The 228,967-nt window shown below is 41.8% G+C and overlaps 10 protein-coding genes and 1 non-coding gene across 30 annotated transcripts; 4 read left to right on the top strand and 7 right to left on the bottom strand.

Annotated features, from left to right (window-relative positions):
• Positions 1-2,475: 2,475 nt before the first annotated feature.
• On the bottom strand, positions 2,476-12,081 carry lonrf2 (LON peptidase N-terminal domain and ring finger 2). The gene is made up of 12 exons (XM_028394564.1): positions 11,346-12,081; positions 7,709-7,827; positions 7,215-7,337; positions 6,921-7,076; positions 6,123-6,348; positions 5,926-6,025; positions 5,648-5,762; positions 5,426-5,547; positions 5,123-5,309; positions 4,912-5,046; positions 4,531-4,680; positions 2,476-4,319 (listed from the first exon to the last, which is right to left on the bottom strand). The coding sequence occupies exons 1-12, from the start codon at positions 12,079-12,081 to the stop codon at positions 4,161-4,163; spliced, it is 2,328 nt and encodes a 775-aa protein (XP_028250365.1). The 3' UTR covers positions 2,476-4,160.
• Positions 12,082-19,286: 7,205 nt separating this feature from the next.
• Positions 19,287-19,396, bottom strand: trnal-caa (transfer RNA leucine (anticodon CAA)). The gene is made up of 2 exons: positions 19,359-19,396; positions 19,287-19,332 (listed from the first exon to the last, which is right to left on the bottom strand). It is a non-coding gene; the product is annotated as a tRNA-Leu (tRNA).
• Positions 19,397-29,644: 10,248 nt separating this feature from the next.
• On the top strand, positions 29,645-32,490 carry nms (neuromedin S). 2 transcript variants are annotated; one of them, XM_028394570.1, is made up of 8 exons: positions 29,645-29,830; positions 30,386-30,432; positions 30,710-30,766; positions 30,891-30,917; positions 31,022-31,075; positions 31,496-31,570; positions 31,905-31,986; positions 32,113-32,490. In XM_028394570.1, exons 1-8 carry the CDS (start codon positions 29,758-29,760, stop codon positions 32,130-32,132), a joined length of 435 nt encoding a protein of 144 aa, XP_028250371.1. In that variant the 5' UTR covers positions 29,645-29,757; the 3' UTR covers positions 32,133-32,490. The 2 variants fall into 2 exon arrangements, with proteins under 2 accessions (XP_028250371.1, XP_028250373.1); XM_028394572.1 differs by lacking the exon at positions 31,905-31,986.
• Positions 32,480-35,160, bottom strand: pdcl3 (phosducin-like 3). Its single transcript, XM_028394568.1, has 6 exons — positions 35,075-35,160; positions 34,048-34,165; positions 33,767-33,857; positions 33,488-33,631; positions 33,155-33,363; positions 32,480-32,986 (listed from the first exon to the last, which is right to left on the bottom strand). Exons 1-6 carry the CDS (start codon positions 35,078-35,080, stop codon positions 32,841-32,843), a joined length of 714 nt encoding a protein of 237 aa, XP_028250369.1. The 5' UTR covers positions 35,081-35,160; the 3' UTR covers positions 32,480-32,840.
• A 3,051-nt stretch (positions 35,161-38,211) lies between these two features.
• Positions 38,212-50,564, top strand: tbc1d8 (TBC1 domain family member 8). Of its 2 annotated transcripts, none has more exons than XM_028394562.1 (20): positions 38,212-38,566; positions 42,116-42,226; positions 42,318-42,436; positions 42,507-42,735; positions 42,859-43,099; positions 43,949-44,156; positions 45,108-45,305; positions 45,387-45,536; positions 45,629-45,779; positions 46,406-46,620; positions 46,700-46,817; positions 47,266-47,551; positions 47,656-47,797; positions 47,912-48,010; positions 48,661-48,729; positions 48,805-49,075; positions 49,170-49,235; positions 49,304-49,390; positions 49,479-49,588; positions 49,664-50,564. In XM_028394562.1, exons 1-20 carry the CDS (start codon positions 38,440-38,442, stop codon positions 50,024-50,026), a joined length of 3,360 nt encoding a protein of 1,119 aa, XP_028250363.1. In that variant the 5' UTR covers positions 38,212-38,439; the 3' UTR covers positions 50,027-50,564. The 2 variants fall into 2 exon arrangements, with proteins under 2 accessions (XP_028250363.1, XP_028250362.1); XM_028394561.1 differs by having other exon boundaries at positions 49,470-49,588.
• Positions 50,565-51,166: 602 nt separating this feature from the next.
• Positions 51,167-99,368, bottom strand: neb (nebulin). Of its 16 annotated transcripts, XM_028394541.1 has the most exons (139): positions 99,270-99,344; positions 98,444-98,544; positions 98,097-98,186; positions 95,683-95,739; positions 94,907-95,014; positions 94,708-94,815; positions 94,454-94,558; positions 94,255-94,359; positions 94,034-94,138; positions 93,365-93,469; positions 92,760-92,864; positions 92,577-92,684; positions 92,051-92,167; positions 91,849-91,950; positions 91,646-91,753; positions 91,449-91,553; positions 91,258-91,356; positions 90,577-90,681; positions 90,376-90,483; positions 90,178-90,291; positions 89,891-90,088; positions 89,700-89,807; positions 89,501-89,599; positions 89,296-89,400; positions 89,070-89,177; positions 88,648-88,959; positions 88,341-88,547; positions 88,155-88,259; positions 87,949-88,056; positions 87,565-87,876; positions 87,263-87,469; positions 87,048-87,152; positions 86,848-86,955; positions 86,445-86,756; positions 86,072-86,278; positions 85,876-85,980; positions 85,678-85,785; positions 85,277-85,588; positions 84,959-85,165; positions 84,763-84,867; positions 84,572-84,679; positions 84,167-84,478; positions 83,877-84,083; positions 83,682-83,786; positions 83,455-83,562; positions 83,035-83,346; positions 82,736-82,939; positions 82,468-82,572; positions 82,240-82,347; positions 81,767-82,078; positions 81,479-81,682; positions 81,252-81,356; positions 80,921-81,028; positions 80,520-80,831; positions 80,216-80,419; positions 79,989-80,093; positions 79,787-79,894; positions 79,262-79,573; positions 78,978-79,181; positions 78,777-78,881; positions 78,495-78,602; positions 78,089-78,400; positions 77,793-77,996; positions 77,593-77,697; positions 77,403-77,510; positions 77,009-77,320; positions 76,618-76,821; positions 76,388-76,492; positions 76,174-76,281; positions 75,757-76,068; positions 75,453-75,656; positions 75,258-75,362; positions 75,041-75,148; positions 74,646-74,957; positions 74,450-74,554; positions 74,234-74,332; positions 74,041-74,142; positions 73,844-73,951; positions 73,448-73,759; positions 73,258-73,362; positions 73,046-73,150; positions 72,853-72,957; positions 72,656-72,763; positions 72,453-72,563; positions 72,120-72,317; positions 71,888-71,992; positions 71,696-71,800; positions 71,511-71,615; positions 71,304-71,411; positions 71,074-71,187; positions 70,784-70,981; positions 70,589-70,693; positions 70,375-70,479; positions 70,171-70,278; positions 69,760-69,867; positions 69,557-69,664; positions 69,349-69,453; positions 69,141-69,245; positions 68,958-69,056; positions 68,762-68,866; positions 68,547-68,651; positions 68,354-68,458; positions 68,150-68,254; positions 67,960-68,064; positions 67,752-67,856; positions 67,549-67,653; positions 67,285-67,389; positions 66,287-66,391; positions 65,305-65,406; positions 65,110-65,217; positions 64,918-65,022; positions 64,722-64,826; positions 64,518-64,622; positions 64,294-64,398; positions 64,091-64,201; positions 63,888-63,998; positions 63,692-63,793; positions 63,441-63,545; positions 62,831-62,920; positions 61,471-61,584; positions 61,085-61,189; positions 60,201-60,305; positions 59,574-59,684; positions 58,826-58,936; positions 58,141-58,254; positions 57,944-58,048; positions 57,726-57,830; positions 57,347-57,451; positions 56,874-56,966; positions 55,793-55,885; positions 55,387-55,479; positions 54,966-55,058; positions 54,214-54,306; positions 53,643-53,750; positions 52,722-52,908; positions 52,513-52,605; positions 52,294-52,434; positions 52,110-52,213; positions 51,167-52,002 (listed from the first exon to the last, which is right to left on the bottom strand). In XM_028394541.1, the coding sequence occupies exons 3-139, from the start codon at positions 98,163-98,165 to the stop codon at positions 51,829-51,831; spliced, it is 18,903 nt and encodes a 6,300-aa protein (XP_028250342.1). In that variant the 5' UTR covers positions 98,166-98,186; positions 98,444-98,544; positions 99,270-99,344; the 3' UTR covers positions 51,167-51,828. The 16 variants fall into 16 exon arrangements, with proteins under 16 accessions (XP_028250342.1, XP_028250343.1, XP_028250357.1 ...); XM_028394542.1 differs by lacking the exons at positions 66,287-66,391; positions 98,444-98,544 and adding an exon at positions 66,870-66,971 and having other exon boundaries at positions 99,270-99,368; XM_028394556.1 differs by lacking the exons at positions 62,831-62,920; positions 66,287-66,391; positions 98,444-98,544 and adding exons at positions 60,465-60,569; positions 66,870-66,971 and having other exon boundaries at positions 99,270-99,368.
• Positions 99,369-102,779: 3,411 nt separating this feature from the next.
• arl5a (ADP-ribosylation factor-like 5A) lies at positions 102,780-108,377 on the bottom strand. Its single transcript, XM_028394569.1, has 6 exons — positions 108,020-108,377; positions 105,205-105,265; positions 104,944-105,091; positions 103,881-103,964; positions 103,578-103,729; positions 102,780-103,427 (listed from the first exon to the last, which is right to left on the bottom strand). The coding sequence occupies exons 1-6, from the start codon at positions 108,063-108,065 to the stop codon at positions 103,379-103,381; spliced, it is 540 nt and encodes a 179-aa protein (XP_028250370.1). The 5' UTR covers positions 108,066-108,377; the 3' UTR covers positions 102,780-103,378.
• A 250-nt stretch (positions 108,378-108,627) lies between these two features.
• Positions 108,628-133,980, bottom strand: cacnb4a (calcium channel, voltage-dependent, beta 4a subunit). 2 transcript variants are annotated; one of them, XM_028394565.1, is made up of 14 exons: positions 133,742-133,980; positions 132,532-132,615; positions 117,210-117,329; positions 116,655-116,777; positions 116,004-116,131; positions 115,360-115,439; positions 115,143-115,162; positions 114,383-114,463; positions 112,529-112,587; positions 112,334-112,443; positions 112,058-112,209; positions 111,583-111,678; positions 111,284-111,460; positions 108,628-110,535 (listed from the first exon to the last, which is right to left on the bottom strand). In XM_028394565.1, exons 1-14 carry the CDS (start codon positions 133,802-133,804, stop codon positions 110,269-110,271), a joined length of 1,560 nt encoding a protein of 519 aa, XP_028250366.1. In that variant the 5' UTR covers positions 133,805-133,980; the 3' UTR covers positions 108,628-110,268. The 2 variants fall into 2 exon arrangements, with proteins under 2 accessions (XP_028250366.1, XP_028250367.1); XM_028394566.1 differs by lacking the exons at positions 132,532-132,615; positions 133,742-133,980 and adding an exon at positions 126,787-126,845.
• Positions 133,981-135,153: 1,173 nt separating this feature from the next.
• Positions 135,154-145,962, bottom strand: stam2 (signal transducing adaptor molecule (SH3 domain and ITAM motif) 2). The gene is made up of 14 exons (XM_028392948.1): positions 145,796-145,962; positions 144,619-144,703; positions 144,437-144,512; positions 144,079-144,174; positions 143,788-143,934; positions 142,082-142,148; positions 141,106-141,304; positions 140,117-140,211; positions 139,927-140,009; positions 139,742-139,829; positions 139,575-139,629; positions 139,305-139,452; positions 137,934-138,100; positions 135,154-137,429 (listed from the first exon to the last, which is right to left on the bottom strand). Exons 1-14 carry the CDS (start codon positions 145,833-145,835, stop codon positions 137,243-137,245), a joined length of 1,533 nt encoding a protein of 510 aa, XP_028248749.1. The 5' UTR covers positions 145,836-145,962; the 3' UTR covers positions 135,154-137,242.
• A 678-nt stretch (positions 145,963-146,640) lies between these two features.
• Positions 146,641-154,103, top strand: hacd2 (3-hydroxyacyl-CoA dehydratase 2). Its single transcript, XM_028392949.1, has 7 exons — positions 146,641-146,843; positions 148,374-148,491; positions 149,732-149,750; positions 150,691-150,779; positions 151,293-151,414; positions 153,123-153,301; positions 153,501-154,103. Exons 1-7 carry the CDS (start codon positions 146,719-146,721, stop codon positions 153,581-153,583), a joined length of 735 nt encoding a protein of 244 aa, XP_028248750.1. The 5' UTR covers positions 146,641-146,718; the 3' UTR covers positions 153,584-154,103.
• A 5,231-nt stretch (positions 154,104-159,334) lies between these two features.
• On the top strand, positions 159,335-228,687 carry adcy5 (adenylate cyclase 5). Of its 2 annotated transcripts, none has more exons than XM_028393542.1 (21): positions 159,335-160,270; positions 195,665-195,814; positions 197,456-197,577; positions 208,240-208,351; positions 212,157-212,284; positions 213,183-213,341; positions 213,443-213,584; positions 215,455-215,592; positions 218,228-218,250; positions 219,236-219,380; positions 220,108-220,205; positions 220,875-220,962; positions 221,396-221,512; positions 221,578-221,739; positions 222,892-223,076; positions 223,174-223,194; positions 223,489-223,621; positions 223,879-224,142; positions 224,228-224,432; positions 225,243-225,367; positions 226,128-228,687. In XM_028393542.1, the coding sequence occupies exons 1-21, from the start codon at positions 159,335-159,337 to the stop codon at positions 226,254-226,256; spliced, it is 3,582 nt and encodes a 1,193-aa protein (XP_028249343.1). In that variant the 3' UTR covers positions 226,257-228,687. The 2 variants fall into 2 exon arrangements, with proteins under 2 accessions (XP_028249343.1, XP_028249342.1); XM_028393541.1 differs by having other exon boundaries at positions 219,221-219,380.
• The last annotated feature ends 280 nt before the right edge of the window (positions 228,688-228,967 follow it).

The following is a 228,967-nucleotide window of genomic DNA, read 5'->3' as shown; positions in this document are numbered from 1 at the left end:
ATGTCTGATTTTTAACCACCGTCCTCCAGACCAGTCGCACAGCAGACCACTGAGGAAATGGCCAAAGTTCTTGGGTCCACCACTTCCTATACCAGAGACCAATCCAGAGTGCTGATGTCATAAAGGGCTGATGACACTGATCTCTGAGACGGCTTTGGGATTAACTCCACACCATAGTGGTGCTGGCTGCCCCCATTCAACACCTGATATGTTAATGATCGACTCCCACATCTTCTTAAGAAGAAGCTGCTGGACTAAGTGTGAGGACTCAGGCCACAGACTCATCATCCACCTGTTATTAGGGTTAACAAACAGCTGTATCTCCTATTTAATATTGATTATTTCTCTCTCCATGTGAAATCACATTCGTTTTCTTCTCCTATACGTCCTCGGCGTCTCTTAAATAAGCTCTAACGCTGCTCTCTGCTGTGACCTCCGTACTTTTTTCTTCTTCCTTTCCACAGGAATATGTCCCCCCCCCCCCTTTCTCTTACAGTTTTACAGTTCTGTGTTAATGATGTTGGTTATCCAGATGTTAAGCTTCTTCCACTGCCTCTTTAATGTTGCAATCCACGAACACTCAAAAAGAAAAAAAAGGAACATCTGCTGGCACACATGGAACTGAAACCCCACGACTCGGGACTCATTAAACAGGGACACACATACGCTGATTATCTGCATCTCTTTTTCACCACTTTGACTGTAACAGCACTCTCTTTGAGAGCAAAAGATCACAGATCTGACAAATAAATCCTATAATGGAAAAGAAACAAGCATCAGAATATATCATACATGTTGGCTGCATCACGTCATGGTGAAGATGAAGAGAATTTGCCTAAATCTTTGAACTTTTACTTTGAAGGTGATGGAGGGAGGCAACCCGAAGACATCAAAGTGTCACCCACAGGGTGTGCCCTGCTTTCATGTGTTATCTATAGAAGGTATACGTCAGGCTGTATGGACATCCAAATCACTTCTCTCCTAAACCTGGAGAGGTGCACTCTTTGTTCACCTGCTCAGAGAGTCTCAGTGAGCTCCAATCGATCCTCTTTGAAGGATTTGTTTTTGCACAGAAGTTGTTGTCATTCATTCATGAGGACATAAATATACATACATATTTCCACAAGGAAATAAATAAGGTGACCTGGCTGAACCTGAAATCAGCAACAATGCTGTGTAATCCCTGTTACAAACACACCCACTGCTACAAACACACACCTTCGAGGTGGATGATGCAGCTCTGCAGGTCGATGGACGCTCATAGAAAACTGGCACGCTGCTATGCATCTGGTGTGAGTGCTCTCATTGACAGTGGCTGTCGCTACGCCTGGTGTTGAAAACTACAAGTGACTCCATCAAACAAGGTGCAGTAACTCAACTAATACAAGATAAAACAATGTAATATTAAATAAGGCACCTTCAAGGTAAAGGTAACACCGCAAAACTGTACCCATCCACCAAAAAGAGACTCATTATCTGGCACCTTGAACATCTTCAGTGTGTATTTCAGTGTATTTTTTGCCATCTGTTGAAACATTTGATGTTTACAGATGATGTGTGTGTGTGTAGTTTTGGTCTGGATGTTGGATGACTGGCATCTGGGTCCTGCTGAAAAACTTGCATCCACAGATGAAAGCAGAAAAAAAGAAGAATGTGAGTAAGAGATACTGCATGTCCGGATGTTAATAAAGCAGGATTAAGATGAACCTGTTCTTCCTCCACAGCCTCTGCCCTGTTCCCCCGCAGCAAGCCATGTCATTGTTTGTATTAGAGGACTGAAGGTGTGGTGCTCCGAAACTGCACAGTGCTTCGTCATCTTTCCCTGATCAAACAGACCTGTGGATCAAACACAAATGTCATCTTAATAAATCGAAAATATTGTTGAACAAGAGTAAAAAAAAAAAATCCCTGATATAATCCCTGTTGTTAACCCTTTCTGAAGTTGAGACGTTTACATAATGTGCTTTATATAACATCAAGAGACATCAAGACAGGCTGGATGTTGACGATGATGCATCTCTTGTCTTTTTCTCTCCTCGCAGTATGAATCCTGAATGAACTCAGTGCCCCCCCAATTCAGCTCACATACCATTTATCTAATAAACACTGCCCCTCTGTGGCACAAAGGTGCTACTGTACACCACGAGGATGTGCAGAGCACGAGGGGGTAAAAATAAAAAACATCCAAAATTCACTTTGCCTGGCAACAGTCACACTGTGCACACCATATAAAACACTCAGTGGCAATGCAAAGAAGACACTTCCTGTGTGGCTGCACAACTGCAGTGTGGAAGTCGCTCTGAGCAGATCCCAACACCACACTTCAAGCCTGAACAGCTCATGTAGTCTGTCTAGACTAGAGCCTCCTCAAATCCTGCCTGTACCTTCAAAGATAACATCAAATAAATTAGATACATCAAAGGACAAAAAATAAACTAATTTATATTCCATTGGAACAACAACTATAAAACAGGATGACAGGATTGAATGTTTTTCTTTATTTGCGATAAAAAATAGGTATAAGAACAGAGAAACAATGCATTTACATGGACATTAATAATGCATTTACAACCAACAGATGCCCATACAGCTGAGTAGAATGTGCTTCGCCAAAGCTGGCTTGCATTTTATGGTTTTGCAGAGATGTTTTCCAGATATTTGAAGGATTTATTTTCTTGTAAACATGTATGTCTCACCCAAATAAAGTGCATCCTTAATTAATATTTAGTAATCAATCATTGTAAAGATTTTTTTAAAGCTATGTGAAACACGTAAATTATTACTGATGGAGCTTAAAAATGTGTTGCACGTCCATGTGCTCCAGAATATAAATAAAAATGCGATACACCCCGACAAAAAAAAAGAAAAAAGGCCATGCTCTAGAGTGCTACTTCAAAACTTGTCCATGGCATCTTTACATCCACAGATGGTGTAAATGATTGGGTGTTATGTGTTTATTGGGCTTATTATTATGCACCTTTAATCACAAGAAATACATTACAGTGTGCATGTAAATGTGGAGAACATGGATAGAGAGAGGTTAAAAAGTTCATTAAATATAATATTAAAAAGGCCTCTGAGTTACATTGATATAAATCACCCAAATTAGGATTTTACTATACACATACATCTAAGGGTATCTAAGGGTAAAGCCGAGGGGGAGAGAGAGAGAGAAATAAACATAAAACACACACTCAACCCCTACACTTTTGAAGTCCCAGAGATATGCTACAACAGGACAGAAAAGTTCCAGATCACAAATCTGAAAGGATGCATCTTCATTTTTCTAAACGTAATCAGAACCAGTTTATATTTTATATTAATTCTTAAATCTCTCTCAAACTACATGAAACATGTTGTTGTGGAGTTGCACTTACTCTTGCGCGCACACACACACACACACTCTCCAGTCTGTGGTATGGGTGTAAAAACATTTCCAACACAATGACTTTTAGCAACAGCACCCTTCACTTTCTATGGGACTGTCTGAGGTATGTGCCCGCCGTCGGGTCCGACAGGCGAGCTTCACGTCTTTGAGCATGAATTTTGGCTCAGTCAGGAAGATTTAAAGAGAGGCAGCAGTTGTTGCTGGTACACAATCTGATCTTATGTGCACCTCATCAGCTGAATTTGTAAGGAGGAAAAAAAAAAAGAAAAACATCCACATACTACAACCAGGCCTGTACATTCATGAGTGTTGCCATCGTGCCAAGTGTTTTTGCTTCAGTATTTTGGTGGCTGAGTTTTTGTTGTGATGTGGCAGGTCAACCTGTTTCCCTTCTGTTAAATACTGCAAGGAGAAGGCTGGAGTTCCTCAATTCCTCTTAATTCTAATTAAGTTTCAGAACAGCGTGAGGTGAAAGTGACCTTAACGACAACGTCCCAAACACGATGTATGCTGCTTTCACCTCAAACTCGACTGAGAGGTCCCTCATTCATTTAATGATGGTGCTGTTAGTGGGTGGACCCACTCAATGCTCCCAACAGAACTGAAGCGTTCACAAGAAAAAAAAACAAAAAAAGGGCTGCATGACATAAGGAGGAGTTCATGAGAGTGAGCTGATGTAGGAAAAGATGAATGAGTCAAACACCGAACGAATAAATGAATGATTCAACAAATACGTGAACTGCATAGATGCCAGAATGGTTCTCCCAGGCCATCACCGGGGCCTCTTGCGGGTGACGAAGATGAGGACCCTTCGGATGGCGATGAGGCGGTCCTTGAGGGAGACCATGGCCAGGATGGTGAGCTGAGCCCGGTTCTCCAGGGGAAGGACAGCGAGCAGCCACCAACACCAGGCTGGACCACTGGGACTGGCCTGCAAGGTAACAAAAAAAAACATTTACCAAAACAAAAATTAATCAGGGTAGGAGTCTAAGCACTTCTCTAGCTCCAGCAAACATTGCTATGTTAGAATAGTCTGATTGATTTAGAAAAATGACAAGAGACTTTGTTGAATTAGTATCTGGTTTTTGTTGTGGTTTTGTTGGTCATATTTGTTGTTGAATCTGTGAGGATTGCTTTCAGACCTGTGGATCTGGGTCTTTGCTGGGAAGATGTCCAAAGTGGCTGAGTATCTGACTCTTCATGTTGTCTTTCAGGGAGGTGAACCAGCTGTTGGCCTGCTCGTACACAGAGTCATGCAGCTTCAGAAGCTCCGCCAGCTCCTCCCCACCCACCTGATCAGACAGAGACATTTTGTTTCTATTACAGAGGAATAGACAAAGGGCTTTCAAAAATGAATAATTAAAAATAAATACAGAAACTCAGGGTTGCTTTTTTCACTTTCCATTGTTGAACAGTCACTGTCAAAGTATTCTGAGTGACAACTGATCAACAACTGCATGACAGAAAGTGACTTGACATGCTCTGACAGACAGCACGCCCACACACTCTTCCTGTCAGCCCACCTTCTTGTCTTCCAGGTACTCTATCTTAGCGGTGTGGTAGCCATCTCTTTGGCCGTGGCTGAGGACTTTGAACCGCGACACCCCGATGGTGTCGACCACCGAGCGCCCGTCAGGGAAGAACTTCACATCTCGCACCTAAAACATAGTTTTGTCTGTAATATGATTGCATAAAGGAAAATAAAAGTATATATTACATCTTGTGCACACTCACCTGCAGCATGCAGCCATAGTCAGCAAATCCTTTCAGCTCATCTGCTATACACATCCCGAACTGCTTGGTACCAGTCTCCATTGAGCGGCGAATCATGAGGCGGTAGCGTGGCTCAAATACATGCAGTGGACAGGGGATGGTGGGGAAGGCCATGGTGCACACAAAGATGGGGACTTCCTGGTTCAAGCTGCAGGACACACAGAAAAGAAATTACAATCAATGATATTTTACATGTGTAACATTTGAGAACTCAACACCACTTTAAAGCATCACAGGAACATATTGTGTGCATGTCAAACTGACTTGGACAGCTCATTCATCTCCTCTTCATGGATTTTCTTCCTCTCTGCCAGCTCGTCTCCTAGGTAACGCTGCAGGAACTCCTCCATCAGTAGGGTCTTATTATAACCCCTGGTGGCCAGATACTGTAATAACAACACAGTGAACATATGAGCTCATATGTTGACAATTATATTTAAAGATATTCGGAACATTATGTTTTTGAATATGGAATATGGAGTGTACCTCAGACAGATTCTCCTTGCACAGTGGGCAGTTAGGGTTGTGGTCCAGGCAGCGCTCCAGACATTTGAGGCAGAAGGTGTGCCCACAGGGAGTAGCCACGGGTTCATAGAACAATCTGGAGGGCAAATGACCAAAAATACTTTGACCAACACTAACATGGTACACCTGCCAAAACTGACTCTTATTAGCCAATGATAACATATTATAGGGACGCAAAGAACATTTCACAGGAACAGAAATCAAAAATGTTTTTGTGTGTTTGGACCGTGTGTTGTCACCTCATGCAGAGTGAACACTCCATATCGCCACTGTCCAACAGATCCGCAGGAACTGTCCTCCCTCCACAAACTGCAGCTGTTTGAAAGGTGTTTGCCTTATCTGCATTAAAACACAAAACACCATATTAGAAGAAAAAAAATTAAGAAATAAATCAATGTGTATGGAATATTGCATCGGGATAATGTGAGATTATTACCAGGTTTGAGCAGTTTGGAGGGAGGGTTGAAGGTTGTTGAGGGTCCATCGGTGCTGTGTTTCCTCTTAAGGCCACCGGGGGGTGCTGGCAGTGCAGCTAAAACATCAGCCAGGCTCTTAGTGCTGCCCTCCCCTGCAGCAGGGTCTGATTTACCAGGGGGCGGGGAAGAGAGTCTGGACGTCGAATCGTCCACTGGGGCATTTTTCATCACACTGAAATCTGAGTCCTGGACAGAGACGGACAGAAAGACGGATTGATGAGCGATAAGGGATAATCAGTCTAACAGCACCTTTATCTACCATGTTGAAAGGCCCTCTGAAGAGCAGCCTGAATAAGGGCATTGCAACTGACTGTTTCTAAATCCTTATTGAAATAATTTGTTACAATGACCATTGCCTTTGATCTGCAAGAAATGTCAGGTTCATATGCAGCTGTATCTGTAGAGTGTGTCCACGTGTGATGATACAATCAATCTGATAAGAATTTAGTTGAAAGATGGCACCCACTTCATTACATGTTGCCTAAGGCCACTTAGGAAAAGTGTAATTTGCACCGTTTCTACAGCACCGGGAATAAAAGACCTAAAATAACCACAATTATACAACCAGGTTTTGTAAGCTGTGCTAACAGCAGAAATGAAAATACAGATAAGGAAAATGTGCACAAGTACCAGTTGTCCCAAAATATAATAAATTATGACAAATAAAAAGGTACACTCTACTCTACAAATGTTTATATGTCATTGCCATTTCCTATAGTCACAGTGGGTGGAGTTTTTTTATGTTTTTTTGCAGTTACCTGTGAGGTGGAGCCCGGTTTCTGTGTAAGTGGCCTCAGGGACCTAAGCAAAGCGGGGGGTTTGATGAGACGAGTGGCCATTCCACCCTGCAGAGGGTGCACCGGCGTTGGTAGGTCCTCATTTTCAAACACAGAAGAGAACAGCTCACTGAGGACCTGTAGGATTGGACAAAACAAAATCCATACAGACAGATATTAAGCAAATGGAATGAAACATTTAGAATACTACTTTTCTCTGGTTATTTTACATATAAACAAAGCGTGTTCTGATGCAAATAACAGGCTCTTCCTTACCTTTTGAGCCTCCAGCTTCACTTTGGTCCAGTCAGGCTTTAGTGCCACACACAGGAAGTACTCTTGCAAGGCCTCATCATTCCGACCTGCTTTACTCAGTGCTGTGGCTTTCAGGCAGTGAGCCTAAAATAAGAAAAATAAAGTGCAACTGTGTTATTAAAATTAAAATTAATTTATGAAAAATTAAGTGCCCAATAAATATGTAGGAAATTGAGAAACTGAGGTTATGAACTGTAATCCAAATTATCTAATGACTGGACTAGTGTATATCAATGACTACATTACAGCAATTTAAGAGGTGCAGTTTACAAGCAGACTCTGAGTTGACCTGTTCACTGCATAATGCAGTAGCCTGTTGTCCAGCAACAGAAATGAGATTAACTAGGATTAAAAAAGAGTAACCCTCATTTACACAGAAATACTGTTGTGTCTGATCTCAGATATTTGTTTAAATTATCCAAAATAAAAAGGTCATTTTAAAACCTGTTTCTTACCTTTGTCCAGAGTGGTTTTGTCTTACAGAGGCAGCTGACATCCTGTACTGCCTGGTTGAAGTTCCTCATCTCCATGTGCAATTCAGCCCGTTGATACAGCAGTCGGCCTGAAGAGGGCACTGTACACCATGGAGAAAAAACACACACACACACACACTCATCAGCTCAGTGGACGGTCTGAGGTTGGACTGAATTTTCTAGGTCTGGTATAAGTAGGGCATTGATGTAACATGTGGTATAACACCACTTTCACGTGTTAGAGCGCTGTGTAATTTATGTAGCAACCATAACAGATCATGCTAGCGGACAGTTAAAATCAGGCACGCCATATTATCTTACTGATTTGTGTGTTGCATTGGCAAATTATTCACTGGAGTTCTGACATACATTTCCTTCTTCTCCTTCTGATGTGTCTATAAATACCATCCAGTATTTAAACCACTTTAATTACAGTAAACTTCAAAATGTGCATGAACCAGTAACAAAGTTTCACACAAAAAAAAAAGAATACCTCCCAGTTACATTTAACCAGCTTTCCTGTTTTACCCACAAAAACAGTTTTTGGCTTTTGGCCCTTTGTTGGTGGAACGTTGGATTTGGAACCCCATTGGAAAGTTATTTAAGAAAATATTTTCCAAAGACTGAACCACTCAAACCGAACAGAAGGACAACAGGCTGTCTAGCATATGCTGAATCAGCCGAAGTCAGACATGAGCACAAACACTAACAGCAGGACCAACAGCAAATATTGCTGTCCCCCAGCACTGTTCCTTGCAGAAATGAACAATGCCAAAAACATTTTCTTCCATTGGTAAATGTAATTATCTCTACAAATATATAACAGCGGAAAAAATAATTAAAATACAGTGGTAGCTGAAAACATACAGGTCACACCAACACTGGTCATACTGGTCTGCTAAACCTGATAAACAACCAGTATACTGCCAAAATATTCATAGAACTCAGGCTCTAGAATTGCAGTTGTGGACGAAAGAGTAGCCAAAAATAGGCCCTGTACACTATCATGTTATCCTTACAAGAAATGTTTTACCCCAAAATACTTCCTGTAATAACTGACAAAGGCACATTCTGTTTTTTAGTATAAATAGGTACATTCATGAAGAGCAACAGCAGCAAACAAAACAAACTAGTGCTTCACTTAAACATGTAGCCTCAGAGATGTACGTAATTAAAGTCTGTGGCCTGTCAAGACTGTGTTGATGGGGGGAAAAACTGATTTATAATATAAGTAAGGCATTAGGCCTGTTTGGTTCAAACCATTCAAGCAGATCAGCTTGGCAAATATTTTTTTTTAGAGAAAACCACCAACAACTGTGTGCTCTGTAGATGGTTTGCCTAACATTTCTGGAGGTCCTCGTGTTATCAAAAATATTCTGTAGAGATATAAGACTGTTAGATAAGTACAACCTTGGATACTTCAAAATATAGTGCTACAGCTTCACCCTGGGTATTACTGGGAATAAAATGGTACTGTGGCATGATATTTTTCATATTTTCAAAAAGAATAAAGCCCTGCTGTCAGATGTAGGGGGTGGATTTAATAAGCAACAAGGTAAAAAAATTACAACACAATTGTTTGTGAAGAAAAAAAAAAAAAAATCAAAGGACGAGCAAAATCACAACAAGAGGCCGACCCCAGGAGTCTCAGGTGTACCACACAGGTACACTGGGAAGTTTGATATTTTAGATGGGGGACAGATGATTCACTGAAGCAAGAAAAAAAACTTGGCAGTAAATTATTGTTCACTATATTGCATTCATGAGTGTAAGGACACATTAGGTTAGCCGTGCTTCAAAGGGGAAAAATGCTGTTACAGATGGTTGTGCTTTAAAAGAATTTGACCTACACCACCCCCATACTTACACAAAAACACACACCAGACATCAGGTGAGAAGATGTAAAAAAAAATGTAAAAAATCCAGAAAGATGACTGGATATCGCATCACCTTCCTTTGTAGTTGTGGAACAAACAAAAAAAAAGGTTCCTCGACGCACTGCAATTCAGCCATGGACGATTCTGCATCGGTTATTAAACGTTAAAGCATTGATAATCTAAATGTGAAATGATAATACACGGAATGAAAAGGCGAAACTTTAATGTACAGCGCTATTGCTTTTTTCCAACCATTACTGTACACTGGACAAAACCTACACAGATATCATAGCCAATATTATAAGAGTGGCAAGTTTCCTTAAGGAAACTGGGCAGTGAGTGTGTGAGTACCTGGGAGGGAGTGAAGGTGCATAAATGTGCGTGAGAGTGTGTACGAGGCACTAGTTGCGAGTTGTTTGTTAGCGGCAACAATTAAATGTACAGTACGGAGTGAAACAATGAAGCTGCAGCCCTGTAAGGACATTTTTAACCAACAGATGATGCAATGAGGTCTAACTTTATTGTCTTTGCATGCGTGGATGTGGCAGACTTTTTCCCCTCAGAGGGGTGTAGTCAATGTTTTGGCTTTTATATTAGTTCTATACCAAAAACCATCTACTCAATTGAAGAGCATCTCTGCAGGTTTCCGTCAGACCACAGACATGTCTAAAAATGGCTGGATGAGAGATGCATTTCTGTTGACACTCTCAGTGCATTACACGCATCCTACATCACAGATACCAGAAGGCCTCCTGCTGTCTTTGTTGGGAAAACATTTCCTGGCTGTGGCAAAACTGTGAAACCACTCTGTCCTCCTGTCACCCAGAGTCCCTTCTCAAGACAGAAGGCATGAATCAGTATTGATCCGGAGTGAGAAATCTTACAAGGAGCCAGTGGAAAAAGCAGGAGTGTAATCTGTTTGACTGAGCTCCAGATAATCAATGTCTTAAAATGGACCTGAGGGATAACGTGTGGCGCAACAGAAAATGAATTTTAATGTGACTGGAATAAGTAGGCCAAATGTTGCAGGGAGATAGGAAGGGAATCAGTTCAATTTTCTCAGAGGATTCAAACTGTGCAACCTGAGACTTGCCCTGGCACACTAATGAAGCACACTGGCTCCCTTTATGTAACATGCCAACATAACAGAACATTCTGTATTTTGGCTTATGAGGGGTCAGTCAAACATCTGCTTAAAGTGACAACAATCCCCAAAATGAACCAAATGAAAGGTTGACTTTTGAAAAAGGGTTTTAAAGTAAGCCATTATTCTGCTAATGCATAATTTTATGACATTTAGTTTTCTCAAAAATATCATCCAACACAGCTTATGAAACACTTACAGCCAGGGGGAAAGAGTTTAGTCTAGTTTGTCCCAACTTAAGGAATAAATTCCTGCAGTTGGTATCAAAACTGGACAAATAAATACAATACTGTATGTTCAGAAAACTACTCATAGGCTACACTGCAAAGTAAAAATAGAAAACTGATCTAAAGGTAGAAGAAACTCAGAAGAGCAGATGTGTGCTACTTAGGTAATGAAGGATGGTGCGTCATATAACGCCTGACAGAGGGTGCACTCTAGAGACGTAGCAGTGGCGCCCCTTATCGGTGACACCAGGAACCCAGACTGAAAAAGTAGGTCACCTGTGCAACAAGCTAAAGTTTTAATTACAAACAGAGACATTTAAGAGAGAAATTCCAATGCATAAAATATGTTGATGGCTCACATGTAGGCTTACCTAGTTCCACAGCTGCATTGAACTTCTCCAAGGCATCCGACAGGTTTTGATCTTTCCACAGAGCATCACCTTCGATCCACAGTTTTCGTGCTTTGCTCTCAGTTGCAAAGAGTTTATCCAAGAGGCCGCTGAGAACAACGTTCAGTCTTCGGCCGTTCGGTAGTTGATCCTTTTTGCTCAGTTTCTGTTTGCAGTACATACAATCTTTGACAGAGTCATCCTCTATGCAGCGTTTGCAGAAAGTGTGGCCGCACTCCACGGTTGTGGGCTCATGGAGCAGACATTTGCAGAGGCGACAGGAAAATAAGTCCAGGGCTTCATCCTCCTCACACTCTGCATTGTTTTGAACGCCATCTTCCCCGTTGCTGCTCTTGCTGTGCCCGTTTAAAATTGCGGGGATGCCCAGCTCTTTTTCACGTAGAGTCCGAGCGATGGTTTCCACTAGAAGGGGGAGCTCCTCCGGGCGCAGTTTGCCGATGCTGGCGGCTGTGCAGTAAGAGTCCAGCGCCTCAGATATGCGCCCGGCACGGGCGAGGGAGTCTGCCTTCCTTAGACACAAACCCCTGTCTGGTTGCTGGAGGTCTGACAGTTGGGAGCTGTAAATCTCCACCGCCAAGTTAAAGTCCCCAGCTCGGTTAGCCTCCTCTGCCACCTCCAACATTTCGGGGCAGATCCCTGCTGCCCCCGGGTTGGAGAGCGGGTGGACGCACAGCTGTGCCCTTACATCCGTCTCCATCTTCTTTTCCCGACAGGAAAATCAGATACTCGGAAGACGAAAAGGTTCACTGGTAGTCTGGCGAAAGCCGACAAAACTCACCACGATAAGAAATCATATCCCTAAAGACCCTAATAGTCATTTAAAGTCTTGACTTTGACCCAGACCACCGGCTGCGCCCAACTTCTAACGATGGCCATTTGAAGTAGGTTAGGACTAATTCCGATCCATACGTCCTTAACCCAGACAGAATGGGACGTCTGTGTAACATTGCTGGTCTATGACAAGTCCTACAAGCTGTAAACTATGGTCTATCCGGTAGTAAAGGGTCCACGGGATGCGGTTTCCCCGCATACACCTAGCTTCTTGGAGGTCGAAGGTCGGCGTTATTTATCAATTAAGTCTTAAGGTTGTGGGCACCTAATCTTCACTATCAAAAACTTATTTTGAAACAACACGAAAGTGAATCTCCAGCATTTTGTTTAGCCGGTGGATAAAACCCTCCGCGCTTAGGAAGTAAGAAGCTTAATATCCATTAGATCTATCGAGCTAACTTGTAGTTAAAATAGTATATAAATTCAAATAATGCCAAGTTTGAGGCGTATAATGGCTTACCGTGTCATGGAAGTATAGTAATAAGTAAAATAAATCTTATCTTTAGAGTCCCAGGCTCGCTTTTCCTTCCGTAAACAGCGGCTCGTCTATTGTTTTTATATAAGAGACCCCGGGAGCAACGAAGCCGAGAGAGCTAGCTAACATCGGGTTAACTAGCTAACGCCGACCGTTCCGAAACTCCACAAACGAACTCTTTTGGACCCTATATCCCGAAACCCATTAAACGTTACGAATCCGTATATCATGTTTGCCTTTTAAAAAAACGAAACAAACCGGATAAAAATAAAGCAGCCAACACAGCGATCCATCTTGGTTGTTAGCCAGCTAGCTTCGGCAGCTAAAGGTTGCTCCTTCTTTGGATTTCATACACAATTTGCCGAAGCGAGCGCAGGACAGCACGTGACCCACGATGCACGTTTCTATTGGCTCTGTATGTGGCTCACTTATATAACGCAATGATATTGTATAACCTTTCATAGACGACAGTGAATGACTGCCTGTGTGTGCTGCACCAAAACATTATTCCCCCAACACACACACACACACACACACACACAGATTGTACTTTAAACAGGTTTTCACACGTGATGACACAAAATGAAGACTTCATGAGAAATAAGGCAGATCAGAGTGTTCAGTCTGATTCATACACCTTGGTGCCTGGTTATGGCTCTTGGTCCCTGTAGTGGGATAGATTCATTGTTTTATGTAATGCTTTATATAAGCAGTCTCAGAGTCTGCTGCTTTTTTGGAGTTAAATGCGGACAACGTTTTCACTTAAAGCTAAAGCACAGAAAAGAAGCCTGGCCCCAGGACCGGCTTCTTCTGGATCAATTATTAAAGTGTCAGTTCAACTTACATAAATACTCTGACCTAATTTAAGGACAAGGGATCCACAGGAACAGGGGGGAGGGAGGAATCGGAACCTGCCGGGCCAAATGTTGGAGGGGGTCCCACCTTAAAGGACTATGTGGCTCATAGATGTGTGTTTACAGCCACATTCTGGTCATGATCTGGCTTTAATATTATCTTAATTAAACTGCTCACTGTGATAGACATTTAGATTACAGTGGTATGTAAAAACACAAATAACTTTTGAGTGTCAGGTGTAATGAAAAATCAAGTCATACCTATTAGATAGAGGCTCAAAATTAGGAAGTAAACACATTCAAATGGGGGGAAACTAATATTTAGGAATTGTTTTCCTAAGGCTTCCTCTAACAAAATGTGGTGGTGGTGTGTTGTGTTTCTGTTTTAAATGTATGTGGGCACGAGATCTTTCCGTCAACAAAGCACTGATAAACAGATAAGTTATGGCCACCAATCTTCAGGACTTTGAGCTCTGACGCTCTGGCGTTGTGTTTAGTAAGACTTTTTTTTATGTGTTATGAAAATGTTGCGACAAACAGAAGAGTAAATTTTCACCACTAAATATTCATGACAATGTTACTATGCCGAAAATCAGACCCTGCTTATTGTTTCATGTAAATAAGCTTCTGTCAGAAATGTTTCTGGCTCCTTGGTCACCTTCAAAGGGTTTTTTTAAAAAAAAAACAAATTACAAAACCTAAGAAACGTAATTTGTGAGTTATGTCTCACAAAGGACCTAGTACATAACATTCTCTTATAAAAATGTTCCCGTTTGTGTAAGGATCACAAGAGCTTGTGTAACTCAGTTCCTGGGAGCATCATAAAACCCCAGTTGTGCTATATATTCAATACACCCTGCACGAAGGCGTGAGTGTGTGCATGTGACAGACTGGAGGGCAGGCTCCAGTCTGTCTTTATAATCTCTCTCTCTCAATATATATTTATACATTTTGGAGCCTGTGCAGGAACACAGATAAGACTCACCTGCATTAATATATAATTATGAATTTGTTTGATGTTGTTTGATGGAACGGCATGTGTGTTATATTTCATTAATTTATGAAACACATTTGAATGACCGACATTTTAAAAATATGTCTTTATTCCATTTCTCGACACGTCTCATATTTTTTAAATAGAAACCATCGACTGCTTCTCAGCCAAATCCTGTCATAATTGTGTCAGCGGCACAAGAGGTGTCAGCAGTGAATCATTTTCCTTCCAATCAGCAGCTATAAGCTGACATGGTGAAATTACACCAACACATTTTTGGCTTTAATTAGTAATTAGAAATAATACACATGGATGTGAGGGTACTACATTTATGTTTTTTTTTCATTATAGAAAATACTGGTTGCTGATTGGTTGGCAAGAAAAGACAATGCATACACTACCACTCAAAGGTTTGGGGTCACCAGGCCAGTTCTACAGCTTCTCTGATCAGCATAACAGTCCAGCTGTGCTAACATCATTTCACAGGAGTTTTCTAATCATCAATTAGCCTTTTTAACATGATTAGCTAACACAACGTACCATTAGAACACAGGAGTGATGGCTGCTGGGAAAGGGCCTCTGTATACCTTTGTGTATATTCCATTAAAAATCAGACTTTTCTAACTAGAATAGTCATTTACCACATTATGTCTGATTACTTTAATGTTATCTTCATTGAAAAATAAAGACATTTCCAAGTGACCCCAAACTTTTGAACGGTAGTCTGTATATGTACAATGTATTCACACCTTTTAATTTACCAAAGGGTGTTTAATAGTGTGATCCACTTCTGTAAAAGAAGACCTGGTGAGTTACATAAACTATATTGACCCCAGAGAGAGGTTTCATTTCAAATATTCACACTGTATATTTCCAAAAAAGTGATCAATTAAAAACATACATACATCATACATTCATCAGTGTTCCATATTGTGTTATATAAAGTTGACCCTGACATCTGCTGAAGCCTGCTGGGAGTGTGGCTGACTAAAATAAACCCATCACTGAGGGTTCTTTGACAACATTATAGCTCAGGATCGCACTGCGTCTGAGTAAACAGAAAGTAGGTTACATTTCATTTAAACAGTCGAGCAGCCTCATTACACTGGAATGCTTACACAACACAGAAACATGTAAGACCAAATGAAAAAGTGAACATGGCAAATTTACCGTCATTATATCCTTACGAATGCCACTATTGTTGTTTTTGTAGCCGTCAATAGTACAAATACTAACCTTAAAATGTGTATTATCTACTTTGGTGAAAACAGGTCAGTTAATGTTTAACTCTTGGTGGATTATAGCCACTAGGTGGCGACAGAGGGTCGGGTGTATATATAAGGTATGATATAAGCATTTAGGTTACTGGCAAAGTACCCACCCCCCAACTGCAAAACAATGATACCATAATCCTAGATTGTGGCATAACACAAAATCTTTTGTAATCTTTTGCTGTGTCACATGTCCTGTGGCCTAAATCTTTCAGTGTTAACAATAGTTTTGTTGAATAATGGAGGTATAATCAAATTCATCATTCAAAAAGAGAATTTGTTTACTTAAAATGCTGTCTTAAAATCCCATTTTTGTGTTCCCAAAAATGAAAATAAACAAATGACAAATTGAAGTTATGATTAAAAGGAACAAACGTGATAAAATGTCAGGATGAAAACCTTTTCTTTTTTGTCTAAATTCAGATCCTATTCGCAAGTCTTGATCGCACAGTGACACGGCAGGTGTCTGCATCAGAAGCTCACACACACACACACACACCTCACGTTTTCTAATCCCTGTGCTAATCCCAAAGCTCACCTGAGACTCCTCTACAGGGCTGTAATCTGTGGGATTCCTCCTTGCTGCAGTCGCTGCCAACAGAAATGTCAATAGTGGAAATCACTCATCACACAGTCTCAGTATCATCTCAACACACCTCCAGACTCATGAGGCCTCTGTGAATCAGGCTTTTATCAGGTCCTCACACTCAGCATCTGAGTCTAAAGCCGGAAACAGACTCCACATGTGAAACAGGCCCAAACTAACCAAGAGGTCAAATGACAGAGTTTCTTCACAGATTTGAAAATAGAACACATTTTATTGACTATGCAGCAGTTGTGTTATTTAGCATCAGAAACAGCCCCCACAAGAAGAAACACAAGAAGAATGTGACATTTCATACAAGATGAGCTGGAGCACAACTGCTGCGTGACAGGAAACGTGGAATTCTGATTATCTGCTGCTTTATTGATTATGTTGGTTGATTTAAAGAAGGAAAAAAAACTCATGACGTAGTCTAAGTGGTGTTTATGTGATTAGCTGCACAGTAACACGTGACAGCTTGGTCGGCTGTCCTGGCTGACGGTCAGATGGCCCGCAGTCTCTCACAAGAATGGGCCGAGTCTCAATAGTCCCTCAGATACAGTATCCCTGGCTCCCTTTGTGCTGTGTGTGGTTAAAAAAAAACCTATTGAAACACAATGCAGGCAGCCAGGGGACACAAAGACCCAGACAAGCCTTTTAATAAAAGCATTAACGTTAACAAAAGTTGTAATTACTGAAACGAACGAGAGGAAATGCAACCTTCTTTAGAAATTTTGTGATATTTGAAACATTATATGATTATAGAAACATCACAAAATAATACATAATAAAAAAATGATCATCAACAACAACAACAAAAGCAAAAATCAGGTCCTTTGACCTCCATGTTAAAACATGTTTAAAGCCTGATACAAAAATGGCTTTGGTCTCCATTGACACATTTCTGTATTCAATTCAGTTTAGGTGGATGCAGACACTGGCAACATGGTGACACGTGGACTCAAAATGACTGGTGATGGTTCAGCCACAGTTACATTATGCTGGCAGAGGGCAAGGGACGTAAATGGAGGCACATTCCTGTGAGACTTTCAGCCAGGAGGCATTTTGCTTTGTTGATTTAGGTTGTCATCACTTTTTTATGTGTATAAGAACACTTGGACAAAAAATAGCCGGTTAAGTTTAGAACGAACACCGTGGTTTGGGTCGTGGTTACCATGGTAACAGCAGCTGCACATGTATTTACCTGCCGCAAATGGACTTCCAGTCGGTCAGAGCGTTTATGTGTTGTATTGTTTTTTTTATGATATTCGTTTATTCTAATACATGACTGTCAAATTGATACATCATTACATCATTGATTGGTTGTCATAATCTGCTCTATTAGATAATCAGTAGTGGAGAAAAGAAGTACAAGATGTACAAGATTATATGTACTTGTTGATTACAGATTAGATTAAGTGCCTAATCTGGACTCATGCAAACATGTCTGAATGAAAGAAAGACATGATTTATTGTGCTTCCACGTACAGTTTGTGTGTGTCTAAAAGGCTAATCTTTATTTTCATCACATCACATTCTCATCCACACACAGTGCTTTATTGTAATTATCCAATATCAAACTGCGGTAACGGTTGTATAACTGAAACTCTGCTTCCTATCATCCATCTCTGCCAAGTGCACAGTGTCCCTCATCACCAGCACGTGGCTCCAATACCATTCAGGAAAAAAAAAACACACATGCACTCAGGCTGCTGACACACACACACACACACACAGATACACACACCTAAAGCACCACCTGTCTTCTAGCTCCAGTGTCTAGCTGAAGTCAATGTGTATGCAGTCAGTGTGAGTAAATAATGAGAGCAGTCAGCAGCAACACGTGAAGGCTCCTCCTGCTGGCCCTCACACATGCAGCAGGGAGGAGGAGGAAGTGGGGGGGGGGGGGGGCAGAGGAATGGATGTCATTGTTGCCATGGTGCTCGTGCCAGTCACTTACCCCTCCCCGATGCACACACATGCAGGCATGTTTGCTTCGCTTCAGAGGACATTCAATTTCCTCAAGTCATGAAGTAACCCTAATATTGACCTAGACCTAAGCTTCTCCTTCAGTATAAATGTCTAACCATTCATAATCATTACCATGAATAATTTACATTTGACATACAGCACACCTCAGCATACTTAATGATGTGTTTGGTGCTACATCTGGCAGTGCAGTTGTGGGTGAGCCAACAGAACAGCAGGGGGCTCAGGAAGCGACTTTGGGGTGTACCCATACTCACTGTGATGGTTCTACATGTTTGGCTGCACTACCGGCACGCCACTGTTGACCTTTAGCCCTGCATTTCCACACACCATCTTCCAGTACCCACCAGTCTATCAGACGCACCTCAATGGCAATTACAGAGGCTATCGAGGCCCTAGGGAACAAATACACGTGTGCTACTATATAAACAAAATAGGTCTCCTATTGCCAATACTGTATTTTGTTTCAACTTTGTCTGTTATTCTGTGGAATTAGTTCATCTCACTTCATGTGATCACACAACATCAGATGCGTCTTTTTTGCCATTGCTGTAACTTAAGTTAAATACAGGCACTGATGCTAAAATCGACAGATAGATGTGTTACCATTACCATGTTATCCATCCATCCATCCATCCATCCATCCATTTTCTTAACCTGCTTTGTCCTGTGCTGTAGGCACTGTGCTGTGCTCTATCACAGCCGTGATACATCATGTATGTTTCTATGTGTACCACAAGGTGGCAGTCTAAATTCTGGAGTTGGTGTGGAGCTGATTTAGACAAACCTGTTAAAGGCACAGGTGAAGTGTTTTGCCCAAGGACACACAACAATGACTTAGGGAGGAGTTGGGATCGAACCACCAACCTTCCGGTTATTGGACAACCCTGCTAACCCAAAAGTACTGTCAGAAGTGGGATTCGAACCCACGCCTCCATTCGGAGACCAGAAGTCCCGTTCACCGGAAGGTTTGTCACCTTGAGTCTGGCGCCTTAGACCGCTCGGCCATCCTGACAACTGACAACAAGAGTCTATTTCCCACTGTGTTGTGCCCAAGTGTTAATTGCTTACTTTGGTACTTAGCTTTGGTGATATACACACAAAATAACAAGGTGCAGACAGTATAAAAAGAATAGAATAAAATCAAATAAGATAAAGTAAGATAAACCCTACAGTGGACTAATAAAAATGGACAAACTTCTTCTCTGCTTCTCAGGCTTAGCCGACCACAAACATGCTGATAAATGTTTCAAATGTTCCGGCTGTACAGAGTCATCAGGCTGCCCGTAAAGGCTTGTACCCATAAAACACACTTGCATTTAATGTTGTCTGCTATCGATCAGCAGGGGCTGCTCACAGATTGATTCTCACCTTACACACACATGCAGACACAACCCCGCTGATTCTCGGAAAGTGTGTCACTTTATTAGAATGTAAAGACTGACTGTAGGTTTAGTTCCAGCTATGAGTCACTGCATGACTGTGAGCATCAGTAGAATTCACTCCTGACGACAATGTATATTTGATTCTATGTTGGTATTAATATTAATATTGGCAATACTTTGTGGTTTTTATTGACTGAGAGTCCACTGACAGCATGCAGCTTGAGTCAGACGTACTGACATTCATGTCTACTGTCAGCATTTAACCAAACAGAGAGTATCAGTCCTGTATCAGGTCCATGCTGGTGTTGAGCTCTCAGAGTCTGTGGATGAAGGTTTTTCAGGAAGAGTCCAGAGTGACACAGACGCCCTCAGAGAAGGACAAATCAGACTCTGGTCTGTGTGTGTGTGTGTGCAGTGTGGACAGCTTCTGGTTCTGGTTCTTCCTTCTGTGACCTCACAGTCTCTGGTGAGTAAGTTAAAGCTGCTGTCTGCTGAGAACCGTCTGATTTCTGTCCTTCTAACTGTAACATATAATATTCTGTACAGACAGACAGCATCAGGTTCAATTCAAACAGTCCACATGTTCATTTAAACATCAACAAGTCTCAACTCACATTTTTTGTCCTTTACAGCAGCTGCTGCTCAGACACACCCTGACAGACCAGCTCTGAGTCCAACAGCAGACACAGGAGGATGGACAAGACTCATCAGGGGGAGGGGTTCTTGTCACCTGTTTGGTTCCATTTTGTTTTCTTATAATCAAAAGAAAGAAAGCTCAGAAGAAACCATCAGCACTAATAAATGTAGTGACACCATCAGACATGAAGACGCTGTTAGAACCTGTCAATCACTGCAGCTAGCTTCAATATATTGTCCAGTTTTGCTATTTTCCTCTAAACACTTCAAAACTCTCGTGTGATCAGACTTAAGATAAATGTTATTTTTATACTATACTATAATAGTTTGTTATTAACGTTTCTGTGCTTTTTAAAATATAAACTTGTTCTACTGAAATGAAAATAAAACATTTCCCAACACTGTGGTGCACCACTAGTTGGGCCATGGTACTCGGGGGATGATGTCCAGCCCAGGCTGACCCATCTACAGAGCGGCGGCTGAGTGTGAACGACAAGCGAGTTTTTCTGATTGACCTTTGAATTGAGAAAGTGCAGGCTGCTGGTGACACATCACAGTTATCGCTTCCTCTGTGTGTCACCAATCAACACTGCCTCTCCTTCATTTCGGCCTAATGCCACAATGACAACACCTCTGTGCCTGGTGGTGATGTGAACTTTACAAAAGGCTGGAGGGTAAAAAAGAAAGAAGGAAAAACGTATTCATATACGACTGTGTGAGAAGATTAGATAATATCTCCACAGGATACATCTCTTAAGGTAACTGTGGACTTTTTTTTAGCCTGTAGTTAAAGGTACAGATGGAAATTTGTGTTCACAAAGGATGAACCTGGAAACATACAAGAGGTATAAAGAAAAAGAAAATGATTTATCTCCATCTGGAATCTAGTGTAGAGCTGTATTTTAGAAACAAGACGTTGAATTATATGATATTAATCTCCAGAGTTTGTTTGTTATGTTTTTTATTGGAGCTGTGTGTAAGGTTCATCAGCAGAGCCGTTGTTGTGTTTATGTGTTCACTTTTAGTGCTCATCCTAACAGGCTCCAAAGATTTGCTTATTGAAAGTGCAAATCATGCAGCTGGAGGGAGATTTCTTTTCAACAATATGCTTTCCTTGAAAGCTGCAGTGCATGATAAGATAATTTATTATAATGAAGAAAATTCAAGCCGCAAATACATCCTTTACACTTCTTATAGAATTTAAATGTTATCTTTGGCTTTTTATTTGAGCTATTTTCTCAAGAATCAGAACCGTCTGATGCACTTTACAGAAACCCAGAGCCTGCTCTTAAGAGCAACAGGAAAAACTCCCTTTACACAGGAAGAAACCTTGAGCAGGACCCGGCTCATAAGGGAGAACCTTCCTGCTGAAAGTCGGCCGGGTAGAAGGAGGAGAAGAAGAGGTAGACAGGACAGAGCAGATGAAGGAGAGAGAGAGAGAGAGAGAGAGAGAGAGAGAGAGAGAGGAACAAACATGAAGCAAACATACATTACAGACAATAAGCATTGGTATGGTCTGAGGCCGGACTGCAGCTCAGCATGGAGACAGGAAAGAGAGAAAAAAACCTGCTCAGTGGATCATGTTCGTGAACAGGTTTTTAAGCATCACTCAGAGAGGATGCTCCTGATCTTAGCGATATTACGGAGGTGAAAGAAGGCTTAGAGACATAAGGGATAAATGACATGTCCTGATCAAAGATAACGCAAAGGTCCCTTGCAGTCGTACTGGAGGCCAGCAACAACAACAACAACACTACTGGTTAAAGTTAAATCAGGGTAAGGGGTTAGGTAAAGATCATCTTAAAGGTAGGGTAGGAGATTTTGAAAACTCAGTGAGAGTCAGCCAGATTTCGAAAGTAAACACACGCCCCTTTCTCTTGGAGCTCACCCCGAAGCCACGCCTCCCAATCACATGGACGCGCATTACCTGAAGACGAGCTGCGGTCTGTGACTTCGGCCATCATGCATGTACCTCTCTGGTGCGCGCAGAGCAGGAAGACAACCAGCCAATACTCCGCGCAGGGTCCACCCGGAGGATTGGCTGATGTTTTTAGCATTTTATAGCTTCCACAGATTATTCATATTCTTCATTTTAATGTGAAACTGCCAAACTAATTGGCTGCTATCAGATTGTAAAGAGAAGTTACACTAATTTAACAAAAAGAGCATCAGAATGAAATCTCCTACCCTACCGTTAAAACACACAAATTCACAACATTAAACGGAAGAGCGCTCCTTGTTTTTGTTTTCAAGGACTAAACTATTGATTTATTTTCATGTATTCCTGGTGAGGAGGAGCTGGTGCTGTAGACTGGAGGCTGGACCCAAAAGATAAAATTCACAAACGTATTAAATTATGCATTTAAGCCAGGCCATTATCATAACTTCTTCAACAGTCCATGTTATCATTGTATTAAATTTGTACTACAGTGCATCATATACAGTGACATTCTGGGAAAGGATTACACAGAGAAAATGTCTCATTTTCTTTAGTGCTGTTTTGTTCTTTCATCCAGCTGCTGTGCTGCGCTGCCAAGTATGGCTGCCACTTCCCTCGTTTATGCCGCCCCCTCGCCAGCGGAGGGTGTTGCTGTCCTCTGACTCATGCTGACAGAGCGGCATTGGTCACTGTGTGAGTTAATAGAAGACATCAGTCTCCCACCGCATACCTAACTTGATGCTGAACAGCAGGCTCCTCTGCTGTTAAGAGAGGCATGATGATGAAACGTAATGCACCCAGAGACACACCAGCCAACAGTTTAAAGTCATGCAACTTCATCAATGGCACATTCATGTGTACAACTGCAGTCTCCTGGTAAAGAAGGCTGATTAGTTTGCCTTTTAATTAGTCACAATAAGAAACATCTGTTGCTCTGTAGCTTAGAAGCACGCATTTGTACAAAAAAAAAATCTTGCAGCTTCTCTCTATAATTAATCTTTTAAATGTGCAACAGCTTCTGTCTTCTTACTCCAAAAGCACATTACAAGAATCAGATAAAAAGCTAATACTACACATCTCCAAAAAGATAAATAAATAATCTGACAAATCACTGAAAAGTGTTGGGTAATGTCCTCTGAGGTGATTGTGGTTTCATGTTTCCCTGTGCGGCACTTTGAGCTACATCGACCTTGTGAGATGTGACACCGTGGGTCATTTTAAAGGTGAGGTTTGCTGGCACGACAAGCTGAGTTATGGAGTTAATAAAGGAAAGAACATTGATGTGGCTCAATGGCAAAATGATGTGGACTCGCTCATTAATTGCAGAGGTTGATAAATACCCCCCAACAAGAAACAATGAGACACCAGGAATCCTTTTGTTGTGGCTCTGGAGAATGTCTCGGTGCTTTTTGGCCATTATTATTATTATTTTCATGTGGAAATCATTGTATTTTACATGACAGCTGAAGCTTACAAAGCCTAACTTGACATTTTCCATACTGCTAAAACAGATTCAATAGGTGCAGCCAGCCTTGGGTGGCCACTGGAGGAACTGCAGTTTTTGGTGTTGTGCGTTGGCTTCATTCAGAGACACAAGCGGCTCCACTTGGTTTCACACCCACAAGCATGGACAGGTGTTTGGCACAACATCTCACCTTCAGTATGAATCAACAAAATGCCTGGAAGATTTGGTTATAGCATGTGTGTGTGGCCATATACAGTACCTAGTCCTTGGCACCTTGGTCCACATGATTGTTCTGGTTTGTAGCCACCAGTTGCACATTGTCCAGGCCATGTGGAGATCCTATGCAGTCTTCCAATCTGTGCCACTAATGTAGCTCTTAGCGTAATCAGGAAGACCCTGTTTCCCATCATTCACCATTTATCCCTATCCGCTTCCTAATCTCTCTTCTTCTATCCCTCACTCCTCTGCTCCCCCTCTCTTCCGCTCTCTTAGTCAGGTGCTTAATAGAAAGCACCTCCCTCACCAATCAGCTGTCGCTTTCCGTCCCTCTCCTGACCAATCACAGCTTAGCACGAAATTCGTCTTCGTCTCTTCTCCAGCTGTCTTCTGATCGAACCCAGCAACCCTCCTCCACCCCAAGCACCACCAGATCCATGCCAGTAAGGCCTCCTATCTCCTGCCCTCCAGCTCTTCACCACCACCAGTTCTAGACCCCGGGGGGATCTTCTGATCCAGCGGCCTCTCCGCTTGCGTTTTCCCCCTTTCCGGATGTGGTCTTCACGACGGGGTCTAGGACGCCAATGCACATTCAAACTTTGTACTTAATAAATCTTTCTCATTCAGTTCGCTGAGTCTCTCATGATTGAACTACCTCTAGTCTTTGTGTCTCTTTTGTGGCCATTGATTGCAGGACAACGGACACAGGACACAGGACAATGATGAATACACAATTCAATCAGAAGCAGATCAGAACAAAGCTTTGCTATAATGTCCTTCTCCAGCATCAAATACTGTATATCCTCTGCGTCACCTGAGCACTCCTTATGATCACAACGTCACAAACATAGTGTCCTTAGTCTGACCTCCCTCGAAGTCTGACAATAATCACTGATTGGAGGTGACCAAGATATATCCAGTTTTCCACCAAAGTGCTGTCAGATCAGACTGTTTATTGAATTCAATGTGGCGGCTTGTAAAGATCTGGATGTCCTGTATATCAACCGGTCATGTTTTGCTGTCTTCTATTATGGGGAAGTACACACACACACACACACACACACACACACGTGTTACTATTGGTCTTTGTCTGGATCTAAAAACCAGCCTCATCAAGATTCCTCCATGTTTCGTTTTCTCCTTTCTAGTCTATGGTAGAGTCTATGTTTATTTCCCCAATCATGATGCAATCAAACAACAACACTTCTACACTTTTGGAGGATGTGGCAACACATCAAACACACATACATGCAAACAAAGCAATCAGGGACGATCTAATATCCATAGAGATGAAGCAGCAGCTGCAACAAAACAATCAACTTAAAAGGCTGTAGTGGAAACCTCCACGCTGCAGGACACGTCTTCTGTACCATGCTGCTGGCGAGCACATCACCAGCAGCAGCAGCTGTGCAGGCAGAAGCACATATGTCAACATATGTATATGACCACAGGGAGTGTTTGGGAAGCTGGCAGGCAATCTGTGTTGAAGAGTGTGTCATGCTCCACGCTGCTCTGAGAAACAGATAGTACAGTCACACGTGTGTGTATGTGTGTCATTAGATGGATGGAAGTGGTTAAGGCAACAAACTGGAAGCCTCTTCTTATAGCATGAGTACTGAAAGTTCAGATGTGATGTTATTTTATAATGACAATGGGTAAAAATATACAGAGCTGCCTTTAATTCTCACTTGGACTTTATGAGTAAGAGGTGAAAAATCACATTCTGAGGTGTGACGGGGCAGATGCCCTCCTACAGGGACTGAACCGTTGCCAGTAAATTGCCTCACCTACTGAATATACTTCCTGTTGGTTCGATCAAGCTAATGACATAAAGTAACAACAGCAGAGTTTTCAAAGTTTGGCCTCTGATGGTATACGCACATTTGAGATGAGCCCGGCAGATCACTTTTTGTAAAGCTCGTCCTCACCAGAAAAATGAGTAATTAGAACATTTAGAAACCAGCCCATTCTCACCAGGAAAACATAAGCTGAGATCAGTATTTCAGTCTTGGAAAATGGAACCGGTGTCCATATTTCTCCAGCTGTATTCTTTCGGGTTTACGGGGCGAGGACTTTTAGCGACAGTAGCAGAAAATGGCGACTGTGCGGCAGCTAAAATGTGTTATGAACATGATCTATACTTTTCTAAAAAAGAATATTCAGGCTGGGTGTCAATGATCAACAACAGTAATAATGTATATTGAACTTGTCCTGAATGTTAATAAAAAGTTAATAAAAAACATGATCTTTACTTAACCCATTACACAATGTTTTATTTCATTCACATTTCACATAATTAAAGGTAGGGTAGGAGATTTCATTCTGATGCACTTTTTGTTAAATTAGTGTAACTTCTCTTTACAGTCCGATAGCAACCAATTAGTTCGGCAGTTTCACATTAAAACGAAGAATATGAATCATCTGTGGAAGATATAAAATGCTAAAAACATCAGCCAATCCTCCGGGTTGACCCTGCACAGAGTATTGGCTGGTTGTCACTCTCTTCCTGCTCTATGTGCACCAGAGAGGTACATGCATGATGGCTGAAGTCGCAGCTCGTCTTCAGGTAATATGAGTCCATGTGATTGGGAGGCGTGGCTTCGGGGTGAACTCAGAGAGAAAGGGGCGTGTGTTTACTTTCGAAATCTGGCTGACTCTCACTGAGTTTTCAAAATCTCCTACCCTACCTTAAAAGTGTGGCTTCTTTGAGTGACAGGTTGGTGCCAACTTCTACAACAGCTTCACCTCTTTGCCTGTATTTAGATTAACCAGGACTTCAGGCAAATTGCCCCTGGTGCACGGGTGAAGCAGTGAAACAACTTCCCTCCATACAGAAATGATGTGTATTTGAGACCTATACTTTTTTTGTACCTGTGCATTTGTCAATTTTTACTAAAACTCTATTCTTGAGACTGATCCTTTTAGAGCAAGCCTCATGTGGCCAATCAAAGAACTGCAGTTTTTGGCACTTCCATTCTGGAGTCCTTTTCTCAGTGTTATATGACCAAGCAGGAAATTGCAACTGTTTTGTGAGTAAAACTGCTGCAGATTGACAGGTGAAAAGCTGCAACTGGACTCTTTGTGTTTTTGTTGTGACTTAATGCTGCATTAACAACATGCTTCCTACACCACTGAATCACCACTGACATGCATTATTACTGCATCAATTTAAGATAGGTCTGGTGTTTCACTCACTGGAAAAACAACTCGGTCCATCAGAGCTGTGTAATTAGGCTGATTTAATTATTCAGTGTTGGCAAACAGGAAAGTCAACAAGTGCTGATCATAAAAAAAAACACAACACAAAATGAATCATCATATTTATGTCCTTCAGAGCATCAGGAGGACACATTTTAACATTTTACATCAATCTTAAAAACAGCTGGTATTTGAACTTTTTGCACACAATGTCTTAATATTCGTTTTGACACAGATAGCTGTAGCTAAAGCCCCAGGAAGAGGCCTGTGATATACCACCATACCACATTTTCTCCTGTTGTGTAAGTGCCATGGAATGGAGCATCTCAAAATAAGAAGGCTCTTCAGCTGCGTCTCTGTGGCTCAATCATTCCCATTTCCTTTGTTGTTGTACAGGCCAATCAGGGAAGATGGCCCGGTGATTACCACATCTTCAAATGTGCTGCGCGCTGCGAGGATTCAAGAGTCAACAATGTTTGACTTTATCGCTTTTTTTATGCATGGTATATGACAGGGAAGCTGCCTAAATCAGTCCGCTGAACAGCTCCTTTTGGTTTATGCAGGATTTAAATGTCACATTACTCAAAGTGAAATGAACTAGATGAGAGAAAGTCAAATAAAACCACTGAAACAAGACCTTTGTGAGGTCATGTGACCTTTTTATAGAGGTTATTGTTGTTATTGTGTGACTGTTGCCTTCAGTCATAGCCGGTGTATTCTCAGGGGAAATGTGAGCCGTTCATCAGAGCAGTTAATCCCTAAACAGAACATCATACAGTGTCAGAGCAGCACCTGACAAAAGGTCTGATACCTAAACCTTGTTAAATAAAACAACGGGCAGGCAGCCGTCACTACTCACTAAACAATGGGTATCAGTTTTTATATGTAAATATATTTAACAGGATCCATGCACATTCATTGATTTTTATTTAGATGTGCCAGATTTAGCCTGTTTTATCTGCAGGCTAAGGTCAGAAGTTACAACACGAGGCCAAACAACACATGGAGCACAAAAGCCAGGAAAGACCATGAGCTGCAGGAGCTGCTCAGAGGTGTAGCCAGAAGCTTCACGCTGCTTGTTGTCAGTGTGGAAGCATCAGAACATGCTTGTGAATAATAATAATAATAATGCATTTTATTTAAAGTTTAAAAAGTGGAGTTGTGAGATGGGATTTGAAGGTGGGGAGAAAGTCAAAGAAAAGGAGGTCCTGGGGGAGAGAGGTCAGGAGATGTTGAGCTGAAAAGCTTCAAACCCCGTGCAGGACAAATGGGCATGGAGGTGGAGCGGAGAGGAAGAGGAGGAGGGCTGAGGAAGATCAGCATAACAAACCCAGGAATGCTGAGGTCTGCAACCGTGTTTGGATGCCACTAAAACAGATGTTGAACTCGGTTGTACCCCCGCCCCCCGTGAGCACTCACCCACTGAGGGGGAGGCAGAGTTAACAGTGACTGGGCTTCCCTCATCTGTCTCTATAGACTCCAGGGTGTCAGAGGATGATGAGATTCAAACTGAGCCGTCCTAATAGTACACAGTGCAAAGGAACTAATGATGCAGCCTGTCATTCAGTCACAAAGGTGCAAATTACATCTGTCAAACTCATTTCACTGAATGAACCCACAGTCATACTAACACTAATTTAGTCTGTGCAGCAAAGGTCAAAGGTGGGGGCTCCTACTCAGGCCGCTGTTGGTGAGAGAGCGCAGCTCAGAACTTTTGGCTGTGAACAATAAAGGTGTTTCAAACCAAAAAGGAAAGTGGACGATGGGCACAGTTTCAAAGATGGACACAGCAGGATATTGTAGGTCTGCCTGATGTGCAGAGAAAAAGTCACCATCCGAAAGGGAAATTAAAAAAAAGGACCAGGGAGACGAAGAGGGGAAGAGAGAGAGAGAGAGAGAGAGAGAGTCGTGCGCAATTACGCACATGGCACAGCAGCGCGGCACTAAGAGGTATTACATGACTGCACAGGCCAGGTCATAGCTGTGATTTCTTCACATTCTGTTGATGATTTAAAGTCAGTTTAGAGTTTTTTATTATTATTATTTATTTATCTGTAAACTAATGATCATACACCATTTATTTAATCATGTCCTCAACATTTTTATTAGCTGCTCGTCATCTGGTTTGTCATCAAGTTTCCCTTCAAGCTGAAGAAGACTCCGGTCATATCAACAGACTGACGTGAGCACATTACATCAGAAACAGAAACACAGCCCAGAGTTCCCAGTGAGAGAGAGAGAGAGAGAGAGACAGCCCAGAGTTCCCAGTGAGAGAGAGAGAGAGAGAGAGAGACCGTCGGGTATGCTCAGGCGGGTTTGCTGATGACCGGATCGGTGCGTGATTGGTCACCTGCGAGGATCCTCGCCAGCCTGCAAAGTTGTGTGTGCTTTTAAACAGCTGCGCGCAGACGGCTTAGAAGAACACACAACTGTGAGAGATCAAGGAGCAGAGCCGAACCGAGCCGAGAGGAACATACATTAAAAAACAAAACAAAAAAAAGATACAGAAAACAGAGGAGAGGGGGACGTTTCCAAACATGACTCTGCCAACTGTGCGACAACTTTTTCTCTTATTTTTATTAGGGTTTTTTGGATGTTGGTGCACGACAGGTAGGTCCAACTACATCTCAATCTACATCTCATTTTTTGTGTAAATCCAGGGATTGATTTAGCAAAATTATTGATTATTACACTAAACTGTCCTCAGTTATGACAAAATAAAGTTAAATAAAAATAAAAATGGCATATTTGCTCTAATGAGAATGAGGGATAAATCCTTTAGTTTAGTTAAATTTGTTCACTGTTATTGTGAACAAACAAGTGATAATAAAATAATAGTTTAATTTAATAACATAATCTGATGCAGATTTGAGGTCGTTAATATGGATTAACCTTAAGAAACGACTGTTAATACACACAAAGCATTTAAGTTTCCTAGGGAGAGTTGTGCTGTTTAGACACTCATTTATTGTCCTTTATTAATGACTTGCCACCATGTCTGGTCTTTACAGGTCATTAACAAAAGGTCATCAGTTTACCACTGTAGTCTGCAGCAGTAAAGTGAAGTTTTATTTAAGTGTGACTAATCAGATCCTTTTTTTACTCTGGACACCTAAAGGCACACAGACACTATGCTGAAGCTGTTCTTACATGTCCTTTTTACAGATGGCAGTCCCTTTGATCAGTGGGAAGACGCCATAGCATTACGAAAGGTAGTTAATGATCCTTTATTGATTCATAATCGTTCCTAAATGGCACCTGGTACCTTTATCATGTCTTGACTGTATGAACAGGTTTCCATATGAGGTGTTAGAAAAGGATTTCAGATTAATTTTGTATAGAAAATGTATCTGTGTAATAAGCAGCATCAGTTTCATGTGGTCATAAAAAAACATGAGTGCATTTAGATCACACTGATCTGCATCTCTTGGTTAGACTGAAATATTTAGGTTGCATTCACTATTAGATCATAATTATGTTTGTTTGCAGGTACGAGGCATCCAAAGTGATGATTTAAGTGGCGTGTTATGGAGAGACCAGGACGAGGTAGGCACCAAAAACAGACAGTGGACAAATGATTACACACCCTCTACAACAGGAACACGAACAACATCTAATGAATGAGCTGAAATCAGTGGAACTTTACTGAAATTGTGTTTTTTACCCACAGGAGCAGGTCCAGAATGTGTTCAAGAGAGTAAGTCTTCCCAGCTCATGCTCATATTTTATTTCAGATATTTGCTCAGTGTCAGCTCACTGACAGGGAATGTAATTATGTTTATTTATTCATTTTTACCCTAGTTCCTGTTTCATTATTCCAAAGCACGCAACTCTGTTGGAGCAGTTCAACAACAGGTGAGCAAAAGCAACAAGCATACCACAAAAAAACATCCCACTGATTGATTCATTGTGTCTTCAGCTGTCATTGTCAGGAGCTACTGCTTTAGTACTAATGTTGGGGATTGTTGGAAGACCACAGGCAGACAATATATATTAAGTGATCAATACTACATAAGAGAAAATAATACAAGTTATGGTCAAATATGGTTCATTGTTGGTCTGATCTGAGCTACAGCTGCATGACAGAATGAAACCATACACCATAAACATCTCTACTTTTTTGTACAAATTTGATGAGCTTAACTGGATTTAGCTGAAAATCAATCCCCCTAAATGGCTTCTGGCACCTCTGATTATAACAACAAGAACCATGAAGTTCCCTGAATGTGGCACTGTAAGAGCAGATCATCAATAACTCCTCTACTCCTCCTGCAGTCCCACTCAGTTCATCCTTTGATGCGACTTTCTCCGAAGCTTTCCCAGAGAAGAAAGAAGAAGGTGGTACTTTTGGTGAGAAAGGCTTAAAATCCTTGGATTATTGAACGATTGTGTTAAGACTGTGAAGTAAGACGGAGTAAAATGCTAACAAAAATAATTAAAAAGAAGCAATGTAAGCCATATTTAAGCAGGTATAATTTGGTGCACAAGACGCTTCCCTTTAAAATTTCACATTGAGGCCTTTAAATGAAGCTGTGCCTGCTCATAGCTGTTTGAAAGTATCTGTGAGGTTTAAGTGGCTCAAGCAAGGCTGACTGTTAGAGATAAAGATAAGCTTCAGTATTGAAAATGATGGCTTCAATTCTGAGAAAGACCTACACCGACTTACTCCTTTATCACTCTGCAGCCCACATGTGGCCGAATAAGTCACCAAAAAAGAGACACTTTCCACTATCTACTATCTATCTACAAAGACGTAACCTTTCCAGGTAATGAAGGAGGAGTTAATCAGTGATTAGGAAGGAGCCTGCATTAACCACTTTAAATGATGTCAGTACTCTGATTCAATTCATTCCTGACTCCTGTTCTTTCTCCGTCTCTTGCTAATTAAACAGAAGATTCGAAGTCTGCCTGAGGGGACGCTGTAAAAAAAACTTCAGGAGAAAACAGATAAAAAGGAAATTACACTTACCAGAAGAAGAGCAGCTGGCAGCTCCGGACACACAAACCCACGGACAGATCGACACACACCGCATCTCTGACTCATCTGCCAGGATATAAACACATAAAGACTTTTCCTTCAAAGTTAATACATGATTATATATAGATGGAAAAACAGACCTGCACTGCCAGTGGAGTGCCGGGTGCGTTTTCCTGCATCCAAATATCAATTGGACATTGGAGACACGAGATTTCAATGATCAACAATGTGGCAGATTCCCAAAACATATGAGCACGTAAGAAAAAAAAGTGGCACTGATATCTGTGGCAAAGAGGTGAACTCACATTTAATTTAACAGAATTTAAATGAACATGTACATTTCGTGACATAATTATCATGAAACATAATAAAAAAGTGAAAATTTGCCTGTGATGAAAATGAATGTTTATTCAAAATATAAAAGTTTCCCTCTGAGGTTGGGTGGGTCAGCAGAGCTGCACTGTCCGTCCAGCTGAGTGGCCTGTCCCCTGAGCAGGACACATGAGCGCCACCTACATGGTTAAAATACAAAATGTACACGCTGATAAAGGAGATGATGTCCCTTCTCTGTCAGATGTTTCCCCATGTAGCGGCCACATGGTGATTCTGCTTTGGAGTGACTTTTTTTTGTTGTTATCATTTCTAGTCCTCGTCTTCAGAGTCACTGTCCTTTCGTGTAGGTAAAGAACATCTGATTGATGACATCAGCTTGTCTTCTATTTGTTTCTTAGGGTTTTCTTCCAGGTCTGTTTTCACTGCCCCGGTTTCTGATAACCTCCATTCCAGTTCTGAGTAAGACACAATTACAAATGACAGATTAAAATAAGCACAGAATGCAGATTTTACAGCGTCAGAATTGCACTAAACGACTTATATCTAAAACCCAGTAAAAATATTAGATCCTATTCACTACTATAACTGATCTAACGTCTAAAAAAAAGTATTTTTTAAAGCACCTTCAACTTTGAGGTTCATGCCCCCAAAGACCAGTGGACCGATGAACTGGGCCTTCATCTCGCCCTCGAAGTAGACAAAGATAGTGGGCAGGTTGCGGTCAGGGTAGTTGGGGATGCAGGTGGTGGAGATAGACTTGAGGAACTTGGTCTGAGGGAATTTCCTGGCCAGCATACTCATGTGCTGGTTGATAAGGGTACAAAGAGGGATGCTGGGAACAGAAAACAACACGTTTACATTTGAATTTTCTGAATTGAAAAGCATGAAGAGTAGCAATTCTAATAAGGAAACAGGAAAGAACAGAAAAGAGTGCTACAGTAGCGATTATGACTTACCCCTGTTTATAGAGGTGCAGCACCACCCAGATGCCCTCTCCAGCCTTGTTGACCTCCTTGATGTAGTCCTGTCCAGAGATTTCATCAACCTCACCAAATACATTCTTCATCTGAGATGCCTTCCACTCAGAAAGACGCTTCTGTCTGCAAAGATTTGGTTTAACTTTGAATTATTCAAAAACCTGTAGCATCTCTGTATTCTTAATATGCTATATGCACATATGAACTAAAGAGAAAGTGAATATATTTTTAAGCCAGACCTGTATAATCTCCACTTACCTGTACAACTCAATGGCAGCTTCATCTTCCTCACCAAACTCATCTTCATTCTCCTCCAGTTCGTCCAGTGTCATGCTCTCATATGTTTTAACTGTTCAGATAAACAAGAGCAGTTAAAAGCCGATTACATGTGCAGCAAACATCGTTTATCTCAAACATTATATTTGTATGACGTGATGTGATTGATAGACATCCTGAAAGAAACGCAGCTTCCTTCTTTGAAATATATCTTATGTTAAGACACATAGAAGTTGTGCTATTTATACCAGACACACTCTTACCGACAGACTGTTGTTGGATGGCCAGTTCCTCCTCTTCGTCATCTTTAGGGATCTCCTTGGGAGGAAGAATGCCTTTCTTCCTCAGGATATCATTCCACTCTGTGTCTTCATTTGGATCCTAGTGAGAAAACAACATATCTTTATTTAAATCCCATAAACATCTGTACCAAAAATATCAAAGTCAGAGTTTACTTTTGCAGTATTTAAACGAGGAAATAACACATCTCACAGAGAGGCGACGAGCAACATCACAGGTAAAACCCACAACAAAGCAGAGAGGCCGGACCTGGCGCAGGTAAACAGGAACATCCACTTCCAGCGGTTTCAGGAAAACCACAAACACAGGACCGACAGGCAGGGCCACAGTAAACAAAGGGGCTCAGCGTGGAAGTAATGTGAAATCACAGGGTTCACAGGAACACCTTCAGGCTTTGTGTGTTACTATGGCAACGGATGCCCAGAAGTTAACCCTCAAACCTGTTGTTTGGGACATTCCAGCCCCCAGATCAGATGTTTATCACATAAAGTGTGGATTTTCCTGCAGTACATGAGACATTCTGACAAAAAAATCTAAATACCATTTACTTACATTATAATGAAGAGAAGGCAGAAATCTACATGACTGGTAGATTGAATGGAATGAATATTAGGAGTGAACTGCACCTTTAAGCAAGTTTTCTGTCTCCAAACTCAACCAGAAAACATGGAATAAAGTCCCTATCTTCTAAAATACAGGTCTCATCACTAAAATTAGAGTTCCATCCATCTACTTATTATTTTGGGTTGTCTTTTTTTGTTATTTAAATATATTTTTTAAAGGAAATTCCTAGTCTCTTTGCCCAAGTGTGGAAAATTAAAAGTCTAGCTAACTTGCTAGCTACGGGTAGAGCTACACGCCCAGCTACACTGCTAGCTAAAAACTCCGCTCTCAAAAAAAGACGGACCCGGTACACTTACGTAAAACGAAACCTCTGATACATCAGTGTTAACTACATCTTTTTTAAAATGCCAAAATAATTTTACCAACCTGCATTTTAACAGCTGAAAGAGTCCTCTGAAATCACACCACAGCTCTCCTCCCAGACCCGGAAACAGAAGGAGCGAAGGTGGAATGACTCCGGCGGAAAACAAAAAAAATAGTGCCTGCTTCAAATAAGCAAACAATGTCCCCCGCACAAAAATAAAACTTCTTACATTAACAACATGTTAACCGAAACACCGCTTGTATGTTTGTACTTTTTGTTAGGTGTCATGGAGCGGTAAAACCCTGCTTTTAATATCATAGGAACAGAGGTTTTTAAGGGTAGGACAATAATAAATGTGACACCAAGTTCCTTTGGAGACTCTATATGACCATATAAGGAGTGAGACCGCAGCATTCCATTTGTGGCTGCTGTGAGCGAAACCAAACAGGTGCTGGACACACACACACACACACACACACACACTGAAAGAGCAACAGCTTATCCATAAATAAAAAATACATTAACACCGTTGAAAATAAGTGTGTATGCTATCAAAAAGTCTAGAAATATATATTTTTATTATCGTCCTACAAATAGAACCTCTGTTTCTACTATCTATTATTTTTTTCTTATGTTTTTATAGGCTCATATTTTGTAGACATAAAAATAAAATAAAACAGTTCATCCTAAACAAGAATGTGTGTTTTGAGGATTCATCCATAGAATCCGCAGCGGCCTTAAACAAGTCTTGGGGGATCTTCTCCCCCGCATGCATCCCACCAACACTGCTGGAAGTCTGCCCTCCTTGTCTTAAGCCAGCCTAGGGGTGGTGGAGCTGCTAATCTCGCACTATAGCTGAATTGAAAATCCGCATGTGTGTGTGCACTCCGGACTGGAGGAATGGACTGGGACAGGAGAGAAGTGGCTGCCCTTGCACCTTAGTGAGATGAAAAGCTCTCAAAGCCTGGAGTGGAGGAAAACACTAGCAGGGCAAAAGTCAAACTCCCAAGGCCATCAGAGACAGAGAGAGGGAGTAAAAACTACCAAACTTTTTCTTCTACCCTCCGGCACATTATGTATGTGGTCAAGCTGTGGACCTGGTGTGGAAACTATTGAGTTACCGTATATAAAATGTACATTCAAACTTCTGGGAAACTTGTGAAAGGCTGCCAGACTGCAGTGACCTGGTTTGTTTATAGTATTATAAGATAATATAATAGGATTTTATTCAGTCGCCTAAGGTGTTGCTTCATGTAGCACTTTCCTGTTTTAATATGGTCAAGCTTATTATGAAATGTGTTGTTGATGCACTTCATGGAGTATCATACTGTACCCAGATAAAACTTAATAGTAATTATTATTGACATGTCCTGAATGAGCTGAATCTTTTGATGTTTGAATGGTTTGAATCGGCCCATGCATTCTGAAGATATGCTGAGCCAAAAACGTACAGAAAAATAATAATAATAATAATAATAATAAAGAAAAGAAGAACAAGAGTTTGGTTGCTGGGCAACCAAACTAATAAAATGAAAAGCCACACTATTCTAAAAAACAAAAATAGGGCCATGTCTGAAATGGGTGACACACTGTGGTGAGATGTTTTTGCCTCATTGAAGCTCCCACCAGTTTTACTTACTTAACTTCCTCTTTTTCTACTTCCTCTTTTTTTTTTTAATTGTTGCACTACTGAGTGATACAAAAAAAACTGATCTGAGGTATACATCTAGCCTCAGTTTCACTTTATCTCTAGTCTGTTTATAGTGTAATAAATGGCATATTTGTGCAAAATCAACTTAAACCTGTTCTATAGGATCACCAGATCTAGGTCTAAGTTTTCTATTGTTTTATTTTAGCACATTATACCAGATGTAGGCACCTTCAGCAGGGTACTGGTCGGTAGCTTTTTGCCAAGATAAAGAAGTTGCAATCTAATCTGTGGTCAGTAGGAACTCTAATAAACAAAGTGTGAATAATATTAAGTTTTTCCCTCTAATCATCTAGAGCAAACATATTGTAATAAAGTGAATGAAAGGCTTCAGCATGATGTGTCAGTTTTGTGTCATCACAACAAAAACTTGCAGAATATTTACGCTGAGAGTGTTTGAATAGAAGGAGGTCTGCTGAAACATCACATGTCTTTGGGGCCAGTATGAAAAGTGGGAACAAGTTAAACTTGTTGATCTTTGTATCTCTAGTGTGGGTCAATGAAGCCGTTCTAATAGTATTCTGTAGTCATTAGTTTAACATATAGAAACATAAAAAGAGGTCGTTGTTAAGTCACGTGATCATTAGTCATGTGATACATGCTAAAATGATCAATGGAGTGGATTTATACAGTGATCCTTTGTGTGATCATGGTCATACTGAGCACCTGAACACTGGGTCAGCCGAACAGCCAATCACAGAAGAGCTAGTGGCTCCTTACCGGAAGGGAAAGTTAGCGAAATGCGGAAGAGAAAAAATAAATAAAACGAAGAGGTCTCACTCTGACTCAGTTTTTCAGCAACCACACGCACTTCACTTTTGTTACATCAGAATGAATCATTTTAAATGACTGAAATCCACCTGAAACTGAAATTCAAATAATATTCATTCTCGTTTATTTGTTGAACCTTTTTATTTGTATTTTGAATTTGCCAATAGTTTAAATATTAATTACAAGAAAATAACACATTTTAACATTAACATTTAAAACTTTTTTTAGGCCTACACTGTTTTTGAAATTCACGATTTGTTCGTTCATTCATTTATGATTAAGAAAACATTTTTTGTCCTGCAACAGCAAAGAGAAGCGAGATGCAGTAGCAGTGGAATATACAGTATGAAGAAAACTACCAATATAATATAATACAATATAGTCAGATGTAGTGAGTAAAAGTACCAAATGCACAAATTAACAGTTAGATATTGATCAGAGGAGCTGAAGTAGAAGTGGCTGTAAAGCTGCACATACGCATACAACAACAACACTTATTACAACAACAACACTTATTACAACAACAACAACAATAATAATAATACTTATTATTATTATTATTATTATTATTATTATTGTTGTTGTTGTTGTTGTTCTTGTTATTATTGTTGTTGTTGTTATTATTATTATTATTATATTTAGCTGAATTGTTCGTACTCCTGAACAATTCAGCTGAGTGAGACATCTTTTCACATAGACGATCTTTGTTTGGTGTGTACAGCTGCTGCAACTCGGGCGTGAGAGAGCAGACGTGAGGCGAGGAAGTCGGACCCTGCAGCTGTTGGGAGCGCAGGAGAATCATGGACAAACCCGAAAACCCGCCGCTGTAGGAGCGATCAGGCTGATCCGGAGCCGGAGGACGCGGCCAGAGAAAGTTTTAACCCCGCCGCGGCAGTACAGAGCGGGGCGGAGGGCTTCTCCTCCGGGTCCCTCCCTGCTGGAAAAGAAATGTGGCTGAACCCGGAGGAAGTTCTGGTGAAAAACGCTTTAAAGCTCTGGGTAACCGAAAGGAGCAACGACTTCTTCCTCCTGCAGAGGAGGAGAGGCCACGGAGAGGCGACGAGCAAGATCACAGGTAAAAACCCACAACAAGGCAGAGAGGCAGGTAAGAGACAGGTAAACAGGAACATCCACTTCCAGCGGTTTCAGGAAAACCACAAACACAGGACCCACAGGCAGGCCCACAGTAAACAAAGGGGCTCAGCGTGGAAGTAATGTGAAATCACGGGGTTCACAGGAACACCTTCAGGCTGTGTGTGTTACTATGGCAACGGATGCCCAGAAGTTAACCCTCAAACCTGTTGTTTGGGACATTCCAGCCCCCAGATCAGATGTTTATCACATAAAGTGTGGATTTTCCTGCAGTACATGAGACATTCTGACACAAAAAGCTAAATACTATTTACTTACATTATAATGAAGAGAAGGCAGAAATCTACATGACTGGTATTAAATGGAATGGAGTGAATATTAGGGGTGAACTGCACCTTTAAGCAAGTTTTCTGTCTTCAAACTCAACCAGAAAACATGGAATAAACTCATTTTCTTATAAAATACAGGTCTCATCACTAAAATTAGAGTTCCATCCATCTAATTATTATATTGGGTTTGTCTTTTGTTGTTATTTAAATATATTTTTTAAAGTAAATCTTTGCTTCTAGCTTCCCAAAAAGTGCCACATCGCTCTGTTTGTGAATGTCATTTATTCTGACCTGGTGTTCATACATAATAACAACATGTATAAGCTATAATATCTTATATTAATGAGTCTAATATCTGGCTTAGACACTCAGGAGGAGTCTTTTTCAGGCCCATTGTTCAGACACACAGAGGCCAGTCTCTTGTTTTGTATGAAGAAAAAAAAATCCCCTAAACAGAAGCCGGTCTGAATCTGTACTTTGTCTGGAAAAAGCGACCTCTCACTGTAATTTCCTGTCTGAGAATAACACGGCTGTGCCGCTGTGGGCTTGTCCTGCTGCTATCGCCGTGTCCCTGCTCAGAGCAGGCTCTGTGATCACTGCACACGCTTCGGTCTGACTGCTTCCTCCGTCTGGTTTCCTCTCTGTGTTTTGTGTCTGGACACACTGGAAGTGATCATTTTTTATGATAAATTACATGAAAACAGTTCATCTCTCTTCCTCCTCTGCATGTGGAGAAACTGGTCTCTGGACTTCCTGGCTGAGGTTGTGTGTGTGTCTGTGTGTTTGTTTCTGCTGTTCCCATAGCAGGCGGGTTAAAGGGTCAAGTCCTGTTGTCAAGTAGTTTAACTTTAACTAATTAAACAACCTTCACTTTGCCACACAGGCAGAGAGAAAGTGACACACAGCAGCTGCTTTATAGGTCAGATTGAACTTCATGCGTGGTTAAATTTACGCTCTTATCAGTGCACGGTGACACATTACTGCAGGATTTCTGAGCAGGGCTGGGCCACTAAACAGCTGCAGCCGATCAGTGCCCTCATACCAGTGTTTGTTTTTGTTTCTCTTCTCTCCATGCTCCATCTTTAAACTTTAAGTTAATAATAAAGCATAAAAAACTGATGCGTTCAAGAGCAGACGGACATCCCAGCGCCGCTGATGTGAATGCAGACCTGTGTATTCTCCCACAGTGGGAGGCGGGCGAGCGATTCTTTTTGTGGAGAGTTTGAGTAAAGCCTCGCCTGGGTTTGTGGCGACAGACGGATGGTTTGTGTTGCCAGGCTGCAGGCTTTTCGGCTTCAGGCAGGTCAGCTCGTGGTTTACATTTGGACGAGATCCAGAGCGGGTCTGTGTGTGTTAATGTAACTGCACGTGACGGAGGATACTCGGTGCTGAGCGTGATTAGTGTAAAATAAAACATTTCTATCACTGACTCAGACAGGGAACCCTTCAGCTCTGTTTGTTTCACAGCAGGTTTTATAGACTCACGTGTCCTCCACCTCCTCCATGTGAGATGCCTCTTCCTCTTCCTTCCATGTATAGATTTTATTTGTGTGTGTGTGTATAAACACCAGAGAAGGCCGACCGCCCTGATCTTGTCCAGTCATAACTTTGAAATGCAGCATTGTATTTATCTGAGGTAATGCGGACTGATCTGCCTGATAAGGACGTCTTAGAAATGTCCACATACTTCAGCAGATTAAAGTAAAGATCAACTCTTCACTTAACATTCCTAAAGCTATACCTTTCCTCTGGTCTGAGATGTGTTGAACTACAACAAAAAAATCCACTCCTCAACTTTAGAATTTGAACCTTTTAAAGCTGAATGTGACGTTGTTGTTGTTCTGCAGACACTGTGGCGGTTTTAAAGTCAGAACATTGTTGTGTTTGTGCATAGAGGGAGTATAGAATGAAAGCAGTAAGAGCTGTTATTGGAAAAGTGTGATGCAGATTAGCTTTGGAACATGAACCCATGATGACAGCAGCCTTTTTAAGGACCCCACGAGAGCCTCAGAAGTGTTCTTACTCTGTTTCAATGATCCAAGTCATTCAGCTTTATCTGTGCTTCGGGGACCATTTCAGCCTCCTCGGCAGCTGTGGAGCTGATTGCAGATGTGGTGTGTGGGACTCTGAACAGAAGTCCTGCTGGATTTCAAACTGATTTTCAGTTGTTGTGGCAGAGACCGGAGTTTATTACCTGCCTGACAACATGTGGAGGTCCCTCCACATGTGGAGGTCCCTCAGATGAGGCTCTTTGTGTGCTCTTGGACGTGCTGGCTGTGTCTGAAGTACCTCCTCTATCTTCTCCCTTTGGCTCCATGTTGTCTTTGTGTTTTTCAGCAGTCGATGCTCAAATCTAATGTGATGAGAGAAGAAAAATACATCTATTAACCTCTTAAAAATCAGCCCATCAAATATTAACGGCATAATGGAAATAATGTCAAGTTTGAGGTGTAAGGAAACACTGAAGAGATGGAAATAAAACCTAAAAATGATGCAATAAACACCAAAGAAATCAATAAAATCAAACACATAAGCAGAAGTGCTTTAGATCTGGTGTCTGTGATGACATTCCCACTCTGGAAAAGCAGTTGCCATAGAAACAGAGTAAGTTTTAGCAGTATGGTGGAGCTTCAGGAAGAACTGAAGTAAAGATTCTAATGGGTGTGTTTGTTTTGCGGCTAGCTGCAGAGGTGGAGAGTAAAAAGCTGAAAAACAACAGCGGATCTCATGATGCACCTGTGTGTTACAGCAACCAGCTAAATAAAGACATGAGGGTTCGAGTCATGCATAGTTTAAAGACCAGCAAAGAACAAAAATCGTCAGTTCCAGGAATCAATTTAAATGTGATAGCTACATTGGTAGCAACAGTGTTTGTGTAATAATTCTCATTGCCAGAAGGGGGAGATGAGTTCCACTCTGTAGCTTTAAGTGCATTTATCTTGCCACTGACCTCTGCCTTGCATGAACAAATATCAGAAATAAAACTGAATGGTGCTACACTGATGCTGTTTGTGGTTAAAACTGCATGTCCCACAGAATAAATAGTTAAATATTATTAGTGTGATATTAGCAGTGACATACTGCTGCATCTGTGATGAAGTAAAAATCACATGACACATAATTATGTTACAGATAATCTAATTAATGTTTTAAAGCCTCCTCAGTATATTTGTTGCCTAATTTTAACCGATTCACCTGTGCAGGTCTCCTGGTGGGGGCGCTAGACACAGTGCTGGACTCCAATGCCAGGGTCACACCCTTCCGTATCCTCCTCCAGGTTCCCGGCTCCCAGATCAGCTGGGTCGTCGCCAGCGGTGAGCCATGTCTTTCTTCACTGCGCCCTCAGCCGAGTCACTTTCATGGCTCTTTAACGTCCCTCCTTGTTTTTGTGTTGCCGTGCATCAGGAGCCGTCATAGAGGAGGTGAACAAGCACTGGGACTGGCTGGTCCACAACCTGCTCCACTCTCTGTCTGTGTTTGAGAACAAGGAGGATGTTGCCAGCTTTGTCAAGGGAAAAGTTAAGGTCAGAACTTGCCTGATGGAGTCGAGGTGAAGGATCCAACAGCAGCGCCTAATGTTTTCTTGATGTGCAGGGCCTCATTGCGGAGGAGGTCCGGGGTCGCCAGGCCGCTCAGGAGGAGGATCCCGGGAAGTTCAGGGAGGCGCTGCTGAAGTTCGAGCTGCACTTTGGTCTGCCGTCCTCAGAGAAACTGGTGACGTTCTACTCCTGCTGCTGCTGGAAGGGCCGGGTGCCTCGGCAGGGCTTCCTCTACCTCAGCATCAACCACATGGCCTTCTACTCCTTCCTGCTGGGGAAGGAAGGTCTGTACTCCAAAGTGAGGGTTCTGAGTATTGAGGGAGTCTTTGAACGTTTACTTTGATGCTTTAAATCTTCTTAGAAACAGCTAATCGCTCACATGTTTTCTCTTCTTTACTCTTCCTCAGTCAAATTTGTGATCCCCTGGGCGGAGGTGACACGGTTGGAGCGGGTCTCCACCGGCCTGATGACGGAGGCGATCCGGGTGAGCACGCGACACCGTCAAAGGGAGTTCTCCATGTTCCTGAGCCTGGACGAAGCCTTCGGGGTCATAGGTCAGCTGGCTGACATTGCTCTCAGACGGCTGCTGGACAGCGAAGGCCTGGAGCTGGACCGGGTGCTGCAGCAGCCCACACGCATCACAAAAAGGTCTGCGGCAGTCTCACCTGCTGAGGAGACAACAGAAACATATTTCCAAAGAGCTCATACAGTTATTAGCATTTTTACAGCCCCACTGTATTCTGCACTGTCAACTGTTGAAAGCTGCACATCAGCCAAAAACTTGCTGATTTTTTGCCAAGTGACAGCTTGCTCCACGTGAGTCAGTCATGGCTTCTTAGTTGTGCACTTGAGAGCAGAATATTTTGTTTTTTACAGAATCGTATTAACACAAATGCTTTATTTTTGCACAATTTTAATTTACCGGTTAACACAGAAGTGGTATTTTCTAGCACACACATCAGATTGCTGAGACGTTATTGATTCACTGATGTGCGCTGTCATGTACTGGGTTGCTTATTTCTGTCTCTTCTATACAAACCTCAAACCTCAGAACAGGAAGTCAAAGAGTAAACTGACCAAATTGCGGCACCCTACAGATGTGTGACATGGTAGCGTCCCGCAACCCAGAGCAGCAGCTGCTTCTGTATTTTTTTTAACTTGTATTTATAGAAGACGGGGCTCAGTTCTCAGTGCACATAAGGTGTAAGATCAAAACTGAAAGGGGGAAGAAGAAATTTTAAAAAAAGAACGTCAAAACCCCAGAAAGTCCAGAATGTAGAAAATAAACAGGAAATCCATATGTGACACACTGAAACCAGAAATCACAAATAAAGACTGTACAGCACAGAGAGGAAAGATATAAAAACACTTCCTTTAATAACTATCAATGAACTCCACTAATACACTTCAGAGCTCACCTCTTCCTCTATAAGTGGACGTATAAATCGTTCCTCTTCCTCACTGTGTGTAATCCCGTCCCATCGTCTCCTCCTGCAGGATCCTGGAGGAACAGGCGCTCAGGGAGTACGTCCTGGCTCTGTTTCGGCTCCCCCGGGGTGAGAAGCTCTACGAGGTGGCTCCCTGCTCAGTGTGGACGCCGCACGCCCGCTGCCACACAGCCGGGACTCTGTACACCACCGACAGCTACCTGTGTTTCTGCAGCCGGGAGGAGGGCAGCTGCATCCTCCTCATACCGCTGTCAGAGGTACCAGACACAAAGATGGAGTTAAAGCAGGAGGGCGGAAGGCTAGCTCACATCCTTATGATATCAAGAGGCATTATGGGATTATTACAGATTACCAGAAAAGTTAGTGGTGCATCTGGGATTAAGATTACATAAAACAATGCACAGAAATCTGGGTGACAATGCACTTAATCAGTTACATCTTAAGGTTATGCAAAAATCCATAAATCATGAGGTCATGTGGGACGTGTGTGAACATGGAGGGGGATTGGGGATTCTGTGGTCCGTCACGGTCTTGATAACAGCAGTGATTCTGCCTGCTGCAGGTTAAAATGTAACATGTGGAGTGTGTGCTGTGTGTTAAGAGTAAATCTGCCAGCAGTGGAACTGTGTTTGTTTTTGTTAAAGGACAAATCCGTGCTTTTTAAAAGCATACTTCCTGCATTCATATGTAATCTCAGGATTATTATACTATCTTCCAGACACATCCTGTAAGCTAATATTTGCTCACAGTAATACCCATTTTTTTTGTTTTATTCCAGCATTGCTGGTGGCCCCTGTGTGTTGGGTTTAAGCAGCAGATTATGGGCCAGCTGTGAGGAGTCATGCATACAGTCTTCCTTTCACTGTGGCCTAATCTTCTGTTTCCTGTGTTCTCTATTGAGGCATTGTCTTTAGAAATGTCTAATCACTTCCACCCACTCTGCTGCTCATGATTCTCTTTAACCTCCATTGTCTCTCTTATCCCTGCGCACTCCCAGCAGAACTGGAAGCACACTGGCTTTAACATGTTAAATATATATGTTATATACATTATATGACCACTCTGTGAGGCTCTATGATGCATTGAGTAGCCAAATGAATTGATTTATATTGATTTGAGCAGGTATCATGGACTGGTTTGTACACATACTAATAACCAGAGTGCTGTATTCTCCCAATAACCCCAGTCTTCTGTTCTTATGTCATCAGATCTTGTCCATAGAGAAAGCAGAGAGCACCAGCCCGCTACCCAACCCGGTCATCGTGAGCATCCGGACCAAAAAGGCCTTCCAGCTTATCGAGCTGCAGGACAGAGACGAGCTGGTGGAGAGCCTGAACTCCAGACTGCGATCTCTGCAGTGGAAACAGTCCATGTTCCGCGGCAGGAAGGACAGCAAGAGGAGTCTGGTGAGCCAGGTTTTACCATTCAGATGCCAGGAAATGTGATCATGTTAAAACATCTTCGTCGTCTCACCCCTTTTTCCTCAGAGCTCGCCAACGCCATACTACACCTTCTACTACGACACTGGATACTCTGATGAAGAGGAGCTGGAGGAGCAGGTTCTGCGTAACACAGTCAACAGCGAGGCTCTCATGACGGCCTTCCACCAGAACCAACCAGGAACAAACAGCAACAAGGTAGAGTCAAGCTTCTCAGTGATCGATTATCTGATTGATTGAAGAAAAAAAGAAGACAAAAAGTCATTATCCTTTAAACTTTATCACGTCAGAGCATGGAGGAGGTGAAGGAGCGGCTGTGGGAGAATCATTTCTCCGAGTTCGGCCGCGGCGTCCACATGTTTCGCACAGAGAAGATCCAAAGGCTGGTTGCCATGGGGATACCGGAGTCGCTGCGAGGGGAGCTGTGGATGAATCTGTCAGGTAAGAGCAAAGTACAACAGGTCAAAGCTAAAAAGGCTTTCACGGTCAGAAAGGAATGCTTCATCCTTTTGTAATCATGAGATTGTGGTGTGAAATAAACAGGGATTAGATTCTGTGATTATAACTGATGCACCAGTGAGGAGCTGAGGCTGTGAGGGTCCTCAGACAGACAGACAGACAGCAGGACTGAGTGTGTGTGGCTTCACATCCTCATTGCTCCATCTACTCCGCCTCCTCCACCGCAGCCTTTTCAGGCAGAGCGGCCGCCTCTGTCGGGTCTTGCTTTGTGCTCGGTTCCTCCACTCAGTCTCACTTCCTGGTGTCGCCATCTGCCACCGAGAGGAACAGGTTGTAGAGACAAAAACTGAAAGTGATCACCGGTACCTGCCCAGACAGCTGAACCTGAGTTTGTTAGAAAGAATGACATGCCTGAGCTCTGTGCTAAAGAAATGATTATTACCATTTGATCCATTGTCCTCACACAGTCAGTCTCCACATGGTGTTTACTCTCTGCTCTGCTTCCTCATGGCGTCCATATTTGTTGACCAAACGCACGTTTTCAGAGTGCGAGCTGTTTTCTGGTAACAGCAGCTGCTCATCTGCGTCTCTCCCTCTGATTTCTGCAGACGCGTCCTCCGAGCTGGAGTCCCATCCGGGCTACTACACCGGGCTGGTGCAGAAGTCGATGGGTCACAGCAATCTGGCCACAGAGGAGATTGAGCGGGACCTACACCGCTCCCTGCCGGACCACCCCGCTTTCCAGAACCCCACCGGCATCGCTGCGCTGCGCCGCGTCCTCACCGCCTACGCTCACCGCAACCCAAAGATCGGATACTGCCAGGTAAAAATGGAGACATGAGTGCAGCACTAATCACGCTGCGGTGACCTCTGACCTTTGTGTGACTCTTCTTCTTGTGCAGTCCATGAACATCCTGGCATCAGTGCTGCTGCTCTATGCTAAAGAAGAAGAAGCCTTCTGGCTGCTGGTGGCTGTTTGTGAGAGGATGCTGCCCGACTACTTCAACCGCAGGGTCATAGGTAGGAGACCTGTTTATTCACACACACACACAAACACACACACAAACCCCATAAGCTTATTTTTGGCCTCCAAAACTAGAGCTTATTTCCTGTATTTGTCAAGCTGTGTATTCCTGACTTGCAAGGTGCTTGAAACAATTTCCTCCTGTGTGTAATGTGCAGATGTTTGTAGGCGTCTTTCATGCATGAAGCAACAATTATTGTGCTGTGATGTTATGATTGTGTATTTGCAGCTTAGATTTGACACTTAAGGATAAATAGATTTTCTATTTATTTTTCAAATAGCATCAACAATTTCCCTAACTCTTACCAACAAACAATGAGTTTATCCGGACATCCAACACTGCTGCCATCTAGTGGTCAAAAGTTTGAAAACCAGTCAAAGCAAATTAGAGCTACATTTTGCAAACTGTTGAACCTAAGTGTTCTTGTATTTCTTGCCTTGCAGGAGCTCAGGTGGACCAGTCAGTGTTCGAGCAGCTGATCAGGGAGCGCTTGCCGGAGCTGGCTGAACGAGTCCCGGACCTCTCCACCCTCTCCTCCGTGTCCCTCTCCTGGTTCCTCACCCTCTTCCTCAGCGTGCTGCCCTTCCACAGTGCCGTCTGTGTGGTCGACTGCTTCTTCTTTCACGGAATCAAAGCCATCTTCCAGCTCGGCCTGGCTGTGCTGGAGGCCAACGCTGCTCAGCTGTCAGCCAGCACGGATGATGGACAGGCGCTCATGATTCTCACCAGGTAGAAAATCATCCTTTCTCTGACTGTAGCACATCTTATCGGAGAGAAGACACTTCTATATGCATGAATGTCAGAATGTGAACCTTCTGTTCTGCTCTCTGCAGTTTTCTGGACCAGGTTGGAAGCCAGGGGTCGCCTGGGGTTCCGTCCTCCCCGCCTGCTGCAGAGGAAACCAGCAGCAGCGACGCTGATATTCCTGCTGTAGGACACACAAACATCACTGACCTCATCAATGAGTCCTATCAGGTAACAGAGCCACACCCACGGTGCTATTTGAAGCCCTCAGGTCACATTTTAAAAGCAACATTGCACGATTTGTTTTGTCTGATTTGGGTGTTATCCATGTTTTCTTGTTGTCAGAATTTTGGAGATCTGACAGTGCGGCAGATTGAGAAGCTTCGCTGTCGACACAGAATCCAAGTACTGCAGGCGCATGAAGACACCATCAAAGAAAACACTGTGAGATTTTTTTAACATTCAACCCTTGTGCAACGTTCGCAAACACAACCCTTTCATGTTGCTAGGGACAAAAACGTCCTCTAACTTTAACGGTTTTTAAAAATATATCAGATAAATATTTTTTTGCATAGACCTTTTAATTAACTTTAGTTCTGATCAAAAATAATTTCCCCCCAGGATTTTAACCCTTTAATCACCAATTTTATAAGGGGTGGCACCAATAAATGGGTGGGGGGTGGGGGGGTTGGCTCATTTTTAATAGAAAAGGTGAATGTGGACTGGATTTTTTTTAACCTTTATCACAGTCTTGGTCATGTCAAACATTAGTAACACATTTTCATTTTTTCTCCCTTACCTTAAGTGTTGTGTCCCATAGACTTCCATTATAACCACATTTTTTGACTGCACAGCCATGGCACTACATAATCATGCATTCTGGATTGTTGGTGGTTTACCCTGTTGGTAGGAGGTAAAACATGTGATTTTTACAGTTAACAACTCAATGACCCCTAGTTATAGGAAGTATTTTAGCACATAACTGTGTGTCTACACACTGTGTGTATATGTTAGAGAGAAATAGAGCCACAGAGTCTTTAAAAACGAATATATAACTCCTGTCAGTCATCTTTGCTCTGTGTGGGTCTGTGCAGCTGAGGCTGGTGGCTCCAGACGTCTCCATCTCTCCTGAGAACCTGTCTGAAGCATTCGATCTCTTTAAGGTATATCTTTCTTCCTCCTTTAAATGATCCTCAGTGTGTGGAAGGACATAGTCATCATCACGTCTCCCCTCTCAGACAGAGCACTTCATCAGTCTGTACTGGGGCGACAGCAGCTCCGCAGCAGCAGCAGAGGCCGCCGCGTGGCGATGCGGCGACTCCGGCCACGCCTTCGTGGAGCGGCAGTATCGGCTGGACCGTCCCCAGTTCAAAAGCCTGTACGGGCTGCTGTCCCCGTGGCCCGGCGGCACCATACATTACACAGACACACTGGCAAACCGCACCTTCACCCTGCTGGACCAGGACCACGATAGCCTGGTCACCTTCCGGGAGTTTGCCAGCTGGCTGGGTAAGAGGAGGAAGAGGAACAAGAGGAAGAGGAGGAGGAGTGTTTAAATGCAGAGAAGAGCTGAAGGTCAACAGTGTGTCCTCATGTTTTTCAGACACTTTGTACAGTGAAGAACTGAATGAGAAGATACGGCTGCTGTACCGCCTGCACATCCCTCCAGGTTGTTCATTTATTCAAACTGCTGTTAAGAGGCTGAAACTGTTCCATTAACTTTGTGTTTGTCTGCAGCTCTGACAGAGAGCGAGGATGACCCCGCTCTGATGAAGAGCCCGCTGGTGTCCACAAACAGACCTCTCTATGTTAACCTGCCGTCAAGTCAGTTCAGATTTACACACAGATTCAATTTGAGAGGTTTTTTTGTGTGTGTCTGCTTGATGAAAGTCTGACTCTGAAGGTGTTCCAGGTGAGGAAGGTGAAGTGAAAGATTACCAGGAGCAGCTGAAGCAGATGCTTCAGGATCTGGTCAAAGAGAAAGAGAAGGATGTGGAGAAGCCTCTGCCGCTCATGAACCAGGTACCAAAAACTAGCAGTCTGTTAGATCACTGATGAAGGACAAACAATGAACCCTGTCCACCCCTCCTTCCACAGCGGGAGTTCATCCAGTTCTGTAAAAGCCTCTACAGCATGTTCCACAGTGACCCGGAGGAGAACGACCTCTTCCAGGCCATCGCCACGGTGACCAGCCTTGTGCTGCAGATCGGCGAGGCCAGTCACCGTGGACAGAGCTCCGGCCAGGAGGTGACCACCGAAGGCACCGCGGGGAGCTCGTCGACAGCAGAGAGCGAGTGGACGGTCAGCTACGCTCAGATCCTGGCGTCGCTGCTGACCGAACAGGCGCTGGTGAACTTCTTCGAGAAGCCGGCGGATCTGTCGGCCAAGCTCGCGGAGGCCAAGGATCATCAGTATCATCAGCGGTCCGGCTTGCTCACACTGCAGCAGGGGGCCAGCTGACTCAAATGTGAACGGTGGACTCGACACAACACACACAAGCCACATTTCTCCAAAGTGAATGAAGAAAACTGCAGTATCAGTATCATGTCAAGCTAAAGAGCCTTAAATCTGTCTGTGATGTTTTACAAACAGCAGAGAAGCTTTCTCAAAAAATATATGAGCCAAATCTCAGCAGCAGTCCATCACTGGTATCAGATAGGAAGACTCAGATCAGCTGTGAGGAAATCACTATGGTGATGCCTGCAGAGGAACTGATGGACAAATAATGAAGTAATATGAAGTGTTGACAGGCTGCGGCTGATCACATCATTAATAAATCTTTTTTATTGATTCTTGATCTCTTTCCCAGAAGGCTGCCTTATGAGAATATTTTACCAGTAAACCTTACACACACAGCGGCATGCAAGGAGTGTTCTTTCAATTTTTTTATCATTAATTTTATTACTTCTGTCTGTTTTCACGTGCACTTTGATTAAAGATGTTTTTTTTTTATTGTTTTGGAGATGATCAATGTGATCTAGAACAGTTGCACAAAAAAGCCGAGTAATTGTCCTTTAAATAAAAAGACAGAAAAATACCTTGTTTTCTCTCAGTTTTCCTTCCATCATTCAGTTTGTTTTAAGCTGTTTTATCAGATTTTTTTTTAAGTTGTCTTTTCTGTTACACACGCTTTATTAATAATGTGTTTTATCTGTTGATTTGGTAAAGATACCCCATCTTTACCAAATGTTTTTATTTACTTAAGGCCTCTGTAAACAGGTTGTGGGAGACTTTCCCCCACCATATTTCTGGCTTTAATCTGATGCTTTTAATTCTTGAAAGTCAGTTTTAGTAAGTTTGAATTTTTAAGGCAACTGTTTAAAATTTAAGGGTAAAAAAGATAAGTATTCTGTTTTTAACATCAATACCAGAACTCTGACAAATAGTCTAAATTTAAAATTGTAAAAAAAAAAAAAAATCTGAAAAGTCAGATTAAACTCCAAATCCTGTGAATAATAGTCAGATTAAATTTTAGAGAAAGAAAGTTTCAACAAAAGTCTGAGAAACATCAGACGTAAGAAATCACAACAGACGATGTGAAACCCATTCCGCAGAGGGAAACAACAGGAAACCCAGAATGAGGAGGAGGAGGCGGAGTGCTGCAGGAGGTCGGTGTGCTTTATTGGCTACTGATTAAAGGTAGAGGATGCACCTTTGCCAGGACCTAAATAATCCGAAGAAACAAAACACACATTCTACTAGTGGCCAGCCTTCATTATATAAAGGAGGGAAGACTGAGGCTTGTCTCAGAACTCAAGAGTGGTTCAGTCATGGAGGAGGTAGATGGTAACTGACTCCATTTAACTTAATCATTATCATGTTTTTAATCTCCATTACAGACAACAGGAGCTACTTGATCTTGTTGTTTTTAGGAGAACATATGTTCAAAAATGTTATATTAAATAATGAATATTAAATTTTGAAATGTACAAAATAATGGACCAGGTTGGAGATGGTGCCTTAGAACAGTTTAAATAATCTATAATAATCTCATCTATAACATTGTATAATCGGAGATGCTGATTGTGTCACATGTCATGAAGCTTATGTCACATCCACAGGAAACGGGGGCAGCAGCAGCAGCAGCGTATGAATCTGAACAGACTTACCAAGAAGAACAACACAATCAAATACCCTTACAGAGCTACAAGGAACTACAAGCTACACATTGCACTCAGCCACGGCTGTAATCACAGGAAGACCAAATCAGCCCTGTGGATGTGTCGCGCCCACTCTGGAGGGATGATGGGCGGGCTTTGTCTTTAAATTGCTTCCACGTAGTTGGCTGGCAGCATGCCGGTCTTGCCGGTGCGCTGCACTGTGCCGTACATCCAGCCCTCGTCGATGGACTGCACGTTGACGATGACGTCTCCGTCCTTGAAGGAGACCTCGTCGCTGTCGGCGGCAGTGTAGTCATACATGGCACGCACAGTTTTCTGTTAAAGATAAAGGAGTCAGAGAGGTGATAACGGATGTGAATGAACATGAAGAGGACTCTACTTTGGTTGATTGATTTTTGGCCATTAATTAATCTGTTACTTACACCGGTGGTAGAAGGTTGTGAGGGGATGGAGGAGACGGTGGTCTGCTGGGTGGCCACTGAGGATGACCTCTGCTGCACTTCCACGGTCTTAGCTTGGTGGTAGCCTGCAGACGATGTAAACGTGTAGTTTAATCACTGATAACGCGACTCAATCTACTGTACCTGTTAGTGTCGGGATGATTACCTATTGAGGAGGCCATAAAGCCATTGCTGTAGAGGGACGTGTGATGGTCGGCCTCCTGGGACACTTCAGACTTCTCGTCAACCACATTGCTCAGGGCGCTGGTGGAGCGGGATTGCTCCTTGCTGCGACGCTGAGCTTGCACTGTCAGGTAAGAGAGTTCATATTTATCCAAAACACGACTAAAACATGTGTGACGTGATCCTTTAAGTTGAGTCTCACCTGACATCATGTGCAGACTCCTGGATTGGATGTTATCCTCAGCAGGGTCGTAGTCAAACACAGAGCCGGGGTTTGTGCGCCACACGCGCAGATCTGAAGGTGGTAAAAAAAAAAAAGTTCAGTCAGTTAATAATTAACAGTAAAATCTATTTTACTTGCAACAACAATTTAGGACACAGATCATCTGTGTGGATGCTCGGGAGCCGTACCAGTGATGGTCTCCTGATCATGCTCCAAGGCGCGTCTCCTCTCCATCTCCACCACGCGCCTCTGGATGCCGCGGTAGCTGATATCGCTGAAGTCCTGCATGTTCTTCTTCACGCGGTCAGTCACCGGGTCAGAGGTGGTGGGAGTGAAGCTGCCCTTGCTCTTCTCAAAGTCCTCGTGGTATCTTACCTAGAGAATGACCGACAGTGTTACTACAACTGAAAGCTGAAAAAACATTATTTGTTTTCTTAAAAGGTATAAAATATACATATATGTACATGTATATACATGTACAGATTATAATCCAACCTGCCCATCTGTACCTGTTATTAAGCTGCATTTTCCACCTGCCAAAAAGTGATTAAGGCCTCTACAGAGTGCCTGAGTGGTTATTTCCGTCTCAAAATTACTTGAGTCTTGATTTTTGACTCTGACTATCATCCCTGTGACACATTGCTGTTCCTGCCTTAGGCTTTCCATGTATAGAAAGGCAATGAGGTCTTTTTTTAAGTATAAACATGGAAGGGCAAAAAGATGTCCTCTCATCCACATGGAAGGGTGTGCTCTCCCTGCTTTAGGTTTTATACACAAGCACATGGAAATGTTGTAAGGCCTTAAAACAGAGCCATGCTTCCAGTGGTAATGCTCCCTGCCTTAGGCTTTCTAAACATGGGAGCATGGTTAGATGTGCTCTGCCTTAGGCTTTCTAAACATAGGAACATGGTTAGATGTGCTCTGCCTTAGGCTTTCTAAACATAAGAGCATGGTTAGATGTGCTCTGCCTTAGGCTTTCTAAACATAAGAGCATGGTTAGATGTGCTCTGCCTTAGGCTTGCTAAACATAGGAGCATGGTTAGATCTGCTCTGCCTTAACTACCCTGTCCCTACAACTACTAGATAGCAGTGAACCAACAGAATCTTACTCCAGAAATGATGCGCTGGGTCTCCCTGACGCGCCTCATCTCAGGTGTGTCCAGAACGAAGGCGGCCTTGCCCTGGACCTGCTTACGGAAGCTGTCGGAGTACAGCACCTGGATGGTAGAGGGACACATGGTGAGCCTCTGAAATCATATTTCATTCATTTGAAGCCAGTATTAAGTAGCCGTTAGCATCCATAGCACAAAGGGTGTGGCAGAAAGACTTAATGCTACAAGGACACACAGCTGGAGCATTACTGGGATTTCAGACAGATGAATTAGCAGGAAGGCCTAAGAATTAAATAAAGGTCCAACCTTGAGTGGGAGAACAGCAGGGCAACAAGATGGAGTGGAGTAGTTTGAACAAAGGGAGGAGAGGTTAGCAGTGATGGTGTACAAACCACAGCTAGTGGCATTAAACACATATAGAGAAAATAAAAATAAAAAAGAGAGCGCATTTGGTAGAATTAATACGATTAACCAGAGCCAGGGGACAAGTCGGTTAGAAAAGGGTTAACAATGGGTAGAAAGAACATTTCTTGAGTAGAAGATGTTCTTGTAGCGGTTCTGAAGGTACCGAGCTAATGTTCTCTTGGTTCCTTTTGACTCGCTCCATCTCTGGAGTGAACACCACAGGAGTTCCCTTGGCTGAACTGTCTTTATACAACACCTACAGGACAGAAGCACAGTGACCCAAAGGAGCCAGTCAGACACTCTGAAGACTCTCACACACACACCTCACACACCTATAGGACTGCTTTCATAGACTTGAACAAAGAACAACATCTTGTCTGAGATGAATGGATATCAGAATTGTGTTTAGTTTGTGATTAGTTTTTTTCTTTTAAAATATATTAAAGCAGAGTCTGAGAAACCGGTCCTATAGAGTGATTTATCCCGGTAGCTTGAACATCCAGGATATCTGTGATAGGAACAAAAAAAAAAAAACATGTGGACACAAACTGAGCGGGAGATTTAGTTGTAGTTTGCTGTAAAGAAGGAATTAACTGCGTCATTATGTGGAGGAAGCTGTGCTGCAGGTTAGGAAATACTGTCTCCACAGGCCAGAGAGGAGGGTGCCACTCAGCTGGATGGTGGATGATTAAAGAAAGAAAAAAAGCATGGGTGGAAATTAAAGCTGCATTAGGGTGTGTCGAAGTGGAGCTCAGAAAACAAGTCTGCGCCTTGGATGGAGATGGTTGAGATGATGATAATGTGGAATGAGAGCAGGAGGGAGGGGAGGAAGCAGAGGGACGGGCGTGTGATTACTGATGGGCACTACTGTTCACGCTCAACAGTTAGCTGCACACGTTGGGTTCGGTTTTGTACCGAGCTGATGTGCTTCTGGGTTTCTTTGACCCGCTTCACCTCAGGGAGATCCGGTATGGCCGTGCCTCGACCCAGAGAGTCCTTGTATTTTATCTACCCGACAAAAAGTTTGGGTTTCATGCAGAGAAATAACAGCAGATCAATAACGGACAGTTACACACGGACAGAGACAGACAGCACAGCACCAAAAATCCACAGCAGACGTGAAATATGGAGTCGGACACACACTTTTTTTTTTTGCCCTGAGAAATGAAGAAGCAGGTTATGTTTACCCCACAGGGTTTACTGGTGTTATATCTGCGTGGTTTGATGTGATAAGATCTGAAGATATGATGAAGGATTCAGGAGAATTATGATGACAGAATAATGAAGAGTGAATGTACAGCACAGGAGGACGGAGGGTCACTGCAGTGGAATGTACCGTGCTAACATTACGCTGATTGCGTTTAACTCTCTCCATCTCTGGGGTCTCTGATACTGACGTGCCTTGTCCCACTCCTTCTTTGTATTGATGCTTTGAATGAGACAGCACAAAAAAAAAGTCAAATATTTACACGCAAACGCAGATTAGTTTCCATTCAGGAGGGAAGGAAATGGCAAAAATGGAAAAAGAAATAAAACAATTCAGGGAAATTAGAAAAAAAAGGGGAAGTAAAATGTGGAAAATAACTTCAGGACCAAATCTGGGAATGATTCATGGAACGGATTAGGATGGAGGAGGAGGTAGAACCAGCACCAAAAACAGGAATGATTGTTTAGTTAAGTGGGACATCAGGTCAGATTTTTGGGGAATGATTATAAGGGTCACTGCAGTCCTTCTCCTCTACCAGGCTGATATTCTTCTGGGTTTCTCGGACCCGCTTCACCTCAGGGAGATCTGGTATGGCTGTGCCTTGACCCACAGACTCCTTGTACTGTATCTGCCCATTGCATAAGGTGCACAGGTACAGAGTAAGACAAACAAAAGCACAGTATGTACTGCAGACATAGACACACTCATCTATTGATAACAACAGAGTAACAACAGTTATGACTCTTAGAGGTAGGCGGGCATGTGGGCTGTAAGTATGTTGTAAAGTAATGTTGGGTCATTTAGTTCAGATGCAATTAATTATCATGGGAGCCATCAAGGATATGATTCAAGGTATTTTAAGGTGGATTCATGATCAATGAACTCTAAATGGCCAAAAAAGTATGCTGATACTAAAACAATTCAAATGTGCTGCCTCATCTCTGCTTCCAGGGATTTGCTCCTGCTGGGCGGTGAAGCCTGGCTCACAGTCACTGTTCTGGGTCATTCAAAACATACTGGGTGAGGTCTGAGGTCATGGTTCTGTAAACATTGACAGACATAGGACATAGACCCAGTGCTGTGCCTGCAAATTTTATTGATTGTTGTGGCATGATCAATACCAGTCAATCATGTTCTGCCTACTTAAATTTGTATTGTAGTCTTTATGTTTTTTAGATTTTTAAAATAAAGTTGTCCGTGCCTTTTTGGATGCCATCCTGACATTTGTGTGAAATTGTGTCATGATTAGCATGTAAATGTTGGATATATTGGATGAAGTGTGAATCTTTATGCCAGATTTGAGCTGTTTCTGAGATATACTACAGAACGCTGGATATGTCCACATACTTTTGGCCATATGTATTTAAAGCTTTGGTTTCCATCACCAATAAAATAAAAAATGGGGGCTTTTAGTGGCTTAATACAAATGAAAATGGGTTTTAAAGTTGAATTAAAAATGAATTTTAAGATTTAACATTGAATTGAAAATGGTCATTGGGAGAGGTTATGTGTGATGTCAGCTCTGGTTTTATTCTGAGAAAACTAAGAAAGAGGGAATATGGAGGGAGGAGGACTGAGGAGGAGATGAGGAGGGGCAGGGTCACTCTGTGGAGTACCATGCTAATGTTCCGCTGGTTACGTTTAACTCTCTCCATCTCAGGCGTCTCAGGCAAAGATGTTCCTCCTCCCAAATCCTCTTTGTACTGAATCTTTACACGGACCAGGAATAAAAGCATCAACCATTTGTTTTAGGGTAAAGTCATGACTATGATACTATTTAGGAACACACACAAAAACATATAAAATAAGACAAACAAGTAAAAAAAAGCGTCGGATAAAGCATCTAACAACACACAAGCTCTGCACTAACGGGTAGAAATGTTACACTACTGAACCTATTTTCAGGTTAGTTGCGTGAATTAAAAGTTTGCATTAAAGAAATACTTTTTACTCCTAAGAAATGAGGGCTGCATGTCAGTGTGAGTTAAAATGAGGAAAGACACACCAAAAATTTAAACCAAAGGAAAATGTAAAAAAAAAAAAAAGTGTGTTATTAGGAAGATTAAAATATATATTTAGGCGTAGATACCAAGCTGAAATTCTTTGTGTTCTCTTTAACACGGAGCATTTCAGGAGTATCCTTTACAGTAGACACTTTGCCTTTTATGTTTTTAAGGTCAACCTGGTATTGAAGCTACAAGGAGACAAACAAGAAGTGCAGTTAAGATAAAAAAAACATCAAAAGCCAAAAGAAAACCTGCAAAAAAAAACATTGTTTAAAGCTCAGGATTAGCATCAAACATCCTGTCCTGATTCGAACACCGAAACTGACACTAAAACCTCAAAAAAAGTGTGATAGATCACAGCAATGAAAGAGTCATACATAGACGCTGGAGGAACCTCTGACTTCACATTGTGGGATCAATAACAAGCAACCAATTCAGCATCATTCATCCTCTGGTACTTACCGTGCTGAAGTTCTTCTGGTTCTCACGGACTCTCTGCATCTCCGGAGTGTCCAGGACTGGTACATAATGAGACATGGTCTTCTCAGCCTCTTCCTTGTACTTTTTCTGTTTGGATGAGACAGATATAATGAGAAGGAATCTCAAATAAATGTAGTTAAAAATGTGTTAATGGGTATGCAAAGTTCCAGAGAGTGTTTATTATAAATGCATTAGTTTACCTGGCTGACAATATTTCTCATCTGCTGAGCATGGATGATGTCTGGGGTGTCGATGACAGTGGTGTAGCTGGCCCGGTCCATCTCAGCGATCTGCTTGTACTTAGTCTGAAAAGGAAAAAACATGACGTGCACATAGATGGTGATAAAGTGCAGCTAAGGACACGGAGCCACTCATAACAACATTATAAGATTCAGACCTGGCTGAGGATGTCGGTGGCGTTCCTGGCTCTCATGAAGTCTGGGGTGTCTGTAGCCAAAGCCAGCATTCCCTTGCCCTTGATCTCTTGCTCCAGTGCCTTCTTGTACTCTCTCTATAAACATTAAGAATTGTTACATACAACCTGTAATGTGGGAATAACAGGATTTCTACTCATTCATACAGAGGAGGGCTGCAAAAACCAGAGAAGAAATTAGAGGAAATTAGGGAGTGTGGTGGTGGTGGTTGAAAAGCAGATTGCGTGTGAAGTTCCACTCAAAACTGGAAAATATAATCTGAAGTTAGGGGCAGCAAATTACAAAATAGTTATTCTTTGCAGTGATACATTTTAAAATCCACCTCCTTAGCACCCAGATTACATCTTAGTAAACTCAAATAGAGTTTTATTAAAAAATAAGATATATTCTGAGTATATTAGAGGTTTAATTTTTATGAAGGGATTGTCAGGAAAACATTGGAAAATTAAATCACAACATTTGATAAACATCAGGAAAAGGAGAGTGCTGGAAAATTAGTAATGTCAAGAAGCAGGGACAACGCAAAGAGTCACACCCAGCAGGCAACCTTTTAGTGCTGTGATGAAGCTTAGTTAAGAGGGGAAAGGATTCATTGTGGGAAGTCACTCGGGCGGAGCGTGATGCCCTCAGTCAGTCAGTCAGTCGTACCTCACACAGGATTTGAGTGGCATTCCTTGCTCTCAAAAGCTCCGGAGTTTCCTCCAGTACAGTTAGCCCTTTACCCTTCACACCCTCCTCTAGATCCTTCCTGTACTCTCTCTACAGGACGGAAGAAGAAAATAGAGACTGCAGAGAAGGGCACACAGGCAGGCCAGGCCAAGGCATACATACATACAGACAGACAGGTTCTGCTTAGCTTCAGCTCAAAGTCATCAAGCCTCCCAAGGAAAAATAAGAATGTTATGTCTATTTTTATTTCATTAAAGGTTCAATTTATAACTTTGTCACAGAAAAAAAAAGTGGAGGCATTGGTGATTTTGGCCAGAATCCTAAATATATACACAACATTTTATCAAATAGAGCTTGAAAACAACATGATAAGAAGAAAGTCATTCAAATGATCACATGCGACACATGCAGTCTATGTAAGGGTGTCTGTTACTAGGTGAAAGGTGGATGTGAAATGAGGAGTTCACAGTGTCACAAGAACTACTTTACTGCAGAACACACACTGGATGGAGGGTACATGAATGTTACATCAGTTTAGCCTTGTGTGGTGAAACATGCAAAGAAAAAAAAATCTAAACTTCATAGTTGGGTCGATGAAAAGGCAAAGAGAAAAGGAAACACAAAAAGGAAGAGGGACTCTACATGTGATGTCGTCTTAGTATGATTATAAAGGCATGGGTGAGGTAAATACGAGGAGATTGTCGGGGATAAATGGTCCTTTAGTTACCTCACTGGCTATTTTGGTGGCGTGCCTGACATGAATCATGGCAGGGGTGACCTCCAAGCCTGAGAGGTTTTTCCCCTTCATGTTCTCCTCAAAGTCCTTCTTATAGTCTTTCTATTGGCCACAGAAATAAGACAGAGCTCAGACAAACACATGCAAGCAATGCAGCAGATTCACAATGCAACTACCATCCACACAAAGACACTGAATACAGTCTTTAAAATGTGAGAATATGAATGCATGTGTGGAGTATAGGAGGTCTGTGTATAATGTATAAAACACATTAACTGATATTTAACCACAGAGAGGAAGATGTCACAGTATTAGAAAACAATGTGCAAGTTGCTGGGTGAGTTCATTTGAACACATTTTACACTGCCTTCTACTCATTTGCAGCACCGTTTTAGAATTATTAGACTTCCAAATTAACAAGATATTGTAAAAAAAAACACATCAAGAGGCACTGTAAAATGTTTTTTTTCTAAATTTCCATCCAACAAGCTTATCAATATACAAGAGGCAATACAATGCAGGTTAATACTCAAAATAAGGATCCCCTTGATAGTCTTTAGATTTACAGAGCAGCCTGCAATGGAACATGTATTATACACAGAGGACAGAGGTGTTTACCTGGCTCTGCATGTGCTGGGCCTCCTTAGCTGTCACATATGTGGGTGTCTCAAAGTCCAGCATGGGTTTGCCCTTCTCCCTCTCGTACTTCTCCTTGTATTTCACCTGGAACGGCGGCACACGATCATCATCATGTCAGCTGTCTACTCTTATCATGCTCTGGTTTTCATTCATTTGAGCAGAGATGTTGCACACACACAGTATCTGAGTGGTTGTAAATCAGCACAGCAGTGTGTGCATGCCCCCACAGTCTACACCACTTACGTTGCTCTGAAGTTCAGAGGCCTCCTTGAGATGGAGCTGTTCTGGTGTGTCAGGAATCATGTGGTAGTGACCCTTACTCTCCTCAAATTTCTTCTTGTAGCAGTACTATGGGGAATTCCCAGTAAAGTAAGGCAGCTCAGTACAGCAAAGTGAGAAAACTATGGGTCTGGAGTTTACTCTCAGTACATAAAAATATTGCGTTTGAGTGAATATTAAAAGGTGGGAGTTAAAAATCATATGAAACATGATCTACATGTGTGTAAAAATGGGGCAGTTTTGGGTTAGGCGATTTTATTAAGAGATTATTAAGGGACTAGGTTTGAAGAACAAAAAGTTAAGGAGAGGTTAGAGGAGGTGATAGTGTAGGAAGGTCAGGGGTGAGAAGGGTAAGGGTCACTACCAGATGAGGTGTCAAAGAATTGATAATGAAGCTTAGTGCTGTATAAATCCATGAGATGGTCAATGGTTGACTACACTAGATAGAATAGGTTTAGTGAGAGTGATGGAAACGCTGAGTTCAGGCACCTTTCAGTGAACCACGGGGGGGGCGCACTGAAGCTGAACTCACAGCAGCTTCCTGGGTGGGAGTGTGAGAGGGTTAAAGGCTGATGATATCTTACGCTGCTGGACAGTTTGCTGGTGCTCAGGTTGTGCTGCATGGACAGAGACTCGGCCATGTCGGTCACAGGTTTGTGCATCTTCTTCAGGTCACCCTTGTACTTCACCTGTGTGCCAGAAAACAGTGCAAATGCAGTTTTATACAACTAACATATATGTGATCTTAGGAAAGACTTTCCAAGGGGTCCTTGAATGCATCATATGTTGCATCATACATGCATAATATGATTTCACAAAGGTGCAAAAGACTTCCCTGCAGAAGAAAAGCAGTGGCAAAGTCACACATACTCTTTAACAAGCACCAGTAAATGACAAAATTAAATAATTCAGTAGTATGCAGGGAATTTTTGTTGTGGGACAATGTGTGGACTGATGTGTGAGCACTTACCTCACTGGCCAATGTATTGGCGTCCTTGAAAGTCTTGTACATCTTACTCTCCTTCAGGTCAAATTGGGGTCTCTTTCCTTTCACCTCCTTATCAAACTTCTCCTTGTACTTCACCTAGTGAGGCAGGATACAGGTAGAAGTTAGTCTGAGCAGTGGCTTATGAGACACCATCACAGTGGAAACAAGAACAACACAATGTTTTTGATAGTGTGTACACAGCGATTAGTAGTTCAGATTCCTCGTTTTGAACATGCTGCATGTATTAAAACACAACCTAAGATTATATCCCTTTTATCTAAGACCAACAGTTTTCTATCTCTTGAACAGGATTTTTCATGCATCAGTATATTTCTCATTTTCATTCAGCAGTCATAATGCTCATTAGTTCAAGAGATCTCAGAAGGGTGTGTTAACATCTGCAGTTTGGTCATTTTAAATGCATTCAAGACTTTACTTAACACTGATAAAGTTCAGTTATTCTAATAAAAATCTTGTTATTTGGTTTTTCCCAGTCAAACCAAACTGGCCAGCTGAGGACACACCCTTTGGCCCTGTTCATACTGGTTGTACCTGAGTTATTTGAGGTGGTCTGCACATCATATTTGGATCTCCACCTTGGAATGCATCTCATTGATTGAATATCTGCTAGTCTGTGACTTTATCTGTTAAAAACCTGTGACTATTTTGCTCCTGGCTCACAGAATACACTCAGAAGTACTTCCAAAATGTTGTTTAAATTCATCTAGGTATGCTCATTATGTGTTTTTCAATCAAACAAGATGCATCTTTGTGTGAATAAAGCCAGATACAGCATTCTATGATCCAAACTGAGTGCAGTGATGGGCTTCATACAGTACAGTACTTCGTACAGTTTGATAGTGGTAATTGTAGTGGGGATGAATTCTTTTAATGAGAATCAGGAGATAAAACAGAAGAAACATGTGTAAATCTAGTAGTGATAATATTTCCATTTTCATTTGTAAGGTTAAAAATGAAGTGGCCCTGCACTGCCCTCTGGTGTTCAGATTGAAATAATGCATAGTTGACCACTGGATATACACATGTTTAGTGCAACAGCTTGTTCATTTTGATGTCATTCCCTTATATTTAACATTCAGAAACAGACACGCTGACTGAGAGACGTAGAGTAAAATGATCAAAATACAAATACAGTAGAGGCACCGGTGCAACTAATGCAGAAATGCAGTTATCTATGCTCAGCAGGGAAGGAGAAAAAGCAGAGGGTGCACATGATTTCATTATGACTGGAGTTTAAAGCTTAGTATAACCAACAGAACAGAAAGACAGACAGAGCACACAGACATGTAGCCCTTCAGTTTCAGGGCTTAGACCTCCTTACATCACTAGTTATGGCACTCATTTTCTTAATGTGGCGCATCTGGGGGGTATCAAAGGAAGATGCTCCATGGAGGGAGGGCTTTCCCTCCACCTACAAAGCGCAGTGAGATGGATGGATGAGTCAAGGCAGACAAAGACATTATGGATGTAGAGAGGAGAGGAAAGAGATCAGGAAAGGAAGTAAAGCACAGGAGGATGGAGGAAGAGGAGAAGTATAGGATGGAGTGAGGCATTTACAATGATAGGAGCAGTTAAACATGGCTTTCATTGGGTTACAATGGCAGATTAAGTAATGGATTTTAATGCAGGGTGGCAGAGAAAGCACTATGAAAGAGCTGCTAGTTCTACCATTAGGCCGACAGGACTGCTGCTAAGCATCTAACACAGCAATACTACTCTGCAAAAATACATTTGTGGAAGCTGCTTTGACAATGAACCCCAGGCAGCCCCGGGCAGCTGGTCTTTTTCACTGGCTGCAACTCACAGATAGAGTAAATAAACAGGTAAACAGGAGAAAAGCTGCTTAGAAAACAAAAATTTAAGGGAACCAGCTGAAACCTGACTAGCTCAGGGTGTCCGCAGACAGATGGTTCACTCTTTTTTTGGCGTACCTGGCTGGTCAGCTTGGAGACCTCAGTTGCCAAGGCGATGTCTGGGCGGTAGACCAGAGAACCTCCACGGCTGGCTGCTTCACGGGCCTTTTCACGGTAACCAACCTGACAAAAAGAAGACAAACAACAATCAAGGGACTGTGTACACTATGAAAAAACTCATTTATCTTCTGTGGTATTTAAATTAAAACTTGAACTTAAGCACTGAGTCCTTCGTATGTTTGTTGAAAAGAAAGAAAATGCTTTGTTACCTCACTGATGAGTTTAGCAGCCTGTGTAGCCTTCCTGATGTCGGGACGGTCGACTACAGTAGTGTAGTGCAGGTTGGCTTTGGCATCCTTCTTGTACTTAACCTGTGGATTTGAGGCAGAAAAGCTGATACATACACTGTACATGCAGCCGGTACAGTAATGCTGCGGAGGTGCAGACTTTGTAAAAGTGACTCACGTTGCTCTGATTCTTGGCCACATCCATGGCATGCTGAACATCAGGTGGCACAATCATGTGGTTGTACACTGACTTGCCCTTTTCCTTCTCAAACTTGGCTTTATACAGTTTCTATGAGGAGACAACAGGATGTGACGGTCAGCTGCACACAAAAAAATCACAGATTAGAGGATGATTTTCTACAACACATGAGAGAACTGTACCCCGCTGACAAGCTTGTTGATCTCCTTGCTGTGGGCAGTGTCACGAGTCTCGGACAGGGTGGTGAAGGAGCCAGACTGCATGTCCTTCTTACTGGCCTCCTTGTATTTGCTCTAAGGAAGAAAATAATTTAAAAACTGTTTATTCTGAAAGGTTTCTTCTGGTGCGTACAACAGTTGACTGATTTCTTTGGTGCAGTTCTTACCTCTGATACCAGAGTACGCACGGACTTGGCATGGAGGATCTGTGGAGTGTCCATAACAGGCACATAGTGGCCCTTCTCCTTTTCGTACTTCTGTTTGTATTTCACCTGAAGGAAATTAAAGGAATAACAAATTAGTAAAAAAATGTGTGTAAAACATCACAAATTGTGAAGTATCATTGTCACATCTTTTATTTGAATTGTTAAGAAGGAAAGGGGGAACTCACATCACTGGCCATTTCAGCGTTTTTCATGCACAGGACGGTGAGCTTGTCATCAACTACAGGAATCACACAGCCTTTCATCATCTCTTTGTCGTACTTGTACTCAATCTGTGGGTCAAAGAATGGGAGACAAATATACAAATTTACATAAATGAATTCTAGTTTAAAAATAAACCTAAAATATTTAAAGAAGAAGCACAAACTCACATCACTCTGCTGCAATGAGTTTTTGGCAGCATTGACAAAGTCAGGTCTGTCTGCTGTCCAGATCCACTTGTTCTTGGTTGCTTCATACTTCTTCTTGTAGTCAAGCTAAAAAAAAATCAAATTATGGTCAGTATTTTGAATTTGACTATCAAATCTATATTAATATAACGTGACATTTGCTGATACTTCCACTTACATTGCTGATGTTCTTGTAGGCCTCCTTGGCAGCACGGATGTCATGAGCTTCAGGGTCCATGTTGATCTGGGCCTTGCTCTTCTCATACACCTCTTTGTACTTCAGCTGAGAATAAAAGAGAACACACCATGATTTATACATTGGTTTTTGTGCCTTTGTGAAAAAAACAAAATGGTTGTGTGTGTGACTTACATTGCTTGTGATCTCCTTGACCTTCTTCATGTGCTGCTGGTAAGGAGTGTCATAAGGCAAGGTGTATCCCTTAGCCTTGGTCTTGTTGTACTCCATCCTGTAGATGATCTGAGGGGAAAAAAGATCATCTCATAGTCAGGAGAAATTCAAAACTAACAGTAGTCTAACAGTAAAACTATAAGACAAATCACTTACATCACTGATCTTCTTGCTGCGCTTGTGGGCCTCATACTCAGGGGTCTCCAGGACAGGTGTGAACTTGTCCTTGGCGCGTTCATACTGCTCCCTGTACCTCCACTGAAGCAGGAGCGCAAACACAAGGAAGTTAGTGGCACACATAAGGACATACATACTATTGTATTTAATACTTCTAATCTATGCAGCTAAAGACAAAATCTATCCAAGAAAAGAGATTTTTTTTAAATACATTTTTTTTTAAACTGACAATTATTGGGACTAAACAGAGAGAAAAAGTCACCATTCGATGTATTATAACATAATAAATCTAAAGTATCAAATGTGTATTTGTGGTTTTTTTTCAGTTTTTCTTGGACAGTTACACTCATACATAGGGTGCTTAAATATAAAATGCATATTGAGTGAAGTGGTGCCATGCAGATTATGTTTATAAAAACATGCCTTATGGAACACACACAAACATACACAGAGTTAGGGTGAAGATGAAAATGAAGACAGGGACATGTGTTACCACCATTTGATCATGAAAGTCTGCAGGGCCCATGTGATTCATGGTGAGCAGTCCATCTAACGGTATTGATTCAATAAATAAGAGGACAGTGAAAAAATGCTATAAAAGTCAGATTTAGCCCATAGGTAGCCATAAAAACATGTCTTTTAAAAGCCAAAAATTGCAGCTTGTTGCATTTCTGACAGTACGTAGATATGTGTGTCTGCAGCCAGACACTATAAGCCGAGTTATCAATGATGAAAGATATCATGAAGATAGGTGAAGAATAAGTGATGGAGAGATTAGAGAATGAAAAATGGTGGGATGTGTGGATAGAAAAGATAGATAGGAAACAACTTTTAATGGACTGATGGGTTTTTAAGGTGATGAGACTTTATCCAGATACAGCAGGGAAGACCAAAGTAACCTGGGTGACCTTCTCCTATGAAAGCACAGAGATCAGAGGCTTGCTGCTCTTTGGCTGTTTACCTTACTGCCCTGAATGGACTGGTAAAGGGCTGTGAGGATGTCTGGGCGGAATAGCTCATTGCAGCCACCTTTTAGTAGTTCCTTTGCTCTGGATTTATACATGGCCTGTCCACATAGACAACATAGAAACACACACAGCATGCCATAGTTGAGGTCAGAGAAGAAACACAGCAGTAACACTGGGAGGACTGGAGGTGGACTCCGGAGATCCAAGTGTGACAATGGAGCTGATGGTCTCTTTATCTGTTCCCTCAGTGTGACAGACATCAGTAATGCAAAGTTTCCTTTTATCAATAAAACTGTCTTTCTGAGAGAACAGGTAACAGAGACACATGCTCACTCAACATAGCATTCAAGCTGCTATTTGAGTGCCACCATTTACTGTAACCTGTGTGAGACAAAAAGTAGGAAAGATAACAAGCAGAGTGAGAGAGAGAAGTTTTTCAAGTTGTAAGAACTATTCAATGCCATGCGACGACCACCCCCAGCAGGTCTGTTGACAACTTCATGCACCAGAGTCCGAGGTCTGAAGGAGCGGACCGGTGAAAGCAGGCTGGTCGTGCCACAGAACCAGGGCGTTTACCTGGCTCATCTTGTTGTTCTCCCTGGCCAGCTGGTATCTAGGATCATCTGTAGTTATAGTGAACTTATCCTTGGTCTTCTCATAATTAGCTCTGTAGACCCTCTGCTCAGAATGTCAGAAGGGGGTTAAAAACAAAGGTCCAGAAAACAATGCTGTTCTGATGTAATGAGACTTAGAGGGAACAAAGGAAGATCAGAACAATGTGAAGACATTTTAAACTTTTGGGTTTGTGGGTACACATTAAAGAACACATATGCACTAATGAAATGATACCAGTCATTTACAGTCTTTTACCTCTGAGGTGAGAGTCCAATAGAAATGCACAAAGACATAAATTGTGGTTAAAAATTCGAGTGTCTATGAATTCAATCAAAATATGAAATACAGCATTGGGTTAAAGAATGAAAGGACTCACATCGTTGATGAGAATGGAGGCCTGCTTGGCAGCCTGGAAGAACGGAGTGTCGCAAGTATACTTGAAGTTGCCTCTGTTCTTCTCAAAGGAAGATTTGTAGAGTCTCTGTTACCAAAAACATAAAAGTATTATCATTAGGAACATTCAACACAGATCCTTGCAGATTACAAAAAGATAGATCTAGATCAATAATGTGAATCATATGCAGGATAGTGAGTGAAATAAATATGCTAAACATTATAATAAATGGAATTGCTCCCTCACCTCACTGTACAGTGACTTGTTCCTCTCAGCCTGGACCAGCTCAGGTGTGTCCCACACATAGCAGCCAATACCCTTCAGCCAATCCAGGTCCTCTTTGTACTTGACCTAAAAAAAAGAGTTAAATAAAAATGATTTCATTGAACAGTGTGACCATTTTAATATAGGATTTTGTGATTTTATGAGTAGAAGTTAAGGATACTCACATTGCTGACATTATCACTGACAATTCTGCTGAAGAAGAACTCAGGACGGTCGGGGATAGACTTCCATGTTCCCAGAGAGTTAATGTACTTCTCTCTGTATTTAACCTGAGGTGGAGAGATGGAGAAAAAGATCCTTATTAAAAAAATGCACATTGACTAAATAATAATGTTCATAACAATTATAAACCAACTAAGTTGAACTGCTGACCTCACTGATGTCATCAGTGACTCTGCGGTGGATGATGATGTCCAGAGCATCCTTGACTGTGCGGTAGTGGCCCTTGGCGAGCTCAAAGGATTCTTTGTAACGCAGCTGAAGACAAATAAAACAAAACACTGTGTCAGGTGTTTTTTAATGTCAAGTACATATTCATAGGTTTTTCAATAAGCGTACTCACATCACTGGACTGGAGGTAGGCCTTCTTGGCACGGATCAGGAGGGGTGTGTCAGCAATGGCAGTGTACCTGTGCTTCATCTTCTCATACTGCTCTTTGTATTTGTTCTAAGGGAAGAATTACATTTTGCAGTGTATCAGGAATTTGTTTTAGAGCAGAGTTAGATGTATTGTTTTAGTAGCAGTAATGAAGATAAAATGATTTACCTCACTGTAGACCATCTTCATTTTTCTGGCATGGCCCATATGTGGAGTTTCCGACTCTGGAGTGAAGTGAGCTCTCTCCCTTGCAGCCAGATCTGTGTACAGGAACTATACAGCACAACAAACAAAGAGATCAGATAACCAGAAAAGTCACCTACTTCCCAGATAATACTGCCTGTGCTGTGTTAGGACTTACCTTGTTGGTCAGCTGCTGGGCCCACCTGACTCTCATAATGTCCAAAGAGTCCCCAGTGGAGGAAACCTTGGACATTTCCTCCTTGCTCTGGGCTTTGTAGATCAGCTAAAAAGCAAAAAACATAAAAAGACAGATGCTCAATGAAACTTTTTTCTAATAAGCTTTAGAAGACACTATAAGAAGCTACATAGAAAGAGTTCAAGAAAACAACTTACGTTGCTCATGTGTGTCTTCAGCTCAGTCACACGCTTATACTCGGGTGTGTCCAGGACCACAGAGTAGTTAGCCAGGTTCTTCTTGGCCTCCACTGGATAGTTGACCTATAAACATGAAAAAAACACAGGTTATACAAGTGATGGTGATGCCACTGGAGAAAGCTGAATATGCACTAAAAAGACAGATACTGCCTACCTTGAACTTGGTGATGTTTCGGACGTGGACCATCTCAGGAGTGTCGTACAAGAAGCAGCCAAGACCCCTCAGCCACATCAGATCCTCTTTGTATTTCAGCTAAGAACACAAAATCATTTAGTTCAGTTAATTTTGCGACGACTGGTGTCAAGATGTGTGTTCCTTTTTTTTTTTTTACTATACCTCACTGGTGATCTGATTGACATGGTAACAGTGCATGAGCTCAGGTGTAATAGGCATGGAGATCAGCTGGCCTCTGCTGTTGTAGAATTTCTCTTTGTAGCACAACTAGGGTGAAGGAGAACAGGAAAGGCGCCATGAACATCAAGCAATAAAAGATTCAAAGTGGAAACTTGAATAGTTACTAGTCAACGTGTAAATAGTTCCATACGTCACTGAGGTGCTCCTGGTTCATCTTGACTTGTTTGATATCAGGAGTGTTGTAGGTTGTGTGGATCTTGTCCTTCTGTTTGTGGTACAGCTCACGATATAGACGCTGTAGAAGACAAAGATGTCCATTAGGGGGCGACTGTCTTAACGAGCAAAAATATCCCAAATGATTTTTACAAATCTCCATTAACACGAGTGTGTCTGCTTACTTCATTGGAGATCTTGTTAGCCTTCCTTGCGTTTACAAAGTTGACACCCTCTGGATGAAGAGTGTAGGCCTTGGCCTTCATCATCTCATAGGCCTCCTTATACTTCACCTGAGCAGATAAGAGCAAACATGTGTGATTCAGGAACAACAAAAAGTCAGAATGAGTAAACTGCATTAAACAATTAAAGACTAGGTGAGACTTACATTGCTGGTGACAAAGCTGTTCCTCTTAACCTGCTTGATGAGTGGGGTGTCATGGGTCAGGGAGTAACCAGTGGGCATGAAGTGTTTGTTGGCCTCCTTGTACCAGTTCTGAAAGAAGCCAACACATAGGGTGAGGTGCCTTTCAATGTGAAAAACATATATATATACAACAGATGTGATTGTAGTGTAACATTCGCTTTTTATTTTTTGATAAATATTAATACATTTAGATGATTATATTGATTAAAAAATGAAAAATACTGCTGTAAAAATCAGTTAACTTCATAGGCCTGAAGTAGATGTATCAAAATATGGTCCACTAAAGCATAAAAATAGGTGTATTTGTGCAGGGTGCACCATCCTTCTAGAACTTGAAAAGAAACAGATGAATTTTAGGGAATGTGATCTTACGTCACTCTGGATGTAGTTGGCTAGGCGTGCTCTTTCTGTGTCAATGGTAACAGCTGGAGCGGTGTTGGTGCCCTTGACGTTGGCGTTGTAATCATAGCGGTAGTGCAGCTGAAAAACGGAAAACAAAAGAAGAGATGTATGAGCTTTTTTTTATTTTTAGGAAAATAGATGATAAAAAAGCAAAAATTTAGCAAAATTACTTACATCGCTCAGGTTCTGAGCATTCTGCTTGGCCGTCTCATACACTGGAGTATCCGTCACCACAGAGTACTCCTTGAAAGACTCAATACCCTTGGCTCTGTACTTAATCTGGAATAAAAGTGTGGCCATCAGTTAAAAAGTCCAGTAAAGTATTATTAGAACTACTGTTCTATAGAAGATAAACATGAAAAGATAAAGATAAAGAAAGTTGGCTAACCTCACTCTGAAGATTACCAGAATTCTTGACACGGATTATCTCCGGTGTGTCCCAGGCATAGCAGCCGATACCCTTCAGCCAGTTCAGATCATCCTTGTAGAAGATCTGTGGAGGGGTTACACAAGTTGCGTGTGTTTAAAACGTACAAACTATGAGCAAGAATGTGTATGTGGGTGTGCAGTTACAGTTACTTACATCACTGAGCTGTTCATTGACTTTCCGCGCTTGAACGTACACCTGCATGTCAGGCAGGCAGACCCACTGATGCAGATACTTGCGGTAGTTGATGCCACTGACGGTGGACTGGGTGTTGCGAGCAGAAAGGATCTCCAGCATGTCTGGAGGGATGTGGTTCTTAGCCTTGGTCTTTTCATATTTCTCCTTGTACAGACGCTGTGAAGACACACAACAATGTCATGTACTATATGTACAATAAATCTGCACAGGTGCATGCATATGTCCTCTTCAAAATAAATCTAACTTACATCAAGGACCAACTTTCCAGCCTTGACGCAACGAGCTGTGGCAGGATCTTCCTCCAGAGAATTGGGCAGAGTGTAGAGGGTTTTGAACTTCTCATAATCCTCCTTGTACTTCACCTAATGGGGAAGAAGATTCATATTGTCTCCAAAAGTTAAACTCGGGAGAAGCAAATCTTAAAATAATAATAATAATAATATGGAATGACATCAACAGAACTCAAAATGACACTTACATTGCTAAGAATAACTTTTTGTAGTTTGGCATGTTTCAAAGCATGTGAGTCATGTGGAATCTGGTAGCCCTTTGCTTTGATTTTGTCCCAAGCAGCAGTGTAGTTTTTCTGTTGACAAACAAGCCAAAAAATAATTACAATTAAAAATGACACTCAAATAGATAGAAGATATCTTAAATTTCATAAATTAGACGTCTATTTACTCACATTGCTGAAGAAATATTTGAAGTTGTGGCATCTGGCATAATCGTAGGTATCCAGAACGGTGGTGTACAAGTGCTTCTCCTTGTGATACGCCTCCCTGTAGTTGAGCTGTCAAAGAGGAATATATTTTTTTTTATCTACTCTTAACATGGTTTACATTATTTTGTATTCATTTGTAGCTCACTCACCTCACTGGCCCAGGTGTGACCCAAAATAGCAGTCACATAAACAGGAGTGTCTGTCACAATGGAGTAGTTGTTGAATTCTTTCTTGGCTTCATTTCTGTATTTAAGCTGTGTGAGAACATTTTACAAAATGTTAATTAAACAAAATCAAACCTTATTACAGCAAACATTATGAACCTCTCTGTTGTTACTCACATCACTTTGCAGCTCATAAGCCTTCTTCGCACGAACAATCTCTGGTGTGTCCCACACATAGCAACCAATGCCCTTCATCCAGTTCAGGTCATCCTTGTAGAACACCTATAAAATAACATCACATTAGAATAATGTCCCGTGATGGAAAGAGCACCCTGATTGTTTTGAAGACCCCAAATAACAGAGCTATCTTCTACCACAGACCACAGATGTGCACAGAAGGAGGACTTACATCACTGAGAATCTCATTGGTCTTGCGGGCACGGATGGCGTCCTCCTGTTCAGGATGACATGTCCACTGGTGCAGGTAGGTGCGGTACAGGACATCGCTCAGCATGTCCTGGTTGCGCTTAGCAACCCGGTTAAGGATGATGTCAGGTGGAATGTGGGTCTTGGTCTTGGTGTGATGGTAGTCCTTCTGGTAGAGCCTCTGTAGAAGACATCAAGTTATAAAGTTAACAATAAATATTAACCAAAGGTAGTATCAGTGTGTAATGTTTTCTTTTAACGTGCCTTGCAAAATAATCAACATGTATCAGGAAAACAGGAAAAAAAACAGTCTTACCAGTCCCTTGTTTTTCTCCTGGTCGCCGCAGCGCATCACATCAGGGAAGTCCACCAGAGTTCCAGCCATGTAGTGACCCTTGGCCTTCTCGTGCAAATCCTTGTACTTGGCCTAACAGCATTTAATACAAGTGTATCAGTTTTGTTTGCATACAGTAAGAAGAAAAGGTTATTTTGTTAACACTGACTACCGCAGACACTCACATCACTGGCATTGTCCCTGCCTCTCCTGCAGGTGAGCAGTGGGATGTATTCCTGGTTCAGCTGGTAGCCTGTAGCCTTAGTGTTGTCCCAGTCTGATTTGTAGAGTTTCTGAAATCAAAAGAAGGAAGATGATTAAGGAAAGCCTGACATAATATTGACATACAAACATTTTAAATTAACGCATTATTATACATTACCTCACTGATGATCTTGGCCACTTCCCTGCTATGGGCCAGCTGAGGAGTATCTTCTGAGCCAATGTAGCGACCCTTCTCTGCATTGAATGTCTCTTTGTACTTCAGCTATATTAGAAAGAAGAAAATAACCGTAACTTAGATTTACTTGTGAATATTCTGTTTAATATGAAGCCGACGTGGCATAATTACATACATCACTGAGGTTAGCAGCGTTTGTCTTTGCCAGGACGATCTCAGGGCGGTCCACAATGAGGGAGAATTTTCCGAAGCATTCTTTGGCATGCTTCGTGTAAAGTCTCTGCAAATAACAAAACATAAAGATTAGGTACAAAGAGGTGACACCAAACATGATGAAAAAAAAAAGTGATGAAACAGGAACTTTAGTATGTAATATAATTAACATACCTCATTGAGAATCTCCTGGGCCTTCTTGACCTTGACATGGTCAACGGAGTCAGCTGCTACCCATCCACAACCACGAATCCATTCCATATCAGCCTTGTACACATTCTGTAGACGGAAGATAAGATCTGTGTCAGGAGATTAAGACAGAAATGTCTGTTATTTTATCCCGTGAATGTGCCTGTTGACTCACATCGCTTTGCAGGTCATAGGCTTTGCGGGCCTGGCGAACATCATTGGAGTCTGGCAGGCAAGTCCATTGGTGCAGGTGAGTTCTGTAGTTGTCGTCGTTGACTTGCTTTTGGCATTTCTTGGCTAGTTCAAACTGGAGCATGTCCACTGGCAGGTTGAACTTGGTCTTGGACTTGTTGAAGTCCTTCTTGTACAGAGCATCACTGGCGATCTTGGCTGAATTCAGAGCCAGCATGAGCAGAGGGTCGTCCTGGATGCTGCGGGCACCGATGTGGTGGCCGACCTGCTTGCGGTATGACTCAAGGTACTTATGCTGCAGGGCAAAAAGTAAGGATAAGTGATGTCAGTTTAATTAAAATTTAAAAACAAAAAGTTGCAACTTTGACCCACTACTCACATGACTCTGCACTTTAGATGTATGGATGCACTGCTTGATTGGCACAGCATCTCCAGGCATGAAGTAGCCTGTGGCTTTGACACTGTCCCATGCTTTGGTGTACAGTTTCTACAAGAGATGAAAATCAGTAAAAAATACTGCTGAGGGAAAAGTATTAAGAAGTGAACTATGCAGCTCCCATAAGGGGCCAGTCTTACCGGGTGAACGTTCTTAGCTACTTCTCTGGCTGTGGCAAGACCTGGAGTTTCCACCAATGAATATTTGATCTTGTCCTGGTGCCAGGCCTGACGGTATTTAGCCTGAGCAGTAAAAAAAGGCAAAACTTGGTTATCAAAAACACATAAAATACATATTAAAACAGTATATTTTAATTAGTAGAGTCATCCTAACCTCATTGAGGACATCAGCAGCATTCTTGGCACAGATCATGTCAATTCTGTCAGTTGGGACTGTGAATTTCTGCTCATCCAACTTGACCCTGTAACCTCTCTGTACAAAAAAGAAAGACAAATAAGAGTTCATGAAAAGACATACATTTTTTTAGATCAATATATGATATTTCTAAGGATGTGTATCACTTTAAGGTTGGTCAGGTGCCATACTTACCTCAGCCAGGACCTTCTGTGCATGCTTCACCTTCATCACCTCCACACTTTCATGGGGTATCCATCCACATCCACGTATCCACTCCATATCAGCTTTGTACACAGCCTGAGGAAACAAACCATGTTTTTTTCCCCATACATGTAATTTCTACAGACAATAATCATAAAAATATCCACATGCATCACTGTGAACTTACATCACTCTGGAGATCATAAGCCTTTCTAGCCTGCACAACATCATTGGAGTCTGGCAGGCAGGTCCAGTTGTGCAGATGAGTTCTGTAGTTGAAGTCGTTGACTTGGATCTGGCATTTCTTGGCCAGCTCAAGATTCAGCATGTCCACTGGCAGGTTGAACTTGGTCTTGGACTTGTTGAAGTCCTTCTTGTACAGAGCATCACTGGCGATCTTGGCTGAGTTCAGAGCCAGCACGATCAGAGGATCGTCCTGGCAGCTGCGAGCACCGATGTGGTGGCCGACCTGCTTACGGTATCCCTCATGGTATTTATACTAAATAAAAAAAGAGAGAACAAGTCAGAAAATTCTACAAGTAGATCATTCATTAATCCATTTTAGGGAGTTCTTTTCCATACATCACTGATGATATCTCTGGAGGCTCTAGCCTTCAGCACAGAGATGGCATCTTGCTTGATATGGTAGCCTTTGGCCTTCTGGTCATCCCATGACTTTGTGTACAGTTTCTGCAAAAAACAAGAAATGTGATAAGAATACATGTATATATATATATATATATATATGTATATTTCATCAAATTAGGGTGGTACAGTGCAAATAATAATACACACTTACATTACTGATATTGACAGCATTGGCCTTGGAGAGTTCAAAGCTGGGTGCGTTATGAGGCACGTGAATAGTGAGCTTTTCTTTCTCCCAGACCTCCTTGTATTTCCTCTGTTGGATAAAAAAAAACATTAACCTAACATGTTTGAGACACTCACTTACACAGATATTAGATTCCACTAATAAAAAGCATTTACTTACCTCACTGAGGTTTTCAGCATTTTGCTTGGACAAGACAATAGCTGGGAGGTCAACAACGCTGGTGAACTTGACAGTGCTTGGGGGCTGGCGGTAGAGCCTCTCATTGAGAATAACCTGGGCATGTCTAGCTTTGAGGACATCCACAGAGTCCTGAGGTGACCAGCCACATCCTCTCAGCCACTCCATATCAGCTTTGTACACAGCCTAGAAAACAAATATCAGTATTAGCATTGGGAAATACAGTTTTTTATGTAGGTTTCGCATTTTATGTACTGCAGGGTGTCTCAAAAAGGACTGTGCTTACATCACTCTGCAGGTCGTAGACCTTTCTAGCCTGAACCACATCGTTGGAGTCTGGCAGGCAAGTCCACTGATGCAGGTGAGTTCTGTAGTTAAAGTCGTTGACTTGGATCTGACATTTCTTGGCCAGTTCAATTGTCAGCATGTCAACTGGGAGGTTGAACTTAGTCTTGGTCTTGTTGAAGTCCTTCTTATAGATATTGTCGCTAGAGATCTTGGCTGCATGAGCGGCCAACATAATCAGTGGGTCATCTTTAACACTGAGGGCACCGATATGATGGCCACACTGCTTGCGGAAACCAGCTTTGTATTTGTACTGAAAATTTAAAATAGAAATATGTCAGTCTTAAAATACATTCACAACACTGCATATCTGCAATGATATAATGCTGACCTCTTCAAAAGAGGTTTACAAACTTACATCACTGACGATGTCCCGGGAGGCCCTTGCTGCCAAAACAGAAATTGCATCTTTGGGAAGGAAGTAGCCCTTGTTGATGGCGTCCACAAAGCCTTCACGGTAATATTTCTGAAAAAAAGAGTGTTGTTGGTGTGACATTTACACAGTGTGTTTTCCAACACAATATAAAGTGTGATTTCTCGGTTTAGAACTATGTGACAAGAAACTGCCTTACCAGACTGGTGTTGAGTTTATTCTGCTTAGCCAGGAGGATCTCTGGAGTGTCAGCTAAGACATGGAGCTTGGTCTTATCCTTATCCCAAGCAGCAGTGTATGCTTTCTGTAAACAGAGGGGTCATTGAACATTATTGAACAATCAGGTCTTTGTTAGTTATTCTCTTTGATGTTAAACATTCAAAGCTGCTGCAGCCACTCATAATAATAAATGAGATGAGCTATCCATACCTTGTCCATGATCTGGGCATTAGCTTGAGCAAGAGCATATGGCATGTCACTCGTCTTTGCAGTGAACTTGAAGTTGCTGGGAGGCTGACGGTACTTCCTTTCACTCAGGATCTCTGCTGCTTTCTTGGCTTTCTCCACATCAATTGAACCAATGGGAACCCATCCTGTACCCTTTACCCATTCCATGTCAGCCTTGTAAACAGCCTATAATTAGGGGAAAAAGAGAGGGCACACTTGTTCAGTGAAAAACAAAATGTGAATGCAGATAATATCCATCCATTTATCCATCTTCTAAACCCCGCTTTCTCCTGTAGGACAGACTGGAGCCTATCCTAGCTATCTATTGGCGAGAATGCAGATGACATATTTAAAAAAGATTCTCATTACTCACATCACTCTGCAGGTTATAAGCATGCCTGGCCTGGCGAACATCATTGGAGTCTGGCAGGCAAGTCCAGTTGTGCAGATGAGTTCTGTAGTTGAAGTCGTTGACTTGGATCTGGCATTTCTTGGCCAACTCAAGATTCAGCATGTCCACTGGCAGGTTGAACTTAGTCTTGGACTTGTTAAAGTCCTTCTTGTACAGAGCATCACTGGCAATCTTGCCTGAGTTCAAAGCCAGCATGATCAGAGGGTCGTCCTGGCAGCTGCGAGCACCGATGTGGTGGCCGACCTGCTTACGGTATCCTGTCTTGTATTTATACTGTGGAGAGAAAAAGACAGATAGTTAACAATATAAATATCATCGCATTACAAGAGCAACTGAAAGATATTATGTTACATACATCACTGATGATTTCTCTTCCATGTTTAGCAGCAACAACAGAGATAGCATCAGGTTTGAGGTTGTAGCCCTTTTTGAACATCTTCTCTACAGCCTCTTTGTATAGTTTCTGTAAAAGAAATAAAAACAGATGTCTTATAAAAGGAACCATCAAAGTAAAATAACTAGATAACATCAAAAAAGAAACCTACGTTGCTGATGTTGTAAGCATTAGCTTTGGAAAGCAGCAGCTCAGGCAAGTCCGGGGTCACATGATTCTTAGTTTTATCTGCCTCCCAAGCTGCAATGTAGTTTTTCTGTGGTGAGAAAGAAAAATACAAATTGTTATCACAAGGAATAGATGAAACAATTAGTCAAGAGCTAAAACAGGAATTGACTCTTTTGTTTTTACCTTGTTGAGGACATCAGCATTAGCTTTGGCTAAGACCATAGGCATGGAGGTCATGTCAGTCTTATAACTCAGTGTGTCTGGCTTCTGTCTGTAGAGACGTTCACTGAGAATCTTTGCAGCTTGCTTGGCCTTCAGGACATCCAGTGAACCTATTGGGACCCATCCTACGCCAACAACGTCAACCAGGTCAGCTTTGTAGACAGCCTGTTGGAGAAAACACATACATGTACAGTGAAACATAAACATAAACACAGTAACATGGTGTGAAACACTGGATGCATCACAGAGGGGCTCACATCGCTCTGTAGGTCATATGCATGCCTGGCCTGGCGAACATCATTGGAGTCTGGCAGGCAAGTCCATTGGTGCAGGTGAGTTCTGTAGTTGAAGTCATTGACTTGGATCTGGCATTTCTTGGCCAGCTCAAGATTCAGCATGTCCACAGGCAGGTTAAACTTGGTCTTGGACTTGTTGAAGTCCTTCTTGTACAGAGCATCACTGGCAATCTTGGCTGAGTTCAGAGCCAGCATGATCAGAGGGTCGTCCTGGCAGCTGCGAGCACCGATGTGGTGGCCGACCTGCTTACGGTATCCAGTCTTGTACTTGTACTGATGAAGTTAGCATAAAAATGGTTTGTGTTACACTTTGAACATCACTTACATCATTATAAAACAGATAAGTGGTGCAAGATGGATTACTCACGTCGCTGACGATGTCCCTGGATTGTTTAGCGGACTTGACAGAGATTGCATCTCCAGGAAGGATATAGCCTTTGTTGATGGTTTCCTCGAAGCCTTGTCTGTAGAGTTTCTGCAAAATTGGACATATAATGATACTTTAATAAATGGTATCCTTGTCATAAGTTGTAAATTCAGATTATTGGTCTTTTGCAGAAGAGCTTTCCTCAAGAAATGTGTTCATAGCATCCCTGAATGTGAAACAGTTGTTAATCTTTGAGTTTTCCACAAAAGGAATTACACTGACCCTGCTCATGTTGATAGCATTTTGTTGAGAGAGGACGATCTCAGGAGTGTCAGGATTAATGTGCAGCTTGGTCTTTTCTTTCTCCCATGCTTCAGTGTAGAGGTGCTGAAACAAACCATAGCAAAGTCATAGCATTAATTGATGCTAAGGATAAAACCTGAATGAAATTATGTTAAAAGTTACGATAATGAAAAACTCTACCTTGTTCATTGTCAAAGCATTGTTCTTTGCCAGCACTATGTTCATGGCATCTGTGGGACTAGTGAATGCAACAGTGCTGGGGTGCTGGCGGTACTTCCTCTCACTCAAAACCTCTGCAGCTTTCTTTGCTTTCTCCACATCAAGTGAGCCTATGGGGACCCAGCCCATGCCCTGGAGCCACTTCATGTCAGCTTTGTAGACAGCCTGTGAAGAAACAGAGCAATGCGATTTCTGTGTATGACTAGAAAACCAACAGCTGACATAAACATGTAAGGAACACTCACATCACTCTGTAGGTCATATGCATGCCTGGCCTGGCGAACATCATTGGAGTCTGGCAGACAGGTCCACTGGTGCAGGCGGGTGATGTAGTTGAAGTGGTTGACCTGAATCTGGTTCTTCTTGGCCAGTTCAAAGGCCATCATGTCCACTGGCAGGTTGAACTTGGTCTTGGACTTGTTGAAGTCCTTCTTGTACAGAGCATCGCTGGCAATCTTAGCTGAGTTCAGAGCCAGCATGAGCAGAGGGTCGTCCTGGACGCTGAGAGCACCAATATGGTGGCCGACCTGCTTGCGGTATCCAGTCTTGTACTTGTACTGGATAAAAAAATAAAATATTTTTTTTAGTACTTACACAAACATATTATGTTTTAGTAAACTATATAACTCAGCCTACAGTTCATATGATATAGGTTTAAAAAAAATGAGAAAATGGTGACCCTACAGCTTCTTTGTAGCACAAAACAGGAGAAGACATCAAAACTTTTATGCGTCACTTTTAAGTTAAATGACTAAAAGTAAAACTCTTACATCACTGGCAATGTCTCGGGAAGCTCTGGCTGCAATGATGGAAATGGCATCATTGCGCAAATCGTAGCCCTTCTTCTTGGCATCTTCATTTGCTTGGGTGTATTTTTTCTGTAAACAAACAATCACACAATCATCAAACAATATGAAACACACATTTGTAATGCAGATATTTGTACATTAAAAGAATGTTTTCTTTGCATACCATACTATAGTTGACATTGTTTGCTTTGGCCAGAAGCACGTCCATAGCGTCAGGCATAATGTGGATCTTGGTCTTCTCCTTATCCCAGGTTTGAGTATATGCTTGCTGGAGTCAGAGAAACCAACAACACATTACAAGAGATGCAGACAAGCATTTCACAATATAATCCTTCTTATATGTTATGTATTTGCAGACATTAGATTATCTGGAGGCAATAAGTTTTATACCTTGTTCATAACCTGGGCGTTTGCCTTGGCCAACACCAGAGGCATGTCCTCGGTAGTGCTTTTGAACTTGAAGTTGCTTGGGTGCTGGCGATACTTTCTTTCACTCAGAACCTCACCAGCTTTCTTCACCTTCTCAACGTCCAGTGAACCTATAGGCACCCATCCAACACCCTGCAACATCTTCAGCTCCTCCTTGTACACAGCCTGGATTCACAAACAATGTTTTATTGTTAAAAAAAACATGAAAAACATTTTTTCAAATAAAAAAAACCTTTCAAATCTTAAAGCAAGTGCTTTTACTCACATCACTCTGAAGGTCATATGCATGTCTGGCCTGGCGAACATCATTGGAGTCAGGCAGGCAAGTCCAGTTGTGCAGGCGGGTGATGTAGTTGGCATGGTTGACCTGTATCTGGTTCTTCTTGGCTAGTTCAAAGGCCAACATGTCCACTGGAAGGTGGAACTTGGTCTTGGACTTGTTGAAGTCCTTCTTGTACAGAGCATCGCTGGCAATCTTGGCTGAGTTCAGGGCCAGCATGAGCAGAGGGTCGTCCTGGATGCTGCGAGCACCAATGTGGTGGCCGACCTGCTTACGGTATCCAGTCTTGTACTTGTACTGGATAAATTTGAAAAAGATCATATATAAAACATGTATAGTGATTCATTTCAGTACATGTTTCCCAGCAGTAAAATCCAGTAGCTTACATCACTGGCAATGTCCCTGGAAGCCTTGGCTGCGAGGATGGGAATGGCATCATGGCGCATATCGTAACCCTTCTTCTTGGCATCTTCATGAGCCTGCCTGTACTTTTTCTAAAAAATGACAACAAACATCAAACAGATGTTATTTTTTTTATCTAAATGCATGTTTAATGTAGTTCAACACATGCCATTTAACTGTTATTATGGAAGTTGTTAACCTAGAAATGACACAATATTAATGTGACACCATGTCACCCAGGCCTAATCAAAAGCTGTAAAGCTGTCTATCCATACATTTTGTATGACCACCAAAAACATAAAGACATTGACTTACCAAACTGTAGTTGACATTGTTTGCTTTGGCAAGAAGCACATCCATAGCATCAGGCATGATGTGGATCTTGGTCTTCTCCTTATCCCAGGCATCACTGTATGCTTTCTGCAGACATTTAAAGATGTGAGAGATCAAGTAATCAGCTCTGCAGATGTGTATCTGTCTGACACACATGTAAAGGAGTTGTTTTGTATTAAATACACCTTTGAGGATCAAAGAAATCATACCTTGTTCATAACCTGGGCGTTTGCCTTAGCCAACACCAGGGGCATGTCCTCTGTAGTACTTTTGAACTTGAAGTTGCTTGGGTGCTGGCGATACCTATTTTCACTCAGGATCTCACCAGCTTTCTTCACCTTCTCAACATCCAGTGAGCCTATAGGCACCCATCCAATGCCCCTCAGTACCTTCAGCTCCTCCTTATACACGGCCTGAATTTACAAGATTATTTATTGTGTTAAAATTAAAATTTGCTATAAACATGGAAACAGATTAATGGTAGGATTCACACTCACATCACTCTGTAGGTCATATGCATGCCTGGCCTGGACAACATCATTGGAGTCTGGCAGACAGGTCCATTGGTGCAGGCGGGTGATGTAGTTGAAGTGGTTGACCTGTTTTTGGTTCTTCTTGGCCAGTTCAAAGGCCATCATGTCCACAGGCAGGTGGAACTTGGTCTTGGACTTGTTGAAGTCCTTCTTGTACAGAGCATCGCTGGCGATCTTGGCTGAGTTCAGAGCCAGCATGAGCAGAGGATCGTCCTGGATGCTGCGAGCACCAATATGGTGGCCGACCTGCTTACGGTATCCAGTCTTGTACTTGTACTGGTAAAGAAGAACAAAACAGCCCATAAAAGTCATGTCACTCTAAATCACCTGTAGCAATGTTGTTTTTTGATGATCTAAAATTGAAAATGAATCAAAGAAAGAATACAATTTTTGTACATTTATGCTTGTTGCAAAGAGTAGAAATTTGATTATCTTACATCACTGGCAATGTCTCTGGAAGCTCTTGCAGCAATGATAGAAATGGCATCATTGCGCAAATCATATCCCTTCTTCTTGGCCTCTTCATTTGCCTGCTTGTACATATTCTGGGATAACGGGAAGAATAAAAGCTTTAATCATCTTTGATAAAGAATATGAAACAACACGATGAATTATAGGCAATGACAATAATATCACTTCTCTGAGGATCCTTGAGAAAGACTCACCACACTGTAGTTGACTTTGTTTGCTTTGGCCAGCAGAATATCCATGGCATCAGGCATGACATGGACGGTCGTCTTATCTTTATCCCAAGCTTCAGTGTAAGCTTGCTGTAAAATGTAGGTTTATATTATGAATAAAGATCTTTGACACAAATCTGCTTTGAAATAAAGAATTGAACAAATGTCATAAGAAAATACATGTTGTGAAAATCAAACAATAACTATGAAATACACTAAAAATGGACGGATGACAAAACGGACAATTCCATACCTTGTTATTAACCAGGGCATTTGCCTTGGCCAACACCATAGGCATGTCCTCTGTAGTACTTTTGAACTTGAAGTTGCTTGGGTGCTGGCGATACCTATTTTCACTCAGGATCTCACCAGCTTTCTTCACTTTCTCAACATCCAGTGAGCCTATAGGCACCCATCCAATGCCCCTCAGTACCTTCAGCTCCTCCTTATACACGGCCTGGATTTAAAAGATTATTTATTGTGTTAAAAAAACTAAAACTTTACAATTTGCTATAAACATGGAAACAGATTAATGGCAGGATTCATACTCACATCACTCTGTAGGTCATATGCATGCCTGGCCTGGACAACATCGGTGGAGTCTGGCAGACAGGTCCATTGGTGCAGGCGGGTGATGTAGTTGAAGTGGTTGACCTGTTTTTGGTTCTTCTTGGCCAGTTCAAAGGCCATCATGTCCACAGGCAGGTGGAACTTGGTCTTGGACTTGTTGAAGTCCTTCTTGTACAGAGCATCGCTGGCAATCTTGGCTGAGTTCAGAGCCAGCATGAGCAGAGGGTCGTCCTGGATGCTGCGAGCACCAATGTGGTGGCCGACCTGCTTACGGTATCCAGTCTTGTACTTGTACTAAAGAAAACAAAAGTAAAAGTTATTACATAAGTCTGACGATGTGATCAAATATAAAAAAATCTATATGCACAGACAGTAATACTGAAAAACTATTTAAACACTTACATCACTAGCAATAGCAGTAGAAGCTTTGGCAGCCTGGACTGGAATGGCATCACCACGAAGATTATGGCCCTTCTTCTTGGATAGCTCATTATCCAGTTTGTACAGTTTCTGAAGAGAAATAAATAACATTTATTTTAATGATGGATGTTGGGCAGCATCATTACTAATAGACTATATCGTGAATTATAGCAAAATGGGTATAATCATATCAAAATATTAGGCCTCACCTCACTGACGTGTTTCTTATTTTCTCTGGCCAGAACAATGTCCATCGCATCAGGCATGATGTGGATAGTTGTCTTGTCTTTTTCCCAAGCTTTTATGTAGGATGTCTAAAAAACAAAAGGTAGCTGTTGGTTTGATTTTACAGACATAAACATACTTATATTTCTCTCAAGTGAATTAATAGTCCATTCCAGTACCTTATTCATAATCTGGTTGTTGGCAGTGGCCAGCACCAGGTCCATGGAATGCATGTCCTTGGTGAATTTTAAGTTGCTGGGGTGCTGACGATATTGTTTCTCACTGAAGGCCAGTCCAGCTGTTCTTGCTTTCTCAACATCCAGCGAGCCAATAGGAACCCATCCTATTCCTCTAATGTAGTTTGTATATTCACTCTTGTACTGGTTCTGAAAAATGTAACAACATGTGACTTTAACAATCAAATTGTTGTTTTCAATCTTAATAAACATTTCCACAACTTTGTACATACATCACTGGCAATCAACTGCATGTTACGGGCCAGTTCCAGGTTCATGGCATCAGGGAGGAGAACATTGCTGTGGGGGATCTTCCTGTATCCAGCATATGTCTGAGCAGCAGAGGCCTGTTTGGCATGGACCAAACTCAGCATGTCCACTGGAGAGTGATACTTCAGCTTAGCCTTGTGGTAGTCCTTCGTGTAGTTCTTGTTGCTCTGCAGTTTGGCTATCTCCATGTAGTGAACCAGCAGAGGATCATCCTGGAGGCTGCGGAAGCCAACATGGTGGCCCTTTGCCTTCTCATAAGCCAGCTTGTACTTGTACTGTGACAGCAAACACACGCTTTGTAAATCACAGTCAATACTAGATGATTCTTAGAAATGAAATGTACTTATTAAGTTTTTTTTATAACTTACATTGCTGGCAATTGTGGTACCACTCTTGGCAGCCAAAATAGGGATGGCATCTGCTTTGAGGTTGTAACCCTTATTGGCCATCTCGACAATACCGGCTTTGTAAAGTTTCTGTAAATTAAATAAAAGTGTGAAATAAAACTGGTAGTAGAAACCCAGTAGTCTATAATCACATCTTTATAGATTGCCCTTACATTGCTCATATTTAAGGCATTTGCCTTAGCCAGGACAATCTCTGGAGAATCTGGCATGACGTGGACGGTCAGTTTGTCCTTCTCCCAAGCTGCAGTGTATGCTTTCTGTAAATAAAGACATCCGAAAAACAAATGAATGATGATGGTTTTCAATAACAATGTCATTTATAATGGTTTACAATTTTAAGGAACGCACCTTGTTCATGATCTGGTTGTTGGCAGTAGCCAGAACCACATCCATGGAATCCATCAGTTTGCTGAACTTGAAGTTTGATGGATGAGTGCGGTACTTACTGTCACTCAGAATATCACCGCCAACTTTAGCAGTTTCAACTCCAAGTGAACCAATAGGAACCCATCCAGTGCCTCTGATGTAGTTGTTCCATTCAGACTTGTAGTTACACTGAAAAGAAATGTAATAGCTTATCAGTAAAATGACCACACCATAATTATTCATTGCTATCTGCCTTTAAGAAGCACAACGATATTGTTAAAATTAACATTTACTGCTTACATCACTAGACTGGATGTTCATGGTGCGAGCCAGCTGTAGGTTCATGGCATCAGGGAGGAGAACATTGCTGTGGGGGATCTTCCTGTATCCAGCATATGTCTGAGCAGCAGAGGCCTGTTTGGCATGGACCAAACTCAGCATGTCCACTGGAGAGTGATACTTCAGCTTAGCCTTGTGGTAGTCCTTCGTGTAGTTCTTGTTGCTCTGCAGTTTGGCCACCTCCATGTAGTGAACCAGCAGAGGATCATCCTGGAGGCTGCGGAAGCCAACATGGTGGCCTCTAGCTTTCTCATAAGCCAGCTTGTACTTGTACTGTAATAATAAATAAGAACTTGTTTACAATGCACAGTAGTAGGAAACTAGGAAACACTTTTTGATGCAGGAATTTATTTCCAACTTACATTGCTGGCAATTGTGGTACCACTCTTGGCAGCCAAAATAGGGATGGCATCCGCTTTGAGGTTGTAACCCTTATTGGCCATCTCGACAATACCGGCTTTGTAAAGTTTCTGTGAAAAAGACATTAAATAAAAGTGTGAAATGAAACTGGTAGTAGAAACCCAGTAATCTATAATCACATCTTTATAGATTGCCCTTACATTGCTCATATTTAAGGCATTTGCCTTAGCCAGGACAATCTCTGGAGAATCTGGCATGACGTGGACGGTCAGTTTGTCCTTCTCCCAAGCTGCAGTGTATGCTTTCTGTAAATAAAGACATCCGAAAAACAAATGAATGATGATGGTTTTCAATAACAATGTCATTTATAATGGTTTACAATTTTAAGGAACGCACCTTGTTCATGATCTGGTTGTTGGCAGTAGCCAGAACCACATCCATGGAGTCCATCAGTTTGCTAAACTTGAAGTTTGATGGATGAGTGCGGTACTTCCTCTCACTCATAATATCACCACCAACTTTAGCGGTTTCAACTCCAATTGAACCAATAGGAACCCATCCAGTGCCTCTGACAAAGTTGTTCCAGTCAGACTTGTAGTCACACTAAAACAAAAAAAGGTAAAATGAATAGTTAAGATTAAGATCAATAAGAGTGAATGAATTCATTGAATGTTTTGAACATGCATGCTGTTTGGATTCAATGTGTTAATGTGTGTGGTTTTGATCCACAAAGAAGACCACAATGCTTATCAATGTCATTGCTACTCACATCACTGGACTGGGTGTTCATTGTTCTGCATAGCTGCAGACGCATGTTGTCAGGAAGGAGCACGTAGTTGTGAGGGATCTTTCTGTAACCAGCATATGTCTGGACAGCAGAGGCCTGCTTGGCATGGACGAAACTCATCATGTCCACTGGAGTGTGATACTTCAGCTTAGCCTTGTGGTAGTCCTTCTTGTAGTTCTTGTCGCTCTGCAGTTTGGCCACCTCCATGTAGTGAACCAGCAGAGGATCATCCTGGAGGCTGCGGAAGCCAACATGATGGCCCTTTGCCTTCTCATAGTCTTTCTTATATTGGACCTAATAGTAAAAAAAGGAAAATAAAATAGTAATTAGTCATAAGTAACATACAAAATCAATGGCATATTCATAATATAGATATAATACATACATTGCTGGCGATATGTCTGCCTTGCTTTGCGTGTAAGATAGAAATGGCATCAGGCTTCATGTCGTATCCCTTGGCGATATCTTGCAGCCACTTGTGCTTGTAGTGACTCTGCAAATAAACAGCAAACCAATGATGCTCATTTACATATGTAACATTCCTTATATGTGACCGACAATCAATATTATTGTCTCTACTCTAACCTCACTCATGGTCTGGGCATTGAATTTAGCCTGGAGGAACTCAGGACTGTCAGCTGGCAGATTATAGGTGTGCTTGAATTTCTCACCAGATGCTTTGTATGCAGCCTAGTGGGAAGGGAACAAAGAAGAAAAGTTTGTCATTACATTTATTTACACTGAACACACCTGAAGAGAGATAAACAAAAGTATCACATCTTCTAAAGGGGAGTTCTTACAAGATCCATCTGCTTTGAGTTGGTCAAAGCCAGAGCAATGTTCATGGAGTCGGTCTTGCTTGTAAATTTGAAGTTACTGGGGTGCTGGCGGTAGCCTATGTCATCCAGCGCAGCTTTAGCTGCTCTGGCTTTCTCAACATCCACAGAACCAATAGGGACCCAGCCTAAACCTTTACAGAAGTTGTTGTAATCTGACTTGTAGACATTCTGTAGACACATGAAGAAAAGCAAAATGGTTAAAAAGGCACATATTGTGTCAACTGCTGTCCTCACACCATGGCCATATAAAAGTGCAAACGTACATCACTCTGAATGTCCATCATGCCACGACACAGCTGCAGCTGCATGTTATCAGGAAGAAGTATGAAGCTGTGGGGGATCTTCCTGTATCCAGCCATGGTCTGAGCAGCAGAGGCCTGCTTGGCATGGACGAAACTCAGCATGTCCACTGGAGTGTGATACTTCAGCTTAGCCTTGTGGTAGTCCTTCTTGTAGTTCTTGTCGCTCTGCAGTTTGGCCACCTCCATGTAGTGAACCAGCAGAGGATCATCCTGGAGGCTGCGGAAGCCAACATGGTGGCCCTTTGCCTTCTCATAAGCCAGCTTGTACTTGTACTGTATAAAAGAAAATGTATTTTGAATGCATTCACATTTGAATGAAATTATGAATAGTAATAACAAACTTACATTACTGGCAATGTCTCTTGAACTTTTTGCTGCAAGAATAGGAATGGCATCCTCCTTCATATGATGTCCTTTGAGCAGATCTTGACGATGAGAGTAGGTATAATAATTCTGAATAAAAAAAGATGAGTATGTTACAAACACAAACATTTCACCTATGTCAAGAATTATGTCCACAACTACAAATATTACAAAAAGGTGTGACAAACCTGGCTGATGTTAACAGCATTGTATCTGGCTTGCATCAGTTCAGGAGCATCAGCAGGAAGATGGTAAGTATGCATGAACTTCTCTCCACTGGCTTTATATTCTTTCTACATAAATAGATAAACAGATTTAAATCTGATGAGAATGTTAAACAAAGCAAGAAGTTGATTTGTTTCCCTTTTTCTCACCGCATTCAGGATCTTGGCATTGCTCTTGGCCAGCTCCATGCTCATAGAGTCAGTCAGACTGGTGAACTTGATGGTGTCAGGACGCTGTCTGTACTTTGTCTCATCCAGAGCTGCTGCTGCCATCTTTGCTTTCTCCACCTCCAGAGAACCAATTGGGACCCAGCCAACACCCTTGACCGATGTCTCATAATCCATTTTATAGTTGTACTAGAAAGTAAGCAATACCCAAAACTATCATCAGACCAAATATCAGCAAAGTAGTTGGATCAAAAATTGGATCAAAACCACCCCCACTGTTTAAACTTACATCACTGGCATTGTAGTTCATGGTACGAGCCAGGTCTAGACTCATGGCCTCAGGCAGAAGACAGTAAGAATGGTGGTGCTGTTTGTACCCAGCCATGGTCTGGACAGCAGAGGCATGTTTAGCATGGACCATACTGATCATGTCCACTGGGGTGTGATACTTCAGCTTAGCCTTGTGGTAGTCCTTCTTGTAGTTCTTGTCGCTCTGCAGTTTGGCCACCTCCATGTAGTGAACCAACAGAGGATCGTCCTTGAGGCTGCGGAAGCCAACATGGTGGCCCTTTGCCTTCTCATAAGCCTTTTTGTACTGGACCTAGGAGTTAATATGCATATATAATCTCTAATTGTAGTGTTTCCAGTATTGTGTGATGCATAGAGAAGCATGATATTGGTATTTTGAACATTCCTTTGGAAAAAACTTACATCACTGGCAGCATGTCTGGCTGCCTTGGCAGCGATAACAGAGATGGCATCAGGCTTCAAGTCATAACCTTTAGCGATCGTCTCCTCCCAGGCATGCTTGTAGTAGTTCTGAAATAACAGATTGCAACAAAACATGCACACTGATTAACATGGACACAGATCCATTATACATTCACAGATATCTCAACACATGCATCCACTGAGTGTCTGCATATTTATAGATCACCTTGCTAATGTTGTAGGCATTGCACTTGGCCTGAAGGAACTCTGGGACATCAGGAGGCAAAGAGTACTTCTGATGGATCTCCTCAAGACCTCTCTTGTAGAACAGCTGTAAGGACAGACGGCCATTAGGGCAGAAATCACATGCAGAAAAACTGCAGAGGGATTTTTCTCTCCAGAATAAACCGTAAATATGACAGTGGACTCACATCACTCCTCTGAAGCTGGTTGACTTTAGCCTGCATCATGATAGGGTGGTCATCAATAGAAGTGAAGGGAATCGTGTCTGGGTGTTGTCTGTATTTTTTCTGAAGGAAGCAAGTAAGGAAGGAAGGTATTATGTCAAATGTTTCACCAGCTATGAAATATGTCAGTAAGTTTTCAAAGATGTGGAAGGGCATCCCATACCTCATTCAGGATCTCACCGGCTTTCTTAGCCTTTTCCACCTCCATGGAGCCAAAGGTGACCCATGGGGATCCCTTGGTGTAGTTGTTGTAGTCGGACTTGTACTCATTCTTTGAAGAATGAAAACAAACAAAATGGTCAAAATGGTGCAATCAGTTGGCAATGAAATCTAGTAAAGTCTGTCTGTACTTACATTACTCTGGATGATGTTAGCTTTCTTGGCCAGGTCCAGCAGCACACTGTCAAAGGGAAGGTAGAAATTGGTGCTGATGCTTCTGTATCCAGCCATGCTGGCAATCGCCTGGGATTTCTTGGCCAGTGTGACTGAAATCATATCCAGTGGTGTATGGTACTTGGTCTTTATCTTTTCATAGTCCTTTTTATATTCACGCTGTGGAGACATGGGTGAGAGATTGTTCAAGTCTGCCTTCCCTTTTCTCTGAAAAATGCAACCAAATGTAACAACAGCTAATGACTCACATCACTCTGGATTTTGGCCACATGAACTGAGTGTAAGATCTTGGGATCGTCATTGATGCTAAGGGCTCCAACCATCTGTCCTTTGTTCTTCTCATACTCCTTTTTATATTTGACCTACAGAGAAAGTTATTGTGGACAAGATTAATAAAAAACAACTTAGCACAAAATCCATAAGGGTGTATACTGTAGTGTACGTACATCACTGGCAATGTTTGTGTGAGCACGGGCAGCGAGGATTGAGATGGCATCACCCTTGACCTCAAACTTTTTAGCTTTAGTTTTCTCCCAATCGTATTTATAACAGTTCTGCGAAAAGAAAAATATTTCCATTAAGGAAATTGATCATGCGTAGCTGATAGCTGATGATTGTATTTTAAAGATGAAACAGCAGTTACTTACATCACTGAGGTTAAAAGCGTTAACTCTGGACTGGATGAAGAAGGGATAGTCTGGAGGTAGGCTACTCTTGAACTTAGTTTCCTCATACTTCGCCTTGTAGTTTAACTGCAAACAGAGCACAATAATGATAATGATACAATAAGATTCACATTTAAAATACAGTATCTTTTACTGAGTTGTCTATTTATTGGTACAGGGAAAAATCACTTCATGACAGATTGTTTGATTTTTTTGTCACTGGAGGGCAGCAGTGCCTTAGCTGGACTCTATCTCAGAGATGTGAACTGTGGGTTTCTCTGCTTCCCCAGCCCCTCTCTGATCACAGGGTTTATTCTGGGCCAGCTGAATGCTTGTTTCTATTTATACTACAGAGAAATGGCTCTCCAGTTTCCATGGTGCCCATAGAAAGACAGCTGGGCTCCATGGATGATTGGGCACATTTAAAGGTGATCTGCATGTCTAGGAGAATTTGATCTACAGCATTAGCTGATGATTGTTGCCATTCCACTCAATAAATGAAGAATATAAAAACAAGCATGTATGTATGAACTATTTCCAAATTACTGACACGTATGTGTCATTAAATTACATTATAATACTGATCCAGACAGAATATGAGTTTAATTCTTCCTCATTTTTTGATTTAGCATCAACATGAAGTGGTCCTAAAACGATACGTACGTCACTTAGCTGCTTGGCGTTGATGGCGGCTTGAACGAGAACTGGGGAATCCGTCACTTGTGTGAATTTCACTGTGTCTGGATGATGCCGGTAAACCTTCTGCAAATCACAAAGCAGACAGAGTTTGTGTCACACATACTTACATTAATGTGTCTATTTTTACTGCGAAGAAGTATTAATTAACAACTCACATCTTTACACTGCTGGAGCTTCTTCCCAACTTCATATTCAGGCGTAATTGTTTGAGGGTAGAAGCATCTAGTTTTGATGTCTTCATAATCAGCTTTATATAATTGCTGGAGAATGAAACATGAGAATTGTAAATATAGGTATAATGAGGATTACAGTCAATTTAAATATATTAAAAACTTAAAAGATGAATTATTACCTCATTCTTCATTTCTTCCACTTTCTGGCAGTGAAGCATATAGACGTCTTCATAGCTGCCAATGTAGTGACCCTTCACCTCATTTTCATACTTATTTTTGTAATGTATCTGAAAAGGATTCATAAAAACAAATGCGTCAAATAAGGAAAAACAGTTCATTGTACAATATATAGAACGTCTTGGGCAGCTTCGAGAATTCTTACGTCAGTGAACTGTTTAAGTACGGAGTCCATCTGAAACTTGGGCGTGTCACAGTAGTTGATGCTGGAACCTCTGGCCTTCTCATAGCTAGCTTTATATACTTTCTGCAAATTAAAGAAAAAGAGGACGGTTTCATATCATAACTTCCACAGAAACAGCTGTGATGAAAACAAACTTTGTCCAAAGAGCTCTTCAGACACCTACATCACTGAGGATGGTACCAGCATATCTGAGCTGTCGCAAGAGAGGATTCTCTGTTGCGGGGAGCGTGTTGTAGTCACACTGTGCTTTTGTCTTCTCGTAGTTCTTCTTGTATTGGACCTACAGACAGAGACAGATCAGTGTGAGAGAGAAACATTTGTCAGTGTGGTGGAAAGAAACAAGAGAGCATGTTTATCGTTTTCTGAAATGATTTGCGTTTGCATTATGTGTGGATGTGTGGGTGGCTATGAGGTTTACAGGAACTGAAAAGCCTCTTCGCACAGTCTCATGCATTGTTACTGTGTTGTTGTGACACTAAATCCGAGCTGTGACAATGAACCGAATGTAGATCTCTCAGTCATGCAATGTGGGAATAATACAGTGTGTCCCTGCGTCAGATTGGACTCAGTTGGTTGACTCACACACTGCTCTGAGACATGGGTCAACTCCCTGTCGTGTCTTCCACATGAGGTCGGACCTTTAAAAATACTCTGATACCTTTTGTGTTTGTGCGTGTTTGTGCACTTACCTCACTAGAAGCAAGGCGAGCGTTCTTGTTTGTCTTGTAAACAGGCGTGTCGGTTTGCATGAAGTAAATTTGGTCTTTTTCGTCCTCAAATTGTTGCGTGTATTTTCTCTGAAATGAAAATAAACATACATTAGATATAGAAAATGACAAACAAAATAATTCTGAAACTTAGTGATCTCTTACATTGCTGAGATTATCCATTGCCATCCTGGCAATGGCCACGTCGAAGTATGGTGTCTCACACCACTGACCCTTTACATTTTTGTTGTAATCTTCCTTGTACTTGAGCTGTGGGGAGCAAATAAGAACACATAAGACTGAGTGGAAGACAGATGGATAACTACACTATTATCTTCATATATGTATTAAAACACATTAGGAATGACTGGAATCTCTGCAATATAAACCTATTGTTAGCCTCTACCTCCCAGCTTAGTACAGCCACTAATATATGAGCGAGCAGGTGGCCTGTTATCCCCAGCAGAGGCTCAGGGCTGGATAGTATCTTAGGGCTCAGTTTCTGAAGAAGCACTGTAAAAAGCACAATCCTGACCCTCTAAAATACCATTTTTCTAAGAAACTGTAAAGGTTTTCTCCTGATGACACACCCCAAGGTGAAGAATATTATCTCAGGGAATAATTTCAAAGGAGGTAATGTGAATGGTGATACCTGATACCTGATCCAAACACCACACAGATAAAGTGCAGTATTGATTTGTGTTTACATTACTCATACACTGTATGAGCATCTAACATCATTTGCAGTACAGTAACATTGTTGTACTTACATCACTGCGCTGATTGGCCACTCTCTTGGCCAGCTCCACCTCAGGAGGATCAGCCAAGGAGGTGTACTTGGCCTTGCGCTCATCATGACCCTTCTTGTAGTTAATCTGTAGGAGCACAGGAGCAGCAGGAGTTGAAGTTTATTGAGGTGGTTAATTTTTAACATCAATACTTGACCTCAGAGCATGCTTGTGACTTCCCTACATCTGAACATTAGAAGAAAGAGGAGGAGGTGCACATGACTATTTTAATTGGCTTCAGAGTCAGTGGAAATTGCTATGTATGAACTAATGGACCTAGAGGGGAGAGAAAAATAAATAAATGACTGAAGAATCTGCTCGCCTGAGTGATTGGTGATGACTTGCACTCCAGAGACAAATAATGGCTCATGTGATTTAAAATAAAAATAATAATAATAGACAGTGTAAATAAATGTCTTTATTACAATCTATCCAGATTGTTATAAAGCATATTTACGCATAAACTGCTCAGACATGATAATTATGCATGTATTTGGCAGTAGTCAAGAGTTAATATAGCAGATTTACTTAATACATTCCATGAACTATACAATGAAGTATGCCTCAATATAAAGTGTAAAAATTCTGGAATAGTTGGAAAAAAATCTTAAAATCCTAAAACTGAATTCATCTATAATACAATCAGCTTACATCACTGAGGACTTCCTGGGCCTTGGCCACCCTGCGCAGTTCAGGACTGTCACTGTAAGGGTAATACATGGTCTTCTCTTCGTTCCAGTCCTCAGTGTAGAGTTTCTAAAGAAACATAAAACAGTCCAAATAAATTTAGTAAATGTGAAATTCTATTCAATCGTATAAAGAAAATCTTGTTCGACATAAAATTCAGTGCCTGAATGTTACATTAGACCCACTTTGCTCATGGTTGCTGCATTCTTCACAGCCAGCACCAGCTCAGGAGCATCAGGAGGAAGCAGGTACCTGTCCTTAGTCTCATCCCACTTCTGCCTATACAGAACCTACAAGACACAAAAAAAGAGTATTGATTAAAAAAAAACTTCAAAAATTTGATATTATTTATTTTTATACATTTATAGTATTAAAGGAACTTGCCTTGCTGATCAGATCAGACACATGCTTGACGTGGGCGATCTCTCTGGCCTCACCATCATACAAGCTGGTTGTCCGAACCTTGTTTCCCTCCATGCGATACTTAACCTGAAGACAACACATGTAGTTTCTTTTAATTTACTCCCAGACTCCAGGCACTTCATTTATCCACCACCACCCACGTTTATCCGCTCAATCTATTCACAAAACGATTCTTGCTAAGAATTATCCACCGTCAGCACAGTCCTCAGCAGTACCTCACTAAGCTGCTCCTGGGCCTTCCTGATCCGAATCATTTCAGGGGTCTCAGTGGTGAGGGCAGGAGGTGTCCCTTTAGACTTGTCATAAGCCGCTCGGTACCTATTCTGTTAGGGCGAGAAAAATCAAAACAAAATATGAATGGTGCATAACGAAGAACATAGTAGTGACTTGAGACAGGTACAGATTTGTTCTTACATGGCTGAACTGCTCCAGCATCTTCTGGCTGTGGGCCAGGTATGGAGTCATGAACTTGGAAGTATCCACCTTGACCTTCTTCCTGACTCTTCTGGCGGGCAAGCCAGACTGTAAGAAGGGCAGAGCAGAATAAGATTAATAACTAGCCATCTAATGATTGATTCTATGCCTATTGATTACAACTACATCAGGACTACGATAAGGACGTTGACCGAAAACATGTTTTGACATTGTAAAGGTAAAGAGGCTCCCACTGAATTGACATCATTTGTATGAGTCTGCAGCACTCCCATTATTCTAATTACTCACCTTTAATAACGGAAGTGATTCATGTCAAGATTTATTCAGCACTAATTTATTCTGCATGGAGGTCAGTGAGTCAAAATAATGGAATTATTATGTGCTAGGCTCATGCTGGATGGAGGATGGCTGAAGGACAGACAAGCCCAAGGTAAGTGAAAGATAAACGTGATGTTGCTGCATGCAATGCGACACTTATACAATACATATACGTGAGGGTTATAGGACAATATCTTATCCATTGGCTGGTAACAAACACAGCGAACTGCTCACAAGTTATGGATTTTTGTCTTTTATGCCAGATGTAATGGGATGACATATAAACCTGCCATGACCACAGACAATATGCACAATGAAATACGACATTTGCCATATAAAAATGCAAGCAAGGAAAAGCAATAAGACAAAGCGGGGTAAGGGAGACAAGGGTATCCTGCCCTGCTTGAACTGATGTGCCTCGGGAGGAGGTGCTTTACCTGAAGGACCTGAGATGATTGGTGACTGACAGTCGACGTTGTTATCTGCTCAACATACTACAAATATAGGACAAACTCTGGGTTTCCAGGTACAAGTTATGGGAGAAACAGCACAGTATTTTTTTTGGATTGAGGGTGATTTTTCCACAGCTCTGGTGTTCGTCTTTAACTCTGACTGACTGATGGCTCCACACTGCATCACATTAGTAACTATTCTGTCAGTGAGTGTTGTATCACTTAAATTGATTACCTCTCCTCTCAAATGAAGGGTTAAATCTCCAAAGGTGAATGTAGTATGATGTAACTGAATGCTGCCTAATGAAGCCTGAAGGATAAAAAGGTATTAATATCTTCAACACTATGCAAGCCTGGCCGCTCTGAAGCTTTGATCCTCTATAAACACCAGGCACTCACATGACAACAATTCTATTCTTATTAGTCATTTCATAGTTGTTCCAGTTATCAGTTGCTACAGCACACAGCAGTACACAGACTGTTTGGACAGCTTTGTAATCTCCAAGTCTGTTCACACGCTGCGCTCATAGGTTTAAAGGATTGGTTCACACAAATTATGAAAACTTGTTTTTCCACCAACCAACAACAGAATCTATCCAGGCAGCTTTAATTTGGGCGACTGAGCCGGTTTCTTTTGTTGAATGAACAATGGTCTGAAAACGGAAGTTGTGCCAATATGTTTGTTTATGTTTTATAAATATCTGTTGATTTGGGCCTAAGAACAGAATTCTTTTCTACAGCTCAGACTACAGGAGCTAATAACTATCCCTTGACTGAAGTACACTTCCCAGACTTTAGCAGCTAAGTACAAATCTTTCAGATCTACCTGAAATCTGCCAGAGCTGAGAGAAAGAACATCTCAATCAATTTAAACAACATTTGTAAGAGGCTTCAATATCTGAATCTATCAGACAGGAGAGAACCATAAGTGGAGATGAAATGTTTAACCACATCAATCCATTCTGTGTAATGCATAAAAAATAAAATGTGTGCACTTCCACTGACTAACATTCTAGCACTGTGACGTTACCAGAGGGTGATTAACTGCACAGTGGCTCGTCTCACTTTCTCTCCCCCCCCCCTCTCTCTCTCTCTCTTTACTTCTTCCTGGCCTCCATCTCTTTGCCAACGTGCTGTAGAAGTCCAATTCTAAATTTGTCTGGATGCCAGACAGAGAACTCTATACTCCACCCCTTAATGACCTGAGAGGTTAAGTCATTTTTAAGTTAAGAAGAACCTATTTAAAATCATCTCATTATCAAATAAAACAGAAATGACTACTCATTTTTCAAATTAATAGATGAGAACTTTCTAAATGTGTGTGTGTGCTTTATGGTTGACCTGAAGAGCACTATGTTTCTCCCCATTCTGTAGATAAATATGAAGCCGTCTTACCTCTCAGTGAAAAAAATGCAAATTTTCTCCACAGTATAGATGAAAGCGCTCGTGAAATCAGAGTGTATTGATTTTCTATCCATCTGTCCCACCTCCCAAAGGATTTATATCTTTGCACTAAAGATGGTAAATCTATTAGAAACAGTTGATATGTTATATTGGAGGTGAATGATATCAGGTTCTACTGTGAGAGCTTTAGAAAAGTTATTCACACTCCCCTATAAGATATCAGCAATATTAAAATATAAACATTAAATATGAACAAATACGAGGCTAACTTTAATCCTATTTCGCCAGGAAATGTGGATTAAGTTTTAGCCTTCTGCTTTCACTCTTCCATCAGACACTGGCACGGAGACCATGAACAAGACAGTATTTCATACACAAAACAGTCTTAAATTCAGAATAAAATATTAAATACAGTAAAAAAATGGACAATTGAAATGAAGGAAGAATTTCTACAATGTGGCACACCCCCAGATTGTATGTAATTCAATTTTAGCACCATCTATACCACACAGGAAGGATGGTGATTCGGGGAACTGTTACATCAAAGCAAAATGCTTTAATTTCTAGATTAGATATGTTAAAAAATAAGGATAACCCATTAGAAAACAGCAGGAATTGGGTCTGTGGAAACACATTGTTATTTCACCTGTGTGATGATTACATCACCAGACTGCATTTTCTATGATGTGTAAATATCTGGCATAAGGCACAGCTCAGGTAAAGGTATCTGCATTTTCACAAGGACACCAGTAAAATGGTTGATTTATAGCTGTTAGGAGCAATGTGGGATTTAAAACCGGATCAGAAGCTGTCCATCTGAAACAGGATATACCAGCAGTTCATGGACGGCCCATTCCATGAAATGCTGACTGGAAAGGGGGGTATTCATAGGGCAGTTAACCACTACTTTTTAAATTTGTCAAATGTAGTGTGAGGAATAACATAGAATTTAAAAAATTATATGTATACAGCCAAGTAAGAAGCTGTCTCCTTACCTCCTCAATGATTTCCTCCTCCTCCTCCTCCTCTTCTTCATATTCAATTTCCTCTACAATTTCCGCCATTTTCGGACGGTTCTAGAGGCTCTACACAAAACAAAGATTACATTTTCAGGCACTCTGGAACTATACAACACTCAGTACTGTCAAATTAACAACTTCAAACAGCAAGGAGCTTAGACAGGAGATAAAAGGACAACTGCTGCAGGGATATTTTAGGATGCTCCCAGCCATGCCTTGGTGAACCCAATAACCTTAATTTAACAACTAATAATACACAGCAAAGACATGCTATGAATAAATAACACCAGTGTATTAATGGTCAACCATTGAACATGTCATACCAGCAAAAGATTCCTGCAGTATTTTCTGACAGTAAGGAAGCCTCACTTGCTTTCCACTACGGTGTCAAACTGAAAGTCCAACTTTGTGATTTGCACCAGTCCTAAACAAAACAATAAAATCTGTGAAAGGCCTCACAAAAATGTTAATTATTAATTAACACAGACAAGGGAGAATTAAGAAGGTGAGACACTGAGTGTATTATTATAGGCCTCTGCCTTTGAATGTGTGACTCCCCTCCTCCCTTACATGCCACAACACAGCTCAGAGAACTGTGCCTCCTGGCTGAAGGTTGGCGACAGCTGCCCAACAGTGCTTCAGCTATTTGACGTGTAAGCCAATGCCATAGCCTGATTGGTTGACTCTGTTTAGCAAATGGACATGCAATGCCTTCTGAGGCTGCAGGTTAAATATAGGATGGCATACTAACTACCTTTTTTAGCACTTCGGTGCCCAAACTTTAAATTAAAAATATTATTTTCTCTATAAAACAACAAGAGGAACGAGGTGCAACCGAGGTAGACGGACAAGCAGGTGCTCAGATTGTGGAAAAAAGATTAGATGGCCAAAATGATGCTGAAATTGCAGATACATCCAAAGGTCTGGGCCTGGACTGATCTTGCTTCAGTCTTGCAGTTCTGGATGGTTGGGTTATTCCTTCAAGGTACAACAGAGGGTTCACACTCCTTATTCCTCAATCAGCTCCTCCTGGATCCAGATAGCCGCAGAGGATGGAAGCAATGGATGTCCAAGCAGATGGAAAGCCATGCAGGGTGTAGAGAACATGGATATTTTGTGATTTTTTTTTTCATCCCTTCCTTTGCTTACCAGTTAAATTAAAAGTTTAATGGTCTCCCAAGCCGCCAAAGCCTCCCCAGCTTCCCTCCAGAGAAACGCTGGGCAACAGCACACAGCTGAGGTTTCTACCCAGGTTATCATGTGGCTGACACAGCCAATCACAGGCCAGTGCTCTCAGGTTTCAAAATCTAAATATACCTAAGTGATCCTTACAGAAAAGAGCACCTGTTGGGGCTAATGCATCAGCAGTACAGTTATGAGGAAGGCAATGGGACAAGAGCGAAGGGGTCTCAAGAGCACAACCCAGACTACAACAATAGCCCCCCGAGTGCAAAATGGCTGTTCCGTGATGTTTACAGATGCGACCACTTTTTGTGGAGGATTTAGAAATACATCAAGAGAAGATTTAGGCCCTGCATGGCTGTGAGTGTCAGATCTGTTGAGGTCATCTGTCAGATGACCCTGAGCTGGCAACGTCCTGTCAAGAATCGGGTCATCATCAAACTGAGGGTCTGCAAGAAAACGACAAGGGAAAGGGCAGGCCCCTATAAATATGAATCAAAGTGAACATATAATCTGTCTGAAAGGAACACGTCTTTGGGTTTATATAAAGTTCCTTAATGTGTTTTATATAATTGTTTTAGATGCCTTAGCATCTATGACGTTGACAGTTATGGCCTACTGTTCCTTAAAAAAAACATGGCTGCCAGCATCAGGTCAGCTCTACAACAGATGCTGTTTGATATTTTTCCACTTGCCTGTATTCTATTATCTCTTTACTCTATAAACCAGACCAGACTGACACAAATTATCACGTCACAGGTTAAGTGACTGACAATTTTTCAAAGCGGTGGACCGCACAGCGACTCAAGGTACACATGATCCAAGTGAGAAGACCTATTTCTTAAAATAACAGTCTAGGTTAGGCGATTAAACTAAACACCTGTGAATAAAAAAAAAAATGTTTTTCATCTTTCGATGTTCCTCTATCTCTCTGGTATCTTATATATTTACTCTCGCTCTTTGCACCAGGAGCCGGCTGCTACCAGGGCCCAGGATGGACAGCAACAGCTGAATGTCTCTCTCTCTCTCTCTTGAAATTGGTAATGGCCCTTCTTTCTCTGATGCATAACTGCTGGGTCCTCATTAGCAACATCACTGCAGTTGTGATCTCATCTAATCTGCAGAACCAAGAAAAAGAGGTTATGCAGTAAAGGCTGGATCAATCTAAATCACATTTTTTTTATTAACCCTAGGTGGTATTTACCTCTTTTATGGCATCATGTTGACATGTTTACAAATGTAAGTCAGCCTTTAAAGTGATCAAAAAATAAGGTTGGGGATACAAATATTGCAGTTGGTGTTTTTGCTAATACAGCTTAGGTGCAAAGGCTGTGGAAACTCTGCGTACATTATTTCAGGTTCAGACGTCATGGGGTATCACAGATTTTTAATGATTCTAGCAGTGAAAAGAATGACTTCCTAGTGCCAGAGACACTCGGGGGAGGGGGGCTACATGCTTAGTCACTGGAAAAAATGACTGATGACCAATGACACTAGAACACAACAGCTGCAGCAGGGACAACCACAACACAAACACTGCCAGCTGTAAATCCCAGCTTACCACCACCTTTGAAAACCATAAACCCTAGTGAAGTAAGCCGCCTAAAATTGAAACCAATTGGTCATTAATAGGAGGACTTTACAAGAGTGGTTGTTCAATCTGACAGGTTTTCAGAGGGACACACACATATGGCCTAACCTGTCTGTCTCTATAAACAGTAAGTGATGCTTTGGGTTGGTCAGTGATGGAAAGCACATTTCTAAATTTTACTTTTTCTGATCATAAGGTAAGCAAGGTCGTGGATAGGGAAAGACAGTCAACACAGATTCAGAAAATTATAAAGCCAGTGAATTAGCTGGGCAGGCAGCACTTCATTTAATGGAATGCTTACCTACAATCCAATCCAGTTGTTGTTGGATGAACGTCTTTCAAACTCATTTAGAACAGTTGAAATGTATTTTTATCTTTAGTTCTTTTTAATTTAGGAAAGGTGATTTCTCTTTAAACCTAGCTTCGTGGGGAGGCCAAAAAATCTCTTCTGTGCAGGAAAAACCTAAACTTCTCAATTATATTACGTTGTGTTTAGGTTCGTTATTATTTGAGCTTCAGAAATTATAATATCCTCCACAAAGAAACCTTACTTTGCTTAAAAATTAAAACCACAAGTTAACAGAGGCTACACGGCTAGGGGCTCCAGATTTGGGTCTTCAACAACCTGTGGGCTTTAAGGTAAGATTTAACTAACACAGAGAATGATTGCATGTTAAAGGCATTACACACATGGCTGTTTAAGGTGTAAACAGGTCTGAAAAACAGGAGAGAACAAAGGCATAAATGGATAACGACAAGACAATGTGTTATTGTGGTCGTTTTATAAAAACCACCACACTTTACCGTGACAAAGATCTGATGAGTCAGGGATGGAAGGCGGAGGGCGTGGCGCCTCTTCCAGAGTGGGCTGCTGAGATGGCATGGGTTGCAACACTCACATAAATGTCATATAAACGACTGGGTAGACTGGATCTATATGAAGCAAAGTGGGACAAATACTTTGTCCCACTATTTTTTTTAAAGGGCTACTTAAAGGGGTCACATAGTGGAGAGATGGAATTTTTTTTTTCTTGGTTTAACCAATTATCTCTTTAATGTAGTGTGTGCTTTATTTATTTGATGTATTGACCTTGTTTGGAGTTTTTTTTTTATTACTTTTGCTATAGTTATTTTATGTTTCGTCTACATTAATGTAACTATTGTAGCTGTAATAGCTGTATATGAAGGAGCACAGCAGGAGATGCTGACAACCAGAAGGGGATCAGCATGGATGATAGTGGTTCAGGAGGGGTTTGTTATTATTGCATTGTTGAAATTAGTAAGTAAGGCATAAAGTAAAGTGCTCAATTTTTGTGTTTTTCCAGTGATAGTTTATGGTTTGTTAACTAATTTTTAAACAGGCTGACCTGTAATGCTGCAGTCAGCAGCCAACGGAGCAAAACATCACCACTGTGGCTTTATTTTATGAATTCTACTGTGCAGGCATTAGTTCCAGGCGTCTTCTTCCAACATGGGAGCCCACCTGTAATCGAGACATTTTTGCCTTCTAATGTACAATGGGCAGAGGCAGAACCCCGTCATCAATGTGTTAGACAAGTCATTGCAATAACCTTGCAACAATGTCCTCACTGTTCTGCTGTGTGATGTTCTTTCAATCACTCACTGTGTGCTGCTAATATCTCCAACCTGGTATCTTCTTCTCTTCCTGAAGCTTCCTGAGCTTTCTTATTCTACGGCTCCCTCCACTCCTGTAGCTGCTCATCATGCTCCCTAAAAAGCCTTCGGGACCTTGAGCTCATGTGACATATTCTACCCCCTAAAGGACTAAAAAAAGAACAAGTTATGTTACATATAGAAAACTCAATACACAGTAGTTCAACAAGAGCAATTGAGGACGAGAAGAAAAACACTCATTCACAACACAATGCAATTCACCTGAAACAGATAAAAACACTTTATTTCAGTGATTATTCATAGGACTGAAAAGGAGAGGGCATATTGTGATTCTACCCTCGCTTCTTCATGTTTCAGTCACCATCAACCATCATCACTTGAACATTCTGCTGCAGGCACAAAGTTAAAAGAGAATACTGGACTGTACACACAGAGGGGCAATAAAAACCACCACAGCCAGTCCGGCAATACTGCAAGGCCACCGTGGGCTAGACTCACACACATCTGAAGAAGTCATCCGAGTATAGTTCCACGTCAAGACACATCGCTGACCTCTTGTGTTTTGCTCAAAGGAAAACCGTGCAGAAATTTCACTTTAAATAATTTGAGTCTCTTTGTTGTCCAACATCCTTCTGAAAAGGTCAAGTTTTCAGATGTCTTTTGTAAAATAAATTATTACAGAAGTATATAATGTCCTGGACACACAGTCTGTCCATATCAGCTTCACAGGAAAGAGGAGAGGGTCATCCATCAACTGACCTCACCACCCCCTCAACCCATCCTTATCCTCATGTCTGGAGGCAGAAAAAGCAGAGAAAGGGCGCACTCCTAATCAAAGCCATCAAGGTCATCATCTCACACGCAGCCGTGACATCATCCACTCAAGACCCTGACACAACCTGGAGGTAAATAAGACATTGGAAATGACGCAGAGGGATGGGGGCGTGGAAGACAGAGGGACAGTAAGACACTTTTCTTTTGTAAAGTATGTATATTTCTCCACATATATAATAAGTGTGGATATGTAGGTATGTAAGTGTAGTTCTCACCCCTCTCCAGTGAGGGCGCAACAGGCTTGGATGTGCCACTGGTGGTCTTTAACAGAGGTAAGCTGGAGGCTCTGGGAAATTTCTGCCACAGACATGCAACCCTTCACATCTTGCTTGTTGGCAAAGATCAATACTCCTGCCTTTCTTAAGTCCTAGAGAGCAGAGAGGAGAATCACATTGAGCTTTTCATCAGTGTTATAACACATTATGTGACATTTATCTAAACAAATACAACGAAGAATGAAATAAATACATGTAATATAATTACTGATTTTTAAATGTATCCCTTTTGATGATACTCACTTCGTGTGCTAGCATTCTGTAGAGTTCTTCTTTGGTCACAGAGATCCTTTCTCGGTCTGTGCTATCAACCACCACAATTACAAACTAGTCAGAGGAGATAAAAGGGAAATAACACAAAATTATTAAAAGTTCACTTCATCTCAACATTGGCAGTCGATAGATGCACCACACTACAATCATACACTAATGAAGTTCAACCAAACCTGCCATTAGAATAGAATAGAATAGAATAGAATAGAATAGAATAGACTTTATTAATCCCTTTAAGAAGGTCCCTCAGGGAAATTCGGGTACCAGCAGCAATACAACACTGACAGTAAGAGCAAGAATTAAATAGAATAAAATAGGATATAGTACAATAAAAATAAAATATAAGAGGAATTATGTGCAAACATTGCAAACCAGCATTGATGGAACAGATGGATTATTGCACGTGTGTTGTATCAGGCGGCACTGGTATGGCTAGGCCTGTCACGATAACAGATTTTGCTGGGCGATTAATTGCCAAGAGAAATTATTGCGATAAGCGTTGTCGTTTGCGATAACATTGTCGTTTTGAGACCATGTTCAACTAATATAATGATAACGACATATAATGCAAGTACACCCTTTCAAAGATCAATAAACTTTCATTTCTAAAGAACATTTAACAGTGGAAAGGCCCCCGATCATCAAAATTATTATTATTATTATTAATGTTGATATTAATATTATTATTATGAGTAGTGGTAGGCCTATTACCATAGCTTATTTTAGCATAGTCAGTGGAGTTAAGTCAAACCAACTAGCATGTCAACAGCACGCACTCTCTACCTGCTGGTGGGAGTGGGCTCACCTGTATGTGCGCACATGTGTCTGCATGTGTGTTTGTGTGCGCACGTTTGCGTGCTCAGAACATCACGTAACACAATGCCACGGGCCATATAAAATCAGACGGCAGGACTTTGCACACCTTATACGCTACGACGCACTGGAGTGATGCCTTTTGTCATCCAGTATCCAGTATCAAGACAGGCCTAGGTATGGTAGCCGTCTCCTACAGTGCCGGAAGTAGATACATTACCTCTGTGTTAGTGTAGTATGTGTTCCAAGATGACCTAAGGGACTCCTGGCCCCCAATGTCCCACATTAGAAAATGGGTGTTGTTCACGACAATCTCTTCCACATTGCTCCCAATGGTAGGAGAGGTGTGTACCACCTCATTCATTGAACTGTAAAAAGAAAAACAAGACAAAACATCTCTTTAGGCTTTCATTGATAAAAGCAAAGACCAAATGATTATTTCACACATTAAAAAAAACCTGTGCTACATGTGGATACTTACAACTGGTAAAGAATAGTGGTTTTGCCAGCATTGTCCAGGCCCACAATAATAACTTTGTGCTCTGAAAGACAATGAAAACAAAGAATATTCTCAGATCAACTGCAACATCAATCTGTGGGTTAAGTGCTGGTGGCTTCCTGATGTATCACTCGGCCAAGTAATTTATTTAAAAGATGTCTTTTGATGTGAAACTGCACCGAGCAGCTGAAACAACGGCCTTTTTTTGTATCAGTACTAGCATTTGGTACCCAACGGTAGCTTCACACATCCTGCATCACTGGGACATTGTGGTGCTGTGAACAATGTACTGTCACAGCTACAGAGGAGTTTGTAGCTCGTCTTCAGCCAGCTTGTACAATCAGGCTGAAAGCATCAACAGCTGTGGTGATCAACAAACACACAAAGAGGCTACACCTGTGAAAAACACAAACAGGATGTGACAAGGATCGATTGCCATCTTGCTGTCTATACTCTGAAGTGACAAGACAATAGTAAGATGTCCTATGGTAAGCACAAAGATAAAAGAAGATAAAAGTAAAAGCTGACATGGCAGCAGGGATCAAAGTGCTGGACTTTGTTTTAGAGGTGACAAGAGAGAGGAGGACTGATGAAAAACAAAGAATAGATGGTTACAGCCAAATTGTTAATTAGGAAAAACCAGATCATGACCAAAAAGTGATCAGACGCATACTAACTCTACCTATGTAGTTCTGAACTTTAGTGTTTTAAGTTTTTTTATGTTTGATCTATAGAAAGGTCTACTGTTGCATAACAAACACACAAAGATACAATATGTGCTCCACAGAATGTATGTGGTCTCCTGCTGATATAGCAATGGCTCTATCTTGTGTTGTGCAAAAATTGTAGGCTCACAAACTGTTGTTTTGAAGAAAGCAAAGCATTTTTTCAAGGTAACTTTGGTATTGAACTTTCCACGTCTGTGAGGTTTAAGAACACGCTGCTTTGTAACACAGAGCCATTTGAATCCATTTCTCAAGAGAACAAGTCACTCCAACCTTTAAAGTATGAGACGCCATGATGTTTCTTAAAACAACTGCAAAATTAGCAAACATTTAGATGTAGAATAATTTATAATTGAGCATTCTATTTACATAATTTTACAAGATGACACTAAAAAAATGAAATTATAAAATGTCCATACTAGTATGAAAGCTGTAAAGATGTGTTCTCTGTCTCTATGCAGTGTATTTTGTACTTCACTGTATATGATATAGCAAGAAAAACCAAGACTAAACAAAGGAAGTGAATGCAGCTGCAGACAGATCTGCACAAGGGCAAAGTGTGGCCTTTATCAACACCTGTGAAGATGTTACTGTTTTTTTTCAGTAAAAACATCAAGCTCATGCAAGCACACACTGTGATACTTTGCCTACCACACTGGAACTGAAAACAAAAGCTTGAGAAGAATAAAAAAATGTCATGCAAATGAAATGCTGCATTACACAGTAACTCTCAAATCAAGATTTTCCAGCTTCCTTCTTCTTTCTTATTTCCTTCTTTCTAATTTTAGTTGTCTGAGTAAAAAAACACAAAAGCATTTAAGATGTTGTCAGGTCAGGACTAGTTTAATTGAGGTTGAATATTAAATTTATTGTTTGTGTCTACGGTGTATTCCCTGCCCCCCTGTTGTCCAGTGTATGAGGTTTTTGGACATAAGATTGTGGAAGGCATCCGCAAATCAATACTGCAGCCATAAGAGCGAATACGCTTTATTTGCCCTGAAGCATTCTAACACACTGTCAAGGTAACCAAGTGTGTAATGTCGAATCTCACATGTCCTCATCTCTGTTAAAGAACTTCTGCTGTCCTCCTGGTTGAAGCACACAACTCAGGACAGATGTGTTAAGACGTTTTGAGAGTTTGAATTGCATCTGGATTTAGATCAAGGCATTACAATAAAAACTCTATAAATTCAGGCACATTATGGGTGGAACGTAGAGAAGACTGAAGCAAGTCCAGACGCCTTGCTTCAATCTTCTCTACGTATGAGAAGACCTGGATGACTAAGAATCTTCATCTACATTATGGGTGGAAGCACAGTGGAGCTGAGAGTAAAGATGAGTAAAGACAAGCTGTTTAATAGCTTATATTATATATAAAAAATCAGAATACATAATGGCAGTAGTTTACAGGATTTTTGTTCCCACAACAATCCTGTCCTGTGTGATGAACTAAAGCCCAGACCGGTATGAATGGATGCCTGGTTACCTGTATTCCTGACTTTACACCGATAAGATTATGTGATTATTACGCAGTGAGTACAAAGTCAGAGTGATTCACTCCGAAGTCATTCATTGATCCACTAGCCCCGAGCATTCTGCTGATGTAGCTGCCTTCTGTGTGCTTGGATTGTGTAGCTATCTTCAGTCACAATACCGGTCACCCGGGCTCATCAAGACTGGTTCATACGTTGGGATTCAGGTTACAGAGGTTTCGCAACCTGTTTACTGATTCAAGATCACTAACTCCATTTGGTTCAGCTGCCTGCACCCCAAAGAGTGCATAAATAATCGAACACAAAGTTAATCCAGGAACGGTACTCTGACTTTGTAGACAATTACCTATCAGTAAAAGGGTAAATTGCATTGAATACCGAGTGGCACAATGCACAATCAGTTATAGTAACTACCATTATGATAAAGAAATATTAGATTTAAACCGTCATCGGCTGAGAGCTGGCTCCCAGGCTAGTTAAGAGGGGAGCAGACCAGAGGGCCTTCTCTGACCACCGAGCCCACTTAGCTTCCATGTTACCGTCACAGTTTCACAGTTTATACCAAACCACCACTCTTACCTTGGTGATTAAACAGCCTCCATAGCTTTGTAAATAGTATTCCCATGGCTGACGACGAAGTGTGTTGATGCCAGCTTGTAAGAATCCGCTGTACGTGAGCTAGCTAGCGTTGATAATATCCAGTGCTATCAACTTTACCTAGCTAGCAAGCTTGCTAACTACACCGACGACAAGCTTTCCAAGCATTTGAGAACGAGCGCCATAATGGTGTGAATTTATCTCAACTCCGCCTGTTTTACAAGGTGGAAATTTAACTATGACGGTTAAGTTATTGGCGAAAAAAAACAGACCAAAACGTAACAACTGTGACTAGCTTCAGTGTCAGCTGGCTGTTGTGGAGTGCGCTGCGCTGTCAATGTTGCGCATGCGTACAGGAACGCAGCCTCCTGTCAGTGTATATTGTGCTGTGAGGACCAAAACTATAGAAAATATATAATATAATGTAATATCATATAATGTTTCCTTTTGGACAGTTAATGGAAAAACCTTTAATTTTTAAACAATGAGATTTTTAAAGCATACAACAAAACCAAGCTATAAAGACAAACAGGTGTGTATATGCTTTGGAACAAAACAATGCTATCCATACAACAGCATAAGGGCAGTTTATTTCATTACAGTTGTAAAATGACAGTGCACACAAACTTCTAATCAATGCATCATTCTCTCACAGGCAGTATTCAAATCTTTTAAATTGTTGCTTATGCTCCACATCTTTGAAACAACAACAATAAAAGCTACTGTATATGGCAGATAATAAAAACAGAATTCTCCATGTCGCTCTTCCTTTCCCCAGATTACTAAACAATACGATATCAGGCCCGTGAACTAAAAAAAAAAAGTGAGACTTCAAATATCTAATTATGAAATTACAAGACTCAAGGATATGTTATTAAACCTAAATTAATGATATATTAATCCTGTATTAGCTGGCAGCATACATAGAAATTCTGCTCTACATTTCCATGACAGTAGCATGTTAGAGACACAGTCTTTCCCCATGTGCTTGGAGACAGTTTCTCACTCTCCAGGAGCCTTTAATGAATAAACACATTGAGAATATAATGAGAAAGCTGAATATGTGGAAGATGGATGTGCTCAGTTGCTACGTGATGGAAAAACCTTTATTAGTATAAGAAAGTTATTATTTACCAGACAGTGGAAGGTGTATGCAAGGCTCTGAAAGGAATGGAATGTTATTTAATGTAATTACATAAACTAAATTTTACTGTATTTACATGTGGAAGCCCTCATATAAAAGTCACTCACTAATAGATCAATTCTATCAATTCCAAATAAATCCTACTAAATACATGACAAACAGCTGATAAAGGCATGGCATGTAAAAAAAGAAAAAAGAAAAGAAAAGAAAAGGCATGTGACTCCTGTGCTTCCTGGTTTTAAAAGCTTTAAATCAGAATCAAATTCCCATCAGATGGGTGAGAACATAAGCGCTACACTTCTAGGTCTGGGTGACCTCTCGTTCCTGAGGTTTGGAGCTTTGAAATATATATTTATATCTGCATGATTTGTGTGTGTGTGTTTCTGCAATATGATTCATAACAAAAAAAAAATGGCATTTAGAGAGAACAAAAAGGGGCAACAGCAAAGCTACCGCACCCTGAACAGAACAGCACAACACCACCCATGTCACTTCAAAAAACTAATGAGTAAAACTCTGGATTTGGGAACAAGCTTTCACAGGATTTTGTTACACTCACATTGAGGACACGTGGCACACAAACTTGAGGAGCGTTACAGATCTACCAGCTCCTGGACGCGTGCAAACAAGTTCTGTGCTGATCATCACCGCTGAATGCTGTCTGGCACTGGCTCGAGTCAGGCAGTGACCTGTAATTACAGTCCTACCTGCATGCTACAGTAACAGCTAAGTTAGCAGGAAGTGTCCAGAAGGAGCCGACATCCCATACTTTTAACCTCACAAGCCATACATGGGACAGATTTAAGTCAGGTCCAGCTTTTTGCCTTCCCTATTTAAACATGACACTACTGCTCCTGTGCTACTTTCATATCCAGTCCCTTGTTCACATCAAAGCAAGAGCAGGATCTGTTGTTTGTTTTTTTAGCTTCAAATGCCTATTTGGCAGAAGCCAAGGCCAAAGGGGATTATGAGGTACTACACAGACATAAGAGGTTGTTACTGTCCACATGAGTGTAGTTTCATTTTACAGCGAAGCTGCTTCAGCTCATGTGTTCATGGTGGTTGTTTTTAGAGAGGGATATCTCTCCTAAAGCCGGTGCCTAGAGTCCTGGCTATAGCTTCCCGGGGATGCTCGGTTACGGTGAGGCTTGTAAGAGTCCTCGTACGGGTCCTGGTAGTCTTCCTCCACCAGAGGAGAGTGGTCCCGGCTGTGCTGTGAGCCCGAGGACAGGCGGTTGCGATTCTTTCTCGCCCGTTCATTGTGGTAGTTTTCGTCAGCGGGCATCAGGCTGCGACGCTCGACAGGTGAATGGTCTGTTGTTGTGTGGTTGCTGTTCCGGTTTCTCTGGGCCTGCTTGAGAGATTCGACACAAAGCATGTCAGTATGAACTTTATGAATCACTTAAACTGGCAGGAATCTGGCAGATGTTTACAGAGGTGTTGTTTCTTGCACAGAGAGTACCAGAAACACAGTAGCTGAGTACAGCAGACGAAAAGCACAACAAGCTGACTTTGCTTCAAAACCGGCTAACGTCCAGCAGCACCATAAGCTCTTAACTGGCAGTGGGACCCTGGCAAACCCATCTACAGCCTGGTCAGAACTGTTTTTTGTTTTTTTTACTTAAAGCCAGCAAGCCGGGAAAAAAGCTGATGTAAAAACAAAGCCAAGTGACTCATCTATGTGTGAAAACACAAGAACAAGGGGGGCAGGAAAACAGCACCAGGTGCTCTGGACTCCTGAGTCAAAACTTGGCTCTTAACAGAAAGCAGTTTGTTTCCTGGAGAGTGAGAGATGACTGCAAGGAAGGACTCTCTGCAGGCAACTGGGACTCTTTGGATAAAGCAGACAAGATGCTACACCAACTGCACACAATCCCAGCCACAGCCCCTGATGTAGACCAGCAGATGCGCAAGTTCTAAACGGGTGCTTTGGTGGAAAAGGTCTATGTGATACTTGAAGCCTTCTACATATCTGCTAAAAACCTTGAGAATGATTTCTGCCTTGGAGGAGGTTTGATAAATGTGAAGCTACAGTATAGGCAGATTAATACTCTGCCTGATTGAATGCAAGACAACTTTTTTCTTCAACTCGACAGGTTCACCTGAATGGCAGCAGGATACGGGGAGAGAGCTGTGGAGCCCAGATTACGTCCCAGCAGGGGGTTGAGTGGCGTGCTAAGTGAAGTGTGTGTAGCACGCCAGTACGCCTCCAGGTACTCTGCCAGGTGTTCACACGCATCTTCCAGCTGGTTCTCATCCAAAATAATATCAAACATCTCCTGAGGTGAGAAAGGAAAAAGAGAGGAGAGTGTAGCTTCCGCTGCTGCTGCTGCTCATGGATCTCCTTTCAAAGTTTCACTATTGATGGCAGCAGAATAAAAATCAAATCAAATGTACTCACAGAAGGACACTGTGCTAGTTTCTCTGCTGCGACAAGCTGCACATTCAAGTGTTTGCTTTGAGATTTCCCTCTTGATTTGATCAGACGCTGGAGGACCTGTGGAAGAAGACACATGCAGGGTGGAAACTCATGAGGAAACGTCCCCAAATATGGAAGAAACACCAACTACAAACTACTCTGCAGACAGCACAGCCTATTAGCTTGACAGGCCTCCTTATCACCATCTGCAGTTGTTGAAATACAAGTTAGATACATTTCCAGAGAGTCAAACACACTCAGGCAATAACTCCAAACTCTAGATAAACACACTTTCCCTTAGAGCCTGAATGGATTTCCTCATATCCCACTTTATAATTCAAACAGTAGAGTGCAAACTAATCATGACATGTTCCTTCACATATTAATGGTTTTATAAACAGGATAAGCCCCACAGTGTTACTGAAAGTTGGTCTGTTAGTCCAGCCTTCCATCTTACCTTAGGTGAGGACACCTTAACATGGACAATAATGGGTGCTAATGAGGTCTTGATGAGCTGTGCTGGATGGTTAATGGTATCTGCATCCAAGACCACCAGCTGTAGTGACCTGGCCAGCTCAAAGATTCTCTCGATTTCACTCTGGACCTCCGCTACACGAAAAACAAAAACAACCATAATCAAGAAAGAAGCTACAACAAAAAAAGAAAAGGAAAACATCCTACAACACCTACAAGACATGCACATCATTGAGTGAGACAGTTCCTGTAGTTTTACCAAGGCTGGAGCGGGTGTTGGATCTCTCAATGATGGCCCTCTTACTGGGGTTGTTTAGTACTGACCTCTTGGCCAACGATATGTCAGCTGTTACCCTTGTGATGGATATCCTGAAACAACACAAATCATCCACGTCACACACATGACTTATAGCAGATGATGATGATGATGCTCTCTATGACAGGCGCTGCTCACCTGCCATCAAACCTGTGCTTTAGGAAGTCAAACAGAGCTTTCTGCATCATATCCGTCACCTGCAGCCATCAGTCATGGAGAAGGAGGAGAAGGGGGTTAAAGATAATGCCCGTAGAGAGGGTTATGACACAAATATCTTTACACATCCACTGAATACACTCATTTAGTCATTCTGAAGCTGCCCATTCAGCCTGCTGCTGAGCCAGGTCTGTGCATCACACACACTTGACTGAGTGATTACTATGTGCACTGTGTGAGTGTGTGTGTGTGTTTCCCCCCACATTAAATAAAGTGATAAAGAGCTACGATGAGAAATGTCGGAAAGACCAATGAGCAGGTGATGAATTGGGCCAATCACACAGAGGATGAATATGAGGCCTTGAACTGAAACAGAGAGATGAAGAAAGTACCTCTGGTGAGAAAGACATGCTGTTGGAATAGAGTCACTTGCAATATATTAAATCTCTATATTATTGATTTACAGGATTCATTTTTATGGGTGATGATTTGTCAGTTTTTACCTGCTGTTTGTCTCGATCTACATTGCTGCACAGGGCAGTGAAGCTAATAAAAAATTACTAAAATTACTAAAAGTATTATACAAACCATACTTAACAAGCTAAATACTATGCTAACAATGCTAACAATTCAGTTTTTAAATATTGCCTGCAATGCATGCATTCTCTGTGGCATGTGTGTGTAGCAATTGCGCTAATGCTAACAGGCTAATCTGCAGCAAGCATGCAACGAGGCTAGTAGATAATAGGGTGAATAATGATAATGTAACTGTATGAATACAAGCTGTTCCTAATACATAACTTTTGTAAAGGACTCATCCAAAAACAGTTTATGAATTGAGTGCATGGATACATAACACAAAGCCGACAAAGCTCTGTGTTTGGCTGCTCCAGCTGTCACTCTGAATAAAAATTCTTTGAATAGGTTTGATGGTGACAGAGGGTTGACAGGGGCTTCATGTCCTTTGAGAAGAAACATGGAGCAGCTGTCAGATCGCTATTAACAAGCACCACTAGATCTCTATTTGCAATTTTTAAAGCACTTGTTTATCTTTATTTCTGATGGGTATATATATATATATATATATATATATATATATATATATATATATATATATATATAAAAGAACCTGGATGCTTCTTCCAGCACTGTGTTTTGCATGTGACTCTTACTCCTCACCGTATTATTAAAAAAGTGACTGGCAGAAAGAATACCACTGCTGAAACAAAATCTTTGTAGACTACTGCATGAGCGCTATTAATAGAACTGATTCGTCTCAAAATTGTGACAGGGGTAATATCTCAAAGATCTTTGAAAAGGCCATTCTCTCATCTCATTCCAAAACCTTTACTGCAGTACACATTATTCTGTGTTTCTAATTTCAAACCATGCTCCACTTTTCTTTTTTCTTTTTTCTTTTTTATTCCAGACTAATGCAGTTTACCCAGAAGGTTGTTACCACGGCAACACCAGAATGGGAGGCGAGGACTGTGATTCCATGACAACTGACTTCAGTGCTGCCGCCTCCTCCCACCACCTCCTTGTGGCCTTCCTTATTGTTTGCACTGTGGTTTCCAACTGATAAATCAATGAGCAGCTTGTTGACTTTAATATCTCTGAGAACTTTCACTTCAATAAAAAAATTTAGATTCACGGAGCTACGAACCGAGGACACTATACTACACAATATAAGGCTGGCTAAGATGTATTTCATTGAATTTTTGTGTCCTCTAAATGTGAAATATAAACTAAACAAAGGTTATATGAGAGGATCTCAGCTGTGGCTGTAAGGAAAAGACTGAGTCACATGTCCTGAGGAGCAGAAGTGCGTCCTACCTCATAACCTTTCAGGGACGGTCCCACCAGGACAACCGGCCGCATGGAGGGAACCACGTCATACGGCGGGACGTGCTCAGCCTGGAGGTGTGGGAACACACAGCTACAGTCAAGCTTTGATAATATTAGCAAGTGGCTGCTACAGTGTCATAATCAATAATGTGAGCGATGTTTATACCACTATGTGTCCATTTAAATAATCTTAATATTCCACCTAAAACTGTGAATTAGAGCATTTTCAATAGACTGAATAGATATATTACAAAAAGTTGATACATAAATCTGCTGTACCTTTAAAAGAACCTGTCATCCATAATCTGAGAAAAAGTTCACAGCTGAATAGAATTTGAGTCTAATTAATTCAATTTAACTAAGTGAGCGAAGATGTGCTGGATTAGTTTAAGAGCAGTATGAACATGGACAGATACAATTAGAGCAGACAGTTCTGAGTTATATAAAACTCCTGCATGTCTGCACAGATTCTGAGATTTACAGAGAATATGAACGATTAACAGTGTATAATACAAAAAAATATAGTTTATGCTCTGAAGTCTAGGAGACAGTGGAAGCTGCTAAGAATACATAGGCTGCTGATTAAATTCAATTTAAAATATAAGACTTGACACTGTTTTCCCACATTAGCAGGTTTACCTGCTAGTCAAGTCAGTCATTTGGCCTCATTTATTGCCTGCAGTGCTCCATACATGTACTTTATTGTCATCATATTATGGTGTTTAACATGATAATTAGCCATACTTACCACTTTCTGCTTCTGCTTTCCTGAAAAGGTAAGAAAGGTTTAGGTGAGTGAGTGAGTTAATGTGCTGAAATGGGACTGTACACTACATATAAAGGCACAAACACAAAGAGAGTGCACACACACACACACACACACACACACAGAGGCAGCTTCCCGTGTGATTCCTCCAACAATGTTTCCTCTCAGACACAAACAGAGGTGTGACTCTGGGACCAACCTGCAGAGTTTGGGTTTGGCTTGAACGTGCCTGAAACCATTTCTCCCAGACTGGAGGAGGAATTCCCACTGGATTTAGTGCTGCATTGATGAGAACAGAGAGGAGGAAGAGAGAAGTGTTAATGTGAAATCCAACAAGATATCATCTGTCACAAACTCCAGTGCCCCCCTGAGAAACAAACCGTCCATACAGTCTGAGACAGAATACAAACAGTGTGATGATGAATCACGTTACAGTTATATAAATCTTTGGAAAACATTAATATTTCACTGTTTTATTAAGGCTGAGGCCAGAGACCTTTTTCATAATGGCAACCAAATACAATCAGCCATTAAAAACCCATCGCCCCATCTGATGGAAAATTCTGCAGTGGCCGTGATCCAGACACACCTCTGAGAGGTTGGACCACACAAGCACAACCTGGCTCTCATCCACCTGACTTCCTGCTTATCTGCAGGCTCAACTGCCAGCCGGTACTCATCCGTGGAGAGGCTCTCTCCTCAACACACTCCCAAACGCTCCAACTGTCTTTATCCCTCTTGATCCACATGTCTTTTCTGCAATATCTGCTGCTGATTCCTGCACCGCCTGCACTCTGCGCTCAGCCTTCCTCCTCCTCCTCCTCCTCTTCCTCCTCTGCTCACCCATGGAAGCGGCCTCTCTTCTGTTCCTGCTGGAGTCGGATGTTTTCCAGCTTCAGAGGGCTCGGGATGAAGCCGATGTCGCAGCCTTCTTTCACCAGGCGGCCGATCCACCAGTCGTTGTTGTACTTCTGTAAAAGGCAGACGTGAAGGTTTCAATAAACAACAATCACATCCACCTAACAACACAGATTTTGACACACACAAACCAAAGTTCAAGGATGTCTGCTTGATAAAATCAAGACTGTCTGCTGCTGGATTCCAATTAGGGCTAATACAGAGAGACAAATATGAGTATGATTTAAAGCATGAAGCTATTTCTGGATTCATTTTTGTGCTACTTCACTACAGTTTACATGCCCTGAAATGTGGCATTTGCACCATGTACACATGATATTTAATATTTACAGACACATGTTGGTGCATGCTTTATCAGACATGTTAGCTCACATGCTATCAATGCTAATACGCCATCTGCTGTTACCAAATACAGTCAAGGGGAGTTACGATTAAGCTAAGCAGGGAGCAGTTAGACTAACTTCAAACTTATAAATTTGGATAAAAGATGTAATAAATTAAGTTTAAGGAACACTGAATTTCTGATTGCCTATTTAAAGCGTAACTAAAAATGATTCTGTGTTCACAGGTTCATACCTCTTTGATGTGGAGGAAGTCCTTGGCATCAAAGGAGACCGCAGTGCCAGCCACAGGAACATCCTCATCCAACGCACCACAGTAACTGACGTTGGTCCTCACAGCAAATGCCACCGCTTTAGTCTAAAGGCAGAGAAAAAGGGTGTAAATAGTAACAAGGTCTTACATCACAGTGGCCATGAACATGGGGCTGAACAACTGAAAAGGGTCAGATATACAGTAGCCACCATCACACACGCAGCAGGCCCGGCCTGCAGTGATGGACCGGGTGGTGGGGGTGCTGAAGATGTCAGACCTCCTGGCATCTGTGATGATCACACCACATTCACAGCATAAAGGGGAGGGTAGCAGATGTCACCCCGGGCCTTTAATATACAAAGATGGATCCTCATTCTGTAGCTTTTGATCTTTCTTTATTATGTATTAGGTGAAACTGTGCTGGTCCCTGGTGTTGAAGGCTATATTACTGCTTGCTGTCTATTTTCTGTTACTGAGTCATTGTTGGTGAGCCCAGACGTGAGCTGTAATGAAGTGAGGAGTTTGTGGAAAGCTGACCTTTGCTCTCTCGAGCTGAACAGTGGCCTGCTGCTCCCTCTCCTGCCGACCGCCCTCCTTCTCCTCCTCCAGGGACACATCCGAGTCAGACGGTCGGCTTGTGTAGGAATCAGCTGAGCCCTGGAGAACAAGGGGGGGAGACACAGAAGATGGAAACGATCTGTTACCAGGAGGGATACGACCATCAACCCGACTGACCATAAACAACCACCAGGGTGACACAGATTAAACCTGACATCCAGGAGACACAGTAATAAACAGATGTATTGTGCTGATGTCCTAATAATTAAAACTGAACACATTCACATGTAAAAGAGTGCAAATAGATGCAGGAGCTGACAAGAGGCTGATTCTTAAAACCGATAAATGAACGTGTGGGAGTTTACGCAAATCCCAAATGTGTGTGTGTGTTAGCTGTATCCATACAGGATCAAAGGCTGACAGATTAAAGAATGATGGAGAGTGTTCAGGAGGACGGTGCTTTAATTTTTATGGGTAAAATCAGAAAGATATTTGTCTGTATCTGACAGCAGTGAAAGATTAGATGAATGCTAACAGCTAATGATGTAAACAAAGCAGCCATGTGATCGTTGTGTGCACACTGACCCCGTTAATCTCTATACGTGCATGAGCAGCTTGGTTATCCATGTGCAAGTGGAAGCGATCGAGTCATCTTTGTGTGTCCACACAACAGGGACAACGTTGATTTGATTTTATTTCATGGTGTCCAAGGCAAAATGTGAGCTAACGAGTGAGAGCTGTGCATCAATATTCTCTGCAAACATCATCATTTTTATTACTTATACACCTCATACCTTTATATATATATATATATATATATATATATATATATATATATATATATATATATATATATATATATATATATATATATATATATATATATATATATATATATATACACACAACTGTGACCATGATGCGTCTTCATAGTGTGTTTTGCACCAGTCTCCACAACAGTAACAGTGCTCCTCAGCAGATATCCCCCAAGCACAGACAAGCGGCTTTGTTTCAAATATATTCCCTTGTTTGGTGATTTCATGAGGAGGGTGCTGTTTATCAGGTCATTTCAAAACCTCATGTGTCACCGAAACCTAAATATGCCAAATCCCCATCAGAACCTGCATTTATTATATGTATGTACAGTATTTTTTACATTTGTTTGTTAGTGTGTGTGTGTGTATGTGTGTGTGTGTGGGAGTGTGAGAGGAAGACTTCTTCTGGGATATGGAAGGTGGTGTGATTCCCTCCCTGTGTTCCTCTGGCTGTGTATCAGCCTCATACCATCACTATCAATGGAGTCATCACCTTCCTAACTCACCCGCTCCCCCGATCCTCATCCTTATTAGCTACAAGTCAGAGGCTGCTTAGAGGCAGTAAAAACGCCCACCCACTCACTCAAGGCATGGAGAGAGAGAGAGAGAGAGAGAGAGAGAGAGAGAGGCCTTAGACACTACAAGGCTTAGTCCAACTGAGGAAGATGTGCAAACATAAACAGAAACAACAGTGGATGCACTGCTGGGGACTGTATTTCCCCACAGCAGACAGTCATTACTGCACCAATGTGCTCATCAAGCTCCAGCATCACATGCAGCGAGCTGCTGTCCATCCCGCAGCGAGGGGAGGGCAGAGCTCCTGACGAAGACATCAGCAGCGATGATCACAGCACATACAAAGCAGGCACAAGAGAAGCTACAGCCGAGACCACAATGCTTTAAAGATTCCCATGTACTGACCACAGACTGTGTGAGTTTCTATTCCCTTTATCCAGCACTTCTTATGTCTTTGAATTGGAGGGCTATAAAACCAACACTGCACCAATAATGTTATGCTATTGAACTCATTTTCCAAAACAAAATAAAAGGATTATTTAATTCAATGTACAAATGGAAATAAACTAATGTATTAATATGCAACAGGCTGGTCATTGTAAAAAAATTAAATTTGGGTGACAATGCTGAACTCTATTGCAGAGCTAGCGCTAACACAAACTATCACTTAAAATAGACTTAAGCAGTGATCCAGAACCACAGCCACACCCTTATCTATGTTCATATGACAATAAAAACACAGAAACGTTCAACAATTTGGATAATTCTTAAATATTCTGCCAAAAAAAATCAATGGATGATCAATTTTCTTGCTTTTAATTGCTGATAGAACTTCTTGTAGAACTATCACTTATAGAGTGTCAACACTGGGTACCAAAGGGAAACCTCTTTCATTGAAGACATTGCAGGTTACGTGTGGAATACCTCCATACAGCTGACACCAAACACCCCATCTAACTATTTAGTAATTTATTATTTGGGCTGATATTTAATAATATTGTTATTCAGTGTATCTGTATTTTAAACTATAGGCTACTGCTATGAAAAACAACAATGTACAATATCATACCAAAACCATTACTTATTACTACTTTATGCAATCAAAATAGTTAGAATGGTGACTGACATGTGAATTATGAGGTATTTGGTCAGAACAGCTGTGCCCATTCTACCAACCAGCCTCAGTGTCTGTTACCTGTTTCCTGTTTCCTGTATGTCTGAAGATAATCCACCTCAAACTGCCCGTGTCTGTCTGTCTGTTCTCCTTTCTACTTTTCTGGCACCATCCTCCATCAACTGCGTACGTTCTCCAAGCACAGCAGCTGGCTGAATACATTAGCTTAATCATATTGGCTCCTGAGCGTGAAACACACTTTACACACCTGAGTGTGGCCCCGGCTAATGGACGTGTTCTACAAACCCATCAATCATCACTGATCTTCAGTCATATAACATCACTACTTTTCAAACAGTGCTGACTTACAGTTTGTGCTACACACTGAGAGGCTTGGCACAGAGGACTTCACCTTTGGCTAACCGGTGCTGTAGCTGTCTGTAGCTGCCATGTGGGAGAGCTGGCACCATTAAGACTCACCGTGCTTTATCACCATAAAATAATGGTGCAGTATGGTGAACAAAATGCTAACATAACAAATCCTGCATGTACCAAGAGAGACCCACAAAATGGAAGAACAGACCATCTGCTCTTTTCTATTGTTTCTTTATATAAACAAGTCCTTTTGGTTTGCTGCTCCTGTTTTTGCCAGTATCAGTGACACATGTGTGTCAGTAGCATTTAAAGCTACAGACACAAAAAATGGCTAAAACTACAGGGTGTATAAGCATGACATCATGAGCAACCTGTGTGGCATAAGAGGGACTTTGATACTAAGAAATATTTAGGCCTTTAAAGGTAGGGTAGGAGATTTCATTCTGATGCACTTTTTGTTAAATTAGTGTAACTTCTCTTTACGACCCGATAGCAACCAATTAGTTCGGCAGTTTCGCATTAAAACGAAGAATATGAATCATCTGTGGAAGCTATAAAACGCTAAAAACATCAGCCAATGCCCTGGGTGGACCCTGCACTGAGTATTGGCTGGTTGTCACTCTCTTCCTGCTCTGCACGCACCAGAGAGGTACGTGCATGATGGCCGAAGTCACAGATGTGTATCAGGTGGTGATCGACACCCTGCATCCAATCATAATGGAGAACTCCTCTGCTTTATTCAACTCTACCCTGTGTCTATAAAACTTTGTGTGATTGGCTAAATGTTCCGTTCAGACACAAGCTAACCTGGCTAGACATGCTGCACACGTGCATATAAACAACAATGCAGCACACAGTGTTTGAACGTGTATGGACTGACTGACAGGAAGTCACATCACCGCAGCCTTTCCCACTCCTCCACTCTCTTGTTGCAGGCCAGTTAGCTGCTATTCTCCATCTCTGTGATGGATTGAGATGTTGCCGCCATGTAACACAAAATCTGTACTTCACAGCTGAATAATCACTGCATGGCGCTGGACGGCAGGAAGCAACTAGCCACACTGCACGGAGTCTCTGGGGCCCACAAGCTAATTACTACTCATCACTGTTTTGTAGTACGGGTAGAGAGAGAGAGAGAGAGAGAGAGAGAGAGAGAGAGAGAGAGGATGTATGGATGCGGGCTCCTACAAGCTGCAGCTCTGGAGCCCATCTATTCACACTGTCATCAGGGTTAAATAAGAGGAAGGGCTGAATGATGAGCACAAGTGTAGCCGCTGCTGCTACAGCAACAGCCACTGATAACCTTTATGATTCATGTCAGCATGGTGTCCAAACACTTTCTGTCACTTCTGAGACGAACACTGTAAAAACACAACAGTTTATTGCAACAATTGGTGCATAAACATTGTGTAACACATAAAAATGACCACGCTATTGAACCATGTGCCATGATTTAGCCACAGCGACGACATGCTGATGAGTGCCTTTCTAAATTTTAATAACTTCTTTTTTCAAGCAGTCCAGTGCTCATTGGATGACACACATAACAACAAGGTTCAGAATAAAAACAAATAAATATATCAGCAATAATCTATTGGTTATTGAGTAAATATCTTATTACTTAAGCTAATAGCCAGGCATACAATCAGAATCAACCATATTCATCTCTAAAAAGGATGCATTATGTTGAAACATAATAAACTAAAAAAAATAATAATAAAGCCATGTTGACAGTGGAGCAGGTGATGCAGCGTCTTCTCTCAGTTATAGTACCAAGCAGCTCAGAAGTCTGCATATATCATATTACCATGTGTGGTAGAAATAGCCCACATGTCTATGTAAACATTCTCACACAATAAGCTAGGGTTCCAATTCTTTATATTTATTAGAAACCTTTATATATATATATTCTGTTTGACACCATGAAATATAATCAGCAGCTGTGGTAAGACAGTTAAAACACGTCTTTATGACTAAATGAAGAATAAATACAAATAGCGTAAACACATGTATCCACACATTATTGTGTGATCATTACAAATGGAGCAGGCACGGTCAATTGGCCACAACATATTTCTACAGCTGCCCAGATCTTAGGAAAAAAGACTGGGATTAGGACTAAAACAGAATTGTCAAAGTCTCAGCCTGAAGGGCACAGATACAATACATCTTCCTCATAGAATGAGGAAGAGGATGAGGAGAGCAAGATATGCTGAAGTGACAGAATTCACAGCTGAAAGTAGCAGCAGTCGCTCTGTAAACCTACACACTGGTATTTAAAAGAGGGAGATTGTAGACTCTATAAAGTATGGACATGGCCTGTGATGTCACCCATAGGTTTCTGAAGAGCTCCAGGTGTAGAGTGCATGCTCCTCTTTCTCTCTGTCCATTCGGCTGATGCCACAGCATGTCACTACTCGGCTGGAGAAGCGTGAAAATCGTGGAAGCGTTCCGTCTCTGACTACACACAAATCAAAGCGACAATCGGGTCACATTTATGAAGCTCGTACCAATCAGGCAAACAGCAGTAGCTGTGGAGTTGATGCTCATGATAAAAAAAAAGAGAACTTGAGGCATCTATTTGTGGTGTTGGCCGATTACTGTGAAACATCTCATCATCATGTCAGGTGGATTATGCCTTTTATTTTGCTGGACAGCCAGCTGATGGATGCTCAGAGTCCTGCAGCCTCAGCCACATGGGAGGAAAAAACTGGTCTTCAGCACAAATACTGCTACTGCTACTTTACTTAGCAGATGACAGCACGGTCTGACACCCCCTCATGGATCATCCATCCAGAGAGGACAGGAGGACGGACAGATACGGAGCCTAATTCATCTACAAAACGAGGGTTAGGGTCAAAAGATTATATTCATTTTTTTACACTACATGGACAAATGTGTGTTTACACACCATTGCATTTTTTAAGAGTGTCATCTTAAGTATGATGAAGCTGCAGTGCACGTTGACACACACATGCACACAGTGTGTTAAAGCTCCTGGGAGCTGGAAACATGCTTGCAAAGGCGTGTTTGACACCAGAAAGCAGGCATGATGTATTTGCTTTAGAATTCTGCCCCGTTCATCAGTTTCTTCTTCTACCTCAGGCCTTCCTTCTCATCCAATTACCATCCTTGGCCACTTTCAGGTGTTTTGCATGTTTGCACTCTCCAGCCACCAGCCTCCAGCTTACTGCTACACCTAGAGAAGACATGTTCTATTGAAGCATTGCTTGTAGCATTGCTACACTGCATCAGTGAAACATCAGTGCTGTTGTATCAATAATTTAATAAAAATAAATGCCAAAGTGTGTAACCGAGGATTTGTTCTGCAGTAAGTCTTGGAAATCAACCTGCCGGGGCCAGACACTGAGGATTAATGCTGCTGTCCTGGGCTTCCAGGCGTCTCTGCTAATGATCCATTCAGAGCCAGGGGGACTCCTCTCCTTGATACAAATAACTGTTATTTACTGCCTCATTACAAATGAAATCTATAACTGGAGGACTGGAGAAAATAAAAGCACCGACACCACTGGCCACTATACAGCACCTGCTTTCTATTTACCAATCCACAGCAGAGAATCACCTCACTGGAAACAGACGATGGCACATCAGATGTTTGTTGATTTATTTGTGGCATGATATTTTAAAATAAGATTATTTTAGTTATTTTTTTAGTGTCAGACACCTCAGAGAGTGTCACCCTGTTATAGAGACATAAATCATAAAAAAGGTAACTTTATTTGGCAAAAGAAATAAGTATTAGAATTAGGGCTGTGTATCGGCAAGAATCTGGCGATACGATACATATCACGATACAATACGATATGCGATATATCCCGATACTGTAACAAAGACGATATATATTGCGATTTTATATATATATATATATATAATATATATATATATATATATTATATATAATATATATATATATATATTATATATAATATATATATATATATTATATATATATACACCTTGAATGTGAGATACAGTTGCATTGTGCAATGTTCTTAATTAATTTCAACATCTTACTCAGCATAAAAACAACTTGAATGTGAGATACAGTTGCATTGTGCAATGTTCTTAAAACTCTTAAAACTCTAAGAACTCTTTATATATATATAGAACACTATATATATATATATATATAGTGTTCTATATATATATAAAGAGTTCTTAAAACTCTTTATATATATATAGAACACTATATATATATATAGAGCCCGCACTAATTTATGCAAAATTGTTTGCTTTTTACAGAGTCCTGTGACAGGTAGAATAAGGCATAGATTGATGGAGCCATGATGTATTCACAGACCATTTAGAATGACACAAAGTCCTATTATTTTGGCCATGATAAACATTGTAAATCTGGTATTTACCTGAGCACCAGTTAAAACACAAAAGTATGCAGCTTAACAATGGGATAAACAACATTTTTAACAACAAAGTTTAGCAGAAATGATCTCAGCGGAAACCTCAAAAACTGGAGGAAAAAACCATGAAGAGGTGTCCAAATTTGGCTGATCTGTGCTTTTGCCACTTTAAGCCACCGAAAGTATGATTGCATGAATGACAAAGATGATGTCATTCAGAGTACAGGGCACTCGAAAGCATTCCCAAAATTACTATCATGTGCACAGACACAAGCAGCGCCTGTGCCAACCAGCCTCGCCTGTCTCCTGATCCAGCAACACACGCGCTCTGACAACAAGCTGTTTGTGGGTCATTATCTAAGAGTGTCAAGTGGCCGGTCTTGAGTCCATCGTGCTACACTCAAGCCTTATCTGTTCAGACGCCAGAGCCCGGGTCTGTTCTCCCATCTCCATCCTTCTTCCTCGCCTGACCTCCGTGCCTATCAGACCCAGGTCGGAAGACTAAAAGCATTCTCTGTTCACTGCAGCCAGCAGCCTGAAGGTCAGATGTTATTATTTTTTAAAACTCAGTGTTTTTAAGCTTTAACAGACTTCTGAAACACACTAGGTGTTCAACAAGCTCAAAGAGCTCTCCCTCCTTCTACTATCAGCCAGTGCAGCAGGTTTACTATGCTTTGTATTTTACATAATGAGTCATACATTAAACACTGTATGAGGAACTGTAGTAGGTGGTTTGCATCAATCCTGCCAGCAATGCAAATCCAGCAATTCCCAATACCCAATAACTATCAGAGCGAGCGAAAAGTTTTCTTGGACAATTGTCTAAAAACAAAGCAGGAAAAGTGCTGGAATACAATTGATTTGACATATGCAGGCCTTAAACTCACAGAGCGCACCGAACAATGTTTCCACTTTATTATTGAAACACATTCTCAGGAAGTCATCTGTAAACAGCACAGACACACAAAAAGGCCTGCAGGTCATTTTACTCTGCGTCCGTCCGTGTCCCCTGCCTGTTGCATCAGAAGTCTCCCTTCTAAATAAATAAAAATAACAAAACACAAGACACCCACAAGCTAATGACAAGCACTGAGAGCAAGCCGCCAGGACAGTAAGAGCCTCAGAGATGTCTTCTGTAGTGCTGCCAGTAGAGCTCTAAACGAGGAACAATGTGCGACATGGAGGCAGCTAGGGTGTACGCACAAGCGAGCGCTCATTTGGTGTCATGAAAGCAGAACAAAAACAGAGACGCATGCTGGCTGCGTGGACAGAATGGAGCCGAATGAATCCAGTCATAACACACGCTGTATGGGGATATTATAGAGAATCCACAGGTAAACAGTCTCCAGCCGTATCAGTTATTTAGACCCTTGTAATAATGGAACAACAGCAGCTGAAACAACAGGAAACAGATGGGGACATATAGAGAAAGAGATTTGAGGGAGATATTTTGGGCATCCAGAGTTCTGGGAGAGAAACTCTCCAGGCTTAGAAATCACTTAGCTACAAGTAGGAAACTTTATAGATGCCTCAGAAATGACTGAGGACAGATCTTAATGCATCAACTTTAGATTTCATACACAAGGCTAGACTCTATAAACAAATGTCTTTCCCAGTTTAATCTAGAGTGGACCTGAGCGGACCGCACCGAGCTTCACGTCCAGCACCGGGCCTCATCATCATCATCATCATCAGTGTTCACTTCTACACCTGTCTGTGATGCTGCTCAGACAGAACATTAGGGACAGGCTGTGCGAATAATATATTCCCATATAATCTCCAGTGTGTCTGGTGGAGTTACAGAAAGGTCTCGACAGATTCTGCCTCAGTGGGATTCCCTCCTCCCCTCCACCATCAGCAGGGCAGCAGCTCCTACATGTATTGCCTTTGTAAGCATTTTTTTCTGCCTTACAAAGACACATTTTTACCCTGTAGACGCCAGCTCTGCTGTCAATAATGATGTCTGCCTCACTGCATCATATGTGTGTGTGTGTGTGTGTGTGTGTAGCAGCACAGATGGAAATTCTTGACTTTTCAACACACCTTGATGATGTTGAGCAGGGAGTAGGAAGAGTAAGATGCCACATAAAATGCTCATAAACAACAGCATGCTGAAGATATACCACAGCTCAGATAGCAAGAGAAGCTGTCATCTGGCTGAGAAAACTCAACATACACTCAAATACTCACACAGACACACACACCCTTCCCCCAGCCTCTACCAACTCCCCCGAGAGGAGTGCACGCTCAGCCCCAATCCGCATTCTGTGAGGTGTTTATGAAGGGATCAACCAGCCACGACACAAAACACAGCGGTTTACAAGTGTCAGACGCTCCCTTCTCCACTCTCCACTCACCGCCTCCGAGTCTTCAAATCCATGCAGGTACAAGTTATCGTACATGGAGGAGTGAGGATTCAAAAAGCAGCTCCTCGGTGCAAAACTGGAAAATGATCAACCTGTTCCAGAGAGGATGGATGAGGAGGACAGGGGAGTGACTGAGCCCACCAGCAGTCTCTTTCTCCACATGAAGGTAGACCACAAAGAGCAACAGATACAAAAGAAAAAAAAAAAAAAAGGTGGAGCCGTGTGTTTTTCTGGTGCTGAACTGGGTGTTATTGCCCCTGAGTCGAGCGAGTGTTGGTTCCCATTATAAGGCAGCCTGGCTATCCCCAGAGGCAGAGCAGACCTGGCATTTCATCTGCCTTCCAAGCTCTCAGATCATACAAGCCAATCCCTTCCTCCAGCAATGGGTGATGACAGAGGTGGGACGCAGCCTGCTGATTGGCTGGTGGAGGTTCCAGTCAGCATGGCTGGCTGTGAATAAGGAAGAGAGAGAGAGAGAGAGAGAGAGAGAGAGAGGGGAGGCGGGGGCGTCTGCAGCCCTGAGAGCATCATTAACCAGCACGCTGTGTGTGTGTGTGTGTGGTAATCTCTTACACTAAACACCCATTTGCAAAGTCTGACATTTAATTTACACACAGCAAAGGTGAACAGCTGAGTGATGATACTATAAACAAGGGGCAGGCCTGATGCCATTGTTACAACAATGTCTCCACAGCTTCATGAACACAGAGGGGCCATAAAATCAATCCATGAAAATCGATCAGGAAGAGCAATAGAGTTTAAAATCTAAAATCTTATGGACAGCACCTGAACAACTGACATCCCCATCCACGTACCAGATAAGAGGGATTTTAATGACAATCAGTCAAGGAGATACTAGAAATGTAGATTAAACACAATGAATCAAGCTAAAGCTGGACTATTAGCTGGAGATGATAATTACTGGTCAAATATTGTTCCAATTAAACATGCACACAACTCTACAGTTACATTAACCTCTAATGTGCTGCTTGTAGGATCCAGTCTTGGTAAAATAGGGGGTCTCAGTTGTTGCTTTTAAAGGACAAAGTGGAGCAACAGCGCCCTCTCCTGGCAGCAGAGCATAACCCACCTACTGTACATCAAACACACCTCTGATTCCCCCCCCCTCAACAACATATTCTCTGGCTTCATGATCATATATCATATATATATTTGTTTTATATATATGTATTGATGCTTCTTTTCTTATTATATACATCAATATAGACATCGATCAATACTGCTATTGGAGCACTTTGATTAACTTCATAAGTCCAGCTGGTTTCAGGGTTAGGATTGATTGGAGAGAGTGCTGTTTTCTAGACCAGGCACATGTCTATTCACATAGGTCGAGTCAGAAGAGGTCAAATGTCAGGTCTAATGAGTGTGCTGTAGAAGATTATTGATTAGTATGTAAATTAATCAACAGAAAAGTCTTGATAATAAATAATTAATTTGATTTTTTAAGCAGAAAATTATTACATTTACCAGGCAGTCTTTAGGGTTTTTGGGAAAACCATGAGGTAAATCTTCAAATATAGACTGCAGTACACCACAAAGCATATTTACTTTTTGCCATTTTCTGCAGCTACAGAAACCCAGACATTTGTTTGTAATCTGTCAGGTGGTCTCCAGGGGCTACAGGATTAAGTCCGGAGGTGCTGACAGACCCGTAGTAGTGTGTGGTGCCAGCAGTGAGCTGTGACGACAGAGGCCGGAACCTCTTCAAGCAATTCACGAATTAAAGGCTTCTGAGTTGAGCCATGTGACCTACATAAGGGGGATTAGCAGCGTGAAGTCCCCTCCTTATCACTTCTCAGGCTGCCAGCTGAAAAATGAGGTTAAAGTGTCGTCTGTGTTTGCTGTATTGTGAGTCTGAAATTAAAATTAAATTTCAGGGATGCCAGAATGAGAAAGTATTCAATCTGCCAGCCTTGTGTTCATTTGAGATGTACACTTCAGACAGTATAGGGAATTAAACTTGGTGACCCAGGATGTGAATATGGACTCAGAGGCAGTGATGAGGTCTTTGGGTCGCCGCTGCATTTCATGTGGGACTGAAAGCCTCAGCTGACAGGCTGCACACATTCAGTGAATCAAATTCACTCATAATAAACGGGCAGCTCTAACAACACTCACTGCAGATTAATTAAATAATGAACTGCTGGATTTTTACTTTGATTGATTACATCCATGCTTGTAGTGTAGCTTCCTTTCAATATACGGCAGCTGAGAACAAATATTCTGATCCTGAACATATTTCTTTGTAAATTAAGTAAATATTTGTGTGTTCTTCACCTGTGAAGTTGATAAATTTAAATAAAAGTTTGATCTGTTTTTTTTTATTAAAATTTAGTTAAAATAAGTCACTGTGTAAGTTCCATTATCATTATATATGCAATGTTTTCATGTCTACTAAAGGTCACCATCCTCTGCGGTCAGTTTTTATGATCATTTATCAGTTTTTATTATCATTTATCAGTTTTTTACTGGTCAAAAGCACCATGAGGGGTTTTATGAGGGTTGTAGCATGTTATAAGATTTTTATCTCAGGATGATCATGCCCTAAAGAATTCAGAGTGTTAATAAATGTGATGCATCTTAAAGAAAAACCACTAATTCTTCTGTTTATCACTCAACAACACAACTAAAGCTAAACATTTATGTTAGTATTTGGTGTTTAAATATCACAGTTATTGTCAGAATGAGTATATTGTGTTGTAGTTGTTATGACTCTGGCTGTGTGCAGACAGCAGAATTGACCTATTCTCTCAGATAATTTACCAAAACACACAGAGAAGTAAATATTAGCTGTACGTCAACAGACACTGGCCACAGGAGCCAAGGCTCTCTGATCCATTTCAGTGGATTATTTCCGAGCAAACATCTGCCTGATCTTTTCACGGCCTCTTATCACGGGAGCTCAGAGGTTGTCCCGGAAACCGATGAGGCATCAAGTGCTCCGACCACGCAGAGAAACATCTGTCCCGTCTAAAAGCGGGCGCACGTAGACGTTCTCCGCACCATCTGGGAGAATCAGCTTTCCTAACAGCGCCGGTGATCCTTTCAGCCTCTCCGGCAGTGACTCACACTCTCTTCTGGAAGATATTGTCCTTTCATTGCCAAATCAGAGGAACGCAGAACACACTGACATTTTCAGACAATCAATTTCCTCTTTGAAACTTTCTTTCTGTTTTACTCAATTTTCCTTTCAGTGGGGAGACCAGTCAATAAACTTTAACCCCATCAGAACACCACCCACATCCTCTTTTAACCTTAATACTTACAAATCAATATATAGCAAATTAAAATCAATATATAGCAAATCCTCCCTAAAGCTCAATTTAAAGGCTGCAACCAATTATTATTTTTTGTCTTTTCTGTTGTTTTGAAGCAAGAATATTCAAAGCTTTTGTAAACACTTGGCTTCAACAATCTATTTTTACCATTTAAATAAACAAATTAATGTTAAAACTAAAAAAAAATTAAGCTCAAAGTCATAAAACGATCCTTTTTTATGTAAGTACAAAGAAAATGCGTCTTTTTCAAGCAAAAACATCAATAACTGAAGGAGGAGGTTCAGCTCTCTGCTAATCAACCTTCTGGGTTTGACCCCTGTTGTTGAAGGGCCGCTGTTACTATGGATACACGAGGGAATCAAAGAGAGAGAGAACTGCGCTGCTCCTCTTCTCACCTGATGACAGCCACACCGGTGATGACACAAACGGCAGCGGGGGTGTTACAGAAATCTGTAAGTGTGTAATAAGGAAAAGGAGTGGGCCAGAGCTTTGATTCCTCCGTGCTTCTGTCGAGTTTCCTTTTGCTTCTGCTGTGTGTGTGTGTGTGTGTGTTTGGTTGTTCTCTCTGAGCCACATGATCACTCCTTGCTGATTTCATGCAGCGAGGATTCAATAATTAATGGACAATGTCAACAGTTTGAACATAAAGCACAGTCCCTGGTGTGCTATTAATTCAGATACCAACTCTAAAGGACGGCGTCATGTATGAGAATCTGTCCCCGTCTGCTGCTGTAAGAATTACTTAAACATGTATGTACAAAATATTGATTTTAAGTGTGTCTAGACAGGCGAACTGACCTACATGCGATGAGCGATAAACCCGTCACAATCACACCTGGCTATGAGGTTTGACAGGCGTGTTTGGAGAGGCGCGTGGCACGTGTCAGCACATGTCGGAGGTCAGATGTGGAGACATAGACGAGGTCTGGGACAAAGGTAGTCGATGACAAACTGTCCTTGTGTTACTGGAATGGCCTCCGCAGCCTCAGTTCCCTTGGTAACTTGTTAGCGGGATGTCAAAGTCCATGGTAAGTCCCTTTCTGTATTATGAAATGCAGGAGGGACTTAATAAAGGAAACCAATTTGAATTTGTTTTACAGTGGCATGTTTGAAAGAGGCGGCGGCGGCGGCGGTGTCTGCGTTCAAACGGCCCTGCTTTAACGTGGCCCTCATGAATTATACATGCGTCATAGACGCCTGATCGTCAGCAGAGCAGGACAAATTCCCAGGCTGATAGAAAATCAAGGCCATCGATTCCCTGAACCACAGCGGAGGCCAGAAGCTCCCATCTCAGTAACACATCTTCTGATGTCACACTGCTTTTGTTCACTTTTCACTTGATGTTAGAGCTGAAAGTTCTGATGGATTAAGCTCAGACACCGGCACTGTCTCCACAAAACGAATGTGTGCAAGCATCTCTTCAAACTACAAGCTCCATTAGTCTGATGTATACAAACGTTTACAGAACAAATAACCTAATTCAGATTATTTATAGTGAATTAACTCATATATTCTGCTGTTTTCTGCAGCCAGGAAAGAAACAGTTCAGTACAGTGTACAGCTCTTCAGACTATAGATGTCTCTGCACTGAACTAACACATAAAGACTAAGGAAAGAGGTAACATGCAGATTTCAACATGGCAGCGCCCATAAGCGAGATATTTTGGCCTCATTTTAGGGCAGAGGCAGAACCACACCACCCATCTGTATATACTGTCACTATTGGCACAAGCATGGAAATTTCAGTCATGTACGTCGCGCTAGTTAGCCTTGGGCTAAGTGCTACAAGCCAGTAGAACTTCTTCTGGTAAAATGTGTTTAATCTGTGTGTTTAAAGTAGCTAGATGTGTCAGGGCCACTCAAACCTCGGACTTATGGGTGATAGTCCACCATGTTGCATAGACCTCCTCCATCCCTGAACCAACCTCCCAATTGCTCTGACTTGTGCAGCTGTATCGGTCTCATGATTGGGTGCCATTGGGCAGTACCTCCCTATGCTATGCAGCTATATCTCTGGAGCATGGTTTATTGGTTTATTATAGATCCCCATTTGTCACTGCCTCAGCAGCGACTATTCTTCCTGGGGACTACATGGTGAAAAAGACACCCCACAAAGCACCACAAGTCACTTTTGCCTCATCTGCCATTTTGATTAACACATTGCCACCACTTTACATCAGTCGTAATCGGAACTGACTTTTAGGATCACGTACATGAACACTAGTGTTTTATGGGTCTTTTTTTTTTATTTAAATCTGATATATATTCAAAACTGCAGATAAACCTCAAGCTTAAACAGAGGACTATCTTGTGAGCCCGTGAACTGCAGCCAGAGAAACGATGGCTCTCCTAGAATAAACTGTCTCTCTCTGGCTGAACTGTCTGTGGACACACTGACAGACAGAAGGAACCATGTCCTGTAAATGAAGCCTCCTACCTGTCTGAGGATGAAGCTGGTGGAGGTGGTGCTGCCGTCAGACCTCTTCAGTCGGCTGCGCCTGGAGTACGTCCCCCTGTTAGCCTGCACAATCCAAAACAAACATGCAGTCATCTGTTTTGCTTGATGTTTTTCGTGGTATGTTGGTTTCTCCTACACAAACTCAAGGGCACCTTGCTTTCAGGAGGCCCTATTAAAACCAGCGTCTCCTCGGCCCTTGGGGCCGGTGGGGCTCCGGCTCCATCCAGCTGTCTCTTGTCCTCGGCTGTGACCTGATTGGTCAATCTATTACTGCTCTTTCTTTTCTGACCTATTTTCATGCACAGCCAATATGTTGAAGTATAACACTTCACCTGAGATGCAGGAGGGAGCGCTGAAGGATGATAAATAGCTTCACCTATCAGCTCCTCTAACACTGTGTGCGTGGCGTCCTGCCCCGCTGTGGCACTGGAAAGAACATCTGGGGCCGAGAGGATGCTTCCAAAACTTCAATAATAATAATACTAATCTGCCCTCCAAGCATGTTCTGAGGTCTCACACAAGCTCTTCAGTTCCAGGAAACGTCTGAATCAAACTGCAACACAAATTACCCTCACAATAATTATAATAATGAGCTTTGTGACGGGCTGTAATTAGGTCAGCTTTCTCAGGTGAGCATTTTCCATTCTGATGAGTTCAGATTGCTCATTAAGTCTGATCAACAATCCATGATTGTAAAACAGTCTCAGTTAAAGGTTTAAATACATGGACGCTGATCTTATTGTGATTCAAATGACATGAAATATATATATTATATAATATATGTATATAAATACATATTTTATTTACTTTTTGGGTTAATATGTGGGTTAAATCTGCAGCCGTCAGGGACTGAAATGGAACATTTTGTTGGTGCAACTCATACATCATGACTGCAGCTCCATCAGAGGATGTTTAATAATTGAGCACCTAATTTTATCTCTTTTTGAATAAATCAGATTCTCAGCCCCACTGCAGGACCTGCCTCTGTTTGACTAATGACACCCCTGGGACTTGTTAGGAAGGATGAAAAATGCAGTTCACACAGAGCTGGGAGTGCAGGGATCCGAATTCACTTTTTAAATGAATTAAATATGTGTAGAGTTATATTTGGAACGGCCCTAAAATAACTGTAAAATAGAAGAGTTCAAAGAAAGAAAAAGTGAGTGCGTTGCTTTCGGGTTTTTCTTACCTGGAACACCGGCTTCTGCAGCCCTTCTCCAAGCCCGTGTCTGGTGTAGATGTGCCGGGACATCTCAGCCAGTTCGTCGGTCCAGGGCGGAGGCTGCCGCTCTGTGCCGCTCCACTGGAACTGCTGCTGCTGCCGCTGCTCCGGTGGCGGACAGTGAACTATCGCCGCCGGCTCCAGCTTTGCTCCGGTTCACACACACGAGAAAAAGAGAGGGGGTAAAAATCTGTCTCTGCACGGGTGCGTCCTGCTCTGCTGCTGCTGCTGCTGCTGCTGCCCGTGGATCAGATGCTGCTCACCCTCTCCCATCACACGGGATTCAGCAGGAGTGCTGCGTTCAAGGACTACACAGAACTCCGGAATCCTGGGTATTCAAACTGAGATGATGCACAAAGTGGAAAAACAAAACGTTTATACAGAAAAAAAACCCTAACAACTGTGAGGGTCAGCACAAACAGAGAGAAAATAAGCTGCAGATTAATCAAATAAAGCATGATTAAAAATGAATAAACAACATTTGTGATACTAGAATTTACAGGGAGCACCGAAGGCAGCATACACTCACATTTGCCTGCTGAGTTCAGGACTGTTAATTCCCTTCATGGTATATAAAACCTCTTACACACTGTCCCAACACTCTGTGTTGTGTTAGAGAGATGAAGCATGAATATTCATGATCTTGTCAACTGTGTGGCCCATAGAACATACAGTATGGAGCCCTACACAGTTTTACAGTGTGTGATTTAATAATACATTTTTAAAAAAAAATAAAAACATAAACTGCCAGGCAGTGTTTGTTGGTTTGTTTTTCATCAATATCTCACAAACAGCAGCCAGAACAAGCCTGATGGCGCAGAAACACAGCTGTGTGCGTCTCATTGGGGACACAGAGACTCTCTTGTGTCTCCTTGGAGATACTGAGACACAGGAGAGTCATTTCCGTCATCTCTGGCTGTGAGTCTGATGGTGTGAGACACTGAAGAAAGATGCAGCAGTCAACAAACTCCCTCCAAGCAGTTCAAGTCTTCAAGGTTTCTTCCTGTTGAAAGGGAGTTATTCCTTGCCACTGTCACCTGAAGTGCTTGTTCGGGGGACAGGCAAAAAAAAAGGGTTTCACAAACCAGAGATGATCCCAGTCAGTCACCTAAGAATCGGGTCTGATCTGTGTTTTTGTCCTGAAGTGACTGACCTGTAACAATTACTGTTTATAACCCACCAAACACCTCTGAACAGGAGTGTCCAGTAAGAAAAGTAAGGATCAGAAACACATGGACTATATCATCGGGCTGTGCAGGTGGTGATGTGTTCAGGGAATACAAGAAGCTAATTACTGTACTATTCTAATAACGCTCCTCTTAATTTTAAAAATGTAACTACCGTACTTAAACGACTCTTGGGGAAAAAAAAACACCAACTTCAATACAGGTCATTTTTTTATTTCAAAGGATATTTATAAGTTTGCTCCGTTACAAAAGCAGATTTTAAAATCCTGGAATATTTTAAATATACAGAATTATACATACCCAGAGGATTCTGGGACAGGAGTTACTCGCCTAAGAGGTTAGGTGTGTAAGTGTAAATGTGTGTGTGTGTGTGTGTGTGTATGTGTGATTCTTTGATTTCTACAGAAAAAAACAAGGCATTCAGTGGTAGATAAATGTTTACAAAGCTAAGGTGCAATGCCAACGTCACCAACAAATCCAGGTATTTTACATCTAATATACAACAGTAGGACCGCAGAATCTACAGAAGCTACGAAGAAACACCACAGCAGGTTTTGAACATTACGTCTCTTTCTTCTTTCTTGATTCTAACAAAGGATTTTTAAACATTTGAAAGATATTATTCCCTATTACTTTGTCAAGAATAGTAAAGTAAAAAGCAGAAAAGAAGAATTACACATTCCTCGAGCATGTAAATTACAAGTCTCCACATATATATATATATTTATATAAATCAAGATACAGGCGATATCATGTAGAAATTTAACTATATTGAAACATATTGTCCATTTGCATAAAACGTGAAATCTGGACAGACTCCACAGAAAAATGGAAGAGACCCCCAGATATGAAGAGAGGCAGAAAGGTGCTGATGTTATTCATCATGAGGAGATGCAGCATTTCATCAGATTAATAAACACACCGACACATCCGACTGTTTCACCCTAAATGTGACGCTTTTTAAAAAAAAAAAAACTCACAGCCGATGACTCATGTCTAAGTCACACAGACATGTAAAAAAAAAACACAAAAAAAAAACAAGTACACACAACAACACACACACACACAATTAAATATCTCAAATGCAACCACAGAATGCACTAAAAGGCAGTGAGTGGATGGAAACAGACTCTGAACCATTCACATGACTATAACTGCTAACATACATGTCCACATGTGGAAAATAGAGTTTTCTGATCGGTGATAGTGATAAATGCTGGTGAGGAAGAACAAAAAAAAAACAAAAAAAAAACACATAAAAACCATAGAGCACCTGCACTGCGTCCCACCGATTTAATAAGTGCTGGATGAGAAAGATGAGCTCTCACATCAGAGCAGAGTGTTTCAATCACTCAGACAAAGAGATGGTCAGAATACACTGGACCGGATTCAACTCAAAACAAAAATAAGTAATAACTAAAGACAAAAGAAAATATTCAGGAAATTAAACTTTCATTTTAGGTTTCAAATTATAGCTGATGCACTGTGCATGTTTTGCAAAAGCAATTATTGGAACAGTTTTTCTCGCCAACATGCGAGGGAGTAACTCAGGCTGTCTATACCAGACACAATGCAATGTGTTTTTTTTACTGATCAGATGCATCTGTGAGAGAAGATAAGCCTCACTTGTGATAACCACACTTTAAAAACTGAGTTTCTAGTCTACTTTCATCCAACAAAATGCATACCGATTGAGCCAAATGGCTCCCCGTGCACAGCAATGTTGTGGCTGCCCGCATCACATACAGAGACTTACAGTGACTGTCTCTACACAGCCAACGTAGGTAAGGTTGTGTGAACAGAAAGCCAAAACTAACAGATGAATAAGCCTCTATTTTTTTTTTTAATTCAGTATGGTCCAACCCTCTTTAACCACCGCACCTGTGTGAGATCAGTGGGGTTTGTAAATGTAAATGCTAATTAGCATAAATTAGATTGTACTGGTGGGACACCCCGATGTGTTGACCTGTGACACTGCTTTCAGTCAGCAGAGAGAAAGAGGACCAGGGGAAAAAAAGCCCCTGCTGCCATGTTTAGCGTCGGTACCAGAGTCCTGATTCAGGCACACAGCAGACCTGTGCTGCACACACACCTCAGATGTTTCAATGTTCCTAGAGGTGCATTCAGCTGGACAGGCACAAAAACAGGAATTATTATCCTCAAGCCGAAACCTCACACACACACACACACACACACACACACTATGCTAAATGAACACACAGCTAGCAGCTGAAACATGTGAAGTACGTTTTCATCTCAGGTCTGCTGTCTGTCGAAGTTTTTACAGCAGAGGCTGCTGGTAATACACTGCCTGCTGCTGAGGAGCCTGGTGAGGGGGAGCAGCCATGGGATAGGATACAGGAGGCATGCTGGTGTTGTGATAGGTCGACATATCCATGGCCACACCCGCCTGGGGAGGGTAAGGAGCTCCGGCAGCTTGGTTCATGTACTGAGCGTTTATACCACTGCTGTGAAGGAAACGGAGACGTGACATTTAGGAATGAATGCTAAATATCATTCACTGAGCCTTTGTGACGACACGATACGAATTAATGAGACTGGGTACTGAACAGTGTTCACTGTGATTTCTAGCACTTTACCAGAGATCTGAAGCATGAAGCTCACCTTAGTGGTTACAAAATATGATCACTGTAATGCTCGGTCTTTGCTAAATACTCAGAATTCCTACTAGAATGGACCTGTGTGGTTTATACTGCTCATCTGTGAGAACTCCGAAGCATCCAGGTCATGAAATAAGTACACAGAGGCAAAAGGAGGAGAAATTCTAACAGCATGTCGAGTCACTGACACACACAGAGGTTGGCAGGTAGACTTGACAGATAGGTGTGGTGTCTATTATTAGTGCTGCATCCGGAATAAAGTGTCAAAGGAAAAGCAGACACTTTGCAGGCTGTATTGGCACAATATGGAGTATGAATCAGACTTTACAGGTGATGGGTCTGTTTTCTTACCTCATGTAGGGAGCTTGAGCAGCCTGGGTGCTGGGCGGGGCAGAGACGTTGGGGTGCAGTGAGTGTAGCGGTCCAGGCTGGTCACTGGGCAGCGAGTAGGGCTGTGCAGCAGGAACCTGGGCCATGGCTGGAGGAAGGTAAGAGCCGGCAGCTGGTCCAAGGTAGGCCTGAGAAATCCAGGAGAGGAACAAGCGTTAATAAGCGTGAGGAGCATGTCTGTCATCAGCCCAATGAATTAGCACTGAATTTAATAACAGTCAAAGGAATAGTCCGGGAGATGTCCAACCAAGACCTGTAGTTCAGCATTAAGCACTGTATAAATACGCTGTATGGTGCTCCTGCTGTTTGGTTTGTACATATGAAATAAATCATATATAATGTTATGAGCGGTACTGACAGCTGTATTCAACCCTCTAAAGAGTAGGGCTGCAACAAACGAGTATTTTGGTACTCGTATAATCAACGATAATTTTTGCGATTTTTCAAGTACTCGGATGACACGTAAATGTCATAGTTTCCCATAGATACGGCTGCAGGGTCATTGCTTCAATCCGCAACCGGTGCAAATGGCTCGCCTGTGTTTCGAACCCAGGGCCTCTTGTGCCCAAAACACTGATCATCCCGCTGCGCCACAAGAGAATCATTCTCAATGATGTCACTAACGAGTCATCGAATACTAAATTAGTTGTCAATGCATTTTGTCCTCGAATATTACTCGAGTAATTGTCTGACACTAGTGACATTTTATCAAAGGAAGAAAAAAGCATCAGAAGTTTATATACACATATAAAAAAACCCTTGTTACTGCAGGTGCAACAACAATCTGGTTGTGCAGTCCTCTGCAAAAAAAATGTAGGACAAAATAATAAGTTGAGCAGCACTCTGGGTCTGCCCGGTGAAGTGGACAGCTTTCTAAATCTCTGGGGAGAGACAGTAACATCAATCATTACTGAGAAAACAGCCACTGCCAAGAAAACTCGCCTCCGACTCTCCGGGGGAGGAAGAACAAGTAGTCCAAGAGAGAAAAAAAACAGTTTTACTGGCTGCATGTAACACAGAGGAAGCAAAATATGAGAATAAAGTCAAGAAATTGGAATTTAACAGGACAATCAAACACAGACAATCTTCAGTCTTTAGTGTTGTGCATGTTAACCAACCTGAGACTTAACCTGTTAAATTATGTATAAGCTAGCTCTGCTTTCTATTGATTGAGCACATGTGGGGGCTGCAGCAAACCAACAACAGCAGTTTTGGATTCAAAGTTATTCAAGCCCATTAAAATCTAATATCACACTCAGCTTTCAGGCGTTCCAGTGATCACATTACCTATAGAAGAAGCTTTTTTGGAAAATTTAAGTGCATTTTTCTGACCTGCATGGCCACAGCCGAGCCAGCTGCTGCGTACTGTGACTGCATCTTGGAGTAGGAGGAGTAGTACGGTGCCTCGTTCATGAGCTTGTTGTAAAGTTCCAGGGCCTCCAAAACCTTCACATTTAACTCCGACAACTCCGAGTGATTCCTGCAACACAGAGACATTTATCAGATGAAGAAGGAGTTTAATTTGTATAAAAATACAGATTTTGTAGCTAAATGAGTTTCACTGTTTAATATAAATATCATAAAGAGGCCACGTCACATTACCTGTCAATCTCCTGCAGCTTCTCATCAATCAGGGGGTTCATCTGTTCACATGCAGCTGTTTAATTAGAAATGGGCAGAGAAAGAACACAGACAGAATTAGAAAACAAACACTTGCCTCAGATCAACCAACAGTGTGACTAGATTTACACAAGCATTAAAGTTTATACCTTCCAGCTGGATAAGTTCTGGAGAGTCGGGAGAGGGATCTGCAGGATCTGCATTCTGCAGCACTGCCAGCGTTCTGTCCATCTTCCCCTGCAGACAGAAAGAGGAGAGCAGACTTTGGGTTGGGTAATTTGATTAAGAGGTGATTGGGGTTCGTAAGTGAATGCACAATGAGGAGATACCATACCTCGTCAATGAAGACAGGCTCTGGCTCAACTTTGGTTTCCAGGCTTGTCTCCTCAGGAGTGGCTGTCTTCTCGACATAAGTCACTGAGGAGGAGAACGTTTAATCAGCAGCATAGCTGTGCAGAATAGAGGCTGGTATTCCATCTACTGTATGTGGAGCTAAAACACTATGACAGAATCAAAAGACAAACCTATCTCCGGCTCGGCATTCAAATTGGTTGTGACAAAGTTGGAGGGGAAAAGCCCCACTCCCCGATGGTTCTCTCCTTTCCACCAGTTTGGATCGCTGTGAACAAAAGCATGAAATAGGAATAAATGTCAGTATGTGAGCCTCTGTAAATAATCAACTGTCTGACCAGCTGAAGCCACCACAATAGGGAAATGATGAAAGAAATTTTAGAAAACAGGATCGCCCTGCAAAGGTCAGTTAATAAATGAGTATTTTTGGGATATCAAAAAAAACGTGTAGTATACCTAGCTTTAGGTTTATTAAGGGTAGGATTTATTGCACAAGATATTGAAGAATTTTAATGATGATGTCTGAATATCACATTAAACATGACAATTCCCCTCCAGCTGAGGAGTAGAAAACAAATTACTAAGGCAGTATAAAATATAGCAGGAAACTACTGTTCAGCAATGGATTTGTATGCAACATACTATTTTGATAGACATCTGTCAGCTCACTTGTGATACATATTCCAACAGTAAAAAGCAGCAAACAGCCCAAGTTAGTAGCCCAAATGGTGAACATAAGTCAGCATTAGTTAACAGTAACATGCAGTGTGTCTGCTGCACAAGCCCAATAATACTCATAACCCTAAATATTTGTAGTGATTGAGCAGCTATGAGCACACAGCACCTTGAAGAAAACAAGCTCTGACTGGATTACTGGAGCTAATGGCTAATTATGCACTCCAATATAACAGGCAGCCACTCTGCTTGTGCTGATGATGAACATTTCCCAGAAGACTTTTTGGGATCTGAGCAGTTTCAACCGCAAACACAAACAAATGTTCATATGAATCTCTTCCTCAACACTAAACTGGGTCACTCTCTACCCCCCCGCCACCTGCAGGCACAGCTTGCTGCGTACAGCATCACTTGGAAACCTGTTTATTGCTCATTTGGAAGGGAGAAGCGGTGCAGAGTCATACCTGGATGTGTTATGAAACCTCACCTGTCATCCAAAACTAGAATAAGTTCTCCGGTTTTGAAGGTTAACTCGTTGTCTTCTGCCGCTTCAAAGTCGTACAGCGCACGCACCTTCCGGGCCTCCTGCCCCCCGCCGCCGTTGGTACAGTTTGGGGGGTCAGAAGTCACGGTGAGGGGTCGTGTCTCTGCCTGCTGCTTCTGCTCCTGCAGGGACAGCTCAATGGCTGTGAGAGGTAAAGGAGAGAGGAGAGAACAGATGAGCAGGCTTGTAAAATGTCCAACACATATGGGCTTGGCACAGGCACAGAATTCATCTTTGTTATTTTTATTTCCAGCATACTAACAGCTCTTAGTAGACTATAAAGCAAAAGTACCTTTTTAAATAATTTAAAAGGGCTATTTGAACATTATGTGTACAATGTAAGTTAGAGAAAATAAGAACAAAAAATAAAGAGCAGTGAACAGCCCCGTGCACCCCTTGCTGTCAGCAGGGAGTCATGCGGTTGAGGGATTCTCATCATTACAGGGCTGGACTCCTGTCATATTACATTTGGTCACAAAAGTCTCAACACTTTGGCAATCCAGTTTGGTCACATGACGTGGAAAATACTGGGAGAAAAGGGTTTTCCATCAGAAGTATATTCAGAAATGAACACAAATCTTCCATGGAAAGAATAATAATAAAAAGGAAGCCCTCAAATCCAATTCAAAGACGTGTCTCTTATTTGTCCCTTTATGATGATAATTCATTCATGGTCATGTCTCGGAAGCTTACAAAAATCAATTTTTTAATTAAAATATTAATATACATTGGAAGAAACCTTAATGTTCAATTAAAAAAGGTGTGTGTTATTTGTCTCTTGTCATAATACAAAAAAATGCAATAATTCCTTGTGTTTCAATAGGGCTTTTTTAATGCTTAAAGCCTGACAAAGTGCACCAATATTCATAGGGTGTGTGTGTGTGTGTGTGTGTGTGTGTGTGTGTGTGTGGAGGTTTACCTTTGGCCAGGTCATCATCATCTGCGACTTTGCTTACAGCAGGTGTGCTGATCTTTGTGCTGGACCCCTGTAGTCAATATAGAAAGAGAAGGTCATATGTGTGTGTGTGTGTGTGTATACTGTACATAAAGGAGGGGGTGAGAGCGTTGCACACAGCCATGTATAAAAAACACATTTCCAATGACTGCAATGCCACCTGCTGTTTATGCTGGGTCCTACATGTTATTTAGATATTTAGCTTTAGACAGAAAGCCTCGACACAAGTTAACAACTCACACAACAGAGAGGTCAAAGTGAAAACACCCACACATATGAACAGCAAAGAAATCAGGCCTATATAGTACACAAAACATCCAGGATCAGATTTACAGGGTCTAATCTTTTAATAGCTTACTACAGGTGCAGGTGGATCCAAATGGAATAAATACCTGTGTGCCGTCACAAAACATTAAAGTTCAGAGTGAATTATAGGTAAAGGTAAATACTGCCACAGCTTGAGCCACACTACCTGCTGCTGTTTGCTCACTGGCTGATTAAATGTCATACCTGCTGCCTCATGTGCCACCTGCTTTCCATTGAGGCAGGCTGCCCAGCCTTTGACACAATATAATATGCAGCACTGTTGCACCCCAAGGGAGCACACCCAGAGGCAACAAAGCAGTTATGAGAAAGGTAGAGAAGGTTGAAGCAAGGCGTCTGGACTTGTAGAGTTTTCTAGAAGACGTTTCGCTGCTCCAGACGCCTTGCTTCAACCTTCTCTACGTATGATGACCTGGATGACTGAGAATCTTCATCAACAGTTATGAGAAAGCAAAGAAAGGCTGAAGGGATGTTTAAATCTACTTAAACTACAATGCTATGCTGAGCTGTTGGTTGTGCATATATTAAACAAGTGGAAATGGCACAAATACTATGATTTAGATTACAGTAAGGGCTACTTCAGTAGATATTTATGTCAAACCTATGACAGATTGGCAATAAATTATACACAGACCATAATAATAATAGATGATAAAGATGTAGGTCAACTGCTTTACGGCAACCCAAAACCAAAGTCCACTTTAACCTGTGGCACATATAAGGTATACATACAGAACAAATAACACAGGCATGAGACTAGAAAGCCGTTCTGTCCACTACAAAGACAGATTCTGAGACAAATACACACACACACACACATGCCGGCATATCCACAGAATTATGGGAAACATGTGGAGAGGAAATTCCACTGTCTGCTCCTTCCATATAAACTCTGGCAGATGAGCTCCACCCAACCCGAACTTTTACACCAGCAACACACTAGACTGCAGTGAAACCTCAGCTGTGAAGACCTCGGCCCTCGGGCTGGATGAAATGCATCCGCACACATAATTGGTTATTGTTGTCTATGGACTAACTCTAATTAGGGAAAAAAACGGTGTGAAAAATAACTGAGAGGCAAGTGATGGCTGCTATTATAAAAGGTGTATTAAGGTGCATCACGGATGAATAAACGCTGCCAAATGTGCTCTTTTGCAAACCAACTGCTGTTATTTGTAAATAAAAGCTGCTGGCAAATCGCACACACATCGAGTTTTCTTCCATCTTCCTCTGGTAAAGAAATATTTGCTTGCAGTGTGCATCACATGATAAAAAAAACTCACAACGGCGAGATAGTGTTTGCACCTTGCTTTGTGTACAATCTGTAAATGATCACGTCAACACACCTGTGAGGATGCAGAGGGGAAACTGATGCCGTCCTCCTTCAGAGACTTGATGGTTGCACCGACCAGGCTGAGCTGTGGATCTTTCTGGAAGTCTTCTGCCCACTCCACCATGAGAGCTTTTAGCTTTTCGCACACTTTCGGGTGGGCCTAGACAGGGCATGAAAGCAAGCAGCAATGTTGACTACACGGTGGCCAGCATAAAAACGTAGCTATGTTTTTATCTATAACATCGGAGTGCACAAAAAGATGACAGACTAATATGGCTGTAAATAAACAAACATGGCTACTTACTTTGGTTAACACAGCCCGTACTTCACTGGCAAATTCCCTTGAGCAGATTTCCAAGTGGAATATTTTGCCACAATTTGATACACAAGCCCCCAACAACTGTAGAAGAAGAAGAAGTTCAGCAAAAACAAAAGTCTCTTCTAGTGCTTTCAATGTTTTTTTTTTATACATTTACATTAACAATCTATTTAAAACACACAGGTAAAAGCTTAGTTTAATTGTTGGAGGGACTGAAGAACATCTAAAAATAGAGCAGGCCTTGTGACTGTGCTTAGTCATGATGACTGGGTCCAATGCTGTGGAAATTGCATCATAAATTTCACAATAAACTTTAAATTCACAAGAAGAGTAGCAAACTCACATTAAGGGCTTGCATGGCAACATGAGGCACTTTGTGGTTGACTCTCTTCATAATGGATCTCAAGCTGTCCTTTGGTCTGTAACAGAGAAAAACACAATAGAATTCATTGCAGAGTAATTATTAAGCAAAACCCACAGATAACTGCTCAATTACAAGGAAAGGTTCGTTTTTTTTCAGCTTACCCATTGGGAGTCGTTCCAATCTTATCACAGATGTCCATAATAAGCCCCCAGTCATCTGTTGTGTTGGTTTCATTGGTTGCTTTCTCTGGAAATAAGTCAATCATGGACAGTCAATACAGCTTTAGTGAAAAAATGTCTTCACTATCATTATGGCCGTTGGTGATTAAACATAATGTATGGAAACAAATATCTTTCACAGTGGACATGCACAGCATCACACTGCCCTACATTAGAAGTGATATATGTTGTACTAAAACCTGTCATAGAAGCACACGTCTTAAGGAGGTTAGTATTTATCTATATCACGGGGTGTCTAAATTACATGTCAGCCTGAAAGAGGTTCCACGAAACATTTGTAATTCATGACACCATCATGACACTCATGACTTTTCTGTCTGTTAGGTGTAACAGTGCACTATTGTTTAGTCATACAAAAACTGCAGTGTCGCAGGAACAGATAAAGTCACCGACCTAGGAGGTTTGCATTAAATTTACATATTTGAGGAGAATAAAACATATATTACAGAGTAATATAATATATATAATATGTTATATATTAGAGTCTTCAGAACAACTGACTTGACTGATCGATCAACTAGCAAATGGTTGAAAAAAATGATTACAAACTAACCGTTACATTATTTACATAACATAAACATTCTGCGTGAGAAGCGTTTTGTCATTACTATTACTTATCTGTTTATGGATCAACTTCTGATTCACATGACTTTTGTGTTATTGCTGAGTTAAGATCTTCCAGTGTTGTACTGTACAGCGTCAGCGAAATTTATATTTTATTGTATTTTACAAAGACATCTAAACAAACGATCTGTATGAGCTGATGTTTGATGTTTGATCGTGTTTTAGACGCAATCCAGTTTGTTTGTTTGACTCAGCATCAACTCCAAGTTACCAAACAGTCGCCTAAATAGTACACAAAGTTGTTCATGGAAGTCGTTGACAACCAGTTAGCTTGACAACTGCTTATCGAGAAAGTGTATGAGGTGTGGGTCTGTGTGTTGTTACAAAAGCTTGAAACGGTAAAATAACTTTAAGCTACATCAAGCTAAAGAACTAAAGCTAAGCTAGCGTTAGCTTCAAGTGTTGTTGGCCCTAACGTTAGCTGCTTACGACACACTTAAAAAAACACAGGCCCAAGAAAAAGCACTTCACTCACCGACATCTTGATCGAACGGATTTTGGGCAAATAAAGGCATTCTATCGATTAAAAGGGAGACAGAATATTCCACGAAACAAAAAAAAGGTACGTGTCTTCTCCAGACTAAACCTAAACAAATATCTCTTCCTTGTCCATTAAACTCTCACCAGTTGCTCTTCCGGAAACTTGGCTGCCTTCAATAATGCCTGAACAATATGTTTGTTTTAATCCAGGCGTGTGTGGCGGGCAAAATGATTTTACAACACAGTTTGCGGGGTTAAAATTATAATAATTATATATATAATTATTTCCGTTAATCAGTAAAACTCCAGTCAGTAATTATTTAAAAAAACATTCCACACAATATTTGCTACTTGAGCGCATGCTCACATGTCTGTGTGAAACGCTGCCATCTAGTGGGGAAAAGGAGGAAGTCATAAAAATGAAATGTGTTGATCTATTACAGCTCATTAAGTGTTTGTTGGAACAAAATTAAAATATACATTTAGTATGTCATTTTTTTTGGTAAAACAATATGTAAGAGAATCAAGGGCTTTAGGGATCGCTGGAGGTTTGGGGGGCAAAGTGCTCAGTAGGGGGCGCCATGTCATGAACTGACAAAGAGTACTTAGCTCAAGATTAAACCGCTCCTATTTAAGTCTGCGGAACGCTGTTTAACAGCGAAGAAGAAGAGTATATTTTGGACAAATATACACTATACAGACAAATAACAGGATCGAATATAAATTCGCATATTTAACAGACGCTGCAACCGTATTTAACGTAATTTTAGCTTGTCCCTAAACGAAGCCGGAAGTGGGGAGGAGGGAACCCTCTCCTGTCAGGACCACACTTCCGGGTGTGGGCCCCTTTTCGTTTCCTGACTCGGTGAACCTGACAGCCGCCGTCGTTCAGGACCAGAGACCTGAGGGGTTGCAGTCATGTCGGCAGCTGCTCCGGGGACCAGCAAGGGGGCCCACAGCGATGCGGCCGCGAAGAAGAAGAAGGGACCCGGCGCCCTGGCCACGGCTTACCTGGTCATTTACAACGTTGTTATGACAGCAGGGTATGTAGCGTGTTTCCTCGTGCTAATGCTGCTGTTGCTGAGCAGTGTGTGTGTGTGTGTGTGTGTGTGACATGTTGAGCTGAATAATGGGAGCCAGATCAGATCTCTCTGCTGTAATGCTGCAGCATTAATGGTCAAACTAATTTTAATTATTGGAAACGCGGCTCTGGTGTTGTGTAGTGAAGCAACTTTGCTTCTCGACATCCAGCGGCTTACACAGATTAACATGAGGGGAGCAACAGAGGAGCAACAGACAACCACCTGGCGTGCACATGAATTATGTGACGCGTCGCTACCGCTATACAATACACAGAAATATGAAGGCAGACGCTTCATTGTCTGCAGGCAGCGTGTCTTCATGCAGTTTGATTTGAGAAGGCAATGGCTGAGATTTATGTGCACATGGAAAAAATTAAGGATACAAATCTGTATTTACGAGGTCATTATGAACATAATATATCATAGGATACATGCATATTTAATAATAATAATAATAATAATAATAATAATAATAATAATTAAACTAACCAGCAAAAAAATGTGGACAGTTTATTTTCAATTAAGTTAAAAAATAATAGGCTTTGCCTCAAGTTGTTTACAAGTTCCTCTGATAATAATAATCATAAATAACGTTTTATTTAATTTATTTATTTATTTACTTTTGAAACATATACTTAATTAAAAATAATTACAGAATAATGTACAGGCAGTTATCTTGGAGCATGAAGTGTGTATGTGAATTTTTTATTTATTTTTTTATTGCTCTGACTGTTGCACAATTGAATGGTGGGCGTTGTTTGTTCACTGTTCCAACCAGTTAGGTCACATTTACCCCGCTCAGTATTGATGGGCTATACAGGGTTTCCTTTGTGCTGAGCACAACTTGGGCCCTTTTTTTTCCACAGATACTGCTAAGCAGGGCGCGCTCGGTTTCTGCCCGACAGGCCCCCGATGTTCATGCTCACGGCTTCCTCTTGAGGCCTAATAAATAAAAGATACAATTCTTTTTCTTAAAAAAAAAGGAGTGTTTGAAATGAAACACCCCGGTCTGGTTTGGCAGCTTTTACCTGTTTCCAGGAATATATCCTGCATGGCAGCTGACCTTTGACCTCTTTATTGAGGGGAGATATTGCATAATAATAAATGATTTATTGCTCTTATCAGACAACAGCTTATGAATAGAAATGCCCTTCATGATTTGACATGAATGAAATGTTTATAAAATGAATGGCGTGCTATAATGCCTCATATAACTGAGGAGTATTGTCACATTTCTGTATGCTTAGGATTTATTTATTTGTTTGCATTATCAGTCTTGGTGATTAAAATAAAATCATGTGGAAGAAGAACCGTCTGCTATAGCAGGATCCATTTTTTATGAAGTGTACTCATCAGTTATTCAGAGTCAAAGTTCTCTCTGGTTATCTGCCTGTCAGACTAAACTTCCTCCCACATTCATGATCCAACATCACGGCTGAGCTTGTTTTCAGTCTACTATAATATTGTTGTTTTATTTCCTCTGTCCTCCAGGTGGCTGGTGATCGCTGTGGGTTTGGTCCGAGCTTACCTAGCCAGAGGAAGCTACCATGGGCTGTACTACTCCATAGAGAAGCCTCTGAAGTTCTTTCAGACTGGAGCTATTCTGGAGGTGAGATAAGCACTGCAGGCAGGCGGTTATTGACAAACCTGAACGTGCAGTGTAAGCAGAATAATGTGGCATTATTACTGTATTGCTGTGTCGGCACAGAGAGTCTGATTTACACTATATAAGCTCAACTTAAGTATGTGCTGCTCGTTTTTTATTGTATTAACCCGCTAATGCCGCAGTGATAGGGGCGTGCGTGGTGTTATCTGTGCAGTGTTTGGTATGCTGTAATGTATCAGCTGAACATGCCTCACTGTAGTGTGTTAAGACCTCCAAATCCTATACAAACATGTTGTAGCATTGTACTGTACAGATATTCATGTGCTAAATGAGCACACACATGCACTGACACATGTACATATAGGAAGAAGAGGCGCTCCGGTGATCCTGACCAGACACACTGTACTTTAGAGATTGGAGAGCAGCAACCTCCAAGGCTCAGAAATGAAGCCCACAGCAAAGAGATTCATACGTTCATACTGGGGAAATCAATCTGGCTAGAGCGGGATTCGGGCCGTATCTGGATATACATTTTACCGTATATCCGGATAGATCTCTGGCCGTATTGGCTGAAATCTGGCTCAGGTTTGAACGCAAATCCGGCCTGCTACGCACGGTTTATGGGAACAGTGTCTGGGTCCCATACAAAAGCCGCATGTAAACAACCATCAAACTACAACAGTTTTGCCCTGAGTTTATTTTCGACAGAGCTATAAAGGAATAAACTGCTTTTTGAACCCAAAAAAACGAAAGAACGAGCGACATGGGACAAAAAAAACACATGACGCATGCGCACACGCGGTGCTACTGCGGTCTGAACAGACTCTGTATATTACAAGGCGCCACCTAGCAGTTTGGAGGACAACAAACAAGCCGGATTAAGCCGGATTGAGCGCGGACACGACTGTGTGATAGCCAGATTTGAAAATAGGTCTGAATGTATCCAGCTTAAAATCTGGATTCAAAATCTACTCTAGCTGGATTGACTTTCTCCAGTGTGAACGGGGCCTAAACAACTATGGACGAAGCTTCTGTGACATCACATGTCAGTCCCCCTCTCCCCATCAGTCCATAAATATACAGAATTTCAGGTCCTTGTGTGATCAAAATGAGCATGAAGTTGTTCTAAATGCTACTTTACTTCCTGGTTCTGCATGTAAACAGTGGAATGTCTTAGCGTTGTCTGTGTGCACCACTTGTACAAACACACTGTGTAATTTGCTCTTATCTTTTCATTCCATAGATACTGCACTGTGCTGTAGGTGAGTGTGTCTCCAACCTCCACCCTCACTCCCTTCACAGTTTGCTGCAGAGATAACATTTGATTTAGATGTTCATTTCATACGCATCCATTTTAAATTCTAATACTTATATAGTAATTAACAACAACACGGGGGAAACATCTTAATTATCAGCACTGACAGTCGACAGTGGAAGACATTGTCTCCTCCTTTTGGCAGTGAGTGAGTGTACTAGTTACACAAACATGCCTACAAGGTCTTCCACTTTATGTCCAATTTCATATCATAAAATTGTGATTATGACAGTTAACGCTGTAATTATGTCATGTAAGCTGGCATAATCAGATGCCGAATATTCCCACACACACACGCACACTGTGCATCTTTGTGTAAAACATTGGAGTGTTTGCCAAAGAGAGGGCTGAGAAGCTGTTGGCTCTCATGGTGTTAATGTGATGAGGAGAGAGCGGCCCTCGCCTGGCTGCCTCACTACGGCGCTCAGTCCATTCTCTTCATTATGTGGGATTTGAAGCTAAAGCGCGCTGACCTTTCCCCACTGTAAACAGGCTCCCTGCAGCTGCTGTCCACTGTTAGACCACGAACACACAGACACAGACATAAACACACACACAGAGCTCTCAGTCCCTCTCTGCTGGCCAGAGGAAGACACTGCATCCTCTGTGCTTGTGTTGGTCTGTCTGGGACCTGTGTCCCTGAGCCCAAACTGACATCTTCTAATGGATCTTGTGAAGATTTGTTTAGGCTCCATCCTCTCAAATACTCATATTTGAGAAGCTGAAGCTTGGAAAACGATGTAAGATTTTGTTTCATACACAAATTTGACTGTGTGTGTAACAACTAATGTGTTTATTGAGCCGTTTTAGCAGCCGGACATCTCATGAGGCTCAAAGAATGACATCTATAGTCTAATGCTGATAGTATCTTTCATCTCACATCACAGGAATCGTTCCGTCCTCTGTGGTCTTGACTGGATTCCAGGTCATGTCCAGGGTCTTCCTCACCTGGGCCGTCACACACAGCGTCAGAGAGGTACCGTGACTTCCATTCTCCGCACACTTGAACACATGCATCAGTCTCAGTTAGAACCTACATGGCAGTGTAAACCGTCCTATGCACATGTGCTCAAAAGTGACCAGCTGATGTGCTGTTTGCCCTGTTTATAGATGGGAGAGGAGTAAAGTGTAAGTAGTAGTAGATGGTCTTGCTGTAGGGTTGCAGGAATGATTCTTATTCCAAATAATCTGTATTTCTGCTATTTCCTGTGTGTCTGTTGTATGAGTCTGTACTCACAGGTTTCTTTCTGCCATGCTCTCTTTTCTGTTTAAGTGAATGTGTGTCAAAACTCTTTTAACATGACATGTGCATCATTTTGAACCTAATACCGGAGGAGAGTGACCTGCAGTGTGGCTTGATCTCTGAGCAAACAGCATGGCTCTGTGATGAACAGTCAAGATTCAACGACAGCAGAGCATGACGCAAGTCTGTCTGTTGCTGTATCCTGCTTCCTTCCATCATCCTCTGTGTGTGTGTGTGTGTCTGCAGGTGCAGAGTGAGGACAGCGTGCTGCTGTTTGTCACAGCCTGGACTGTCACTGAGATCATTCGCTACTCGTTCTACACCTTCAGCCTGCTCAATCACCTGCCATACCTCATCAAATGGGCAAGGTAGGAACAGCAGCCTGAGACGTGTGTCTGTGAGTGTGTCCATCAGGCAGAAGGTAATCAATAAAACTGCAAAAAAAGGTGGCAATTTTAGGAGACATCTTAAAGAAGCAGTTATTTTTCTATGTTTTTATGCTCTGTGAGTCGAGCCTAACAAACACAAATTCCAGGCAATCAATAAAATCAACAATTCGTCTATTTAAATTAGGGCTACAACAAACAAGTATTTTGATACTTGAGTACTCGGATCACACGTAAATGTCATAGTTTTTCCATAGATACACCTGCAGTGTCACTGCTTCAGCCCATGACTGCCTCCATGCCCGGTGCCAAAACTGTGTGTGTCTGCGTGTGTCTGCGTTTGTATAAACGACTCACCCACGTCGCGAACCCGGGGCCTCTTGCGCCCAAAACGCTGATCATCCCGCTACGCCACAAGAGAATCATCCCCGATGAAGTCACTAAACGAGTCATCGAGTACTAAATTAGTTGTCAATGCATTTTGCCCTTAAATATTACTTGAGTACTCATTGCAGCCCTAGTTTACATTATTTGGACTGTTTCTCAAACAAAATGTCAAATTAAAAAATATATATATATTTTGCCCTGAAACTAATAAGTTAAATTCCCCCAAAAATGAGAAAATGGTAAAAAAATAATCATCGTATTTACAATAAAACCATGAAAATATTTAAAAGCAGTCATTTATTTTATTAATTACACTTGAATATTTCTGTCATATTTTGACATGCTTTTATGCTTGTGAAACTGGATTTTACAGAAATTCATCCATTTACTTCGAACATTCATTTCCACGAATTCATCAGACCGCAAAAAAAAAACCCTGCACTGCTTCCACAATAAAAACCTCCATCTCTCCATCTGCCTAATGGGATTTTTTCTGCATCTACAACCAAGGCAACAGTTGTTAAGTGCCTCCCTCCCCGCGGTCTTTGTTGCTATAGTAGCAAATGAGACCACGGCTATATTGGTATTTGACTTCCAGTTTGAGTCGCACTCTGAGAGCTAGAAAAAAAGAAAAATGGGTCGTGCATCTGTGGAAATTTCAGTGAAGGATGAAGAGGTTTGGAGGTGTAGTTAGAGAAGTTTTCACTCTCTCCCTTTGATGTTCATTCTCTCTAAGGAAGAAGAGGAGCTCGGTCGGTGTATCGCTCATATTTCAACCCAAGCTTTCACCTCTTTTTTCCTCAGACAGTTGAATCACTCCAAGATTCGATGATAAAACATTTAGAGGCAGCGTTTCGTCGTTTTTATTTTTATTCTCCTCGAGTAAGCACACGGTTTCCGTTCATGTCTGCTTCGCATTATATGCAAATATTATAATGCGCATGGTTGCGTGTGGATGCCCGAGCACATCCTCGGACGTTTTCTTCTACTCCTCAGCTATTTCTTTGAAGAAATAATAAGAGCTTTTCTCATATTGCTGCCCCTGGCAACGCATTTCTGTTCTCCTCAGCCACATGTGCATTCTTTTAGGAGCAAACCACGTATACACTGTGGATGCAGAGTCTGTTTTAGACCTCTTCCTTCATTGTTTCCATTACCTCTGCCGCACTGTGAAGCCATATTTTCAAGTACTGTATCATGCACATTTCCCTCTTGTTTATTATAGCGGTGCCGCCCACCCATCCTCCTCTCTCCCCCTGTTGCACATAATCATAAAGTGACTTGTTATTTGTCTGTGCTGCAGGTACACCTTTTTCATCGTGCTGTATCCCATGGGAGTGACTGGGGAACTGCTGACGATCTATGCAGCGCTGCCGTACGTGCAGAAGACAGGCCTCTACTCCGTCACCCTCCCCAACAAGTACAACTTCTCCTTCGACTACTACTCCTTCCTCATCCTCGTCATGATCTCCTACATCCCCCGTAAGTCAACAAGCACATCCCTGTGGTATAGTGACAATAAACACTCAACAGCCTGCTTCCACAAATAGCATCAGGTTAGCCTGCGATTTGTCCCCATTAGCAACCAAGCTAATTAAAAACTGCTAATACATGGTCCTACCTACTGCACGTTTGAATGTTGTTGACATCATGACACTGATCCTCCCCTCCTCCACTTCAGTCTTTCCCCAGCTTTACTTCCACATGATACGGCAGAGGAAGAAGGTGCTGGGCCACATAGAGGACTACAGCAAAGTGGAGTGAGCCCAGCCGCCCTCAGAAAGATTCAAAAAGGGAAAAAAAAAATCCAACAAATGAGGAACAAAAAAAAATCACGTCTGCTTATTGAAAACAACAAAAGCCCGACCAGTTTTCAAACTGCCAGAACGGACCTGGCAGGCGACCCAATTATAAAAGCGACTTTATTTTTTACAGCTGATGTGTAAAAAGAAAAAAAAAAAAGTCAGAACAAACAGAAGAAATCACGAATGAACTGGTGTCATTTTTTTTTAATTATTATTATTTTTATTTATGAAGTTTAGTCAGAGCTTGGATACAGATGAGCTGAGAACAATAATGACACTAGAGGTAAGAATATTTTTCTCACCTGCCCATGATTTGTTTTTTTGTTTTACTGCAATGTTAAAAAAAAAAAAAAGAATAATGTGAAAGTAGGTGTCTGTAGGTGTGTTTGTTGGTAAAAGCTGTGGTCCAGTTTGTTTTTCATTCATATTTTTGATCACATTACTAATTTAGATCAATAAACCTTTTTTCATTCCATGCAGCATGCTTGGTTTTCTCTTGCTTGGCTGTAGTCGTGCATTCTTTGTTGCTTTCTCAGTAGTTTAACATCATTTTTAAGCCGCCTAACATTTTCAGTGCCGACCGCGAGTTGTGTTTCTTTTCATTTTTTCCTCATTGTTTGATGTTTAGGTGGTTTTTACGAGTCTCATCCGTCTTTCTTTGACCTATCGTAGCTCCATCCAGCATGCACACGGGCATTTTATTTAAGGTCCAGTTTGCAACACATCATCCTTAATGAACAAAGTGTATCTTTTTAAATGGGATGTTTTTTTTTTATCTTATCACAAAAGGAGCAGCTATGAGGTCATGGCATTTATGGGACACTTTAGCAAAAAAAAAAAAAAAAGTACAGATAGCACAACATGTAGTAGCAACCGTGTTTTCAGGTGAAATAAGCTTTAAGATGTAACACAAACAAAACTGCGTTTTAGCCCAGATATGTGTTGGATTCTTACTTTACACAGTGAAGTCGACTGTACTTTGATGCATAAACCTGGTGGTCATGGTTTATTTATATAGAAGTATGTGAGCTGCAGTTCATTGTTGGAAAGCTTGTTTTTTTTCTGTGGATAATCCTGGAGTGCTTATTGTAATATTATTTTTTTTTTAGTTGTAGCTGCTCTGTTGAAAAGGATTTAAACAACAAGCGTTTAGTGTCTGCAGCAAAAATAAAGACTCAACCTAAAGCCAAATTACAAACATTATTCAGTTAAATCTGTTTGCACAGAAGAGGATTAGGACCACTGCTTACAAACATACTCGAAATTATGAGGAAAAATAATATTAATATCCATAAATATCAACCTCCAAGGCTGAGAAATTAAGACAAAATCACTCAAAAGGGTCAAATTACCCAGATCTAATCCTCCTCTGTTTCTGTCTTTGGTTTGGTTTGTTCTTTTTTAGATATCCAACCACATCTTTGAGATTTTTGTCTCCATTCTCAGTGCAGTTCTGCATCTCTTATTAAAAATAATTCAATAGAGTATGGATAAAAACCCAGCAGTGTTGAGCTAATTATGTTTTTCTTTCTTTATGTCAGTATTTCTGATTGTTCCAGTCACTATAAACAACATTGTCTTTCTGAGGTGGAGGCAGAAATCTCAACCATCTCGACATTAACATGAAGACTGTTATACTCACAAAGTTTTTCAATTGGACCCAATCCCTCAGAGGTTACAGCTGCTGCGAAGCTAACATCCATTATTGTGCGTCACAAAACAAATTAAGTTGCCCAGCTCCTGCTTGCCGTCACCATCTTACTCCCCAGCCAGCCAGCTGAGCACCCGGATGGGTGGATGTCATATGTTTGCATTTGTGCTCCTTTGTTTTTTTTCCACCATTACTGGTTGAGCATGATATGGGACGAATGTCTTGCAGGAGCACAAGTGCAGCTTGTTGTAAAACTGCATGAAAGAGGAGATATGTGGATGCCTGGAATGATGATCTGTGTTATAACCCACATTTAAAAGAAGAAGCATGGCATATGTTACTGCAGACCTGGTTCTACTGAATAAAGTTTTGATACACATGTTTTGCATGGGGCCAGCAGACTTTGTACAGGTATGAATAATAAGTATATATTTACAATAAACCTATAACATGGAAAGCTTTTTCTTCGAATATACCTCATGCAGTGACACACTGACGCCCTGCTGATCATTCTGGGGAGAAAATGGATGGTTTAATGTAAGCTGACTCACTCACTCATGCATGTAGGTGGGAGACATTGTCTCTTGTACAGTTTAACAGCACACACACACCAAAATATAACATCCGTACCTATCAGCTCTGCATTAATGCAAATGTGTTTGATGCATTTGATGCATGCAGAGGATGTGCACGATCATCTTGTGGATGAACAGGATAGATACTTTATCCTGAGGGGAGTCTAGAGTCCAAATTTAAACATTTTTAAGGGAATAGGAGCATAATTGGTGCCACAATTAACCCTGAAATTACCTTGTTATGATAGGAAAAGGGTGCAAAAAATACATATAGCCTCTCTGACTACATCTATAATACTTGGAGATTTATTTAAAGAAACATTTTGTGTACTCAAGCTCAAAAATGCTGGAATCTAGAGTACTATCCCCATAGTAACACTTCACAGTGCATACTTTATTGAACTTCCAGAGTCAATGTCCATAAACTCACTTGCAGTCTCTTTTTAAAAGGCCGTTTCTGGTTAAGTGTTTATGTGTAATTCTATTTTATTAAACTACAGCCAGCCACTTGACCAACACTCTAAGCCAGGATAGTTAAAAACAGACACATCATTTGTATTTATTAAACATGCACACATTTCCTATGAAGATCTTTTTGTCTTTTAACAAAAACATACTTTAAGAATGACAAATATTGAAATATTGAAAACATTTAATTCATTATTCTTTATGATATATAAGGATGCAACGATGAATTAACTATAAATCAACTAAATTCAAACATCAGTTAATGAGGATCAGAACAGATAAAAGTACATATTGAGATTTTGTTGTCCTTAATTTGGGTGAACGAGCCCTTTACAGGGTTTGTGCCTTTGTTTCCGCATGCTAATGAGATCAGATCATGTGTCTGTGCATGAAAATAAAACTGCAGTTCACATTCAGATGATGGCAGCAGTGCTCTGGCACAGACTTGCTTTTCTTTAATTAGTGTGAAACGCTGTTTTAACTGTGTGTTTTCATCACATGAAGTTAGTGTTGAGATAAGAGCAGCAAACACAGACCTGCATTTAAAAAGGCAGCACTGTGATCTCTGCCACAGAGCGCTCTGCTGCCGGCTGAACGTGTGAAGAGGGTCATCAGTGTTTCCAGCCTTTAACTGAATGGTGATATATTCTGTGATGAAGCCTGTTTAACACTAACAGGGCAGCATTTAGATTGTTTTTTTCTCAAGTAGCACTGACTGTTAATGTTACTGTGAGAGCAAGAGAGCCTGTTTTACTTTGAGCTTTATCAGCCAGATTATGCAGAATGACTCCAGCGACTGTGACATTTTATTATACAGCTGGATAATTACTGCAGGCAGCACGGTGATGTAGGTGGTCATGATAAATTTAGCCACATCACATCTGTGTAGACCGTTTGTTGGAATGCATGGAGATACACAGGAAGCGGTGCATTCATGGGATGCATGCTTATGTAAAGCATTAAGGTGCAAACAGGACCCCTCCTCCACCTTTAGGTTGTGCTTTCACCTTTTTTGTGTTCTAATGTGCTCTGGTTGTCTCCTGTTATCTGTTCTGAACATCAATGAGTTGTCATGGGTGTGTGTGTGTGTGTGTGTGTGTAGGAGAGCAAGCAAACAAGTGGTCATAAGACAAGCAGGAAAAAAAATAAGTTACACAACTTGGATCAAGATCAGTTTGTATCTGATTTATGTCTGAGTTCCTGTTTTATTTGATGAGGACGGCGCTGAATGGAATCCCCTGTTCTCTCCGCTAACACTGTTTCACCCTTGATGAATTCCAAAAAGGGCAAAGGGAATTCAGCTGGAGGTGAGTGAGCCCGGTCACAGCAAAACACATGAGGCTCCCCATCACATGCTTCCAGTTTACATTCATTAGCACACAATGTGTGAGACGAATGTTCTCCCCCACCCACCCTTCCACCCACCCCCAACCCCCCCATATGTAAATCACTGCCCAGCGCCAACCAGAGACAGTCTTTAAAACAAAGATATAAAATAAATACACAGCTATGGATACATGGCACCCTACACGTTTGGATCTTTGGACCCCTGACTGTCTGGAGATATGAATCAGAACTCATAAAATATTGTGTTATTGTTTTTGACAGAGGTGAAAGCTCTGAAGCTCTGAGACCAAGTTTTGGAAAGAAAGGGGGTCCACTGGAAGATTGCATGTGTGTGTGCGTGTGTGTGTGTGTGTGTGTGTGTGTGTGTGTGGGCTATCCAGCTGTGAGCACAGACCCGCCCATTCATCGAAAGCGCCGGGGGGGGGTGGTGTTCGCGCAGCCTTCGATTTGGATTGAGCAGCCCGCCATCCAATGAAAGCGCGTCAGAGCGTGACTCACCCCTCTCCCTTTCCCCAATGGAAGCGCGGCGGAGAGGCGGACCACAGGAAGCACACTTGGTTGAATGACCATTAAAGCAGCAATCAGCGGTAAATATGTTATGATGCCACGCTCCGAACAGACACCGAGCGGATCGTCCGAGGCTGCGGGAGCGCACTCTCACACCGGGTAGACGCACCGGGGGGGAAAAAATGCTGCCGCTGCACCGCCGCGGATTCACTGTGCGCAGAGTGCGGCTGCAAAATCAAACCAGGAGTGTCTCTCTCTCTCTCTCTCTGGGGGGATGTGAGCAGTGATGGACAGCTGTTGTTGGACATTGATTCTGGCGTTCAGGTTGAAGGTGAACACAGTCTAACCATGGACCAAGCAGCTGTCTTGTGTGACTGCCAGAGGAGGAGGAGGACGAGGAGGAGGAGCGGCTGAGTTCTTCTTCTCCGCTCCGATCACTGCAAAGTGTGAGAGGATCGTGATGATGATGATGATGATGATGATGATGATGATGATGCTTTTTGGCCAAAACGCGAGGCTCCCATTGCCGCCCAGGATGAAAGGTTTGGTCAACCCAGGTGCATAAAGACTTGATGGGACTGAATAAAAGCTGCTGCAAGCATGGGAATCACCTTTTTATTTCCTTCCACTTCCGTCTTTTTTCTGTCTACAATCGGTTGACAGGAGAGCAGGAAACATGTCCGCAGACATAACGGATTCACGGCGTAATTGATGGTGCTGCGCTATGATCTCTGGGGACTCTCTGAGTTGTGTAATGGTTTTATTTCATCTTCAGCCCGCGCTGCCGTGCAACCTCTTCATGGATGGTAGTTAATTGGGCCCAATGATGTAGAGACAAATCCACCTGGATCTCATGTTCCCTCCTTATGTGGCGAAAACTGGCTCCCCTGTGACTTTTGCGCATGTTCAATTGTTTTTATTCCCAGAGCTTTTCACGCCTCCTGATTGTTGCTTCAGGTGATTAATTTTTTTTGAAGAAGAAGTTTTGCCTCTAAAAGTGGAGATTAAAGCGGCGACAGTACAGACAACGATGGGAAATCCAGCTTATCAAAGACTTTTATTGCGCCTCTCTACTGGGACTGAATAGTTCCCTGACATTATTAAATTCTTCTTGTAGTGTTTATTTCTGTAGCCACAGCGTTGTCATTGCCTCTCCTCCACCATGTCCAGATCAAACAGTGTCAGCCCACCCGGAGTCGGTGCGCCCGGGTTGAGGGGAGGGACCGAGCACAGATCAGCTTGGGGAGAGTCAGAGTCTGTGGCCAACGGGTACCCATACTCGGCCAGATCCCCGCGCAAGAAGCTCACACGGACTAACAGCCGGTGGAGGGAGGAGGATGATCTGGACCACCGGCCGCCCGGGCGAGCATCCACGACCGTCAGCAGGGTCGGCTTCAGGTCCAGGTCGGCTTGGCAGGACCATGGCGAGGAGAGCCGAGACAACAACCGCGCGTCTACTAAACGTCCAGACGGCGAGGTGAGACCCAAATCTGTAGAGCTGGGTCTGGTAGACAGGAGGGTCAAGTCGAGGACCGACGAGGAGGAGGTCATGCCCGAAGTGAACTTTTCTTTAGTGGCGTGCTGCACCAGCGTCATGCACATTTTCAAATCCAAGAAATTCCAGTCGGAGAAGTTGGAGCGGCTCTACCAGCGCTACTTTTTCCGTCTCAATCAGAGCAGCTTGACTATGCTCATGGCAGTGCTCGTGCTGGTCTTCACGGTCATGCTGGGCTTTCACTGCTCCGGTGGGACAGCAGGTCCGAGCGTAACGTACGTGGTGGTGTTTTCCCTGGCCATCTTCCTCACGCTCGTACTCATGGTAGTCTGCAACAGGAACGGGTTTCACCAGGACCACATGTGGGTTGTGTGCTATGTGGTCATCCTGCTGGTGCTGGTGATCCAAGTGATCGGAGTACTGCTTGTACAGCCTAGAAGTGCCTCGGAGGGGATCTGGTGGACCGTGTTCTTCATCCATGTCATCTACACTCTGCTGCCCGTCAGGATGCGCGCCGCGGTCATCACTGGAGTTATTCTTTCCGCCATCCACGTGGCCATCTCTTGGATGTTAAACGGAATGGACATCTTCCTGTGGAAACAGGTATGTTGAAGTTTATAAACAGCTTACACAAATCTGGCATTTTTACGCATTCGTTGTGCGCAAAAACGCACAGGAAACACATGCACCTACCTCACAGCTTAACTCCTACTGGGCAACTTGTTTTTGTTAACTTTGTTTCTCAGGCTTAATCAGGATAACAAGCAGTTGTAATAAGTAGTAATTAATAAATAGGCTGTGGTGTGTGTGTCTGGGGCAGTGTTGTGGCTGAAAAAAAGGTTCCAGCAACAGTGGCATGCGCAGTCCAAAGAGGAACCCCACTGCCTCCTCACTCAGGGTGAAGTTATGCAATTTTCTTAAGTCAGTTTGTGTGCTCTCCAAAAGTGTGTGTGTGTGTGTGTCAACATCATGTCCAACAAATAAAACACACAGTCCTTGGGAAGTGATGACAGAGGCCGTGGATACAGCCATTAAATGTGTCTGCCTCCAGACCAGGTCTGACTGAGATTACTGAAACCATCACAGGACAGTGCACCTTGGTGGAGTCACATACTGGCTAAGTAAGAGCAGCAGGTTTTAGTGTAGTAGTGATGCTGTGTAAACCTCCACCAGGTCTTAGTTTGTCCTGGAAGAGTAGCCTAAATTAAACAAAAGCAAAACTAACTTTTTATTCATATTTTCAGTGCTGTAAGCTGTTTATTGTGGCTGCATGTGCTCCAAATTTCAACAAACTTTATTGACTTGTTGCTCTTTAACTACTCATCTAATGCAAGTTGATGTGTATTTACTAAACAGGAATGTACACACTCATACATCTTCTGTTACATGACAGTCTTTGTTCCATCATGCTGTGCGGCCAGCCACATGTTAACCTCATTAGAGATAGTTAGTTGTTGCTACATTATGGCTGCTATTATTTGTGGCTGTTTATTGTTGTTTATGGTATTTATTTAACTAATTCCCTTATGCATTTATCGTCTGGAGGATGTTTATCTGACGTTTATTTTGATTGTACTTATTATGGTTTTAAGTATCAGCTCAGATATACAGATGATATAAATTCATAACCTGCCCTAAAGGACACTTCTGAGGGGGGGGGGGGGTGATTTTACTTAAGCGCCGGCTAAAATAGGATTTCGAAGTTGTTTTATTGAAGGAAAAAACATGTTTGCTCTCAGCTTAGGAAAGACGAATTTCTGCTTGTTTGCTTTACTTGTGGACTTGTAATAAGCTTACAGTTGCTGGTTTCAGGGGAAATAGTTTTAATGTGCTGCTGAGCCTGCACGTTCCTCATAACATCCAAATGCCTCTGGTAGTATTTTTACAACATCAATATTACATTCAGAACATCTCTCCAGGGCCCGTGGACTTTATCTGTAATAAATTTGCTCGCACAAATGGGTTTCATTTTCCACCATTATTTAAAGGTACGCATTTAATTGCACAGTCTGCCGAGTGAGATCTGCAACTTGGTGTTATTAACCCCTCGCTGTACTCTCTCTTGTGTTTATGTGTGACTTCAAACTTCGTAGTTTCTCGCAGCTACCCGAGTGTTTCAGCGTGTGACCCACTTTACTGTTGCTCATAAACAATTTCTTTACCAGCATTCACCGAGTGCTTCTATAAAGACCTCAGTGAAAATGGAGACAGCTGTCCCTTAATGTTATTGGTGCTTAAGGACCTCCTTAAAAAAATGGAAGTATGTGGAAGGTTTGTCATCTTATAATACCACTTTTTCTTTCCCTGAAGCTGTTTCACAGCCGATTAATGAAAGCTTAATGCCACGGTGACATTTTGGACAATGGTGCACTTGCGAATCACTGAAGGCCCTTTCCTGTTTTAGTACACCTAACGGAAGTTCTATAAAGAACTTGTTTTCAGTATTTGCTGAACATTTATCCACCATATTATGGAGGCAGGTCTTACAGGAGCCCTGAAATTATCAGGACATCACCAGGAGTAAATTGCAAATTAGAATTATTACGATTAAACAGACTTTACTTACTTTACTTTCCCTACAACAGATATCTGTAGTGTGTGTCTGCTGCATGAAATCGAGTCTTACCAGTAGTGACTACATTTACGCAAAATTATAACAATATTACAGCTGTATATGTGTGAAATGACTGCAGCTCTAAAGTTGTGTTGTAGGCGACACAGTGGCTGATGTGCAACCCCGTCAGCAGGACACTGCTTCTGTATTACACTGCACACACAATCACTCATCTGCAAATAAATGCATGACATATAAGTGGTTAACAGTCAGGAGTCCTGGGAACCCCTTGTAAACCCTTGATAGGTTTTGATTTATAGTCGGCTATGTTGCTTTTTTGTGTTTGGAATTATCTGTCACAGTGACAGCTTACGGCCATTTCTGCACTCACCACTGCTTCTTATATATTTATGTGAGTCTGTATTGCCTAAATTGTGATAAATCAGCATATTTGTGTAGAGGTAGGCTGGTTAAAAAAGCAGAACTATGTACACATGTCAGAGACTGTGGTACTACTCTCTCTAATGAGATGCTTCTTATGGCTGAACAGTCTGAACAGTAGTGGCTACTAAAGCAGCAGAATCATGGGTGGGAATTGTCTGCTGTCCACATACTTTTGGCCACATCCTGCTGCTTAACCGTGCGTGTCCTTCAGTGTATCTGGGCCATCTGTAGTGTGTCCAACTTTAGAAAGAGAACACATAGTTTGGACACCACTTTGAAAAATAACTCAATGACAGTACACGGACAGCTTGTACAGTTTAGCTTCTTCAGTCACATCAGCAGAGACAAAGAATGTGTCAAACACCGGAGAGGATGTAGGACTCTTACTTTCTTCATCCCTTTGTTTCCTTTTTGGATCTGATGTTTGGTTATTGAAGCAAAAAGCCGGCTGATGGTTTAGTGTTTTTGTGTGAATGGCATGTGACCCCGCATCTGTTTGTATTTTCTGCACAAGCCACATTGTCATTTGATGTGCTGATGTGAGTGTGTGGGAACGAGCTGCTGTATTTGTTGTTCTTTCCTCGCCATGCTGTTGTTTTTAGCATATCTGCTCTCCCCTGTTTACATACGACACGGCTTGTTGCTGAGCTAGACAACTGATGTTTTCGTAAGCCTCTGGGATAATGGCGTTTTCTTAGGCGGGTTCTCCCAGGAATATGTTCAGTTCCTTTTTTTTGAAGATGTATTTTTGGAGCTTTTATTTGATAGGGACAGTGCTGAGAGACAGAAAGCAAGGAGAGAGAGAGAGAGAGAGAGAGAGAGAGAGTGGGGCATGACATGAAGCACATGGTTGGGCTGGCAGAAAATTGCTTCTTATCTTGAATTCCTTTAAAATGATTAAAAATACACAATGAGTCAACCTTGCAACATTTTCTAACACTCTATTGCGTATCAGAACGCTGTGTGCACTGCTACCACGGGACATTTAGTGTAAAAACAATTTTTTTTAACAAAGGTGACACCAAGTGACATCATTGTTTTGGTGTAAATTCAACTGTGGGTTAATAGATTTCAATACTCTTTTTCTCCCTGTGTAAATGATGCATCTCTAATCACAGCATGGAAGTGTCGTACTCCTGTGGCTCATTGTAGCTTCAGGAAGTTTTCCAGAATCATTTGATTGACACTGGAGAGGTCCTGATCAAATTTGTTTTTCCTTGATTTAGTTAATTCAGATTGATTTTAATTTTGAGCATGTTCTAATCCAATATATTACATTTTAATTTCCTTGTGCACAGTGCACACAACTGTTTAAATGACCAAAATCAATTTAGTGAATGTGCTACATCAATGAGATTGATTAAATAATGGGATTAATAAAGTAAATCTTAATCTTAATGAATCTTTACATGAAGTCTGACAATTCAGTGCCTTTGTTTCTGTACCCTATGACCTAGAAGTTGTTAAAAATAACACAAAATAACCTCAAATTTCTCGGATGTAGCAAAGACTGTAATTAAACGATCCTGGCACTGCCTGATCCATGCCTGAGTCTTGGCACGGTGAAGAGAGTTTAGTGGAGCTGCTGGAGATGGCTAGTGACCTGTGACCTCACTCATCTGTCAATCAAACATTTTTTAGCTTTACAGGTGAGTTAAATTAATAAATAAATGAACTCTGTCATGAAGGAGGATGGTCTCTATTGTACCAGGCTGTATGCCTCCACACCTGTGGAGATTAAATCACCTTTGGAAGAACCCTGAAGTAGTCACTTGCAGTTTTGGCACTTCCTGCTTGGCCCAATTTTTCTTTCTGCGGCTCACTCGAACACTCAGCTTGACTCCTGTTAGAAAGGGTAAAAGAAATGTTTGGGTTTAAGTCATCAGTTATGAAGTCCATCCCACACTTCAACTGGCAAATTGGCACTGTGGAATGCATTTGACTGCAGACCTATAGCCATCTTCCCTATTGGTCCAGCTCGGCATTTAACTGCAGCCATTTATGTGCAGCACACATGCATTGGTTGCTGCTATCTGTGTGTCAGATTGCGTCGCAGTCGGCGCAGCAGAGCCTGAGATGATCGTCTTTCTTGATGCCTACGTTACCCACAACACAGTTGAACACTCACACAGTTAGTTCAGAGTTTGGCCTGTGTTATTTTGTTATGCTTGTAGCAGCTAATGTAGCCCTGAGCCGTTAGCCTCCCACAGAGAAGCGAAGCTTCGGTGAGCTCATTTCTCTCTAATTGTTGCACACTTCCTTTTTTGCCCCAGCTGACGCCACTTTAGGCAATTTATCAGACGTCACACAGCTCTCCCTGGACCCACAAAAGGTATAAAGCCAGCCTTCCTCTCCCTTCTTACATCACTTCTGCAAATCTGTCACTGTGTGGTGGAGGAACAAAAAGTCTGATCCGGCTCTGGTTGAATTTAAACAAGTCTTCTCCTGAGTTTCTTCCTCGGTTTGCCTCCTGAGCTTGTTTCTGGGACTGTCGGCGGTTGAAAAGCTGAGTTTCCATTCTTCTCTGACTTTTCCCTAAATTCCCAGAGGAGGGCATGTAAGCGGACCAGTCCTAGTTGGCAGGATTCCAGTTGTAACAGGGTTTTGTGCCTGTGTAATTGAATTGCTCGTTGCTTGTAATGTGTGGAAATCCAAACCAGATGTCTGCATCACCTCTCCTTTCCTTTACCTGCCTTGTTTTGCAGCATCCCTCCTCTTCCTGGACTTGCTTTTAATTTTACTTCACAAAGCTCTCCTCCTTTTGAATAAACTAAAAGTTGAAGCGACTCTCTGGAAAACTTTAAATCAGCATCTAAACAATGACATATAGTTTAAGCTGTTTCTGTGCTTTGTATTTTTGGATGCGAGCACTTAGTGGATGCAGCTGTTTCGGAGGTGCTGTGCACCTTTTCCAGAGACGGCTGCTGCTGCTGCTGACGCACCCGCCTCTTAGTCCAGAAAACTCAGCACTCCTGTAACTTAGCAACAGATTTTATTTCACAAAGGCCAACCAAGTTCTCTCGGCGGAGCACTTGTGTGTTTTTTTGCTTCCAGCCACAGACTGCCACTTGATGTACAGTGTCAAGCTGAGCTTCTGTACAATTCTATAAATCTGGAGATGAAGCCACAGATGCTCCAAACATACTGCATTTTTACTTAATTTCCCTACGGGGATTAATAAAGTAAATCTTAATCTTAAAACATATTTAAATGTGCAGAGCTTACAGGTGCTCTTGATGCATGTCCTGATGCTGCCCAACCTTCTTTGTTCCAATGACACTCGCCACACTACACTCTTTGTGTTTGAACTGTAGCAATATTTTGACCTTGTGTGTGTAGTTTCACACACTATAGAGTGCAGTAGTTCACAGAAAAGGTTGTGTTTAAGAGTTTGTTGTCCACAGAGAAGCTGTTGAACAGAAAAGAAATAAAAAATATATCCTCATGGCATTTTAAAGGATTCTTCTGTGACGTTTCGTGGGGTGTTGGTAGATTAGAGGATTTTTTCTTCTCAGAAATCTCAGTATAATACTGTGAAATTTCAAACAATGGTTTTTGGAAGCCATTTCCACTGGAAGAAACACAAAAGCACTATTGATTATTTATTATTAGTCTCATACTGGTCATTTGGATTGCTGTCCAGATGATGGTGTCTCATCTTTCAAGAGGAAAAATATCCGTCTGCAGCTACTGAATCTTTATTCAAGTTTTTACCTACAGGTCAGACGTTTTAAATGTGGACAGGGTGATATGACATGATGTAAAAAATATTAGTGGTGATTTTTCTAATTTAATGAAATGCTTTATTCTTTTGTTTTGTTGTTGTTATCTCTCCTGCTAAAAAGGCTACAAAGCAATATTTAGGTCATCCCCAAACCAAACGTTGGGGAAGAATAGTTTCCTGCCTTCTGACCAATGTAATAAAACAAAATATACAGTTTAAAGTGCCAACAAAACATGTTCTGATTACTAAAAAGATGCACAGAGCTTGCTGGTAGCAGCTGCATATGGCAACTATTTTTGCACCAACTGTACCTTACAGACTTGCATTCTGATAAAGAGCAGGGAGACGCATTATGTCTAAGCAAAAACAAATATATGGATACTTCATAGATTCTTTTGCAATTCATTCCAAGAGATTCTAATAAAGAAAAACATGTCTGCTCCGTCTGATGTCGGCCTCTTGCTGTAATTACACAGACACCAGCTGACAGTCGAATGTAAAACTACTGGATAGTTTCCACTTGCACATTGTTGTGTGTCTCCACTGCGGTGAGCTGAGCAACACTGGAGCTCTCGCTGAGGCTTCCCTCTGCTCATCTGACTCTCATTAGCTGTAATTAGTTTGTTTGCAGTGTAGAAATTTCGACTCGTGGTGATATTATTTTCAGGGGAAATTATGAATAATTATGATACACTATCTCCAATATGCAATTATTTGTCTGGTGTGAAAATTCTTCTAAGAGTGTCTTATGATAAAATAGTAGGTTACTGCTTATTGCTGACCAGACCAGTTTTTTTGTTGTTGTGTGAGTAAATAGTCCGATTAATCTTGGTGGGTCATTTTCTAGCATTTACTAGCCAGTATAAAAGTCAGTACGGCCGACCCTTTGGAACTGATCTTGTGACTAGAATTGTAATTTCAGAGTGCTGTGTGTGTTTTTAGGTGCTGTTTGGTCAGAAGGAGGATGACTTTTGATCGGGATCAACTGTCGGCAGTTAGCGATGAACCAGTTTTGGTTAATTAATAACAGAACATTAATTTTGTGATCATCAGACTGTTAAAAGAAACCAATGGGATTGTAGCTTTAGATCATTAGAGGTTATTCTTTAAGGCTGACTGAGAGATCTCTGGAATAAAAACTAAAACTTCACTGTTCTGTGTCAAAGATATAAAGGTCCATACTCACAAAGATTCTAAGAATCCCCTCATCTTAGCCTTAGTAAGGACTCTTAGCTTAAAAGTGACTTAAGAACTTTCTCAGAGCGACTCTGAAGGAGCAGACTGAAAGTTTGATCTAAGTAAGGAGGCGTGGTTGACCCCCTTCCTAAGCATTTTTGGGGAGAAGTGATTGGTTGACAGGAAAAACATGAGAGTATGTTCCTAATAATATAAAAAGCATAGAATGAACAGCGACGCGAAGTCTTCTTGTCTCAAATGATGATGTGATCATCAACACAAATGACTTGGATGTAATTCAGCCTATATGATATTAACATGGGACTACTTGCTCAGCTGTTATCACCTTTCTGTGATTGCTGTCTGTTACATAGAGGCCCTGGTTGGAGCAGATTTACCTGCAAACTAAATAGAAACAGGTGAAAGACCGCAGAGACCAGACTGGACAGAGCAGCAAAGCTCACTCTGAGCACAGTTAGCTGACGAGAGAAAAACCGTTCTTTGAGCAAAATTCAGCCCAGTTATTACGGTACAGTTATTACGGTACAATCTAAGAGACAGACATGAGAGGACAGAGCACAGCACTTCCATCCTCATGGTTATGTGCACAAGTCAGGAGTGTGAAAAGCGATGGTATGTCTTGCCGTTTAAGATGAGGTCAAGCACAAACATTATGTCCGCTCCATCTAATCTGTAGCGTTTTAACAGCTCACTGTCAGTTTGGAGGATGTTTCTCCTCTCTGCCTCTCTGTTTAAGGAACTCTTAAGCCTCTTCAAAGTCCTCCTCTCCACTCTTAACACTTTTTCACCTTAAGACCCCTCTTAAGGGCTAAGATGTTTTGTGAATCACTTTTATCTTTAGAAGGATTCAGTCTTAATTATGAGGGGAAATTCTTAGAAAACGTCATAATTCTGAGAATTTTCATAGAATTTCACCGCTAAAGGAAACCATTAGTGCTAAGAATCTTTGTAAAATGCACACATTAAGAGTTTGATGCGTTAACATTCAGAGTTTCATAGAATGTAAAAGATTATGGTGGTCACTGGAGAATGTAAATAATATAAAAATCCTCTCCACTCCATGCGTTTAAAAAAAAAATCTGTTTTCATGTGCTATTTTAGTGTATTTGCTTTGGTTTCTGTCAGACATGGGAATGTTTTTTTAAGTCTCAGTCTTGTTGAGTCTGTGGTTATTTGCATGGCTAACATTACTGTGAAATGAAGCTGTGGTTCTATTGTACCTCTGCAGCCCAGTTTATATCCGTATAAAATTCAAAGGACACACATCACATGTGATGTTAATGGACGGTGGCGCTGCCTTTGTCCCCTTTTAAATGTATTGTGTATAGAATTGTCACTCTTCCCCTTTTCTTCGCACACCTGCTATTCTTCCTAATAAGCTCATTAATTGCTGTCGGAGCAGGTTTCCATGGCAACGGAGCATGTGAAAATGTTTAATGCAGTTTTCATCCCTGAGTTGCATTTATGCCTATATCGAGTGTTGACATTACACACAGGTGGTGGAAAATGAATCGCTGTACAAATATAACTGTGTTGTTATCCAGTCATTACCCACTAATGGGTAATTCCGCACTCGGAGCTGCATAGACAGAATTATTCTGTCTTCACAGTCACATTGTTCTTTCTTCTTTCTGCACATAGACAGTGGAGAAGCTAAAATGCCTTGAAGTCTAAAGACATTGTCTCAATTCAGAGGTTGCATCCTTTAAAGGTTGCGATTAAGAAAGACGTGGCCTGAAGGTCGAACTGAGCGCTGTTAAATGAGACGTCTGGCCTATAGAGGACTTTTCCTTGTACCTCACTAGCTGTCGCGAAGCTCCTGTCGCCTAGCAACCTTGACTGATGCTTAGAGGTACTTACATTTGTCAAAACTTTTACTTTGAAAAAAAAGTAAAAGTAAAACCGCCGTCAGCATGCAATGAAACTTTGGATTTCTTGGGTTGCAAACAATCCAACAGATCCTCCCTGACTGCATTTCTGTGCTTAAAGCTGAATTCAAAATGTGATGTCCTTGTGTAACAAGTTTTCATATTGTGTTTCTGTCCGGCTCGGTCTGTACTCTGTTTGGTTTTGTTGGCCTTTATGCACTTTTAAAAATAGCCAGTCATGTGTGTTTTGCCTTTTAGTTTCCCCTGCAGGACTCTTAACACGGGACTGTTGACACTGAAGGTCCATTGTGTGATGTTAACAAAGCTCCACCAGTTGTTTGATGTGCTCTCTCTGAAAAGGGGGAAAACCATTAACCTTAATGAGGTGTAAGCAAGTAAATCATCTCATGAAATGTACCTGTGTAGATATTTTGGGCATATAATCATCACAAAGGAAACTCTCATTTTACTCTGTACTCTCATTTTCATTTTTTTTTTGGAGTGACAACTCACCCTGAGAGTGTCTGCTGCTGTTTTGTTTTCCGATCTCTGTGGCTGCTGTCTAAAAGACGATATTTGTCTGAGGAAAATGTGACTATTAGGCCTCATAAGCTCATGAAAATGTTTCCAAAACCAGTGGATAACGTAACAACAACAAGATGAATCACATTGCCATCAAGATAAAATCAGGAAAGTGTAGTGAAAAGTTAACACTTCTTGTCAGATTTAATGTTTCATCCAAGAACAACGATATGCTTGAAACAGTGTGTGTGTGTGTGTGTGTGTGTGTGTGTGTGTGTGTGTGTGTGAAGGCCAAGAACTACAAGTCAGTGTAATACACAGTGTCGGTTAAAGCAATAAAAGTGCTGCAACTGGTTTAGTAAACATGCCTCACATTAAATTTCCATCACATCAGACATGCACATCTTCCCAGTAATCTGACAGATTTCGAAGGCTCTGCATACTGCACAGCCTCTCTGCAGGACATGTCATTATGTAGTAAGAAAGACAAGTCACTTTTCCAGACTTATTCATTAAGTTTGCATGGGTTTGTTTGAAGCACCGTCTCTGTGTGAAAGCAGCTTAAGTTGGTCCGGTTTGATTTATTGAAGCCTACAGATGTCTTCATGTAGGCTATAAAACAGGCTTTATAACAGATAGTGAATAGTTTCTAGGGCTGCGAGCGATAAATAAAATGCACCGTTGGATAATTATTGATGATGTTGCTGTTGGTTCAGTGTAGCCGCTTGCACTCATATTTGATCACTGCAGCCCCGGGGAACTTAAGACACCATTGTTAATAGAAAATGAGTTGTACAGACTGAATAGAGTGTTGTCTGAGTGTTCTAATGTTCCCTATAAACACGACCTCTGTGTTTAATATGTAAAAGTCAGAATTTTAGCCATGTACGTGTTATTGATTTACTAATGATGAAAGCACCTTTAGGCTAGGTGCACTAGCACACTCTCATGACCTCGGTATCGACTGCGTTTATTTACTATATTGAGTGACTGTCAGGAAGCTAATGGTCATTTCTCATGATCTCTGTGGCAGCTGTATTGCCTGCTGTTGACAGTCTTTAATTTGAGGAAAGCCACTAGATGTTTCCTCCACACGATTGTTTTCCTTTCATGAATGAACCGTTGATTCACCAAGGCAAAAACGTCCTCTAAAACGTCCTCATATGAATGTGCTGGCATCTGAAATATATATCTGTAACCCGGCCATTAATGGGCAGCAAGATTATTTCCTCGTGATGATGTACTTAAGAGTTTGGACGGTGAATTTCTTATGAAACAGGCTGAAAGTGAATTGCTCTGAGAAATACAGTCCCTTTCTAAGAAAAGCAACCGCAGACAAAACAATCAGGTATTGTGTTCACACTTCCTGTGGATGTTCTGTGATTGATTTTGTTGTTTGTAATCATCTTTTCCTGTCTCTAATCACACTGTCCTTTAAAAAAAGACACATCCTGGTGCTGCTGCTGTCTTGTGATTTCAGTCGGGACACATGTTTGGATTTCTTCCTTAACCGTCCCATGCCTACCTTTGACACTTAGATGTAATATTGGATAATTTCCCTAGATAAATCATTTGTTTGATTGGCTTCTCTTTTCCCTCTGTCACCACCTAAAAACTGAAAATAAGCTGATTTTTTGGGTCATATTTATGCAGAAATATAGACAATTTTAAAGGATTCACGACTGTTGTCTAGCAGTACTGTAGCAGGAGACAGTGAAGCAGGGATAACATAGTGTATGCTGGAGTCATCATTCACCGCAGGCCTGCTCCTATTCAGCTAGTAATTATGATAATCTATGGTCCCCCTGACTTTTGATATTATAATTTTGTGTGTTTGGTCTGTTTTTCTCTCTCTTGTTAGATAGGATCGCTCTCCTGTTGTTTTTGATGTTTCCTTTAAGCAGAGAAAGGTCTGAGGATTGCGATGTAATTAAAGCAGTGTTGACTTAATTAGGCAGTGTTAATTGCATGCTTGAGCTGACAGAATGTTGCCATATTTAACAACTTATTTATGTGGCTCGGCATTACAAGCAGAATGGTCGAACCCATTTGACAGCATCATAACATTCAGTTGACTATCAGCTAATACACGGTAAAGAATGTCGTCATCCACAACGTTGCGAGGTAGTTTTGTTTTTTTAAAGAATATAAGATTCTGAAGCCAGAAACCAGAAACTTCATATCTATAATTCAAATACAAAGCAATGGGGTATAAATAGTTACAGTGACATTGTAAGTGTTAAAAAAATATAAAAGTGGCTCTGTGTTTGTGCAGGTGGATGCTGAGTTTAGTCATGAGTGCAGATTGCAGTGTTTTCACTTTGTCTTTTTTTAGACAGGCTTGTTCTGTTGCTCTTAAGAGAAAACATAATCACTGAGTTCCCAGTTTTGCATCCCAGATTTTTGTTCTGCATGATGACAACTCTGACTAGGCAATTAACTCACAGTGAGTCACACACATTGACAGTAAAAACTATGGACAGAGCTTCCGTGACGTCACCCGTTTGTTTCTGAAGAGCCGTTTTGAGGCTCGGTGGGAGGTTCCGGGACGTGATGACCGCCGCCATGTTGACAGAGTCACGTCCGCCAAAACTCTCAAATATGGACAAAGAGGGGGAGCACGAGCGGGGTTTAGGGGGGCGGGCGATCGTGGGAGCAGGAAACTCACGTTGTGATACGTCAACTGTCTGTCACTCAAGCGGCAACGCCCATAATTATGCGTAATTTTAAGTCAGAATACAATTGAAACGAGTGGGTTGTAAAAAAATTCACCCCCCCTACAATTGACACTAGAAGAGAACCTGTCATCTGAGACCAGAGTGGTTTTTTGTACCAGGCCGTAAACTTGTTTCTGCTGTGAAGTCGGCCATTTTAACATGGGAGTCTATGGGAAATTACTCGCTTTTGGAGCCAACCCCCAGCTGTTGCAGCGTGAATTACAAGTTTTGACACTTCCGCATGGGCTTCCACTTTGAGCCCCGAAGGTTGCCGCTTGGTCACACAGCAGAGGAAACAAGCAGGTTGGTGTCAGTATTACAACTTCTATCAAACCTTCGCTGACGCACAACTTCAGCGCAACAAAAAATACACTGAATACCTATTAAGTCTGTCATTTTTTGTGGTTGTTGCTGTCTTTATATCAATAATTGTAATAACTATTTGAGCAGGACTTGGGTGATTGTTTTGTATAATTGTGCCCTTTTCAAGAGTCCTTGTGTGCACTCAGCCTCTGCTGCACCAGTGTTTGTATTGTGGTAGAAAATGAAGTGTACAGACCTGCCAGCCTGAGGAACTGTGCTGTTTTATTTTTGGCCACTTTAGTCCACTGTTGCAGTGACCTCGCAGACCCAGACTTCAGTCCAGACTTGACCTGCAATTTTTAAGAGAACAGACAGAGTGGTTTAAAATAACATGTGTTTTAATGTAACTTAGCAGAAAATAAGGTTGTTTTTCTGCGTGACCCTGTGCGCCACATCCATTTTTATTAGCTGAGCTCCCCTCTCATATCAGGAGGGGATGTGGGAGATGTTTTCTTTTCTCCTGTTCTGCAGGGTTGCCTCATAATCAATGAATCAGAGGCCTGTGCGTCACTCATGGCTGCAGCTGGAATCGGATCTCAGGGTACACCTCATGAATACAACGTGTGTACCGATGTGTGTCTCTGTCCTCATGTTTGAAACCATCAGAGTGCATGACATCCAGAGTGCATTAGCCTGAATTCCTGGCTAGATTTACATTGTTGATCATCTCCCACCTGGCCATGTGCTTCTCAATGTAACAGGAGACTCTGATTGGACACAGAAGATCCTGAGCAAAGATTGCACTTTTATCTTTGGAGAGATTGAGTTGTATTGAGACCATACGGCGCACCGCATTATAAGACGCAGTCTCTATTACAGGGTCTATTTCTGTATTTGACACATACACAAGCCGCACTGTATTATAGGGCGCATGCTACGCTAAAACATACCAGTACGTAAATAAAAAGGTAACGGGAGCAAAACAGTGAGTTAAGTCGAACTTTATTGTTATGAAGGAACGACTTTGTTTATAGTTTGATTACTCGCTGCATATAGCGCTGTAGCTTGCAATAATTACATAATACAGATGCAGCTGATTGGTTTGTTAGATGTTATTCTGCATAACAATTAGAAATGTGTATGTACAATTTTCTGTTTTGCTGCCCTGCCTGTGTGGTGTTTTTCTTGTTGTGCTCTGAGCTGCAGTGATGTGCGATCGGACCCTCGCATCTGAGCTTTAAGGCAGAGAGTTGTGTTGCGCTGCAGAAGTGAAAACCCAGGAAACCGCTCCGCATCCTGCGCAAGCCGCTCACATATCCATCAGCAGTGATTCAGTAAAAACCGGCTGGATATCAGTGAGGAGAGCCGGTGCAGCCCCTCTCTCGACGGTGGCAGCGACAGAGAAACGGCGTGTGTGTTTCTATGGGCAGAATAGTGGCTGCTGCTGAATGCCTGTTGTGAAGTTTATGTTTACACTTTATTAATAAATAAAGACCATCTTCGGATATAGGTTGTCCCGCATTTTAAACAGATGCACCACAGTGATTCCTAATTCATCCTTACCAGTGGCTGACTGTACAGAATATTTATTACAACAATGTACAATAAACAGGAAACAACTGTGCGAGTTCAAACCTGCCGGCTTCCCGCTCATCACTGTCAGAGTCACAGTCACACACGTTGCCGGCTGGCTGTTCGGAAATTATTATTATTGTTCAGAAATTATGCCGGCTTTCACAAAAGCTCGGACGAGTCCACGCATCCACAATCCATTCACATATGCTGGCGTAACTCGCCCGCCGCTGCCTCCCAGTAAAGCTGTGCTCGCTGTCTGCCACCCATCGCTCCCACGCCGCTCGCAACTTTACTTCGAACACCCTGTTTACGCCGATGTCCAGCGGTTGGAGTTCTTTGTTAACCCTCCCGGGATTTCGGCAAGCTCCAAAGTTGATGCGCCTGTACCGTAGCGTTCAGCTGATTGGTGAATTGCTGCCAGCGTACGTAGTATCCATCTGATTGGTTCATCGCTGCCAGCGTACCTAGTGTACGTATGACGTAGTGTACGTATGACGTAGTGTTCAGCTGATTGGTGAATTGCTGCCAGCGTACGTAGTTTACGTATCACGTCCCTGTGTCTGGTACTCAACCCATACACAAGACGCACCGAATTATTAGGCGCATGGCCAACTTTTGAGAAAATTTTAGACTTTTATGTGCGCCTTATGGTCGTGAAAATACGGCACCCTTACAATACATTCTATAAAGGGGCCATATTGTTACTATGATGCTGTTAAAGGGGTCCATACATTCTGCTGCCGGGATCTATGGAACTTAGGGATAGCTCATGGGATAGCGAGTCTGTGTCCTATTGTCAGCTGTGCTAATAGATAGTTAATGGGAAAAATGGTTGAAGCTCCGAAGATCAGTTTGTGTTTTTTTCCTTTTTTTCTTCAACTTAAATTATCATACATATCATGAATGATTAATTTTTATACTCTAGCAGTGTCGTGCAGTGATGGTCAACACAAACACGTCGGAGTCCATATGTTACAAACATTAAAGAAAGTTGGGATGAGAAATAAGAAATGAGCATCAGGCAGAAACAACAGTGACCTTTCTAGAGATAGATAATATACCTGAAATGCATATTCTTAAGGATATTAACTGTTGGTTTTTGTTGACTCATAGTGACGTGAACAAGCCTGTTAAAAATCTATGTAGAAAAATGAGATGGAACAGACGTTCACAGCAGTTATGAAGCACTTAAGAAAACATAAAGCACTAGTGTCACTGGAAGGGCACCACACCCGGGACTCCTGGGTAACCAATAATAAACATCAATACAGTTTAAAAGTAAAATTCAAAGTTATCAAACCCTCACCACTGACATGCTTATGTATTAAATTTAGCACAATGACTGAATGCTGCCAGCTTTAACTTGATTTAGAATATCCATGGTAACATTTCAAAGCAATGCTCCATTTGTGTGTTCTCATCTTGAACATCTTGACACACATATAACTGAGGTGTATATACACACAGAAAATGAATTTACTATTAGTGTAAGTATTCCTCTGCCTAACCATTCAGTGTTTGCCCTGATCTGATGTATGCAGCGCACAGAGTGTGCTCGGATGCACAGTTAGCCTCACAGGCTGTCATTGTCAAGGTGGCACGAAGAGTCCATTGAGCCCATTATGTGCCATTATGCTAATTGTGGAAAGTAATTTCATTATCAGCAGTAATGAATGCAAATCCATTGTCCTGCCTTCAGGTCGCTGATGGATCAAGATAGAAAAAAAAATATAAAATACGGTGTGTTTTTTTGTTACTCAAACAAGAGTTGCACATTTACAGATGACTCACCAATAAAATGTGAGCGGGACAAAATGGTGATGATTATAGAACAGATCGTGCAGCCTATTTACAGCCTGGAGCTGTGAAATGTTTTTATGTATAGACAAAGATCCTTTGATTTAAATTCATCCGCATTGTTTCCTGCAGCTACAGAAAAACACACCAACAACATCCAGTCTGCTTGGCATCAAACCTCGATCTAGCTCCCACAGACCCCTTCATAGTTTTATAGAGGCACCATTGTGAGGAACACATAAAGGCAGCCTGCTCTGGAGAGAGAGTGCATGACAGAGACTGGATATGGGGCAGCATGCCCATCACCAATTACCCCTCTCGCACGGGGAGCAGAACCATTTGGGGCACATATGTCCCATATGGAGAGCAGGCATGTAACACTATTACTAACACATCGTCTTTTCTCCAGGCAAATATCATAAATAAACCAACAGAAAACAAACATTGAATTTCTTTGTTCTCATCAACATCTGTAAGCTAATTATTGAGCTGCCATGTTATATATGGGAGTCTAAAATATCACGCTTATGGGTGCTGCCATGTTGGAAGAAGATTGCATGGAGTTTCTTATTGCTTTACAAAAATGTAAATAGACAGCAATCAGTATTCATAATAGGTTGAACCCACAGCTGTTACCAATCTTGAGGAAGAAAACGAGCTCCAGAGGTCACATCACATATGTTAATATTTGCATTTTTACAACCGCTACAAACTAGTTTGCACATTTTTCATTGAGACATGCACAATAAAGTGTAATGATTCTGCCTGTCGACATATTCTGAAGAATGCATTCCACACCACCCAGTGTGTAATTGAATTGCAGATTGTGTAAATCTAAATATAGATGCTCTTTTGCCATGACTCAGACTGTAGCATTCTTACAAAGGGAACGTTTCCCTCTGTGAAACAAACTGTTGTCTGAATGTGTTTATTCTCACCAGAGAGATAGAAGCGTGTCTGCTCATTGGTTTGTTTTTTGTATATTTAGAAAGGGCTGGTTACATGGAGCTAAAACTGGCTCTGAAATTACAGATGGTCCAAATTGGTGGAGAAGAGCCGTCTTTGGGGCTCTGAGGTTATCATTATTCTGTGGCTGGTTGTCAAAATAAAAGCCTCAGCCTTCAGATCCCACTCCAGCGATGCTTCCCACATGTGTTATGACTGCTAGGCAGCACGTAAAAGTAACACAGGGTGTGCGATAAGGCTCTGAGTCTCCCCACCTGGCCTTATATGGATGGTGTTTGAACCTCGGCTGCTTTGTAAGCTGAGCTGGATACAACTGCTCATGAGCTACAGGTCAGGGATTAGCCCAAGCTGTCATCCTCTGTAAAACTTACCTGATCCAAGCTTTTGCTTGTAAATTAAATCATTTTGAGTGATTAATGTAACCACGTACTGAACCGATCTGTGAGTCTCAGCGGTGATGCACGCACAGAGCTCTAGGAGCCGTGTTGAAACATGAACAGTGGGACTGTTTTTGCATTTTTGATCTTGATATTGGCAGTTGTGGTTCAGGCAGTCATATTTCTAGAAAGTAAACACTTAAAGGAATTTATTTTGTTACTTATCTTTGCCTTTTGTTGCTTTTATCAAACCTACATTTGTCTATGTTATTAGAATATGAATGCTTTAAAACAGTGGTCCCCAACCACTGGGCCGGGGACCGGTACCGGTCCGTGGGTCATTTGGTACCGGGCCGCACAGAAAGACTGAGCAAAACATATATTATTCATTATCTGAGTCTGAAAGCTGTTTCATTTATAAATCGATCAGATTCATCCGCCTGTGCCTTTAAGCACCTGCCCAGACGCTTGTCTCGGTCACGGGATACGGCGCCCCAAAATTAAGCCCACAAGCAGCAAAAATGAATAAAAAACAAACGTCTTTGGAGAGCTTCTTCGGAAAGGGGAAAAGGCCTAACGAGGAGACAGAAGAAGAGGAGCCTACCCCTTCAAAGAAAAAGAAACCCGCATTTAAAAGACTATATCAGGAGTCCTATTTAAAATACGGATTTATTGCAACAGGTGATTCTCACACACCAAGTCCGCGCTGAGTGATATGTGGCGACAGACTCGCAAATGAGGCAACGAAGCCTTCAAAACTGCGAGACCGAGCACCCTGCATTAAAAGACAAGCCATGGAAGAAAACATGAACAAGAACGACTGAAGCAATTAATGACGGCCAAAACAAAATTACGGAGTGGACTGGACATAAGAAACACACTTCGGGTGTCATGTCTCCCATTATCCCCAGATGGGACCGCCTCATTGCTGAGAAAGCTCAAAGGCCCCCACTAATTAAGCATAAGAGTAAGTTGTCTTTGTATGCACTTTTTTTTCTGTGCCGGTCCGTGAAAGTATTGTTTTACATGATACCGGTCCGTGGTGCAAAAAAGGTTGGGGACCGCTGCTTTAAAACATAAATTATTAGTATTATTATCTCAATTATCTTATCTTATACAGATAAATTAGTTCTTGTAAATTACATCTTCTTCGTGTTACTGCTCTGGTACTTTTGTTTTCTTTTAGATCAAAATCTGAAATTTCCTAACAAATGGTCATTCAATAACAACGGCCCAATGATAAAGGACAGGCGTACAAGGATAAAAAAAAGCTTTTACAGGTGCTGGATCAAAGGCTGCAGCAGAGGGAGAAAACAGACACGGAGTCCAGGCATGAATTATCCGCTCCCAACGCTCAGACTCACGCTCCAGCTTTATTTGCATTAGACTAGTTTTATGCTGATGCACGTTGAATGTGAGTTTGTTCATCTGTCTGTGCCTTATTTCTGAATTGAACATGTGTTTTAGATGTTATTGTTCATGATTGTATGGCAGATAAATTATGTTTCTTTTGCACAACAAAACACTGTCCAATGTGGGACCAATACAGGCGTATAAGTCTGAGATAGTAAATATGTTAAGGATGGTGGGGAAGATGCATATTCTGTTTTTAGGGACTGAAATATTGACCTCATGTTACGTTTTCCTGGTGAGGACGGGCTGAATCCAAAAATAAGCTGTAGGGTTGTTTATAGAATTTATAAATTTAGCTACAGAAATCACAGATTTTGCTGAGATTAATCACTTTTTGACCCTTAAGACTGAAGCTTGTAAACTAAAAGTCTAATGTAGAATCAACGAAGAAAGAATATTAAATACAATACAAGGGTGGCAAGAACAAAAAAACAGTTTGTTTCGGCACGGAGTATTCACACTCCCCGAGAAGCGGGTGTGCAGAACTCCTCATACGGTCCTCCCATTGCAGCGCACGTGACACACACAAAAGGCTGACAATGCAATTGTATTGCAAATTGTGCGCACAGTCGTGGTCACCTGGCCTAACGAGCTGATAATGCTCAGGAAAGAGGGCGTATAGCATGACAATAGATAGAAGATTAGTGTAGCTGACTGTAGCAGACCTCTGGTCTGTGTGATTCTGTGAACGTGTGGATGACTGTCTGGAATAATACATCCCGTCTCCCGGTGTTTAACATGCGCGTCGAGCCGCTGTAACGCCGTGATCAATACTGGGATTAATTTTTTATCGCCACCTTTTGGACAGACACTCTCCTCTGTGCGCCGTGTTTCTCCTTCCAGGAGTTGTTTGCCAGCTGCTCATCTAAACTGCCCATCGTTGTTGTACTTCCTCCTTCCAAGTCTGTGTGTTCTGCACCTGAAGAAGCTCTTGCGCTTCACCACATTCATCACGCCACTAAATTCCGACCGATCACACAATTGCTCTCGCACACCACTGAGAGAAAAAGTTCTGTGCCTGCGAGAGCTGCAGAACAGGCGCTCCGAGAACAAAATGACGTCATTTTGTAATCGGTGCGCCGGCAGCGAGAAGAGCGTTCTTTGTTCTCGTGGAGTATGGATCCAGCTTAACTCCCCTGATGTAAACTGGCAGATTTTTCTCTCTGGTTTTTTTTAGCTTGCTAATTAGCAACAACATGAGTTACAGGCTTCAGCATCGTCTGTGGTTACCTTTCTTTTGTGTAATTACATTCAGCTGTTGAGTATACTGTTGTTTTCTCCATGAATCCATCAGGCGACTTTATAAGATGACACCTTTCTCCTAAAACTATCAGAGTAGGACGTAAACAAAATGCAGCTGCTGCTATTTTACAAGAAGAAAAAATCCCCACAACCTTTTTAATGTTAAGCATACAGCATCAAAAGGTCATTTAGAAGTTCCTCCTTTGTGCCACACACACTCCACACTCTGCAGATATGCTGGTGCTGATATGTTGTTAGCGATTGCTGACACTACCAAACAACAGTCTGAAGGCTTTTGGCAGGCTCAGCAGTGCAGTTGGCATATTTTGAAAGGTGCTATAGTGTAAACTGTCACTGAACAGGCCAGTTGTAACTGAGACTTGGTCCAACAGCCTTCGAGGGGCTCCAGTCTGTTTTGGCTTTGTGCTGTGGAAATCACAGCGTGGGTGTGTTTGATCACTCAGACAGAACTGTCCGCTGGCCCCCAGACGGCTATCGCACACCCCCGAACATGACAGACGGGCAGGAGCATAACATCACAAGGGCTGTGTTGATAAAACTGTGAGGTGAATGGACACAGTTCAGACGAGACCGGGACATATGAGATGAGAAGCGCTGCTGGACACTCTGAGAAATCAAATATTTTAAATGAGTACTTTGCTCAAGTTGTCCTTGTTGGTTTCTTCCTCTGACTAGAGGAACTGAGTGTTTTTTCTTTTTCTATTATGTCCCACTTTTGTAGGCTGGTTCTCCATCCCACCAAACTTTAGCAACCATGCAGCATGCATGGACCATGCAGCTTAGTCTCTACTCATTACAGTGAGGTCTAAATTTCTTACTTAAAGACTGCTATATATAAAGAAAAGAAAGGTGCCATTTTGGAGTCTGCGCAGTAGAGGTCAAGTATTATTATTATAGTAGCTTGACTGCTCCACTGGTGCTGACCATTACATCACTACCTATTTTAACAAAATTCATTTAATATGAATGTATCAACAACATAAAAATCTGAAACACGATATTATTTGATATCTGGCCCTGCTTTTAAAAAGTAGTTTAAAAAGTAGTTAAAGAAATATACACGAGAGTTTGTACACACACTGAGTCCGAGCATTAGTATTTATCCACGGTTGGGTCAGAGATGGCATGCCTGGTATGTTCGCTTGGTTCTTTCTCCAACTAAGCCAGCTCTCTCTCTCTCTCTCTCTCTCTCTCTCTCTCACACTCCACTGCTTGTTTTCTTTAAACAGGAATTATTGGTTTCATTCAGCTGCTGCCACTCCTGAGACGGCCATGATACTCTCACACTGTTTGCGTTGCAGCAACCCTAAGCTCTTGAGCATCCCTTTGTGTTTGACACACAGCAGATCTATAACAAGCATTGGGATTTTCTGCTGTTATCAATGTAATTTCAGAGAATTGACTAATTCTGTTGAATTGTAACTTGCAGCTGGCTCTTATTTTGAAGGAGATCAGCCTGGGAGCTATTTGATGCCATGAAAAATTAATTTTCTGATTTATAGGACCTGCTTGCTCTGTGCTGTTTAACGAGAACAACAGTGGGTTCAATGGGTTGGACTGGATCAATCTGAATATACTGAGCATAAGTAATGTAGAGAGAGGAGAGGTTTAACATTTATGTGCCGGCAGTTAAATAATTTCATCCTAGTGTAGGATTGGTATAGGGGGTAACATGGATGTCTGGGGTTATAGGACCCTCTACTCTCTCCTTACAAGCAATAGAAAACAGAAAGCCAAAAATTGAGGCATCTAAAACCTATATGCAGATACATGGAGCATTGATCGTGAAATGAACGGAGCTATAACAAGTGTGCACAACATCAGTGTTGGTGGTATTGGTCTCAGATCAGTCGATGCTGATTAACTGTGCATTGACACCAAGAGCGACTATAGTTGTAAAATCACTGGAAGTCATTCACTTTCTACGGGCATGTTTCAGCTGTAAAAGACTGACAACCATTCAGAATGTAGACGTTGTTTGCTTGTATGGATCTCCTATCAAAATTATAGTTTTTTTTATAGTTTTCCCAGTGCCTTTATGCAAATTCACCTCAAACATAGTGTAGCCTTGATTACAGCAGAACACATGACCTTCTACGGACATGTGAATATATAACAGTGATGTACGAGCAACTCCAATCTTCCTCTGTCCATACACTGATTTATCCTCTACACACATAATTAAGATTTTTCACATGCCTCCTGCCATTGTGTATTGACTGACGTTAGTTGTGAAACTGAATGCCACATGTCTTCTAATCTGACATAATAAGGGCCACTCATAACAACATGAGTCCTTAGAGTAAGCACAAATAAGTGAGCACAGCCCTGAGTGTTCAGAGACAACACACACTCCTTCAGCGCTGTAAGTGCTCATTTGACACCATGTTGTGAATATATTTTGAATAATAGGCTCGCTTGCTGTGGTTATCTTTATTGCAAAGGGAAATAGACTTCTCTCTGGCATCTATCATGCAGTTTGCATCTCGAATGGCAGTGTGCCTCTTGTATTTACAGCGTAACTGAATAAAAGCTGTTTGATATGAGAAGCAGACTCATTACTGGGCCAGAAGTTACATAAATACTGATCAATACAACAGTTGCTGATAAAATAAATAAAATTGTCACTGTTCTGCAACATTAGATTTAGATTATTAGCCAAGCTGTTTCCTCTCAGCTGTTTGAGGGGAAACTAGAATTAATATTACCCTTCTAAAGCGTCATGCCTTACAGTTCATAGACACGTAATCAATATACTATAAGTCTTAACAATTGCTCCCAGTGCTGTGCTCTGCCATTAGATATTGCTTCCTTTCTTGTATATACCTAGTCTCTACAGAATAGACGCCAACTAACTATGGACATACTGACTGCACCCTCACACATAGGTTTCTAAAAAGCCTTTAACCTAACTCCTGGTTAATTCAAATACAGGCAAAGGATAGCATGTACTTTTGAACATTAGTGTCAGTACATACTTATACCTGGTCTAATCTGCTGATTAGGTTTCCCAGTGAGTTGAGACGTGTGGCAAGACTTACACTCCGTTGACACAAAACCACCTGAGATAAATCACCTGACTTTTCCGGCCAGCCTAATTAAGTGGACACCCTTCCAGTGTCCTCTGTCTTTACACAAGTAACACATTTTAGATCAGGGGTGCCCACTACGTCGATTACGATCAGGGTAAGGTTGCCTGCTGTCAGCTAGTTTTATCATTTAAAACACAGTAAAAATAGGGATTATTATTATTTTTTTATTACCTAGCAGCCTCTCTCTTCACGTATTGCCCACAGCCTGCCCCATGACACACAGAGTTGACTGGGTACCTAATATGTTTGTACTGAAAAATGTAATTTAACTACACATTGTTAGGTAGATCATTTTGACTTGGTCATTGCAAAAAGTGAGCCGAAAAAGTGTAGGCACCCCTGTTTTAGATGGATCAAACTTGCCATTTATTCCAGGAACTTGTCTCACTACTGGATTTACAGGATCAGGAACAAAACCTGGAGATTTATTAGAACAGAACCTGAAATTACCTTTTGTGGGCCCTCTCTAGCCACATGACCAACTGCGGCACTACCACTAGCATGCGTTAAGTCACATTCACCAGCCATAACTGCTGCCTCAGCTTTCTTCTCATTTATGTAGACAGCAAGATGTGCTGGCAAAGAACTCCTGAACTGTTCCAGTACAATCAGGTTGTATAAAAAAATCCTCAACGTATTCAACCTCAGAGGCAGAGCACCAGCGTGTAAGATGAGACAATATATCTTGAGCAAAGTCAACATAACTTCTGTCTGTATGCCTCAGGAATTAGTTCATATGCTTTCAATACTGCAGCTTTAACCTTAGCATATTGTTTACGTTCAGCAGCACTGAGGGCAGAGAAAGCTCTCCGAGCCTTGCCTGTGAAAACACACTGCAACATCAATGTTTTATGGCTATCAGGCCATCCCCTACTTTTCACCACCCGTTCAAAAAATGTATCAAGATCTTTTTCATCAGATTGAGGCAAAAGACACAAACTTTCAGCCACATCTAAATCAAAGTAAACACCTGCAGCCCCCCTTTTACCCGTGGACATTAGAGACTCTGCTTTTTCCTCCTTTATCAAATTCAGCTGCTCAACTTTGATTCTCTCCCTCCCTCAACTCTAATTCTCTCATTCTCTCATGCTTCAACTCAAATTTCAAGCTCTCCTGTTCAAAAAAATAAAGGTCCACCAAAAAATCTGAACCAGCTGGAGTCTCAACAGCTTCCAATACTCACAGGGAGGAAGAGAGCACATATAAGAAAATATAATAAAGTATTTGCTGCATGTGTGCAAGTCAGCAGCTGAGATCTCAGTAACATAATGTTGTTGATCGTCTTAAACAGTGACACTGACAAACCTGGTGATCAGGACTTTGAGCTGCAGACAGGTGAAGTCTTCAGGACATCCAAACACCGGTGTGCACAGGTGGAAACGTCCTCTGAAAAACACAAAGGGCTGATTCAGCATGTTTCAGACTTTATTTAGAGTGTGTCACCTCAACAGGAGCAGCTACTGTACACACAGCATGCAGCTGGAGACCTCAGCATCACAGAGACAGACCACATATTAATACAGGTTATGATCAGACACTCATAATACAGCACATGTAACGCCACAATGAGCAAAGCAAAGAGCACTACTACACATAGTACACATAGTAATTAGGATGAATGAATGACGGACAGATGCCTGTGAACTGAGCCTGTTATATGTACTGTAGTACTTGTTGCTTCACATCACGTTTAAACACAAACTTACATTAATGCAGCACAGTAACACTGACTCAGTACACTTCGTTTTAACTAACCAAACGCCGTCTTCCCACCGTTAGTTGAACGGGACCTTTTAAATCAGGCTTTTAGCTGAGCAGCTAACACACTGAGTAATGTTAGCTAGCTAGCTAGCGGGGCTAGCAAGAAGTCCGTAAAATTAACGTTACGTATCAGAGTCCTGAACGTCTTATAAAAACGCCGACACCGATTAAACCTTAATGCTTAAATGACAAATGGTGCTTTAAAATTATAAAGCGTTATTAAAATAAACTTTTAACTTGCCGAATTTGAATCCGCCAGGTGACTGAAGAACACGACATAATCTTGATGAACCGCAAACTCAGAAAAACAAGCAAAGTAACGGACAAACCGCGTGTAGACAAAGACTTCAACACTTAAAAATAAAAAATAGCATTAATATCTTAGCACTGGAAACAGGGAGCCAGCTGCCTGAGCCTTCACAGCCGGTCAGATACCTGTCAATCACGCCGGCCACGCCCCCTCATTTATTAATTTGATCGCTTAATATCTTTTTATTCAACGAATTATTTTTAAATAAACCAGGAGATCACGTATAAGGACAAGACACAACACAGGGAATGTAAAGTGTAAACAAGATAAATAATATAATGCTAATTAGAACAAGGCATAGACCTGTTCTATGGGAAAGGTAACCTTTATTCATTTCTGTTGTGATCTGGCACTGTATAGAAAACTAAATTGCATTAAATCTGACCTTGAAGGAAAGAAAACACTGTCTTACATTGTTGTGATGTTGCATCCTAGCAGTAACCTTTGGGGCTGATCAATTTTCTTTTATAATTCACTCATTGTTGGGCATATTAGGACAGAAATCTATCATTAATTATGGCCCCGACTGCTTCAAATGACAGGTGAGTGCTCCATCTCCTTGCCCGTATTTAGGAGTTGAGGCAAACTGCGACGCTGCCAACATGGCGACAGTCTGACCCTCTCACAGAGACTCAAAAGAAATCTACAGGTGATTAAATTAAATTAAGAAACCTTTATTAGTCCAACAATGGGGAAATTGCTTAAGGCTGCCCAGCAAAGAGCGCCATACACCAGTGAGTACACTGGAGGCTATGTGGGTAAAGTGCCTTGCCCAAGGACATGTTGATTTAAATTATTATGTATATTTAAATTATAGTGATGTCACAGGCACTCCATCCATAGCTAGTATATAATCACAAAAAGAAGAATGCACTGAGCGTACTTAAATCCTTGTGTGTGTAGATCTGTGCACAGATTAAACAAAGCTTTAGAGGCCCTACCTGAGGTTGACAGGGCTATTTTAACCATTTCCCCAAGCTGTCTGTAAGAATATGTTTGCTGAACTGATTTCACTTGTATCATTTTGTCACTCCTGTGACAAAACCTGAACCAAAACAGAAGGTATTTTTTTATGCTTATGGTCTTTACTTGTGCTTTGGGCTCTGGGTTCTTGGTGACCCAGCTCAGTGCTGCATCTGAGCACCTTCTGTGCAGATGGACCGGATGACCGGAGCTGCTGCTCCTGCTCCTCTGATATCTCTGGTATGCAGACACAGTGCTCAGATGACATTAGATAACATATACTTGTATTAGTGAAAACAAATGTTCTATAAAATGTGTGCCATGTCGGCTTAAACACTTAAAAACACGGGACGAGCCATTCCAGGAAACGCATTTTGTCATTCAGGCAGACTAAGTGACGCCTTCTCCAGTCTGCTTCTTTTCTCAGTACAACCGCCGGGCTTCTCCAGTGAACACAGTGTGTACGTTACGGGATATTTCTATTATTGTTTTAGACCATTTCTCCAGGCCTGTGTTGTTTCTGAGGTCTTCGAGGTACAATGGACCTCCCAGCTTTGAATAAACCTGCGCAGCCAGAGAGAATACCTTACAAGCTGTCATTTCTTCCATCTGTCAAGGTGGATCATGGTTGCCTTGCTATTAAAAATGGATTTGTTTCCTGTGAGGGGTTTTCAAAGCATTGGAGGGAAACAGATTTGAGTGCAAGGTGTTGACATCAAAGAGTGCCACGCAGCCTTGTATCCCATATGACCTGTGTTGAAATGCAGACTCTATATTTGGAAGAATGTGCAGTTAGTCAGCGTGTCCCCTCTCTGTCTCTTCTCTTTTGAAGCACGAGATGAAAAATTAAACATGCTTTTTCTTCTGTTTATTGGTGGGCTTGTCTTTCTTCTTCAAAGGCATGACTCACAGAATGACCTTTTAGTAACCAGGAGTTCAGCATCTCCTGTGAGGCATCAGGGCTGCTTGAAAGCAATTTGGTGACACTGTGTGAAAGTAGGATTGTGTTAAGGTTCGCAGGCAAAGACAAACTCCGCTAAATGGCTTCTTCTTCTCATTTAGCTTGTGGGAAAATGTGCATCGATTGGTCTTTATGCTGTTGGAGGACATGGGGGACTAGGTTTTCATACAGAGTCTGGAATCACATGTTTGAGTCAAGAGTGCCACTTCAGCTGATTTTTGGGTGACGCTAATTTTTTTACTAAATTAAACTAAACACTGTGTTTCCAGTGATAGAACTAGTCCAAGGGTCGGCAACCTGCGGCTCCGTATGAGGCTCTTTTTATCCCTCTGTTGTGACTCCCAGGCGGCGAGCTCATTTTTGGAAAATAATAATAATTATGTGAATAAATAATGTTTAATTTCAATGTATTTTATTTTATTCATTTCGTTTGTTCATAGTAATAGTTATTTCTTTGGAGATTGAGATGCTCTTGTGATATTAAAATAAAACTTTTAATATTATGTCAAAATACGCGTCATGGTCGCGTCCTGTACGCAGCACCTGTCACACCGGACAAACTCGTGTTCGGTAGCCTACATGGAATGACAATCCCGACACTTATATGAACATGGAAAGCCTATGCATTTGGAGTCCTGTCGATCTTTGAATCCTCATACTTGTGCGAGCTGGTGTTTTCCATCATGAACTACATTAAAAATAAACATCGCTCCAGCCTCACAGATGAGAGCTCAATCCTTCGTGAAAATCAAAGTGACGTCTCACAGCCCAGAAATGGATACGATACACTGTGCAGTGAAGTTAAAGAGCAGAAATCACATTAACCAGGTGAAAGAAATAATTAAACAAGCTGTTATTTTGAAAATACATATTTTTATATTGGACCCTGAACTAACGTGTTTCATATTCAGGTTGACTACTGTGGCCTACGGCATGGAGGAAATGAATGACGGCACACTGAAATCAAAATAACATATACACTGGCATTTTTTGTTCAGATAAATATTATCTATATCTATCTATCTATATTATATATAGATTAATATTACCTTCAATTTAGTGGTCAAATAGGTGTAGATTAGTAGTCAGGGGTTTGGGACTCCAAGTGCGCTCTATTCAGTGGGAAACCGGCCCAAATGGCTCTTTTAATGCTGAAGGTTGCCGACCCCTGAACTAGTCAAAGACATAACCATCTTGCTTCCCTGTCATCTCTGACAGTTTCAGAATTGTAATAGCAACCAGGAAATGACCACAAACATTTAAAAATGGCAGCGTGATGATGAAAAAACCTTGTCCGATGCCCCAGACAAGAGAAACGAAACGATTTTGAGCAGCATCATTTAGATGAGACCATGCCTGGCACATGATACATGAATCCTCAAGCTATAAAAGCTGATAGATAAATAAGAGCCGTTGATTAATCAGGCACATTGTTATGTGATTAGATGATTGATTGATAGATTAAATGACTATTAAAGCTGTTTTATCTGCAGGTCTACAGCCTACCTGTTACTTTAAAGTGACGCCCCCCTAATTATTGCCAGGAAACTTATGTTATGATGTCAAGAAATATATAAAGAAATTGTCAACAGACACCAAAAACATCTTAACGTGGAAGCCTGTGTGCAGTGATCTGTATTTAAAGGCACTTTAGGAACTGCAGTTTTTGGCACCATAACATTATTTCTTAGCCCTGGTCTTTGCTGTTTGTTAATCCATATTTAAAGTATTAAAGGATTATAATAATGTTAAACCCGAGTGTATATATTTAATGTTTTGGTTCATCTGGGGAAATCCCACCCAACAAAGTCAGTGTAGAATATTGAAGCTTTATTATAGGGCAGGATTTCTCTCCCCTGGGCTACAATGATAGATTATCATCATTTTCTGACGTAGGAATGAAGACAACGCTGCTCCTGTTTGAATGCTAATGGATGAATAAATGAGTCCAGAACCTAAGTAGAACTAAGAACTGATGACTAATTTGGTCTTTGGTTTCTGGTTACACAGGCATTAATGCACCAGCTGACAGCTTTCGAGGTAAAATCCGGCTACAAATAACTGCATGCTCTCACGTGACAGACTTTCACCCTCTTGTACATTGCCCTGCAGAATGAATGCGGCTGGCAGCGGGCTGCTCACAGTAATCAGCATGCAGCACATGACCTGCATTTATCCTTAAAGCACACAATGTGCCTCAGTGTGCTGACTAAAGGGGCTGTACTCTGATAATCGATTTAATGATCAGAAGTCAAAGTAAAAACTTGGACTCAGACAGTTTCTGTCTCTTATGGAGCCCTATCTGCAAATTAAAATATGTATTCCAATAAGTCAGTTCCATAACCTCCTTCACCAATGAACAAAAAAACATCAAAGTTTGTAATTCACACCCATCTTAAAAGAATATGATTAAATGTGGCACTAAAGGTTCACTTTACACTCTAGGGACGATCTTTGTGGAATTCTGTGCCAAGAACTGCAGTTCTTTAAATGGCCACCTGAGGGCTGGCTCGATAAATGAGCCAGTCCTCTTAATCTACTTTAAATTTACAACCTAACAACTTAACAACCAATATAAAAAATGTTAAATTATGTCGTACGTCTGCTCATTGTATGTCCCTGAATAGGCAGATATGTTAAAGGGACATCCTCCTCAAAATGTTGTTGTTAAATATTTCAGAAATGTCTTATTAGCCCGAGAGAATAAACCTAGGACAGTGAAATTTGCATTGGCTGGATGTTTAGGTGTACAGAATATAAAGATCGTGTTGGAAGTGAGCCATCAGGAGCAGAGGAGAAGGAAAAAGGTGTTGAACAGTAAAAACGGGGTAATGACTGGGTAAATATTGACACCCAGGATGTCTTGCTCTGCAGTCTTTTATGGCCTTTGCTGCCAATTATTAATCACCAGCTATAATGTGATACACATGTACACAGCGTGGTTTTGTTGTTGGTTGTGGCTGTGCTCTAGTTTACACGTTCTCCCCGTGTTTACGTGGGTTTTCTCCGGGTGCTCCGGCTCCCCCCAACACTCCAAAGATGAGCATGTTAGATTAACAAGGGATTCTAAAGTAGCCGTAGATGGATGGACGGCCATGGTTATTATCATTGGACGAAGTTATCCTCCATCCATGGACAGTTTGTGGCTATATCATTTCATGATCATGTGATGTGGAATTTTATATATCTCCTAGCGTCCCATTATGTCCTCACAGGACAGCACGTTACTCAGCAGAGTCCCATAATGTGGTGGGTTCATGCTGTGGAGCACTGTCCACACACGCAGATGCTTATTTACTGGTGCTGATTGCTGCAGCGGCCTCCATTAATCATTCGATAACACAAACACGGACATACCTGTGGGACTGCCATTAGGCAAACAGTGTTACATCACATGTTATCTCCTCAGCTGGGAATTCATCTGTTTGTGTGATAATGCTGCATCTGCAGCAGCTCGCCTGAAGCCTCACTGTCACAGGTACTCGAATTAGGCTTGTTATTATTCTTGTTTTAAGCATTTTCCAGGAAAATTAGTGCTCTTGACCTTTTTGGCTCAGCAGGTTTTTAACAGTATGCAAAATGAGTCAGCATGAATCACGACTTAATTTGATCTTTCCTGGTCATGTGTGGTGGAAGAGTTCGTTTAAACACCTCCAGACCTCGAGCATCAGTTTACCTCTGCAGTCATACAAGGATAGATTTCTGTGTTCCTACACCGGGGATGATGTGTTTATTAAAGATGGGAGTTGTGTTTTTCTGCACTCATGTTCTGTCTGTGGTGAAGAAAAGTCCATAGGTTTCCAAATAAGGCCTCGGCGAGCAACAGCAGTATTAATAGAATAAGACTGCTGCAGGGGAATATTTGTATTGACCTGTTGAAAGACTTTATCTGATGCATGCCGTTTCTATGACAGTGTGTGTGGGGGCAGGATGCTCCGAGGGCTCTTTGGAGCTCCGTGTACAGCCTTAGCTCACTGGTTCATTCCACCGTGGGTATGCGGGAGCACACCTTCTAAATGTCACATTTGGACAGCTTCAGCCTGCTTCCAAACTGAAGTCTGTGTGTGTGTGTGTGTGGAGAAACCCGGGCTCCTCCAAGTGTGGAGAAAGTACATCCTTCCACACAATTTGTTATTCTGATCACATTCTCAAAGTCAGAAACTCTTTAATTGCTCAGTTTAAGCTGTCAAGAGTCATTTAACTCCAAATACAGTCATGTTCAGTGAGAGTGGTCTGCAGTCTTTATCAGCACAAAATTACAGGGGCAGTTTGTAAAGTTGCCAGTTAGAAAAGTTCAAACTGAAGAACAGCTGTGATATTACGACTACTTCCTATAGTTTTGCCACTTTGTGACATGCCTGCACACAGTGAATTGCAGTTATGTCATGACAAGAGTAACAGAGATGTTAGTGAATGTAGCATGCTAATGAGCTAGCACCAGCCTATACTACTTCACAGTACTGATTTGTACCACAAGATGGCGTAGAAAGTGTCCAAAACTATAAACAGGACAATAACTGAACCGCTTCGAGAAATAAAGCTGGTCTAAAAGTGTCTAATTGCAGTTCCCCTCACAGCCTCTGGGGGGCTGACTATAAGAGTGCGTCAACCTGCATAGACCTTCAGGATAAAATGTCCAACTTTACTGCAGAAATAAACATATTTACAGTCTGGCTCTAGAACAGTTTTGGATTCTATTGATCCAACAACTGTATAAGAGTGAATTTTAATGATATTAAGACTTACATTTTTTAATAATTATGGGCCTTAAACACAAACTTTCTGACTTCCTGACCTCCCACGTAGGCTTAAAATGGCTTCTTAGGGACCTATGGGTGACGTTTGATGCCTCCAGCATGTGCTGTATAAATAAGTAAAGTAACGTAATGCCAGTTGATCATCAGGACTTCAATCTTGCTTTAGCATCAGTGGCCCATTGAAAAAACAAACACATTCCTACAGGTGTGCAGCTGGCTGACCTCTTTCCTCCTAATGCATTAAAGTATTTGGTGTTGTTGAATTTGGCGAGATTTATTAAGGATTGATATTCAAACAGAGTTCATGTGTTCATTATGAGAAATTTGTTTTTTGGATTCTTCGAGAGCTGCCTTCAACACACGTCCTGCTTCCAATAATCTGTTACTACAGCACTTTTTCTGTTGATAAAGTTCCTGCATACGGACCGCACTGTCAAAGTAAACACTCAAGCAGCCAAAATAAAGAATATCATGTGGAATAAACCTCTGTGGGCAAGACAGCTTGACTTTATCTAAAAAGCCATTCTTCTTCTGTGGGACCTGTTCAGCTCCACAATAACTCAGATAGATAAGAGGAGTAACCTTCTCTGAATTCACCACCTTCTCTCTGTCTCGCACCTCATTTCTTTATTTTTCTTGGTTGTGCCTCTCTTCCAGGTCAGTCAGTCCTCCAGCCACTGCCGCTCCCCCTGAGTGTGCTTGGTTTTTTTTTTGCATGGAGACCTGCTGAGGGGTTTTTGACTTGATAAAGACGTGCTGTGTTTGTTCAGTTTGTTCCGGCAACAGAGAGGCCCGTGGTGTTAATGTGATTCAGCTGGCTGATTCAGCCCATTAAATGGCTCTATGAAAGGAATGGGCCGCTGGCTTTGCCTTGCTGCTGGCTGCCAGTCCCAGGACTCGCTGTATGCCTGGCACTGAAAGGAAACAATGTCTTTTAGCACTGGTGCCTTGGGCACATGGCAGCTCGCAAGCTGTTTGATAGGTGGAAACTTGGACCGGGTCTATGAAACCTGGAGGTTCACCTATTTGCAGGAAATTTAAAAGAAAAAAAAAAGGTCTAATTTTAGGGAGGCTAACGCTAACACTGGGTTTGCCATAGATGTCCAGCTGCCTTATGTAACTGCACACAAGAAACCAGAAAATTGAACACTGTGATACTCTAAACTTGCATGCACAAATATACAGGATCAGTTTCCCGATGCCAACATTTGGAGCCACACTGGGTCAAAACCCTTAAGAAGTGTTTCAACAGCCAGACATTGCAGTGAGCGCAGCTGTTCTTCACAATTTTTGCATCCATCCATCCATCATCTGAACCCGCTTTGTTCTGCAGTGCAGGGTCACGGGGGCTGGAGTCTATCCCAGCTAGCTACGGGTGAAAGGCGGGGTAACACCCTGGACAGGTCACCAGTCCATCACAGGGAAAACATCCCTGTGATGGACTGGTGACCTGTCCTGTCCATCCTCACTATGAAAACGTAAGATGAGTTTGATCTTCAGTCCCTGAAAATGGAATCTCCTTTGGGACGAGCACTCGTCACGATGGTAGCCGAAAACGGCAACCGTGCAACAGCAGTTAATGTTACGAATGTGTGTGAATTTATAAATAACAACCCATTGCGAATGTGCAATGGGTTGTTATTTATACTGATTCCAGCCACGATCAAAAATAAAACTTCAGAAATCCAGCAGCATCACCAAGAAATCATGAATTGTTAATTAACTGGGTCACAGCCAGCAGTTCAGTACATGACCCATATTTGTTTGTTGATGCTTTGCAAAATGACCATTATCTGAAACATTAGGGGTTCCTCATGGCTCAGTGCTTGGCCTAGTTTTTTTTTTCACAGTTCATCATTTTTATTTTTGTCAACAGTTCTACTAACGATACATATTTCTACAGTGTGTACAGTTTGATATAATCTGCACATTGCGGCCTAAATGCTGATAAACCTTTGCTTATCTACGCTGCAACAGTTAATGCTGTCAGCGCAAAATTTTCAGCTCTACATTCTTGGACACAGACTTTGGACAAACATGTATTTCTTGCACTTCCTTATAACTGTGGCTGTTATATAAATACATGATGTAATGGAATACAACAAGTCATGGAGAAAATCTCTGATAAGTCAAAATACTTGAAGTTTGTTCTGCATCAGAGCAGTTTCACTGATAAGACACTCTCTGTCTCATCACATGCAGACAAACACTCAGGCTGGTGAGTCTGCTGTGTCCTCTAATGAGACAGACAGTGTCTTATGAGTTGCACAGATATAAAAATACACTTATGGATGATGTCAAAATTAAGGAGAGAGGGTTGAGACGCTCTGTTCCCGCTGCAGAGAGGGAGGCAAGGTGCACAAGTGGAAACAAAGAGTGCTTTGCTCCAAGTTTGAGGAAAAACAGCTGCAAGGCCTGAAGAGATCCGTACACACTGTGTCTCTGCAACCACCTTTATCAGCCCATTCACATCCTAAATATACAGTACTTCCTATTTTCATTCAGAACTCAGTCTGTGGCCTGATCTAAATGTTATGTAATCAATATTTTCTAGTGATTTTCAAGTGATTGTTATTGATATTGTGTGTGTGTGATATTTTAAATTATTCAAATAATTGGAATTAATTACACTATGTTGCAATAGTCGTCCACACACGATACGTAATGTCTCAATTTCTTTAGCCAGTGGTCTGTACTTGATCCAAAAGATGCTATTTATGAGTCATTTTCTACAAGGTTAAAGACTAAAATTAAGACTAAAGACATGTAAAGTTTGCAATTTCTGATTGAATTTGTTTTTTTATTTAAATTTTAAATGTGTATCTGACAAAAAATCGAAGTAAAGCTGCAAATTTGCACATAAAATCAGAGACAATCCTGTTAATGCCGGTTAATCAGTTACACAATAACAAATATTGAAAGTAATTCATCTGTAGTTTGATTGATTTGAGATAAATTCATAGATGTAACACAGTGATGTGTCATAAAATCACCTTAACATCTTGTCAAAAAGGTTCCTTTTTTAAATATTACTGCCTCTATTTTCCTTTACTTGTACCATTGTTTACTGAGATCACTTGGAAGTTCTGAAAAGCAGCATTTCTCTTTGTTCTTTGGTTTTTTCCAACTGTTCTTTTTTCTTTTCAAAACTCTGTCAGATAGAAGAAAAAAGCAGAAGTAGATTTTAGAAAACCTTCCCATCCTCTAGAAAGTAGATCAAAGCAGCAGTGACATCATCGTCACCGTGTTAACGGCGACCGCAGAGCTCCTTCATCATTTATTTCACTATGCTGTTGGAAAAAAGATGTATTTTCATAGAATATCAAAATTGATTGATCAAAAAGGTCATTTTTGTTGGTCAAGAGAAGCCAGATGTCCCATGCATGATTTAAACAGTGTGGGTCTAACATCCAACTCCCATCTTCTCCCACAGATAGTGTCCAACGTGCTGATCTTCTCCTGCACCAACATCGTGGGCGTGTGCACCCATTACCCCGCTGAGGGCTCCCAGAGGCAGGCCTTCCAGGAGACCAGGGAATGCATCCAGGCTCGCCTCCACTCGCAGAGGGAAAACCAGCAGCAGGTGAGACAAAAGGCACAAATGTTAGATGACAGCAGAGGCTGTATATAGCTGTGGTGAAGGAGCGATGTTGGACTAGTTTCCCATGATGATGTTGTTACATGAAAGAAATATCAGCTGCAGGGGAACATCAGAGTGCGCTGCACATCTGACATCTGTTTGTGTCATGTTAAAAATGATGTGTGTGCCATCTAAAGCTGTTTATTTTTTTATTTTTTTATCAAACCTGCAGTGGCAGCCATGTTCTACATGTACTGTAAGCTAACCCAGCAGCAAAGCAGTGATCACAGGCTTACAAACTGTTACACTTCTCTCACATGCAGCCGAGCGAGATGCAAAAAAAACAGGTGTTACTTTCACAAAATACAGATTACATTTCCACAGCTGAGACATTACAGAGGCACTCTGGATGTTAATTTGTTCTTAGAACATCCCACATGGGATTACAAGTGAGTTCAGAATCAGAAAATAAAAGCACCAAAACTCCTGTTTCTGAGAATCCCTATAAATAACACTATACCCATGATGATATAGACGGCAAGTGACCACTATGGGAAATTGTTTATTGTCTCAGTGGTCATCTGCTCAATTCAAATAGGATCTATAAATTACTTGCGTCTTGCCTATGACTACCATATATAGAGATACACCCAAGTACTGCCTGGTCCATAGTGGGGTCCATTGGGGTCTTGTGAGGTTTCCTTTCAGTGCTGTAAACAGTACTATGCTATCATGCATTAGCGGCATTTGCAGATAATTGTGAGTTCCAATTTGTTGCAATAGCAAACATGAAATACCTCCATGCTGCTTTGGCTCACTCGGTGTTTTGCTCCTTTTATGTGTTTGTTGTGCAAAAAGAATTGAGGTGAATAGATTAGCTTTGTGGATTACCCGCTACCCAATCTAGTTATTTTTAGTCAATACCGGGGAGCAGTATCCGTTATGTTAATATTGAATTAGTGCATCCCTAGAGGAGACAGGCTTAAATTGTGATGGCACTAAAGACTGTGTGTGTGTGTGTGTGTGTGTGTGTGGAAAACCAGATGCAATAGATTAGCCTCTTAAGATGATATCCTGCTATTGAGTGAATGGGCATATTAGGTTTAAGAGGCTAAATCCCAGTGGCTCAAAACTGGCTGGAAGCCACATCCCAGGCTAGCTGTCTTCTTTTATCTTTTCTATTTTAATTCTTCTCACTTTTTTTGACCTCATGACCTTTTCTATAGACAAAAAGGGGAGTAGTGGTTAAGAAAAGAACATCTGAGGAGAAAAAACTGTCCTTCTCCTTATGTGTTCTCACACTTTGAGCCTCTGCATCTTCCATACACTCACTTCAAAATGGCATTAGGTGAAGTTAGGCTATTATTGACATTGTGTGTCAGCTCTGAGATAGATTTTCTTATTTAATACTACATGCTAAGACAAGACATTAGCACTCTGTAATATTTTTCCTGCAGCTTTTAAGCAGAGCTTTTGTCTTGTACTGTGTGGTTACTGTAAACATAGGGCTGTGTGAATGAACCTCTCTGTTCTTTACCACTGCTCAGGTGTGTTAGTCACTCTGCCTCCAGCCACCTCAGACTCCACCACTTAACTCACTCATAATTGTACACCTCCCACCTCCTCTCCTCTCCTCTCCTGCAGGAACGTCTCCTGCTCTCGGTGCTTCCTCGCCATGTTGCCATGGAGATGAAAGCTGACATAAACGCCAAGCAGGAAGACATGATGTTTCACAAGATCTACATCCAGAAGCACGACAACGTCAGGTAACACCCCCCCCCCCCCCCCCCAACACCACCACCACCACCACAACCACCACACACACACACTGACACACACAGACAGGAAGGAGGAAGTGTGTTGATGAGGGGAAGCAGATTGAGGATGGTATAAATAGCATATTTTCTTGACACCTCCACACTTTACAAATCCTGTCAAGCTAAGCAAGTACACACACACATTAGTTTTGCATGTTTTACTTGATGAGGCACAATTAAGACTCCTTAAATAAATCTTAACAAAAACCAACATATGTTGTTCAAAACATACTTATTCATTTGAAGATTATAAAAATACTGGGCTCTTAACAACAATATTTATACCCACAAAATCATCATAAAGAGGAGGTAATGGGAGCAGCTAATACACATCATTGACATGGTGTAAAAATATGTGTTTGAAGTCTGGTTCAGCAAAAGAATTGTTAAATAAATGAACATTTAATCCAGGTTAATCCTGACTGGTGCAGCCCACCCACAGACAGTGGCAGAAGAGGAGGGAGAAGTGCAGGCGTTGCCGTGGCAACGTGCGGCATGGTATTTTCCCAGAATGTATTTCACCTGTCTCTGCGTACAGTATCCGAGCGGAGTGTAATAGAACTGATAATAATGATCAGAAGGAGGTGCTGTTTGTGTTCATAGTTTCAGAGGTTGGTGTAGTCAAGCCCCTGTTATATCCTAACTCTTTTCTAGGTACCTGTACTGTTAGCATCATCACTGTTTGGATTGTTATTAGATCTCTGGTTGGAAGTGCCGGACTCATCTGTGGTTACAAAGTCTTATCAGGATCCACCTCAAACTAGCAGAGCATTTCCGTCTCCTGATCGGCCTTCCAGGACGTTAGACCATCTTTCAGGCTCTCTCTGCCCTGTTTGTATTTAACTGTCTATAGCTAAACATGGCAGTGCTGTAGGAAGCAGCTCCCTGTGCTAGTATTGACAGCACGTCCTTGGCTGTGTCTGAAATCACCCACTCGCTCCTTAGTAACTATATAAGGGGTCAATGCATGGCAGTACACTACAGTCCATGCATTGTGGTGTACATTCAGTGCACTACAGGGGGTTCACTACACATATGAATAAGCCTGGTCAGACACACGCATTCATTCGTCCCCTTCACAGCCAGTTGTCAATAGAAACTCTGCCGCAACAATCACAACCCTTTATCTGAAACGGGCAGGCTTTATGTGAAGACTTGCTGCCTGTGTTGTTCAAAAGCATTTGCAGAATTCTTAAAAACGCAAGAACCAGGTGACCATCCACAGGCATGCCTTCACCACTGCACACTTTTTTTTTAATCTTGTGTCGATACTAGTCTGGTTGTCACCCTGCCTACGTCACATGCTTCGCTTCTCCGATTGGTGGTATGTTTATCCAAATGTGTCCAGAGGCCATTTATTCTGTGGTTCTATTGGTACTGCCCCCTGGAAATCCAACTGGAACCCACAGACAACAGACTAATTCTTTGTACAGAATGGAAATAGAATTCAGATGGTTTGCCAGGCTACATTCAGACAGACACTATATCAGGCACCGAGTATGGGGGGGGGGGGTGATGTCGGACTCAGCCCCTGAGTAACAGACCCCGACACAGAGGTAACAGATGCCTGCACATATGATGTGATGTTGGACATTTACTGAAGGAATTGACCTCAAGGTTCATGTAAAAAAAAGAGCTGTATATTCTACAAATGTATCCATTTTTTCGTGTTATCATTGGAATAAGTGGCTTTTCTAATGGGCCCCTGTGTTTTTCTTATCATCTGAGTCTATTTGTTTCCCCTCTGGCATGATTGGTGAAGCTTAATCCCAGCAGGGAGCTGCTCGGTGCACACAAATCTCTCATTGTTTATATACTGTGAAGGTATTAACAATATTTATATTGGTTTTACTTGTAGCTTGAGGCTATGTGAATCAATATGGATCAATAATCACATTTAAACTAATTTGTTGTCTCTCAGTTTGTCAGGGTCAGGGTTTGATGGGTGAAGTATGGTCTGGATGTGGTTTTCCAGCATATACAGGATTTATATGATAGGTATTAAATATGAATGCGCCCCACTGAGCTGTCTCTGGATGTGACCTTTGACCTCTGCCTTTCACCAGCTGTGCTCTGGTTGTGCATGTGTGTGTTTCTGCAGTCTTTTGTCCAGGGTCGTTACACTTTCAGTGACGCAGTGTTTGAGTCAATGGTTTAATGTCAATGTCAAATTTACACTGATCAGCCTAAAATAAAGCACATCAGGAGAGAAGGGGTTGGAGGAATGTGGCCAGGTTTGGCACCACCTAGTGGAGGCAGAGAACACTGCTTTAAGTTTTATGTTAAAAGTGTGCTCTCACAGTCACACTGTGGCCCTGCCCCCTTTAAGCTTAAATCAGTACAAAGTCCAGGTAAGGGTTTAGGATTAGGTTAGGTTGTGTGTGTGTGTAGAAGCGGCAGCCTAAGTATCCAACTGTGCAGCCAGAGTTTTGTGGCCTGTAGCTGCCACAGTCAGGTGGAAGACTAAAGCTTGATACATAATAGGTGCTATTGAAGGCCTTTATAGCTTTGATGTGTCCCTTTGAAAGCTCACGGGTTAGAACATCAGGTCATGTACTTGGGCTCTTCCACACAAAGGTCCTTTCATCACTATTAATGCAGTCGTTATATCAGGAATGATCCTTTTTTTGTTGCCAAGGTTTAAGAGTTCAGTGTAAGAAGAACAAGGTTGTTTTAAGTTTGCAAGAATTAAATACAGAAAAAAAAGAGAACATGTCACTAAAAATCAATGTGCATCAATCCACATGACAAATGTCGTTACAACAGAACAATTAGCATCAAGGAAGTCATGGTGTTCTACCGCAGGTTTTATGTGACCCCCTGGGGAGCAGGCAGCACATTAGCAGCATCTGCTAAGCTTGGCTGAGTTCTGTCTGTGGTCATAAGCGTGTGGTTTAATGGCCAGCTAACCAGGTGTGACTGGGCACGTCTGGGGAGCGGTCAGTGGCTTTAGGTAATTGGGGCGCTGCTGAGAGGCAACAGGAAGAGAAGTGACAGCTCCCACTGCTGCAACTAAAGAGGAGAACAGAGGGAGGCGGAGGGTGTGGAGCTGACGTAGATGGAGACAAAACAAAATGAATTGTGCAGGCCGGTCAGTAACGTTCACTGTGTTCTCCTGGATGAAGTGAACCTGGCTCTCCAGTCCTGTGCAGGATTCTTGAGATGGTCTTCTCGTATTTCTTCAGCTCCAGACTTGGATAAATCCTTCAGCAGTGTCTTGGCAGTTGTTCTCGGTTCCTTAGACCTTCCAAATGTTTCTCTTCCTACCGCTGCCAGTCTTGTTCAGCTCTGCTTGACTCTCTTTGAATGTCTTAATAAAACCTCTCACTCCGCTTCTTCTCCTGCTCTGTAGACATTAACAATCCTTTTTCTCAAGTCCAAACCTATTTCTTTCACTTTTACCATGATGCTTTCACAAGTGTTGCAGCAAAACATTCACTGCTATACTGTGTGTGTGTGCTGCAAGGCACCAATCCTCACTTTTAAATGCAAATCAAATGCTTACAGGGTCACTCAGTTAAAGCATAGACTGGTACATAGTGCATAACAATGAGTTAAAAAAAGAGGAGTAGAGTTCTAATAATATTGACGCTGGTAGTTTTTAAAATAAAATGAAAGTGTTTAAGGCTTATTACCAAAAACATGTAAAATTACAGACGCAGGTCACCTCAGGTAATGATGCCTCACCATTGCTACACTTCAAATCAGATCACAGGTGTTTAGCAAATTATATTTGATGCAGGCGATTGGAATTGTAACATATTTTACATTATATTCCCTTTAAAATGGACATTTATTCATTGTTTTCGATAATTTTTCTCAACATGACAAATCAGAATGTTTTTAACCACCTGATAGCATCGTCATTCTGTTCACATGAGGACGTTCCGAGCCTCCTGCACCTCCTTCCATGTTGCCATCTACATGACATATTGTGTGAAACCTGTCCTCATATTCCCTTCTGCCCCTAGAAGTTTACATTAAAGTGTCCACCCAGAGCCTGCACAGGTCCTCAGGAAGTGTCTTAATGCCTGGACATATTTGTTGGCTGTCGTCTTATTGAGTTGTTGCAGCTTGTTTTTACGTTAAGCTGACCAGGGTGCTCATTCCGACGTGACGCCCTGTAGATGTTAGAGGATGTGTCTGAAAGAGCCAACAAACAAAAGCTGCATCTGTTGTTGTTAAAAGTCCCCGTGTCTCAAGTCAGATGGAGAATCCAACATATTTCTTTGAGTCTTAGCTTTGCTTTGTTGCTGCACCTGTCACTACTATTCCACATCTTCATATTATTGTCTTGTATTAGTACAAAGACATAGAAAAACACATCCTGTTCTCTGATATTTGGCATTAAATTGGTCATTTTTCATGAAGCCTGACGAGGTGTAAGCCCTCATCTGTTCTATACCTTCCTCATCATTTAGCTTTGTATATTCCTGATTAGTGACATCAGGATTTAGTGTGTACATAAAGTGATTATCCTCGGGAACAAAGTGATGTCCTGTGGTTTTAGCAAAGAGGCCAGAATGTGTGCTGACTAAGGGATTATGCAAGAGGGCTCTGGGGTGGATGTTTCCACGCTGCTGGGCTGCCCTGTAAAATGTACGAGAAATATTCTCAAGCAGAACATTGTGACTGTAGCGGCTGTTGCTTGTTATGTAGGCCAGAGACACCCTGAAGAGAAAGACTTGGAAAGAACATCGCATAAATTAGAGGGTCTGACCCTAGTTTTTGTTCTCTGTGTTCTAATTGAGGTAAGGACGAGAACTGAACAACCAATACACATGTGTGCTTGATGTTGTTAATTATGCACCAGTTACATAAGGTGGTTCTGTTCATGCTGACACGACCTGAGAGTCCGTCCTTGGTGTGACACACATGCTCGCATGCTACAGCAGTGTAGAGCGCCTACAGGTGTCCAGATGCAGATGCATACAGTGCATCGTCTGTCAGGCAAAAATGTAAAAGGAACAGGAAATGAGACAAAAGAAGAGGGAGGAGCAGAAAAAAATGTGAGCCAGACGACATGAAAGGGACTGAAGGCTCTGTGAGAATTCTTGTTCCCCGGCTGAGGTTAGTGGGCTGTGAGGTTAACAGCCTTGGGGAGGGGGGCAGAGAGAAGGCATCTGGTTGGTGGCAGTGAGTGCCAGACAAGAGGGGATCACAGGGTCAGGCGAGGCCAGCACAGCTCAGCTCTGGTTCAGCTGAGATTTGACCCACAAACATTTCGCAGTGGTGGCTCTGAAAGCAGGGAAAAAAGAGCGACGGGCTACTTTCTTTTTTTCTTTTGTAAGAGGTTTGTTCATGTGTGTTAATGAAATAACACATTAATAATAATTATTAATAAGTAATGAATATACTAATATAATTTGAGCAGTGGTCAGGACACTTGAAACAACCTGTATTTATAGGCGCCATCCTGTGGTCATGTGAAAAAGTGCCTCTAACGTCTTCTGGTGAGAGGACAGACTGTTTATACAGAAGGACAACATGGGTTTGTACTGCGACATTAATATAATTAAATGTACTGACAGATCAGTGTGATAAAAACTAGCTAACCAGCCATTAACTATTTTAGTTGAGCTATCTTTTAATCACGTCCTTGTTTCATCCACTAACTAGGACTACTAGGACCTATACTGCAGCCGGCCATCAGGGAGCAGTCGAGATGTTTTTGCTTTACTGTCATGCCGGGCATCTGTATTTTACAGTCAAAGGGTAAGAGGGTAAAGTAATTAAGGCAGCCAAGAAAATGGTGGAAAAGTTGTGTGTAGACAGGAGAACTTTGGCATTTGTTCTTTTTTCTAAACCCAAACAAATCAATTTTCTGCCTCAACTTGGGAAAACAGCATTATTAAAGGTAGGGTAGGAGATTTCATTCTGATGCACTTTTTGTTAAATTAGTGTAACTTCTGTTTACAATCTGATAGCTCCAATTCGTTCGGCAGTTTCGCATTAAAACGAAGAATATGAATCATCTGTGCAAGCTATAAAACGCTAAAAACATCAGCCAATCCTCCAGGTGGACCCTGTGCGGAGTATTGGCTGGTTGTCACTCTCTTCCTGCTCTGCACGCACCAGAGAGGTACGTGCATGATGGTCGAAGTCACAGACCGCAGCTCGTCTTCAGGTAATGCGTGTCCATGTGATTGGGAGGCGTGGCTTCGGGGTGAGCTCCAAGAGAAAGGGGCATGTGTTTACTTTCCAAATCTGGCTGACTCTCACTGAGTTTTCAAAATCTCCTACCCTACCTTTAATGGAGCCCTGATAATACGATTTACCATGGAAACAAACAGATGCTGAGAAAAAGCGGTCCACATACATCCTGGAGATTAACTTCCCGGAGCTGTAGTGCTGAGCAGAGAGACTATTTTGCTGGAGACAATATGTAAATTTGCTAAAATAGTATTATTCAGACAGTCTCTGCTAAATTGAATGTTTGGGATACAACATGGCCTTGATGAATGAGAAGTTTCACAGACACATAATAACATAACATAATTTCAGGTTTCATTCAGAGCCACTGCACAAGTACTACTACTGCATTACCCCCTCCAACTACTGCACAATGGGCCGCATGCTAAAGTCAATGCAATATTTATTACACTGTAATAACACCATGTCAGATGAGACGATGCCTGGCAGTGAACACAGCTTCTACATCTGTCCTGTACTCAACAAATGTTCCTCCACACGTGGCCCCGGGAAGTGGACGAGCAGAGCTCACATAAAGGACCACACATAAGGCTGAGAGGTTGTTATTAGCCTTCACATGTAGCACATATTTTAAGCATGTTCTCTGCTTATTTCCTATCATTAACTGTTGCTTTTAGGATTCGATGCATTGATCTATCATGAATCTGTTCAAACCCAGAATATGAACTCCAGGCCTTCATCGCAGAGCGCACAGACTCTCACTGTGTGCTTATAATTTTAAACCCTTTCATGTCTGCATGGTTATCAGTGAAATTATTGCCTTTAATCCTCGTGGATTCAAAGGAAGGCAGTATACCCTAAAAATAAGCACAACCAATAAATAAATAAATAAATAAATCCAACCTGTGAGACTCAGAGGTCTTTCAGACCCGAATGTCCTCTGCTGTCACAAAAGTAAAGATCCCCAGGAGTTAATGTGGCGTACTAATGAGTCACCACGGTAACGATTAAATGGGACTTAAAGACCCCAGGTCTCTGTCTCATGCTCTCTTGCACTCTGTTGCTATTGTTTCATGCCACCCACTGTCGCCTCTGACGTTCGTCAGGCTTTGGGAAGTGGCTTCGTGGGGACTGATAATCCAGCAGATCTGTACATTATGTATCTATAAATAGCAAAGTACAGAGAGCATCTTTTCAAAACACAAACAACGACTCTGTTGTTGTTTGTGCAGACCACTTATTCTAATCATGCCTGTGTAGCCTTGGGTTCCAACCAATGCTTGAATCAAACCCCCCTTATGACATCACAAGGGGCTGCAAAGCTGATAAACAAGGGAAAGAAGGAAGAGGGTTGTCTTTCTCAGTTGTGTTGGTCTGCAGACACACAGGGGACACATCCTTTTGCTTTATGTGTAGCTGTAAAGGACTCACTAAGGGACACTTTATTATTTGCCTATGAAAAGTCCCGATATGACACAGCTTGCATTTAATCCTGTTCTAGAAGAGGCAACGATAAGACACTTTACACGCCTCAATATGAACTGGCTGCCAGGTCAGTGTCGGTTGTATTTACAAACCTTTTAAAGTACTGGTTTTCATGAGCTAGCAGAGAGAGCGGCCATAGAGCAGCAGACCTGGGCAAGACTAAGGTGTGCAGGAACTGGACCTGCCCCCCCCCCCCCCCCCCCCCCCTACCCTAAAGGAAACCAGTGTGACCACCCAGAAATCTTACAGCCAGGTCTTGTCTGCAGTGAAGTTATCTTGTCCAGTGACAATAATCCCAATTACAAAAATGGCCATATGTTTTGTGTACTGACGTCTCCTCACAGGGTATCCATGCACTTCCATAGATAAGCAACCAGCATATAAAAAATACCCCTAAATAAGGAACTACAATAACTGTAGCAGGAGGAGGAGAGCAGTAAATAACACTCTCACAATGGACTCTCTCTGACCATCATCTCAGCTGAGTGGTCAAGTGTCTGGTTTCTCTCGACCTCTAGTGCAAAGCAATCAATTATTCTCTGAAAAGTGTGGGGACTCTTAATCCTCTTTAGCCTGAAAGCCAAATTGAGTAAATGTAGGCATTTTGAAGCTTGGCTTCATTAGAACATGTTCTTGACATGTGAGCAAGCCAGGAGGGGGAGGGGGGGGTGGTGGTCACACACTAACAATCTAAGAATACACAAACTCTCACAGCTCTGAGCACTCAGACGCGCTGTACAGACACACCGTGTTCTCTTGGCTTTGTAACAGGCACCTACCCTGTGAGATCCATGTGAGCTTGTTTGGTCTGAAACTTTCACTTATTTATAGTTTTTTTTTCTCTCTCTCTCTTTCCTGGGGGTCTGACTCAGAAAGCCACTTCTACACAGTCAGGAAATTGTCGAAATGTCCCGGCCGGGTGTAATCAAACAGTGACAGCGCTGCCTGGATGAGCTGCTCTTATGGATCTAGATATAACATGGGGAGAGGCTTAAATTCAATAGGAAACAGTATAAACTGCATTATGAAAAGAGCCGAAAGTATATTGCAAAATGTAATACACTGTTATTTTTACTTAAGTGAGGTATAGATACGTAAAGAAGTACAAATAGTTAGACTCCACCTCTGACCCTTCCTCAGTCCTCATGTTGTGCTACATGTTATGAAATCACATGTGCTGCAAAGAAGGCATAAACATTTGGAAGTTCTAGATCGCCCCCAAAGGTTGGTCCTCTGTATTAAAGGTAGAGTAGGAGATAACTCAGTGAGAGTCAGCCAGATTTGGAAAGTAAACACACGCCCCTTTCTCTTGGAGCTCACCCCGAAGCCACGCCTCCCAATCACATGGACGCGCATTACCTGAAGACGAGCCTGTGACTTCGGCCATCATGCACGTACCTCTCTGGTGCGCGCAGAGCAGGAAGAGAGTGACAACCAGCCAATACTCCGTGCAGGGTCCACCTGGAGGATTGGCTGATGTTTTTAGCGTTTTATAGCTTCCACAGATGATTCATATTCTTCCTTTTAATGCGAAACTGCCGAACTAATTGGTTGCTATCGGATTGTAAAGAGAAGTTACACTAATTTAACAAAAAGTGCATCAGAATGAAATCTCCTACTCGACCTTTAAAGCTGTAATGACACGAGTCTGCTTTTCATTACATGACTGTACCGTTCCATCAAACTGCAACTGGAGTTTAACATTGAGATTTCCCTGAGTAGTGCAAGCATGCTTTTCATATATTAACTCTTCACAAACTGTATGTCAATTTTTTCAAAGGTGGCAGATTGAGAGCCAGCCAGGTGAGAGTTTATCGAGGCAGCTGCAGGAGAGCTATAAGCAGCAGCAGCCTTCGAGTATCAGCACACACACAAAAGCAGTTTGACTTCTGAAGTTCATCACATGCTTCACCCCAGGAGGAAATCAGTGACCAGAGAATAAATATGCTTATTGAAGGCTGAAATGTCAAGCGCGAGATGTGACTTTGTGTGGTGGAGGGTTATGATGCTCCGCAGAACAACTTGAGCCATTCAGGAAGAGAGCTGGTTCTCGTGTGAATGTACGTGAGGATAATCTGACTGTCTCCCACAGCTACGGCTAAGACCCATTAATGCCTCTACCTGCCAGGCCGACCCCCCTTTGTCCTTCGTTCTGTCTGAGAGAAATGATTCGGCCCGGTGAGATCATCGGCCCCGCTGTTGTGCCAGCGTCTGGAGAGTAATGAAAAAGCCTAGATCACAGCCGTGTCAGTTTACCTCGTTCCCAGCTAGTTACTTCACATGTATTAACACACGCACGTCTCCCTCTGCCCGGACCTCATTAGCACAAATGCTGTATCCAGCACTTTAAACACCAGATTACAGGCATTGTATTACATTTAATATTGACTGCACAAAGCCGCTTCAATCACAGTCTCACACTTTTCGCTGCCATCAGTGGCTGCGTGGTACATCTTGACCAGAGTCATTAATCACACACCCCTACGTCTCTCTCTCTCTGCCCCTCTCAAGTCCTGCCTGACATTTTTTTTTGAAAATTTAAGCTGGCAGCGACAGTAACCGATGTCACAGTTATTAAAGGAGCCATATGATTGCAAGGCAGGATTTGTCACAGTAGATCCTCTCGGTGACATCTGTGGATCATCCACACTTCCTTCATCCTCCTCAGACTCGTAGCTGACATTTGGCTTGAGGTGTGAAATGTTATGACACTTCTTTAAGTCTCTTCTTTTCTCTGAATAAATGCTGACTGAGCCACATGTGCTGTAAGAGCTGAAAGTGAAAATGACTTTTAGTTAAAATTCATACAGAGAAGGTGTGTGTACATGTCGCAAACTCACATGCCTGGGAGAGTTTCTGCAGTCTGAGCCTCTACAGCTGGACTGTAACTGTAATCTGTGTGGATTAATGTTTTTCCTCAGAAAAAAATTAACACTTTCTGTGTTGCTTTGTGTCTCTGTTGTGTTTCTGCAGCATCCTGTTTGCAGACATTGAGGGATTCACCAGTCTGGCTTCACAGTGCACAGCGCAGGAGCTGGTGATGACTCTCAATGAACTGTTTGCACGCTTTGACAAGCTGGCAGCGGTAAGGACCTTTTCATTTATCTGGACATGTTTTTAAACAGGGCTTTTTAAGAGATCATCCTGTGTTAACCTTGTGAACCCTGACACTGAGCCAGGTGAATCAGTCAGTCTTTGAGGGTTATAGAGTGACTCCATAGGTTCACTGAACATCCTCTACATCAGGGATGTCAAAGTCAAATACACAGAGGGCCAAAAAAACAAATTGGCTATAAGCCGAGGGCTGGACTGATTCAATGTTTATTAAAACATATTGAAATGATTGCACGTAGCCTATTGAACCAAGACCTAACACAGTGTATTATTTAATGATTAAATGAATAATCGGGAAAACATTTTTCAGCAGGCACACAGACAAGAACAAACTGCCTTCAAAGAAAAATCACATGTCCTGTACATTCTTCTTCTGTCGCCTTTGTTCCGTGCCCATATTCTTGTCTTTGTCTGTGTGTTTCTTAGACGTTTCATGGTGCCTTCTTAAATTGTATTCTTTCATTACAGCCAAACTTTCTCCACACAGAAGACACACAGGTTTGCCATTTACCTCAGTGAACATGTACTCTGCCTCCCACCGAGCTTGAAACCCCCTGTTCTCAGCATCCACCTTCCGTTTAGCCATTTTTTGGGGAGGAGGTAGCTGAAAGTTGACATCTGCTCTGACTGCTAATGAATGATGAAGCCGAAGTCCGCTTGCTGCGCTGCAGTGAGTTCGCGGGTTACGGAAAATGTAGTATTGGTGCGTGCAAAACACCAGCGGGCGGCCGGATTCGGCCCGCGGGCCTTGACTTTGACGTATGTGCTCTACATGATAATAGTAGTCTAAAGTCTATGAGAACCTAATGGTTACAGTTCACCTGCTTTCACTACAGCCTGCTGCTTATTTAACCTGCGGCTGCTCCAGTGTGAACTGCAGGTGGACCATAAATGGATCTCAACAAGAGTCTTCACTGTGTAATGGTTAAAGCTTTTACTGCTGGTGCATAATATTCCTGGTTAACATCTCAGAAAGCAAAATATATAAACCACAGATGGGCATGACCCCGTCAAGAGTCAGTTAGGAGCACTCCAAAAGTAAAAGACGAGAGGAGCGCAGACTCTCTGAAGCTTAAAAAGCGGCAGAGGAAGAAAAGCAGTAGCTGCATGGCAAATAAGACCTTGAGGCGTTTGATATTTATACCATCTCAACTCAATCTGAATACTTGATGCATCTTTGAAATACTGGTGCTGAATAATCTACGGTGTGCTTGTTTTCTCTCAGCAGTAGCAATAAGCAAAGCAACATCTGAAGAAAACATGACACAAAACTGAGGCTGAGTCCAGATCATTTGCTGCAGCTAACCTGTGACAGACTCACTGTAGGGTTGAGCAGCCAAGGTTGTAAAATATGTCAAAGTTCCTGTCAGGCACGCTTATAGTCACTGGTCAAAATCCACACGGGATCATTAGACGGTGTTTTCATAGCAGAAAAGTGTTTACAAACTGGTGAGTAAGAAGACATACAAGCCAAAAAGCTCCGGCTTTCCCATGACCCCTTAACATGGGACTACTCAGGTGGGTGGATGGAGTAACTCCAACCTAAACGTAGGTCGTGGGTATATAATTTATTAATGTAGCATTGTTATTGTGCGCCATCGATGCCCTCTACAGGTTGAAACTTGGTTAATGCGACTATATTTTTCTATTGGCTAGTTCTCTGCTCCAAAACACGATACAGGAAGTAGTATCTGTTACGGAAATCATCTAATTTACTGCTACAGTAACATGTAAACTGAACAGATCCATCACTGTTAAAGCTAGTAGCTATCTTGTTTTTGGTTATCACTAGCAAAATATGAGTGTGTATATGATAGCATTGAAAAACCTTTGTTTCATCCATCCATTTTCAACCGCTTATCTGGGGCCGGGTCGTGGGGGCAGCAGTCTAAGCAGGGACACCCAGACTTCCCTATCACCGGACACTTCCTCCAGCTCCTCTGGGGGGACCCCGAAGAGTTCCCAGGCCAGCCGCAAGACATAGTCTCTCCATAGTGTCTCCATAGTCTCTCCCAGTGCACACTGGAGGTCCCGGTTCGAGGAAGCCAACAGGACAACCAGTGTCACTGGTTCTGTTTCAAACATGTCAATCATAAATCTAACATGCACACACAGGCTTCCTGCCTCTGCAAGAGGGATGATTAGCATGCTAAATTTAGCTCTGCACTCTGGGATGGTTGCTTTACAGTTAATAATGAAACGTTTATGTGCTGGCTTCTGTTCGATGCTTTTTATCTTTTCAAGTTTACTTTTTAATTTATTTACATTTATGCATGCGCAGGAACAGTTCCTGGACTCGCCTCCCTCATTGTGTAGGCATCTTAAGGACCGCTAACACTCTGTCTGATACCAGATCATCCTGTGCTGTCTTGGACGCAGACATGTGCACAGTGTTCCATTGTTTAGTGAGCAGCTCCAAGTATCTATTATATCTACCATCTGTGTCCCGCAGCCACACATTTGTTTATAGCACAGTTCTAAAATCTGAACCACAGCTTCGTCGCCATGACTGCTGATTTTTTTCTCTCTCATTCAGAAGCATCATTGTTTGTCCAGCTAACGCTCAATGTATGTCATTTGTTTATGAAAGGTGGAACGACGTGCTAATCAATATGTATGAAACATGCATAATAGCATTATAAACCAGAGACATTGCAACTGACACTTTTATGTCCATGCCAGATGTACCTTGTATCCCACACACACACACACACACACACACTCCGTCTCGCTCTCTCTCACACACACACATTCTCCCTGGGCTCCTTACACAGTGGGTCTTTTTGTATTTTCCCAGAGCCATGTGCTCAAGAGCTACTCAGGTGGCTATCATGAGACGCCGTCCACTCCCGAGCCCTAAGGATTCACAAACACAACACTACTTACACACACAGAACACAAAGGTTGTCCCACATGCCGCTGAGAGATCTTTGAAGGCTAATGTGTAAAAACCTATGCTAAGATACAGCTGGACATGCTCCGTTTACTCACTGCTAAACACAGCAACCTCTGCTCTTAGCAGTTTGAAGCTGCAAAGATTTAGCTCTGAGGATAAATGACACATGATAGAAAAATCTGACTTATCTATGTAGTGATTTATCTGATTTCTTTATGTGCAGACAACAAAAAAGATGATATAAAGCTTAGCATGACTGCTGCAGCAATCCTTTTAGCCATTTAAACTATCTTAGATGGATATTACCACCTGGATGACTGAGAATCTTCATCAACATGTCACTTTCTTGCAGTGTGTAACATTTGCACTTAGCATTAAAGGGCCAGTATGTAGGATTTGCCATCTAGTGGTGAGGTAGCATATTGCAAGCAGCAGCAGCAGCCTTCAGAGATAATAGGAAGGAAGCCAAAGCTAAAACAAAAAGTGCTGTTTCTCACATGACCACTTAGAGCTGGCTCCCCTGGACCCTCTCTTTGGGAATGGCCACAGTGGATATTGCTTTGATAAAAGATATGAATGGCCCTTATTATAGACTAAACATATCCGGATCCCTTTGAATTTTACACACTGGTCCTTCAATACTAGGCCTGTTTACACAATGAATCCTCCACACGTCCTACACCCGGATCCTTGGCCTGGAGGCCTGTGTACATTCACATGTGGGGCTCACACACTGCTTTCTCTTGATGCTTAAATGTATTTTTCTGCAGTTTGTCAGAGAGCTGCGTGACATCTTTGTTTCGGGGCATACAATGGCCCTCAGTGTACACAGTGTACACTTCCACTCAGTTATTTGTTTCCTTCCTGTTTCCTGTGACAGGAGAACCACTGTCTGCGGATTAAGATCCTGGGGGACTGCTACTACTGCGTGTCTGGGCTGCCGGAGGCGAGGGCCGACCACGCCCACTGCTGTGTGGAGATGGGGCTGGACATGATAGAGGCCATCTCGTAAGTGAACAAGAACACTAAAAAATGATCCCATCCGTCTTTATGCATCAGAGATGTAGATTAAATGCTTGATTTGCATGACATCACTTGTCAAATGTCCAGAACATGATCTTATTGATCAGCTTCGGGTTAGACTCAGCGCTCCAGGCTGACGCACTGACTGGTGGTGGTGGTGACGGATGTTAAAGGTCATAGCCCTGAAGCGTCCTCAGTGCTTTTTTCCATCAGAGCCTTCCTAAGCCGCTGCTGTTAGCTGTTAGCATTATCTCCATCCATCTGTCTTTCTTATCCTGTGTACATCAGTGAAGGTCTGTAAAGGGGTCCTTATTCCCCCCAAAAACATGCTTTAATCCCTTTTTTGCCAAGCAATGTAACTAAACTAGCTAAATATGAAGCTACTTTCTGCAGCAAACACAAAAGAGCAACTATTTATGAAGCTATAGGAAAGATTGAAACAATAATGTGAGTATGTTATTGCCATTGTGCAGAGCTGAGGTGGTCCTTTGGCAGAAAGCTGGGCCACAGCACTGGGATTAGTCCTGTTACTCCTGCAGCACTGCTATCTGGGTATTTAGCTGTAATCTAATCAGAAGGACTGCATGGCTGCAGCAACAGGCCATTTGTCAGACAGACACCCGGGAGCTTCTGTCTTTACTCTCACGTCCGTCACCAGCTTACCAGTTGTTGTACATGCATGTGTCCCATTTCACAGTCGTATTACACCTTTAAACATTTATTGATGGCTTCATTTGTAAGTTTTTTATTTTATATCCCTGCAGATTATAACTACTCAGATACTCTAGTTCTACTTTTATAGAAATGACCTGGATATTAATGGGACAACAACAGACATACAGCATCCTTTTGCAAACTGATTGTTGTTTTCTGTTCGGACCAGGCTGGTACGGGAGGTAACAGGGGTGAACGTGAACATGCGAGTGGGCATCCACAGTGGCAGGGTGCACTGTGGGGTGCTAGGACTCAGGAAATGGCAGTTTGACGTCTGGTCCAACGATGTCACGCTAGCAAATCAGATGGAAGCTGGCGGCCAGGCGGGGTACGTCTCTCCTGTTCTGTTCAACTAACTACAAAGCAGCATATGAAGTAAACCCATAGCCATCTTTTTACATGTGTGTGTGTGTGGTGTTGTCTTTTCAGGCGCATCCATATCACTAAGGCCACTCTGAACTATCTAAACGGGGACTATGACGTGGAGACTGGAGCAGGAGGAGAGAGGAACGCCTACCTGAAGAAGCACAACATAGAAACCTACCTCATCGTGGGCTGCAGTCAGAAGAGGGTACGAACCTCTTTACTGTCTTATAAAGCAGGACTACAGGACAGATTCATGTTTGTTACACAGGTCTAGAGCTCGCACTACATGTGTTTTAAAGGTAGGGTAGGAGATGTTTAAAACTCAGTGAGAGTCAGCCAGATTTTGAAAGTAAACACACGCCCCTTTCTCTTGGAGCTCACCCCGAAGCCACGCCTCCCAATCACATGGACGCGCATCACCTGAAGACGAGCTGCGGTCTGTGACTTCAGCCATCGTGCACGTACCTCTCTGATGCACGCAGAGCAGGAAGAGAGTGACAACCAGCCAATACTCCGTGCAGGGTCCACCCAGAGGATTGGCTGATGTTTTTAGCGTTTTATAGCTTCCACAGATGATTCATATTCTTCATTTTAATGTGAAACTGCCGAACTAATTGGTTGCTATCGGATTGTAAAGAGAAGTTACACTAATTTAACAAAAAGTGCATCAGAATGAAATCTCCTACCCTACCTTTACGGCTTGAAACCCTCCCTGTGTGGGTGAAGCTAAAACCATCGTTCATACATCATAATGACTAAAGTGCTGTTTCTGATGCAGCTATCTTTGAAAACACACACAGCTCATCCATATTGCACTCATCACTGTTTATAAACTCTTTCAGAGAGGAAACTCGCTGTGTGAGCTCCACTCTGTTTATGACTGGGCTGTTTTTTTTAATCAGCTGTCTCTGTCCTCCAGCAGTAACACAAGCTGTGACTATAGATAGCGTGTCATGTGAAGTGATACCGTCCTCTCTGTTTGCTGCCCATGCTGGGACACAGAGGGAGGGATTGTGTCTGTGTGTGTGTGTGTCTCATTATTTTGGTTGCTTTTTATATTTTCCATTTTGACAGATGCATCCTAGAGCCAGTGCACGCCTGTAACATCAGATCTGTTGCAGATACAGATCTGCAAAAACACACAGCAGCAGCACAAGCACAAGTTGATTATTTTTCACATTTATTTACTTCTTCTCACAGCATGAGAAGCAAATAGACGTTTAAAGATTCTCTGCTGGTGCATTTTGTCCCCCTAACACATGTACAACATGATGCAGCTGAATCAATGCAAGTGTTTTATGTGTAGTGAGTGTTAGATGTGTATGTTTATTGCTAGCGTTCCTTTGGTTGGATTGGGAGACCCCTGCAGGGTCCATGTTTAAAGCAGCTTTCTGTGTGTTTTGGCTACCAGTGTTTAGGGTCCCCCCTACATTGACTGGGGGACCCTAAGCAATGGGTGCCACTTCTGGGTGCTATCTGTTGTCGTCTAAAGCTGTCTTGATGTTTATTTAATCACAGTGGCCAGTGAATTTTATGAGTAATATAATATAATAACCCATTTTGTTGTTATTTATATGAAAAAGATAAGTTCATATATGTTCATATTGCTGTTGTTTCCACGTGTGCTAGCTTGATTCGTTTTAGCTCCACTTTTCAGGCTGTTGATGAAATGTTAGTCAGTTTGAAATGCTATCTGTAGTCATCAGCAACTGTCAAAACAAACTACTGATAAAAGATCAGTACCCTTTTTTATTGTTAGCAGTGAAGAGCTAGCATTAGCTCTGATACTCAGGCTTACACACATCCACATGTTAAAGTCAGTCTTTTAGTCACACTCCCCAAGTTCTTTCAAAATAAAAGACGTAGCCAACAAGTACATTTTTCCAAATGTTGTGAAGAATAAAACAAAACAAAACAAAAAAGGTTTATATAAAATTTGTTTTTAAACAAGCTCTTTATGGATTCTTGGACTCATGGAGGCAGAATTGTTGGCTGGAATTCTTGTAATTGCAAAAACTGAGCACAATAAGATGTTGTTTGTTTTGGATTTCTAACTGTGTCCTCGTCTCTTTCAGAAAGAAGAAAAGGCAATGATTGCCAAAATGAACCGGCAAAGGACCAACTCTGTCACCCACAACAGCGGCCACTGGACTGACCGTCCCTTCTACAACCATTTGGGTGGACACCAGGTGTCCAAGGAGATGAAGAGGATGGTGAGGACATGTTGAAAAAGTGGAGCCGTCATTAGATTTAGTGCTTCTGCTGTGCTGCGAATGCTTTTCTTTCCGTCAGTGTGATCAGAGTGCCAGGACCAGGTGACTCCCCAGCCAATATCTCATCTCAGCTTTCATTTGGTGATGAAGGCAACACGTTGTTAATACCCAGAATCCTTTGATCTGAGGCCATGATAAGCAGCCTCGATGGCCCTTCATGGCACACTCCGCCTCTCACACCTCAGCCATACTCTGAGAGGCTCTCAGGAGCACATGGGGGAGGAGGGGGAGGAGGGGGGGAGACACAGCAACATGTAGGCGGCTGCGGTGAAGTGAGACATGTAGCAGCAGCAGCATCAGCGCAGTGATGCGACCACACCGAGATTCATTTTTATTCATGTGGTGCAGCTCTGCCTGCTGAGGCGACCTTGCAAACAGTGACTCACTGCTTGAATGGATGCACTCTTACCCGACACACACACAATATCATATCAGCGATCCACCCACTCCTCTCACTGAATCTATTACAGGGAAAGACAATGAGGATGCTCAGGCTGTGCACGCAGCGCTGCATACGTGTTGCACTGCTGCTCCACGCACAGAATTGGTCATATCCACCCTGAACCTGGGTTCAAAGGGAAGCTCCAACATGTTTTTCCCCACATTAAGATGAGTTTTCTCACCCTGGATAGTATCCCATCCTCACATACCCCCCACCCCCGTGACCCTGAAAAGATTCTAAAATTGAAGTTAGAATAGAGAGATTTATGTTTTAAAACTAAAGTCACAGTTCTGAGATTAAAGTCGGAATACTGAGAAAAAGTTTGTCCCGAGGAAAAAGAATTCAAATACTGTGAGAAACTCTATGATAAAAGAAAAAAGATGGCCCTACCTTTCACATGATTTTTCACCTCAGGACATTCAGATTTTCTGTATGAAACTATGGTCTCTACTTTCAAGTCTCCTCAGTGCAGCAGAATGATCATGTTGTTAACTGGTCACACTTTTGAAAGTAAAGCAGGGTTCCTTCAGGGCTCAGCACCACGGCCATTGAAAATAAGTACAAAGACCGCATATTAAAATGTGCTAACAGAGCCGACATGGCGGCCATGTTGGTCCTCTCATCCAAATATACTTCCATGTTCAGAAACCCAAACACAAGGTGGCCCTCTGGAAGCCTCCAGCACCTCTCTGTACAGCCCAGGACGACAGCATTAGACAGAGGACATGGCGCCACCTACAGACTACGTCTTAGGAAACAAAGTGATGCCAATCTGGCAGTTGCACCTTTGACTACTTGTTCTAAAAACAAGCTTATCATCCAATGACTTGTCTGACATAACGTCACTGTCTCACTGTTCAGTTTGTTCACATCAGAAGTGTGTGTGTTTATTTGCTGCAGCTCAGCCTTTGTATCTCTGTGCTGTTCATGATAACACAAGCTGTAGAAACGAAGCTGCTTTGACTGAGACCAGGAGGACGACTGGTACAGATGCATGTTCAGTTTGTTGCATCTGTGATTGACAGACAGACAGTCAAGTACAGTACATGTTCCTTTTCTGCTGTCAGTTCAACTGCTGGATTTTACCCATATTTTCCTTCAGTATTGACATGCACATGTTTATCCAGAAGAGGGCGCTAGAGTGACGCATTAGAAAGAGGCATATAGGAATGAAGTCAGTATGTACTGTTGTACATGAGCTTTTGATAACAGTTTAACAGTTTTAAATAATCATTATTGTACATTTGGAATGCATCAAACATCAGATGAATAATAATCTTATTCTACTGCAAATGTCCTCTTGGGATTAACCAATTATTTGTATTATATTTATATTATTATATTACTTATTATTATTAATAATAATAGGACAATGTACTAATATAAAAACATGGTTTCTCATTAAACGTTTCACTGTTTGTCTCACTCTGCTGCTTTTTGTGTGAAATCACACAATAACTCATCCATCTTGTCTTTATTTTATGAGGCTTGATGAAAAGCACCAATCTTTCGCCTGGTTTGATGCAGATGTATTTTATGTTCACTTGTTCCCTGCCTCAGGAAACATTTACCCATCATGCCTCTCTTTTTTTTTTACTCAGACTAATCATTATGTCATCATCAGACCCCTCAATAACTAATAACTGTTATTTCAAAATTATAATGGCAGCGTTGCAGTCGATCGTTATTATTACGGTGAACAAGCTGCAATCAGAGGGATGAGTGGTGGGCTGAGGCTGTTTTAAAAAGATAGTTCCGAATTTACAGTCATTTGTTCAGCAAGGTGCAAAAAACAACCTAATTTGTTACAGTAAAACCTGTGTGGACATCAGCAGAGACGTTAGGAATGAGCTGCCTCATCAGCAGAGGAGCTTTAAGCTGCAGCTACGTGTTTACACTGATTAAATCTGAGTAATTAGACATTGACTATAAAATATCTCAATATATTCTTCTACCTAGAAACTGACATCTTCAAACTGTTTGTTTTCGTCCTAAAACAAACAAAAGTAACATTTACAGCCATTTATGATTACAAATCCATGTTCATGCAGTCATCATGACTTTTATTGATAACTTGATTCAATGCTATTTTCGGTTAATCTGCTTTTTTCTGCTCTCTTTTCTCTCTTGCAGGGCTTCGAAGACCCAAAGGACAAGTGAGTACAGTGACTGTTCACACGTATTCTGCTCTTTGTCTGTTTGGACTTCTCAGTGTCCTTCAAACAGGAACATTTAATATGATTCTGGAACACAGACACAAGACCAAAACTCCAAATATATCATCTTTGAATTATATGATGAAAACAATATTAAAGTAAAGTTTTTTTTTCTACGAGGTTACAACGTGCTTTACAACAATGGAAAGGAAGTGGGTTAGAAATCTGCAGGTCTGATCTCCTTTGGGAGGTTGTTCCAAACAGTCAGGGCCCTAACAGATAAAGTCTCATGAAAGTCTCATCCTGGACTGTGAGTTAGATAAAAGACCCCTCATCATAAAATCTTAAAAAAAACTCTAAAACTAACTAGAAGCTGTTGTAGGGAGGCTAAAAAAGCTGCTGGGCTGTCTCTTTTTGTCTCTTATGAGGAGTCTTGCTGCTGCATGCTGGACCACTCGTAATTTATGTCATGATATGTGTGCAGAGATGTGAACAGAACTACCTAATGCCAACTTTCAGCATTCACTTTGCTTACTTTGTGTGTTCTACCTAACAGGGGGTAAAACATCCTCACACATTCACATCAGAGTAATCACAGTGATCGTGACGTCTCCATCTGTTGATTAGCGCGTATCAACAAGGTCAGAGGATCAGAATCAATGCAAGTGACACTTAGCAGATCCGGTGATTAGTACAAGACTCATCAGAGTCTCCTGGGTGTGAGTGTAGCTACGGTTCTTCAGGTCAATTGTTCCTTTTCCACTTTTCTATGATTACAGTAATGCACATCAGGGCACAGGCAGGTCACCACGACCTTGTGCAAGTTTTCCATTTCGTTCCTTCTGGAAGAAAAAGGGTCAAACAAAAAAAAAACAAAAAAAAAAGTGTACCGGTAGCTACTTGCAGTCCAAGGCCTTTTCAGGCAGTCCTGAGGTGTAAATGTCAATCGGTCTCCTCTCGTTTTATTCAGGCATTTCATTTACAGAAACACGCAGGAAAATCTAAACCCAGAGGACGAGGTGGATGAGTTCCTGGGCCGGGCCATCGACGCGCGCAGCATCGACCGCCTGCGCTCCGAACACGTCAAGAAGTTCCTGCTCACCTTCAGAGAACCTGACCTGGAGAAAAAGGTTACAGCACAAACACACACACACACACACAATGCCAATAACGCAGCAAATAATTGGCCGTGACAAGCAATCTTCCCCGCGCAAAAAGCTTTCTCTTTTCTGTCCCTTGAGGAAGTCAGTCAAAGCGAAGTATAACATATAAATGGAGGAAGTGGGGTTTGAATAGCAAACAGCTCCAGACAGTGAAGGACAGGCTGAGACGAGGTGAGAAGCAAGGATTCTAGGAAGAAAAAAAAGAGTCCTGTTTTCAAGTTTCAATCACTTTTCTTCCTGTCATGGGGAAAGTGTTGGGAAGTAAAGACTTCCAGCAGATCAGAAGGAGTCTTTCTGAGCCTCCAGTTCTGCCTCCAGACTCTTAAACAGCATATTGATCCACAGTTTGATTTTTCATCTCAAGACAGGACAGTTTTGATACTTGACTATTGGCTGCTGCCTGAACGGCCATCACTTCATTTGCAGCGGTTTGTACACTGTCACGGTACTTCTTAAGTTTTAATTAAATAAGATGAACAACCTTCAGGATTTACACTTCATCCAATAGTGTAAAAGGAAAAACTCCTTTATACCAGCTGAAAGTGACTGCCTGAGGTAGAAGAAGATGCTCTTAGTGTAGGATCATTAAAAGTGTTCCATGTCGTCTCAGTTTCAGGAGTTGATTGATTCTTTTTGGTGTCAGACTTCACTCTGTGGTCTAGTGTTGATCTCCTCTGTCCTTCTCTCCCTGCAGTACTCCAAACAGGTGGACTCCAGGTTCGGGGCGTACGTGGCCTGCGCCTCCCTCGTCTTTCTCTTCATCTGCTTCATCCAGATCGTCATCGTGCCACCGTGAGTCTCAGGGAGGATCATTTACATCCTACAGGAGGCTGAGCACACAGCCGTCCCTGTGCCTCTCTCATAGCACATCTCAGAATAAATACCAACGTGTAATAACTCAAATTAGAAATGGGTTTCAGGCGTTTATAAGGAGTCCCAATATGAATACATTCAGTGTTTCCCTTTGGGAGCATCCTGCACTTTTCTCTTCTGCTCCAAATTCATCAGTCTTTTAGCCTAACAGCCAGAATTACAAGCAAGAAACTCTGAATAGAAGACTAATAAAAGTCATGAAAGAGAATATTAAATCCAAATCAGTGTAACCGCAGCCGAGCGGAGGCCAGATGCAAAGAGCTCTGCTAGATTTTGTCTGGAAGCGATCCCTCCTCCTCTTCTTTTTTTTTCTCTCTTGCTCTCAGACTTTTTTCTTCCTGCCCATCTCTCAGTATCGATCTTCTTTCGGCTGTCTCTTTATTAACCTTTCTCCTCCATCCTTTCATCCCACCGCTCCCCTCCTGTCTCTACCCCTCCCACATCATCTCCAGCACCACCTCTTCTCTCATCTGCTGTCCCTAACCATTCTGATCCTCCTCACCACGACACAGAATCAAAGAAGGAAATATAAAACGAGGACAGATAATATGTCTACACTCACATCCCATCTCTTTTTTCTTTCTGCAGCTCTAGACTGATGATCAGCTTCTTCATCACCTGTCTCATCATCTTGATGGCTGTCATGTTCGTCTCAGCTGTGTACTGCTGTTTTGGGGTGAGTAGTGAGAAACAACCTCATCAACTTTGTGTGACTACAAAATATTCCACTAATGATTCAGTGTGAAAATAAGAGTTTTGTTGTCTATAATATTGGCTATGCTGTTTCTGTTGTGATCGCTGATGAGTTTGTAATCAATCAGTCTGAATGTCAATCATTTAATCAACCACTCGACGAGCTGCGACTGGTGATGATTAGATTTTTGTGTCTCTACCTCATTTGTTTTACACTTTTCCCCACAACTTCCTGTAGATTGTTTTTCCTCTCAACCTGATGATGAATCATTTGTTCTCCTCTCACTGCTGCTGATGACTCATAAGCAATAAAAAAGATTGAAAAAGGAAACAAATGAGCTGAAATTTTCCCACAATGAGGTCAATTCACCAGAAACAGAAAAAACTGTTGTCTGAATCCTTCTCTCTCTCTGCAGCTCTTCCCCATCTCTCTGCAGACTCTTTCTAAGAGGATAGTCCAGTCCAGATTAAACAGCACCCTGGTCGGTGTCTTCACCATCATCATCGTCTTTCTCTCGGCTTTTATCAATATTGTAAGTTTTGAATCAAATCAGATCCCGCTCTGATCTGCCTCTCACTGACCTCTGACCTTCTTCAGTTCACCTGCAGCAGCCACGACCTGCGGAGCTGCATCAAAGCGGAGCTCAACATCAGTCTGGACAGTGTGAACGCCTGCCACGCTCACTTCCTCAACTACAGCCTGGACACACAACAACCCGACCCCTGTGGCGATGACGCCCTCATCTGCAGCTTTCCCGAGGTACAGGTGTGCTTTGTTCTCTGTGTGTGTGTGATTTCTTACTTAGGATACTACAGTGGCCAAGAAGGGCCACGCAAATGCAAAACCCACAACACAAATGCAAGAAGCAGCAACACAAAAGCCTGACAATGGAAGTCACAACAGAAACTAACCCCACAATGGATGCAGGACTCTTCAGTCTTCTGGCTGTAAAGTGAATGAGGAGAGATTTTGTTTGAGAAGTGAAACGCTGTAACAATAACTGTGTGTTTGTCACAAATGAACAGAAATTGATAATTGCCTTTATATTGTTATATTAATGTACTTTGTCATCAAACATCCTTCTCAGCCACCACAGAATACCCTCTATGCACCCTTTATCATTATTAGTCTAACTTAAAATATGAAGCAAACCAGCTGCTAATTTACAATTGGGGCAGTTAAAGATTTTAAACATTTCTGAAGGAACCATTAGAGGTGCTTGCTGTGCAGTGTTTGAGGCTATTAACATACATGTATTAAACACATTGATGTGAATACATTTAGGCAGAAGAGTGAATACAGACACACATTGTACTGCTGTAATTAAATCAGCTTCTTTTTGCTGTTGAAAGTGTGACAATATAAAGTTAACAGTTGATTGGCGCATTGTTCATATTAAAGGTAGAGTAGGAGATTTCATTCTGATGCACTTTTTGTTAAATTAGTGTAACTTCTCTTTACAATCCGATAGCAACCGATTAGTTCGGCAGTTTAGCATTAAAACGAAGAATATGAATCATCTGTGGAAGCTATAAAACGCTAAAAACATCAGCCAATCCTCTGGGTGGACCCTGCGCGGAGTATTGGCTGGTTGTCACTCTCTTCCTGCTGTGCTGATGCTGATGATGATGGCCGAAGTCACAGACTGCAGTTCGTCTTCAGGTAATGCGCGTCCATGTGATCGGGAGGCGTGGCTTCGGGGTGAGCTCCGAGAGAAAAGGGCGTGTGTTTACTTTCGAAATCCTACCCTACCTTTAAGTGGTCGAAATGCGAGTTTATGTTTTGTGTTTTATGACTCCTGTAGATGTGACTTGTTCGGTTGGAACCGTTGCAGAATATAAAGCTTGACTACCAAGCATTAAAACAAATGGACCCACCATCCTCTCTCTCTCTCCCTCTCTCTGCTTTCAGTACTTCACGTCCTGTGTGCTGCTGAGCCTGCTGGCCTGCTCTGTCTTCCTGCAGGTCAGCAGCATCGGTAAACTCTTCCTCATGCTCTTCATCGAGCTGCTTTACCTTCTCATTATGGAGGTGCCCAAAGTGAACCTGTTTGACAACCAGGACCTGCTGGTCATGGCCAACGCAATCAGCGCTGAGTGAGTGTTGTCATTACCGCCACGCGTGTGTTGTTAAATCCGTAATGCTTTTGATGGCGTGCAGATGTTCTTACTGCTTCTCTCTCTCTCTTCACAGTGAGCACTTGAATGGAACAAGGTGAGACTGATGGCACCTCCCATTACCACAGAGACCCAGAGCATCACCTCTGTCATCTGTTCAAGCTAACAGCATCATTATCACTGTGCTGGCACAAATGTAACTATAATGACCTGCTGGCAACAGATGCTAACACTAATAAGACAAGATTTAGAGGGCAGCTTGTTTTTGGTGTCACACTGTCCCTGCAAAGTGTATATTTAACTTCATGTAACACCTGCTTTAGTTATTTTGGGAGCTCAGTGCTCAGCATAAAGCACTAATGTGTGTGTGTGTGTGTCCTGACCTCTACAGCTGTGTGGTAGACACCAAGGTTCCCCTGAAGATCATGACCCCAGTGGTGATCACAGTCTTTGTGCTGGCCCTCTACCTTCATGCCCAGCAGGTGGAGTCCACAGCCAGGCTGGACTTCCTCTGGAAGCTGCAGGTTTGTTCTTGTACCCTTATGGGGACCACTTTTTTTGAGGATTAAGGACTTAAGGTTTTCGAGGCTTTTCCTCGTGGAGGTAGTGAAGCAGTCTGCACTGACTATAATCAGGTAAAATGGAATATTAAGTTAGTAACAGCTTATTTATTTTCCATCCTACGACTGTCACCAATGGCCAGACTACACCTGCAGCTCTGTGAAGCTTTACAAATAAAACCAAAACCTGAACCTCCATTTACTCTTGAACCCATTTCCAGGCCACAGAGGAGAAGGAGGAGATGGAGGAACTGCAGGCCTACAACCGTCGTCTGCTCCACAATATTCTGCCCAAAGATGTAGCCGCTCACTTCTTGCAGCGTGAACGCCGCAATGACGAGCTGTACTACCAGTCCTGTGAGTGTGTCGCGGTCATGTTCGCCTCCATCAGTAACTTCTCCGAGTTCTACGTAGAGCTGGAGGCAAACAACGAGGGGGTGGAGTGCCTGCGACTGCTCAATGAAATCATCGCCGACTTTGATGAGGTGAGATGCTGAAAGCTGTATTATGTGGATCTGAGGCATTTACTGCCACTGACAGATTAAACCTCCCCTCTCCTGCTGTTATTAGATCATCAGCGAGGATCAGTTCCGCCAACTGGAGAAAATCAAGACCATCGGTTCCACCTACATGGCGGCCTCGGGCCTCAATGACTCCACATACGACAAAGCCGGGCGCTCGCACATTCGGGCTCTGGCAGACTACGCTATGAGGCTGATGGACCAGATGAAATACATCAACGAACACTCCTTTAACAACTTCAAGATGAAGATAGGTAGGCAGCCACCAATAAAGACAGGTGTTAGTACTGCTTGAGTAAAAGGAAATAAGTAACCCCGGATTTATACCGGACGTGAAGCTGCAGCGTAACTGCAGCACTGTGAAACGCTTCCATTATAGTCAATGAGAGTATTTACACTGGCCGCGCAGCAGCGCGTTTTAGAAGCGTCCCAGAAGCGTTGCTGCTCGCTGCTCCGCGAGTGATATGCAGCAGTTCTATTTTGGAGATGTGTCGCGCCCAACACGCGTCTGTTTGCACCAACTACATCGAGCAGACAGGAAGTCAAGCACCAGTTTCCGGTGGATATTCAAAATAAAACGCTGTCAGACTGAACTCTTGCTGATTTTAACATCGCTACCAGCAGAGAAACACAGCCACAGCCATGTACGAGGAGGGATTCCCTTTGAAGAGTAGAGAAACAGCATTTTATATGATAGAACATGCTTTTATAAGGACAACATCAGAAAGGAAAAGGCAGGGAGAGAAGCAGCAGCTGTTCTCAGAGTGGAAGGTGAGGAGCTGCCCTGTGTGTTGAGGGAGTAAACTGAGTTTTCAGTAACTGCTCTGTAACCCAGCCTGACACATAGAGAGGACATTAACCATCAGATAAACAGGCAGGTTACTACGTGACTTTGTTAATCTCACAGAGTGTGGAGGCAGCGCTACGCTTCTGAAACGCTCCTGGTGTAAATTGATGTTGTGAGACAGACGGGTGTATTACGTCCGTAAAGCGCCACGCTGTGCTTTCGCGTGTGGTATAAATCCGGGGTAACACACCTTTATTTCTGTGTCCCTTTTCCTCAGGTCTTAACATTGGCCCTGTGGTTGCTGGAGTGATTGGGGCCAGAAAACCTCAATATGACATCTGGGGGAACACGGTGAATGTTGCGAGTCGCATGGACAGCACAGGTGTACCAGAGAGGATCCAGGTAAAACAAAGTGCTACGCTACACTGCTTAAAATAAGACATTTTAGGTTATAATATTCAACTTTTGTTGGAATTAGAACAGTAATTTATATATTTCTATACATCTTATCATTTAAACTCACACTACAACATTTGTAATATCTGCCAAAATTCATTATTTTGTCAGAATAACATTAACAAACTGAACGCAGTCCTGAGCATTATCTTTCTACCTGCTGGGAGCTTAAATCCATTATGGTTACAAATGAGGAATTTATCCCTCTACAAAAGCAGACTTCACACATTCAGCTGATGGCTGAGTGAAGTAAGTCAATAAAAAAATGGTCATTAAAAATGTTCATATTGGCTTTTGCATGATCAGATAAGAAATCATGAATAATAACTTAATAACTCAAAGCTGCTTTGAACACAGATGGAACTCTTTAATCCGATCTGTCTCCAGCTTCTGAAGAAAATCAGTAATGAAAGAGCGAACGTACGAGCCCGCGCTTCTCCTCCTTCTAAGAAAGTAGCAGCATCGTGACACTGTTGACACTTAACTGCAACATTTTTGCAGGGCTATGGAATATTTAAAATATTTAACTCAAAGTAACGTTTGCATGTCTTATTTATGCCAAGAGACTGCCCTAGAGTTTTCTTTTTTTTACAACAAAAATGATGAAAGCAGAATAAAGGATCATATTTTAGCTAAAGCTTAAACATTTGTGACTGAAACGAGCCTGCCCGCTCACCCACCATCCTCATCATTGGTCTCCCTCCAGGTGACCGCAGACCTGTACCAGGTCCTGAGCTCCTATAACTACACACTGGAATACAGAGGCGTGGTTACAGTCAAGGGCAAAGGAGAGATGATGACCTACTTCCTCACCGGTGGGCCCTCCAGCAGTTAACCCACGCTAAAGTGACAAACTGGACACCAGCGTCTTATGACATAACAAGCGGGCTCACAGACCTCTGACAGCGTCCAGCGGACAGAGATGGACTGAAGCGTCTCTTTTTCCTCTTGAACTTGAGGCCACAAAGGATGAGAAGAAGAGTGCAGAGCCTGCAGAGCAGCCTACTACTGGGAGAGGCTAACTCGCTAGCCGGAATCTGCCATTGAGACCAAAGATGTCCAATCAGAGCGTAAAGACAGATCTGTCCAGCTGCGTGAGTCTCGGTTCTGAAGGAAAAAAAAAAATGTTCTCTATGAAATTTGCTTCAAATCTGCCAGATTTTCTGCAGGAGAACATTAGCTACATCACCTCTTCTTTTTCTCTCTCTGCCTTTCTCCCGCTGACCTATATACAATATGTACATGTAAAACGCTAACAGTTTTATGTGCATATGATTTTATGTCAAACACTTTGTCCATGTTTTTTTTTGTGACGCAGGTACAAATCTCTCAAGTGTGGACAGTAAGTCAGCACTGCAGCACACTCTCCGTCCTTTTATCATTATCTAATCACATCGGTAATTAACAGACTGCAGTCTTACAGAGGAAGAGCGCGTCATACGGATGAGGAAGTTCCTCTAAAGTTCTATATTTTTGTTGTTGTAAGAGGGAAAAAAACGCTACACAGCGTTTACAGAAAGCTTCAGGCACGAAAAATCACAGCCTCACACAACAGTATCAAAAAACATACACAACACAAACAAGGATGTCAGTGAAAAGCTTTTTCTAATCTTCAGAAATCTTTTGTATTTTGACTTCAGAACACCAACACTATGAGATATTTTAAGATTCTATATTTTGTACATTAATATATAAGAGAGCTATCTATAAACACCAGCGTGTATTCAAATGAACACGCTGTATAACTCTCATGTTGGGAATTCAGAAGTCCTCACTGGTGTTGCCTGATGTTAGCATCGCGCCACAGCTAATGTACCATTTAGCCTCAGTGGATCGACACTCCTAAATGCCTCTTTTTTTTTTCTTGCTCTTTTTTTGCTGTATTGAGCATTTTTGATGCGCAGGAAGGAAGTCGACCATTTAATGATTTCCCTTTGGTTATAATTTGTTTTGTTTTTTTTAAACTCACGTTAACAAGGCGCACTTTGAATGACCGACGAGAGGACAGAAACGCATCAATCCTGGTGCTCAAAAGCCATTTTGCACTCCAGTGCTTTCAGCCGTCCACCTCTCTGTGTACTGCTCCACAGCGCCCCCCCCTTCCCTTCCCTTCCTATTGCTTTCTCAATCAGATGGTACGACCCAATGAATGTCCAATGATCTCCAATGAGGCCTTTAACATGGACTCTATATACTGACAACGGTGATGTTGCTCATCCTGTGGACAGGGACAGATGAGCACATGTGGAAATGTGCCCTTTTTATCTGCAGTTTTCTTCAGTATTGCATCATCACTCAGCATGTCAACAGACAAACCGGCTGCTTCATAGACTTTAGTGGGTTTTTAGTGATGTTATTTTACCAAACACTACAGCAGCTTTGGTTTGTCTCTGCTGAATCACACAATGCAGTAAATGTCTGGACAGAAAATCGTAGGATTGAAACTTAAATGATGAGGCCTGCATTGTGATGTGTCTTACTGTTGGCAAAACCACAAGACCAGAAATAGCATAGTACATCTTGTAAATTGTTTTTTGATATCCCATTTCTGTCTCTATATACATTAGGCTTTTTTTTTTCCACTGCAGGAACTCAGACCAATTTGTGTTTCCATGGTGGTGCAGGACTGCTTTTTTTTTTTTGGTAGGGCAAGTCTTAAAATGTCAGACAACACTTTCCTAGGATCAATGCTTCCAAAGACAGTCCTTTGATGACATATAATGGTATTAATGCAGCCTAAATCCAAATTTCTAAGCCTGCACGTCCTCCGTGGTCCATTCTTACGTTCACTTCCTGTTTTCTGCCTTAGTATTTTAACACTTGCTGGCTTTTAACATCTGATTTTAACGCAAAGGAAACCTCTCCATAAAAAGTCCCCCCTAGAAAACAGACCTGGGTGAGTAACCTGCACGGGCAGTTCCTGCAGTGGAAAAACATCTACTGTCCCCCTTGGGACTATGTGTACCTTGTAAAAACAAATGCTTAAAACCACAATTAATCCATGTAATGTGCAAGTATAGAGAGCTTTTACTGAACCAAGACACTGCGCTGTATAAAGCACTCCAGGGTACGCAGTTATAATCGCGACATTTCGAATAATTACATGCTTCTATTTCAACACCACCTATTAATAAATTAGTACATTTCTAACACTTGTCAGAAATTAATTAAATTGTAATAAAGCATAAAAATAATAAAATGGTAATTAAATTTTAAACGTAATTAAAAAAAAAAAACCCACTGAGCAAAAAGCTCATGTGAGCTGCTCACATGTGAGGTTAGAAATCTAGCCAATCAGAGCACAGCTGCTGCACAGTAGGTTAGACTTTTTGGGGTAATATGCAGTTTCAAAGGAGCTTAATGGAAAATGTAAACATACAGGCAGGAACCACACATTTTACACAAGCATATCAATTAATGTAATTACAAAAAAATTAATTTTGCAATGTAAATTACTAATTGCTAAACACATACAAATGTAATTAAACAAGTTAGCTCTTTAAAATCAATCCATTTATTTTGAATTAATTAAAGTCAATGTTTATT

Source organism: Parambassis ranga, chromosome 21 (assembly GCF_900634625.1).
Source record: "Parambassis ranga chromosome 21, fParRan2.1, whole genome shotgun sequence".
Classification (NCBI taxonomy): Eukaryota; Metazoa; Chordata; class Actinopteri; family Ambassidae; genus Parambassis; species Parambassis ranga.
This window is presented reverse-complemented; position numbering and strand designations above follow the sequence as displayed.

Coding starts and splice junctions, on each gene's coding strand:
- arl5a (XM_028394569.1), bottom strand. CDS start 108,065: ATGGGAATACTATTTACAAAGCTATGGAGGCTGTTTAATCACCAAG. Junction 105,092..105,204: donor ACCACTATTCTTTACCAGTT/GTAAGTATCCAC, acceptor TTCTTTTTACAG/TTCAATGAATGAGGTGGTAC. Junction 103,965..104,943: donor CATACTACACTAACACAGAG/GTAATGTATCTA, acceptor TCCTCTGACTAG/TTTGTAATTGTGGTGGTTGA.
- cacnb4a (XM_028394565.1), bottom strand. CDS start 133,804: ATGTCCCGGCACATCTACACCAGACACGGGCTTGGAGAAGGGCTGCAG. Junction 132,616..133,741: donor TGCAGAAGCCGGTGTTCCAG/GTAAGAAAAACC, acceptor TGGATTGTGCAG/GCTAACAGGGGGACGTACTC. Junction 114,464..115,142: donor GAAAGCAGAAGCAGAAAGTG/GTAAGTATGGCT, acceptor CCACACCTCCAG/GCTGAGCACGTCCCGCCGTA.
- adcy5 (XM_028393541.1), top strand. CDS start 159,335: ATGTCCAGATCAAACAGTGTCAGCCCACCCGGAGTCGGTGCGCCCGGG. Junction 197,578..208,239: donor CAGAAGCACGACAACGTCAG/GTAACACCCCCC, acceptor GTGTTTCTGCAG/CATCCTGTTTGCAGACATTG. Junction 220,206..220,874: donor CAGATCGTCATCGTGCCACC/GTGAGTCTCAGG, acceptor TTCTTTCTGCAG/CTCTAGACTGATGATCAGCT.
- neb (XM_028394556.1), bottom strand. CDS start 98,165: ATGGCGGAAATTGTAGAGGAAATTGAATATGAAGAAGAGGAGGAGGAG. Junction 70,279..70,374: donor ATGCTCAGAACCTGAGCGAT/GTAAGTAATTTT, acceptor TCCGTTTTTCAG/CTGCACTACCGCTATGATTA. Junction 63,546..63,691: donor CTGCTAAACTCATCAGTGAG/GTAACAAAGCAT, acceptor TCTTTTTGTCAG/GTTGGTTACCGTGAAAAGGC.
- hacd2 (XM_028392949.1), top strand. CDS start 146,719: ATGTCGGCAGCTGCTCCGGGGACCAGCAAGGGGGCCCACAGCGATGCG. Junction 146,844..148,373: donor AACGTTGTTATGACAGCAGG/GTATGTAGCGTG, acceptor TCTGTCCTCCAG/GTGGCTGGTGATCGCTGTGG. Junction 153,302..153,500: donor CATGATCTCCTACATCCCCC/GTAAGTCAACAA, acceptor CCTCCACTTCAG/TCTTTCCCCAGCTTTACTTC.
- tbc1d8 (XM_028394561.1), top strand. CDS start 38,440: ATGTGGCTGAACCCGGAGGAAGTTCTGGTGAAAAACGCTTTAAAGCTC. Junction 42,437..42,506: donor TTGTCAAGGGAAAAGTTAAG/GTCAGAACTTGC, acceptor CTTGATGTGCAG/GGCCTCATTGCGGAGGAGGT. Junction 45,306..45,386: donor AGGACAGCAAGAGGAGTCTG/GTGAGCCAGGTT, acceptor CTTTTTCCTCAG/AGCTCGCCAACGCCATACTA.
- stam2 (XM_028392948.1), bottom strand. CDS start 145,835: ATGCCTTTATTTGCCCAAAATCCGTTCGATCAAGATGTCG. Junction 140,212..141,105: donor ATTCTAGTTTTGGATGACAG/GTGAGGTTTCAT, acceptor TTTTGTTCACAG/CGATCCAAACTGGTGGAAAG. Junction 140,010..140,116: donor GAATGCCGAGCCGGAGATAG/GTTTGTCTTTTG, acceptor TCTCCTCCTCAG/TGACTTATGTCGAGAAGACA.
- pdcl3 (XM_028394568.1), bottom strand. Junction 33,632..33,766: donor GCTGCCATTGAGTTGTACAG/GTAAGTGGAGAT, acceptor AAATCTTTGCAG/ACAGAAGCGTCTTTCTGAGT. Junction 32,987..33,154: donor CATGAACCTCAAAGTTGAAG/GTGCTTTAAAAA, acceptor TGTCTTACTCAG/AACTGGAATGGAGGTTATCA.
- nms (XM_028394570.1), top strand. CDS start 29,758: ATGACTCTGCCAACTGTGCGACAACTTTTTCTCTTATTTTTATTAGGG. Junction 31,076..31,495: donor TTGGAGCAGTTCAACAACAG/GTGAGCAAAAGC, acceptor CTCCTCCTGCAG/TCCCACTCAGTTCATCCTTT. Junction 31,571..31,904: donor AGAAGAAGGTGGTACTTTTG/GTGAGAAAGGCT, acceptor ATCACTCTGCAG/CCCACATGTGGCCGAATAAG.
- lonrf2 (XM_028394564.1), bottom strand. CDS start 12,081: ATGGAGACGGATGTAAGGGCACAGCTGTGCGTCCACCCGCTCTCCAAC. Junction 6,026..6,122: donor CTCCAAACTGCTCAAACCTG/GTAATAATCTCA, acceptor GTTTTAATGCAG/ATAAGGCAAACACCTTTCAA. Junction 5,763..5,925: donor GAGTGTTCACTCTGCATGAG/GTGACAACACAC, acceptor TTTGCCCTCCAG/ATTGTTCTATGAACCCGTGG.